Source organism: Gallinula chloropus, assembly GCF_964237585.1.
Source record: "Gallinula chloropus genome assembly, chromosome: 2".
Taxonomy (NCBI): Eukaryota; Metazoa; Chordata; class Aves; order Gruiformes; family Rallidae; genus Gallinula; species Gallinula chloropus.
Genome location: NC_140086.1, coordinates 24,287,014 through 24,540,597, shown reverse-complemented (window position 1 = coordinate 24,540,597; position 253,584 = coordinate 24,287,014). Strand labels below are relative to the sequence as shown.

The window sequence follows — 253,584 nt, the reverse complement described above, 5'->3', positions numbered from 1 at the left end:
GTTGTTTTTGCACCGTACCATGATATAACCAGCCAGGAGTCCATTCCAGCAACCAACCAACACTCAGTTTTTGTAGGATCTTCATTGCATCCAGCAGGCTCTTACATGCTTGAGGGATGCAAGACCCTTCCCATCTCCCACACAGACTCTGCTTAAACTGCTCTGATTCAGTCAAATGTGGAAGTGTCAGGAAAGCTGAGCATGGATCAGCCTTACTGTTCCACTCCCTATTTTGCTACCAACTCACTATATGAACTTGCTCAAGGAAAAATTGGCTCAGAAAAAGATAAGATTCTGCTGCAGACATAAAGAGGTTTATAAGAAAAATAGCAACAGTACAATTGAAAGGAAGAAAGCCACTTGGTATGAACTAAGAGAGTGCTTGTAATACCTGCAAACAAGCAGATAGAAGAACCAACATGACTGCTGCCCTTGTTTTTCTAGACTGATGCGTAATGAGGAAGGAAGAAAAGTGAACTGAGCCCTGGAAATGACCCCCTGTTCCTTGTCCAGCTCTTGCATCTCCAGTTCCTAGCCCCACCTCTCCTGGAAGGGCAGCTGTGGGTGGGTGAACAGCAGTTGGGATCAGGCCAGGATTTCTGGTAAGCAGCTCAGCATGGACATGTGCTAGAGAGGGAAGACGGGGTTTGCACTTAAGATGCCTGAGACTGTTGGCCACCTGAGAGAGATGGCTCTGTACTCCAGCACACAACATGAGAGCATCTACATAGCTTCTATGTAAGAGAGATGAGAAAAGGCCTTTGGGAGAGGTGTATTGGTAATGTTAGATTGATTTAGTAACCTCAGAGAAAGATTGCCCAGAAGGGACAGTGAAGGGACTCACTGAACCTAAATCATGCTGCTACAAGAACCGTGTTCCTGCCTACAGCATGAAATTCTTCATTTACTCTTGAAATAACAGTTCACCCTTTCTGCAGTCATCTTTGCCTCATTGTCTCTATTGTTCCCGTAGAAAATTTAATCTGTGGTTGACTAGTAGATACACTCTAGATAAATCTAGAGAGGTTCATACCAAGAGGTGAAAAGAGAACTGGAATTCAGCATCATATCTGTGTTATCCAATCAGTAGGAAATCAGATATACCATAAGTCATAAACTGTATGAAGAGTGGTGGAGATACATACAAACAAGTAAGTGCAATAAAAGAATCTTCAACTGAAAACGCCTCACTGAAAGTAAGCTACCTGACATGGTTTTCTTTATTCAGTGTTTCAGTGACAACTTTGCTGGAGAAAAGACACTGGTATCCAGGCAACACTGGTAATAGCAGAGCTACCTAGGTTTAGAAAAGACTGAGGACAAAAAGCAGGAAAGAAGCAGTGTCAACCCAAGATAGTGCAGGAATTAATTACTGCTCTGTCTCCCTGCTGTCATAGCTCTCCCAAACCCCACCTCAGCCCACCCACCTAGGCAATCACCATGACAGCACAGACTTGTTGCCTAATGAACTGATGCCTCAGTGATATATTCTTTGTTGTATCTCCTTGTCTGCCCTCTCTGCATTCAGTGAAGATCTAGTAAATGCAATTTAAGGTTCAATTCCAATGCTGCCATCCATTTTGGGGTGAAATGAGTTATGCCCAAAATTCCAGTGCCTCTGGAGTTGACATAGGGCAGCTTGGGGGGATCACAATCTGGTAGTGGGCACAGGGAGGCATGAGAGAACGAAACTTGTCACTCAGCCTGTCATGCCCTTTAACAATATGTTGAAACGTGGCAAGCTCTTGCTCCAGAGATAGCTGGTAATGCACAAGAGATAGTGAGCTTAACAGAATGTATGTATAATTAATATTCTTTATGCTGTGTAATATGTAGCGGAATCTAAAAATAGGAGAGGTTTTAAGAACATATATTAGGCCATCTGAGACTGGCAGAAAAACTGAAGTAGGAGGGGATGTGAGGAGAGTGAGACCCAGGGGAGACTCATGACACAAAATACAGCTGTCCCTGTGGATATGCCACCAACACTTCATATGCATTCAAGTGAAGAAGAAAACCAAATGGGGTAAATCTAAGGAAAGAAGCAGAGAACACTTACACAGCACTGATGAGATGATACATACATGACTATCAGCAGCATGGAAAACTCTGACTGTTACCTTCAGGGATGAATTCTAAGCAAGTTACAGCAGCACAGCCACCTTTATATACATTGCCTAACACAATACTTTACTATTATTATTATTATTATTATAATTTGTGGGGTTTAAGCTGCCTAATTTTGACTTTTAAATAATCTTTTATGGTCTTCAATTTGCAGAGTAGGTATGAGCCAGGTTAAATCAAAGAGACCAAGGGCTGATTGTATTGAAGCAGACAGTGGCTCACCAAAAATGTTGGGCCAGAGGAGGAGGTGTATGAAGGGAGCATGTGAGCCCTAGGGACTTAATTTGCCTGTTTTGACTTCTCCTGGCTTTCTGGCTCTCCTCAGCCACCACAGAAAAGGCAAGCACTACCACACACCCCAGGAGTTTGGTGAGAAATGTACAGCCATCACAAGTGTTCTGCTCCTCTTCCTTAACTCCTCTGGACTCTGGCCCACAGTCTCAGGTGTGTGTAGCTGCTTAAGACATTAGGTCTGCCAGAAAAGGCAGTTAAAGACGACATGCTAGATAGCTAAAGCATTGCTCCCACCATCTCTCTGCCTGGTGGCTTCCAAGATGACCCTGCTGTGAGCAGGAGGTTGGGTTAAGGACCTCCTGATATCCCTTCCAACCTGAGTTATCGTAGGACCATCTGAACCCTTGGCAGAAAAGGGCAGCCAGAGGCCACAGCTAAGCCCACCTGATAGACATAGGAGATAAAGTCTTTACTGTGTCTCCGATTAAGCTCCTAAATGCAGCCCAGCCAAAACAGTTGCACTCTGCTTCTTCTTCCACCACTCCTCACACCAGAAATGAGGTGTCTCCTGTATCCTCACCTCTCCTCTTCAATACCCTCATGCTTTCCTCCTTGACAGCTTCTTCACCATATGAAGCTGTGATAGGTTTCGGTTGGCTATTGGGAAGAGGTTCTTTACTGAGAGGGTGTTTGGGCACTGGAACAGGCTCCCCGGGGAAGTGGTCACAGCATCGAGCTTGGCTGAGTTCAAGAAGTGCCTGGATGATGAACTCGGTCCCATGCTCTGACTTGGCTGGCCCTGTGTGGAGCTGGGACTTGGTCTCCATGATCCTTATGGATGATCCTTCCAACTCAGAATATTCTGTGATTTTGTGATTCTATAATAATTTCACCCCTTCACTTCTGCATGAGTCTAACTTTCTACCATCCCTTTCCCGTTTCAGGGTCCTCTTGTCTGCCCTCTGTCACAGAAGCTGTGTGCCCCCTCCTCATACACCATTATGCTGATGTGGGAAATAAATCACTGAACATTATGTTCAGCCCTATGGATGTATAGACCGAGGAACTTGGGAAGTTGCTGTGCAGAGAAGTATTGACGTGTCTTTGCAACTGTTCATTTGTTTGCCTGCTTTGTTTTAGAAAAAGAGCTATAGAGATTGAGATTTGTGTCAGAGTGAGGAATAGTCTCTATTGTTTTAATTGGTCAGAAATGGAATACAGCAATACAGAAATGCAGACAAAAATTGTGTCAAAGTGCAAATTGGCAACAGCTTGGCAGCAAAACAAGCACATTATTTATCATTGTTCTGAAGGCTCATTGGCATTGAACCACTGGTTTTAGCAACACAACCCATGCACAACTCTAAGCATGAATTGTCAGCCCCTAACTCCTTGAAACAAACCTTGTGGTTCTGTGAGAAGCTGCATCCCTGCTCATCTGAAAAGACCTGTATACTTTTGGGTGAATCAGAACTTCTTTAGTTTTTTAACTAATTATTAAGGGAAAACTTTCAAAACTCGGTGCACATCCTACTCCCACTGTGAGCAGTAGCAGATAGCCTGCTAGATCAAAAGAAGGGCAGACAATCTAGGAGGTGATTTGTTAAAGACTGAGCATTACAGAACCAACACTCCCTAATGAAATTCCTGAGTTCATTTTGTACCTTAATTGCTTATGCCTGTATTGCTCACCCACAAATTGAGACTTAAATAGGTCCTGTAAAATATTTGCATTATATGACAGAAACTTTCTAAAGGCTCATGAAACTCTTCAATCTGGAAATGCTGAGTTAGTATTTCAAATGAAAAATATTATGACTTGGCACTACAACAAAATAATCATAAATAAAAACTATTGGGTAGAAAATGGGGAAAAATTGTTTTGTTCATTGAAACAAACTTGTCTTCTCATGCATCAGAATAAAACAGGATAGTTTGTATTCATTACTGAATGAATATATGTTCAGCATGTATTGGGTTACTATATAAAGCACCAGTTGAAAAAATGGTAGAAAATATCCATTTTCTGCATGATATACAATTAAGTGCCTCAAGGGAGGGCTGTAACGGTGCTACATGCAGCTTAGTCAGATGCTGATTCTCCTAGGAGATTGATAGTGTGAGATTATCTCCATATGTAGGGTTACTCCAGCATAAATAGAAATAGAGTAGTGTGATATATGGGTTCTGCCACTAGCAGACACTGAATGGTGAGAACAACTCTGCCTCACAGACATGAAAGCTGTAGTTAGGATTGTTTCTTTAAGAAGGGGAGAAGTTAAAGGAGAAAATATGAACTGATGCATAGAGTGCATTTTCTGTTTTTTGTCCAATCCAGCCTTAAAAAACTCAAATTAAAGTATCCATCCCTTGTTTTTCCTAACCAAAACTATTTCACAAGTACATATCATTATTAAGTTGTTTTTCTGGTGCAGAAGCTATTTATGAATCTCATATTTTTACTTCTATTTTTATTGTCAAGTCTTACAAGAAATAATTCCTTTCATAACTGTTCATAACTTCAATTATTAGTATATCCTTTTCCTCTTTTCAATTCTTAGATAAGCATTACATGCTATTTAAAATAGATCAGTACTCTCCTCGTAAATGCATAGAGAGCTTTCACTGCTTGTAAGGGTATTTAAAACCACACATTTTGCAGAATACTTTTGTACCCATTTCACTGGAGGTCTGGATGAAATACCAAAGGAGGAATACTGGCCATGATTCAAATACTGTTGTCTAATCACAGATTCACAGAATCGTAGGGGTTGGCAGAGACCTCAAGAAAGCAAGTCCAGCCCCCCTGCCAAAGCAGGTTCCCTAGGACAGATTGCATAGGTAGGAATCCAGATGGGTCTTGAATATCTCCAGAGAAGGAGACTCCACAACCCCCCTGGGCAGCCTGTCCCAGTGCTCTGTCACCCTCACTGGGAAAAAGTTCTGCATATTGGTGTGGAACTTCCTATGTCCCAACTTGAGGCCGTTGCCCCTTGTCCTGTCCCCACAGACCAACGAAAAGATGCTGCCATTTCCCCCTGTGTCCCACAATTCAGATATTTACAAACATTGATCAGATCCCCTCTCAGTCTTCTTTTCTCAAGGCTGAACAGCCCCAGTTCATTCAGTCTTTCCTTGTAAGGGAGATGCTCCAGTCCTTTAATCATATTCGTAGCCCTCCTCTGGACTCTCTCCAGGAGATCCCGGTCTTTTTTATATCAGAGAGCCCAGAACTGGTCACAATACTCCAGGTGGGGCCTGACCAGGGCAGAGTAGAGGGGGAGGCTCACCTCCTTTGATTGACCTGCTGGCCATGCTCCTCTCCCACTTTATGCAACAAGTAAAACATTCCACTTTGAGATTAAGCATTTACACTATTTTATACAACTGAAGGGTCTGCCTCCATCTAATGAAGCTGTTTAAGCTCATCTAGTTGATTTTGCACTAAATCTGATGAGCAGTGCTCAAGCTGTGAGGGTCTGACGTCAAAGTATGTTTTGTACAGACAGACCCTCAGTCTACCTCCCAAACTGAAGAGATTCAGTACCACCCCAGTACACAAGCACTTGGAGATCCTTTAACCAATCTCCAAACTCAGGCTGTTGTAGTCTGCCACATAGTCAGGAAGATCTGGAAAAATGATGAGGCAGGTAGTATGTTTGATCACTGCAACTCAAATAAGGAGGAGGGTAAGGGTGCAGAAAATGGAGAGCAGGTCTTCATGGGCAAGTACTCATATTTCTGTATGGGATGCAGAGGCTGTAGATTAAGATGAGGACAAAAAAAAATGCTGACTGAAGAGGTTGCCAGTCATGATAGGAATGTGGGTTAGCTGAAGAATAGTGTGAAAGACTATTTTAAAAGTGTCCAAGCTTTTTATCAAGCACATTCAGAAGGAAAGGAGCTGGTTTGGAGAAAGGAGCTGTGCTGACAGCCTTGGAGCAGACTAAAATATCTCTCTCACGTGCAAAGGACTTTTGGGAAGGACAGAAGGATAGGAAGAACAGGCTGCCCCTAATGCCCATGCTTAAAGCACGAAGATAAGCAGGTCCTTGTCCACTTGTGCAGGCACTGGAAGATAAATCACTGCTGGTTTTGAGGGTCTGTAGTACCAGTGTCTATATGCAGTGGCCTCTGCATATAGACAATTCATGACTGAGAATCCCCTGCCCTGACCCTATTAGCTTGAAACCTCCTTCATCTTACCCTGCCTACATCTCAGATGTACTGTCTTGCTCAAGGGCAAGGCAGGAGCTCAAGGAAAACCAGTCTGCTGACCTACCATGGGTCATTTCAGACTAGACATGGGGGAGGATTCAAGCATGGAGAGGATGCATGTATTTAGACCTAGGTCTCATTCAGGGCCAGTGCTCAGTGTCAGGGAGGGTTAACGTGAACTTACAGAATACTTGCATGCACAGCCAGGGTTAAACAGAGATCTAGCTCTGCCCAAGAGATCTGGGAACAAATTCATCACAGCAAATTGACTACTCAAACCTCTTCTTAGTTCACAAGATAGATATTAACAGTGCACTGAACTAAAAGGAAGGTATTTCAGAATTAGTCAGTCGGTGCATGACCTCTTGATAGCTCTCCTGCACACTGAACATGTAACATGTCTAATATGATTAAATAGTAATTTCTTGGGCCACAGAGATGTTACATTACAGTGAGTGGGAGAAATCCATTTCTACGACAATATCTGAGAATGGTTTCCCTAAAGCACCATCAGGAATATCAATTTTCAAAGCCTAAAGCAATTTCGTGCCCCACAGCTATTTAGGAAGAGCATATGAAAATGCAAAGGGATCTCAACAATGTCAGTCTAAGCAACTTAAGTGTAAAACAACTCTCTACAGCATGATGAAAACTGCAAAAGAAATTATCATTGATACCACTGGCCTCTTCTGGTCCTCCCCAACCCCCCACCAAGTTATTTATGCCTGCAAAACAAAGACAATGAGCTAAAAAACAGCAGCCTAAAATTAGCTGAGCTGCATGTAAAACATGATTTTTAATTTTTAAATATAAAAAGCTTTTTTAATGATCCCATCAAACATGTATTACTTCTCCATTTTTAAATAAAAAATTTACCAGTTTCCCCTCTTGAAGAAAACAACTGCTGCCTTCTCAAACTATTTAAAACCCTGAACAGATGTAGAGCTTGCATCATTGCAACCACACACAGAAATACTTCCACTGTGTAAGAAGAAAAATATAGTCTTTGTAGCTTAATTCTAAGAAAAAAATCTACTGGTGTCATGCCAATTCATGGTCTGTGGTGCAGGATTCTTTCTAAAACAACCATCAGAAGCACACAGCTCAATAGGATGAGGCACAAACTTTTCACTAGTTAATTGATACCGGGTTAAGTGCATAATTCAGTTGGATGCATTTAAATGTGGTAGCAGAGCATAATAGATGTTGGCTCCATCTATTTTAAGACCCAGGATGCTTCTCATCTCAGAGGTCTGGAGATATCTGATTGGTACAGCCCAAATCCATTCTGGGCAGGGACTCCAGTCTGCCTTATTCTTCTCCAAAACCCTGGTTTCCAAGCAAAGGAAACTTTCCATGCAGACAGACCCAGAGTGATGGGGATCTTCAGCGAGTCCCCTAGATGATTTGGCATAGCACAGAGCACATTTCCTCTTAGAACACCACAGGTACTCAGTTCCCATGTCAGCGTGCGTCAGCGCTTTCAATGTGGGATGTGTTGACATCAAAATTGGAAAAAACTGTTCAAGAGAATGGTGGAGTTAGGGCTCAGATACACATTTGGAATTTGTTATCAACTGCTTCATTTCTTCATTTAAAAAATAAGCTTACAAAAGACACACATTCAACAATACCTCAAAACAACTGCCAACTAGACTGTGCAAAGTCCACCCTCCACCACCAAAAAGAGATCACAACCTAATGAGAAAAATATTTCTTGATATTTTAAATTGGAAGACCTGCTGCCTAAATTATTTTCTTCCCGATTATTAGCAGATGATATGCATGTGTCTTGGTCAGTTTGTCATTGCCCTAAATTATGAACTCTTCTAAAATTCAATGGCTGCTCTCTTTCTCTGGCTTTAATTCAGAGAACAGGAAAGTATCTAGTGGTAGGAAGTGTTACTGGGAAGTTATTGTTGTAATTGGCTGTCTACATGATTTTTACTTTCTCGTCCTTAAGGGAATGTTTGCTAGACTAAATAAAATTTCAGATATCTCTTGTTTGGGCTATGAAATGGATACTGTCAGCTGATATGTGGGAATTTAATAGAAGATATTAAAATGCTTTCTGCGGTCTTCCAGGGTAAATATTTTGGGTCAGTAAAAAAAAAAAGGCAAAGAGAAAAAAAGGTGGATCAGTATTTCAATAAGATATAACAGTTAGGAAAATGGTTTCTTGGTATTTGTTACAACCAAGGGGAAATAGAGAATGGAGGAAACAGATGCAACATTTCTTTGTATATTGAAAAGGTAAAGAAGGAATCTGCCCAAATAAAAATCAACCCGAAATGTGACCTCTTCTTTGTAGCAGTTTAATAACCAATGGAATTTTCCCCTTCCCACTGTTTTACACTTGTTTCTAGTTTTCTGCATTTGCATTTTATTCAGTTTCAGCAACCAATAAGATTGGTCAATGTCCCTTTATGTTTGAGGTGCCAAGAAATGTCTGCAGTTCTTAAAGATACAACCACTACAATCTCAGGTACTAATCTCATTCTTTCTTTGAGAAATTTTCTTACAATGGTGAACTACCATGGCTTTAAATCTCACTCTCCAAAATTTTGCAATAGTTTAATATTAACAGTTACAGTAAATTGCCTGTGGTTTCCTTCCCCCACTCTTTTACACCCACATATGGCTGGCTGCCTTCTTCCACTATAGCCGGGCAATCCACCAGGAAGATGATTCGCCTTTTCTACCTTCCCATACAGAATCACTCACTGCAATGCACTTCCAAGCATGAAACTGGTACCTAGAGACAGGCCATGAAGCAGTAACACTTGTGAATAGCAAGTGAATGAGTTCCAGTGTATGCAGAGCTGTTGTGACATCTCAGTCCTGGTTGCTTCAGCTGTGGATATGAAGCAACTTGATTAAGGAATACAGCTGCACCCTGTATCCCTGTTTTCACAGCCCCTGAATAATATTGCCCTGTCCACTCTGCTTTGCATTAGCACAATATGATAACATATTTTAAAATGTATGCTTCTTTTTCAAAACCATATCTGACAAAATAACAAATAAAGTACAAAAAACCCTACATGAAGTAAAGAATGAGATCATATCAAATGAGTTGTAGGGATAGGACTTATGCTAGTGTCCAATTAATCTGCACATGAAGGAACAAATTAACAACTCTGATAATGTCCCTAAATAAAATAAACATTTCAGGAAATTTCTAGGTCCTTCTTGTCCCACACTGCAGAGAGTCAAGCAAGTCTGCCCATGTCAACATTAATCACGGTGACAGGCAGGGTACAAGCAGCAGAAACTGCTTAGTATGATGGTAACATGGAAAGCACATTGTAGGTACTCAGAATCAGACCACTGCAGCCATCAGGATGTCAGCCCCCCGATTAGGAGGCTTGCAGAGCTGGCAACACTGGTACAGCACTGTGTAACCAGCTGGCAGGAACTAGCAGAGCACAGAATGACACAGGAGACAAAACTATGGAAAAAGGAAGATACTAGAAGTCTCTGAGTTAAGTAGAGGGTTTGTGTTAAACTGTCAAGCTCATGTAATTGTATGAATAGTTTCTTTTCAAGCCACAACATTAACGTTTTCCCCTTGTGTTCCTGCTGCAGTTCCTGAGGTATTATTCCTCTAGTCTCAGCCAAGCATTTGATTAAAGTATGTACACAAGCAAGAAATGGCAAACCATCTTACCTATGACAGATACACAGCTCAGTGGAGCGACAAGGGCAATGGGGGCAAATCCGTAGGCTGTGAAATTTCCCACTTCGCCAAGGCCCAGGAGGGTAATCCCGCACCACCACAGCTTGCTCCTGTAGTAGGGCTTCGGGTCTGCTTGGCAAGCCAGCCGGAGATGAGCGCATTTCTAGAAAATTAATTGTTAGGATCAGGCATGAAAAGAAATACTTTCATTGTGTTCTTATGTCTGGCAAAAGTGGAGTAATTAAGGGGGCTGTCAACTTCAAATTCCAGGTGCGTCAAGGTTTTCCTTTTAAACATGACTTTCGGCTTGTTGTTGCAGACACACGGCTTTGTGTTAATTCAGTGCTGCTTCAGATGTGCTCTTCCTCAGCTGTGGGGGAAATGACTGAAAAATTCGACCTCTGAATAAAACTGAAAAATATAAAGTGAGCACTAGCTAGTGCTTCCTAGCTGTCACTGCTCACCCCTGCTCTTCTCTCAAAGCAAAGCTTGACAGCTGTGCTGTCACTCAGAAGGCAAGAGATGGGGCAGAATCAGAAATGTGGCAACAAACTGGAACAAAAGAACCGGACACCATGGTGTTTCTGCCCCATGATACATACCCTAGCCAGAAATACAATTTCAAAATGGATAAGGCAGCACTTAACCACGTCTGCTGTAGGGGGGGGACTCTAAATTTAGAATTTAGCTACAATCTCCTGTTTGACCTGATAAGATTTCAGGTAAAACATTATTTTCAGAAGGAAAACCAACTATACCTGTGTCAACAGGTATAATATATACTCAAGCAATATTTCAGTAACAATTCTTCTTACATGGAGAATCTATCATTGACGTGTTGTAATCATTTTCCTTGTGGCTGTACAGAAAGAACCTTTATATTAACAAGACAATTTAACTTTGATCACATTGGCCTTCTGAAAGAGAGTCTAGGCAGTGCCCATAAGGAAGGTGTCATGATTGGGAAGGATGCAATGTTTAGCACATTATTTCTGCAGGGTCAAAACCACTGGAAACTGTATGACACAAGTATTGTAGTATAAATGGTGGCAAGACAGTTTTTTCTCCATCACTCAATATTTGATTTTGGAAGTGCCCCTGCAGAGCCCCAGGGAATTTTCCTCATACTTCCATTCTACTATGTAGGCTATGCTGCAGAGTGTGGGCCAAACAGTAACACCTGTGATACACCACAGTAATTTCTCTTGTTGAGACTATACAGCCCATTATTGCAGCTTCATGCTGTGCAACATGTTCAGGGGATAAAATCCTAGCCCCCTGGGGAGAAAGGGAGCATAAGGAAATCAAACTTCTCTGAGCCACAGAGCAGCAATTCCCAGTAACATTCAAGATTTTGCATGTTTCATTTTGGTAAACAAATAAACAAAACCACCAACAACAAAGCCCCAAAGGGAAATGTATATTAAACAATATTATGAAATCAAGAATCCAAATTTTAATCCGAAAACCAAATCAGACAAGTTCTTAACTGAATCCCAAGCTCTGGTTTCTTCCCAGATTCTTGTAGGAATAACTCTTGGAGGCACAGTGTGATTGAAAAGATGTGTGACAAACATAGGAGGTTGAGCTCAGCAGCTCCCCTACAGCTTCTTCCTCCAGATGTCTGCTGCCTTTGCATAGTAATGTGTGTGGATGGTTTTTAGGTGGAGGCTGTTTATAATTCAGCTGAAATACATTGCAAATGGTGGGATGTTCTTTAGCTGACAACTAGTTAGAGGGAAGAGATGCAGGATGACTGCATAGTGGGAGAGAGAACAATAAAAATTTGTCCTGTCCATGTAATAGGAGTGTGAAAATGAATGTTGAGATCGAGGGAATGTCATTATTCTTACTTTATTGTTACTAAATGGACAAAAACATATCTTAGAGGATAAAAAAAAAATCAGTTGAAACTGCCTGTCAAATGGCAATGCAGAGTGATTGGATTTTCCTAAAAGCATTAAAACAAGCTGGAAGGCTGTTCAAATCCAGTAAAAACTGTTAATGATTACAAGTCAATAGAAATCTATTCGTATGCCTCAGTATATCTCCAGGCAAAGCACCCGCTTTGGCACTCAGTGCCCTCAACAGACAAATTTGCGAATCCTGAAAAAACTCATTCTTATAGGCTAACCTGAATATTGACTTAAAAAAAGATTTTTTTCCTTTGAAATAGAGCCTAGTACTGTGATCTTCAGCAGGCCAGAACTTATATTGGAGAGGCATCAGTCACCCTGCATAGCTACACAGATTTCCTTCAATGGGATTCTTTGGCTAGAGATACTTAAAATAGAAGGGAACCATTAAGAACTTTAAAACATTAATAAAAGTGGTTATTATAAATAGCAGATTTCATATTCCACATCTTTCTGTCACATTCTTTACAGAAAAAATCGAGAAGTGGATTTATATGATACATACAACTTACAAGCTAGCAAAAATACTTTTTCTGGAAAATTTACGCAAGCATGTCTGTTGTGCTTTAAGAATTTTTGTTAGAAGACCTAAAAAATACCATGAATTCCACAAGATAAAGAGTATAACAAATAATCCGTTTTTTAAATTACTATATTTTATAATTATGAATACAGGAAGGATTTTCTAAATCTCATCCAAATACCCTTTGCCATAGTTATGAGGTCAGCACCTTCCCTTGCTTTTATGTTTTAAAATAATATTTACTCATATTATTTCATCTTAATTGCAAAAGGAAAACCAAATTGGTCAAAGTTGTTTTGAGACCTAAAAAACTTTATGCCTCTATGCATTTAATTACATTCCATTAAGAAGCCCCTAAGACCTTGTGGTGAATTCCATTTTAGATTTGGACACAGAGACAAGCTCATATGATGCTCAGTGGGACCACAAGCAGGTCACAGTTTGTATTACCTTATAACACATTACAAGAAAGAGGAGGAATTATGAATTTTTATTCTGTTTCTGTATGGGAATCACAGCACAGGACAGGTTGGGAGCTATCACGCTGCCAGTGTAACAGCAGGACACCACTAAACCACAGTTAAAGAGAGAGGATGCTTATTAAATGCAACAAAAATTGTCTTTTGAACTTAATTAAAACAAATTGTAACAAGTTAGTTACAACTCCAAATAAAGAAAAATAATTTCATACCTGTATACTCAAAGAGGCACTAATCAGAATATTTGAAGCAGCAGCAAGAAAAACTCCCAAGAGTTGAGTCTGCAACATCACAAAAGAAATACAAAAATACTTATTAGTTTAAGAAGAACAATTTAACAGTAGTTCTCTGATAACACATTGTAACACAATCAAAAAGAATTTACTGAACTTTTCAATTGTTGAGTTCATGCTGCATTGAGAAAACAGATTGAAAAAAATTAAATCTCTGCCCAGTTGACTAGGCCTTAGGTAGTAAACATCTGGGAGCAGAAAGGGCATCCCTCTCCAGGAGGTGGTTTTGCTGTCCTTCAGTAAAAAACCTTCTTAAGTCTCACAAAAGAAAAAAAAGCTAAACAGGTCTCAGCTGAACACTACACACATGTATTCTTCTTAACCAAAAAAAAAAAGAGACCTGTTTTATTACATAATCCAGAAGAAAAATCAACAACAATCAAACCGTTCATATTGGAACACAATTACCTTATGTGTTAGAATATCCACTATTTGACAGGACAGCCAGGAACACAGGTCTCCTGACAATTTTTTTAATGTATTATGTTATTTCATCGACTTCTATTCTAATCAACCTGCCTAATTTTCAGTAAGATCTGAAAACTTTCTGTGAAGCTCAGAAATTAAAAACATTCAAGCAGGATTCATTATTTTGGAAAGCAGCCACTTAAAGATGCTATTTCAGCAAGCTCAAGTAACAGGTACACAGTAGAGCTCCATGTCTACTTCCAAAATGTTGTAACACTTAGTATGTTGTCATAAGGGTATTGAAGACCCACTCAAGGTCACTGATACAATGCTGTGAGGAGCCCCATTAGCTTGTAGAGAAGACAAGTATACTATCAGTGAGCTTTTATAAACAAGGTCATGATAACACAACCCAGCATACGTATTGCTTGTAAACTGTAAAGCAGCAGCCAACTCAGTGCTCACAGACTTGGCTTTCATTACTATTCTTAAGAACTTGCTGAACTTAAAGGTCTTTTCCAACCTAAATGATTCTATGAGTCTATGATTCTAAGGCCCCATGGCACCTATGAACAGTCACTGCTTACCAGCCACAGTGGCTGTTGCTCCTCAACATTTATAAAGAGTAATATGTGATCCAGCAAGTCCTTGGAAATTTGAATAGAGGGGGATTATGGTTGTGGCCAGATTAATTCCCAGACTAGGTAAGAGCATCCCCAAAAGTGTGAAGAAACAACAGCCTTATTATGAATGGATAATGCTGTTATTTAAGATTCACAGCTGAATCCACCTGTCTCTAGCCCATGCATTTATGTAGTGGTTTAGACTCAGAAGGCGAAGCAGACAACTGGATTGTTCTAGATTAAATGCTTGGCTGACTGCCAGGTGTCACCAACACATGACGGACAGGTACAAGGGGGTGCAGAGAGGGGAATGCGGGAGGTGACAGGGGCTGCCTTCGCTCATGCACCCTTTGTGCTAAGTATTACAGCACCAGTGCCACAGCCTGTGTACAAGAAGTGTTGAACGTGAAGCCCTACTCAAGAGTTTTGCCCACTCCTGGTTCCCGAAATCCTTCCCATCTTTCATCCTTGTCCCCACACCTCAGTGACATCCAGAAGACGCTTCAGCAGCGTGTCCTGGACTGCCACACATAGTGTATTTTCCACACCCTGGGAACACTACTCACTGGTAGCAGCAGGGAGTCCCTGTTACAGGGACATGAGCAGCCTCTCAGCCTCCATGCATGCCAGAGAAATGCTGTCAAATGGCCCCAACCCAGCAGGAGTAGAGAGGGCAGGATTTCCTTCCTGAGGCTTTAATTCTGGTGGTACTACATCTTGCTCAGAGTTTGACCAATTCACAGTGGATTATTGCACTCCCCGCATCATTCTGCACACGCAGCAGCTTCAATAAACCAGCAGTTAAATCAAAATTGTTTTCTTGCTCTTAAAGACTTGTTCTTTTTAAATGACAACATGCTCCCTTGTGAGGGGGTGGAGAAGTGGCCTTGTCAGTCTCGTCATGAAGGGTTTAAGAAAAGAAAGACAGCAGGGAATAGAAAACAGAAACTGCCACCTCATTTACCCCATCATTTTATTGCTTTCTCATAAGTAATTGTAATATATCTACACTACTCCCAGCAGAGAACCCTGTCTCTCTCCAGCTCTTTTCATTTTAGCAGCCGATCCTACCCTTATGGCTGCATCCCTGGATAACCCCTTGCGGCTCCTCGCTCCCAGCTTTCAGCTAGGTGTCACAGACACTGTGCAGGACTCAGGACACAACTATCACCCCAGCGAAGAAACATGGTTGGTCTCGAGCCAGCCCAAAGGAGGGTCTTCATCCAGCTCTGGAGGTAAAACTTGCCTGCAGCTGGTGGGCAGAGAATAAGGCTGGGCGTTCCATCTGTCATCTAAAAGAACCCATGCAAAATCAGATCCACATATGGGTACTGGCAATGACCTGAGTACCTGCCTCCAGAGACTGCAAAACAAACAGCCCTTTGGTGCATGGACAGGGACTCCAGCAGAAAGTTTTCCAGTGGCCTGCATCACTGATGTCCTCTCTGGAAAACCAACTGCTTTCACACCACAGTGGTTGCTCTGTCAGCTACCTGTGAACTTGGCTCAGATATCCCTGTGGGACACTGAGGTTTTCTAACATGAAGATCATCCTGTGTCTGAAACAGGACCCATCTGCCAAAAGTCAATCTTACAGGTTCCAGAAATTGCTAGGAAAACAGGTCAAACCTTTGGGTCTTCTCTGTCATCTCGTTTTCTGGAAAAGACTGAGACGTGCAGCCATGTACTTTCCTGTGAAATGCCATGATCAGTATTTCCCTAAGCCACAGCTGGGCTGAGACACGAGCCTGCTGCTGGGCCTGGCTCCACAGGACCCATGGCGGGGCAGGGCAGAGCTGTGGGAGGTGGAGAACAGCCCTGCTGCAGCATTGCTGGGGCAGGGGCTGACGGCCCCAGGAGACTGAAATGGGATCAGGGGTTGTGGGCAGGAGCCCAAACATGGGCAGGGCTGGGCAGGGCTGTGGGTGCCTTCAGGGCACACGATCAAAACTGTTGATGTGACAGTGCCTTGTGCCCAACTCAGGCAACCTCTTGTGTCTGCACATGAGGAAAAACAGTGCGTGTGTATGATCAAGGCGAATTCACAATGGCAGGCTGGGCTCAAACCTTACCCTCACTGCTCGGGTCATTTTATCACAATGACCACATGTTTCACCTGAGCATTGCTGTTGGCATATATATTGCACTGCCTGCTCCAGACTGACATGTGTTAATGAGCTCTGTTCAATACGGTGATAGCACCATACGTCCAAACCCAGGGCTGGACAGACCCCTAAAGATTAAAAGCAGAGTATGATGCCCTGAGGAGGTCAAATATCACATAGATCTGTTCAGGGAGATGAGATGAAAGTACAGTAACGCCATGCAGCTACAGCACGGCAAAAGAGTTGTATAGGTTCATGCCTAGACATGTCAAAAGTAAAGAAAGCAAAAATGCAGTAACGAGGAAATTTGGATTTCAAACTTTACAAATCAGAGTGCATCGTAAATCAGCAGGCAATTTCTAATGCACAAGAGCTATAACATACAGCAGTGCTAAAAACAGAGGAGAAAATAATAGGATACTGTATCTCTGGCTAGTAATGAATGAAAGATTACCTGCAACAGAACATGGATCACCCTATCGATCTAAAATGGTTGCTGTATCATCCTGAAGGCCACTATAAGCCTTCTGTTCCCATCCTGTCATTTGAAAGACTTCATTTATTTGTGCTGTGTCCACCATTCAATGTCCTTTAGAAGCTAAAGGACTGGTGGAACAGCCAGTTTTATAAGTAATAAACAGAATATTCTCTGAACACAGAGTTTCCAGTTGTGATATCCAGTTGTGATATCATCCACAGTACTGCAGGGCTTCCCACACACAAGTCTTGAGACAGATCCTCCGTAAGGGAATTCAGTTGCAGAGACAGCTTCAGAGCCATGGTGCTACTTCAGTCAACATAGGACTTATACAGGAAAAAGCCTGTTGGCATAAAATGCAAGTCCCTTCATTATCAAAACATCTGTCTAAGCATACAGGCCACTTTTTCAGACCCCAGATTTCAAAATTCTGATGCATTTTTCCAGTGCTTCCAAAAGCATGAGGTTTGTCACAGAAACATCCTGCTCTTAAGTTTTCCAGAAAATAAAAAAATACAGAAATTTGAATTCCTTCACCTTAATATGTTTTGGAACAAGCCATAAAAATCACTTGCTGGCTTTGCATTTCTTTCCAGATAGTGCCTGAGCACATAGACCATGGACCAAGGCTGTAGATCTGCCAACATTTTCCTTGGTGGCCAAGCTGGCCCGAAGAACACCTTCTTCTGGCCTCTGGTTCCTTCACTGCCTCATTTGCATTAGAACAACTAATTGTGAGACTGGCAAGACCATGTTCCAGGATTGAAATAACCCTTCCAAAATACACCCATCAGCATCGTGCTCTTTATAAGGCACCTGCCAGTGTTTAACACTGAAGAGGAATTAAAATTCACAAGCCACAGCAAGGGTTTTTAAATGGTGACCCTGCAGGGTTTTGCCCATGGTGATAGTGGCCAAGGGGATGTGACTGTACAGAGGGTTTCTGGGGAAAATGAGTTTGAGCACAGGCAAATTTCTCTTGAGCAAAGCATCCTCAGCAATCACCTGGCATCACCCTTCCCAGCTGCATGCGGCTCTAATACAAGCCCAGGAATGGGGAAGGGGGGTTTGAAGGACCAGTCAGGAGGTATCCATTTGCCAAATGAAGCTCTTCAAAATAAATGAGTGGCAGTATGGCATATTGTTGTGTAGGGTTCTGCTTCGAGCACTCATGTGAGGCCTGATGCTTATTTACCCTAGCGCCTTTTCCCATCATTTTGGTAGTGTTTTAAAAGGGCATTTTACATGCAAGGTCTCTTTTTATTGTCAAAGGAAAGTAAGGACAAATGAAAACCAGGCTGAAATCTAAATCTTTGGCATTAATTCTAGCAAATTTATCTCTTGCAGACTAAGAGACTCAGTTATACAGTGAGATGCAATTTACCCACATTACCACGTGTGTTTTTTCCTAATACACATAAAAACACAGTTGCCAGGCCTGTGAAATGAAAATTTAGAAAGATTAACTTAATTTGCATTGACTAAAAGCTATATGGCCACTATTTATGGAAACTTTCTATGCCTATAAATTAAACTGATCAAGTGTATGTTGTCAGCTCCCACATCAAGGCTAGTTAAACTGTTCCTCCTATTTTTCTTTATTTCTGCATTTATTTGTGATCTAAAGGTGTTCAAATAAATCTAATGACATGTACTGCTTAAGAAACTACACATCATTTCCAGTAATTAGGATTTTGTCAGATCTCAATGGAGCTTGTAAAGAAAAATAAAAGGGGGTTGGGTGGGGTGGTGGTGACACAAACTCCCTTCCAATTCTGAGTTAACTCAGAATCCTTAACAAAAACCATATTTTTTGAGGAGCTACTATATGGAATTAGGAGAGGCTTATCGTTTAGCTATTATTATTCACAGAGCTCTGGCTGCATTCCGTGCTTTACAGATGTGGAAAGAAAACAAGGTCCTTGTTTCAGTGGTTTTCATAGTGCAAATCTTACACTCATATCTGGGTTCAGGCCTGTATGAAGTACTGAAGGGCACCTGAAAATTACATTGGAACATGTACTGAAAATACTTTTGATTTGTTCCTTGTGACATGAAAGAAAAAGGATGTTGTTCAATATAGAAGGAGAGAATTGAACCATTTGACACCATTTTTGTTAGGAGCAGGAGAAGAGAGAAAAACCTGGTAATTAAACCAGGATAGATTCGAATAGGGACAAGACAGTTTATAGGTTTTACACAGGTTGCCAGGCTGCACTGCAGACTCCAGTAGATAAAACTCCTATCTCATGAATATTGCAGTACCCTTGCATTTACTAGGTTTTACCTTTCATTACCTCACAAATTTAAAATATATCTTTTTCCAGAAGAGAGACAAACTTCAAAGGCTGGAAGGAAAGCCTGGTCAATTACCAAAAGGTATGGGCACTTTAGAGGATAAAGCAACTACAGAGGTGTGACCCTTCTGTTCATCTCCATGCTTTTATCATTTTAATGAGATCCTATTTATATTCATCAGCCTGATTAATTAATGTCTATAATGGATAAAAACTGGGACAAAGAATATGAATTCTGAAATAAAGTAACTTTTGATGTGGTCACTACATACAAACATACCCACCCACTGTGAAGTTAACAAGCATTATGAGTAGTGGGTTTTTTATTTTTGAAAAGTTACAACCAAACCTCTCAACTCCTAAATTTCAATTTCTTATTCTCAGGAAACAAATATCAAAATTAGGAATAAATAGGAGAGTGGGGAAAAGGCAAAATGGATTTTTCCTCAGGTGAATATCCTGGGATACATTGCTGCATAATCAAAGACATTTCATGCTTTTAATATTGCTTGTTAGTTTGCAAATAAAAACCTCTCCAATGACTGCATAACAGAGGCTCTAAAAATTTCAAGACTTTCTCAAGGACCATCACATAACATCTCCATGGCAACTGTAGAAATGACATATCCAGAAAAGCAAGAATGGGATTATAAACTTTTGCCTGTTTCCAGGTCTCTCAGGGAAAGAAAAGGAGGCAAGACAGCTGCCTGACCGTCTCCCACAAAACAGCAAGGATGCTCAGAGATACTCCCCTACTGCTGCCCAGGAGCAGGCTCTCTGGATATTCATCACTGTCCCTGTCTAATTCCTGGTGAACAAGGTAAAGTTCAAGCCAGACCACTCAAAGTGTAGGTATATAAATTCCCAGAAGCTACAGCCTAGCCCACATCAAGAGGTTGTGGTGCTCCTCTCCCTGCTTCATGTGGCTCCCTGCACCCCTAAATCGAGAGCTGAGGAGGGGACACAAGGTGATGAGTACCAGTTCGTGCCGTGCGAGATGGAGCTAGCTTTGCCTAGAGAGCAAGCTCAGAAGGCATTTAACTGAACAGCTGAATAAATAGAGCTGTTAAGTGTTACATCAGATTGTGGGACAAGGCACGGAGAGTACTCCTGGAGAGGTAGCTTGCTCTGCATGTACACACAAACATGCCTCCAAACCAAGCATAGCTAGCTCATTCCCTCTTGTTACCCTGGAAGAAGTCTTGCTGGAGTACAAATGAGCTATTTCTGATTCCACTTAATCAGATACACAAAACCCTGACAGAAATGTAGCCAGCTTAATACGTTATTTACCAAACTCTAAGGAGAACTTTCATATAAAAATGTCCCTTTACCAGCTGAGAGGAGCTCATGAGAGGAATGACATGCCTCTGCCAACACATGCTTCTGACAGCACACACCTCTCCAGCCTCGCTTTCCAACAAAGGCAGGCTTGTCTCCCATCCTGTCTCAATTAATCCACTGTTAGCTATAACTAACCCTTCCTTTGATGTGCACAGAAAACGCTTCTCCACATCACAACCCAAGTGAACGTGCTCAGTTTTTCAACCCTGGTGTCACACATGTGGGCCAGGGGTAAATGTAGGCTGGAAATGACCTTTCCAAACCAGTGGCATTTCAGAACAGCTTCTTACAGGAGTAACAACAGGGCAGGAAAAAAAGAAAAGCTCTGACTGCATTTAGAATGACATTTGATCCATCAAATGACTTGATTTTATCATCTGGGAATGGGCAGCCCAAAGGCCCTTCCAGTCCACTGTCCCTGCAGAGGAGAGATGCTGCACGTTAGCTCTTTGCTTTCCTTCTTGCACCTCACACGCTTGGCTCTCCTAGCTTAATTTCCACAGAGAGAGTTAATCATTTACAGAGAGCTCCCAATGCAGGGAAAAAAAAATAAATAAATTGCTGGACTCCAGAAGGCAGAACCTTCTGGTTAGCAACATTATTCATTTAAATATAAACAACTGCTAGATTATCAGTGATGATTTAAAAACAAGAGGTCTTGCACTCTCTAAAATATTTGCATGTATGAGTATGGGTGCATACACATACAAACACAACTGGATGCTTTTAATTTACAGATACTTCTGGTCAAAACAGTAAGATGCAAATCTGGGGATAACAAATAAACTCTTTAAAGAGATGATCTCATATGCATATTTCTTGCAGGGGCCTGAGATATATGCAATGGGCTCATGTTTTCCCAGCTGTGTCTGTGATACATTACCATTGTGCATTTTGACCTTCTACTACAAACCATAGCCTGGTTTAAAGTATTCATTAACATTTTGTAGTTCATGGTGGGTGCTGACATAAAGAGTCGGTGTGTAGTTCACAAGAATCCAAAACATCTACTACACAGTTGCCTTCTGTAGAAAACAGAAATCAGTTTAGCTGGATGATCCCTTCTAGGTACCTCTGTCACCTCTCTATGTTCACTCAAAGAAATAATAAAGTGGCAAGATTTTTTCCCAGTTTTGATTATTATTGATATTTCAGCAACTGTACCTTATGTGGATTCTCCCAAAATAATCTTGCTCTCTTATTTTCAGGTATTTTGGTGTTAGTGTAGGTTATAACGGTTAGAAAGCTTCTTCTTCACAGGGCTTACTATAGATATGGGCCCACGAAAATAAATTCTGCTTACTCCCTTTCAGGAATTAAAAGTTAAGGAGAACTGAGTAGCCTTTTCATGAGTCAGATACTATGATCTCTATGCTTTTGTAAAGCATGCATTGCTTTTTAGTTTGTCCTGGCAGCCTCTGATCTATAGTTGTTGTGGTATAACTCCAGGCAGTATCTCAGCCCCATGTAGCTGCTTGCTCACTCTGCCCCAGCAAGATGGGAAAGAGAGTCAGAAGGGTAAAAGCACAAAAACTCGTGGGTTGAGATAAAGACAGTGTAATAGGTAAAGCAAAAGCTGCATGCACAAGCCAAGCAAAATCAGGAATTCATTCCCCACTTCCCATCGCCAGGCAGGTGTTCAGCCATGTCCAGAAAAGCAGGGCAGTTGCTTGGAAAGACAGACACCTTAACTCCAAAAAGTCCCCCATTCCTCCTTCTTCCCCCAGCTTTTATTTCTGAGCATGACATCACATGGTATGGAATATCCCTTTGGTCACTTGGGGTCAGCTGTCCTGACTCTGTCCCCTTCCAAATCCTTGTGCACCCACAGCCAATTGGCTGTTGGGGCAGTGTGAGAATCTCCATGTTATCAATGGTTTTTAATCATAAATCCAAACCATAATATTTACTATGAAGAAAATTAACACTAACCAAGACCAGTACAATAGTCAAGAGATGCAGCTAGAACCTTGATCAGGTGAAAGCTGCTATTATTTGTTATACTGAAGCTTCTGCAGACACGACAAGCTTTTGTCTCCGTCATCTTGACATGATGACTGAGTCATTGCTACATAATAACACAGACACTGAATGATAATGTTCATGGTGCTTTAGTCACTGCAGGGAGCAAAAGATTGTCACTGAAAGAGAGAAACAATGGAAAGAGATTAATGCTGTTAGGAATCAGTAAATACAAGAACTTTGTGACAATTCCAAAGCGGAAAGAAAATGCCCTAAACCTCCATGAAAATGGAAAAGAAACATCAAGGAATAGTAGACAGAGTCATAAAGCAAAGTAAATGGACTCATGATCCCAAGCTGGAGGCCCCAAAAATTAAACTAGGTTTTAATTGAGAGTTAACTAACAGGGTTCAAGTCTGTTATGTATACAAACATCATATTTTGGTTATTTTTCACAGGAACCACTTTCCAGTGGATATATCCTTAGTTGTTGAAGAAAAAGGCTTCAAGTGCCATCCATATCAGCTGGCAAAATAACTTTGTATTGAGCAGGATAATAGTTAAGTCATTGGACATATTAGCTAAGACTCTGGTGGAGATTTTAGCTCCCATTAAGCTGATTTGGTTCTAGGGAATTAAATGTCAGCAAGAGGCTTGTCTCCAAGAGGATATGCACTTCTATGTTACTACTTCACCTCAGCCAGCATGAAGAAGCCATGTCCAAGGAGCCACCATTTGCTTTGCTGTGAGTCATTGCTTCCACACATGGAGGGGTTTCCTCCAAACCTTGCCCTTATGGTCCATACCTTGCATTCACCATAGGTGAATGGACATCACATAGCTGCTTCTGCAGAACACAGCAGGATACAAAGGGGAATATAGTCAGAGTCACGGCATATGCCTCATCCAAGAGTTAAACTGCAATGATCCCACGATTTCTCTCTTTTGCAATCCCATAGTCTTTCTTCATTTCCCCATTATGGGCAAAACAGTTCATATCACTAAACACAACCAAAGCTTCTAGCCTAAATGACGTAAATCAACCATGGACATTATGGAGGAGCGTGGAGTTATACACATCTGTTTAGTTTGATATTGATTATTTGCTTTTGAGCACACTCTGCAAATATCATCACCACATTTCTTAAGATCTCTGCTCCAGGCCTGGTGTTGATTCGCACACCAACTGGCTTGTTGTTGAAGCTGCTGGCAGTACGTTTCAAAGTCCAGATTAGTCACAGAGTGGAAAGCGTATCTCCCAAATGTTCACATTAACAAATGCCATTCTTCTAGGACAATCCGTGGTGACATTATAAACATGAGCATAACAGTTTATACATGTCACCAAAACTCCAAATGGAATAATTACAGCCTCCAGTTACTAGGTTAGCCAAAGGTCCTCACCTCCCTTATGACTGAAGTACAGAATCTGCTGTTTGCTCCTCTTTCTAAAGCCTTGGGTTTTGAGTTTGGTCAAATTTCTACTTGAGTCATTTGGATATTTTTTTTATTCCTTCAAACAGGAGTTAATTAGATCCAGCAGACTGTTGGTGACATGCAAGGGTAAGAATCATGCTACTTTTTTTTTTTTTCTCCAGTGCCCAAAGCAGACTCCAAGAGCATGGGAAGACCGTGTACTTTGGCTTTCTGTGTCCCTAGCTCAAAACATGGACCTGAGTTTGTTTTCTGTATCTACTTCCTAGCACTATGCCACAGGCATCTGACCCCTTCCAATCTTGGTAGGAGACACCCAATCTGGATGATATAGGCTGGTGATAATGCAGCATTAGGAAACTAGGCTGTTCTGGCACCTGGAGTAGTGCCTGGTGGAAACCAAGGAAGTGCATCACTCCTCAGGCTGGCTTGGAAAGCTGCACACTACCTCCAGTCTTTGGGCTACTTTCCCACCCAGGACATCTGTTCCAGACCTGCTGTTCCATCCTCTGCCTCCTCTGTATTAGAGGTATAACCAGCTCCATGGCTTGTTCCCACTCTGCTTGCAGTGAACGAAGGAAAAAAAATCTGCATTTCCCTAAGGAATTTGTGAGTCACAATGCTACAAACATGCTTATGGTACTGTGCAAGGGGACAGGCAAGAGGTAAGGCTCTCCTGAACTTTCATCCTTTCCCTTTGAGTAATGAGTAAGTTCCCATGCAGCACCTGATCATTCCTTAACCTGGAGACTGCAGCTTGTATAAGCTGTGTGCTTATTTCACACCAGACATGTTGCAATCTTCACACCTGCAGAGACAGTTGATGTTTGGCAAGGCAGAATGGATATACGAGTTTGTGAAAGGGATAATGGGTGATCCTTTCTAACCAGTGCTCTATTTTGCTTTCTCACATCAGCTTCTCACTCACACCAAAGCTAATGAGAACACAACCCCCAGCAGATCAGACCTACAGCTCTAGCAGAGCCTGAAAGCTGGGGTGCAAAGCTGGCCCAGCTGACAGTCCTGCATTTATGACCCAAAGCCACACATCCTTTTCTAGTAGAGCCTAATTAGATGGGGACTAAGCCATGGAAATACTTCTGCATTCCTGACAGCAAAACACCACCAGAAGAGCACCACTGGTGCTGGCAGCAACTGTTTGCAATGCTTCTTCATTATGAGCTTTGACTTTTGGATGCTCGATGACTGATTAAAAAAAAAAAGTATTTGAAAGGCTGAACAAAATCCTCTTCCTAACTTTTGATTTATAAGGGCTGAAAATAATATACATTTCCCACCTAAGAAAATAAGATGCATTTTCTCCCATAAGATAAAGGAAAATGAAGTTGTGTGCACTCTGGAATCTGATGGGTAAAGAGCAACATGATGAAATAGAATCCATGTTTTGATACCCTTGTTTGCTTTCAGTGAATAGTTTTAGAGCTAGGAGCTTGGGGGAAGAGGATAAACTTTTCACCTTAGTCTTCACGGATGAGTACAACAACAGAGAGCTGGGTGAGGCATTAAAAAAACCAAACAACAAAACTGCAATTCCACATGAAGTGGAAAAAATAAGGAGGGTTTGCCTTCACCCATAATAGTCTGATAATATCTGGTGGTTGCTATTTTTGGTTCCCACCCCCACTTCCATGGACACCTTGGCTTGCTCTAGAGCTTTCCCTGATTGAAAACCATGGTTGGAAATTTCATTGTTCAAGTGTTTAAGATGTCTGGATGAACATTTCTCGGATTTGGTATGACAATCTCTGGTAGCAGTGCCAGCTAGACAATCCCTGACTGTTTATGGGGTGAAATGGAGAAATAAGCTTCCTCCCCACCATGGCAGCTCCCTGTCCCCAATGGCAGCAGAAGTACAGGTAGGGACTGTACTACCCCTGGAAGAAACTGGGCCCCAACCATGCCCTCATCTTGCTGCTGCTCAATGGCACAAGGCATCAAGCTCTTCGCAAGGTGAGGTGAGTTTCAAGCACTGAAGAATCTCCTTGAACAGAATGAGCTAAAAACCATTCATTGTGGCACTTCACAGGAAATTTGTATTTCATGTATATGGTAGAATGCAGTGTAGAAAGACCTCACAACGATGTGTTTAATCCGTGGGATTTCTCATCGCACCTGATCACAGCCACCACCGCCTGCTGATTAGACCACACAAAGGATTGGGCTTCCTGGCTGCACACAACTTGCCACCTGCATGTACGGCCTGTGACAGGCTGTGATATATTGTCATGGGACAAGAGGCCACAGATCCATCTGAAGGAGCTGTCAACATTTTAAACCTCAGATACAGAGCTGAAATGATTTATTACCACAACTCACGAAATAAAACAACCTCTCGAGGTGAGTGTCTGGGCAGCCAGTAATAACTCTGAGTTTATTAAGAGACGGGCAAAGGAGGAAAAAGAAGCAGAAGTGAAATCAGTTTCCATGTCCAGCTTGGCTTTGCACTTGAACATCTGCATACAGCGACTATGCACAACAGCCGTGTGAAACACTGAGTTACGGCAGAGGTATTACATCTGGGCTTTCGCTGACTATTCTCACCCAGCTGTTTTCTCCTTCTCTGATACAAAGTCAAACCAAGATGAATATTGTAGATAATAATCTCAACTAATCTTGAAAAACATCTTTGCCCACAAACACCAACATTGGAAGTAAGTAACCTCTGAGAAGTGCCGAGGGGCACTTGCTTTGGCAGGGGGTTGGACTCGATCTCTTGAGGTCCCTTCCAACCCCTACAACTCTATGATTCTGTGACTAAACAAGGATTATACTGAGACACATACACACATTCTCCATTAAGCAGACAATATTCACCTGCTTGGGCTTCTTACAGTCACTACTCCAGCAGACCCAGAAATATTACAGTAACAGTAGAATGTCAGGAAATGCTTAAGGTAACTAAGTACATATTTAATCAGATTTTACTGTGCCAATTAACACGCCCATGCCCCATGACACACAATGCAGCACTGAGACAGGGAAGGCCGTGGGAGTACAGGATCCTGTATGACTGACTTCAGAAGCGCATCAAGCAGCATCAACCAAGCTACCTCCATGCTAAGGAGAAATCCTACCTCCACCCTTTTTCCCCCCACAACCACACATTCCCTCTTCTACCCTAACACTGACAGCTAGTACCACTTAGCCTGGCTATGGAACTGGCAGGAGGATAACCTCAATCTAAAAAAACTAATCAAACAAAAAATAAATGTAATGCCAGCACAAGGTAGAATTATATATAGCCATGTAGACACAGGCGCTTAAACAACGTCTGTAAACATACAGCTCACTGTGAGAAGTTAAAGGCGTACTTCAGTGCCACAGATTTCTGTAATGCACGTGTCAGAAGTGCTGATCCCAGTTGGATGACTCTGATAACCATGTGGCACCAGGCATCTGTGACCAGCAGCCATGCCGAGCCCCTCCTATCTACGGGCTCTTGAAGGGGAACCTCACTGTCACGTCCTGATGATTCACGGGGTTGAAAAAAACTCCCCCCAAAAGCAATTCACTGCAGCTTTCCTGGGATGTTTCCAGGAAGATGAGAGCTGGTTAAGTTATGGTCTACTTGTAGAGGCAGAAAATAAAGAGCTCTTCTTCCTCTTGAAATCAAATGGCCTCAAGAAAAGGTGAAGTGAAGGAGCCCCTGTTTGAGGACCCAAAATAGAGCTGGGAATGGAAGGACGGAATTATTTCTGATATTTCAAAAAATTAAAATGTGAAAATGGGGTGCACAGGAGAATTTAACCCTTGGGAAGATGAAGGTTGGCAGCAACACGTGACCCATAGTGACCTTTACCAAAGCCTCAACACAAGTAAACGGAAGGACAGAAAATCAGTCTCTCCTGCAGGTACTCAAGCAACACTAAAAAATGATTCAAGTCTTCCCAGAAAACTACCAGGCTTAGAACACAGCAATCCTCATACAGCCACCCCAGGAGAACAGGAGCTGGGGCATTTTACAAGCAAACCAGTAACACCACTGTGACATGCAGCTGGGTGACCCTATGCCGGGGGAGTTCCCTGTTGCTGCCTTCCTCCGGCAGCTCTGCAAGCACTCCCAGCCCTGGGCCCTAGCCTCCAAACCCACAGTAACCACCTCAGCACAGGAATGCAGAGTTTTCCTTCCCTCTGAGAACACTGAGCTGAGAAAGGCCTCCTGCCATCTGGCTATCCACCCAGAAGCAAATGCAGACTCGAGAGAGGAAAGTTTTTGGGACCTTCTCTGTGCTATGACCTGCTACTGGGCTGCTGGCAGAGGGAGAAGAGCAGTCAGTGGCAAGCCATTTTATGCACAATTGATACCAATACTTTACATCGTAAAAAAGCAGTTTGCCTCTTATGCAGCAAAAAACAAGAATGTTGAGTACCCTCCCATGCCTCCTAGTTTGTGAGGCAAAAAAGCAGGGTAAAGGTAAAGGGTTTAATCAACCTCCAATTCAGTTTTATTGTTAGCAGATGCTTCAACTTGCTATTTCTCAGGGGCAGCTTCAGTCTCTCTTTTGCAGTTCCCAAATACATTGTCAGCACTGACAGCGACAGAAACACCGATGACAAAAGCCAGCAATGCTCTGGTGCAGAACAGCTCAGCTGTCTGCTCTGTTCCTACTCAGAAAGGACTGCTTGGAGAGGGAAGCCAGGGTGGTGCGGGCTGAGCAGGGTGAGAGGAAGCAGGTGTCAGCAGCAAACAGGCACTTTCGGGAGAGGCTGAAACGATTACCCTGCTCTCTCCAAACCCACTTGCTCCTGGGCCCCGGCGTGGTGCTGCACGGCAGGCACTTACCTTGTGTGTGCTGTACCAGGGGCCAGAGAGTGGCCCGTTCCCGGTGCCTGGCCCCCCAAAGGATGCATTCCGGGATGCCCACTCGGAAATGGGAAGGATGCCCATGTCCCTGCCCTAAGGCCCCAGCCACCAGCCATGCCACACAGTCACACCAGTGGGGACTGCTGGCTGTGAGGAGAGTCAAGCAGGACCAGGATGTGACACTTGCTTCCTGGTGTGGGAAAGGCTGCTCACATGGATCACTCCACACACAGGTACGTACAGCCAAGGGCTGCGACTGCCAGTGGGCACCAGAAGACCCACAGCTGTGGACTGTTTGTAGCACAGGAGAGGTTAGGGACCCTGACAGAAGTTTTTTCTGCTCCTTCCCAGGGCATTCAGGTGCCTTTTTTTTTCCTCTCTCCCTGACTTGCCACATGCCCCACCCTCCTCTGAAAAAGCAGCCTGGGATTTTAACTCTTTCAAATCAGTGTCTAAATCTAATGGTCATTTATTAGTTCCTCACTGCTAGGTTGCAAGAGTTGGAAGTTGCTCACATATGCATATAGTCACTTGCATAAATTCTTACTTCTGACTTGTATTCTTAGCTTGTAAGTATTTCCTGAATAGTTTATTTGGGGGGATTTTGGGCAATTGGTTCTTTTCCAGGCTGTGGCTTTATCCTTTCACTGTGTTAGCTTTGATTTGATCACTTCAGACCTCCTGGGGAAAACAACTAAAAAAGGCCCTTAAAGGAAGAATGGGAGCTAGCAGGGTCAGAGCTTGGCAGAATTTCATGGGAGACAGAAACAGGCTTGAAAGAAGTAGAAAAAGGAAGAATTAAACCACTGCATCTTCAGGCTCTGGACAAGATAACTGCTTACAATCCAGCAATCTCATACTGTACTTTGGAAGTAACTGGGTTGTATTATTTTATCCTGTGGAACAGCTGGTCTTGAAAATCCCCAAAGTCTTGACAGTTAGTATTGAAGATAAAGATAAGAGGGTAGTTATTCTGTCACCTGCTACAGCAGAGTTTTCTCCTACACTTCAGTAGTAGTAGGATTGATTGCTTAGTTCCACTGGTACTGGTGGTCCTACCGTTAGAAGAGAGAAGACAACAAGCCAGCACGCAGGAGAGCATGAAGACTGAGCTTCCACCAGCCAAGGAGATATCATACCTAATAGAAATGATCAGCAGCAAAGCTGACTATAGAAAAATGAGGATACAGCCCCACAGTACAATTAGCTTGTTTGAAAATGAAAGGACCATGCAATTACAGGAAAGAAACTGAAATTAAATTACTCTCCTACTTGACTACATAACCAATGCCTGCATTAGCCACAAGGATGTTGTTGAATCTGTCCAGAATGTGACATAGGAAAGGCAGAAATGGCAAAGTAGTACTTCAGTTAGATGATGATATAACACTCCAAAATACAAAACCTTGCCTTATAACAAGAAATGTTTTGTTCATGTGTGTGGTCAAACTTGAAATACCAGTTTCTGTGACTGCAGCTCCAGCTAGTCCTCTGTAAATACAGGAGCTGGCTGCAGCCATGTAGACATAGGTACACTGGAAAAAACCAGCTCTGATATTTCCCGGCTATGTAAATTGCTGTAGACTATTTTTACAGTGTTGCATAATTATTCTCTGGAGTCTAGGCTCACATTTAAAAAAAAAAGTTTCTAGGCAATTTGGGTTATGGTTGCAAAAACCCCCTTTAAAGTGGAACTGGAGTGTAAACTGCTGCAGTGGTATTTGTCCAGTCTAGAGAGAGTTGAAACAATAGCTCGGATGGAAGTGTGAATGGACCCATTCTTCTAACTGGAGCTCTAAACTGAAAGTCTGCTGACAATTTAAGTGTCAGCATCAGCTACTTCAAGGCAGACCATTTTAGCAGAAACACCAGACTAATGTTCTTATTTGTCATCCTCAATTTGCACTTGCTTGATAGCAGATCCTGGGACCAAGAGGAAAAGCAGCAATTGGTTGTCAAAGGTGGGTGGGCTGAGGAAAGTTCTCCTGTTCCTTTGCCTCCTTCACCCACAGTCACCTCTGCCTCGGCTCAAAATGGGGACTAAGGTTGATGCTTGCTTCCCCAGGCTGAGGAGGTTGTCCTTGGTAGCCAAAAGCCACAGTGGTCCTCACCAGTGACCTCTGCAGTATGGGTCTCTGTTGCAAAAAATGTGCAAACTGGTAAGAGATTGAAAAAGGAATGTAAAGGGAGTGGGAGGAGAGGAGCAGCCTGAAATATCTCTTGAGGACAGTTGCTGTTGTTTTGCTTCATTCTTGTTGATTCACTGCCTAAAATACAAATCTGATTGTGGTTTTCTCTTGCATAAGAAAGCTATTGGAACAGGTTTTCTGTGACATTGTCTACGTGAGCCTTTGTTCAGTTGCATTTGAAGTTGATCTAACAGTGACAGATCACTGTTCCATGCTGGGTTCAGACATGCCCACTCTGAGCATGCCAGGGCCCCTTATGGCATCCTTTATTTATTAAATATCTTTGGTTGTCTTTCATGCATAAGAGGCCAAAGTTCTTCAGGTGAATTTAACCTTTCTTTACATTGTAATCCAGTCCTATTAAGAATGTAAACAGCATGTTGGAAAGCATTTCTTCAGTTACCACTCTCCATTAGCAAAACTAACTCAGTATGTGCAGATGTGCCTATACTTGTGCATTGCTGTTTTCATGCTGAAAGGGATGCTGAGGTGACTGGTGTAAGGGTATTAAAGCCCTTGGGACTGACACTTAAAATATTCAGAGGAAAAATCCCGTGAAGTGGAAGCAGAAGATGGGATCTGTGGGATGTTTTGACTGAGAGCATTATTTCCAGTTTTCAGTAGTGCTCAGCTGTGCTACAAGCGTCTGCCTGAAGTTGAATTCTGTTCGAGGGTCCTCCAAAGCAAGTGTGTCCCCTGCCAGGTTGGCCAGCAGAATAGACCAGAGTCACTTCAAAACCACGGAGATATAAGGTATTTTCAGTGGGAACCACAATACATTAATAAAACGGCATAGCAGAGACCTGGCACCAGAGTCAGGGTCACTTCACTGTGGACATATTCAGAATGATTCCCCCCACAGGTGTATTTTTAGGTGTTGTCCTTGTTATGCTGTTGGCAATGTGGGATCGCTCATAAAATACCTCAGGGGAAGAATCTTCAGAAAGGTGACCTGACCTGCTGTTACTGTCTCTGTCTGTTTTTCCACAAGGACAAAGGCAACAGAAGTACAGGTTTGTGTCTGGCTGTGATGGCTGACCCATGTCAGAATCAGGACAGGACTGATTCTCCCTGTGAGTAGCATCTTGCTCCTCCCCCAAGTAGCACCCAGCAGGAAGTAGCACCTGTGAAGATGGATTTAATGCTGCTTGAGTTGGTTTGCTAAAAAATCTCAAGGTTGATTGAACTGAGCAATTTGCAAGGTGGCAATTTTTGTTCTTCCTACTCTCTCACCAGTCATTTTGGGGTAGAGCAGAAAGGGCAACACAGACTGAGAAATGATATCCATCTTCCCTAGTGATGTCCATCAGTCTTAACAGCTTGGGTTACTTCTGTAACACTCTCTGTGTGGAGACATAAGAGGATATTATGGGTTTTAATTGCCCTACTTTGATGCTATATCTCTATCTGATATTATTTGGCCAAGCATGGGTCTCTGTTAACAGACAATTATTTTCTTCTGTTGGCTCACAAGACTTTGGAGGCTGCAGTTGGGTGCTTTGTCAGCCTAAGGTTCAGATGATCTGGGATAGTGCTTGATCGATGTGTCTCCCTGAACTCTGGCTTGTCTGATATTGGCACCACACAAAACAATAGTCATTATGCAGTTTCCTATCTCTATTTAGTTGGTTTAGCTTCCTGAAGTCATCCATGGATAACTTTACCTGGCATTAAGGTGACTTCACTTCTGATACTCAGTGCCTGTGGGTGTCTGAAGAGGAAACAAGAGGACCTTTCGTGTTTGCTGCCCGTGTCCCATCACTTCTCTGAGCTTACATTTCATCACTCTAGATGAACCACATTCTTAGCTGAGAAGAGTCCGCATCCATCATTACTGGTCTCTGGTGACAGTTAACCAAGACTCCCAGGAAATGAAGGAGATTATGGTTTCCTCTGCCAAATGGGAAAACAGCACTTCCTCCAAGGTACGTAGGTGTGTCCACCACCATCTGCTCTTCTCTGTGAGGACAGAGCCCAGGTGACAGGGCGTTCCCTGCTGGGATGGGTGGTCCCAGCTGGGTGATACAGACGAAAGTTGAAGACCTTGCTTTTACCTGCTGCTCAGAGGACATGGCTAGTAGTGCCAGATCAGTGAGGAAAGTGCTACGCTTGTGCAGGATGGTAAGAGGTGTCTGAGTTAAATGTCTGCAAGCTGACTTCTGCAGCCTTAGTTCCTGTGTGTAATGCTGTACCTGGAGGCCTGAACCTGTGAGCTGGGGAGTCTGCCTGGGGTGGTTGCAGTCAGGGTATACTGCGGTGTGTTAGCACAGGAAAACTTGTGGAAGATGTGTACAGACAGTCTGTTGATTTTTACAAGCAGCTTTCATCTCCCTTCCCTCAGCAGCTTTACAAGTCCATGCTGCAAGCATGTACTACTCCATATGCTATCAATTACAGTCCTGACTGGAAGTTGCTTTCCATCTTGAAGTCTACAAATGTACAAAAAACAGGAGTCCTGGAATCAAGATGTACATTATAGACCTTGGAGAAGGCTTTTGTCCTTCCTTTCTGGATGGCGGATCAGTGAGAGATTTGTAGACTTTGGACATTTTCATTTTTGCCTTTTAGACCCTACCAATTTGGGCTTAATCCTGATCCTTTTCAAATCAATGGCAAAGTTCCCACTGACTTCAAAAGAGACAGCCTGAGCTCTCAAATACTTTAAAGAACAATTTTAAACAAACAAACCTAAGATGGGTAAGAATTGTGTTTTCTCTCTGTATTAGGCATGCAACTTATTTTCTCCAAATGTAAACGTTACCTGGAGAGCTAAGCAGTGATGTGGTTTTTATTATTTCTTTAGGAGGCTACAGTACCCAAAGTATATTCCATACATACTTCTTCATTTAGGAACCAAACATAGCTATGTAAAGTGAGCAGCTTGTTTACAGTAGGCCCTTATGGCTTGCTATCAAATTAGTGGCAAATCAGGACTGTAGTAAACAGAGGTCAAAGATCAAACCCACAATTTCACATAAAATTCCAGACCATGTACACAAAATTTAAAATGCAAAATCTTCAAATCACAAGACCATCAACTGCTTTTAAAACTAATCAAATGCAGGATAAGGACTGGAGGAAATGAAATTTAAACATGATTTTAATCCAAATTTTAATGGAACAGCTACATCATGGGTATCTTTTAAACTATGACAGCTGACTCCATGCTACCTATTCTCATGTGCCATGAAACAAGGTTTTGGTGCATCTCATTTGCTATTCATACATGCCATCTTGCTGCTTCTTCTCCAATAAGAAATACAGAAGTGTTAAAACCTAAGATTTTTCAGAGGCTCTGTCCATGCTAAAGTAGCTTTGCATCACTCCTTTTCAGTGCAACGATTCTCTGTGTCCAGAGCAGGCAACAGCAAGATGCCGTTTGCTCCACTTTGTGCTGGAACAACTGTGTTTTAACTCAGTCTCTTGTCTGACAGCCCCTTCCTTACCTGGAGGCCAATGCCCATGTAAGTGTCTCACAAGAGATCCAGGACCATGCCAGCCCCGTACGTGTTTGTTAGACTAATTCCCAGTCTGAAGCAGTCCGTGAGGAATCCTGTTTCTGGCCCCAGCTAAGGGAAAATAAGAATGTGGGCTCCTTAAAAACGAAGCTTATTTGTTCAATGAACATTTGGTTACTGAATGCCACCAGATGTCAGCATACACTATATGATTAAAAGCAAGTATCTAAGACCTCTGAGAAGTGAGCAGTGATAAAACTGCCTTCTGTCACATGGAAATGATGTACCCGCTCAGCTTTGCTGTGGGAAAAATTATGGCAGGGATTAGCTGGAAGAAATTGCCTGTGAGGTTTTTGCTTGGATATCTGCTCAATTCCTCCATCCTTGGGGGTGCCCATCTGCCTTCCCTTCATCCCTTCCCCCCGTCTGCAGGCCTGTGAGAGACCTGGATCAGCTCTGTCCCCAGTCTATACCTCCCTGGGGTTTCCCAGCACAGGTCCAAAGACCTGCGTCTTCCTTGGAGCCAAGGCAAGAGAAGGAATTGCTGGGGATCCAGAGGCCTGTTTTTCACACACATAGTTGGGGAAGGAAGACACACCTTGACCCCACATGCTGCAGCTGTATCTCTCTGGATGTGTGGGCACAGAGAGTGGCTAGTGACAGGTTAGGGGGGAAAAAGAGTAGCAGGAAAAGTGCTGTGTGATTTTTTTTTCCCCTGATGTTCTCTTTTCCTCTTTGGCAATGCCAGAAATCCAAAGCTGTTCTTTGGATCATCCAGTTGAATACCTGCTCAGAACAAGGTTTACACTATAATCTGTGTATATGATTGCTCAGTTTTCTCCTACTAAAATCAGTGACACAGCTCTTCAGAGTAAGGGCAAACCTTTGGGAGCCTGTAGCCAGGCTTCTTCCCTGTCTATTCTTACCTGGCTTGTGGCAGGACCTGTAGTATCACCAAACATGCCCAGGCCACATCCTGATGGCTTGATGATTTAAATTTTGCTATCACTAGGCACATATTATATGTTTTCTTTTTCCTCCAGTCACATACAACTTTTAAAAGAGGTAGAGCAAGAAGGCTTTGTAGTGTATCCCTGGCCTGAAGGGCACTTTCAAAACTGTTTTTCTTAACAAATATGTACAAAGCTGAAGCCATTATTCTGCCTCTGTAAATTCTGACCTAAATTTGCCACTGTCCACACACATCCCAAAAAGCCAGAGAACATTGATCTATCAGAAAGTATGAGTCCAAATAAGATAGCCAGAGCCCAAGGGACCGCCCAGCAAGGTGATGTTCCTCTGGAGCTGGGACTCAAAATGCCATGCAGCCGAGTTTTTCAGCACATGTCCTCTTTTCCTGTCTTGGAGATATAATTTCATTTTTAGGATTTATCTGTGTTTGGCTGAGTTTCTGGGTGTACAGCAGCTTTGGTTGAAGGTCCAGTACAATAACTCCAAGTGCACTGGCACCCTTCCAGACCTCACAGCCGTGGCTACTGTGCTGCAGCAGATAAATTCTGCTGGAGACACGTGCTTTTGTCACCACGCAGCAACATAGCGGATCTGATGCTTCAGGGGTCACACATTCGTAGGGAAGACACAAAAGCACAGTGCTTCTGGACACTATCAACGCTGTTGCCTACGTGCTATTCAGCTTCTTTGCTCCTCCTCAGCCAGTATGGTGCATCCCAGAAGCATCAGATGTCCGTACCAGAGGTGTGTGCATGCAGACCATCTGTGCAGCAAGCTCACTGCACGTGTGTTTGCAGTAACATCATGGAAACTCAAGCAATCCAAGGGCAAAAAATCCATCAGGTCATCAAATCCACAGAATGAGCTGGAGCAACCTGAGGATAGCTCTGTTTGCATTGATTGAGTCTCACCTAAAGAAGTGCTCGTCCTGGTTGTGTCAAAGCAATATGTCTGGGGACAAACAGTCATGAGATAGTCAAGCGACTGCCTGAGTGCCTGCTTAACCTGGCTTTAGCTATGGTTTGAGGACAACACCCAACCCCCTCCCATCTTTGAAGGGGATAAGGCAGGCACTTTGCTTCAGGTCAGCAGAATATCCTGTAGAATATCCTTCAACAGGATTTGGGTGCCTGGGTGCCTTTGAAGATCTGACCTGTGCTTCAGAAAACTTATTCGACTGAATAGCCCAATGACTTCAGAGGAAGGAAACTGCATATTAGAAATTCTGTATTCCAAAACCACACCGAAACCAGCCCTGGAGCCAGATACTTTATGTTCTACAGCCTTGACAACACTTACATATGGTGGCAGTGAACTGAAACACAGTATGATAAGGTCTGATCTGGATTGGATCTGTTTGGAAAAAAAAGTGATTTAAAAATAAAAATTATGGTATTTTGGTAAATCCATAAAATCCCTGCAATATTAAACATAAAAACTAAAATAACCTGAGGCAACATCGAGGATAATTGAGCTGAGAAAGAACTGGTTTGTTCCCTCCAAGAAATAAATTATTAACATGAATATCACATATGTTTGTGTATGAGACTGTGCTGGGAGCAGGGGAAGAGCTCAAATATGTTTAATAACTAGTCAATTGATATCACAAAGCTTGTATATACACAATATTGCTTGTTAAAACATTTTGGGAATTGGAAACAAGTTTTTTTCACATTACAAAGGACAAAATCATTTTATGCCTTTGCATTTTAAACTAAGATTCAATAGGTTTATTTCCTTAGAAGTTCTGTTTTCATAAATGTACTGTTTTACCTTCTAAGAACAGATAAGATATCCTGATTATAAACTAGCTTTTATAAATGCCAAAGATGAAAGTCCAAAGCTTTTTGCTCTAACTACAGCAATACTCACTGCAGTGTTTCAGAAATGCTGCTTTCATCCTTGTAAAACCATCCAAATAAACAAAACCTGTACAGATCTGCAGAGGTGGAGATAAACTCTTTGGATTGTTTGAACAGCACAACAGTAAATAATAATAAATCGAGAACATGGTGATAGATTTCCTTTACAGAGAACATCTTCACTGAGGTGTATTGACACAGATGTTTCCTAAAAGAGCAAGTAGAGATCCCCGAAGCTTTTGCTGCAGAAGCACAGATGTTTGCTTTGGTGAGGAATACAATGGTGGTATATGTAAAACCCAGGGGTTTGCAGGTTTATCTGTTAGGGGAAGGGGTCTTAGGTTTTCTTCAGGTAAATGGTGGGTTTGAAGTATTTCACTGCAGAAACAGCTAACTGCATTAGTGGAGAAAATACATATTTTGCCTGTGATTTAGGGTTTTCCTAGACCTAGATAGCTTTGTTAGACTATGTATTCAAGTTTTTAAAAACACTTCATATAGAAAATACCTCCATCAGGGATGCTCTGTGAGTTCTGACTTCCTTTGGGGAAAGTATTTCTTTTCTTGCCAGAAATTTGGTTCCTTATTTAGTTTGTTGAGCATTCCCTCCCATATTTATTGGGGTTTTTTTACCATATTATAATAATTTTAAGATGAATAGATTTGGTTTTTTTACCTCAAACTGCGTGACAGTGTCCCTTTTTCAACTTAGACATGAGGAACTGATCTTTCTTCTGAAAATACCTTTTTTTATTATTAGAAAGCCATTTGCAATACAGAGTTTACAGACTGTTTATGATAGTTTTGAACATGATGGAAAGAAAAAAAGAGCAGTATAAATTGAAATCCAGCTCTACCAGACAAGGAAACATATTATATAAGGAAAAGATTTACAGGATTTCAATCAAGAATGGCTTATGTGTGTAACACATGGAGAGGTTTCAGTTTGGTTGTTGCTGATCCTCCAATTCCTCATCCAGTCTTTGCACATGTGGAATAAATGGATTCCACCCAAATCTCAGGCGTGCAAGGTTTTCCTTTGCCCTGCAATATACTCCCCTAAGGAGAATAGGTTTTGTGGGTTTCTCCTAAAGGTCGGTGATCAAATCCCAGATGCATGTGTGGGTGGGGAGAGCCCATTTCCAGCCTATGGCGGAACAGGTCTTTTCAACTATTAGCAGAGTTTCTTGCAGAAGCATACTCATCTCTTTATAAATCAAATGTGGCCATTCTCATTATTTAAATAAGCACAGTTTAGAGCATGCACAGATATCTTCACTTATTGCCATGGTTATATAGATCAGGTTTGCTAGCTCAGGACGTGTGTAACTGAAATGTATGACAGAAACTGTGGAGACTGGTTTTATAAATAGCTGAGATACAGATAGAAACTGTAAACCAGAGGGGATTTTAGGTCTTTGACATTTTGAGGAGGTTTTAATTTTCCCTTTTTCCTCAAGGGTGATTTTGATTCTCTGTGAGAAATGGTATTTTGGAGTTTGAATGCTACAACAGGCTATAACAGGTTTCTCATAACTTTTTACATCGGATGCGAGCTGTGTTTGCTGTTTCTGTAAAGTCTTGTCTCATCCTCCTCTCTTTTCTGGTTTTGTGTTACCCTTCAGGATGAATCTTTTGTATGTGTACATCCTCCCTTTTCCCCCTCTCTCCTGGGATATGGGAACGGCAAGTAGGGACTATGCCATTAAGCCTGTGGTGGACTTCTGAAATTGCATTTATTTAACCTGTACAGCTCCTGACTTTGCTACTTTTGAAAACCCAAATGTAAATAAAGACTACTAAGAAAAAAAAAAAAGAAGAAAAAATATTATAATTGCTTGCTAAAAGGATTGCAGGGTTAGCTTGGGACAGGAGAAATCCCAGTGGACGGGCAGGCACCACAGCAAATTCACAGCCCTTCCCAGTCCAGATACACATGCCCATCCCTGGTGGCGGAAGGAAAGAGGGATTTGGGACACGCTGTGTTTGAACCTTCAGCTGGAGCTGCTGCCCAGCAGCTTCTGCTTCAGCCTGCTGGGGTGGCTGCCTTACCCACTGCAGAGCTCTGTGGTGCAGGAGATGGGGACCAGGGTGGCAGGCTGCTGGCTTGGACTCTTGCTTTAAATAGGTCTTGCAGCGCTGCACAGACATTCAGGTCGAAGTGGGCTAAAATAACCTTTAGCTATTTTTTGCCTTCCCTATCGCTGAACGTGAATTCCCTACGATTTGCAGCCATAGCACTGATGAGGCTGCTTGGAAAGATGGATAAATCATTGCTTGCTTTTTTTTCCTTTTTTTTTTAATTAAACCTAATAAAAAGCACAACTCTGTCTCCAGTTTCCAAATGAACATTTGTAAATTGTCCAGGAAAGAATGTCTTGCCACAGAAAAGATTTAAAAAAAGAATGAAGGGAAATTAATTTTTCATTTGAAAAATTTCAATGGAAAATACATTTACCAGGCATTTTAGCTTTTGTAGGTCACCCACCAGCCTGAGGTATGGCTTGCAAGTGTTCCCTGTGTGGATACGTCAGTGAATTTAAACAGTATGCTGCAGGTACCAGGCTTTTGTAATGAATTAGTTCAGTATCCACAACTCAATTTTATGTTGTCTGAAGATGTGAATACAGATTCCTCCAGTCCCCGTATTTTCCACAAAGAAGGGTGTATTTGGTGTCTGTTACTGTTGAAGATTTGCATTCCAGTAGCACCTACAATTCCCCAGCACAGATCGCGACTCCACGGTACAGACATGAAAGTGACAATTCTTTCCCTTAATAATGATTTTCACGTGGACACCAACAGCAACTTCTCTTTGCTCTGCATGGTTTGCTTCAGTGCTCTGAGGTACTGAAAGCAGCTACTTCGAAATGGTGTTAGATCTCTGCGTGCGGTCACATTGTGAGCAGTTTGTTTGTTTAGGGCTCCCCATGTGTTGTGTCCTGCCTGGTGGTACGTGCTTGTTTTCCAGCACATGCCGGTGCTGCTGAACTGTCAAGAGAAATTCCTTCCTTTGCCAGTGCTGCAGTATCTTTGAAGTGGTTCTCTGTGAGCTGCTTTTCAGTAATGTTGTGTGCAATGCTAACCACAAGGGGAAAAAAATACACAGGAACTGAAGGGGAGGTGTTTTTAAATTAATTTAAATTTAAATTAAATGAAATTAAACAGAAAGGTCCTCTAGGGATAGCTCAAGTCTTGTATCCATACAAGGACTAAACTCTTACCCACAGTTTATGCTTCCTATTTATCCAGTGGAGAATAATGATAGACAAAGACTTTTGAGTGACTAGAGCTTTCGTAGGATTTCCTGTTGGGTAGTTACACAGCGATGCTATATGGGGACCAGGCTTTGTAGGAAATATGTACATCTCAGGGCACACCCTCCAGATGCTGAAGGGTCTGAAATCACTGTCTGCTTTCCAATAGACCTTTAGTGCTGCAATGTAGAGTTAAATAACAGAGATGTGTATGAAGCAAGCCCAAGCATTGTGTTAAACCAAAAGAGAGCCATCTGTCCAAAGCAGGCTTCCTTCCATCTCAGATGTCAAGGATTGGCCCCAGTTTGCCACCTTTCAGTGTCTGAAATTTCTCAGTTCCAAAATTAATCCAGATTTCTTCTGCTCATCTCTCAACTCTGCAAACTTTGTTCCTGAGCAAAAGTTAATCCTGAAGGATGTGGCTGGTCCTGAGGTTTCACAGATGACTTACAGCAATCTAGCAGGGATTGCTACTGGAAAAGATTTTCCTTTGGTCCATATCCCTCTTGCCCTGGCCCTGGCTGCACACTCCTCCTCTCATTTCAGTTCTTGCTGTCCTGCAGCCCTGTGGAAAATCAGAGACATGAGCTGATCTGGCTGAAGGGTTTTATTATAATTCCACCCCACCCCTTGTTTATAGATTATTAAAAACCTTTTAAAAAAAAAAAACAAAACACAAAACCTTTTTCTGCTTATAGTTACCCTTATCTCAATGTAAAAATCTCCTACTTCACCCTATAAAATATGCACACACTACAGTGTGCAAAAATAACATGTTACTTAAGGCTTGCTCAAGAATCTGGTGTGAGAAGTACCACAACCACCGCTCTCCGCCAAAGCTGTGTGTAAAGCAAATGCAGTGTGTATGCAGGGTGACTGGGGAGATAACGAGCAGAGTATTGAACGCTTCAGGATGACCTCAGAATAATTAACCTAGTTTGAGATATAACTAACAATCCTTTGGTATTTAACCTTTCCTTATATAATTAAACTATAGGTCCCAATTTAAATTTTAAATTAACAGTTCTTGTATGTGCTATTTTTTAATTTCTTCCTAGCTGCCTAACAGCAGGGAGCCAATGAACTCTTGCTTCTTGGAGCAACTGAATTTTAAATAGCGGAGCCTCAAAGCCTGCACAATGTTTTACCATATTTATCCTTGCCTAAAAGCACTGACTGCCCATTTGGTCACAGAACTGAGCATACAGAGTCTGATAATCAACACTTTCCTATGCTGATCTTGGTTGCAGCCTGCCAGAGTTACTGGGAAAAGAGGGGAGATTTTACTTGTTTTGAGACTGTAAAAAAAAACCCCAAAGCAACCCACCACCAAACAAAGCCACGCTCCAGTTCTCTGAAGGCCATAAAAAAAATGAAAAATTAAAAAAAACCCCAACTTGTTGGCACCAACATCCAGTAACCAGTAACAAAATTACAGAGTGTGCCTGCACCATGCCATTGGGATGATGCTGAGGGCTGGGGCTCAGCCCTGCAGCATGTGTCTGAATCACCCACAGCCCACGATGCTCAGACGGGAGCAGGATCAGCCTGGTCCACTGATGCTCAGCCTCCCAACAGCTGTCTCACAGGCCTTGTTTATGACGGGAAATTACACTGTGGTAGTTACCAGGAGCCCCGAGCAACATGTTCTAACATGATGTAATTTCCCAGTGTAAACCATCTCACTGGTGTCTCCAGTTGCAAGGCCAACAAACAAGATGAACACGGCACAGTTGCTCATACTGCAAAAGTGTCCGAAGGCGCCAGTGCAAGAAAGGTTCAAGCTCTTTTCCCAGGTGCCTCAAATCCAGTTTAACGCCAGTGTTACAAGCGCAGGTGAAGCTGCACACCTATTCCACATGTACGGCAATGCATCAACCTGTTTGCTCTCACAGCTGTAAACAGACTCCAGAAAGGCATTGCACTTGCTCAGATTCGGGGTGCAGCCTGCCTTTCTGGGTGCAGCTCTGGTTGCTGTTCTCCCCGCTGCTAGTGCCAAAGGGGATGTGAGCATCCCCATCCCTGCAAGCAGCCATGTCCAAATCATCCTGGGTGACTTAAACCAGCTAAAATAGCTGGCCTGTGCCAATGCAGGGGTTAGCCTACAGAGCACATCCACCTGCAGCCCCACAAACAAGCTACAGGGATGAAGACCATAGACACTTGCCAGCAGCATCTTTTCCATCAGTGCAGCTGTATCCTGGATAAGATGTCTGTGTGTGTTAAGTGGGAAGTTGCAGTAGGTACCTGCAGGGGTGAGGAGAGCAAGGGAGAGCGGGGATTTCAGCAGCAACGTTCACCTGTGCAGTGTAGGCACTTGCAGAGCCTCACAGCTGATAAAATACTTTATGATTTATAAGGTACACACCAGCAAATGCTGGCGTCCCTGCTGGCTCTCTAACAGACTAGTGGTACTTAAAGATTTCTCACAGACAAAGACAGATACTTCAAAATCATGAAGTCTCAGCTTTGCATACAATTTGACATTTACACTTGACAGAAAGTCCTCTCAGGACAGTGTGGTGAGGGATGGAGAAGCAGAGACAGGAAAGTGCAGCAAGAAAGGAACACTGAAAATTACTTTGTTGTACTCAGCATCTTGCCACGTGGATGCACTTTGCAAGAGGAAAAAAAGATTATGTTAATAATAATAATAATAACAATAATAATACTTTGCAGTTGGTATGGTGCAAGGGCTAGAGCAAACACTGACCTCACCCTGTCAGCTGGGAGACCAAGGGATTATCTGATCTGTTTGGTCTCACTCGTGACATTTTTCCTTACATAAAACTCCACTGACTGCAACTGATTTACACCTGAGTAAATAAAAGCAGAAGCTGTGTAATTACTTGCTCCTCAAAAGACAGGGGAGTCTGTCTAGAGTTCCAGAGCCTGGTTTAGGATGTTTTTCTCTTTCCTAACTAATTGATAGGAAGCCAACATTTTCTGTCAGAACAATGTCACAGTAACGTAGCAATAAACATTTGTAGAACTGAGCCTTTTCATAAACTCCTTCCAATCTAGGTGGATCACTGAACGCATCCTCAGCACATAAGAGATTAATTTACCCTTCTTTTTCTTTTAGAGTTGGCAAGCAAAGGCACAACAGCCTGCAGTGCCGTATCTCCAGGGACAGCATAGCCCTCAAATACAACCGTGATCTCAGCTGGAGAATTTAGGAAACCTAAATCCCATAGCATTTGATAGGCTCCACTTAACTTCTGCACTTGGATGGCTCACATTTTTGCAGCTAGGCGGGGCAATATATTTGTGTTTATTGTGGAAACCCAGAAAACCCTCACGTAGAAAAGGATGCTATAAGAAGAAAGGCTGGTGTTTGCTTTGCAGTGCTGTCTTACCCATGGCTGCAAGTAAAACGTAGTCTCTTTATACGTCATATGAATCCACAGTGTCTCTTTGCCAGGCTACAAGCATCACTACAGCCTTGCTCAGTGCCCTCAGCTCCACCCCTGCAATGTTTGCTGGCAGTGGGGAAAGCCCAAGGGTAGGTGTGAGTGTCCCCGTTACCTGCCACGCTGGAGCACAGGGCCTTGGGAGGCTGGCAGCAAACACAGGAGCCTCAGGTGATGTTTCCCTCTCCAAACGCCCTTTGATATTTCTGAAGTGACAGCAAGGATCTCTTCCTTCCTCTGGTATCAGCAGGAGAGAAGGTAAATACACACAATGTGAAAATCACCCATCCGCAAAATCCTAAGTGCTTGAGTTACTTCTAAACACCTCTGCCCAGGAATGAGTTTCCTCTGCAAATAGCGTCTCTCATCAGACAGCCAATACTCTTTTAACACCATCACTTCTCAGCATACAGCCACAATCCATTTATACCAGCCAGTCATGTTGTTATGAGCCTGGTTCTCTCTGGGTGACAGGTGATAGCCTTTACAGTACTGACAATTTAATAAAAGGTGAAATATTGTCTCTATTTCGCCATTACAGCATAATGACAGGGATAAAAAGTGCCATTCGTTGCAAAGTAGTTCCATTTAATACTGAGATTGTTTGGGCTTTTGATGGAAGCTTTTATTTTAATCAATTGCCATCCTTGGAAGAGCGGGCATTACTTCCTGAGTGGCTCTAAGTGGCATATTAATATCAAGATCTTTAGCTTGTTTGCAAAATCACCACCAATTTCTTATGAAGGAGATAGTAGCAACCCATGTGTTCTCCTGCATAAAGCCACCGATCTCATCAGAGTTTGTCTGTGTGCCTGCAGAGACATTATTAAAACTGCATGATGCTGGAGGCTGCAGTGCCCAGGAACAGCCCGCATGCTGAAGACAGCAAGAGCTGGCTCTGAGTTAAAACAGTGAATTTGTTTTTATTTTCTTTTATTGCTTACTCATTTATTAAGCGGGAGAACATTTGTCACTTGCTCAGTTTTTCCAGCAACTGCACTGTCTCTCCCTTTCTCTCTTCCTGCATATCCTTCAGCTGGTCTGTGTAGGACACACATGCTCTCTCCTACACCCACTTAACTCCCAAGGTCTCTGAAATGCCTACGCCCTTTGTATCCAGGTTTTTTTAAAAACCACAGAAGATGCAGAGCTCCACCACACTAAGTGGGGATGGCAGAGGTCACCCACTCCCCGGGGAGTGGAGCAAGGTGCATCCTGCTCTCTGTGGAAAGACTCCTGTGTCTGGAGAACTAACCGCCCATGTAGACCAGAGGGGCCCCATTGGTGACAGCTGCTCTGAAAGCCAAGTTCACCTTGCTGTCTGTGCATAAGGGTATGTAAGGTGCTGCCACAGCAAACCGGTCTGAGGCAGTTGAGATCATTAGCATCATTAACACCAACCTTCATCTCTTCATCCTGGCAAAGCTGCAGAGAAGCCAGCAGCTTGCAAACACTGGATCCTGCCTCATCCTTCTGCAGGCAGAGGACAGGCAGCCCCTGTCCCTGCCTGAGTGGATGCCTGGGCAGGCCGTGTCCCTGCCTGGGTGGGTGCCTGCCCTGCTGCAGCTCTTTCCAGGCACCCTTGTACCATACCTCCCACACCAGTGTCCTCTTAGCCCCTTGCTCTCCTTTGACCCCATGCTGGGGCAGAGAAACCTATCACAGACCTGTCATGTGACAAAGATTCCTTGGGGTGGCCATCATACCTGACCACCAAGAAGCAACATCTCCCACCAGCAACACACAGCGTGTATCCTCAGAGCCGCAGAAAGGGACATTTTCTCTCTGACCGATCCCCATTGCTTTCTGGGCAACTCTTGGTCTTACCCCTTGCTATTGGTCCTAATAGGACCTTATTTATACTTACTTTTGGGTCTACATTGTTTCATTTCCTGCTAGTTTCTCACCAACAGCCTGCTTTGATTTGACTCCATGTGGCCAGGCAGGATATTATCAGCCAGTGAAATAGAGAGGCTCTTGATATTGGTACTGATGGACTGGTATTCATAAAGAAAACAAAGGACATGTATTTTTTTCCTTCTTCTTTCTTCCTGGGGTTTCCAAACACACCTTAACTTATAGCAGTAATGCAGTAAGGAAGAGTCCTGGCAGTGGGGGAAGAACAAGCCCAGGCTATTGCCCCTTCCCCATCTTTTAGGAAATTGGAATGTGAGAACTTCTGTGATGTTTCGTGTAGGTGAAAAGTTAAAGCTGAAGACTTAGAGGAGTGCCCACTATTACCTGACACTCGCATTGCCCTCAGGATTCACGAAAATTGGACTGCAATTTTGAGTCCTTTCTGCTTCAAAAAATTGACTTATTTTTAGAAAGAGACATTCCTGCATTTATTTTGTCTTTGTGTGATAGATTTTTCCCTTCCTGAGTCTAGGACTTTGTACTTGCCTTTATTGAATTTCATCTAATTGCTTTCAGACCATTTCTTAAATTTATCAAGATCATTTTAAATTCTTCTCCTGGCCCCCAAGGAGCCTGCCAGCATGGTGTCATGTGTGAATTTCACAAGCACGTTTGCTCTTCCATCATTCACAAAATCACAGAAAGTACCAAGCCCAGGAAAGATTTCTATGAAACCTCGTGCCTTCAGCTATTCCTGTTTGTCAGCAAATTCTTGAGAACTACTTCTGAGTACCTTTTTAATTACATTTTCCAAGTATTTGTGCATCCTCCCGGTAGCAGTTGCAACTGGACCAGACTGCTGAGTTTCTGCATGAGAACATCACAACAGAAAAATATTAAAAATCTTACTAATGTCAAGACAGATCACATTTACCTCCCCCCTTTCCATGATGACCATTTCTTTTCAAAGAAGGACCATAGATTACTTTGCCATGTTATTGTTCTTGACAATTTCATGTTCCTGTTTCTTATCATAGATTTTTTTTTTTCCATCTAGGTGCTCCTAAATAAATGCATTCATTTGAATAACATTAAATCATCACAAATGTAAGGTACACATTTCCAGACTCTTTCTCCACCCCTCGCCCTCTTGAAAAGCAGGTATTTTTATCTCTCTCTCTCAACTCTGTGATACTGACACAATTTGAAGACAATTGCCTCTGGTTACAGATTGCTTTTGATAATTCTTTGTCTCACCAAGTTTTATTAAGCTCTCCTGCATGAAATGTCTAACCACCACAATAAACCTCACATATCCCACCTGCTTTGTTCCAACACACTGTCCTCTTGGTACTATTAATTACGTTGTGCTTCTGTTTAAAACTTCTTCTTTTGCAGGCTTTTTGGTAGGATTTCTCCACCTTCTGTGTCAGCTGCATTCACTGAAACCTTTTAGCTTGGTTGGATTTTTTTGCAACTCTTGCTGTTTGCAACAGCTTTGGAGTCTTTAAGACTTCCTCATAGTTACCTCATAGACTTGTAGTTTCTATTCAGCTTAAAAACATGCTTTTGTTTCTCCTTTTTGTATTCCCAGGTGAAGAGGAGCTCTTGGGTGCACTCCTTCTGAGAGTAAGGAGGTCCAGTAACCCCAACAAAAAGATTCAGCTGAACCTGGAGTGGTAGATGCTCTGAAGAGCGGTCTGGCACAGCACACGAGTGAACCTACATGTGTGTGTGAACGGGGAGGGCAAAGGCCTTGGGACAAGAACAACTTGTTTGTGGGCCCAGTGATGGCTTTTAAAAGTTGCACTTTAGGGTTCCTCTGGTGACCAGGCAGATGTTCAGAAGGCTCCAAGCATCTTCACCAGCATTGTTCTTCCCAGTCCCTTCATTAGGAAAATAGAAAACTTTCACTGGTTCAGGGAACTGATCTGGTAGGAACAAAAGCATTTAGCAGAGCCTTTCCCTTTTTGTTTTCACGGATCTGGTTCAGAACAGAATTACACAAAACACTGAGCCAGTGCCACAGAGGCAGCAGTAGTGTAGCCGGAGGCAGGGAACAGCAGGAACCTCTTAAATCCCCTCCCTGTTGGGGACAGGCTTTCCGCAGGCCAGCTCGACAGGGGAGACCAACTTGCAGATCTGAAGTAAGTGCCAGTGAAATGCCATGAGGAGCAGAGCTGGTCAGGAATTTTTGCTTTAATTATTTTTCCCCACAAAAAAAAAAAGTTTACGTTGCAACTTTTGGCAGGAACAGGGCAATGGCCAGAAACTTTCTCTTTTCTAAATGTTTTTGTAAATAATTGAAATAGGATAGTTCAAGGGGTTTTGGTTCAAAGCCAGCTTTTTTTCAATTGTAAGTTAATTTATAATTTTAAAAATATGATATCGACATCAGAGCTATTTCTAGATTATTACCCAGGCTGTGCAGATGAAGAGGACTCTGTGGATTAATGGCTGCCCCCTGAAAAAAAAGAAGTGCAGTGCCTTTAGGATGGAATTTCCATCTTCTTCCTTCTTTCTCAAATATTTATCCCTTTTTGAGGAGGAAATGTAGGACGAGCAGAAGGGATTGCTGCAGGACACAAAATGAACCAGACTGAGCTGGATCAGACTTCAGGAGCTAAACCTGACTTCTCTGGGCTGCACCCTGATGAGGTGGGAAACCTTTTGCTATTTGGTGATTTTGAGATGAACGATAATAAGAGCTTTAACTTCAGGCAAGGCTGCCTAAACTTGACACAACAAAGGAGCAGACCCAAGCAGAACTGATCAGCCGAGGGGGCTGAACAGTCAATCAGCAATTTAGCCTTGTAAACAGTGGATTCTAAGGACATAAAGTAGCTAGTCTGGTTAACAACACTCTAGATAGGGATGGTGAAGCTTCGCGTAAGTCCTAAATAGCATCAGATAGCTCAGTTAACTCCTGAGATATGTGCCAGAGAAGTAACGGCAGGGTCTGGCCCTGCTGGAATGTGATGACTTTTAAGAAGTATAAAAGTCAAATGAGTTGTTGGTAGTGAAGCTATCTTCCCAAGATGTAATCATGGAAAATTCCTTTCAAGAGCTGGTGTTTAGACCTCAGAAAATGCACAGCAAATTGCATTGTGATTTATTTGTCAGTGTCTTTATAGGTTGGGCGTTACTTTACCCCACAGCTGGAGTCAATTTTTAATATTTAAAAGTGGAAAGAAAGCAAAACCTAAACACATACAGATCTGTCTGTTTTAGATTGTACTTTCCCCAAACATTACTGTTTAGAATTGAACCCTGAATAGATTTCTGCAGAGGCCAGCTGGCAACACAGAATTAAAATAACTGGGACTGGGTAGACTATATAGAAAGACCTCCTAAACAGCGGTTAGCTGATCTGGTATTCATAGTCACTCCAGAAATAAATCTCATCTTTCCTTTTTTCTGATAAAGGACATGAGGTCCCATGGTCTTTTTTTTTTTCCTGTCCTTTGGGTTGTTTTTTTTTTTCCCCACCATACTTCCTCTTTCTTCTTTCTCTTTCTCTCTTTCTCTCACTCTTCCATCACAAAGTGCTGTACCGAGTAGGTGTGGTACAGTGCATTCTTTAAATACAGTAGTTGCTGGTTACCATGAGAGCCTGCTGGAGAAACAGATAAATAGAGTGAGGTGGCAACGATGATTTACATCACTTTTTGAATCACACACGTTCGGAGCAATTAATGGAGAAATAGACGACAAAGAAATTTTCCGGTGCCCATCAGCTTTTACTCAGTTAGCCAGGAAAGGCTAACGAAATAACAGCTGGAGTCAGAAACAGATCCTATTTCAAAGCCTGTACTGTACCTACACTAGAAAATTCAGTCTCCTGTGGTTCATGCTCAAAGTTGTGCCTGGTTTGCAGCAACATTAAATGAACTGACAGGCCAGTGCTTAAAGCACGGCTCTGAGGACCAGGATTTGGGAATTTTATTGCCTGTTCTGCCAACAACGTGCCAGGTGATTTCAAAGCTTAGGCACAAAAGCAAGTTATCATCATATGGCAGATAATCATGCAATGGGTAAGCCATGGTAACTGTCTGTACATGTGTTTATAACCCCTAAGTCTGCCACTAAAGGCCAGGTAACAACTTAACTTGATCCACAGAGAAAGACATTCAAGTTGGATCTGTCGTAGGATGAGAGCAGAAACACAGACACAGCTCAGTTGATGCAGAGTGAGTTGTTAAGCCCCTGGTACCAGCTCCTGTGTCTAAGGGCTGGGAAAAATCACTTTGCTTCTTCATATCTCAACTACAAACTGCGAAAACATTGCCTGACTCACAAATGTAACATTACCGTAGACTTTAGTAAGGTCTCAGAGATTCCTAGGCAGAAAGCAGTAATGGAAATGTTTCAGCTGCTTTATTATTACTGTGGATCCACCACCCAAAGAAAAAAAAAAAACACTGAGCCTATTCCCAACCATCCTCTTTTTTTTTAGGAAGAGGTACCCATGGAAGAATCATGCCAGCAGCTTCTAGCTTCTCAGAGCCTCTCTGTGTTATAGTAGAGTACACATGGAAACACGACCATCTTTGCATGGCATAGCAGACTTCATGCACAATTTCAGTCTCCGAGTTGCTGGTGAGTGGCCCTGGCACCCCTGCAGGGAGTCATGGATATGTTTACCAACAAAAGGGATCAGTAATACGCAACATATGGAGATAGGAAAAACAACTATAATTGAGAAAGGCACAATCCCATTTGGTAACATCGTTGTACCTCTTAATAGTACTTTATTTATTCTCTCTTCCCTACTGAGTCATGGTGGATGCCAAAAGCCAGGACCACCAAGCAAAGCTGGCTCCTTCCCAAAAATATGCCTTGCCTGAGTGGATTTGCTCTGTGAAGGATTGCAGGGAGATGTTCTCCTTCAAAGATTTTTATATGATTGGAAGGGATGTTGTGAGATAGGCAAAGAATGCTTCCAGCTGAGAAAGGCTTTAGCTTCCTGCCTGTCTAGTCCAGAGCAAGAATCTTTTTGGCTGTCTTTGTGGAGCTGCTGTCTGCAGACCACAAGGCTCTTGGTTCAAACCTCAGCTGTGAAAATGTGCTTGAAGGAGCATTTCTTCAGCAGATGGGGGACATCTCTGTTCGAGGAAGGCAGCTAATTCAGTGTCTGGCCAGCAGCTGGCAGTCCTGGCAAATGATTTTTTAAATTTTTTTTTAAAATATCAACTCTTGTGGCTTGTCGTCCCCATCATGAATTTTCACATTGCCTCTTTGAAGACTAACAGAATTACAAAAGGTTTATATTACTAAACCTTTCAGGATCAGAAGGGATCTTTACAGCAGCTCCTTGCTCTTAAGGGCATCTGGTCTGAACTGGTCAGGCTCCATCAGGATGGGATTAGTTTATCTTTCAGAAATCTGTGGGAGGTGAGAAAGGTAATACAGACTGCTGTAGTGGCTAATAGGAAACACCAGTGAGGAGGGCTCATTGCTTCATATCTTGGACATTGCACATATTCTTTGAAAAGAAGCATCTTGCTGGCTCTTGAGGCTACCTGTAGTCATAGGAAACATGGCAAGCAATTTTCCAGACAAAAACTCTACTTCATGGGAAACTCTTTTGTTTCCACTCCTGCAATGTTTTTGTTTGAAAAAAATCTCTTGTTCATTCAAGCTTTCACCAAATTAAATAAGCACAACCCTGTCCAGAATCCAAGGAGGATACACTAAACCAGGGCCCCTCTCTCTGGGTCTGCGATGCTGGGGCAGCCCAGCTGGCCGGGTCTGCTGTAGCCTCTTTCTTGGCGGTCAGGACGTCTGCTCGTAGGGAAGGTGGCCCCGGCATCAGGGCCTCTGGCAGCCAATCCGGGTCTGCAGGGCTGGGGAAGTGATGGCAGGCAGCACACCCTGAGTCTGGAGACCCAGTGAGTCCAAACAGTGAGAAGCTTGCAAGCCCTGGCTCTGACTGGGTTTTGGCTCTCTTGGTCAGGGCAGGGATGCTGGGATCCCACAGAGCCTCGAGTGAAGCTGCCTGTTTCCCAGCTGCAGAGCCAAGTCCTGGGAGGACTGAGACAAGTCGCAGTGTTTCTGTCTGCAGGGAAAGAGAAGAGGGTGGGACTGCTGCAGCCCCTGAATCTAAGTAGGAAAGACAGAAAAAGTTTTCAGACCAATTTGACCCAAGCCAGTATTTTACAATTTTTTCTCAGGTCAGACACTCCAGTTTTGGACCACCTCTAGTGACACAACAAAACTCACACGTTAAAATGACTCACAGTACTAAAATGAAGAATCTAGTCCAAACTAAAGAGGCCACCTAAAGGAGACCATCCACTTCCCTGGCATCGTGCAGTCTTATTATGAGCTGCATTTGAGTCTTACACAGATGAATTATGTACTCAGCTATCTGAATGGAAAGGAATGGTTTGGATCAGCTCTACCTTCTTGCAAGAATGACTCAGATCTTAGCAAAATATTGCAGAGTTTTAACATCTATACAAAAATTCTGAAAGTCAAGGAAATGAAAGAAAAAAAGACTTGTGGTGTGTGATGAGGTAAAAGAGAAGTATATGACATACAAGGAAAATACATAAAAATATCAAGTCGGATGGAGAAATATAAAGGGTCCTGTCTCTCACAGGCAACAACCTATTTGATCCACAGGCCAACTTTTTTCACATGTTCAAGCTTTTTTCTCTCTGGGGCAAGAAAGACAAGATGCAGAGTCTAGGGATGGAAAGATACTTGAAAATCGCGCAATTGGATCTCATATCACACAGAAAATCTCAGGGGTTGATCTCTGCATTGTGTCTCAAAGTTATTGTTGAGCAAGTCCATATACAGACTTGACCAACAGAAACACATCCCTGAGTAAATTGCTCCAGTGTTAAATGCTCCTTAGCAGTAAAAATGTGCCTGCACGTACCTACCTGGTGAAATCTATGTTAAAAGTGGTGTGCCAAAGGAAAAGGTTTAAGGTATCAAATATTCAGATATAACAACATCGTCACCTAGCTGGGGCCTGAGGAGGTTTAGCCTGGGTTTCTCTAGAGAAACCAGATGTGTGTTTGCATATCACCAAGACTGAATGCAGTATATAAATGTGAACCAGGACACCGTAGTTCTGTCCCTGTTTCCTCTGCTCAGCATCACTTGAACATGATGGTCTTGCTGCAGTCACACCAGTAACTTAGCCTTAGCTGTAGAATTGTCCCAGTCACAAGGCTCTACACTCAACAAGACAGTGCCAGAAAATCCTTTCCTAATTCCTGTGGTTACATCTCATTTCCCAGGATCTTGTGCTCACAAGAAGGAGAGGGAATTTCCCTTCATCCCACCTGGAACAAAACACTTTCTCACAACTGTAAGGAGGTAGCGCTACAAAGGTCTGTGTCAGGTAAGCTCTGGCCTACCTAAGAAACATAGTCTCATAAATTTACAGAACTTCTCTGAAAAATATCAGGGAAATAAACTATGAAACAGTTTCATTCTTCTGACCAAAGAAGCATGGGGTGTGCAGGGGCAACCTGAATGAAGGATTAGAGTCACTTTACCCAGTTTTAAATACCTGACATGTGGCACAGATCATCCTTCCCAAAAAGCAAAAGACATCTCTGTACAAGAGGAGGAATCCCCCTAAATATGTCCTCATTAGCACAAATGATTCAGCAGAGTCCAGGGAGGGAGCAATTCCAACAGCAGCAGTGAAAGCAGCCTTCCTATTCCTGGCAAAATGTGACGTACTCTCAGGAGCAGCTCCTCCAAGCTGTACAGCAAGGTGCTATTGCTGGGTATCAGGGAAAGAGCACTAACCTGCAGAAACAAATTTTCTGTGTCAGGTTTTATAGCACAAGTAAGGAACATGCCCAAAGGGTCTTAGCAACACTCTTATATTCCCTTACAACAGTTTCTTCTTAAATATGCCCAAACAAGCTGTTGTCCATCTCTCCCAGCTGTCAGGAAAGGAAGCTATAGCACTGTAGCACTTAAATTCCTGGGTGAAATCTTGGCTGCACTTAGTCATTAAGGTATTTGCCATTTACTTCAACAGGGTGAGAACTGCACAGCTCTTACTTGCATGAAACCACAGAGAGGGACTATCTGTAAAGTTGGCTGCAAGAGGCTTTCTCAGAGCTGTTCCATGGGATTTTGAGATTGCTGCCCCAGGAGAGAGATCCTTCACAGTTTCTTGTTTGGTAATTTTATGCTGCTTTTAAATTCTGCTGTCAGATACACAGGAGCAAATGCCAAATGGTGAGGTGTGAGCATGTACCCCAGGGCAGAAATTGCTTCTTTTGATTTAAAAAAAGAAAAAAAAAAAAAAAGACATAGGTTGTGTGTGAACTCCTGGACTTGTGAGTGCTTCTGAGCATCTTGGTCCAGGTGGAATTCAAAGCTGTGTCCCCCCTTCCATACTTGGGTAAGAGCTACCTACACAATGGTTTCTGTGTCCTCCTACAGCCCAGAAATACACTCAGAAATGGGGTCTACACAGAACCTAGTGTGTCCAGTCAGGTACCTGGTGAGAATAACCAGTGAGTATACCTGAGTTGTACCATACTGCATATAGAGATGGCTGGGGATGCTTCATTGCAGTTCTTTATTTTGTTATTCTTTACATAATGCCAGTCTGAATCTATGGGTCACTGTCATAGTTTAACCACAGCTGGTAGCCAAGCATCACACAGCCACTTGATCGCTTCCCCCCACCATATTCTAGGAGCACCTCTCGTAAATGTGATCTTCCCAGCCTTCAGAAGCGAGAGCTCTACTGTTCTGCACAGTGCTACATTTGTTGAGTTTATTTTCTGGACTGAATTGCCAGTTATTGACAACGATAATAGCACCCAGCTTATATATAGCATGCTCCAACAATGCATCTCAAAATGTTTCACAAAGCGACACAAATCCCTTTTATTTCCATATTCCCCTGGAATTTCCATATTCCTAATTTAGCTCATCGCTTTATACAATCCAAAATGATTCAGGAGGAAAAGGCAAAGAGGGAGGCCTTTGACTGCTGTTGTTCTCCAAGAGAAAATCCTGCTGCGATGCACAGATGGAAAACCTGCTAGAAAGTGTGGCTGCAAACAGGTCAGTGTAGAGGGAGCCAGCAGCTGTGTGGACCTAGCCCCACACTCACAGACAGCTGCACTGAAATCATCCTCATCTTTGAGTAGGTGTAGTAAAATGGGTAGTCTAAATTTCACCTATCTCCTTATGGCAGTGGGAGAGCCTCGGGGAGTGATTCATAGGACCTAAATAAGGAGGCAGTAAGCAGGCAGCTGCCTGGAGCTAGTCAATAGGAACATCAGGCACAGAAACACAAATGGAATTTAGCCCCAGTGGTGTAATATAAAAGATCTGCCAGTGACCGACTTGCTGCTTGGGTGGTTCTTCTGATGGCAGTTTGTGGTTTCGGTTATTACTTTCAACAAAGGAATGAGGATAATAAAGATTTTGGAGTCTAAATTAATCTTGTGAGGCTCATAAAAGTTATGTTCTGTACCAGCTTTGTGTTAGGCACAACCCGGTGGCTTTTGTTTGCCTGAATGTCCTCGACTTCTGAAACATGTACAGTGCATGGAGATACAAGCAACACAAGGATAAAATTTACATTTATTCTGTGTTAAAACACCCAGTGTTGAATAGCAAAGGCTGGTCAGGAGGAAGTTTCTTGCAAATGAAGCACCTTAGATTGTGCAGGATTGAAAATTTACTTTGAATTTGGAGTCAGACACTGTATTTAAAATAATAATAATAATAATAGTAATAAAGCTATGCTCACATGACTAGCAAATAGGCCAGAACAAGATGAGAGTTTCTAGATAAATTATGCTCTTCTGCCAGCTATTGTGAAACTCTGGAAACCTACGCATGCTTGTAAATAGATCACACTTACATGGAAGGAGATCTCTAAATGCATTGTGACTCATAGGTCTTAAATACACGAGGATGGATCGGACGCTGCACAGTGCCGGAGTTCCTTTCAGTATTATACATTAACAGACTCATGGCATGCAGTATTGCAAGGAGGTGTCGGTAAGAGCCCTGGGGAGGGAGAGTGGGTGCTTGCCTGGTGCGTTTTGAGGAATAAAGATCCAATAGTCATTTAACTTTCCTTCTCATTAACTACTAATCAACCTAATAATTATCAACAGGGCGTTTTTAAAGCTCTGGAAGGTCTCATTTCACTCAGTAAGGATGAAAAATGTATGGCCATACTCAGAAGAGTATATGCAGGCTTATGAATCTCCTCACCAATATAATATAGGACAGCTTTTCTTCTTTTGATTCCTTATAGTTATGAATACTCAAAAATGAATTGCTTACAGGCTTAAAGTTAAGTGCATGCTAAGTGCTTTGCTGGACTGCTGCTTTGCTTAAGTGCTCCGCTACATTCTCAGTAAACTGAGGGCTCCCCGTGATTTTGGCATTTAATCACACAGTCTCTATCTACACAGCTCTGAAGGATGATGGACTCAGCAGCCCGTGTGTCTCCGAGTCACTTGGCTGCCGCAGTGACCACTGGCCGGCTGCTTCCGCAAGACTGCCTGTTGGCGGGTCAACACGCGTCTGTGTTTGGACACGTATTCCCACGTCCCCTGGAACATCTGTGTGGGCTGTACCTCTGATCGTGCCAAAGAGGGCAGGAGTAAGGGTGGCTGGCCCAGTCCTTCTTGATGGGGGTCCTGAGACTGCCGTTACAGGGTGGTGGAGATGTAGTCCAAGACACGCAGATCTTGATTTGAAGCTTGTTTGAGAAGGGAGTCAGGAAACCATCCATGGCCTTCTGAGCATTTAGAGTCTCAAATGAGCTCCACTTGTCAAAAACAAAGACTTAAAGGCAGCACTGACATGTTTTATACATTTTTCACATTATTCCACAGTAATAAGGACTATAAACATCCTTTTTTCAGCATTGACAGATGACATTTTTTGGAACATGAATCTTTGGCAAATTTGGTAAGGAAGTTGCCTGGAGCACTGAGTTTGGCTGATGAGTGTACTTGCAGGCTTGTGAGCCAGAACAGGGCAGCGTCAGCAAACACCACAGGAAAAAACAAAGAGCTCAGCTTTGCGCACATCTACCCTGGGAGCCTGTTTTCAGCCCCATCCATCGATCAGCACATGCTTGAATGCTTCCTTTAACTGGGGCTCTGAAACAACACAAACCATTTGCTCTAAGGGAGGAAAGGAACTCCTGAGACTTCTGCTGCCTGAATTTTGAGCATCAAATGCTAACATCATTAATTGCTTCCAACCAAGCTAGCAAAGCCAGACTGATGCATAGACATCTGTGCCTGAGCAGCTCACACTGAACAGATTTAGGGACATTGGGGCAAGTCTACTTGGAAGGCCAGGAATGTTCACTAGGTGAGTCAGTCGCTGCCAATTATTCACTGTGCCCTAATTCAGAACATGGTCCTTATGTTACAGATTTCGTGATCACAGCCCCCGTTCAGAAAGACTTAGAAGTGCAAGCTACTGCTCGCAGGCTCTGGCTCTGCAATGGGGTTTTCGGCATGTGAAGGACACCTATTTTCATTGGAAGAGACTTGCCAGCAGGAATCATCAGGTTTTGGCCTTTTTAATTTTGTTTGTGAAAGGAAAATTTTAAATCTATTCTTTGTCTTGGAAAGCATCTGAGTATGAGTTTGTGATTCATCTCACCACTTGAGGAGACAAATTAATGAACCTCAGCCATCTATTAGCCCAATTGCCTCTTTTCTCCTATTGAACAAAAAAAAATATATAGAAAGAAATTAAAAAAAAATGTTGTCTGCCCGTTGAGCTGGTGCCTGCATTTCTTGAGTAACGAGGTGCATACATTATGAGCTGGGAGGGATGCAGTGCTTTGAATGCATTTCGATGCCTTCCACTCGCTTTGCCATTGAGATGTTTGCTGACAACCTAAAAGGGCGGAGGCACCTCTTCAGTTCTCTCTGGGGGCATTTAAGGTTTATTTTGTGTTTGTGTTGTATTCCAGGCTTGCAGCTGTAATTTTTCTACTGTCCTTTTGATATTATTACTGGCCGTGAGTTCATTTCCTTACCCAAACTGGTTGAGGCCTGTTCGCAGCCATCCTCTTCCCTCATCACATCTCATGTCTGAAGAGGGATCCCACAGCCAGTGCCTCTGTGCCTCCTGGGTGGAAAAGGGGAAATGGGCCCCAGCAGCCCCACTTTCCCCTTGTCACAGGAAGGCATCCTCTCTGGCTGGGTGCCATGGAGATGGGTGCCAGAGGTATAGCCGAGCAGCAGGGAGGACCACCACCAGCTGCCACAGGGACACCCAGTAGAGTCACTAAGTTGTGGGCTGAGCAACTCAACCTTTCACACAGCCAGATGTACCTCTTGTGGCCAGCTGCTGGCAGAGGGGGCTGCTGCCCTATGCCCAAGGGCATCCCTCAGCAGCAGCTCCACAAAGTCAGGCAAGCATGTAAGAAGTCTCCAACCTTTTATGTGCAAGGAAAGCTCCAAGAGGTTTTGTAATCCCAGCCTGTCCCCTCAGACCTTTCCCACTTATTTTTGAGCTGCTGGGTCTTACGTGAGCCCCTGGCACACCACACGTGCACAAGCAGGAGCTGGGTTTGGCTCTAACCAGGGCCAGAGCTGAAGTGGCCACACCCTGGCCTGCATCCAGCTGGCCTGGAGCTGCTCCCTGAGTGTCCATAAACACAGATGCTAGCTTAAAAACAGCATGCAAACACAGTCAAACTGCTCTTTTACCTGGGCTGGTAGAAATGCCCGTGACAACACAGTCCATTAACTCAGGTTCCCCTATTGTGTTCCATTTGGTTTCTTGCTGCAGCATCTGGATTACCCAAAGCTGTCAAACACTCAGGAGATATACTGAAAAAATACAAATCACAAAATTAGTTTAAGTAGGAGATTTTTAACAGATCGATCAATCCATTCGCTGTTTGGGGGGTTTGGGGTTTTTTTTGTCTTCTGAGGCATTAGGATGTATGTGCATCACGTTCTGAGTTTTTCCTCCACTGTCCTTCCTTTTAAAATAAATCCTAAGATTCTCACTCAATTACTTTTCTCTGCAGATCCAACTGAAAAGCAGAAATATGATGAAACGTGTGTTAAAATCAGTGCTGCCAGTGCTGTATCATATGTTGAGTTTTTCCATGGCAGAGAGAAACTCTGCCACTAACCCAGAATATGGAGCAACACATGGTTTACACACGGAATCACAGTCTGGTCACCAACTGCTACTTATTCTAGGGATTTATTGTATTAGTAGATCATTTCCCTCGGTTGTCATATGGATGAGGAAAACAAGCTTTCACTTCATGGGTGCACAATTTATTTGAGCAGTTAAGCTATTAAAATGCATTGACATCAGGTAAGATCCTGGTGTGACCCCTGCAAACCTCTCCCACAGCCCTCATGCCACTGAAAAAAAGCTCTTCAGCACTGGAGTCCTGCACAGAGCTGAGTTCCCAAAAGAGATACCACATTATATCCTGTATTGTCATTGTGAGGGTATCACATCCTCTGCAGACGATGGCATTCAGTGCTGAATATTCCCTGTCAGCACCAGTCCTTTTGAACTTTCTATGAGGAGGGAATATTTTGAATTCCCCAGACTTTGCCAAGAAAAAGATAAATGACCATGGTGTAAAATGGTCATATTTTAATGGCATCTATTTTATGGATATGAGGCATATGTGTATAGCTCAGGACTTAGAATAATCGAGTTAGTTAGTTCCATTTGTGTTTATAGCTCATTCCTGCTCAATTTCCTCTCCTGCCTTTCCCACAGTAACTCAGCATGGTGGGCTCGGGCTGTGGATTCTACAGCAAAATGCTTAAATCACAGTTAAAATTTGTTTCACTAAAAATGTGCTCACAGTTCATACAAACCTATTTATTGATCCTATTTTCAAAAAGTTTCACCTATGACCTAACTGAACTAGACTACAACCCTCTAAACTTCTGATGGTACAGATTTTGACAGATATTGCTTACTGTCTGTTTTTAATTCATATGCATGTTTCTGATCTATGACAACTGGCTGGTTTATTTTTAATATCATTGCTGCACATGAGCAATAAAGGGTGACACTTCTTCAGAAACCCACAAACTAGCAATAAGCTTCTTCAGTTACAAAGGAAAAGCGCAGAGCCCTGCCATCAGGGAGAAACCATCAAATCTGGGGGAGAAGTTGCAAAGAGAAAAGGCTCTTCACAGGATTCTCAACCCACATCCTTTGGGGGGTCTTTTGGCCACCCAAAGGTATGTTGCAGTTGCCAGCCAAGGGCTACACAGCAGATTCCAGCTCTACTGGTACTATCAGGGTTGCTCCAGCCCTCTGAAATTAACCTAAAGCTGACTAATGTAGCCAGATGCATTGTGGAAGCATGGAGAAGGTCACCAAATAGACACATGTGGGGCTACCATAGCCCTAAGACTCATGGGGTCCTGGGGCAGGAGAGGGCATTTCATAAAGGATACTCACTGTGACTTTCACAAAAGGCAGCCACAGATGAGGAAGTACCATCCCAGGGCTAAATGGGCACCAGGACTGGCTTAAAATGCAATTTTTCTTCCTCTTCTTGAACTGAAATTAACATAATTAAAGCCTCTTCCCCAGTGGCACCACCACTCCAGCCTGCTGAAATGGAGTGGGATGAGCAGCAGGAGCATGATGGTGGGGGCAGCTGCTCTTGGATGGGCCATGGAGGGAGAAGCTGAGCCCTCAGCAGGCCCTGGAAACTGCTGGTGGCTGTGGGGTCACGGCTGGGACCACACCACCGAGATGGTACACACTGAGCAGTTGGTCTCTGTACAGAGTGAGGGGATGTTGCACTTCAAATGTGTAGATCTGATCAAGGTTTATTCAGCAAGTTCACAGCTATACACAGGTAAAGAGCAGTTCTTTTCCAAAAACAGTGCTTCATCTTTCATCACAACTTGGGTTGGTAAAAGCAATCTGTATAAATAATACAGTGTTACACAATGCTCTGATGATAGCATTAGAAAATATCAATAAAGTAAACACTAAGCTTCCTAGGAACCAACATATCATAGTGACAGCCTTTATCAAATCAAGCTGGCTTTATTAAGGCTCTATCAGGCTGGGTGCTGAGCCTGGCACTGTTTGATATCTTCACCAATGACCTGGAAGCATAAAATCATTGCTAATAAGATATTTGGTAGCAGAAAGTAAATAATCGTGTGGGCTGGACAATTAGGCAAGACTGAGACTCTGCTCAACCTATCTCAATACCCTTTAATACAGGTAAATTCTACATTACATATGGTTGAACAAGGAATGGAGGCTGAATCCTTGCAGAGGAGGGATTCTAGCCTGGGGTGAGAAATTCGGATGAGGTCCCAGTAAATGAACACCCAAAGAAATCCCCTGTGCAGTATCGTAGAGGAATCAACAGTGAGCAAAACTAGCTGAAGTCTGCCACTGAGTACGGGCACAGGAACCACATCGCTGTGCATCACCAGCATTCTCTTTCAAGTTTTTTAGAAGGCTTCTGGGAAACTGAAGAAGATGCAAAGAGGCATCAAAATATTGGAGGGCTGAAGAAAATGCCTAATATTGGGAGACTTAAAAAGATAAACCTGCTAAAGTGATTTTTTTTTTTTAAAAAAAAAGAAGATTCTGTGATTCTGATTCTGTGATTCTGTGACAAAGAATTAATTTGCAAGTACCTTAATGGGAGAAAATAGGCAATTTGAAGGGACACTTTGTTATCATGGGGAAGAGCATAATGAGAACCATGGATAGGAGATGAAGCCAAATGGATTCACATTGGAAATAAAAAACATATCCTCAGCAGTGAGAACAATTAATCACTGGGGAAAAAAATTGGAAAGGACAGATTTTCCATAATTTTCTCATAACGTCCCATTTTCAAGTTTGAATGCCTGGCTGCAAGCTAGATTTTAGGGTTTGGTGTTGTGTTGTGTTTTTTTTTTTTTTTTTTTTAAAAAAAAGAGTTGTTTGACTTAGATGCAATGGGAAGCATTTGAAAAGCTGGAGATACACAGGAGTTCGGGCTCAGCTGGCAGTCCCTTCCAGGCTTAAAAATCCCTTGCATCTATGAACTGTGCTGCTAAAAAATTTGCCTCACTACCTAACAAGTGTAATAGGCAGAGAAATATTGTTGGAATGGATAACCCTTAAGCTTTGATTGGTCTGTGGTACATATCACTTAATGAAACCTAAAATGAGGTGACAGACACCATCAAAAACATCACTGATATAAATTGTTCAGATGTTTGTTGTGAGCCTCTGTTGATATATTTGTTTGTACGCTTGCTGGAGGATTTCTTGGCCTGCAGAGGTGATTATGTGCCTTATTGTGTGGATGGGAAGAAAGGAGTCTTTTCATGTAGATGATGCAGACCATATTGATCGTAGTAGTCAGTTTATTAGAGAAGCAAGTTCCAAATGCATACCATTTAGTTGCTTGGGGATTATAGTCAGTTGCAATTTTTCTGCTAATTTAAGTTACTGTAGAAATAAAAATATTTCCATGTTGATTTTATTTCAAGAGCAATGAGATTGCATGTCTAGTGTGCAGCTTTATTTGACAGAGAAACTTGCATCTGTATTATATCACTGACAGCTAGAGCATTTGCCTGCAGAATACTACGGAAAGGTCATGATTACCAAGAGAAACATAAATGTGTATGCACTTACTAGCCTATTTGACTTGGAAGCTTACAGCAAAATGCAGTTGAACAGAATATTGCAATAGGTAGGAATATTTCCCTGAGAAGGGTGCAATCGATTTGCAGTTTTTGTAAGAAAACCATGAATGTGCAGGCAATCTGCTGTTCTTGCCTGCAATTGGTCTTTGTTGGTCTTTGTTACATTATTTTAAGCAACAGAGCTGCCTGTTACAAAATTTGTGACGGTCCTGCTGATTCTAAAAAAGCAGGTTTCATGTCAACAGTTTGAATAATTGTGAATTGTGTTCAAGACGTTGCTTCCCACTCTGATCGGTTTAAATTCTTCAGGAAAAGAACGGGTTCCTTGTTTGTAGGTATCTCATGCATGTCTCTTCCCTCGGCAGATAATAACAAATATTTCCTCAGAAAATGTAGCAGCAATTGCACAGAAAGACTCAAGCTCCAGAAAGGGTAAAAGTTCACCTCCCTTGGTAAAGCTCAGCATGCCTCTGAAATCATCCAGGCTCTCAGCTCTAACTGCTTTGCTCTCCCCCACATCACAAAAATAGCCCACGAGTTCAAAATGATCACATACTCGTCTTACATAAAATGCACAGGTTCCCAGAGAAGCTTGTGTCCTATTTGCTGAGGCGTTTACAGAATGATTTCAATGCCTGCACATGATGGAAAAAATTCAGGGCTGGTGCTACTGGTTTAGAACTAATCCATGGGCTGGCGATTATGGAAAAACGTCATGTTAGAAGGAGTAATGGGAATAGCACTTCTACTGATGGACCATCGAAAATAAGACTGACAAAACGAATCCTTGTTTCGAAAGGCAGCTAGAATCCTGGGTGGTATGTCTCTATTGCCTGCCAAGTCTGGACCTAATGCTGTATTGGAGGCCCACATCACCTGCCACATAGGTAGGTTGGACAGATGCTCATTCTCAGGCAGGTGCTTAATGTGATCAGTGGAGAGCACTTGGATGTCTTCTGCCTTTGAATGTGTGGATGGCACAGACACATGAATGTTTGAACCAAGTCCAGTACTATACATTTCCCCCCTTGGTCCCTACAGTGGCATCCCAAAGCTGACGTCTGGCAGACAGGATTGACACAATGTGCATTGGACATGTTGCTGGGGAATCCCTGTCAGTCACTGGGGCTGCAGCAGAGACTGATGGTCTGTGAGAAACTTTTCCTCTCAGCTCTGCAAGGACAGCTAGAGGAAAATTCAAATCCATTCTGTTCTGCCCAGCTTCACCAGCTCACCGACAACTCCCCAGGAAGCTGGAGGTGGCCCATACTGCCTCTTGAAGGTCGAAATTACATGTTTTCCTTACATTGGTACAAGGGGGGAAGAGGACAATTGATGGTCAGAGATAAGATCCTGGTCTTTGTACTTTTCATACTTCACAGTTTTTGGGTCTCTGTTTCCACATATGTACCAAACCAGCAGAGCACCTCCCTGTGTACCTGCTGCAGTGGGTGCTGGGCAGTCCCAGGTCTAGTCCTCACTCCAGTCTCTACCTTACAGGACTCACAGCGCTAATACCACCTCCCTGGGCCTGCCACCATGAACAAGTGGCACGTCTGTGCAGCTTGCCCTGCTCCTTTACCAGCCTGCCTGAGCTTCTGGTATTGGACTTCCTGCAAGTCTACCTGCTCCTACTCTGCCTTAGGGAGTTGACTGGGTACATCCCCTACTAAGCTCGAGGTGCATTCTGCTCAGCTGAGGGCAGGTGGCCACATGAGCACAGGATTTGCTGTTCAATTAGACTCCCTAATGCCTTCCTTTAGGCACGACCTGGTCACTCCAGCAAAGGCAGTCCTGCAAACCACTTGTGTCTACTGCACTGCTGCTGGTCATTAGGCTGCACAAGGGTGGAGGAATCCCTTCCCTGGAGCAATTTTCTTCTCTGCCTCGTCTGGTTGGACTGCTAAGCTTAGCTCTGTACAATGCTCTGAAGAACACTCCTCCATCAGAGGATCCCCTGTCTTCTTTCAGACTTGGTTTGATTCACACATACCTGTTTAAAAGCAAGTCTAAATCAGAAAATGGCTCAACTTTCTGCCTTGGACAAATAGGACTGCCACAAGAGGTGACAGTCTTACTGTGCTCACTGTACAGCAGGCAGCTGGGCCAAGAGCCTGGTTCTGGCACAGGGCTCCTGGTCCCAGCTCCCCCACTGAACTGGCCAGGAGCCTGCAGGTGTCACAGCACCGAGGGGCAGCACTGTCTGGTGGCACACTGTGTGGCTGTGGCTTGCTGCCCAAGGCAGCCAAGAGGCAAGAGCCAAGGCAGCACAGGAGAATGGACTACATCTCACCCACCTTCACTTGAATACACTACTCTGGGCTGCAGCCTAAACAAAATGTCTTAAAAGCCAGATTTTAAGGTTAGGACATCCTGGTTCAAAGCCAGCAGCCTCCGATTTGCCTGTGCCTGCCTCCACTGCTGGCTGGTAGGCACACATGGCTAATGGTCTGCAAAGACACTTCATAACAGGCTTGGGCATCCCCTCTGGTTTTAGGAGCCTAATGCTACGTTCCAGGGAGAGTTTGCCTTTCTTGCACCTTTCCCCAGGGACCTAAGATGTCTCTGGAATAAGACAGTTACTGAGCTGGGGGGTTTGGGAACCATATTCTGTACTCTGGCTCCTACAGATTCACACAGGCAGGACTCCATGTATCCAAATCCTTTGGAGAAGCCATTCCCAGAACAAAGACTCCTTGCTGGCTTTTCTGGAGACAGGTCATTTTCCAGCTCCAACCCAAGCCTAATACCTTTGAGGAGTGACTGATTAGTCGCAGACTGGGGCTAAGAACAACTCCCATCTGTTGAAAAGATCAACTTTTTTTCTATTTTTCCAAGAGAAACAAGTTCCCAAGAACCTAATAGCCAATGGGATTTGCATTAAATGCAACACATTTAATTTAATTTAATTAGGAGAGACAGCATCCTGCTATCAATGCCCTGCTGTCGTTCAGGGATTTGGCCCAGTAAATCCTAGCAGGGGGCTATTTAATCAGCAGAGCCCAAGCTCAGAGTTTGCAAACAGACCTTAAAATAAAAAATGTAGAGGTAGGTTAGACTGAGCAGGCAGCTTGGCATTCCTTAACACGGAGGCAATTTGTTTTCATAACTTTGGTCACTACAGCCTCTCACCTCTCAGCACATAAGCACCAATCAACCTGCAGGGAATCATTAACTTAAAACGATTACCAGCAGATTTCTTTCAGGTCTCAGGAGTGCTGAGAACTGCAAAGCTTATCATTTGGCATTCACTGCATCCTTAACCTTTCCAAAGGCAGCTAGAGAGAACAGAAACCCACAGAGAGCTTTTCCAAAATCTTTTAATAGCTGCTTTCTCTGCGTGTGTTTATAGCGACCATAGCTGTTGCAAAAAGCTTTCTAAAGCACTCCAGGCCTCCCTGGAGCAAAGACTGGCTGGTGCTGGGCATTGTAATAGCAGCACATTGTTTCACAGGTGCAAAGTCACTCTAAACTTTTCCTTTCCCCTCTCTCTGGAGACCAGAGCTGGCCATAACTTTCTGCACCAAGCTGTCCAAGTCTGGTGTCATTACTGCAGATGTGGTTTCGGCACAGCGCGCGGGGCTGGGAATTGCCCTGGCAGCTCACTAACGCTGTGCCTCTGCACTAGGGACCCTCTTGTTAGAACTGCCACGTCGGCTGAAGAGTAACATTTAAATGACATTTGCAGGTGTCATTCAAACCATGGGTGGCTTTTCCTATTTAGAGATGCAATTAGGCTACGTGCCTTGGAGCAGTCGATGCTTTCTGCCCCTATGAGCGTGGTCCTGCAGAACGTTTTTCACTTGTGAACACAAAAGTCCAGATTCTCCACAGCAGCTGAAACTACTCAGTAAAACTGAGGAGCAGGGACTAGTTAGTGGCCTCTAATCTTCTGTTGTGCTCTGGCTTCAAACAGAGTTGGAAAAGCTTAGCACCATTTAATGCTTTTAGCTCCTAAAAGATTCACTGGAAGACAGAGCGCTCTGACTGTATTAGAGTAAGCAACCCTTACTCTAATACGTTTATACCTGCTACAGGCTTAGGTGGAGAACAAAGGTGAAAATCTGCTCCCTAAAAGCAATGGAAATGTGATTTTTCTGCACTGTTATTCTCATTTAATCCAAGAACCAGGATCTATGTGCAACATCTATGCTATGTATTCCACAGAGCAAAAGTTCCCAATCTCCTCATCCCTCAGTCTGCTTCTACAGCTGTCTTGGTTATGTGGTCTTCACATAAGGCTGACAAAATCACTAGTAACCTTCAGTCAGAAAAGCAGTACCTTCAGACTGTAGCCCGTAGCATTTGAAGCATCCTTTCAGAAAGAATTGGCCCTGCAATGAGACTTCTGTTAAGACCAAGAGATCCAGATGTCCTTTGTAACAGTTGGTATTCCCAGTGCTAGAGTGACACCTGTGAAGAAAGCAATGAGAGGTCCATGGTCTTTCTGCTCCCCCTCTCAAGTGACAAAAAACAACCTACCTATGCGTTCAATTATTCAAGGCAAGGTAAGGAAATGCTCTTTTTATTCATCTCCATGTATGTGCATCCCAGCAGCTTCCTTGCCAACATTGCCAAAAAGTGCTCCACAAGGTGACAAGTCCACTGCCTGTCCTACTCCCATAGCTACAGAGGAAGAAGCATAAAACCTCAGTGCTGAGCTGACTGCCTTGCCACTAAGCAATGTCAGAGGGTGAGAGTGCCAATGGCTGTCTGCTTCTCTCTGAACTGTTTTTAAAATTATAACCTGGCCCTAACAATATAGACATAAGGAAAACATAATGTTTGCTTGTGGGTTAAGTGGAACACACCATGCTGGAGTTTATATAGGCACTTCTGGTTTCACAGAACCACAGAATGGCCAGGGGTGAAAGGACCAGAGGGGGAGGATAACCTCTCTCAACCTGCTGGCCACACTGCTCTTAATGCACTGTAGGATGCCATTGGCCTTGGCCGTGAGGGCACATTGCTGGCTCATGGGTAACTTGTTGTCCACCAGGACCCCCAGGTCCCTCTCCACAGAGCTGCTTCCCAGCAGGTCAGCTCCTAACTTATACTGGTGCCTGGGGTTATTCCTCCTGAGATGCAGGATCCTACACTTGCCCTTGTTCAACTTCATGAGGTTCCTCTCCACCCCGCTCTCCAGCCTGCCCAGATCTCACTGAAAGCAGAACAGACTTAGGGTGTGTCGGCCACTCCTCCCAGTTTTGTATCGTCAGCAAACTTACTGACTGTACACTCTCCCCTCAGCCAGGTCACCGATGAACATGTTGAACAAGACTGGAGCCAGTACTGACCCCTGGTGCAGACCACTGGCTACAGGCCTCCAACTAGAACCTGCACTGCTTGTCACAACCCTCGGGGCTCTGCCATTCAGCCACTTCCCTCAGTTTGATTCAGAAGCACCCAGTCACTTGCTGTCTTTGTGGAAATGATGCAGAACTGACTTCTACATGACAGCCTGTCTTGCCAACTTCACTGGTAGACATCAAGTTTTCAGGGAGAGTCCAACAGAAGACTGTTAATACCTCCCTTGGAAACCAAGACAGAACAGATCAAACAGTAATCAAGTTTTGACTTTTTTCTAAGTTTTTGTGTCCATACATTTCTTCACATTGTTCTGCTATTTTTTTTTCTGTATTTTATTTCTAAAACATGAGCTTTATCAGGGAACCTGATGCTGCTTTATACCTGTTATGATTTATATTCAGAGAAACAGAGTCCCTGACCCAAACTTTCCAGGAGCTGTCACTGAGGAACATTCAGGCCCATGTGCCAGGGAAGACACTCAACAATGTGAGTCAATGGAAAGGGTCTCCAGAGCCCCTTGCAGGCTGAAAAGGTAATGGGACTTACTATGGGATGATTAGGAGGACCGCAGATGGGAAAAGGGATGGATCAAGATTGGTTTGCAGGAATAAGCATGAGAAAAGAGAGGAATAAGGAAATAAAAGAACCTGGTTTCATGTAAAGACATGGCTGGTCACTATGTTTGCTGGGCTATGCCCTGCACCTGACCAGCCCAGTCTGACCTCTCTTCTCATTAACCTCCGTCTCTATTTTCCTGAGAGAGGGGACTCTTCTGTATGCATGAGTGTGTATGGAGGTCTAAGTGCCAGCAATTGGATTTGGACCACAAGTTATAAGGGCCCATGTGCCTGGGGTGCCAGCAGCCTGAGCGAGTGAGGGTTCATACAGCAGTGTGTCATTGCCATCAAACATCAAACCAGACCAGCCAGTGGGTAGAAGTGGCCTGGGAGCCCAGCATCAAAGTGGCCATAAGCCTGGACTAGGAGTGTGCATGTCCTGTGAGTGAGAACACTGGAGGGACTGGCTACCAGAGGCACCAGGAGATTCAAGCCAACCCCTGGAGAGACCATGGGGTCCCGAGGTCAACTGAGAGGCACATTTGTGTGTATATGCAAGCGTGTGTGTGTGTGTGTGTGTGTGAATGTCTCTGTGCGTGAGGTAACTGGAGACAAGAGGATACAAGGGCTAGTTGCTGGGTAGGCTCAGTGTCTGACCTTACTGGGGATCCAGAGTGCCACAGGGGGGACTGGGGGCACATGTGTTTGTCTGTGAATAATGGAGATTGGCCTTTGCTCCAAACCCTGGCCTACACTCTGTCTTGCCCCTTGCTGTGCAAAAATCATCATCTGTGTAAGTAACTTGAAAAGCACCAGAGATTGTTCCTAGGCTCAGTCACAGTAACTGTAAGGTTGTAAGAACAACCCTTGTCGTGCCTTGGGTCTGTGCCAACAAGCACTCCTAAACAGTCTGAAGGCTTGATTTGGGATGTAACTCACATTAGGTTTGCATGCAGTCATCCTTTTTTGGAAGCTAAGCGAACTTAAGGCTCCTCCTGTGCCAGTTAGCGTTGGTGCCAGAGATTCAGCCTGCACACATTTAATTTACTGACCAAGCTGTGGGCACAGAATCCTTCCTTGGGTTCTGCACACAGTCACTTGGTCACTGAGCGTGGTCCCCCTTGCACCAGGGTTATCAGCCTGCCTGCACTATGGTCGCTGGTCCTGCTTCCTACCCATCTCTCTGCTGATCGTACCACCGATCCGCATGCTCAGCACTGGCCCACACCTTTGCTGGCATTGCCCTTTCTGAATCCCACCCTCCACTTATTCCCTTGGTCTAGAAGTTCAAGCTTCTGTCTTTACTACCTATCAGCTTTTCTGACTCAAAATTCATAAACATCCATATGCCATGCTCACCTGGATTAATAAATATGGTGGGATTGATAAATTCAGTAAGTAGAGAAGAGCATAGGGAAATTTCATTGCTGGTGCGAAAGGGAGCATGTTCTCCCTCACCACTGATGGTGCACTTGCTTAGCACCAGCATGAAAGCCATCCCAGAGAGTCAATAAAGACTAAATCTTGCCAAACAAACATGTTCAGTCCTTTCTTATTGATTTACAAACCCAGCAGATGAAGGGAATGAAGAAGCAGCCTACAGCCAGTCCTGAGGAAAGCCTCAGCTACAAAACATGACTTGAAAAATGAATGCAAGTTGGCTGGGAAATGAGCACTGTCACAGAGATTGAACACAGGCTGTGAGTCCATAAACAAAGAGGAACAAAAGATAAACATGAACATAAAGAGCAAATGGGAGAATATCTGGGACATGGATTCGATGTGGGGAGGGGAGGAAAGGAGGGCTAGAAATCTGCTCTAGGTCTGGTTTTATTTAATGTCTATTAATGATCTGGAAGGAAGCAGTAAACACCACATTCATTCAATTTATATTTGATGTAACGACTCCTATGAATTAGAGAGGTGTTGTGTAAACCAGCGGGGACAGATACAAAACATAAAGAAACCTAGACAGGCTGGAAATACCAAAACAACAGCCAAGTGGATGGGCACAAGGCAAGAGTCTGCAGGAGGAAGCACAACCTCAAATGCAGACATGAAGTGGAGAAATGTGCTAAAAGAAGGGAGTCAGGAGGTCCTGGTAACGGCAGAGACCAACAAACTGGCTGTGAGCTTGTGGAGCAGACTCATCCCAAAGGAAGCGAGAGGGTAAGTATCTGGACCTATTGATTTACGAGGAATTAAGTCAATGAGATGACTTTGGCTGCATGACAGCGGAGCAGAGCAAGCAGAGCGTGCTCAGGCGTTAACGTTGAGACGATCTGCTGGAGGTGAGGAACCACCCTGGGGACCTCTATCTATTTGGACAGTGTAAACACCACAACGAAGGAGGAGGACTGATTTATGGAGTGGGGAGGAACAGGGGTCAGAAACAAACTAAGGCTGACTCATTGACAGGGTGATCTGTATTGCCCTGCAAAACAGCTACCTGCAGAGGAGTCTGACATTTCTTCCTCTGAATCCCTCAAAACTAGATTGCATAAAAACATGTGAGAGAACAGGCTCTAGGAAGCAGGGGTTTGTATTTGAAAGGATGGACAGAATGGATACAGAGGGCAACGGCAGCCATGGTGACTGCAGTCCAGATAAAAGGGTTTGTGTGATAATCCATCTCATCTGCTATAAAATCCTGAGAAGAGGTAAGCCTCTCTCTCTCCCCTAAACTGCCCTCACACAACAGTTGTCTGTGAAGAGATAAAAAAACACAACCAAAACCAGCAGGAGACAGCTAATGAAAATGCAAGGAGAAGAGAGAAGCCAAGGAACTGAAGTGAGCGACCTGTCAGATCTAGGATCCAGGGCATTGGCACTTCACAGCTCAGGGACTGCCCTGGGGTGCAAGAGACACCTGAGCTGTCTGCCCCTTTTTCCAGGTTGAAGTTCATCCCCCAGCTCCTTGACAAGTCCCCTGACCACAAGCCTAGCAGAGGGAGCAGCACTTACCAACCACACACCCCACCCCACCCCTCTCCCCCGCCCCATTCATGTTATTACTCCCCACAAGGGTTTAACAGGATGAGGCATGAAGGTGATGTTCTCATCGAGAGGGAGGTCTGAGGTCTGGCTTACAGTCCCAAGAGAAGATGCTTCAGCGGGCAGGAGTGACTGCTCCAGCAGTGGAGTCACTAAGCAAGAGGGAGGTATCCACTCAATCTCTTCTCTGGAAGAAGGGAGGAGGCACAGGGAATCTGAGAAGAAAAGAGTGGGGTGTCAGAGTGATTGTGAGCTTCAAAGCTGGCTGCTCAGCACAACAGGGGTTTGAATGGCTCTGGAGGCAAGACTAGAAGCTGATGATTAAGAGGAATTTGGCTGACATGCAGATAGGCAATCTCAGAGTGAAGAGGAAAGGGCAAGGCAATTTTGAGGTCTAGTTTGGTTATGGGGTAGGTTAATTTAGCACCAGTATCTTATAGGATCATTGTTCTAAGGAATTAAACCCCTTTTGTGCACGATGAGAATGTCCAGAATGTACTGGAAAAAAATTACCCTTCATTTAGTTAACTCTCTTCCCCAGACAAGCAGCTCTAATGCATTATAAAATGAGGTCTCATGCTCTGGTCTGAACGGAAGGAGCAAAGAAATCTATTGAAAATCATGTTTTCAAGCATAAGACACTGGGAACCGGCTTCCCAGCTGTCTGGAGATGATAAGGACAGAAGTGAAAGTGAAGAGCATTTTAATATATCACTGATGAGGGAAGCATTAGGCTTGGTAACAGGCTGTATTTCTTTACTTAGGCAGTAGTCAGTAGTTTTGAAAAACTATACAGGAATGGAAATAATTTTAAAAAACCATAATTACACCTTACTGCAGAGAGCTGGGAAGGCACCTGAGCTCCAGATTGACATAAGCACGTGGGAACTCTCTCGCCATACATTAAGACATTCAGTCTTTCCCCTTTGATTCCCCTTATTATACAGATGGCCCATGAGTGAAACCACTGTCTCCAGTTTAGTGCAAAGGGCAGTCACACAATATCTTCAATATGCAGGAGGTAAATGGCAGGCTCACAGGTTCCACATACAGTTCCTAGATGCACACACACAATAGCTGAGGCTGGCGGGCACCCCTGGAGATCATTTTGTCAATCTCCTCCTCAAAACAGGGGCACATTGCCCATGATTGTGTCCAGCAGAGTTTTTAGTATCTCCAGGGACAGAGACTCCAATGACCTCTCTGGGCAGGCTGTGCCAGTTCCTGACCACTCTTGCATTGAAGAAGTTTGGGTTTTTTCTTGTTTTAGTGCAATTTCCTGTGTTTCTCTTTGTGCCCATTGCCTCTAGCCCTACCAGTGGTTCTCATGGAGGAGAGTCTGGCCCCATCGTGTTTACAAGCCCCTCCTGCAGGTATTTATATACATTGATGTACAAGGTGTATAAACAACCTGTCCTACAGGTTGAACCACCCCATCTCTCACAGCCTGCTCTTGTGTGTCAGATGTTTGGGTCCCTTAGACAGCTGCCCTTTATGATATCTGGACCAGCTCCATTATATCCATATCTCTCTTGTACTGGGGAGCCCAACACTGGGCCCAGCATTCCAGACATGTCCCACCAGTGCCGAGCAGAGGGAAGGGTTCACCTCCCTCAACCTGGAAGCCTTCTCTGATTCAAGGGCATGTTTCTGGCTCATGGCCAGCCTACTCTCCCCAAGGACCACCAGGTCCTCTTCTGCCAAGCCACTCTCCAGTCAGTCAATCCCCAGCCTGTGCTGTTGCAGGCTATTGGTCTGGGGTAATTTCAAAGTCTTTTTGGAAATGAAGGGATAATCTCAGTTCTGCACTCTCTACATGTGCAGTATGAGGTAGGTGCACAGATGAACCTTTCTCCTCCCTCAAGGACTGGGCAAGCACTTCACCAGCCAGTGCTTTCAGCTAGCTACTGGGAAACACTTTTTCATGCTGAGGAAAGTAAAGCAATGGAAAATTATGCAAGGACATTGTGAAAATTCTGTTGCTGGAGCTTAGACAAGTATCTGGCAGGAATATATTAGGCCTAGTTGATCCTGCTTTCGGGCAGGGGAGTGGATTAAATGAACTTTCAAAGCCTTTTCTAAGGTTTTCTGTTAATTCACTACACAAAAATAGTGACATGGATTTTTGAAAAAATCTTATCCTGTTATTCTAGACATGGCACCTATCATCTGACACAGTGCTGAAACACAGCTACTTATTCCCAAAGAAGGCATTTTATGGTCTCCTCTGCAGGATCCTGATGTTCTACAAACACTGACAATTTCTCTCCCAGGGGCTCCTTAAAATGAGCAAGAAGAATTACCTTCTACATTTACTCATGGTCATTGAATCAAAATTGCCAAAAGAAAACAAACACTTCGGTTTCTCATTTGAGATGCTTAAGAAAAGGGTTTTTTTCAGCATCTAAAACATATCTTCAAAGTACAGTTCCCATAATAGTGAGTATTCACCATATCCCATATCAGATTCCAGACATCAGTATTTCCAGAAAATTCAGTTACCATCTGTGAAAAGTTTTGAGGTAAGTGATTAGCCCAGTGTTACATAGGAATGATGTTCAGGAGAATAACAAGAAAATCCATAATAGCAACAAAATTCAACACCAGGACAACACTCAGTTTCCCAAACCACAGTACAATCCTTTCCTATCTTGAAATCCTCTGCCATCACCCTCCAAATTCCACAGTTTCTGCAATGAGGTAACCATGATTCATCCCACAGCAGGTCCATCCTCTGCAGGGAGGGGAAAAAGAAACAACAAGAAAAAAAACCCAAAAAGCAAAAACACCACCAGTTTGTGGTCACATAGTTAGAAGCTGAAAGATAATGCATACCATGGACCTGAATTATGGCAATTTTAGTTCTGGCATTCCTCAGCCTGCCTTGGCAATTATTGTGCTCTTTTCTTATGGGTTTATTTTTTTTTACTATTTCAAGTAATTTCCTAGGCTTTTACAAAAGCAAACTGGAAAGACAAATTCCTCACATGGAACCAGCTGATCCACAGCTGGGTAAACAGCAGAACTGGAACTTTTGTATCCTCAGCACGGTTCAGTGAGTGAATGGAGAGACGCTGGCAGAGCTCCTAATACTGATACGCTGTTATCATCACATGGCTTTCACATGTGCGTATCTTTGGACACGACTCATGCATTCCATGGGAAAATGGTGGTACATCTTCTTTTCTTGAAAAAGATACTCTGTAAAGAAATGTATGTCTCCTTCTGTCACTCCATCTTCTTTGCCTTGGGTTTGGTGAGGTTTACAGGTACACCAGCATACTGACTGTCTTCCAGATATAAAAAATATAAAGCTCTATTGTTAGAAGAGGGTCAGTTGGCTACATTTGTCTCCATATATTTTGGGGACGAATGTCCCACTGTGGATCTCTAACTGGACAGGAAAGCTAAGTGTCTTCTTCCTGAAACTGCGCCAAGTCCCTGGGCTGATTTCTGAATCTAAGATAAGAGTGAACACACAGATCACCCTTCTGAGCTTCCACCGGTTTTACAGACTTCCCATTACACTGACTAGTGCAGAATTACCTTCAGATAAGTAACACCAGCAAGTAACAGTAGTGTTATACAAGTACTTTTTTCATTTAAATCTGGCTGTTTTCCCATGTTAAAAGTTCCCAAATGATCTAATACATATGTCTATACATAAAGGCTCAATTTACTTCTTTTTCTACTTGGCAACACAAATATCTTACTTCAATCAAAGCCAACATAAAGGCATTCATAAAACCATTAGATCTGAAGGACCCCTGGTTGTTTAATAACTTTAGACCTGTATACATATGGGTCTATACAAATCTTCCAGCTCTAAATATTGAGAATAACTGAAGAAGTCTAATGCATTTCCCTGCAGAATAAAAAAAGCCAAGGCTGGAAGTATTGCATTTGGGATGTAGAAACAAGAATCACAGAATCAATCATCCAAAATAAATGATATTATTATTAACATCACTCAGAAGCTGTGTGAAAGAAGACAAGCTGAAAGGATGTGTTTAAACATGCCAAATGTGTTTGGGATATCTCAGATGCATTTCACTGTCCTCAGATATGAACTGATTGTTTTTCTGTTTAGGGCTAGCTAACCTACAAAGCCAGTCAGTACACAGGGAAGCCAGAAGAAAGGAAGGACACTCTTTCTTGCCTGATCATTAGCAGTTACAACTCCGGTGACTTATGTCACAAATCCATGTAACATCATATTTTTACAGGTTCTTTCTTTCTAATGGCTGAGCAAACTCCCTAAATGAGGTAACCCTTAAGGAAGGCTTTGAGACAAGTTCAGGGCTGATGTAGTTCATGAAACAGCAACAATAAGCAAAGGGACCAAAATCTGATGTCACTGGTCAAGTTCTGTGATACAGCAGGAACACCAGTCCTTGAATGGTAGCGAATAAAGCCTATCGAGCTGGTATTTGATCACATCCCTTCTTCTTACATCCTCAACTGATACTCTTGCTACATACCTGTGCACACATTTGCCATCTATCACACACATACTGCTGCTTCACTGCTTGATCTCTAATTTATATCCATTATTTGACTGCTCACCAAAAGAATATCATCTGCCTAAGAGTCAAGAGGGCCAACACCTACTCGATACACTGAAATGCTCTGTTCACCACTATCAATTGTCTGCAAAATCTGCACCAACAAATACTTGAGACATTTTAATTTAATCTGATGGAACAGATGATGCTGGCAGGCACCTCTGGTCACTATCCAAAGCAGGGTGATGTTGCCCATGATCATGTTCAATCAGGTTTTGAATATCTTCAGGGATGGAAACTCCACAACTTCTCCAGGCAGCCTATGGCAGTGATCAGTCACCCTTGCATGGAAGATTTTTTCTTATGTTTTAGTGGAATTTCCTGTGTTTCAGTGTCTGCCCATTGCCTCTAGTCCTGTCACTGGGCACCACTGAGAGGAGTCTTGCTCCATCTTCTTTGCACCCCTTTAGCCAACTGGGTATTTAATACACATTACTGAGATACCCTAAGCCTTCTCCAGGCTGAACAGTCACAGCTCTTGTCTCCTCTCCTCATATGTCAGATACTCCAGTCCCTTAATCTCCATGGCCCTTCACTGAACTCACTTTAGTTATATCCACATGTCTTGTAGTGTGGAGCCCAGACCTAGCAGACTGCAGCCCTGTGGAAAGGAGAGGATTCTTATTCTGCACCTGTGAGTACTGGAAAATCAGCAGCTTCCACTCTGGAAAATAGTTTGCCTCTTCCACGTGTTTATTCTTTAATTCCTTTGCAGGTAGGGAGTTGGAAGTCTTTGTGAAAAACACCTGATGAGATATATTCCCTTGGAAACCAGAAGGGCAAAGCAACGTACCTGCACTGAAGGTAGGCGTACCAGCTGCTCGTACCTATTCTGGAGTTAGCAGTGTGGCCATAGTGACATGGCCCTCAGTGGGGAATAGCAGCTCGAGTACAGTTCTGGGAATGAGTATAAAATTGTTACCTCATGCTGAAGTCCAGCCTGGCCTGTCTCATACTATCGCTGTCCATAAGAGCCAGAAGACAGCTAGTGTGAGAATGCGTCTCTGCACAGTACTTGCATGATAATTTGACTATTTAAGCAAACCTCTCGTGTCTTATTCCTCTTGGGATGACCTATACTTTTGGGCCAGCCTCCAGGAAAGCCCTGTGTCCTACACAGAGAAACCTCACCAGAGTTATCCCTCCATCTTTGCCAGGTTGTGCCTCTGATACAAATCCAGTATCCAGGTTAACACAGGAATTTAGTAAGGGGAGCTGGATCTGGAGATAAGACACAAAGTTTTCCTGGCTGAGTTGTTTGGCTACACTGCAATACCTATCTAGAGAGTGTTTTCTGTTACTAAAGGCATCGTTGAGGAATGCTTAATTCTTAGCAGAACTGCAGTTCTTGTTCTACACAATCCAGATGATATAAATAAATAACTCATGAAATGTTCAGAGAAGACAAATCACCAGTCCATCAAAATACCTGATAAATTAGTTCAACAGACTGGACTAGGGACATGTTCAATGAATCATCATCACCAAGAGTAAATAAATTCAGATTAGGCAAAACTTGATTGAATCATGCTGAAGTTTGGCACTTAACAAAATAGATCAGTCTGAAGTCTCACATTAGGAACACATAATCTCTTAAGATTTATGAGTGTTATTGCTCACCACATATGTTTCTAGGTTACTGTTTGCTGTGTTGAAAACTGGATGCTCTGTGTGTACAAAGGTTTGCCTGTTATTACAAATTTTAATCTTAAAGAAATTATTCTCTTTGCTCCTCTATTTGGGGTACAGAACAAACTTTTGCAGCAGTAAACTTCTTGATTGCTTCCTTTTCCCCAGTAACATTCCCAGTTTTCCCCAGGTTGTTTTTGGCTCCATCTGACCCTTCAATGCTGTTTGCACTGCAGCACGTTGTCGATACAGCCAAAGTGCAAATGGACTGAAAGCTGAACTCAGTCTCTCTGGTTCAGCCACTGGAAAGAATCCTCAACTTTTTAAATTCAATGACACTGTCCTCACCTCTGGTCGTTGTATTAAGGTAGTGGTAGCTGCAGATTAGGAACAACACATGTCCATGAAAATCTTTTAAGCAACAAATCAAGACAAGAAATAGCCTTCCCACTCTTTACCAGTAATTACATTTGTTTAATGTTTGTGTTATGGCAATACTCAGAGGTCACAATCAGGGTGGAAACCCAGATGTGCTGACTGCTATGGAGATAGGAAGGTACATTCCTTTATAAACCAAATTTTAAAATTATAACCACTTGAAAAATCTGATGTCACGTTTTCCTGTGGTGCAATAGCTTAAAAAACCACAAATATCTTTTTATTTAAGGATTCCTTTGTGCTGTAACTATTGGCTGGGGATAGAGTTGGTATTATTAACCCTATTATACTAAGAGGTGTAATATACAACTGTCAAGGACTCTGTTTTCAGCCTTGCATGACAATCCTAGTTTACAGAATGCTTAAAACAACAAACCAGGATTTACCAGCCAGCATCATGGGTCACAGGCTGACATTGTCCAAAGTTGATATTTACAACCCGAGTGTTATCACACAAGCAACAAAGACTTGCATCTTTATCCAAGCAACTGGGTGCATTTTTGTCTGGAAATACGGATCCTCCCCCATGCCCTCCATCCCACATTTTACTGAAGGAAGTGATACAATCTGTGGAGGGCCTGAACAGCTGTGTCCCAAACAATTACAATTAGAGTTACGGGTGAATTTTAAGTATGTTGAGCACAAGTTAAAGTGTGCTCCACATAAATAGCCTCCACAGTTACAGAAATAAACAAACAATCTCTTAAAGGATTACTTTTGTATGGAAGTCCTGTCCTTAAGCCTAAGAAGTGTTGGTGTTTACTATATAAGCAGCGCATATGCCCATAGACGCAGGTGTAAACACACACACGCTATGACCTGGCTCTGAAAAAAGCCTGTTCGTGGTTTCTTGTGAAATAGGAAAGTTATACTTACTTAAGCAAACATGCCACTGGTGAACCTGATGCTCCAGCCCATCTGTAGGGCAGACAGGACTGCTTTACAAGGCAGCTTCTTCTGCTGGCTGTAGGACATGGCTTAGGCAGAGGTTCCCTCTCTATTGACAGGGTATCTCTGATGGCTTTAGTTAACCCTTTAAATGAGCCCCACCAATACTGAGAACAAAGAGCAGAGTTGCTCTGCTGCTGTCCCCACTGCTACATCTGGGACAAGGCTGGCTGAAGTGCATCTTAGCACATGTTTTGTGCTATGAACTGCAGAGAAACTGTCTGCAAAGCATGTATCTGTGTCAAGCTCTCTCCAGAAAATACGGCAAAAGGTGGACACCCAAAAGAAAACATGGCTAGTGTGTGCACCTGGCAGGGGGCACCGTGAAATTGGAGCGGGAGGGTAAAGGACAGTGGAGCCAGTCAGAAGGGGAGAAGAAGCTTTGTACCAGTGGCACAAGCACTGCTGCATCTCAGACAGCTCTTATTTCCAGGCACAGCAGCAATACATCTGCTCTGCTTGTGGCAGATTGTGTGAGTCACAAATAGGATTTCGCAGCCATCGGCAGACTTGTGAGCCGTAAAGCCCGCTCCCTTCAATTGCAAAGTGATCACCTCACAGGGATGCTGGAAGGCTCGATCAAGTGATATTTATAGTGCACTTTGAGATCCTGAGACGAAAGCCACTATAACAGGCTACAGATTTTTCAAAATGTTCATGGACCACCTGCTCAGACCAGAAGCATTCACTTTTAACATTGCTTGAGCCAGCTACCAATCTGATATCTCCACGGGAATTTCCTAAAACAGATGTGGCTGTCACATTTAATCTCTCTTTTACTAGGAACTCTGAGAAAAAGGAACTCCTGGAAAAGGAAATAAACCAAATTGCATTAAAACTGATGGTGAGAAGAAGCCCCGTAATTCTGTTCCCACAGCTCATGGATTCTCCATCTGTACCTTTCAGAAAGCTGCCATAGTGACTAACTCTGCGAGCCTCACAAATTAGACTTGACCTAGATTCAGCAAAGTCTTTGTTCAGCAGCTGGTTACTGTAATATCCCAACTGCAGCAAAGTTCAAAATTGTTCCACAAAGTAGCGGTTTGAAAAGGGAAAATAATAATAAAACAGAATTCACGTTTCCTTTGCTCACAACACACTTGAATCAGTCAGTGAACCAAATGGTGAAGTTTGAACTACTGCTATATTCTCATAATTCCATAGGATAACCTCTTGAAAAAAATTACTTCATTATTTCCTCTTACTTTTTATTATAGAAATGGCAAACTCCAGGAGAGCAAAGAAAAGCATAATTCTAAAAACCAGAGGTGGTTATAATTAAGTGTATCGTTAAGTGCTTTGTTGAATTGAGGTTTAAAATTTTCATGTTTAAAATCATGTTAGCTAAGGATAAAACAGTTCAGAGGTTTTTCATATAAACTGATCCGAACCATATGAAACTCTTCAGAGCACAGATCAGGACTGGCATCCCTTCAGAATAAGGTTTCCCATGATGTTTTGGACTTTCTGCATTGTATATAGAAAGTGAGCACAGATGTCCCAATGTGTTTTAGAAACTTTTAAAACGTTTGTTCCATTATAGCAGTGGGAAACATTAATTAGAATCTCATTTAGTAATTTTTGTTTAATGGTCTCGTTCTTGTTTTAAATATAATCCAAAAATATCAAAGTGAATCCAATCCAAAGGAAACAGTTTCTTGAGCCTCCCTCCACTAGTGACAGATCTCTTAACAACCAGAATGTTTTACAGAATCACAGACTCACACAACATTAGGAGTTGGAAAGGACCTCGAAAGATCATCTAGTCCAAGCCCCCTGCCAGAGCAGGATCACCTAGGCTAAATCACACAGGAATGCATTCAGGCAGGTTTTGAATGTCTCCAGAGAAGGAGATTCCGCAACTCTCTGGGCAGCCTGTCCCAGTGCTCCCTCACCCTCACAGTGAAAAAGTTCCTCCTTGCATTCACATGGAACTTCCTATGCTCCAGCTTGCACCCACTGCCCCTTGTCCTGTCACTGAGAAGAGCCTGGCTCCATCCTCCTGCCTCTTGCCCTATACACATTTATAAACATTAATGAGGCCACCCCTCAGTCTCCTCCAAGTTAAAGAGGCCCAGCAGCTCTCTCAGCCTTTCCTCATAAGGAAGGTGTTCCACTCCCTTCATCATCTTGGTGTCCCTGCGCTGGACTAATTTGAGGAGTTCCCTGTCCTTCTTGAACTGAGGGCCCCAGAACTGGACACAATATTCCAGGTGTCTCCATGTTTGGAGGCGTATAAGAATGTGCATACTCTCGATCAGACCCTCTGATGGACAAGTCTGACCTTTAGCATAAATTACAGCCCAAACTGCCTTTGAGATACATTTCAGGATGGGCACTACCAATGCAGTGGTACAGAGAATGACTCAGGGATGGACTGTTGTTGCAAAGAGTTCACTTGTAATTTTGAAGGTGTCGGGGGTGCTCTCCTGTCCAGAAAAATAGGACGTAAGCACTATGCAGGCTATGAAAAAGTTTTTAAATTCCTTTTGCTGTGCAGGCAATTATTAAATTATAAATGGTTAAAGTTTATTGTTTTCCACTAAGCCATTTTTAAAAACCAACCTAACAGCAATCACAGTAAGGCTCTGTGTGGCACACAAACCTTCTCTTTGTGTGCTAGTTTTTTACCAAAACCTAAAGAATTTCCTGGAGGCAACACCATTACAGAAACACCTTTTGTTGGCTGCATGCAATGGTCATGTATGTCCCAGGTAGTGCCATTCCAGGCTGTCAGCTACAACATCTTAAGAAGAGACATATTTATCTTAAATTCCCAGCTGGCAAACTCTGCACATGGTGGTTAACGAGGCAATGGTGAACAGTTCACACAAATGCGGACTGAGTGTTCACAGCACCCATTTTGGGAATGCTGAGGTTTGGCCCCAGCCGGCAGCCAAGCACCACACAGCTGCTCTCTCACTCCTGCTGCCCCAGTGGGACAGGGAGGAGAACCAGGAAAAGGTAAAACTCAAGCACTGGGATGAGGACAGCCTACCAGGGCAGCAAAGGGAGAGCAAATAACAACAGTACTTATATCCAAAGCGGGTGACACATGATGCCCACTATTTGAACCAAATTCCCAGACGATCCCTGAGCAGCGACCCCTCCTTCCTGGCCAGCCTCCTTTACAGAATCACAGAATCACAGAATGGTAGGGGTTGGAAGGGACCTCGAGAGAGCATCGGGTCCAACCCCCCTGCCAAAGCAGGTTCCCTAGGACATATCACTCAGATAGGCGTCCAGACGGGTCTTGAATATCTCCAGAGTAGGACACTCCACCACCTCCCTGGGCAGCCTGTCCCAGGGCTCTGTCACCCTCACTGTGAAAAAGTTCTTCCACATGTTGGTGCGGAACTTCCTGTGCTCCAACTTGCAGCAATTGCCCCTTGTCCTATCATACTTGTCCCTTTATAAACTGAGTGTGACATCATATGGTACAGCATACCCTTTTAGTTAGTTTGGGTCAGCTGTCCTGGCTGTGTCCCTTCCCAGCTTCTTGTGAAAGTTAACTCTCTCCCAATATCCCTAGTGACAGGGCTGGGCAGGAAAGGCGAGGGTGGGCAGCCTGGCTGGACCCTCCTGCAGAGCACTCTCCGGTAGCACCTGAGGCAGGCCAGGCTGAGCAGAGAGTGTGCTGGTGAGGTCTGTGCTAACAGGGAGGGGGTGAAGGGCGATGGGGCAGGTCTTGTGGCAGGGTATGTCTCTGCAGTGTGACTATATGGATGAGAAGAACTGGGCATCTGTCAGACTCCCAACTTTTGGACTCATCCAAAGAGTTGGGAAGGGGAGTCACTGGACTAAGAAATTGTGTTTGAAAGCAGAAGCAATCTCTTCTGGATGTCACCAGCACAGTTTCAATGTTGCTACTATGTTTACTTGAAACACAGAATTATCTCAGAGTCTCCTAACTCCAAACTGCCCCCAGAGTGTCAGGAAGTGCCAAGAAAGAAGGTGATAACACTGATGCATGTGGCAGGCAATGGTGGCAACACTGGAGCTGTCCCATCAGCGCAATGGTGAGCAATGCTGACCTGAAGCTTACCAATCTGCGTGAAGTATTGCATGGCCCTTTGCTGCTCCAGAGAGTTAGGACAGTCTGTGAGCTCAGGTCAGGTCGCTCAAGAGGTTTCTCCTGCCCTTCTACATGCTGGTTTCATAATCAAAACCAGGTTTTCCTCCGTGACTGAAACAGATGTAAGTCAGGAAGGAGTTTCTCATAGTCACACTTTTTGAGCAAAATGTGTCCGAGTCGGGACTGCTTTTCCTGCTTGTGTTCAGCTTGTTTCCTTTATTTAAGATGGAAATTCCTGTATCACAGATATATGCGTATATGGGACCAAGAAATTATCTCAATTATTCTTTTTTTTTTAGAATTAAAAGCCTAGTTTAGGTTTGTGTGAGCTTTTTCCCATTTGTTTAGAGCAAGTAACACTTTCCCCATCTTCTTTAAAAAGTGCACATATGAAAAATGGGAGACTAAACACACTGCAGCATCTAAGCATGAGGCGTGTTTGCGGTGAGACGAGATCAGCAGAGAATATATCAAATCTGGGGATCTGCCCTGAGGAGCTACGAAGTAGCTGGATTTCCCATGGCTTTGTTTTCTAGATACACAGAAGTGTCAGGAGTGTGAAGAAAGAAATGTGCAGATAGGTTCCAAATGCAAGTGAAATTGCCTTCAAATGCTCCAGGTCAGCTGCCCGGCCACACAAAAGTAGGCTTTTTCAAAAGTATTTAAGACTGATAGCTATAACCCAGGTCCAAACTACATCCTCTTTCTCCCCACCTCCATTCAGGCAAATAGCAAATTGGTCATGTCCACTGTTGACTGCACCAGTGCCACAGTGAAAATGACACAGAACTGTGTGTGGTTGTCACATCCAAAACTGCCGTTCTGAAACCCCCTCTTTCCCTTTGCTTCTTGCTACTGGCAATGCTTGGTCCTGGAGCTCACCTTTAGGGTTGTTTTCATCAGAGTTCTCAGACTCCATGTAAACAAAATCAAGGTAGTGAAGCTCATCAAGAGGGTCACTTCAAAAGCACAGCCCCAAGTAACACGCTTAGGTAAACACACTCACCACAGGCTCCTCTAATACACTGTCAGCAGGGTCTGTAGGTGTGGTTCATTTAACCCACCTCAGACGTCAGTTTTTGGTAGATGACAGAAGGTTGAAATTCTACAATTTCTCCAAAAGAAAATCACAATTATCTAATTATCCTTTTTTTTTTTTTTGCCTTGCACACCATGATTCTGGTATATGGTGATTTAATTAAGGAAAAAAATGCTCCCCACAGGGCTTGCAAAAGCGAATATTATCACATGTCCCTCACAGCCAGGAATCAGGTGGAGTAGGCACAACACTGACTAAGCAGGTCAACCCACAACAAAAGGCCTAATACTGCAGTGTAAAACCTCATTGCTCACACAATCAGTGCACCGCGAAGGGTCAGCATTCATCACTCTGTTGAGGTGCTGTCAGCCAAAACGAAATGTTCAGTTCATGTTCAGCGTATGGCTCAGTTTCTTTAGCTGCCAGATGGCCTTTCTGTGGCCCACCGGAGTTCCACTCCGTCACGGTGGAGGTCTGTTTTCAGACACTGCTATCACTTGTAAACTTCTGGCTTAGGAAGTGTTTGACTCGCCTCCCTCTCCAGTTTTATACTGCAAATGCCACAAGAGCTTTTGAAAAGCCTTTGACTCCGAGGAAAAGCAGATTCATGATCAAGTTTTTTCAGCCTGTGGTTATGGAAGGGTTGACGTAGGACTTTCTACAACAGCTGAAAGAACGTGCAGTGGGGCTCACTTCAGCTTTCTTTAAACTTCCAGTTAGAAAAAGCTGGCAACCAAAATTCATGAGAACAGCTACCTTGCTGCGGTGGGGGGGTACGAAAAACACATGTTTAGAAGGGTCCCTCCTCTGCAACGGTTTCTGTCAATCAGGGTTTTTCTCAAATTCAGGCTGTACTCAGGTTAATTTGGATAAATATTTATTAATTTGTTTAAATCCACCTTCAACTTACTCATTTTTTTAGACTTGGTAATGTTCTGCAACAGTCCTTTGCTGGCATTGTATAGAAGGATTACACGCAAACCTGTTTTGATTTCTTTTAAGCATATGCACCAGCTGGCCACAGTCCATAGCTGTGGCAGTAGGAATGCCATCACAAAAAGATCTCTGCTTTGCTCTCAGCTGCCTGTGAGACTTTGCAAAAAAAACCCAGATTGTATCTATTGATCTTAAACTAACACGTTAAGACTCCAGGTTTTTCCAGTCCATATGGAGCAAAAGGAAATGGTCAACCAGAATGTACATTAGCGTCTGGCTCTGGGGCCAGAAGAGGACTTTCCCGTAAGTGGAAGTGAAGTTCCACCTTCAGCCTAATAGATGATTATGTCCTCAAGTCCAAAGTGACTCTATCCACTGCTCTGGAAGTGCTGATAACTAACTTAGGGCCCATGTCTTCCTTTAGGCCCTATTCAATATTTCATTAGCACTATAGAAGCAGTAGTAGTCGTAGCGGTTTCACTTCTGACAGTGCATCTAAGCTATCAGTGTGTCACACCTACAGCACAGAGTGCCACCACGTCCTCAACAGCATTAAACTCACTGTGAGGTCATGCGGCTGCCATAGTGGTGGGACAGCCAACAGGGCCAGGACAGGAGATGCTCTCCAAGCACGTGGCAGCTCCCTACACCCAGTCGGTCGCTAGCACGGCAATAACTCCACATGCCATCACCACTCGGGTCCCCACAAGCCCAAAGCAGGGAGTATGGTCACACAAACTGTGGTCAGTCTGTCTCCAGACCCAGCCCAGCCCTGGTGCTACATACCCCGTGTCTCTGTACAATGCTGACACCTTTGCATATTCTTCAAACAACATGGTGGCTCATGTACCAATAAAACAAACCCAGTCTCTCCCACACAGTCTCAGAGTCAAAAGCTATAACCAACAGAGCCACAGTTAGTTGAGCTTTTGTAATATTGCCCTAGGGGGGTATGAGCCATCCATTTATCTCCTCACTCCAACAAGCAACTCTTTCAAACTTCCTTCCCACCCCTGCCCCATTGGGCATTCCTCTTTCATTTCCTGGCTCAAGAAGCATACGCAGGGCAGTGGAGACAAACTCTTGGTTTGTATTTACTTGATTTATTATTAGCGCATCCCCAAATTTGCTCTTAGGTGACAGACCGCAAGTTCATTTTGTGGAAAAAAATGACATCCCTGATTCCTTTTGACACATGAAAGTGGATCTCTTGCCTTGGATTCCACCAGTGGTAATGTGTCCACAGCAATTCATGCTGTGCTTACCATTGGGAAAGGCAAAAGCACGAGGTCAGAAGAAAACCGTGTGTGTCTGCGGAGCAGAGTGCACACCTTGCAAAACCATGCATATGAGTTTTGGATTACTAGCTTGGGGGCTGGAAGCATTTTAGACTTATTAGCAAAATGCTCCGGCTGAGACAATTAGCTCTAATTACAGGAGCAGTTATATTAAACTAGGGGGAGTCATATACTTACAGCGTTATATCGCTTTGTTGTTAATCTCCTGCATATATCTGTGTAAGCGTCACTGTGCCTTTCAATGAGAAAATACAGAATAGAAAAGTGACCAGGGATTTTTCCAGGGTAAAGATAAGAACAGAGATGGATTAATTTCCCCAAATGAATGTGTGGTTGTCCATAATCCTTTTTCTTAGCCAAGTGGCTTAGAAGGTCAGAACAACGTATAAAAGCTTGGAAATCCTCTAAGCTTTATGTCTATTTAGTTTCTTCTAAAACAGCATTAGGAAAAAAAACCCCTAATTTTAGAATAAGAAAGTAAAGCAATGGATTTTATTTTTTACAAATTTTCTGAAGATGTTTCAATATATTAAAGGCTCCACTAGATACCTGGGATAGCACAGAGCTGGTGAAAGCACACACTGCTTGAATGCACTACCAGCAGCTCACTACTTGCAACGTCACTAAGGAAGGAGTTATTTTTGCTCTCCTAACAGTGAGTGGGAAATCACTGCAGAGAAGTTTTGTGATTTATCCAAGCCCTGGGGAACAGGGAGGGGGGGTGGGGGCGTTGGGCATCCAACTCAGAAGTCCCAGTGTGGTGGATCCCAGTCCTGTGTCCTGACATCCCTTGCCCCAGGCATTAAAAGCCAACGTAATTACAGCTCCCCAGTGAGCCGAGCTCTGGGAGGAGGAGGATGTCACAAACTAACCCAACAGCTGCGCTGCCACTGGGAAGCAGGAGAGCTGCCTCCCTGGAGATGACAAGCTGTTGTTACAGGGTAACGTGCAGGTCGCCACAGCATCTGTGAAGCCTCCTCCCTGCTATGTGCATCTCTGCCTCCTGTGCTCCCCTTTGCAGCAGAGGAAATGCTGGGGAGACTGAATGGGGTAGCAGTAGCACTCTCCCTGGCCAGGAGAGCAGCCCAGTGTGCATATTTCTGTGTGGGTTCAACATCCTATGAGATGCAGTGAAGCACGTTGGGGCCCTGACCCCCAGCCCAGGGCATTTGTGGCAAAGGGAGGGACGTGCTCGAGGCCCCTGGAGGGAAAAGGGAGGCAGGAGTCAGCTGTGCACTCACCAGTGGGAGAGCAACGCAAGAGCAAGCACCAGCCTGTAAGGTGAGCTGGGGCAGTGCCTGCAAGAAGCATCATCCCCAGGGGGCTGAGGGATGCTATGGGTCCACGCACACCACCTGAGCAGGGTCCCCAGAGGTGCTGGGGCTCCAGGCACACACACCACCAGCATTAATGGGACACGGTGGGGTGATGATCACACCCCAGGTAGGAAAGCTGCACAGGCTCTTGGAGACCTGTGCACTGGCAGGCACCAGGACTTAACTTGCCCCGTTTCATGTCTGCCCCCAGTTATCTGGGCTCTTTTAGGGTTGCTCATTTATACTGAGGGGGTCATCTTATAAATAGGGCTCATGTGCTTCTGGAGCTGGGATGTGTAAACTCTGTCTTCCTGCCCCATCCCAAGGGTTTGAGGATGATGCACAGGGCTCAGTCAGGGCTGGGGGAAGCAAGTGGGGAGGCATCGCCTTTCTGCATCCCCCAACCCCACAAAGCACCAACAGCAATCCACTTCCAGGAGCTGGACCCCGGATGTGTGGGGTCATGAGTGAGAGGTGGTCTCGGGGCCGGAGGCAGGAGGAGGTGATGCAGGTTAGGCAGGTACAAAGCCCTCATGTCAGAGCGTCTGCGCTCTGCACACCCAGGACGGGCCGGCAGCGCAGCTCCCGCACGCAGGGACCGCCACTGCTGCCCACGGCGGCCCGGGCCCCCGTCTCTGCGGGGACCTCATGCCGGCTCAGCGAGAGGAGGGAGATCTCTTCGCAGCCGCCTCCAGTGCGGGCAGAGGCACTGCCATCGGAGACCACGTAACGAGACGGGATTCCACACACCGGCACTCAAACCCCGCCGACAGCGGCCGTGCCGGCCGGTCAGGCCCCTCGGCTCGGCGCCCTTCAGCAGTATCCCCGCCAGCAGCGCTGGGCAGGGCTGTGCGCGGAGGTCGGGGGGGGTTCCCGGCCGGCGACTGAGGGGGCGGCGGGCAGCCTCCATACGTGGCCCCCGCTGCCCTCGCACTGCGTTGTTCTGCCCCCGTCTTTCGTGTCTTCAGTCCCGCGGGGACGCTGCCCAGGCGCCACAGCGTGGGGGGGGGGCCGCGGCAGGACCTGCCTGTGCCGCGGCCGGGAGAGGGCAGGCAGCGGCACCCCCTCCCCGGGCCCTTCCCGGGGAGCCCGCTGGCAGGGTGAGGGGGCAGAGAGGCGGGGGGCTAGCGGCCGCGGCTGGGCGTGCCCCCGCGGGAGACGGTCCTCCGTGGGTGCCCGGAGCCACCGCGGGCGTGGGCGGGCGTCCCCCCCTCGGGAAGTTGTGCCGGTCGGAGCCGGCGTGAGGCAGGATCGCGGAGGGGGTGGGGGGGAGAGGGAGACCCGAGTTTAGCGGCGCCGCCGCCGTCCCCGCGCACGGGCGCTGCGCGGGGGCAGTAGCGCGAGCGAGCGAGCGGAGGCACCGCCGGCACACCGGCTCCGCCGGGCCGCCCCTCCTCTGCCGGGCAGCGCGGCCCCCAGCCCTTCAGCCGGACGCCCGCCGGCCCGCCGCCCGGCTCCGCGCCGGCGTCCCACGGCGGCGGCCCCGGTCGCCCGGCGGGGTCGGGTCGGGAGGGGGGGCGGGAAGGTGGGACCGGCGGCAGCGGGCGGCAGCAGCGGGGGTCGTCGCCATGACGAGTGCGCGTGCCGCCGCCTCCCGCCGCTGAGCGGGGCGGCGCGCGGCCGCTGTCCCTTCAGCACCGCGCGGCCGGCGGGGCCGCCCTCCCACCACCGGCGCCCCCCGCGCCGGCACCCCCCACCGGCGGCGGGGAGGCCCCGGCAGCGGCAGCGAGGCGAGCCCTGGCGGCGATGGCGGGCCGGGACCGGGGGCAGCAGGGCGCGCCGGTGGGGGGCCGCGGCCGCTGAGAGAACAGGTAGGGCGGGCGCGGCGGAGCGGGGCGGGGCGGCTCCCCCGCGGCGGGGGCCCGAGCGGGGCGGGGGGCGGCGGCGGCGCCCCCGGGGCAGAGCGGGACCCCGGGCGGGGGCGGTGGCGCGGGCTGCGGCCCCTCGGTGGAGGCGCGGCTGGGCGAGCGGCCGCGGGGCGGGGGTGAGGGGGAGAAGAGCCCCGGGCGGCGTCAGCCCAACGGGGGTCCTCGTGTGGCGGGGCCGGGGCGCGGCGTGAGGGGAGAGGGAGGGAGAGGTCCGCGCGGACCCGGTCGCGCAAAGGCCGTGAGTAATGGGGGTTCTCGTAGGAGCGACAGCCGCAGCCCCGGTGAGGGGTACGGGGAGGGACAGGAGCCTGCACCGGGAACAAAGGAGCCGCCCTCAGTGTCTTCAGGGCAAGGTGGGAGGAAGAGAAGGAGGGGAAAGGGTGGAAAGGAGGAAAAGGGAGATAAAAGGAAGAAAAAAGAAGGGGAAAAAAGGGGGGGAAGGAAGGAAGGAAGGAAGGAAGGAAGGAAGGAAGGAAGGAAGGAAGGAAGGAAGGAAGGAAGGAAGGAAGGAAGGAAGGAAGGAAGGAAGGAAGGAAGGAAGGAAGGAAGGAAGGAAGGAAGGAAGGAAGGAAGGAAGGAAGGAAGGAAGGAAGGAAGGAAGGAAGGAGGGAAGGAAGGAAGGAAGGAAGGAGAAAAGAAAAAAAGGAAAAAAGAAAGCATCAGTAGGTGAACATGCTGTAGATTTGTTCATTCTGCTGATTTTCTGTGCAATTGCCTCCTAGGTTTTCATTCCTTACACACCTTTGGAAGGAGATCACTATGACAGGGCAGAGTCTGAAGGCTTTATCTGAAGCAAATTTTGAAGACAATGAGATCAGCATCAACGTTGGAGGCTTTAAGAAAAAGATGAGATCCAACACATTATTAAGGTTCCCCGAGACCAGACTGGGCAAACTGCTGAGCTGCCACTCAAAGGAGTCGATACTGGAGCTCTGTGACGACTACGATGACACCAAGAATGAATTCTATTTTGACAGGAACCCCGAGCTCTTTCCTTACGTGCTACATTTTTATAACACCGGCAAGCTCCATGTGATGGGTGAACTCTGTGTGTTTTCTTTCAGCCAGGAGATCGAATACTGGGGAATCAATGAATTCTTTATAGACTCCTGCTGCAGTTACAGCTACCATGGGAGGAAAATGGAGCCAGACCAAGAGAAATGGGAGGAACAAAGTGACCAGGAAAGCACCACATCTTCTTTTGATGAGATTTTGGCATTCTACAACGATGCTTCTAAATTTGACAAACAGCCCTTCGGAAACATCCGGAGGCAGCTCTGGCTCGCTTTGGATAACCCTGGTTACTCAGTCTTAAGCCGAATCTTCAGTGTCCTTTCAATAGTGGTGGTGCTGGGCTCCATCGTGACCATGTGCCTGAACAGCCTCCCAGACTTTCAGATTGTTGACAGCAACGGGAACCCCGAGGAAGACCCTCGCTTTGAAATCGTGGAACATTTTGGTATTGCATGGTTCACTTTTGAACTGGTGGCGAGATTTGCAGTAGCTCCTGACTTTCTAAAATTTTTCAAGCATGCCCTGAATTTGATTGACCTAATGTCTATCCTTCCATTTTATATTACCTTAATTGTCAACTTGGTGGTGGAAAGCAGTCCGACTCTAGCAAATTTAGGCAGGGTTGCACAAGTCCTGAGACTCATGAGGATCTTTCGCATCTTAAAGCTTGCTAGACACTCCACAGGTCTCAGGTCTCTGGGAGCCACCCTGAAGTATAGCTACAGAGAGGTGGGGCTCCTTTTACTTTACCTCTCTGTCGGCATCTCCATTTTCTCAGTAGTGGCTTACACCATTGAGAAAGAAGAGAATGAGGGGTTAGCCACCATCCCTGCTTGCTGGTGGTGGGCTACCGTTAGCATGACCACAGTTGGCTACGGAGATGTTGTGCCAGGGAGCACCGCTGGCAAGTTGACGGCATCTGCATGCATCCTAGCTGGTATCCTAGTAGTAGTGCTTCCCATTACACTGATTTTCAATAAATTCTCCCACTTTTATAGGCGTCAGAAGCAGTTAGAGAGTGCCATGAGAAGCTGTGATTTTGGTGATGGCATGAAAGAAGTTCCATCGGTCAACTTAAGGGACTACTATGCCTATAAAGTTAAATCCCTTATGGCCAGTCTTACCAATATGAGCAGAAGTACCCCCAGTGAGCTGAGCCTGAACGATTCACTGCATTAGTGTACGAGTTTGACAGCAGTTTGCATGAGAGCTATCAAGAGCTATGTTTATAAGTGTTTTCCTATTTGTTGTCTTTTTTTTTTTTCCTGGAGGATAGTGTTGCTGACACTGCACTGACTTTGCACTTGAGGAACTAAAGACATTTCAATTACCAGTTGACAGTTTGCACATTTTCATCCTGTTGCATAGGTACTAAACGCTGACTTTTCCATACAGATGTTACCACTTCCATGACATTAGTGCTAGTGGTATAGTGATGAGCTGTTACTTTGTGCATTTCCTCATCTGAGCAGAGAAATGAGCCGACTCAAGTGAAATAAAAATTCTCAGCTGCGACACGAGTAATGAAAAAATCCCCTGTCACCTGTCCTGGCATCTGTACTTCCCATGCCTTTCACAGCAGTTTAAAACAATCACCTGTGAATCACTGACAGGGAGCACTCTTCCCCATCTTTCTGACCGGTAATTCTGATTGCCACATGTCTGCAAACACCTCTGAGCTTCCCATTTCAATGAGAGTTTGCTTGCTTTTCAGAATGTGTGTTAAAAACCGGGTGTTCTTGTTCTGAAGTGTCAGGTGTGGCAGCATTTTTCAGAAGCTCCTAAGCACAGAGATACCACTGTTCCCAACGTAAGGTTGACGCTGAGCCCTCTGGTGTAGCCCACCCTCATTTTCAGGTAGCTGTGTACTCCAAGACTACATTTCCACTCGTGACTCTGCGTGTGGAGGCTGTGAAGACATCTCGGGTTTCCATTCCCAGAAGTGCTCTGCAGGCAGCTGGGTTCCAGTGAGGCTGCAGATACGCCGTGTTTCCGTCCATCGGAACGGCTCTGCGATGAGACACACAAAAGCGTGGGGGGTTCCAGCGCTTCGAGGCTCCAATGAAAAACTTGGGATTTGTTTAATGAAGCTAAATATTCCCACATGAACAGTACAGGAGGCATTTTAGGAACTGACATTCATATACTGCAAAAAGACTAATTATAAAGATGCCATATGTGAGGCTGAGATGCAAAGTCTAATTTTACCAGGAAAGCTTGAAAGCAGGTGTTGATGGCAGACAATTCCATTAATCGTTCTGCCATTAAGCTTTTTGCCAAGGAAACTATAAGGAAAAAAAATAGCCCTGTAAGTCACATTTCCCCTCAGAAGGGAACTCACAATTTACAGCTAAGGAAGAGCATACGAGCCTAAGAAAGGAACAGGTAAAGAAAAAGTGCTTAAAACTGCACACACTGTGGGCAGGTCCTCCTACCTGCACCTCTGATGTCGAGATAAATCCTTTCAAGGGCTGGCCTGTACTTTTTTTTTTAGATTATCCCAGTTTTCAAGAGTAATGATGAATCTGCATAAATTTGTTTTCTGAGTGCTCAGCCTCTTCCCTTATGTAATTGTAGAGAGATGAAACACTTGTAGCCAACAGGCAGGAGCCACTGCGTTGCTTCCTTTATACTCCTAGGGATCGGTGCTGTAAAATGGACTGCTGGCACTCAGTGAGCAGAACAGCATTTCTCTTCAGACCCTGCTGGGTTTCCATCCCATTTATTATATAAAATGTTCCAATTCATTAGTTTTTTTTTTCTTTTTGCTTGTGAAAACTAAAGAGGTTCAGGAAGTTCAAATTGTCGTGTTTGAAAGCCTGTGTTTGTATACCACAACAAGGAGTGACACCTGAACTAAAGTGACCCAACTGGCAGAGTAAAGCTATTATGGTACAAATAGGTAATTACCTTTTTTTTTTGTAGCTATTAGGGGTTGGACCTTTTGATGTTGTTGCTCTATCGGCTCCACCTAAAACCAGAAAGCTGATCACCCAGGCAGGATCAGGTTTGTGTACACCCAGTGAGCTATCACAAAAAAAATGTGAAATAACTCCCCCTACACACCCCATTTCCTTTGAACACTGTCCTCTCACACCAATTAGTAGTGAATTGGGGCTGTGAAGGGTCCTTTCTAACCTTACCAAATCCAACTCTCTGAGATTTCAAAACAGCCTGCACAAGTTACAAAGGCTTGTGGCAAGATGCTGCTTGCTGTCCCTGAAAACTGAAGAGCCACATACATGGCCGTGAAGGTAGACATAGATAACCCAAATTAGGTGTCCAAACTTAAAACATGTTGCTAAGGTTTCCACTTCTGGAGGGCTGGTTCACAGGCATAAATTCAGTAGTCTTGTCCCCGCTTCACCTTGCATGTGTGTAACCTACCACAGACCTGCAAACACCCAGCCAAAGTGTGGCACAGCACTAAGCCTCCCGTTGGATTGACGTACTGTGAAAGAAGTGAGGGGAGGAAGAGAGGGGCCTGTGCAGCACATCACAGACCCCGGTCAGCTCGCACACTGCGAGGGTGGCAAACTCTCCCGCTGATGCCAAGGACACTTCAGTTCTCTCCAGGTGTGTTGGCTGGGGGCCTTCAGAAACTCCAGCTCCGAGCCCTGGTTTTATCTCCGTTTCACAAGCAGTAGATTCACAGGGTTGAAAACCAATGACTTATTTGAGGAGACCTGTAAACTTGCCAAAGAGTCACAAATTCCCTCAGCTGTTGCTGGTTTAGCATTGCAGAGGTTGGATCCAAACTTCGCAACACATCATTTCAATAACCTATAGCTTACCTTGTGTTCTAGATTTATTATTATTCATAGGGCTGATGTTCTGTCATTTCTGCAAATATTGAATGGAATGTGTCCAAATTGCGTTTTACTAAAAGAAAATGAAATACCCCAAGGAATTATGACTTTTATTGTACTGGTTGAAAGGAATTTTCATTATTGCTTTTTTATATAAGTGCTTTGGATCAAAGACACTAAATAAATAAAGTACTGAAATTTAATATGTTCATATCATCATGACAATGACTTTACACAGTACACAGGAATTCCCTTCATAAACTTAACTAACTCCATGCTAAAAGTAGTCAGACTTTTGCTCCCCCCTCCTCTGGAAGTGCATTCCAGAGCTGCGCTGCTCTCCAAGGCTTGTGCAACTTTTCACTTAATTTTATTAATGGCTGCTTTATACGAGGTTGTTTTTTTTTTCCTCATGCCACCACTGCTCTTTAGCTTAAGTATTTCATTTTCCTCTTACTGATTGCATGCATGGCGTGTTTATAGATGGCAACCGTACGCCTGTCCATCCTTATTTTCATGGGATTATACCTGGCCAGCTTCCTTTCAGTTTTCTTTTTTGCAAGTCGTGATTCCCTGACCATCCTAGAGGATGCAGGTTTTTCTCTGCCTTAGTTCTGCTGAGATTTACCCTGTTGAGGCCAGCATTGTGCAGCACTGGATCCCTTTGTGCACCAGTTTTAATACTCGCTTGTGACTAACAGAATTTTTCACTGAGGGTAACAACCATTCTGATTCAAGTGATGTTATTGTCTTAGCCCCCCCCCAAAATAGCTAGGTAAGGAGGAAGGAGGCACACAGTCCCTGCCATTTTATGAAGAAACCTCTATTCCAAGGCTCCGTCCAGAAAGTGCTGAGCATCATCTTCTCTCATTAAAGAAAAGTTATGGAACAATGTTTACTTTGAAGGCAAAATTTGATCTCTCCAAAGCCTCAATGAGGGGAAAAGGTGGGTTTACTTTTGAGTAGTCAGTACTTCTGCTAGACTTCTTAAATCTCTGTTGGGTAAGAGCAGAGCATCCTCACATCTATAGAACAGCGGGTCAGAAATGAAGGATGAGAGGACTGATTGGCCACTTCCTCTGGTGTTTGAAACTTGAAAACTGTTGTGGTCAGAGATCTGCTTGCTGTGGATGTGCAGTCTGATGAAGAACATTGCCCTTGGCACGCACTGCCCCTGCCCTGTGACAGTCACCTTCCTGGCGCTGGTGAAAAACGTCGCTGCTGTTCCTTCAGCTTGGAGTTTTGAATTGCTTAAGTGAGGATTATGGTCATATTTCAAATGAGGCAACTTACTTTATTGCCAGGAATAAACTGTTACAGAATCCTGATTTCTAGTACAACTCGAGGCTATTACGAGAGTTGGAGATGTCCTTGAGAAGCAATATGTTATGTTATTTTCCTGAGATGTAGAAATCTATATATAGATTGTGATTAAGCTTTTTATGTATGTTCAGAGTTTGTATTATTGCCTAGTTTATTATTCACTTACCTCCAGCAGTTGCTAATTCTCTCTTTCCCTGCAGACCATTTTATCCAGTTTGAAAGCAGACCACTTTGTCCTCACGTATTATATATAGCATGAGCTACTTCACATCACAAACTTAAAAACAAGGAACTTGGCATTTAATTTTCCAACTTGAACACCTCTGCTATTTGTACCTTTTTTGTACAGGACTTTATGGGACCACAGGGAACTGCTGTACCTGGTGCTCTTTGTGCTGCGTCTCCTGTCCCAGTGGTGTACAACGCACTCCAGAACTCAGCTTTGTCACACAAAATGGAAATTAAATGCATAAAAAAGTACATTTGACCAGGGATTAAGACTTGATTTAAGTATCAGGATATTCTGAGAATACAGTATAATCAAAGAGAAGCCTGGGTCTCGTTGATAAGAAGGTTTCTGTTAAGCATACACATCAGGCTGGATTTCTGTTTTTAGAAATGCTCCTAATTGGTGGTGGGAACCTGGATTTTTGAGTTAAGCAAACAGCACAAGCTTCTTGTTCTCTACCTGGCAGATTAGGGGCTAAGCAACATACCAACAGCACTTGTAGGCGCTAAATCAACTTGACACGACCTTTCATCTCTTCCCAAACACCCCCCATCCTTAGAGGCCCCAGCTGTGCACATATAAGCGGCAGAAAGCCCCTGGAGTAACTGCTCTTGCTGTGCTAGTTATCCATTTCCTCTCACGATACTCCTGACTTTAATCTACCTTTGATGGTACTTTCAAACAACGTTCAGCCCACAGTCACCACTCATATCCCTTGGTGAGGTGTCGTGCCAGAACTATTCTTTTCTCATCGTGTTATTCTTCTTACCTTCCCCCCTCCCCCCTGCAGCCTACCCCCAGTTTATGCACCTGGCTTCCTATTAAGTTACACCAGAAATTAATTTGACCCCCTGTAACTTATTTTCAAGTTCCTCACTATTTAGGCAGGGCTAGAAGAACATTCCCATCCAGTTTCTGAAGCACCTTTTAGTGAGTCTGCCTTTGTTCTTAAAAAAGAAAAAAGAAAAAGAAGACGATGCTTCTCACCTGAGAGTAATTTCCTGGGCTCACAATGCACCAACAGGCAATACCTTACTCAGAGCACCAGCTCTCTACTCAGCTGATTCAGAGACAGCTGGGATGCCTGCGCCTTCAGAGTGATTGCTGAGTTTGCTAAGAAACATTGTCCTCATTAAAGATTGTGGATCTCTTCACCTCTCATATATAAAATTATGGGTTGTCAGCTGGAAGAGGCAACCTCCAAACAGCCTAGAAAGTGTTTCCCGAGATAGCATGATGCTGCTGGCAAAGGTCTGGCTCTGGTATTTATTTCTCCATCTAGTACAGAGGGTGGAGAATCGTCCCACAGGAGTTGAGACTCAAACTGACCTCCCACTGGACACAGCAGAAATTTGTTTGCCTGACATCACCTCACCCTTCATGCAGAACCCTAAATCACACAAGTCCTCACTTGGAGGAATGCCTGCACCTGGCTGTAGGAGGCAGTGGCACAAATCCAACACTTCAGCTTCACAGAAGTGTAGGAGAAACAGCAGCACCCCCCACTCTTTTTTTTTTCAGGGTACCACTGGGGTTTGGCTTCTCACTGAACCCTGCTCAGTAATAAACAGGACTAAGTTTTTGGGGGGGATTGGACAAAGCCTGCCATAAATCTGCCCATTTCTTCTGTATACCTAAAGTGCCCTAAGAGAGCTGCCCACTTCAGATGCAAGGTCCAACATCTGCTTGTGGTCACCCCAGGCGCAGTCACTCTGTGTGGTGCACAAGTCTGTGTGGTTCCGAGCAGATTATTGCACTGCTGACCTTCAGAGAAAACCTTTCATCCCGTTTGGAAGATCAGTGATACTCCAGCATCACAGTTTGCTCACCAGCAGCCACTGCTCTGCCTGTCCTAAGTCCTATTGCTTCACCCTGTCTGCTGTATCCTGAGGTGGCTATACCTGCAGCCCCCACGACATAGGATGGATGGGTGATGTGGTGGGGCTGTGACAGCAAAACGAGTGGTAGGAGTTCCTCACTTAGCAATGTCAATCCCACCAATTCTGAGTGGAAATTATCCTTTTAAATTACTTGGCTATTTTTAAAATTCACGTTATATCCCATCCTAGGAAACATTTGGAACTTCAGCACCCTAGCATAGCCATTTAATTACCAAGTAAATTCTAATTTATTTGTATGGTACTGGTGCCTAGGCACTCCAGATCATGGGCCAGCACCTCGGGTTTTCCAAGCCTGGCAAAAGATGTCACATGAAAATGTGTTTTACTTTGGGGAAAAAAATCCATTCTTTCTGTTTCTTTCTTTCTTCCTTCCAAGCCAAGACACAGATTCCAATAGTTGCTCTTCATATGGTCCTTTTCTAACATTTTGATCCCCACCCTGAAAACCCGAAGGAAGAAGCCCTGGATGCATTTTTCTCAGGTGAAATGGCTCTTGGCATTCCCTGTGGGAATACACTTTAAAGGCGACAGCTGGAACCTGGCTTGAGGCTGGTGCCGCTTGCCAGCGCCTGCGGGAAGAGCGGGTCACCCCATACAACCCCCAGTATGCATCACGGTCAGCAGAGAAGCGAGGCGGGTCCCTATGACAGGAACATCTCTAACTGCCAAAGCCAGGATGCTGCTCCATCTCTGACCCTTTCATAGTCAGCCTGGCAGGTGAGACAGCTGGCAGATGTGACAGCTGGCTTTCGCCTGGGACTTCCCAGCTGCAGCACTGCAAATGCTTTGCAAATATAGGGTAATTTTCTTTTCTACTGGCAAAAACGCACCAAGCCCTGCTTACATTCCTGTTGGCGAGGGCAGCCCCGCTCCTGGCTCTCGTGTTCCCCAAGCACGATAAACTGGAACAGCACTGGAGCTCTTCCCCGTGCTGCCAGGGCCCTGGAGAGCACAGAGATCACCTGGAGATCACCTCTTCCTGTGAGGTGTTACACAGCACTGGCCCATCCGCCAGCACACAACCCCCTAAATGTGTTTCCTCACCCTTGGCAGGAGCCTCAAAGCGCTGAAACCATTTAACATGCCAGGAGATGGGAATCACGCTGGGAACAGGAGGCAGCAGGTGTTTCTAGGTGCTTTTAATTTTCTTCAGAATTCCTTTGGATTCAGAGGGCAGGCAGTCTAGATGTACCATGAGTACAACAGAAAAAGGCTACATGCTTGACAGACAGTGGATGTTTTCTGAAACAGAGAGAGCTGGGATATCTGACAGCTTTCCTTCCTGGGGGAGCGCAATTAGGAGCACAAAGTGTATCTCTCCATCCTGCTAGAGAAGGTGAGAAAAAAGCCATGGGGAATGAAAGATTACTGCAGTTGGGTTCTGGGCTTTTTACACAAAACCTTAATCCTGTATGGTCCAGAGGAGGAAAAACGTGACTAGAAAGCAGAGCCACAGCTGGAAGAGCGTTCAGATTCTCTGCTTACGAAGTGCACAGGGCAGCCATGTCTTGCATGGCTTAATTTAGAGATTGGGGCCAGCTTCCTGAAGTTTGGACTCCCACATCTTTAAGTACATCTGGGGGTGTTAGACACAGCCACAGGGAGCTCTGAGCACGAGTGGTCAGGGGGCAGGCGCTAAGCCAGGATTTGGGAAGTGAGGCCATGTAGCTTCGGTCACTTGCAGCGCTGAGGGGAGGCAGCAGCTGCTGGGGTCTGCAGAACGGTGCACATCCAGCCTCTCATATCCACTGACCAGGACAGGAGCTGGAAGACGGCTCAGAAACGCAGCAGTGATCCTTCTTAGATGTGCCTGAATCATCATTCCTCGTTCTAGAGCAAAGAGCTGGGCTAAACACTTCAGCATCTGTCTGCATGATAAAATATTAGCGAAACGCTTTGTTAGGAAGACTTCCTCCTGCTTCAGCTGCAAGATAGGACCTAATTCTCATGCTTTTTGTGGAGGCAGTAACTGCAGATAAGTGCTATGAGATGTATTAAAATTGTGTCAGTTGATGCGCTGAATAAATCAACGTTAACCACATTTGAAAGGCTTCAAACTTATACCCACTCTTGGAATAAATTTCTATTAATTATTGGGATGTGGGGCTAATGTGTTGCTGGTCCTATGATCCTAGAGCTCAATTCCCTATTTATCCCAGGAATTACATATTTGAGTACTGTTTAAACAGCTGAGTGTCAACACAAGAATTATAGTTACGCTAACAAGGAGAAATAGGTTTATCAATTCTAATGCACCACTATTGCCATCAAAGAATCACAGAATCACAAGGTTGGAAAAGGCCTTTAAGATCACTGAATCTAACCATACCTGTCTGCTACTAAACCATATCCCTACATGCCTCATATACCCATCTTTTAAATACATCCAGGGTCAGCTCAATTGCCTCCCTGGGCAACATGTTCCAATGCCCAATAACCCTTTCTGTGAAGAATTTTTTCCTGATGTCTAATCTGAACCTGCCCTGGCACAATTTGAGTCCATCCCCCTCGTCCTATCACCTGTCACTTGGGTGAACAGACCAACACCCACCTCTCTACAACCTCCCTTCAGGTAGTTGTAGGTGGTGATAAGGTCTCCCCTCAGCCTCCTCTTCTCCAGGCTAGACAGCCCCAGCTCCCTCAGCTGCTCCTCATATGATTTGCCCTCCAGCCCCTTCACCAGCCTGGTTGCCCTTCTCTGGACATGCTCAAGGACCTTGTTGTCTTCCTTGTAGTGAGGGGCCCAGAACTGGACACAGTACTCGAGGTGTGCCCTCACCAGTGCCGAGTACAGGGGTACAATCATCTCCCTGGTCCTGCTGGCCACGCTATTTCTGATACAGGCCAAGATGCCATTGGCCTTCTTGGCCACCTGGGCACACTGCTGGCTCATGTTCAGTCTGCAGTCAACCAACAACCCCCAGGTCCTTCTCTGCCAGGCAGCTTTCTAGCCACTCTTCCCCAAGCCTGTAGCGCTGCACAGGGTAGTTACATCCCAAGTGCAGGACTTTGCCCTTGGCCTTGTTGAACCTCAATTTCAACCATGTTACATTGTCAAATATAAACTGTCTGAAAACCAAATATTATTCCCTAAAAGCCGAGCAATGTGTGGCAGATGTGCTTCTGCAGCAGCACAGGTTGCTGAAAAAATACAACAGGTATATAGTCCATCGACGTTTTCTAGCACATATGCATGGTGGGTTACCAAATTACTCTTGGTTGGTTTAGAGCTTATAACGGGGTAAGAGAGGCTCTGGGAATGAGTCAGAGCAATGCTGCAGCTGTATTTATAGAAATACTGAACTGGTACTTGCTGCATTAGAGACTTCTGTTCACTTTCCAGGGGTAAACCTGAAAATTTGGGGGGGGTGGTGGTGGTGTTGGATTGAGCAATTATATGTGTATATAAATCAGTGCAGTGTGGAACATGCATAGAGTCAGCCAGTTATTTTCTATATGAACTAACAGGAAAATCAAACCAAAACTTTCCCTGGGTTTTTAAGAGACCCAGAAATTAATTGTACTTATAAGTACAGAGTTTGATTAGTATAAAAAAAATGCAGAAACAAAACTTTGAAAAATTCTAGTCTTCTCCCATAGTTTCAGCAAGGAAAACTGGTGTATGGCAAACAAATACAACTTATCTACAGCCTGGAGTGAGGCCTGCATTTTTAAAAGAATTTCATGCTTCTGGATATGGTTGCTAAGAAAAATGGTAACTCTACTTAATCCTTCTTCAAATAATCTCTGACCTCCATAATCTCTGGACTATGACACCTGTTTTCACGTGCGATGAGAGATCAAAAGGACACCTCTTGCTGTTAAGCCTGTATACCCCACTGTACTGCAATAAAAATGAAATATCAATTGATGCGTCACACTAAGGGCTTAGTGTCAGATAAATCAAATCAAAAGCTTTTGGTCTCCCTCTTTGATGTATTGGCTGTGAGTTTTTCCTTAACAGTAACCATGCGGGCTTTGGGAGCCCAGGAGTGTGAAGCAGCAGCAAGATCTGACAAGGGGGAAAAGCAGTGCTCTAAACATCTGAGGGCCACAGCCACCTTCCCCTGCATCCATCCTTCCAGTGGCACCAGGGGAAGGAACAGAGGGGGACTGGGTGGGGAAGGTGGGGGGTGGAGGTGGGGGGATGTGTTTGTGCGTGTGTTTGCCCCCACTGGTGTGCAGCCAGAAAACAATCGTACCCTTCAGCTCCAAACCCTGCCCTCAAGGGCAGGAGTGGGACAGGGGACTGGGGGCTGCATGTCTCTCTGGGAGTTGGCTAAGGAGAGGTACTGTAATGTAAAATACCTGTCCTTGGAAGAAATACCCACAGGGAGAAGGGCCCAGGTCTCTAGCAAACAACATAGGGTTTAAGGAATTTGGCAGGGGACACACCCCCAGGTGCAGAGGCGTGTGGCTGTGCACATTTAGGAATTCGATGTCTGAAGTTGTTTTTTTCTAAAGAAAAAAGCCCCAAAGGTGGCTGGGGTCTGCAGCACACAGCATGGACGTTTCCCCCACTGTGACAGACAGAAACCCAGCCCTTGGGCCCACGGTTGAGTTTCTTCCAGTGCTCTCCTGCTGGCTGGCTCCAGGCAGCTCCCCTTGTCCAGCACGGCTCATCCCCTCTGAATTTGCAGTGGCCTTTGGGAAGGCCTGTTTGCACTCAACGCGTTCCAGCACCAGGCGAGAACACCGGCTGTTTGCCCTCAGCACATGAAAATTTCCTGCTCCCAAGATGCATCCAAGGCAAAGCCAGTGCTGGAGGAAGAGCTTGGGTGGCCAAGGGAGAGCGCTACTGGACAAAGAAATATCCCAGTGTAGGGCACGGAGCCATCACTAGCTGATGCTATTACACAGACTTCCACTGCCCTGAGATTACTTCCTAAGAGCCACAAAATGTTTTTTGCCTACAATCATAGAATCACAGACTGATTTGGGCTGGAGGGGACCCTAAAGATCATCAAATTCCAACTCCCTGCCATGGGCAGTGACACCCTCCACTAGACCAGGTTGCCCAAAGCCCCATCCAACCTGGCCTTCCCCCAGACAGGGGGCAGCCACAGCTTCTATGGGCAACCTGTGCCAGGGCCTCACCATCCTCATACTACCCTATTACTTACTACCTTCATAATGAAGAATTTCTTCCTAATATCCAATCTAAATCTACTCCCTTCCAATTTAAAGCCATTGCCCCTCATACTATCACTCCCTGCCCTTCTAAAATGTCCCTCCCCCAATGTCCCAAGAACACTTGGCTCAGGCCATGCGCTTAATGCCCACATTCCTCCTTGTGAGCAGGGGGAGGAGCAGTGGCAAAACATGGGGAATTTCCAAGTATTCTTTAAAAGCCCCAACAAATTAAGACAAAACAAGAGGATGAGAGCACAGCATGCAAGTGGCAGTCCCTTTCTGTCATGAATACGCTAAACAGAGCGGACAAATACATTTGTGGAAAGGTATTTTAAAACAAACTGAACAGGGCAAGTCCCCCTTAACGACTTCACACTGAGACATCAATGTCATGGTGCCTTTCCCCAAAAAGATTAAGCTGTTACTTCACGTGGCACAGCACAGTGTGGAACACCACGCACTACCCAGGCCTTGTCTTCTCCAAGGCTTTCACAGGCAACAGCAGGTGTAACACTGCTGCACCACAGCCTGCTATAGTAATACCCCAAAGCCAATTTCCCATCCAGCCGTGTGACCTTACAGGACACCCACTAACACCTTTGGAAACACAGGAAGAAATGCCACAGTAAGTTGGAGCCCTCTGTATTTACAAATGCAGAGAAATAAAGCCTCCTTTGTGTCACAAAGTCTTTTTAATTAGTTTTATAACCATGTACACACATGGATTCTCTCATCATTTATGTCTGGAAATTAAACGCAGCAGTTGGAGCCACTGTGCACCCTCGCCTGCACATACCTGGGCAAATAGAGGCAAGCTATTACATAAACAGTATATAACTGTAATGTCCAATAACTGTCAGATTGATGCTGATTAGCAGTAGAATTTTGTCACTTCAAACACACCGTGGTTCACTAAGGAGTTCTGTTCATGAGTCCCTTTGACTAAAGTGTCATGGTGGGCAAATTCCAAGAGAATCGTTCTTAAAGATCAGAAAAGAAATGGGCTGTGGAATCAAATTTGAGACATCAAATGTGGTTGCTTTTCATAGTTATGCCTATCCATTCCCTACTGGTGTTCTCATGACACTAGAAAACCAAAGGGGCACCCAAAGCTGCAAACACCCCCTGGTATGCCCAAGTAAAGGACATCTGTGAAGACCTCCCACACACTGCGGTGGTGCCCAGCTCTCTCAGAATCAGGCCTTTAGCAACCTTGGATTGCAGAGAGGGACTTCCACAAAGTACTGAGAATGTCCATCCTTAGACTGGCCTGATGCTCTTCCATTGAGATCTTCAGACTTCCAGAGTTTGCAGGAATGACTCAAGCTGGAGAAATCCCTTCCAGAGCTGACAGAGGTGTGGGTTCCTGCACTCACAGCTGGGCTCACAGAAAGGAAAGAAAAGCATGAGATGACTATGGAAATGAATATTAATGGCTACTATTAACATAATTTAGCTTCAGTTAGAATGAACAACAGGACAACAATCATACATGAAAAATTAGCTTTTATTACAAATGTTTAGTAATGATTTTTCAATTTTTTTTACTTACTAAACCTAAACATACAAAGTCAGAAGCAAACGATAAATTGCTTGGTTAAAAACGTAACTGAAGGTTAACTTGTCAGTAGTTCTATCAGCTTTCCTGCAAGGCTTGCTTTTAAGACATCTTATTTATTGAACTATTGGCTTTCCCTTACAGAGATGCTCATCCTCCAGTAAAGATGTGTAGTCATCAACATGGATGATTTGATGCATTTATATAAACAGAAGGAAAAAAAAGGAAAAAGTTGTATCCATCTCTCAATATAAAACCTATTCCTGGGTGTGTGACGTGCACATAGTTTGACACACTGGCTTCTGAAGCCAGACAGCTCTTACACCAACTGCAGTGTGCACCATAATCAGAAGGGCAACAGTACTGATTCCATCTTACGTACTGAAAGAATTCTCTGGTCACAACTGCCATCTATCTACCCAGGACCTCAGTATCTCAAACCAGATGAAAAATAGCTTCTAAGTAGGTTGTTTATACTTTCATTTTATTCTGTGCCTTTCAGGTTTTTCTCCTGCATGTACAGTCCACACCTGTGTGTACGCATGTGTGCCAAATGTATTTGAGTTGTTTCTATACAGACAGCTGGGGAGTAAAGAAAGGATGTCCTTTGTCTTCTGATACCTTTCAGATGTCAGACAGCAACAGCTCTGGTCCCAAAGTCCCTCTGGACAGGTAATTTATATTTCGTGCACTGCACTACTAAAGTTTTCAGAATACACAAAGTCTGAAAACTGTGATCGTCTCATCACAGTGTCTGTTACACTGTAAAGCCACATTATTCAAAATCAAAGTCTTTTTTTTGGAGGGAAATGCTTAAGAGAGTGAGGGAAAAGAGAACTGCTAATGACGCAAGCGAGAGTGTCTGGCCAATGACACTTTGCTCAGAAGGCACACCAAGAAAAGGCAAACTTGGTTCCTCTCCTGATGCTTTCATGTTTTTAGTATTTTGTTCTTCATACATATATATGCATATATATGTGTGTGTTCCTACACAGATATACATGTATGCACACAGGCCTTGAGGTTTTGAGAACAGAAAGTTCAAGAATTAAAAATTCAGTTTAAATAAATAAGAACCATACTCACAGGGGAAGGCTGGTGCTGTTGTTTGTTGCTGCACTATAATCTAATGACACAGTGATATGATTATACCATTTTTTACTTTATATCATTTCATTGTATACGCAATTCTAAATGTGAGGCACAGGACTACCAGGTGCATCTATCTTGCCTAAAGTAATTTATATGGATCTTCTGTGTTCTTGTTTTTTCATAAGGGGTGGTCATTACTTAAAGAAATAGAAAGAGAGCTGAGGGTAAGGATGTTCTAACAGTCACAATGAAAATTTATTTGACTCCAGGGTTTACATGTTAGAGCGTGGCGAGCACGCAACCCCCCCCCACGGAATGACAGTGACAACAAGGACTGTACACAGCTCAAACCCGAGTACTGGTCCCAGCAGGGCTGCAGCATGCTGATCTTGTAAAACCTTTTTGTTTTCCTTTTGCATAAGCTTAATGACAGAATGCATCATTTTCCCAGATCTGCACTGTTCCATCTGAATGGTCCACACGTGATGAGGGTGAATGCTAAGAGGTGTGAGATGATTACTAACTTCCAGGAAACGTTTAACAGAAGATGCCCGTACAGTAGTCACTGACAAAAAGTCTAACAGCTGAAGGCCGGATGTAAAGATCTTCTCAGCTGTGCTGTTTAAAGAAGTATGACTATCACAAAGTTATTTACACAAAAGGCAACAATAAAGATATCAACAGAGAACACAGCAGATTGTTCAGAAAGTGGATCACATTTTTCTAAGTCTGAAATATTTCTTGCGATGTTGTCAACTCTACCTACTAGAATAACCCACAACATAAACCAAACAGAAGAGCTTGCAAAAAGTTCTCTCCAGAGCTTGGTCCTGCCTTTCTGATTCCTCAAAATCTACCACGGAAGACTACAGGAATTCTGAATGTTTAGCGACCGCAGGACAAAAACCCTCGGAGGACTGCAAAATGTTGCTTCTTTTCAGTATTTACTAAATATATTCAATTGATTTTCTTTGGCTTTTAAATGACTATCCCTTCCTATATATAACGTGAAACCAAACCAAACCCCAAACCACTAGTAACTCCCCTCTCCCTTCAAAACAGTGATAAAAAATTAAATGACCAAAACCAACATAGCCAGAAAGTGTAGCTGTCACTTCATTATAAAGCTACAGTGCAAAATAGAGGTTTATACTGGTCAGAATTGCAATAGCAATTGGAAATTTACACTGAAGTAGTGACTGCAAGTATTGCTTCTCCTGAATAACAGAAAAATCAAAACTGATTAGGCACTTGTATTCTTGTTGAACGAGAGATCATTCAGTGTGCGTAAAAACGACAGGCATACCCCCTAACAGAATGCTCGGCGGCCCAACAGCTGTACTGCTCAACTACAGCCACAGTCCCTCATTCAGGAGAGCAGAAAAACACGTCTCTTACTTATCTGACACTTAAATCTTGCTGATACAAATGGACTGGATACGTGTTCAAGTGCTGCCCTGAATTGGAATGCTTGCTGAAACTGGAGTTTTAAAGATAATACAGCGGTGAGCTTCTTTCCATTATACTACAACACCAATTTTATCTAATCTGGCTCTGCTCTCCACAATATTATCATAATACTTCCTAATAAAAAACGAAAATAGGCATAAAATAAATAGGATAACCCAAGATTATGCAATAAATATGCTAAGTGGGAGGAAAACATATTGCAACATAAGGCTCTCTAGTGTTGCACAAACAAGAAATCGTTCCAGGTGCTCCAAACACAGCTCTGAACGTACAACACCAAGTTACCACTTTACACCTGAAAAAGACTGGGCGGTAACAGATTAATCTTCCATTACATTAAACATCTGAAAATATAAACAAGTTTCACTGCCTTTGCAGAACACCGTGTGTTTGTTCTTTCACCGCTCCAATTGTCATTGCTCATGAAGGAGAATTCCAAAGGTTGGGTTTTTGAAAACTCTCAGAATTGAATTCCTTCAGACTCACCAAGTTACCAGTGTCCACACTCACTCACAGGATTATCTCCAAAAGGAAAACAAACTCAGAAATTTTGTTGCCTCCGCTTCTTCGCATCCATGGCGTCGAGGATAGGTTGCCTCTTTGCAGTGTACCTCTGACGAAGCTCCTCGATTTCTCGCTCCATCATAGGGTCCAAAGCCTTTAATCGCATCTGTAATTCTTCTAAGCTCAGATTCTTTAACTGTAAAACACCAAAACAAACAAAAAAAAGGAAACACAAAAAAGATTTAAAATTATTTACAACAAAAATTACAACCATCACCTTTTATAATCCTTTACTTTACAGTTGCAGTGCTTCTACATAGTGTGAGTGTACACATACACATATAAAACTGTTTATATAACCAAAAGCCTTAGGATGCTCCATGGTAAATAATTTATCAGCATCTGAAAACACAAACACACACATACACGGTACATTTAATTAAAAAAAAATGCTTTGCAAGGTTTGCAAATGGATTGCAAATAAATATAGGGCTGGAGGTTAACTCATCAGGCTGAAAAGAGCATGCCACAGTCTACACAACTATATTCATGTATATAAACTGTACTGCTTCATCAAATACTTCATATGGAACTTCCAACTCTTATAGAAGCCTGAAAAATAGAGACCTGCTGTAAGAGCCTGACAGGTATTCAGAGGTGCTTTCTGATAAGGCTGACACAGCACCTGCCTTCCTCCACAGACTGCTGCCAGAACTAGTCAAAGCAAATTGCCAGCAGAGTGTTTAAATAACAGAAAATAATTTCCTGATTTCATTGGAGGGAATTATCTCTGGCCAAGCTCTTTTCTAAAAATATTTTCTCACAACATTAAACAGTTCATTACATTTCACTCATTAACAGTGATGGGTCATATAACAGATAAATCACTTTGCTGTTTTGCTGCAAATAAAGGTTGGTGCCAGGTCAGGTATCACGGTACGTGGGAAACTGCTGCCCCACCTGCTCCTGCAAGGAAGGATCCACATTGGAATTGTGTTCCTTTGGTTGGCCTACTTGATTTTTTTCCTGATGAAGTGTGGTGCATCCCTGCATCTCTCTCATCAGATTTGCCTATGTGCCAATTGCGCTTCACCGAGTGTGGGAAAACATCAACAAATTTCAAATAGCACAAATAATTTCATCCTAGGAAAGGGATAAACTGTATTTTGTTTGCAAATATTCTGGCATTGCAAACAAGCACACCACCTAACTCTGGGGAAAAAAAAAACCCAGAACATTTTCTGAATCAACCTACTAATGAGTCAATACTTCGTTTGTTAATCTAGGGCAGTCTTCCATCAACACAGCCTGATCTGTTTTCACTGAGGAATGAAATACTACTTTTGATCTCTATTTTTATCAACATCTGAGGCACAGCAATTAGTAACACATATTACTCCATACAGTCCAAACTCCAGTGTTAGGACTTCTACTAATAGTCTCCATGTACATGGCAAACAAATAAAGGCACAATAAAGAGGGAGCACGGATCAGAAATTCATAGGAGAGCACATGGGAAAAGATGCACACAGTCATTTTAACCATAAGATTCCTAATGAAATCGAGAACTAAAGCCCAGGTGTCAAAATATCTTCGGGGACCAAAGATCCTTAGACCTGCAGGAGTTTCAGAGACCTCACAACACTGGGCTTTGCTCTAGTGGATCAAAAGTTAGGGCAGCAGAATTCAAAGTTAAGGACATTTCTATTGACGATTGGTTCCCTGTTCATATGGAGAGGTTTTCAGCTTGACAGGAGCAGGCTCTTGTCCAAGAGGCCCAAACCACTAATTTAAAGTTAAATTGACCCTGGGATTCTGCCCTAGAGTTTTCTAGCATGTTGGCAGCACTGGATCAAGCTTACGATGCCTGTTAGCTCATCTGAGGTGATGTGCCCAGAGCTCATCACTAATGGCTGTCTCCCAAGGCAAATGCCACCTTTATTTCTTAAGAGAGGGAAAGAGCTGCCCCACAAATAATTAAATACCATCTAGTTTACTACATATCACCATTTGATAAATGCCACAAAGGATAGGGGAAAGGAATCGTAATTCCTCAGTCGACAAGACTTGAAGAAAAACACCTTTCCATTTCTAGAGAAAGAAAAGCTTTTAAAAAAAAATCTGTTCTCATTTTTTTTAGCCCATAAGTAAATGTAACAGGCACACTGCAGACACTTTTCAGTGAAGATTTTCTTTAGAGGAATGAACGTGTCAGAGACACTTGCTGTATAAAGAGAAGAGATGACAGCGCTGATTCCCCTCTGTAATTGGTTCCAACGCAGCACAGAACAATAAAACCACATTTCCTACCACGTGAGAGAGGAGGAACCTATTTGGGGCTCCACAGACCAGCAAACAGACCAGGGAAGGCACCGTGAATAATCTCGTGTGTGTGTGTTTTGTGAAAACTGCCACTGCTGAGGTCTCGTACCCACTCTGGCCCAGCCTGGGCAGCCATCTATCCCCTCCTGGTCACTGCTGTACACAGCAGGCTTCAGCTGCACAGAGGAGCATCCAACTGATGCAATCAATTATTCTGCACTGAAAAACATTTTTTTTATAAATTGCCACAGAAGAATGTAATGGGTGAGTTTTTATTTAAATTTCAATCAAGAAACAGAGCCAGCATTAGAATTAAATATTCCTTAAAGATCATAGACAGCTGGGTGGAAATTAAAATATAAAGATAATAAGTTTTTAAAGCCAGAGAATAAGAATCATTCTGAATGATCTCAGCCATGTCACCCAGGGGACATGGGGAGCCACAGCTGATGCTTGGGACATTCAAAGGAAGTAAACGGCAAAACAGAGGCACTGAGAAACTGAGAACAGAGTTAGGAAGGTCTCAGCTATCTGACATCAGATGCTGGATTAGGCAAGAAGAGGTGTAGAGCTGTAGGTGCTATCGGAAACCACTGAAGCACAGGTAAAGCTGCAGGTGGCTCTAGGATGAGTGTACGTGTGTGTCTATGGACGTCTGTGTGTCCTTGGTACATTTAAAACATCTCCTCATGACTTCTGTCTGTTGCCTCATGAAGCCTGATGCCTGCAAAAGCCTAAATGCTGAATGCAACAGCAAATATATCAAATAAGATGCACAGAAAGAACTCAAACAAGGTATTTAATTGTTCCTGTGTAATTTATTCCCCAGCATGATAAATATTTTGATTCAAACTCTTAAAGCGATAGGGCTCAGCACTCTCACTTCTACTTGCAAACAGTTTGCAACTTAAACAGCCATAAATAATTTCCCACATAGTTTATTGTTGTAACTACTAGGACTACCCCAAGGTTAATGGGAAAAGAAAGGAGCGCTCTCAGCTGTGCAAGCTACAGGAATTCCAGAAGGCTTTAAATCACGTTTTGATAGCTTTTTAAAGGCTGTAAAGTGTAGTAGTTCACTAATCAGGATAGTATTTGCCCAACAACAATAGACAGCTCGATTTTTGCCATGTCCTATTGGAGATCAAACACCCACAATCACACAACAAACAGGAATTAGTGTCAGGATGGGCTATGTCCGAGATAGCAGTTTCCAAAGACTTGGAGTTTCTGGTAGAAGCATTTGCCTTCACTGAGAGTCTGTATCACCAGGTAATCACACAGGTTTGGGAAAGCAGCAACAGCCCCAATTCCAACTTACACCACTATGAATCAATCAAATACATACAGCAACAGTCAGAAAAACGTGTGTATCTGGTTTAGACACACAAATAGTCTCTGAGAATGTATACATGTACTCAGTTTTTTAGCAGAAAAAATAGGTGTGTACAGATAAAAACCCTTTTCTCCTGAAAGGCTGTTAACCTCATCAGTTAAGTGTGCAAGGGAAACAAGGGAAAAAACAAAACCAAAGTGCCTCCAGTCCCAGATAATGTTGAGTAATTTCTTCTACTAGCTGACTAGCAGCCTAGGTGAGAGGGACCTGGGGGTCCTGGTGGGCAGTAGGATGACCATGAGCCAGCAATGTGCCCTCATGGCTAAGAGGGCCAATGGCACCCTGGGGTGTATTAGAAGGGGTGTGGTTAGTAGGTCAAGAGAGGGCCTTCTCCCCCTCTGCTCTGCCTTGGTGAAACAGCACTGGAATATTGTGTCCAGTTCCGGGCCCCTCAGTTCAAGAAGGACATAGAACTCCTGGAAAGAGTCCAGCGCAGGGACACCAAGATGATGAAGGGAGTGGAACACCTTCCTTATGAGGAGAGGCTGAGGGAGCTTGGAGAAGAGGAGACCGAAGGGTGACCTTATTAATGTCTATAAACATGTAAAGGGTCAGAGTCAGGAGGATGGAGCCAGGCTCTTCTCATTGACAGCCAGCGACAGGACAAGGGGCAATGGGTTGCAAGTTGACTTTGCCTACAAAGAGACCAGCTAACAGGCATCTCTGCGGGGAGAGATCCCAGTGTGCAAGCTGAGTGCCAGCAGCTCCTACCTTTGCCGCCTTCTCTCCCTGATGGAGGAGGAAATCAGGCAGCTGTGCGAAAAGGAGCTCCGTCCACCCAAGCTTCCAGTGGCAGAAGGTTCTTTCAGCAGCACCGACCTGAGCTGGGACAGCTGGCACAGAAACAAAGCCCAGCTAATCTTTTAATGGAACCTCAATCTCAGTTACAACCTTTGAAAAAAGGCCACCCAGCCACACACACTTAGGAGATCGGTAAGTGTGGTCACCCAGTGTACCTTATCTTGAACTTCTGGCGAATGAAATACCATTTACCTCCTCCTGGATCACTGTCCAATTTATTCACAACAGGGTTACAGGCTTTACCAAGAAAGGCTACAGAAGGGATTAAGAATTGGTACAAGCTCTTGTCAATGCGACCATCCTGATTAAGCTCCAATACAAAGAAAATCTCAATGTTGGGGCAGCTCCAGGTTTGGAGGGATCAGGGTGTGATCAAAGCACAGGTCAGAGCTACAGGCGCTGCAGGAATGGGTGTGCTCCTCCTGCGTGAAGGTGGCAGCAACAGCTGCTAAGCACTGTTGTTTGAGTTTTCGAGTAGCTGAAGAAAAAATTCATCCAGAGATGCCACAGGAGGCTGGTGGATAAAAGTGCAGCTTAGCATTTCTCTGGAGGAGTATCTCCTATGCAGAAAACATTCTTACTCTCATCAATACTGGTTTCAGGTTGATTTTGTTTTATGTCTTCAAACAGTGAGACACAAAGAATTCTTGTCTCACAAACTGATGTGGACATTTCCCAGAACCAAACTTCGGAAGGGGAAGTACAACGATTTTTACTTTTTTTGGTCTTTCAGTCTAACTTCTTGCATCCCAGATGGACCAGCTTCATTTAGGTTGGTATTTTCAGCAAACCAAAGTATATATGCTCACAGCCCATGTCAAATCTTACTGACAAAAATTTACAGCAAAATGTGTGCTTAGAAAAATATGTGTGTGTTCCTGTCTACGGACCTGAGTTCTGCAGCAACAGCCTGAGAAAGGAGGTGATAATACACAGCACAAAATGGGACTCTAAGAAGTCATCAAGTCAAAGGGTGCAATGAAAATCCTGACTACTGGCTTCCACCCGTGTCCAGCACAGAAGTCAGGAGGACATGCATCTGAGATACTTGGTGGTGCCTGAAGTCCATGGATTTAGGCAAAGGGGTCTGGAAAAGAGTCTGGAACTCATTAGCTGCACTTGGCCAGCACGTACCCACAGACATCCAAACTTTTCAGGGGGCGAAAGCCAAAGTTTTGGTGGATGTAGCACACTATAATCTTAATCCACCCTTGACAGCTAACAGAGGTAAATAAAAGCTCTAGGCCTGTGATGTTTTCAATATGATAAAATTAGATTTCATTAGTAATTCCATAATGCATGAGTTACCATTGCAAACCTCCAGTCTATCAAACTAAATTAGGGAATACCTCCATTAAGCTGGTGCAACAAAAACAAGCAAATGTATTTTCAGGGTTTAAATTGTTAAGAAAATAGATATTCAATCAAAAAATAATCTGTATCAAGTTTGTTGTGTTTACTTGAAAAAACAAATTCTTCCTAGCAACTGCTTAAATGAATCTTACGGATGCAACAGGCCTTATTAGAGGCCTTTGATTAAAAAAATATGGATTGTTAATACTATATTCTGAGTCATCTATTTTCCCATCTGCTAGTAATTCCTACAATATGAACTATCAACAGAATGGCTAACAACAATAATTTTCTATGGCAATTGCAAAAGCGGGTTGCCTATAGCGCTTTCTAAGATTTAACCAGTACATGCCTTGGATTGTTTTACGTTGTTAGTGGCCTCAGGTAAGAGAAACTCCTCGTCTCCAGCTGTTTCCTTCCCTCTGCTGAGCAGAGCTTTCTTTTCTCTAACGGAACAAGCTCCGCTGATGATTTCAAACTCCTTTTTCACCAATACAAAAAGTTAGGCTTAAGTCAGGATCCAAAAGGTACAAGGAGGGTCCTTCTGACCAATTTTTCCAGTCTACAAATTCAATCCCCAACTCTGTGAACCTCACTTACACCACAGTTTTCTCAGGCCTGCATGCAAGTTACTATCTCCTGCTCGGCTGCTCCAGGGCAGCAGGGAGGGGAGAACAGCCGGCCACAGACAGAGCACATTGTGCTGAGCTGGTATAGGCAGGGTCAGGGGATAAGCTGTGTCGGAGCTCTGACTCGCTGCCATCCCCACCCCTGCTGTCACTACAGCCCGCACATCAGCCACAAGAAAGCAGACTCGGATGGGTCTGCTAGATTCCTAAAAACTAAGAGGGTTTTAGGAGGAAGGAGATGTCTTTTTATTTCCCTTTTCATTTTTAAGTCACAAGAAGGCAGCTACAATCTAAACAGTTCTGCAATTAAAGAGGCAATTAAAAATACAGAAAAATATCTAGTAGCCAAAAATTTTCATGAGCAATCCTGGTTACCAGAAGTGAAATCTAAGGAAAAACACAGATCACTGTGAAACGCAGTGTAAAATAATAATGCTCACAACTCTTGCCTGTTGCAATTTTATCCAGTTCCTGACAAAACCAGTCCTGGACCGTGTATTAATGCTTTACCACATTCTAAGCTGTCCAAATATTGTTTACATTGTTTTTACCTACTATAGCAGCTGATATTTATGTAGTTGAGAGGTATACAATTGTCACTAAAATAAATAACAGAAGAATCCGAACATGGGGAAACAAGCTGCAAGCAATGTATCTCAAACACCTGGCAGATAGTAAGCACCTCAGAGATCAAAATCTTTAGTATCTGATAATCAATTTAATAAATAAATGTCATTTTAAATAAATGTCATTTTAAACATGTACAGAAGGAAAAAAATCCTACCACTCCCTCTTTCCTGTGTCATTTACAGACAGGGTATTGTTATATTACAAGCTTACAATTAAGTTTACTGAAGCATGACACTTTAGTTTGCTATCACCTTCTCTTCAGGATTGCATGGCTCATCACAGACACGTCTAAAAATTACTTTTAGAGTATAAGAAGAAAAATTCACAGTTTGACATGCCTTAGAGAAGATCTTGGTGTTTTTTATATACTGTGATTTTCTATACCAGGCATCTCAAGCTTAATGGTAGCGTTAGCCCTGAAGAATACTATAAATGTTTACTGGAGCTCCCAGCAGAGTAAACAATCTAAAACTCTGGGAAAACACTCCATCTGGATACTCATGATGCTATTTAAACTTGATTGCAAATATACCCACACAGTTCTGATAGCAAAGTAGATACACCACACCTGATCTAAAAATACAGAGGATTTCCCCACAGCCCTTTCTCTGCTTTTGGAGAAAAAACAAAACAAACATGGGAAGAAAAAAATTCCAATATTACCCAGCAAAGATACAAAGCTGTGAGATCAAAAGGAATTTTTTAGCTAAAGTTCTTACTCTAGTAAGTAAACAGTATCAAAAAGTGAGTATTTTATCTCTCTTAATCTGTGGTTCTCCAGGGCAAGTGCTTTTCCTTGTCGTTCATACAGAGCTCAGCTATGAGCAGGTCCATCGTGGTGGAGTGTATCACATTTCAGCAAACTGCAGTCACTGTTCAGCTGTATAAACCCAAATGTTAGCTTCACAGTCAAAAGCTTTCCCAAGTTAAGGCACTGCCTCCCGGACATCGGATCCTTCCGTGAGAGGATCGCTTTTAAAATGTTCAGAAAGTAACAGTTTACATATTTGTAAAATTCTAGCAATCTGCATGCAAATACAAGCTGCATTAAGAACAAAGATACAAACTACTTCTGATAAGAGCCATTTTCAAAAAGAAAACTATTCAGTTAAGACCCCCCAAACATCCTGAAGATAAAATGAAAGATGTTCCCAGTTCTGCCAAAATATTTTGTAAACACAAATCTATACAGAAATGTAAAGTTAAAGACGTAAGTAACATGAAACAGAAGTCCTGAGGTTAAAAAGAAAGCTGTATTAAAGTCTATAAATTCACGAAGTACATAATTATGTCACCTAAGGGTATTTTACTTCAATGTTTCCATGTAAAATTATTTTGAAAATACAAAGAAAAATGGAAACTCATTGAATAATGAGTTATGACACAAGATACATCCATGCAGAGAGATAGCCTTCAAGTTAAAACCAGATCCAGAGAAGTGTTTTACCTGAAGAGCAATGGAAGAGTCTGTAAGAATTTTAAAGCTTAAACTTTAAACCCCAGCATCCTAGTGAGGGACAATACAAGCAAATTGCAGGTTTCTTAGACGTACAAAATGTTGATCTCAAAACTAAAACGCAGACGGATACAGCAAAACTAAATTTACCTAACAGGAAAAATCTGTTGGAGATCAGCTGCACCCCCAACCCAAAATGCAGGCCTGAGTTTGCTGGGCTGACTTATTTGCTGGGCTGACTTGACCAAGGTATATTCTTTATAATGAAGAAAATTCAGTTCGGTTTAAAACAGCCAAATTCAGAAAGGATCTAGGAAAATAACACATGATCTTTAATAAACTGAGAAATGACAGACATACAGTTCGCTGGGGTTTATTTCACGCAAAAAACATTCTGGTGGTCTAGTCAACATGGGTTTACAAAAGGTATATCCTGTCAAACTAACCTGATCACCTTCTATGACAAGGTGACCCGCTTAATGGACAAGGGGAAGGCTGTGGACGTGGTCTACCTGGACTTCTGTAAAGCCTTTGACACGGTTTCTCACAGCATTCTGACCAAGAAACTGGCTGCCACTGGCCTTGACAGGTGGACCCTCAGCTGGGTTAAAACCTGGCTGGATGGACTGGCCCAAAGGGTGGTGGTGAATGGAACCAAATCCAGCTGGAGGCCGGTCACGAGTGGCGTCCCCCAGGGCTCAGTCCTGGGTCCAGTCTTGTTCAACATCTTTATCAATGACCTGGATGAAGGGATTGAATGCTCCCTCAGTAAGTTTGCAGATGACACTAAACTAGGAGGAAGGGTTGATCTGCCTGAGGGTAGGGAGGCTCTTCAGAGGGATCTGAACAGACTGGACCGATGGGCTGAGACCAATGGGATGAAGTTTAACATGGCCAAGTGTAGAGTGCTGCACATGGGACATAACAACCCCATGCAGTGCTACAGGCCTGGGGGAGACTGGCCGGAGACCTGTCAGGCAGAGAAGGACCTGGGGGTGTTGGATGATTGACTGCAGGCTGAATATGAGCCAGCAGTGTGCCCGGGCAGCCAAGAAGGCCAAGGGCATCTTGGCTTGTATCAAAAACAGTGTGGCCAGTAGGTCTAGGGAGGTAATTGTGCCCCTGCACTCGGCATTGGTGAGGCCACACCTTGAGTACTGTGTGCAGTTCTGGGCTCCCCACCATAAAAAGGACATTGAGGTCCTTGAGCAAGTGCAGAGAAGGGCAACCAGGCTGGTGAAGGGGCTGGAGGGCAAATCATATGAGGAACGGCTGAGGGATCTGGGGCTGTTTAGCCTGGAGAAGAGAAGGCTGAGGGGAGACCTTATCACCACCTACAACTACCTGAAGAGGGGTTGTAGAGAGGTGGGCGATGGTCTCTTCAGCCAGGTGACAGGAGATAGGACAAGGGGAAATGGCATGAAGCTGTGCCAGGGCAGGTTTAGAGTGGATATTAGAAAAAAAAATTTTACTGAAAGAGTTGTCAGGGCCTGGAACAGGCTGCCCAGGAGGGTGGTTGAGTCACCTTCCTTGGATGTGTTCAAAAAAAGGGTTGATGAGGTACTTAGGGATATGGTTTAGCATAGGATGGGAATGGTTGGGCTTGATGACCTTCAAAGGTCTCTTCCAACCTTGTGATTCTGTGATTCTCTGATGCAAGAGAGGATGGGTTTCAGCCACTTTCTGTACAAAATGGACAGGGAAAATCATGGTAGTCCAGAAACGTAAGGCAACTTACAGGTAACAAATTCCAGGTTTCTTAATCCCAGGGGCAAGGAAGAAATTACAGCAGACAGCTAAAAGACAGTAAAACTGAGACATGGATTGAGAGGCCTGCAAAACATTGGGAAGAGCAGAACCTGAATGCAGCAGCTGAACAAAAACAGGGCTATGGAGAGACATTTAAATGTGCAGATAAGAAGAGATCCAGGCCTCAGGAATGGCATGCAGGATAGTCCCTTGGGAGAGGGATGAGGGAGAGGACAACCCCCAAGCCTAGCTGAGCTAAGCACTAATGCACAGCACTGGACTTGCACATAGAGACCTGCAGTGATCTGGTGGGGTGGAGAAACAATTCCCCAGCCTGAGGCTATGCAAATCTTTGCCACAACAGCACCAAGTTTCATTTGCCATATGACTTTACTGATTTAGCAGAGGCACTGCTGGCTTTTAAAGAGTGCATCTCAGTCCATATTGTCTCAAATTTTCTTTACTCCTTCCTCAATCATTTTCTGGAAATCTTTTTTCTCCCCACAGAATTGCTTGACTGCGTATTTAGTTTCACCTGGTTCAGTTTTCCTAAGCACTGAAAGAACTCAGCTTGCCAAAAGATTTGGGTTCCCAACAGTCCCTGGGTGACAGAAGGGTACTGTTCCACTCCTGCACTGCATCCAGCAGCTCACCAGCCACAGGGGTTGGAGACTGCATTTCCTTCTGACAGCTCTGATCTCACAAAAACCGACTGAAGTAATTTAGGAAACTTTCTTATGTTCAAGAACTAGGCAGATTCTTTGAAAGTATCTTCACACCTTATAGCTTATTAACTCTTCCACTATTGAAGTCTTATCTACAGATCATACCAGCCAGACAGGCACTGCAGAGTTTCAGCAGGTAGATGCAGTTTTTCTTTTCACAAAACACACCAGCTCCACTTTTGCAAAACACAACTTAAATGAGCATTGACTTGAAATAGTCTTTAATCTTATGATGGTCTAAATCTAGTAGATAGCTACTGTCTTGCTTTTAATCCAGATTAAATTAGATCTAAAATAAGTGAACAGCAGCTTTTAAATAATAGAGTATCTGTCCCTTTACAGAGATGGAGTAGGCTCCTCTCTCACTACAAGTTAATGCAGTAAGAAATATCCCGGAAGTAGGAAAATACAGAACAAAATAATAATTGATAATCGCTCATGTCAACACACATTAATTAAGAAGCCCGTGTACCAGCATACAACTAAAAGCAAGACTAAATTAAAAACTGGAACAGTCTCATCTTATGAAGCAGAAACCCAGGCTCTCTCAGCACACAACAGTACACTTGACCATAATCTAACTCTATCCTCTAAAACACACTCAACCCAGTGAAAAGTGTGATGATGCCTCTGTTGTAGTTGAGAAACCCCATTTATCCACTGAACAAGATTCAATGATTCAGCGGCATATTCACTTACTGAGTCCAGCTCTGCCAAAATCATTTGCCAAAGAAATATTCTATTATCAAATATTTTGCCTGTGACTCAAACATTACTGCAATCAAGCAAAAAATTAGCATCACTCTTTCTTACCTTCACAGTATCATCTCTTAGGAAGGCCTACAGCATTTGATCTGTTTGCTTTGTCACAGAGTACACAACAACACTAGCATGCTGAAGTAGGTTTTTCAGATTATAATCTGCAGTTAGAGTTGCTATTTATTACTTAATACCACAGGTACTGTGCAAGATTTGTACCCACGCTGTTTGTTAACCCCAGTCCCAAATTACAGCGCTCGCTATTCAGCTGCTGAATCTCTGGAGTAAATTATGACAATTACATAGCACACAACTAGGGAATGGTACAGCTCTGCAAACCCTTATGACACGACCCAAGTCTCAGTAGAATCTTTCTGGCCTCCCTGCTGGTTTTCCAATTCATCCCTTGAGTGATTATCTAGGTTTCAAAACTATGTTTCAGTTTCTAGACTTAAAATCCACAAAGAAAACAATTATAAAATATTATTCATTGCATAGTATATCAACAATGAAAATGCTACACATACTGCACTTGAACATCTGTAACATTCAAATGTCTGTAACTTCAAATCTAAATTGTTCTCCAGAAAAACACTGTTGGGAATTTAATCTAGGTTTTAAAATTGATTTAGTATTCATGATTTGGAAACTGAAGTAGAACCAAGGGCCTCATCTATATTATATCCAACTCTAACTACCAGGGCAGGAAATAACGAGAGCGCCGATCAAGTTCCAATTTACTCCAAACCATCCATCCAGCACATTCCTAGACCATATAAAAAGGATAAGGAAAATGTGAGACAGACTAATGCATTCCTCAAATGCAAGGTGTCAGCACTCAAGCAAAATCTGTGCTCAATGCAGTCAGTGCCGCACAGCTCACAGGCTCATCCTGGAATAGAATTATGTGTTTCACAACTGCACTTTCTGAAGTAATTAAAAGCCAAAGAAAATTTAATTTCTATGTACAGTGCCTTGTAAAAGAAGTTCAACTGTTAAGACCATCTTCAGAGCAGTGTTTTTCCAAAGTAAAGACAAAAAGATAAACAGAGAGGTTATTAAATGCTCTTGCAATTTATTTAAAATGCATCACTGGGGTTTTTGCCTACAGAACATCTATTCCTCAGCTTGATGGTAACCTGCATTCCAAGACATTACACTGAGGAGAGATGAAATACAAATAGGACTGGTCATATATTAAGTGTCATTGCTGAGAGTTTGTAAGTATAGAGAGAGCACAAGACAAGTCTCTCATCACCACCAGATCTGATGCATATGCATGAGCACAAAAAATGCAAAAAGATTATGGATCTGTCCTGGACTTTCTGTATTAAATATGAATTGAGCAACACACATGGATGACTTCTTGAAACAGTTATTGCACATCTTGCTGTGGACATTAGAATTTACTGTTGAAGAAAAACTACTCTCAGAAAGGCATATAAATACATAGCATACATTCTTGAATTGATGCTAATGAAATTCACATTATGTGGCAGAAGGATGGGGGGGGAATCATGAGTACCTTTCTAATGGTTACATCCTGTCACAAGCAGAAAACTATCAAATAGTTTAAAAACCAGTATTGACATACAGCAACAAATCCTAAGAACCTCAGAAATGTAATAATTTAAAGAGTCCCCAGCAGTGATCTCCTCTCCCCATACCACCCAAACGAGTGAGATGTATTTTCATTTGGAAACTCAAATGATCTTCTGGATATATTCTGTTGGTGACAGAGAAGCGGCTTTTGGCTTTAAGCCACCATCTTCTGAAAAGCTGTTAAGGTTTTGCATACAACCTGCCTCACTGATCTACCACTCACATTGAAGAGTGAACCAACTAGCCAATTATTTCTCCCAGAAGAAACAAGCAGCCACCTCAGGCTTGGATTGGGGGGTGGGCAGGCTTACTGTCTTAGAGACTTGTGCTGCTGCTGACAGAGCTGGAGACCTTGCATTTTATAGCATCGTCAAAGACTAGATGTCCCAGCATCCTGGGACATCACAATAGTTACACTAGAGATTGAAGAAGGCTACAAACACAAAGAAGGCAGGATTTTCGTTGGGCTTTTGTAAGAGCACTGAAATGTATGTTTTCCGTATAACATTCCTACTTACTCAAAGACACACAAACATATGTGCACACAGTTGAAATTACAAATACTGTTTATGTTACAAAAATTCATAATGCTGTAAAATCAGACACATTAGAGAAAACAAAAAATAATTTATTTTAGCAAATTATTCTGTTACAGTGAATGTCAAATTCAGCAAAGGCTCTATCACAAGGCACAAGGAATACAAGTAATGGCTTCAAAATATTTTAAAATCCCAGTTCTATGGAAACATATTTTAAAGTAACAACATAGTCATATTGTATACAAAAAAAGCCCCCAACAACTCCAACTGTGGACCTGGTCCAGCAGTTCACCTTTGAAAAGAAGTAATTTTGATTGCTCCCATTCTGCATTAGTGCTTCTGACTTCAAATACCTCATTCACAGAGGTACTGGCTTCTTGCAGTACCCATCTATTTCAACCTCAAACCACATTCCTCTTCCCTCCACCAGTATCTCTTGTTTTAAACAAGGACAGAGAAATACCTCAGTCAGTTGCTTTTGCAATTAGTATCTCTAAATGTCTTCCATTCTGGGAGTTTGTACTTATGCTGCCTGATGATCTGTATTGCACAGGGAACCCCAGTAATTACAAACCACATGCCTAATAACCTGGTTGATGATGATATGACTAGAAGGCCAGTCACGTTTACCAGATCCTACCCTTTAGAATAACAACAGCAAAGAAGTAGTTTCAGTAGCTTAACAATTTCTCCTACATCCACCAGTGTATTCTATTTATACTCTGCCAAGAAGCATCACAGTGCGTAACACCTTGCCTAGAAGCACCAACACCGCAAAACTACAAGGCAATTTAGCTTAATAATATTAATTAGCTTAACCATGCTGAAAATATTTCCCCTCTTGCTCAGCAATTTAATATCATGCAAAATTTGGAAAGCAGTATTGCTTGAAAATTGACAAATTTGCTATTTATCGTTGCCATAACAACCATAGAAAATTGTGTAAGAAAATACCAAGCAATAAAGGAAGAAACACCATAGAAACAGATAAGAATAGAACAAGTTGTGTCAGAACTAGCCCTAAGGAAAATTTTAGGCACAAGTAAGTTCATGGTTAGAATTATAAAAAGGTGGAGAAATGAAAAAGGGAAGTCAAGGTGAGGAAATCAAAAAGGTAGTTATACGGCATACCGCCAGTGCTCTCCAACAGAAATTACATGCAGATTAGGTAAAATCTCTAAGAAAACTAAAACACATTAGAAAAAAATCAGCAGATTGTGAAAAAGCTTGGTTTGGGTGTTTTTAATTTCTGATTTACAACAATACTGCTGCAATGTTGCATGGTACAAATAGTTAAAAGCCCTCAAGACCAGAATACAGTAATAGCTAAATTGCTGCCAGTTTTTTCATGGTTCTCTAAAATTCCCTCCAGCAGAAGGAACTAACAATTGACTTAGGAAGTTAGGAAGGAATTCAAACGTAAGGATCTATTTTCCTGTAGGTCAACCCACTACTGCACTGTATAATAAATGTAAACATGAAATGATATCATTTCATCTCTGCTCCTCACCTTTCCAACGACCTTTTACAGAAAACATCCTGGAGCCTGAATTTTGTTTGACATGGAAGTCATACAGGCTGGATAATGTGACATTCCTACCTACGAGCAAAACACCTTTAATGCATTTATTTCTCCTAAAATAAAAATAAATGTTATACAGATCTCTCTCTATCAAAGCTAGAATCAAAACATAGAGCAGTCAAAATCAAAGTTTTGTGTACAGTAGAAGAAATAATACATTTACAGCTCTTTGTTTAAAGAGCTAACAAAGCCAAAAATCAACCCCCTCTCTAGTAAAATTCCTTTTTGGATGTTATCCACTGACTTGTATTGAGAGCATAACCAAGAAAAAACACTTCACATCTCTCTGGATTCAAAGAAGGACAGAGAAGCAGATGGGATTAAAATGGAGCTGAAAGATGGTAAATTTAGATTTGATTCAGCAGACATATGGAAAGCATTAAGTAAAGAAAGGAATTCTTGTACTAAAAAGTTAGTTCAGGTGAGATGCAACTAAACCGAAGCGAAGAATCTTAACAGAAAGAACAGCCTTGATTTGTCGCTAATAAAACAGCAGTAGAACTTGGGAGCAGTCTAGAAAAAAAGGATAGAGATTAAGGAAGCAGCTTCATTCTACAATTAATCTGATCTAAAGACAGGAGGTAGCCAAAAGGGTCAGTCCTGCTGTGTGAAACCCTCAGGCTCCCGATTGTTTCCTTGCACGAGATCTACCAAGTGTGCAAGTGCAGGGTGAGCTGGGAGAGAGGGGAAGGGAGGAGGGCAAGGGGTATCAGATGGTTTTTTTGAGCCAGTTGAATTGCCTCGGTTCTCTGGCTACCTGGCTGCTATGATTGAGAGTAACAAATGAGCAGGTGCCTCCTTCTGCCCTGCCTCCCTTTTTCCATAACATCCACCTCCTGAATAAATTTGGGTAAGATGCCACCCTCCAAGCTACAGGGGCCGAGGTCAACCCACCAGCAGGACAAAAACAACAGGCTGACTACTGACCTCTGACCACAACCCATACTTCAATATAGGTTTTGAACTGGATCCCTCTTCTCAGAGGCAAACTACTAGTAGTAGTTGAAAAATACAGCAAATTAATTTCTTCTGAAACCTCTACCTTTGCTGAACTTGGACAATATGACTCAAAAGTTATCGGGACAAACTGCACAATCACATAAGCTTCATTTCCACAGGAAACAGACCAAAAGTAATATACAGCTAGATTGCACAAAATCTTCTTTGTGCAGGGTAATTAAAAATTGGGAACACCAACACGATTGCAAGTTAACAGAAAACACACAGTGAAACTGAGCATCCCATTTTCCGGAAGTGTAGGTTGGGGGGAGAATCATAAAAATCTATGAAAGATGGTTGTGCTTTTATGACAAAGTGAAAAAAATTGATTTTATACACTACAACTACTGAAGAATTAATCATATAAAATATTTCCCCCAAAGCTCTGGCAGCAGGATTAGTAGTTTCCTCAAATTCCGTCTGCGAGCAGAACTGTAAACAAGTCATTTAACTACAACAGTGGGGGATTCTGCAGGACTACACCAAGACGGAGGCTATTCTCTTTCTGGCATTCATAGCACTTTAGAAGAAACACACATTGTATCCTCAGCATATTTTAGGATTCATGTTGTATTTGACAGTGAAATAACAAGACTAACACCAAAAACGACAGGGGATCTCAAAACCCAGTAAGCTGTGTGTGCAAATTAAATACCAGCAAGCAAAGCTTTGGTACCAATTATCAAGACAGGCTGGGAGAGTTGGGTTTGTTCAGCTTGGAGAAGAGAATGCTCTGGGGAGATCTAATTGCAGCCTCCCAGTACCTGAAGGGGCTAGAGGAAAGTGGGGGAGGGACTGCTCACCAGGGAGTGTAGTGATAGTACAAGGGGCAATGGCTTCAAGCTGAAAGAGGGCAGGTTTAGATAAGATATTAGGAACGGATTCTTTACTATGAGGATGGTGAGGCACTGGAAAAGGTCGCCTAGAGAGGTTGTTGAAGCCCCATCCTTGGAAGTGCTTGTAAGGCCAGGTTAGATGGGGCTTTGGGCAACCTGGTCTAGTGAGGGTAGCCCTGCCCACAGCAGGGAAACTAGATGATCTTTGAGGTCCCTTCCAACCCAAACTCTTCTGCAATTCTGTGAATTATTTCTTGTGGGTTTGGGAATAGTGGACTTAGAAACTCGAATTGTTACCTTTTTTCCTTACTTAACAAAGGGGGGCTACCCAATACATGCTTTTAAAAACTTTTTCTAATACCATCTTACAAAACAAAATATTGCAATAATTTCTTAAATTTTTCTATCTCTTCCTAATACAAGCTAAAATTATAATGAGAAATATTAAATGGGAGAAAAAAAAGCAATAGAACAAGAATCTAATACTATAGGTTCTTTTATTTTCCATATAACTTTGATCATCTCCCATTACAAAAATAACGTGAATTATGACCCAACGGTGGATGTAGGTGAGGATCTACTCAAATGCTGTAGTTATACAACAATAGATTTTAGAACACGATCTAACTCATCAAATGTATTTTTCAAAATCTTTCACACCCTTTAAAAGGAAAAAATACTGGGTTTGGAGAAAAAGTTGAAGGCGTCAGTGACTGTCAACCCTTTATGTTGCTTCAGTGTTACTGCTGATGTCCTAACCTGCATTCAATTAAGTGCTCAGTCAGCCCCTGGTTGAATTTGGAAGCATTCAAAAGCTTCTTTCTCAGCAAAGCCTCCAGCAACTTGGCATGACATCTTCTCACCATTGTGCAAAAGCATCACTTTATCAAAAACATGACAGATTTAAAAGCAGTATATGAATAGCAGAGTCCACAATTGTTGTGATAGCTCTGATGAAAATGCAAAGACAATCTTAACACTTCAACAAAAATGTTCTGATTAAAACATTTCAATAAGGAAATTGTTATTTCACTTCTACCACAGATCTTGATTATCATTGAAAACAATATAACTAGTTATGATAAAGCACAATAATTACAGTCTCATTAGGAACCATTTCACCAGAAGAAATGAAGGTTTATTAGGGAATTCTCTGTCCTGTGAATTATAAGGCATCTGTGGACATACTGCAAATATAAAAAACAGGGAAAAAAAAAAAAGCATTGCAAGTATTGCAAAAGAAGCTGCCAAAGAGCCTGACAAAAACTGTCCAAATACTGAGATTCCACAACACTGCAAGAAAAATCCATCTTATTCCTGAAGAAATGACATCTTTTATTGATAAGGACACCACCTCATTCAGTTCTACTTCATGCTATGAAACATATAACACCAAGGTCAAAAAGTGATACTAAAATGACAGACTAAAGATTATTCCCAGCTAAACTGGCAAACCAAAGGCTGTAGGGAAAGGGGGGTTTGTACTCACTGCCATCCGGGACAGCACACGGACCTGAACCACAGGATGAGGTGTTGTGATACCTATCCTTTAAGGCTTTTCACCAAGCAAAGTTTGAAGTGCAGTGAAATTGTGTTTAGATTCCCTGTATCACATGATCATGATATACCTGCTAATTTAAAGGATTCAACTAATTTCAGGTGTTTGCTTTGAAAATGTCAACATTGGAAAGTTTGTGATGTCAATGCAAAGCTCTAACTGAATATGGTTCAGTCTAACCTTTAAATGTGTACACTGTAAAAACAAATTATCACTTCTTAACATAAGCTTCCCACAGACAAAAACTAGAAGCCCTTCTATACTCAAAACAGGAAGTCACCCAGTATATCCACTCCAGGAGGATGAAACAGAAAGGAAATTTTGGCAAGCAACAGAGCCAGGAAACTCTCCATTAATGATTGCTACAATTGCCCATTTAGAGATGAATTTCCTAAAGCACCAGTGTCAGCAGGAGCCTGACATTTACAAAAAATAATATTTACCAACCTCATGAGATGTCTCCCTTAGATCTCCCCAAATTGATACAAAGTCCTGCTGTATTTACAGCAAACATCTATCTCTTGCTGCTTCACAAGCAGACACAGCTATTCACACAGGTAAGAAAAAGCAGCATTTTTACTCTAAACTTTTCCCCCCATAACTCCACATATGATTTTTTTAATGCACAAATGTATCCAAGATTCAACCACCACCACCACAGCAAGCAGAAAAACTCTCCTAAAGAGTACATCAAGGATGCACGACATCACTCACACATCGAAATACATATTCTGTGTTCATCGAACACAACAATTCTAGATAAAACTCACAGAAGGATAGTTGCAATCATGGATTCCTTGGCACTAAGCACCGTGTATTTAGATGAGTACACGCATGAAGTTTGCTGGAACAATCAGCTAAAAAATAAAATTATTAATAATAATGAAAAACACCCATCTAGATAAGCCAGCCAGCTTTCATTTAAGTATCTGATGCTTACCGGATTGATAACCACCTGCATAAAAAGTCTTTGGCAGCTTTAAAATACTTTTTTAAAATAAAAAAAAAGAATAAAATATTCTTCAAGCTATTTCCTATCATATCAAGCACAAACATGCTTTCATTTAACTTCAGGAATGGAATGCATCTTAGTTTAATCTTTCACCTTCATCAGTTGAAGAAACTTGTTGATAATAAGCAGCAAACTCAATCTTACTTAAAATGCAATTTATGCTATGTGTTTATATATTCTCTGGGACACTGCATTCCAAATTGATAACTACTTGGTTTTTGTGGGGCTTTTTGATTGGTTTTGTTTTCTTTTGGGTTTTGTGTTTTTAATGTAGTCAGCCCTGCAAAAGCAGCTGGCAGGATCACCAGGCTCCTGAGTCAGTAGCTTCATATGTCAGGCACTCATTTCAGTTTTTAGCTGAAAAGCTCTCGTATGCATTTCGTAAATCACGGTCTGGTGATCGACAGGGGCATTCCCACAGCTCCGACAATAACACCCAGCTTTACCAAGGGGGCTGCCTATTCCCAAAGAGTGACTCCTGCAAGAGCTGTGCAGTTACAGACCTGCACATCCAGTCTGTATGCATACAGACCCTCCCTCTGCCTGCGCCTTGTTAGATCCCTGCACAGAAGCCTCTGTATGTTTAATAATCCAGGCAATGCTGCAGGGTGGCTGAAAAGCTGTACAGAGGAAAAGGATCTGGGGGAGCTGGTTGATACCCACCTGAACATGAGCCAGCAGTGTGCCCAGGTGGCCAAGAAAGCCAACGGCATCCTGGCTTGTATCAGGAATAGCGTGGCCAGCAGGACCAGGGAGGTGATCATCCCCCTGTGCTCAGCTCTGGTGAGGCCGCACCTAGAATACTGCAGTTTTGGGACTCTCACTAAAAGAAAGACACTGAGGCCCTGGAGCATGTCCAGAGAAGGGCAACAAAGCTGGTGAAGGGTCTGGAATACAAGTCTTACGAGGAGCAGCTGAGAGAACTGGGACTGTTTTGGAGAAGAGGGGGCTCCGGGGAGACCTTATTGCTCTCTACAACTACCTGAAAGGAGGTTGTGGTGACCTGGGGGCTGGCAAGTTGCACCAGGCAAGGTTCAGGTTGGAAATAAGGAGGAATTTCTTCTCTGAAAGAGATGTTGGGAATTGGAACAGGTTGCCCAGGGAGGAGGTGGAGTCACTGTTCCTTTGAGTGTTTATGGAAAGTTTGGATGAGTTACTTAGGGACATGGTTTAGTAAGTAATATAGGTGGGGGGACACTAGATGATCTTGAAGGTCTTTTCCAACCGTAATGATTCTGTGATTGTATCACCTTTACGACTGACACGTACTGGGCAGGTGCCAGCTTCACTGCCCAGTGCTTTATGTCTTCTGGGCTACAGAGGAATGTTGGCAGCTGCAGTAGGTGATCATCACCTCTGACAACTGCAGACTGCGCCAGCATCACGCAGCCCTGGTACATTCCATCACCTTTGCTTGCTTTTTGAGATGGGCTTTACAGCTCAGACCAGTTGCTTTATTTTCCAAGTAAAGAGTAGGATTATCATGTAATAAGAAAACAGTGCAATTGTTTGGCAGCAGGTTTCAAGAAACTAATACTTTTGTGGATCCAAGGTTTTCAGGATAAACTGCAAAAATAATGAACTCATTTTACAGTAGAAAATAAGATTAAGGAAAAAAAACCCCACAGACAAAAGGAAATGGGATTAGTTATGTAGCCATAAACAGGGGAAAGGCAAATCCATGAAAAGAAATAAGGCTATCTTTAGAAAAATAAGCAGTGATCCAACATGAAAGTAATTTCAAATACTACTACATTCCTGTAACTACAACTAAACCAGCCCAGCAACACCATAGTACTCCTCCTTCCTCATCTAGGAATTACATAAGTCTAACAGCTAAAATAGATAATGACATATAAACCGAAGACTGAGAATTAGCCCCTCCTGCTAACCCACTTATCACAATTTCCGGGCTTGTTGAAATTCTAGTCCTACCTCCACAGAAATTAAAATGGCAAAAAGAATTGTCTGGCTGTTCTGTGTATGCATTCTGAAGTGTCTCCCTCAGGAAGCACGGGCTAAGCATGAGGGCTCAGCAACTTGCTCCTGGTGACTCCATTTCTACATGGCTGGCTGCTCTTGATAGTCCTCCTGAGGCACCTCTCCAATTCCTGGCTGCTTTTAAACACCATGAAGATGTTGATACAAACTGTGAAGAATGGGGTTTTCCCTAAAGAAATATCTAACTCTAAACAATCTTGTTCTTATCATTCTAACTGTATAGGAATATTTGAAATACCAAAGCCCATGAAAACACAGCACAGACATTCCTTGTTTCACCCGAATTCAGTGAGGCCAATTCGCCATGTTCCAACTGGACTGATTTTAGAGCATGAACTTTATTTTCTACTAAAAAAAAAAGCAACCCAAAAAACCAAACTCCACAAAACCCCATGAGCCAATTGCATATCACTTTGTACCCCTGTAGCTTTGAACTATTTTAGTTTTTCAAGACAAATCTAAGGGATTTCACTCGCATATACAAAATCAATCAGCACACTTTCCTGTATTTGTCTTTGACTTAACTCTTCACAAAACACACATGGTACAAAAGAAGGATGCTAAGCCTGGGAGATGGAAAACCAGAAAAGTCTTCCTGGCTAAACTAACTTCCAGAGGCTCTGCTCTGGACTGGTCAGATCCATAGTTTACATCCCACTTCAGCCCCACACTGTGGGAACCGCAGTGCTCTCAGGAGCAGTTTATGTGGGTCAGAGGTGCAGAAGCAGTATCATCATTGATAAGGTGAATTCTGCCTCCATCAAGGTTTGGATACTGGGTAGCAGAGTGGTGGAAGTTTGCCACAGTATTTAGAGCAAGAAATTCAACCCAGTAGTACAATCCCTTTCAGGTATTATCTCTGATGCTTTGAACCAGCTGCTGGGTCCCACTGCTGTCAGTGGAAGTTCACCCTAATAACGTTTTGCAGAATGCCTCACAGGCTCTCTCACTAGCATTTTTTTCTTCTTTCCTTTTCTTTTTTAAATCTATGCCATAAAATTGTACATCATATATATTTTATTTCCATTCAAATTCAACACTAGGCATGGGAACATATTTCTACGCTACAGGTACTTTTGTAAAAATCTGTGAGTAGTTTAATTTCAAAGCCATGGACAGCAACCTAAAGCAATTTTTGACCATGCAAAATGTTTTATAAATAGTTCCATGTGTGCTGTTCATCTGGAGTCTCACTAGAGACGAATAATGACCTTGTATTTCGTTCTCATTTACTCTGAATTAGCCAAACCTTGTGTTTTTAATTACATACTTAATACACCTGGCATGGTCTAATTACAGAAAACAAAACATCATTTAAACAAAAGGTGACCTTGAACTTAGTCTATCAAAATACCGGTTAACTTAAAGTTTTCAGTTTTTAACGAACTGCCAAGACATGCAATAGCAATTTTCCAAATGTGATCATATGCCTTTAGAGCCACAGACTTACTGCATTAGGAAACATCTGTACACACTCTTTATGGCTCTCCTCATTACCAATGCAAATCCCTCTTAGATTTCAATAGCGCTATAAACAGTTCTAGAGGTAAACACCAAGGTTCACACTACTGATATTTTTAATGTGTTAAACTACACTAAACGTAGATTTGACAAGCAGCAGCCTGTTGAACCTGAAGCAACTTTTTCAGAAACTAGTGATTTTGCATGAATATCTCAACTATGAACAAAGGGAACATGAAGCTGAAGCAATAATACAGGCTGCAAAAGAGGTGACAGAGGGCTCTGACACATTAGTTATCCTACTGCTGGAATGAGGTTACTTACCTGATTGAAATTGAGCATATGCCTAAATACCTTCTTCAGTTGTGTTTAAGAGTTTCAGTGACAAATTCTTTTTACAAGAATACTTTGATATGTTAGTGAATAGTCTTCACATGCTTAATACAGTTTTTTTTACTGTTAATTGTGACTAAGTAATGCTAAGAAATTAGGCACAGCATATTTAATCAAGCACCTGGGATTTAAAGTCAACAGAATGTAATGCCTACACAAAATTCAATAAAGCCTAACATTTCTGTAATACAACCAGATCACATATTATTTTACATTGTGCATTTTCTTTTTGACATTGCAAATTCATGTTAGTACAGGAATAATTTAAGTACACAGTCTCCTCATAAAACTTGTCATATCCTTGTACTTGTGACTTTGGTGAACATTACAGCCCTAGAGCTTTCTACCTTGATGTGCCAGAACAGTGAATGTACAGTGCATTCGAGCTAAATGATGTCACAAACGGTATTAAGGAAAGACAGGAATTAAAGTTAGTGCATGCTCAGCAAAGATCTACCAAACCACTGGTTAATTCATAAACAGCTGGCTTTCAAAGATGTACTGTCAGAATATTTCTCTCTGCTCTGTATCGCTGACCACTGCCTACTTCTAGAACAGAATTCTCCAGCGCCCCAGGGGTGGGGAAGCCAACTATCAGAAATGTTGACAATGTGTCGTGGTTTAACCCATCAAGCAGCTAAAACAACCACACAGCTGCTCACTCCCTGCCTCCTCCCCAGTGGGGATGAGGAAGAGAATCGAAGGAAACAAAAGACAAGAAGAAAAAAAAAGTAAAACTCATGGGTTGAGATAAAGACAGTTCAATAGGAAAATAATTAATAGTAATCAAACAAGTGATGCATAGTACAACTGCTCAACACCTGACGCTGATGCTCACCCAGTTCCTCAGCCGTGCTACCTCCCAACTAAAAACCCATTATACACAGAGCACGATGTGATGTGATATGGTATGGAATATCAGTTGTCCTGATGATGATGGAGATACATGGGAGTGAGCAGAGTTTATATGTCACATGAAACCTGACGGCACGACTCCTGCACCGTATTCCAGTTCTGCTCTGAACAAACTGTGGGCTCACTCTGTGTTTTTCTGCCACCATTCTCCTGATGATAACAGCATTTATTCATTTTTTCCATTACAAGGCTACAATTGAGAGAGTCAGATGCTCAGATGTGAATCTTTCTCCCTGCCGTCTCTCAACCAAAAGGTCTCTACCAGTGCAATTACACTGCCTTAGATATACCAGAAAATCCTGCTCTTAAAACATAGGCTACAACAAACACACAAATACTTCACCCACTATTAGACCCATGAAAACAATTTGTCATATGTTTGAAAGGTGTTTTGTTCCCCTCAGATCTGGCATGACTATACTAGCTTGAAATAAAAATACTCCTGTCTGTCAGATAGTGATATAAATATAACCTGGAGCAAAAGAGATGTGTTACATTAGCACAGAGAATAACATCAGCACCAGCAGTTAAAAAGGTAACCTGGGGAAACAGCCTTGGGTCTCAAAACACTCAAATACAGCTGAGTTCTCATGAATGAACCACCCCTGAAATGAATGGACACAAAGAGTTAAAATGCAGTTCATCTGCAAACCAAAACTAATAGCTTTTTCCTGAAAAGTAGTATTTTCCTAAATAGAAAAGAAAAAAAAAATCACCATTCCACAGAGGCAAATTAAGATAATCTTTCTGTTCAATTAAACTGATTCAAATAAACTGACATTAGCTAGTCTCTGAACTGTTCAAAGCACACAGTCAGTAATTTCTACAGGCAGAATTACAGCACAATAAACTTGGCAAAAATACTGCACAAAGGCAATTCTATAGTGAAAGTAAGAGCACAATCCTAAAGATCAGTACACTGTCTTCTTTTGTTAAATTTTGTTTTCGAATCAAGAGACAATCCTAAAAGTTTCAGACACTGTTTCCTGAAGTTGGCATTCATATTTCTAGCAATGAATTTAATTAACCTATCTTAATATATGTATAAGATACTTTCTTCTTTTGAGCCCTTAATACCAGCCATAAGACATCACAATATAGTCCAAGCAGAAAATCATTCACTCTAAAAAAGCATTCCTACAAACCACTGGATTACATGAATGAAATACTGGGACTGGAGATAATGGTTCCATCTATGCTTTCTACACCCCACAACTATTTTAATAACTCTGGCAGCATCCTTGAGGATAAATTCCTTGCTGTCTGCCAGTGGCCAGCTTCTTCCTTCTGTGAAACCATTAATTTTATTTACATGGTATCTTAAAACAGTTCTTGAAACAACAGGAGGGTTTTGTTTAGTTTGTTTTTTAACTTGACAGTGTTTTGTCTTTGTCTCCAAAAGGAAAGACTCTGAGCTCAAAAACCTTTTCTCTGAGTCTTTCTAGAGTCTACACAATGGATAGGGAGAGAAAGTAGCTCCTTAGGGAAGACAGCACATGGACCAGCTTATCTCCCCCAGCTGTTGCCAAGGGGGTTACCAGGCAGTTACCGTATTTTTGTGCCTGTGCTGCAGTTCCAGAACCAAGGATGGCTTGTCACAACTTAAAATTAGTGGCCTGATGACAGATGTCCTATTCCTGGAGAATCAGCTATTCCCACCTGCGGATGCTCATGATGCAAGTACAGAATTGGCATGTGGGGAAACTGATCATATTCTTGGCAGCTACTGACAACTTGGCAATGCTCCAGGGACCTTCAAAGTAGAATTTAACTCCAAATCTTTATAATAATGTCTAGGGTGGGTATTTCTACACTCATGTATGTATCAGTTTAGACAGATACGTAAGGGAAAAGTTAATAACCTCTATAACTTAAGTAATTTGTTCTTCCTTGGAGGAGTAAGACTTGTTGAAGATTGTTCAAAGAACTCTAACTAGGCATAACATCATAAAATTTTCAACTGAACATAAAAAAAAAATTGTTTAGCTGTCAGATCTATAAAACTGTGACAGAGGCCCCCAAGGAAACCAACAGAAATACCTTCAATTCCGATGTGTTACACTAGTCTAGAAAAGGCATTCAGTAGCGCACTGGTTGAACAATCTTCACAGGGATGCAGAAAAGATAACAAATAATTTTAGTATCTTATTTTTTCAAATTAATAGTAGTTTGGGCAAGAACTACCTTACTAAATAAAAACAATACAGTAGTACACAAGAAAAGAAAACACTGGAATCATTATTTACTTGTTCATTTACTCTAAGATGACCTGTACATGTACTCATATTTGAATTACCATGGAATCTTACAATTGTTTTGCTTGGGAAAGACCTTTCAGATCATCAAGTCCAACCATTAACCTAGCACTGCCAAGTCCAACCACTAAACCAGGTCCCTAACCACGACATCTACACGGCTTTTCAATACCTCCAGAGATGGTGACTCAACCACAGGCTGCCTGTTCTAATGATTGACAACCCTTTTAGTAAAGAAATTTTTCCTAATATCCAACCTAAACTTCTCCTGGTGCAATTTGAGGCCACTTCCTCTTGTTCTATTTCTTGTTACTTGGCAGAAGAGACCAACCCCCACCTGGCTACAACCTCCCTTCTGTAGAGATCAATAAGGTCTCCCCTCGGCCCCCTTTTCTGCAGTCTGAACCACCCCAGTCCTGCCTTTCATAAGACTGGTGCTCTACACCCTTCTCTGGACATCTAATCATAAAAGGGAAGGGAAACTCAAGTTTATCCGAAAATGAAAATTTTGAAAGGCCACCAAAAAATCACAACAATCTACAAATCTGCTTTTGATTTGAAGAAGAAAAATAACCTGTACAATTCTTTCCCAACAACTTAAATAGACAGTATTTCCAGACTGTTTAGGCACACCCCAATGGGCTAACGTCCGAAACTGATGATTGTCAAGTCATAGTGTATTCAAGTACAACATGTTTTTGGAGGAATTCTCCTGGTGCACAAACTAATAGCAGAAGCAAGTTTTCTTAAAATACAAGGTGCCTTCAAGGTAACCGTCTACACAGTTTAGTGGCAGATGCAAACTACCATTGGGACCTGGCAGAATTTTCCACATAAATGAGGTAGACTCCCGACTAAAGAAGCAAGATTATAAACACGAGTTGTAAACTTCAACTTAAAGCCAAAAGTTAATGCCATACTGAAGTAGCAGTAGAAACCTGATAATTGCAAAGAAGAGGGATAAGATGGTTAAAGAGGATCAGTATGAATCCTCAGAAGGGAAACATGGAGGTAGGCAAATACCATACAAAGATAGGAAGGCTTAAGTAGTTGATAAATACAAATTACTGACTAGAAAATCTAACTAAATCAGACTTAAATTTACACGTCTTCAGAGTTCATACCTGAAATGATGATAAATCACAGCTGACAAAATCTATTTGCAATAAATAGCTGACATAAAGGGTGCTTCCTGTGTAACTTGCTATGTCACATCTGAGATTAATTTAATACAAACTATTTGATCTAGTCTTTGTTCATTAAATGTTGTCACACAGCGTCATGCTCAACATTTATAGTAAAGGGAAAGGTGGGAGGAAGAGACAGAATAAGGTGAATCTGTTTGTCTAAAAGCAAAGGGTTGGCCTCCTCACTGCTCTCGAGTTGAGGGCTCACAAGATGGGGACTCTCCCACTGTAAGTAAAGATAAGGTTCATAACCATCTGAGGAACCTGAAACATACATGAGTCCATGGAACCTGATAAGATGGATCCCATAGTCTTGAAGGAATTAGTTTATGTTGTTGCCAAGCCACTCTCAATATCTCAAAAAGTCATGTCAGTCAGATGTAGTCCCTAGTGACTGGAAGAGAGGAAACATCACGGCCATTTTTAAGAAGGGTAGGAAGGAGGACCCTGGGAACTACTGCCCTGTCAGCGTCACCTCTGTGCCTGGGAAGATCATGGAACAGATCCTCCTAGAAGCTATGCTAAGACACATGGGGGACACAACGATTTGAGACAGCCAGCATGGCTTTACTAGGGGCAAGTCCTGTCTGACCAATCTAGTGGCTTTCTACAATGGAGCGACTGCATCAGTGGACAAGGGAAGAGCTATGGATGTCATCTACCTGTATCTCTGTAAGGTCTTTGACATGGTCTCCCACAACATCCTTCTTTCTAAGTTGGAGAGATACGGATTTGATGGGTGGACTGTTCAGTGTATAAGGAACTGGCCGAACGGTCACATCCAGAGAGTGGTAATCAATGGCTCCAAGTCCAGATGGAAGATGGTGACAAGTGAAGTGCTGGGACCAGTGCTGTTTAATATCTTTATTAATGATATTGAGAGTGGGAAGAGAAGATTCTGGGGGGACCTTATAGTACCTGAAAGGTGCCTATAATAAGAAAGCTGGGGAAGAACTGTACCTAAGGGTGTGTAGCAGTAGGACAAGGGGTAATGGTTTTAAACTCAAAAAAGGGAGATTTTGGTTGGATATTAGGAAAAAGCTCTTCAATGTGAGGGTGGGGGATCACTGGAACAGGTTGCCCAGAGAAGTAGTGGAGGCCCCATCCCTGGACGTATTCAAAACCAGGCATGATGGGGCTCTGAGCGACCTGATCTAGTGAAGATGTCCCTGGCTTACCTCACGGGGGTTGGACTAGATGACCTCTAAAGGTCCCTTCCAACCTTACACATTCTATGATTCTAATTAACATGAAAAAGCATGTAAAACAAGCATTGCAGATGCTATCATTAGTCTTACACATGAAAGCACAAAACAGTTTTTGACTCAGTTTTTACTTGTGTAGTTATGAAACGACTGAGATTTAACACTTACTACAACAAAGTAGCAGCTCAAAAAAAGCCCTTCTACACAATTTCAAGAGCCATATTCTTTCTATCTTTCTCTTTTTTTCTTTTTTGGTACAGTATGGAAATCTAAAGAAATTCAGTTTTGATTGAAATACCAATAACTGCTGAAATAAAAGAATGTGAATGCCTTCTATATTCATATTAGCATATAAAAATATAACTCAATATATTACACCAACGATTTACCTCCACAACTCTGCTTCTCTAATAGAGCTACAATTAGATTGTATTGCCATGGAGAGTAATGACAGTCCCAGCCTTCCTCTAATTTTGATTGCTGCTAAAGTTTTCCCCTTCATCTTCATCCTGTAATGCCTTACTACTGAAAAAACCCTCAATTATTCTAAATGCCCAGATAGGAAATCAAAACCATAAACCTGGCAGAGGAAGAGAACAAGCGTTGCAGTTTCCAATGTTACCAGAAGACTTGGAGCCTCATGGTGGTTTCATTATTTTCATTTTCTTGCAATACTGTGTAAAGTTAACAACCCCAAAACTTAAATGAGTGATTGTTATATAAAGAATCACATATTTAGATGTAGGATTCTTCAAGTAGAAAATTAAATAAGCACAGTCCGAACTGCCATTATCTCATCCTAAAGCAATTTACTCTTTCCCCTCATAAACATACATAACTACAACCGTGCCTATTTATTAAATCATCCTCCAATTGTATTCCTCTCTATATGTTCCCCATTAGAACTGCCATATTCAACCAGTTTTGCTCCTTTTTTCCCAATTCTTTTCCACTTGCATTATTTTTCCTATTCAGCAAAGAGTTTTCTGGACATTTTCCAACTATTTTAGCATTTTATGAGGATTTTTTTTCAAGGACCATGCAACAAAAAAGCAAAACAATTTTTAAACTGATGTCTCATTCTCCTTTAATTCTGTTTATTTCATTAAACTAGAAGATGTCTAAATTTACTACTTGAAAATCTGTGGTTTATTCACAAAGGGCATTTTTCTTTCTATAAATAAGAATATACACATCACCTGAAATAAGTTACTGAATAGTAACTAGAACGTCTCTGAAATGTGCTTCTTTACCTTTGCAGTACTCCTCAAATATTGCAATATTCCTAGGCATATATAGCCACAGCCATGCTGTGAAGGTTGCATAAGTGATGTACCAACTGGCAAATGTGCATCCTTGATTCCTCGCATCCAGAATCTCAAGTAACTTTTAATGGGACTTCAGGTAGAGATAAGAATATACACATGAATATAACTTCTTGAAGAAGTTCCACTGCAAGCTGAAGCTACAGTTTGACTGATGAAGAAATAAAGCCTTGAGAAAAACAAGGACTGAAGAGCCACTCTCCAGATCTACACCATGCCCAGAAGTCCTCTGTGATGACGCTGTGCTTACCAAAAACATGCATGGAATTTACTGGGACAAATCTGAAAGTCTCAGGGATGGACGCATATCTCAGATCTCAAAGCACACTTGTGCACATGTGGATGCACATGAATCACACACCTAATTCTCCTGTAGTAGATCCTGACCCAGCATGCTATTCTACTACACTATTTGTATGTGGGGAAATGATTACACATACATGCATTTTTGCCATCATTTGAAAAGTTGAATAATATTCCTAAACCTTCATCTCCAAACTAAAAAAAACCCATTGAAATAATGAAAACCATCTGATGTCTCATTCATGGATGCACATGACTTCAGGAAGAACCAAGGCAGGTTGATTTCCCGTCTTGAATCAAACTGCAGGAACCACACAAAGTGCAATCTTGTGCAGGTTTTTTTTCCACCATAAAAAAAAGCCAGAATGATTCAAGATACATTTTCCCAAGTACGCAGTAATCACTAGAAAAGACTGCTTTCACTAAAAGAGTCAGAAAAGTGAAGAAATGAACACAGAGCCATCATATGAACACGTTCATAGAGATGGTCCACAAGGGGATGTAAAGACAATATTAAAGTTTCGAAATACTTGGTTCATTAGATCAGCCAGCAAACTTCTATGGAGCTCCTGAGAAATTTCACTTTAGAATGTCATGAAAACATTTCCATAACAGACATGCACTCTTAAATAAAGAATGCCTGAAGAACAACAGCTGGTTTTATTTTAAAAAAACGTTACAGATCAAAGGGAGGGAGACCTCCTTATCAAAACATAGAGCATGAGTACAAAGCTGGCTACCACCTACAGAAACTGGCCCACTTGGCTGTATATGTACATACAGTGAACTTCCCAGCAGTTTTTTTGATAATCATAGAATGGTCTGGAATGGTTGGAAGGGACCCCAAGAATCACAGAGTTCCAACCCCCCTGTCACAGGCAGGGCCATCAACCTCCAGGCCTGGATCTAGACAAGGTTGCCCAGGGCCCCCAACCAACCTGGCCCTGAACACCTCCAGGGATGGGGAAGCCAACACCTCTTTGGGCAGCCCATTCAAACACCTTACAACTCTGTCCTTTAGCTTCAACCCATTCCCCCTTGTCCTGACATTGTCTACCCTTTTACAAAGTTGATTCCCCTCCTGTTTGTATGCTCCCATCAGGTACTAGAAGGCTGCAATGAGGTCCCCCCCATAGCCTTCTCTTCTCTAGGCTGAACAAGCCCAGCTCCCTCAGCCTCCCTTCGTAGGGGCTGTGCTCCAGCCCTCTAACCATCTTCAATGCCCTCCTCTGAACCATCTCCAGCAGTTCCACATCTTTTTTGTATTGATAAGGATGTTCTCAGAGGATCAGTGTAGGATCAGGAGACTTTCAACGGTCTGGCCTAAGACTGAAGAGGACAGGCAATGTGAGTGCTCTGACAGTAAGCCTGAAATCCCGCTTGTATCAGTACAGGCTGGGGGATGACCTGCAGGAGAAGAGCTCTGTGGAGAAGGACCTGGGGGTCCTGGTTGATGACAGGTTGACCATGAGCCAGCAGTGTGCCCTGGTGGCTAAGAGAGCCAATGGGATCCTGGGGTGCATCAGGAGGAATGTGGCCAGCAGGTCAAAGGAGGTGATCCTCCCCCTCTACTCTGCCCTGGTCAGGCCCCACCTGGAGTATTGTGTCCAGTTCTGGGCTCCCTGGTACAAAAAAGACAGAGATCTCCTGGAGACAGTCCAGAGAAGGGCTACAAAGATGATTAAGGGCCTGGAGCATCTCCCCTATGAGGAAAGGCTGAGTGAGCTGGGACTGTTCAGCCTGGAGAAAAGACCACCAAGGGGGACCTAATTAATGTTTATAAATATCTTAAGTATGGGATGCAGGGGGAATTGGCCAGCCCCTTTTCAGTGGTCTGTGGAGACAGGACAAGGGGCAATGGCTGCAAGTTGGAGCACAGGAAGTTCCGCACCAACATGCGGAAGAACTTTTTCACAGTGAGGGTGACAGAGCCCTGGGACAGGCTGCCCAGGGGGGTGGTGGTGTCTCCTTCTCTGGAGATATTCAAGACCCGTCTGGACACCTATCTGAGCAATATGTGCTAGGGAGGCTGCTTTGGCAGGGGGGTTGGACCTGATGATCTCTCAAGGTCCCTTCCAACCCCTATGATTCTATGATCCCAAAACTAACTGTCATCATGGAGAAATGGAAGATACTCTAGAATAAAAACTGCCTTTGTGAAGTTAGTCAAAATACGTTAAGCTTTACCTATCAAAACTTTCATTAGTAATGATAAGTTCCAAGAAAAAGACTAGTAAAATGACTGTGACTAATGGATTAAGGAGGTATTCAAATGGAGCCCTATGGATAAACCAGTCCAAGACCAAAACCTTTTATTCACCTTATTAAAAATATTTTGTCTTTATTATCAGGAAAAACAGGCCCACTGAAGCATCTCAAAATTCTCCAGTTTCCATTACCCAATATTATCAGGGATCTCAAGAAACAGGTAGGCAATATCGAGTCTAATACTAGATATATCCATTCCAAATATCACCATCTCTTCTGCAGAGCCTCAGGGTCTTTGTTTGTTCATACAAATTGTTGTCCTGGTATGTTCTTGGTGTTCTTGACATACAGAAGCTTAGATTGTTCCTAATATTCTATTGCCATGGTGAAACACAAGGTAGGATGTGCCAGCTGGGATCAATTTCTTCAACAGACACTGCCCTTTGGGATGTACCTAAACAAAGGCTGTGCCTGTCTGACAAACTTCACTATCTGGATGACTTTAATGTTCACTGTCATACCTACTCACCAATCATAAAACTGTTGCAAAATACCAAGATGGCTCTGAGCCAGCTCTGACTTGACCATGATTCTGAGGACAGCTAGAGACTCCAACAAAAAAGCCAAGACATGTTCAGGCCACCCCGAAGCCCTTGTACTGCAAACAAGGCCTTTTTCTGAGAAGTCCCAGAGAAAGCTGCCGATTTTAATGAGTAGGAATTTGGAAGCAGTACTTCTGTACATGTGATATGGGGAAATCTGAGGACAGTTCTGTAAAACATGAAAAAGCAGCTAGACTGATTCGCTGTCTCTGGCAAGTGTGAGCAGTTATGTAGAAACTCACTGAAGTGATCTTAACTGCAGGACAGATGGTATTTGTGCTTTAGATCACTGCGGTGGAACCAGACCTGGCACTCTTTCCAATGAAGCGAGCATCTGCAATGGTTCTTCTTAAGTTACTGAGCTATGGCCGCACAACAGAAGTGTTGTATCAGTAAAAGACAGAGAAGAACTGATATAGACTAAGAAAACTTATCCTTCTGTCAAAGATGATGAACTTCTAGCTAGAGAAGAAAACTCATTCCCGTCTCTCACCAAACTTACAGAAAATGTCTTCACCATGTCCAATCTAAATCTAAATTTGCTGCCCCTTGTCCTGTCACCACAGGCTCTGGTAAAAAGTCTCTCAGTCTTTCTTAGAAGCCTCTGTATATATTGAAAGGCCACAGTAAGATTTCCCCGGAGACTTCTCTTAGCCTTGCTTCACAGGAGAAATATTTCAGCCTCCTGGTCATTTTTGTGGCTCTCCTCTGGACCCACTCGAACTTTATATTTCTTGTACTGAGGACCCCAGAGCTGGACACAGTACTCCAGGAGAGGCCTCATCAGAGCCAAGCAGAGGGACAGAATCCCCTCCCTCAACCTGCTGGTCTCTTTTGATGTAGCCCAGGACACAATTGGCTTTTTGGGCTGCATGTGCACACTCACAGAACCATAGAATGGTTTGAGTTGGAAGGGACCTTTAAGGATCATCTAGTCAATTTTTAAAAGTATTTGAGGGCTAGTTCCACTTCACATAGAAGCAGAAATGATTGATATTTGAATTTCAAGTCTAACCTCATCAGTTCCTGTTCTCATCTCACAGTATGCCACACTACACCTACTGGGCAATTCTGTTATACATGCACTATTACATGAAGGCTGGGTTCACTGCCATAAGGACTGGTGCCACTTGAGTCTTGCTCAGAGAAATACCTCTGTGGGACCAGCTCATATTGATCCTATCCCACAAGCAAGGAGAAAGAGTAGGTCAATCTCCCTTGTTTCTTTTCCCATCCGTGTGCTCTCCCATCCAGGCTCCCTGTAGTCTACTCCTCCTTTTGACTTCCTCTCTCTACCAGCCAGCATACTTTAGCAATTGAAGACACTCTTTTCTGGATACCGATGGTTAAAAATTCAGCATTCAAACCTCACCAGTGTTATGTAATGGGAGGCTGTTGTGTTTACATGGAATAAATGCTGCTTTTCTTTTTCCTTTTCCTTTTTAAATGGCTATGAAATTACACTCTATGATTCTGTGTATAAAACGCCTTGAAAGAATAGTCAGTCAAATACTTGAAAGGCATTAGGGAAGAATATGCTTACAACTTCAATCTTAATTTTGCACTTCTCTTATTACACTTAAACACTGTAACACCGTCTTTAATTGCAAGACTGTGGGTTAAAACTTGTGAAGGAATAGGTCCATAATGAGTTAATCAAATTGGGTCGATCATAAATACATCACTCCCTGACTTTTAATACTTTTTTTGTATTTAATAAGATTAGTTGAGAATCCTTCACAGTTATCACATCGCTTTTTCCCAGATCATCAATAAACTAAACACAATAGATGAACATTCTCTCCTTCATATTTGGTCTTATAATCTGCTTGTTAGCGATGAAGGAGGGCTTTTGATACATGGCTCAATATGACCAAGTTGGAAATATTGCTAATAGATTTAGGGGGGAAAAACAAAGAAAAAAAAGCAGCTAGCTAGTGTTTGTCTCATAGCTCCTACTCAGTAAGGCAGAGGCTTCAGTACTACTATAACTAAGCTTCTTTGCTGGGTTCCCAACTACTTCCATATCTGAGGTGTAGTTATGATGAGAATTTCTCTTGAAATTTGTGCTTGGCAAGAACATACTCTCCTTTCAGATAGGGATCCCATTATAGCCACTCTTCTCACTCTGGAATAAAAAAATTGCACTAAATTGAAAATTGGATTACACCTCTACTAAGCAAACATTTCTGTCCGCGTACTCTACTGTTGGCCATTTCCTAAGTGACAGTTTTCACAGCAAGCACAGTACGCTCCAGACCCAGGTGAAGCTCACTGCACTGGTTTTCAATTTAAAGCTGTAAAATAGTTTCCTTCAATTGACCATCTGCAAAAGGCTCTCTCCCCCATATGCTACAATGGCAACTGCCAGCAGCAGAGGCATTTCAGATAGTAATTCACTGATTAAAACTGTCAGGCTATTTTTCAATGAAGGCATCTCAGCTCTGGAATTAATTTCTCCCTAACCCATGGTCAAACAGCTTATGTTTGCTGACTTCCATAACGTGGGATATGGAACTGCAGAACAAAACAATCATGGTATTTGGTGACAGGGCAGTTTGAGGACCATAGGATCTGGCAACTATAGTTCTTCAGAGCTGCTCTATTTTGGGAAGCTGCAATATGATGGAGGAGATGAACAAAGGAAGAATCGAGTTGAAATCAAACTAGCTTAGTAAACTGCTCCATTAGGATTTAGATGATAATGTTTTCTAAAGTACCCATGCTAATTCTAGGGTAGCATAGGTATCTGTAAAAAAGGTGGGTGCAGGGAACACAGCTCAGTGTTGGAAGTGGTACACCCCCTCCACACATGACTGCCGAACCTCTGAAAGTTAGCAGCGCTATGTCCTCGTCAAGCTGCTGTTGCTGTAGCAACAGCTCTTTAAAACATGGAAAACAGGTCAGGTAGTTTCAGACTAACCACTGTTTCACACACTGCGAGTTTCTCCTGTGGTGTTGAATAAGCCCACTTCCAAGATCATCAGTGGGCTCTTGCCACAGAGTCATCAGCCAGCAGAGAGGAGAAAACAAAGCTCCTGCATTTCACAGACCATGGGGATGCTTAACTAACGCAGAGGTTGGCTTCCTTCCACCTACCACTCCTTCCTCCCAATTCCTTCAGAAATCCTCTTCACAGGCATTGGATCTTTTCCATCTCTTTTTCCCTGCAAATATCCTTTACCCTGAAAACTGGGACTTGCGTGTTTGGGCTTTTCTATTTGGTTTTTAAATAAGAGGGCACTGCAAAATTTGGGAGTTATATCCTGTTAGCTGCTGAGCACAGGTGAAGGCTATTTGGCCATAAAATCATTCCTTCCGAAGGCTCCACGTTACTGCACCATTCGAACGTGCTAGCGGTTGTTGGAGAACTTGGCATACGGAAAAACAGCCGCTGTAAACCAGGTCTCTTTGAAACCCATGGCAAGAAGTTAACCAGCTCAAGAGACAGCAAATGAGACAGCTGAGCACGCACACAGCAAGCTCCACTGTGATAAACACACTCCTACCAAGTCCTCCTCTGTCTCTCTGAAGTAGCACCGAAGGTGGGCTGCACACGGGTGCTCACACTGTGATAAACACACTCCTACCAAGTCCTCCTCTGTCTCTCTGAAGTAGCACCGAAGGTGGGCTGCACACGGGTGCTCACATCTCGGTGAATCATCAGTCACAGACAAAATCCCAAAGGACAAGCATCACTTTTGGGTTTTTTTTTAATTTAATGTCTTCGTTACGTTAACTGAATCTGTCTGAATTTAGGCTTACTTATATTGGTCTCCTTGACCCACAGTAGTATTCTAATAGTTAAGGAAACTCTTTGGAAAGAGAGAAATAGAAATGAAATTTCTAACTTTGCAAAAGCAAAAGAAGCAGCCCATTCCTCCTTATACAGAGACATCACAAGCACTATAGAAATACCACATTTCTGTCTCTGTGACCATTATCAGGATAATAGTTCTGATCTTGAAGTGACTATCGACCTCTGCAGATTGCACACTCTCTTGTGTGTGCACGGCATTTAGAACATGTGACAATAATTAATGTCAATCATAAAGTAACAATTTCAATGAGAAATAAATGATCATTCTGTAAAAGTGATGATCGAACTGACATTGCAGAAAAAACCCTTCCAAACATTTGCACAAGAAGCACGTGAAGAACCACCTTCAAAAATACACAAGCACCTCCTCCAGGTTCCAGTGGGACCCATGCCCAAGGACTTCCCAGTAAGAAAGTCTCCTCTTGCATTCACACACTTCTTAGAGCAACTCCCTATGGCAAAAAGCACAATCTTCAAAAGAGGGCACAACCCAGTAAAAGAAATAGTAAAAATGAGCTGTCCCAAAGTGACTAGGAGAACTTACTGGATCCAGAAAACTTCTTGGGGTGATGGGAAAGTTTGGTCTGTAAGTGTCTGGGAAGAACATTCTCTCTTCCATTCTTACTTGAACGAAGAATATTTAAATATAAAAAACTACTAAATAGAGTGGTCTGTAGTGACACCATGAGGGAAAAACATTCAAACATGTTTTTAGAAAGTTCTACCTAATTCACTTCTCAAAGCACTACAGCATGCTCATGTAGGATTATGTAGTCAAGGTTGCATGGCTAGTGAAGTTCCTGCTTCTCAGCTGATGACCTAACCTTGTCCATGACCTTAGTCTGCTACAAGGCAAAGTAAAATATTTTAAATTCTTCAAAACAGTGTAAGCTAACTTGGTTTAGTTCTCACTATGGCACACTAAAAATTGTCAGGGTTCTCAGCTGAGCTTCAAGCAGCTTTTTGAAACAGCTGTAACAATGCTATGCCTTTAAGAGCTTTCCCACAGAGCAGTTTTGTCTTGATAGGTCTTATTTAGGTGAAGAAATGAAATTTTCTTTACTTGTATCTGTACAACCTTTGCAATACCAACATAAATGTAAGCAATACCAAGATATGTAAGTAGATGCTCAGCAAGAGTTAATTCTTAAAGTATTTCTTTCACAGAAACTAGCCATACTTGTCTTAAATTAAGGAATACTGAGGGAAAGAGTCTGAACTCTAACTCTAAACCTAAATGCCATTTCCACAAATTAAAGTGGTTACTTTAATAATCTGAGCAGCTACACTTAACATTGCCATCAGTAGGGCCCTGACCACTGACCTTAGCAAGTGTGAGATTAACCCTTCTTTAGAGAGTTTGTCATTAGCTGCAGCTTTATATGTTGGGCTTGCATAGGTTGGGGTTTTTGTTTGTTTTAATTTGTTACTCATGTAACACTATAAATCAGGTATAAATCCTTGCCAAATACATTCCTGGGCTTGCTGGGTTCGGCCTGTGCTCCCATCCAGGTGATTTTACAAAACTTTTTTTAGGTCCTGGCACTGTTCAGGATACACACTTTTATCCAGACACAAATAACAATAATGAATGAAAATAAAGTCTCCAAACAGTTAGCTCAGAACTTTACACAGCATACAGCTCTATAAAAAACATCACTTTTTTGAAAAAAAAATTATTAGTGCACAGCAATGATACAACTCCCAATAAACCAAAGTAAATATGGACTATAAGGCATCATAGGCAGAGATCTAATGTAAAATAATTACATTAGGATCATTTTAATGTATACATTTAAAATGCTACTAAATACAAGTAAATGAGAATAGTAAGCACATTCTTATACAAATTTTTCTCTCAAGTTTCACAGGAGTTCCCTTTTATCTCTGAGTTAAGCAAGCTATAAGGAAAGGAAATAAAATTTATATGTGAACCAAAATATTCTGGGCAATCCCTGGTTTTGCTAAATGTGTGCTAAATCCAATCTAATTAGATATCTAAAACTATTAATTCCAAATAACAAAGAACTCCAAGTATTAGAAGCCCTATGTTTGAAGTCAATGCCTTAATGCAGACGTCTCTCTCTTCAAATTCTACAAGTTATTTGCAAACAAAAGCCGCACAGAATTTTTTCCATTCTTCATAAAGCTCCATAGTATTAAATGTCAGCCATTTAATTTCCAGTATTTTGTTTATGAAATATTGTTAACATCTATGCTTAATATATAGTCTACACATGGTACTTGTTGGCTGCTGATCAAAACATGAGGCACAGAAATCTAATATGAGCTTTTTGATTATTGAGTTAGCCACATGGACACTAAACTAATTCACTATTTTTTTCTGTTAAATTTCTAGAATCCTATCTGACAAGTTCTCATACTCCTGTTTGAACCCATTAAAAGAATTTAAAAATTGAAAAAGGTTAAAAAAGCTAAGCTGAAAAAACACACCCCATGCTCTTTACCAAACCACATAATGAGGAAATCCTCTTCAAAATGTTCAAAACTAAGGAGTTACAAAAATTAACTTAAAACAGTCTCGCAAAATTCCAGTCGCCCACTCTCCTGAGGCAAGATTTATTTTTGCTTCTTTTCATTATCATTAATCACCACAGCAAAGAGTAGGAGAAGAGATTTTGTTTCCTGGTAGTTAATTTTCATGATACTGTCATACAGATGATTTCAAAGAATTCTGCTGAAACGCTGCAGTAGAACACGCACCTCTCTGTGTCAGCACTCAGTTTGGGGATCAGACATTACACACAAAGGTGTGGTACCCTGTCTTGACATTAGCAGTGATTCATGCAGCATGGAAACTATTTGGATTAAGTATCTACCCGCTCTCCTCCTTTTGTAAGGGAAAACAGAATTGGGAGACCTGAAACTGTCCATCTGATTTGATGGGCAAAACAAGGATTGCCTAAAACTTGTCCAGCCACAACTGCTTTTTCCAAGTATTTCCAAGCTCTTTCTAGGCTACACACATTATTTAGCTATTACACAATGATCTCAAAGAGGTATATTAGTACAGACAACTGGTTACTAAGGTAACAAGATGTTACTTTAAACCAGCAGTGCTGCCTCAGCTCATCAGCTTCACTCATTTCTTTCCTTTGTTCTCCTTAAACTATGCACAAATTACAGACCTGCAGTATACCAGTATAGACACCAGAGCTACGCTTCAGTCTCGCTATTCAAGCTCATGAGGGGAAAAAATAAAAGGAGGGGAGGTTAGATGATACAAACACTTAAAAACTTTCTGGAGTGAAGTAGTTTCATTCTTAACTCTACGATAAAGCGTTTGGAAGTTGGCTGGAAAATGAGTTTTAAAGTATCTTCTCACCAGAAACTATTTTGTAATTAAAAAACACATTGCAAATTGAAACTATTTGACATGATAGAATAAGTCGGCGGGGATGCTTTAAACTTTCCGGAGAGAAAACATGGTTATGTTTTATTGACGGAATCTTGGCTGAAATATTCCAGAGGCAGACTCATGTTTGGAAGTAATAGCTGACTGCTAATTGCGAAAATTGTCAAGGTTACCCAAGGTTTAGCTCCTCCAAAATACTGACACTCCTAATAAACAAATTAAGTATGTCACTATTTTTGAGAGCTCGAGCTTCTAAGACCTATCTGTTCTCAACATCTTTTATGATTACAAACATCAGTCACAGCTTAAAAAACCTTAGGAACTAAGGCCATCAGAAACATTTACAGGAGGAGCTCACCTACAACAATCTTCTGCTCCAAGCTTGATCAACTCCACCAAAACCGTTCCCGACATGTCCCAGATCTTCAAGACGCACAGTAACAGCAGCGTCTGCAACCCTATGAGCCAATCTGCTGTCATATGTTATTATCCTATTAGATATCCTCCTTACTACCTAACTTCAAATAAATTGCTGCAATTCAAATCTGAGTTCCTGTCTTATCTTCAGAGCAGACATCAACGATAAGCAAAAAACTTTCATTCTGTTTTTTACATGTAAGAATGCAAAAAGCTTTTTGGCCTAGAAGGGTGTTTTCTGTGCTCTTTTAGGATACTGAATTCATGTTATCTTTGTCAGGTGGCACAATTCAGCTTCCAAAACTGCACAACTACATCACTGGTACTTTGGCATGAATGACTCAGTGGTCTGAGTAACAGCTTTAAAACAATCCTAAAATTTAAGATAAACAGAGACGGCTGATCCTGTTTACAGCCTAAACAATTCAGATTTATATAAGAGGAAATTACTGGCTTGGTTTTCAATTATTTACTTCTATACTAATAGGGGAAGGGACACATTAAAAGAGAAAGGATTCTACATGCAGTATCAGTTGGAGAAACACTCTGCTCAGGTAGTGTATTCCCCCACTCTCTGCAACAAAAATAACTTTCCTTTAGTGGTCAGAATACACAAACAGGATTTGGTTACATCAGTCAGCATCGGACTTCCAGAGGGTTTTTTTTTTTAAAAAAAAAAAAGTGTTCTCTCTGCCTACTGGGAAACAAATCCCCAACCGATGCTACATTTGTAGTTTACATGTCAGGCTGGCACAACCTCCCCGCTGCCTGCCTGAGCAACTGCACAGCAAGCCGAACAAGCCACGACCATGAGCTGCAAACCATCCACAGTGGGCTCTTAATGCCAACCTTCTCTCCCATTGAATTACCCCCACAACTTAATTTTTTTTTAATAACCCCTCAACACACAAGAAACGTCTGTACCAGCTGCTTATTATAAGACACATTAGAAAACCTCCACTCCTGAGGTCCACGGTGGCCTCACAAAATGAGCTATATAAAGCATATTATATTAATTATATTCATTTTACAGTCTCTCCTCTGTTAGCTGTGTCTGAACTGAAATAAACGACGATCTGCATGCAGACTGTCGACACCAATACTACTTCTGTTTATCTCGTATGCATACGGCCCATGCAAACCCAGAAACCGAAGTTTCACATTTGCTTAGTTTAGAAAATGTTCTTCCTGTCAGCATCTGGAAATGCTTCATGATATTCAAGCAACTAATTAAAAACAAAGCAAAGTGAATCTATATTAATACTTAATTTAAATTTTCCAAATTACTTAGAGGAAAATCTGAAACAATTGAAAATAGATGAAATACATCCATTCCTATTAATTAGAAAGAAGACCGGACCAAACAAACTCATCTGCTGCTTAAACAGAATCAGAGTAAACCCAGTCAGGGTTTTGGACAAAGAAATATTTCCAAAAGCCTAGCTTTATGACTGAAGTTTTAATTAAATTCTGCATGTTCTTCAGTCATTTTATGGTATTTACTTTTTTATTACATCAATTGTCACATAATATATTTATAAAAGTTAACTAAAGTGCTCACTATCTGCAATACGATTATTTCACAATGATTATATTTGTTCTGTTGGGAACCCAGGGAAATATTCTGCCTAGGGTAACAGATGGCTTTTAAATTTTTGTTGCTATTCCAGAATCTTTAACTCACCCAAAATGCATCTACTTAAACATGATACTGCAGTTACCGCAAAACATAATCTACATGTTCACTGTTTAATATTGAACAATCTGGATACCATTCTTGTTTGGAAATAATTCTACTAAAGACAGAAATCATTACCCTAGCATTGCTATAATAAATAGATTTGCCTTTTTACATTTTATCATCTCATAACAAATTTAAATGACTCATTTAAGATTAAATAATACATTCAATCAGAGAAAATGAAGTTTAGCAACTCATTCTGAGTAATGTTAATTCACAGGTTATCATCAGTTAGATATCACATCAGTGCAGTTCATGTGAATCCTTTGTTCACATTGTGTCCTACACTAACACACATTACTGAGGGGCAGAAAGATTTACAGAGCAATTTTACATCTTAATAACATGCAGTATGTCATGATACAGTAAAGATGTAAGCAGCACATTATTTAACAATATGTAGATACAAACATCAATCTAGCAAGCTATGATTTACCTGGTTTTCCCCACATGATAAAATTTTTAAGCACTTACTAAAAGGGCACCTTTTTTGGTGGAAACCATCTTCTATAATGCCCATAAAAATGTGATAAACGCTACACAAAACATCACAAAATCTTGAACAGAAATTTGAACAAGCTGCTCTAACAACCCCTTGCAGTTATACTGTTCATTTAATACACAGCTCACTCCAGCACGTACATCTCTCATGGAAAACATTCCCCATGGAAAGAACTAAGCTATCATAATAGCAACATGATCATACAAATACATAATACCTATAAAAAACAACTGTTCTTAAAAGGACTGGTCACTTAAGATGACTGAAACAAACACCTCATTTGCTCTAGGTCCACACTCTGATTCACACTGCTGCCTTGTGAGCCCATTAAACATTTAAGGCTCGTTAGGAAAAGCTGCTTACACCATGCATCATTAACATTTCTCTGAGCATCATACTTGTACACTATATAGCTTTACCACATCTTTATGTATTCAAATACATTATGCTGCTTTTCCTCTCAATGAGTAATTATCTTGTTGATTAGACTTACTGGCATCAAGGTTTACTATGAATAAAACATCACTCAACCCTAAATAAAACCGACCGAATTAGGATTAAAAATACTAGTTTAATTTTGCCATCTGATGCAAGTCCCTTAAAAATAATAAAAATGTGTAAAAAAATTGCATATGGTCTGACAGTATTCATTGAGAATGAAAATCCATAGTGATCCTTGATTCTGAATAACATAAAAGCTCATGTTTGTGTAAACGCTAGTTTGGTTTTTGTAAAATTTATATCCTATCAGAGCTTTGACACTTTTAGTTCAAAGGCTGAGGCAGAAAAAACTAAATACATTTACCAGTATTTCCCCAGAAGTACATTTCCCTGAGATTCAGTGGTATGACACACCCATGATTTTGCTTTACGGAATTTAGGATTAGACAACAAAAACAGACAATAACATGACTGAAAACAAAGATCAGAAAAAACAACCTTAACAAATTCCTAGTCACAGAAAAGGCAATGTTCAAAAATGTTTGGGCTTGGTGTTTTGGGGTATTTTTTAAAAGCATGAAGATATTTAGTATAAAAATCCCCCAAACTACCTCTTATGCATGAAAAACAGCAGTTCAGTCCTGAAACATACAAAACAGGGTTACTTTGGAATAACGCAATATTCAGGGCAAATATACAGTGCCAGAATTAAGTCTAGTTAAAAGCTATTTACAATATACCTGATTCAATACAATGTAAAATTCAAAAGCCTGCAGTAGCAATTTTTTCTCACCAATTCATGAAACATGACATCAGTAACAAACACAAACTGATCACGGAACTGAAGGCCTGTAGGACCAGTCAGAGATGGATCTCAAATTCCCATGCGACATTTAGTGAAAAAGAAGCAAGATCAGTTTTTGAAATTTCAAACCAGACGTACTTGAACAGTGAAAAACAAAGCCTAAGTGGGTACTTTCAGAAAATGAAACAAAGCTAAAATTACCTTTTTTTTTTTTTTAAAGCTCAGATTGATAACCAAAGCATCTTATTTTCTTGGAAAAGTCTTCTATTTTCATTGGCAAGGAGTTTTCAAAACATTTACGTCAGGGTAAAAAGCTATGCCCACACAGAAACTTTCAAACCAGACCTAGTGCTAAGTTCATTTTGCATTACATTATACTTCATTTATCCACCTTATAAGAAAGGTTTCCTGTATCATTGGTTTACATTACCCAAAACCATCAGTAAATGTGTAAGTCAATCCTCTATATCTGCATTACATGTAGTTTTACATTTTAACAAAATAACTATGCATTGTTTTACCGAACAGTAAAATATACTAGCAATAGGTTAAAATATCACTGTGAGCTACAGCAAATATACCATTTGGCCACAAGAATTAGTTCCAAATTCTGCAGGTCTCACCTTAGCACAGAAATAAGCTAACCGGTTAGTTGCAGGGATATAGAGCCATTTTTTTTTCCTTACTTTTCTTTTCTCCCTTCCTCCTCAGTGACATTTCTCCTTCTCTAGTTTATGCTGTAACAGACACGTACACCAACTTCTAAGTCTTTCCATTCAACACCCTTGAATATCTTCCTAGCATGGCACTGTCATTCTGCCCTGGCTCGCAAATAAAGGGCTTGTTGGCCGTTAGCCCTTGTGTGCTACGTACAGCTTGCAAGGGCATATGGGTACGGAAGAACAACGGTATCATTCAGCAAATTACTTCGGTGACCTCCAACTTACAGAGCGTCCCTCCTCTTCTACACAGAAAGTTGGAGTACTATCAGAGTATGCTAGCATTAAGTTAGGTTTTAATCATTTCTATTTTAGTTTTAGTGTATCAATCCCTTCTTTAAATAAAATCATGACTGTCAGCATTGACTGTTAGGATCCCTTTCTAGATCCCACTAAGGATAATTCCAAACAAAATAGAACAGAATTATTTAGTATAAAAAGTTTCCATTATTTATCCCTTTCATGAATCATTTAAAGACTTCATGTCAGCAACTGCAAACATTCATGTCGATCTCTCGGAGAGCAGACAATATATTATGCATGCTGCCCAGTGATTTATCCTTTCACAAAGTCTCTTGCAGGCCACTTACCAATACTGCCAGCCGCTGTCTAAAATCGAAATAGATGTGCTTCTAGAATATGTAAATAAATAATGATTCCCTATGGTTCAAACCAGCAGGCTCTTCAAACCAATATCCCACGTGATATCAGCTGGTATCAGATGCTTCAGAGAAATGTATTCTTGAGTGGACTACTCTGAAGCAGTACATCCATTATTGAAGAGTCTTCTAAACTCTTCTTAGGCTGACTTATCTATGAAATTATTTCGCTTTTCTCAGGCTTAAAATCACATGCACACCCCCACACCCAACTAACTACATATACTGCCCAAGTAAATAACCATTCACTTTTTTAAAATCCTATTTTGTCTTCAGTCAGACTAATTTTGTAGCAACAAGCCTTTTTAAGAAGCCAAGGACATCATGTAACTTCCATGAGGTACTGAACAGGTAGCCCAGACAAGTTGTGGATGCCCCACCACTGCGAGTCTTCACGGTCAGACTGGACAGGGCTTTGAGTCAAAGATGACTCTTGGCCATGGTGGGGTGGGGGCAGACTAGATGACTTTTAAAGGTCCCTTCCAACCCAGATCACTCTATGATTCGTAGAACAAGCCTGAAGTCTCCAACTAGCCAAGTCTGAGACCACTACAACACAAAAAGCACTCCGTTTCTCAAGATCAGGCCTCCTCAGCCTTAGTTCTAGAACAAATTCCTGTTTCAAGAAGGCAACTTCATATGTGCAAGCAATGTCAACAAGTTCCACAGGATTATCCACACGTGAATTATTCATGAATCAGCACTTACAGAATCGGGATCTTAGCATTTACAAGAAGAATCATTTCTGCTTGCATTTCTTAATGAGTAATGGAAAAAATAGGATGAATTTTAAATTGGTCTAAGGGGAATTTTATTGCCACTTAAATAAAACCAGTTATTTTCCAATGAATAGCGTGAATTATTTTGTTAGTCAATTATCAGGCTGATGACTATTGCATTTTATGGTAAGAAAAAAAATCCTAAAAAAACCCCACCCAAACCAAAATCCAACTTAATCAAAACTCCAGCAGCAACAGCTTGTACTGTGCTATTTAACTGGCTTCACTCCAGTAGCTTAAATTTCAGAGTCAACTTTATGTAGAAATGCAGTAAGTGAAAAATGGGAAAAAAATCCCACACCTACAGCTGTCACCTAAAATTAAACACAACATTTTTCTCCAAATCCCATGTGTACTTTCAAAAAGGTGCCATGTGATTGTATTTAGCTACTGCACTGCAGTTAAGAATATATTTAAACAGATAAACTAAATTATTTCATACAAATATGTTAAAAAAGTAACAAAGGTGAAAAACAGGTATAACAATCTAGAAGTTTCTAAGCAGTAATGATTTATTTCACTTTAAGAGCAGCCTATAACTTAAAGTTTACAACATAGGCAAAAAGAAATAAATTACACATATTTGGTCAGGGGAGGAGGGGCAGGAATCCTACTATGAACCAGAAAGACTTGTGTTACATAGAATAATTCTGTGTAGAGAAGTGTGTGCTGTTGGAATATTACCAACAAGCTGATCTTAACCATCTCAAAGGAGATCAATTAAGTGGCTCTAATCCAGTTTAAAACACTTATTTTATTCAGGTACTCATCAAACATGACAACAATATTCCATGCCTATAGCAACACTTTTTTTTATTTTTCTTTTTTCTTTTTTTAATAGAACTGGATCAAATTTTAAAGATGTAACACACAGATAAGCAAAAATATTTTTTAAAGTCATTACAAAGAAGTATATTCATAATGTCACAAACCACCCCTCACTAAAAAAAGAGTCCTGTGTTAAGCAAATGTACTTATTTTAGCAACAAGGATGAGGCATTAAGATTAGGTAACTGAATGGTATTCTTAAAAGTTTACTTATTTGTCTTGTATTAACACAGTTACAGAGCGGAATTAACTATTTTTGGCACATATAAAACAAGCAGCATGCACGAAAGTAAACAATAAAAATGTACTTACGAAAGCAAAGTCTCCATCTTGAGGGACTTTCCAGTTATCAGGGAAAACATTTTTGGATATGTGGTAAGGTTCATGCATGTTCTGGTTACAGTTTTCAGGAGTTTTATTCTTGGAATCTTGTTTATCAAAATAGTCCATGAAAGACGGTCTTTGAACTTGCGGTGAAGCAGCATTTCCTTAGTTTTAAGAAAAAACAGGGGGAAAAAAGAAAAAAAAATTTTAAAAAGTAAAGATTGACTGCACTGTAAAATAAATACCATTTATTAATTTTCTTGGATTTTACAGAAACTAATACGGTCATCTGTATTTAGTGCAAGCCTCCATTCATCCCCTGAGGATCTTTGGCATAAAAGCTCATAGCCGAAGAATGATAATTTTCTAGCAAGATACAAATGGAGAAATGTCCCAGACATTTCAGAGTTGCACACACAAATAATATTAGAAGTTACTTCATGCAGTATCTATTTGTTGTTATAGAGACTGAATAACACAAGGTGCTAAGCATCCCTTTGGGTGCTGAATGCCACTAAGTTAGTGGTCTGCTTCACAGGCATTGGTAGGAAAGCCACAGAGTTCCATCAGTTTCACCAAAGGTATGATTTAAAAATTTAGAAAAAGAACTTGCAACAACTAGCAACACACAGTGTGTCCAGGAACTGCTTAATTAAATTCATTAGCAACAAGGATTCTCAGCAAATGATGGGATCACACTAAAAGCACCCTATCTGCGTGGTGTGGAAACCCTGGGGGATTTTTATCATCAGCTATGCAGCTGCAAAAGCTTTACAAAACAGATCAAGATCAACACAAACTCCTGTTCTCTTATCTTTTCCATGAAACTACATGTAAACAAACGTATCAACGACCCTAAATGGCAGAGATTTGTTTTCATTTGTGGGATTTCAATGTGAGTTCATTTAGTCGTTCTACGTAAATGTCACCTCAGAAACCGTATTCCGTGTAGCACTGACTCATGAAATGTGTACTTGCAATGTACCATTCCAGAGAGAAATATGACAGACATTTCCACAAGTAGAATATGAAACGGGATGAGAAATATAAATGGCAGCTAATATAAAAACAACAAAGCCAACCAAGCAAAAAAACCAACCAACAACCCCCCCCAGCAATCCACAGGTAGAATTATACTTTTTAATTTTAAGCATAATAAAAAGTATGAAATATTATTTGAACTACTTCTTCTAGCAAGTGAAAAGGAAATTTTGAGCTTGTGTTTAACATCATCAGTAGGGCCTGATGGTATTCATTTTTATTAATTCATTACATTTGTCATTTCCCTTCTCTTTCACCTCATATTTCATCATCCCTTCCCATAGTAAACCATTCCCCTCTGTCTCAAGATTTTTTTAATTCATCCTAATTTTACTGCATGGTTAATTGCAGTAAAATGAACCATACAGTAAAACTTTTTTCCCCCGCATTAATGTTTATTTTTGTACTGATGTCTTTTTTTTCTGCTTTTTCTACATTATTCTGTTCTATGAAGGTATTTTCTGGATTTTTGAATGTGGTGTTCTACTGTTTTGCTTATGCTCTAAGCTTGACTGCACATGACGCCAATTGCACTCCAGCTCCACAATGATTCCTCCATTCAGTCTGCCATGCTTCCATATACATCTTCTCCTCTCCACATTTTTAAACGTGTTTTAATCTCAGTTGTTGCCATATTCCTTTCCAATCCCAGATCACAGTTATTGCTACTCACCATCTTTTAATTAATGACAACTAAAACCACACCAAAACATAAAGTGAACTAAACTCCAGGTTGAATTTAACAGACCACATAGCAGATAATTCTCCAGAATCTCCCACTGAACTCAAGATCACTTGAATGAGGTTTCTGCATCTCTTGAGTCTAGGACTGTGGAAGGGACGAGAAGTAAACAGTGGGGATGCCAAGTAACTATAGAAATAAACACCAAAAGGCAAAAAATGGAAGAATCTACACTTTCACAAAGCCTAACATTTAAAAAAAAATCATGAGAAGGTAGTGCTATGAAGGGGGGAAATCAAAAACAGAAATACAATGCATTTCCTTAATACAAACTTTTCATTACTTACTGATCACTGTCCAAAACCCCTGAAACTATCTGTACCAAAAAGATAGGGCACTATATTGTTGGCCTTTCACAACCAATATTACTCTTCTGCTGAGATGGCTGTACTTATGTTTCATCTTTGAGACATACTTATAAACAAGAAGATTACCAGTGTCTCTATTAGAAACTCTGAAGTACCAAAATGTTGGCCCGTTACAGGTAAAATAGTCTCCCTCCTCTCATGTAACAGAAAATACTGAAGATTTTCCAAGCGCTGTTCTTAAGTTTTAGAGCTATTTATAAATATCTTCCTTATGTATGTAATAGAAGTCTGCCTACATATGTAAAACCAACCAAGCCTTTAAAATTCCTTGCTATCATATGCATATTAAGGGAAGTGGGTCAGCAGGCCTGAAATTACACCAAAATCAGCACAGCACTTTCTTACACTTTGAGAGCTTGTTCTGTTTGTTTCAATAAATAAGAATTTAGAATTCATTTCTGATTCCAATTTAGTGTACAATTAGTTAACCCATTTAAAAGAACAAGAGTTGTTTTCTTCCATGAGAAATACAAAAACTCACACATGAACCCAGAAATATTACACCTGCAAAACAATGGGACCAGAAGTATTTCAAAGTTTGTTTTTTCCTCCATGTAAAAAAATTGAAAATATTTATTTAGAGATTTCTTTTTTAAGGTTTTATTTTTATAAACAATTAAATGAAAAAGAGGGACTCTTTTTCAGGTCTCCAGTTAACCTAACACAAACAAGTTTAGTTAATATTTCATGGAAAATAAGATAGGTTGACACCTACTAGTTTAAAGGCCCTGTAAAGGCTCCTACCTCTTTTGTATTGACTTTATAAAACACTCAGGCTCTTTATGAGTAAACTGATGTAGGTTGCACTACCCCCCTGCCGCCCCCTCCCCAAACATAAGGTTATTAGAGGATCATTTTGGTCTGAAAGTACTTTTTCTAACTTTCATAAACAACAGAGTAATGGTATCTTGTCAACTGTCTTTCAAGAGCCAAGAAATTTAAAAGTACAAGACAAAGATTCCTTTGAGGACCATTAATTCACTCAAATATCCAGTAAGTTACTTTTTACACAAATTATATGTTTGACAAAAAAAATCTGCAGCATGATCAGTATCACTCCACACTGGCACTGAAAACTTATTGTGCAACAGACCGTTCCATTCTAGGAAGATTTGGATTTTCTGGTTCCTCTCATTTTTATTTGCTCTTTAACAAGAAATGAGCATGTTTAAAAACATTTATCACAGTTTCAACATTTAAGAAAATCAGTCTCTCTTTTATCATTCCTATACTTGCCCACTCCAGGATTTAAAGCTGGCTTTGGGAAGAAAGTCACAATAAGAACAGCAGTCTGAGAAATTGCTGGGAAGCTGTGGAACACTGGAAGTGTACATTCTACCTGAGCGATACCCCTGTCAGGAAAAGAGCCAATGGGTATGTCCCCAAATAGTTACATAAGAGAATTTCTTCCAAAACATACACCAATAAAAAGAATAAGGTGAGGATGTGACACACCACCAACTCTTTTACACTACTTCAAAAATGTATCAGAGCTAACGTAAATAATTCTAAACACGTTTCAAAATAAGAAGGAAGGCACATCCCATTCCCTGTTTGCCTGCCCCAGTAGCTCGTGCTCCCTAAGGGCTTCTTTTATATGCATGGGGAGCTCAGCTGCTGTTGTTTGTGGCCTCACCCCTCAGCTGCTTGTTGAAGGAGCTGCCAGCTCCTGGTGGCTCTTGGTCCCCTCTGAGGTCCACCATGGATCATGCCTGCACCAGGGCTGCTCAGGCTATGGTCCCACTGAACTCAGCCCATCGTGAAGCTTCCTGGCTGAATTCCTAAAAGACATGTGCCATTGCTTGTTAGAAAAGACACATCAGTTTTGCTCATCAGTTGAAAAAACCCACTGTGGGACTTAGGCCTAAGAATTATGAAGAATCACTCCAGAGCTCCCCAAGCATGGGCCTCGGATCACACAGACTGACCTACAGTATGGCACAATCTCTTACACTGGATGGACTGAAATCACTAAAAAATAATAACAAAATAAACCCAAGTCATTAATTACCCTTTCAGAATTCAGGTTTTACAGCTGGGCACATGCCCCACTGTAATCAAGGATCCCATAATACAGAAACACAAGAAAGTTCAGCCAGTAAGTGCTGGAACCAATCCTGTCACTTGCCAGCTGAAAGATGAAAAAGCATCACTTGCCATCAGCCTACCTCCAGTTTTCTGCCTTTCCTTCACTGGTGCTACTGGTTTCAAGAGGAGAGAGGGGATGGAAACCTGCCGTTACAAAGGTTATATTCTTTGGTTTTATAAGAAGGAAGAACTTGTTTAAGAATTATACTGACTAAACTTCAAACATTTCATGTCTCATGGGGCAAAAAGTAAGAAGCAGGGGAGTCATAATGAAAAGGAGAAAGGAGAACAATCAGAAGTACTTTTGGTGCACCAGAAAGCACGAACACTAAACCCTGCTGAAAAGCCAAAAAGGGAATGCAGGGAAGCTGGTCTGTACATCACCAGTCTTCTGAACTGAGATATGAAAATGCATCTACATGGAAATAAGTACAATCCAGGTAGCTGAACAAGACTAGTACTACCTTCTATCAATTCCACTCTTTATTTTACTCCACGTTAAACATCCTAAAGTTGAGCTCTGTCCTCCCACCTATCTGTTTTCTGCATTTTCCTCTTCCCTCCTTCCAGGTACATCCTACATAGCCTCTGCTCAGAGCGTGCACAAGCACACTAAGCAAAAAGGCATAAATACTTATTGCTAGGCTGTATATTGTGTGTTGGGGTAGGATGACAGGCCTCTTTTTGTTCCAAATCCCAATTTTATCTGGGCACAATTCCCTATTTGTGAAAAAAATATGGTTTCAGTTATTTTCTGTCATGGCTCCCAGAGGCCTCTAAGCATGGGCACTTATAAATAAAAGCTTATTATTGTTTCTTATTTTGTCCTTGAGCAGGGAAACAAAAGGCAGAAGGAAACAAAACGTGAAACTAAACCCAAGAGCAATTATAAAAAAGAAGTCTGTCATAAATATTTGGTGTCTCTAGGAAGGAAATGAAATCCCTCTTCCCTAGTTCACGAAGTTTGTTTCTGCAAGCTTCTTTCTCGCAATGTTCTATTATTCAGAAGTATTGAAGAGCGCTTTTGAGCTACCTGTTCCGATTTATTAGAATCAAATCACAGAAACATGTAGAAAATGCCCACCTTGCCTATCCAGATACACTGCAAAAAGCAAACAGCCACCAAACTCTCATGACTTTTTGAAGCACAAAGAAGCACAAAATCTATGTCTGCCTCGCAGGGACAGCAAGGATTTCTACGTCCCTTTCTAGTGACATTTATTTACAACACTTGCTATTAGCCAACAGCATGTGAATCACAGAACCAGCTACAGTGGACATGATTTATATTTATTTTCAGCTGAGAGATGTGGAGTTCCCATTCCTGAATCATTTCTAGTTTTTAATCAATGGGAGCCTAATGCAAAACACAAGAAAGTTCAGTGAGTAAGAGCTGGAGCCAAACCTGTTCCCTACCAGCTGAACGATGAAACCAGTAACGTGCCATCAGCCTACTTCCAGTTTGCTGCCTTTCCTTCGCTGGAATTACAGGTCTTAAGACAGTCACCTACGGTGGGAGGGAAGGGAAGGAAACCTGCTGTCCCAAATATTACATATTCTTGTTTGACAAAAAAAGGAAGAAAGGTTTTAAGAATTATACTGACTAAGGTGCAGAAAGGTAATTCCCTTTTTACCTGTTACTGGAATCAATTAAAAATTGAAAATAACATTTTAAAAACAGCCTCCAGCAACAAAGCAGACAAACCAGGATACAGATAAGAGGTTGCAGTGCAAACCTAATGACAATTTTTTGATCTGTTCAGCACACTAACAGGTATTTCTTCTTAGCACCTATAAAAACTAGATGGCTAATGTTGGGCAATTTGGTGTGCTACTTATATAGAACTTGCTTATTAAACCTGAAGTGATTTGACAGGGTCCACAGAAACTGCACTACTTCCTCATACTGCTGCCCTACGAATTACTTTATTATCCTTTACTCCATGTTTGCTAGTATTATCTTTCCCAATTGTTTTTTTGGCATCACTCGTCCTTTAACGTGTTGAAACTGATGAGATGGAGGATTAGTACAAGTACAAGCACAAGCGATCTCAAGTAGCGTCACAGTTTAACGGGCAAATATTCTATTTCAGCATGAAAACAAATTGAAGTACATGCTGAGTGTTCTCATGAGATGAACCATCCTACTTAAACTAGTCACTAATCAACAGGTATGTTTGCTACCTTATTGCTGAGAACAATTAAAAAAGCACCCAACACACCAAAAAAAGAAACCATAAACCCTCCAGAGAAACAAACAAAAAAATTCAACAAAACTACTCCTTCCAATTCACTGTATGTTAAACCACAAAGAAAACACATTTCTGCTTTGCACTTCCAACTAATCTTGCACAAATTACTTCAGATGTGTATATATATATATATGTGCAAACACCAATGCAATTTGACGTTTGCCATAAAGTGTTCTACAAAGTTATTTATTTGGCACTGATTTTCACTGTTAAGACATTAGCTTTAAATATACCTCTCCCCCACATGCCAAACAATAGCCTAAAGTTAAACATTACATTGTGCCTCATGAAATCAGGCACCTACAGCTTGAGTTTGATTCATCTATTGATGCTGCCGATTCAAGCAAATAATTCTATTAAATTCAACGGGCCTCATCCTGCAGTTGGCTTCAGCCAAATAACGAGCACATTAGTATGTATGTTAGTAAACTATGCAGCAAATATGTATTTTTGCATATTTCAGTGTAACTTATCATTTTACACTTTAAAACTTCTAGCATTTTTTTCCTCTTTGTTATGTACTCCCTCATATGCTGCTGAAGTCAATTTGGAGTTTTTACTTAGGTTTCAACAATGTTCTGATCACTGTCTTAACTCAAGCATTACTGAATTACAGTCGAACAAGCATTCAAATAATACAGAAACAATTTTGCAGTAAGATATGTACAGATTGCTGAACCCACATAAAGTCATGCCCAGTTCTCAGGACCACTGACACTGAAGCAGCAGCTTCTCACATAAACACGTCATTTCATCTTAGCTCAAAGGAACTAGTCCACATGTACGTGGGAGAGAAGGCAAAAAGTAAGAGACAAAACAGCTAAAGGGAGAATTCACAGAAGCCTAATTTTAGAGTCCAGCAGAGAAAAGACAACACCAAAACCAGGCTTCTGCTTTGAATCTCCCACTACAGTCACCTTTTTCTCCACGCACTACAGAGAGCAATTAGAGACACAAAACACCCCCTCCTCCTGTTTTAACCACAGAACACGACATTAGAAAGTCATTGATGATGCAAAGTTCTCATGTAGTACAAGAAAACATACTGCATTATTAAAAGTAAATTAACAACGTACTTTTCATCGTCCCATCTTCCTCTTCATCATCATCGCTATTTATTACCATGGTCCCCAAGTCTGATTCTAACATGGTACTGTTGTGTTCAATCATTGTCTGAGCACCTTCACTCATCGTGCTTGTGGCCCTCATGGTTCCAGCGCTCTCTGAACTGGTCTTCACCATGGTGTGAGAGTCCAGCTCATCTTCATCCTAAGAAGAAACATTTGGCAGAATGCAGCAGGTCATTTAAAAGAAATCACAATGTTAAGAAGCAACCATTAGTTTTAAATCATGTGACCTAGTTGCCAAACTTCCAGGTCTAAACTTCAAAGACATTTCAAAATAAACTCTTCCATGTAAAGGAAGGATAAAACCTTCCTTCTTTCTCATATATCTACAGTAGGAAGAATATAACAGAAACGTGGCCCACAAACCGACTTCACATCACCATCCAGTTTTGAGTATTTCTGTGATTTTCATGACCCACTATACCTTCCTGGGTTCCAAAATCAGTACCACAAGTTATGGAAAGTGATTCAGTTGTTTTGCAGTGGACTATCCTTAAGGACTTGTACTGATTACCCTTAACTAAGTATCATGCTTAGCGTCTTACATTATACACAGCACCCAGATGATGGAGTCACCTTCAATTCAGCTATTAAACAATCCTCCAACATAGTTTTGGAAGTCCACCTCCAAAACAGAAAATCCACTTGGCCTACTACAAGTATTTAGATGTTTTTAAAAAACTCTGTCACAATAGCGAGCGAAATAATTTGTGGATATGATGTAAAAAAATACCGGTAAAGCACATATTAACTACTGACGTGGGTGGGGAGCCAACATCATGAAGAGATATAGCAGCATTTTGAATCGGTGACAATAATGGGACAGTAACGTGAAACAGAACACTAAGGTAAATCCAGCAAATTAATTATAAAATTCATATGGAATACCAATATAGGAAAGCATCAGTGGGAAATTCCACTGCTTTCCAAGTTATGATTTTGATTGTCTGCATATCACACGATGGAGTATACACATTTTCTATGAGTAAAATCTTTCACCCAGCGAAAAAAAAATTAAAACCTTCTCCTTGTTGATTATATGAGAAATAATACCCAGCACTGTGAAGACACTCTATGTCAAATTATTACATTTTAAATCCAAACGCTGCTTTCACTGATTTTTGTAACCTTATACATACAAATTCCCTCTATTGTGTCCAAACTCCACTCAAATTCATTTGTAAATGAACTCTGTCCCCATCTAGCAAAATACTGTAGCTACACAGCTTGAAAGACTATCATATATCACCCTTTTTTTTTTTTTTTAATTTGCCCATTATCAATAACACACTTGTGGTCACATGTAGCACTAAAACAAGATTTCAGCTACTAAGTTTCCCCTTTTTCCTAAATCTTTCTATTGTGCTATTTATTTTAAATTTTCTACTATGAAGAGACTTGTAAGGACAGGAGGTGAAGGGGGTACAGACATGCAATGGGACCAGAAAAGATAAATCCAAGCCCCCAAAACCCTACAAGGCCTGGCACACTCTCTATTTCTCATTGAATCTTTTCCTTCCTGTTACCTATTCCCTGACAAGCAAACAATTTGCCTCTAGTGTAGGAGCCAGCTACGCTGTCCGGGTGCCTGTTTCTCTGACACCTAGCTCCAGCAGATAGAGAATCATAGTTATTAGCAATACCAATACACCAGCTCCTGAAAGTGATTCTATTATGTCTCAACTAAGAGACACAAAAATAGATGTAGTTTTGATTCGGAGTCCAGCTAGCAACATAAGGTACTGAAACCAGGCCAAAGACCTGGTTTCATGTCAGAATCATTGCTTTCCAGATTATAATTTGTAAAAATATTAAAGTTCTTAACTTGTATTCTCTTGGGGTTTTTTAGTTGCTTTCTAAAATACTTTACTCAGTACCCTGCCCTTAAAAAAACCTACGATATTCCATAAGATACAGATATTTTACAGCTACAAGCCTAGAAAACTATGTCAGTGAAGAAATGAGAATATTTTGGTATTGCTCCTCCTGGTGGCAACTTTGATTTTCTTCATTTCTCTCCACATTGTTCTTACTAACCCGTGTTTTCTATCAGTTATATTTTTCCCTTTCTAACAAGGCTACTCAGAAAGTAAAGTTGCAAAGCACTGAATTTTAAAAATGCCAGAATATTTAAGTTATTTTTTCCAAGAGTCCTTTAGTACTGCAATACAATGCAAAACTGACTTGCAACGTACTGCTCTTTCTCCTATAAGGCACTACAAATCTGGGATCTCTAACACAGAGGCAGGCAAATCTCTGAGTTTAGGGCTCAGTTACAGCTGATTTATTTTATTAATATCCACGTGCAGTGCATATGGTCCTAACCTTACTAAAACTGAAATCAGAATGAGAGAAACATTTTCCTGAAGCTTAAAAAAGAGATGGCTAACAATATGAACAAGTATGAAAGGGAGATCTAAGTGACCATCCTCATATCTGCCCTGATTTATTAAAAATATTTTATTTCTTCACTAAATCAAGTATCTGGATTTGCTCCAAAGAACAGCATTTCATTTTCCAGCTTACGAAGTCTCTTGGTGAAGAGAACAGTTACCTTCAAGACAAAGGATGGCAAAGTCCCACCTCATTACTAGTAACAGAATAGTTGTCCCAAAAAGGGAAGTACACAACAATATTGATTGATAGCTATTTCCCTAGCTCAGGAATGGTGTACTGAGACAGAGCAGTACAAATCTTTTTCAGAGATTGTGCATCTCCCGAAATAATTAATTTTGTGGGTTAGGCCAGACTGCACCAGAACTATCCTTCTGGCATTTCTCAATACCGAGATTTAGCTGACAGAGCAGTAGAGAATACCGGATCTGAAATGTAACGTTGTAAAAATATCCATTGGAACCAAGTCATCTAATTGCACATTTACGTGAGAGATGAAAGCGATTCATCTGTACAAACTCGATTCATGCCTTACAGTTCGTAAATATTGAAGTAGAACTTCTGATCTGCTGTTAAAAAAAGGTAAACTCACTGATTAAATAAAAACAAACATAATCTCAATTTTAAGCAGGAAAAAACATATACGGTATTAAAGCTGAAGTGTCGTGTTCTCACACTGTTTATGAAAATGGATCCGAGAATCAAGCAATAAAAGCAGCTAACTCTGGAATTAAACTCTCTGCTGTTCTCTTGTGTACAGGAGAACTTGTATTTGACAGGTGTTTCTGATAACCAGCAGGCAGTAGCAGAAAGAGTGCACAATCAAGAGCACCAGTATCTCTCAAAACGCAACAGGAATTACAGTAAACTACAGAAATGGAACAACCTTAATTTAAACTTTAAATACAAGCAAAATATTGCCAATACCCTGTAACCCCACAGGACTAACTCACTGGATCTTCTTATTTACATAATAAGTTAGATTAACAAAAGCAACCCTTAAAGCATGATAATGCAACCATAGAGATTCGATTAGCAGGACAGAAAATTTAAAACGACTTCAGTAGAAACAACACGCAAGACTTCACGACGTGCTTGTCACCTAAAAGATGCGATCATCGCATGGGAAGCTTCCTCAGAAAAGACAACCTTGCACCTCAGCCTACACTGTAATAAAAGCAAATGTGCTGAAGTGATAAAGATTCATGGAATTTTTTTTCTGCCCCGCTTTTAACATTTACTGGGGAAAAGGGATGAAGACAAATACAGAAAAAACTAGATAAGAGAAGTGCAGTCTGCTTGCCTTTGGAAACTGTCGCTCTGGCTTGTGCATGTGAGAAGAACAGCAGAGGGCACCAGAGACAGCCAGCTAGCCGGCAGCACGCTGAAGGAAGATTTACATGCTGGCAAAATTTAGTATCCTGTAAAATACTTTCATTTACTTTTAACACCTCATCATCACCTTTGAAAAACGTGGCTGTAGTCACAGCTATCTTTTTGTAAAAGCACTGTAGTAGCTACATAAACACATCATCTAGTTTGGTCAGGAACAAGGATTTTGTTCAAGTCCCTACGTACAAAGCCCAGCTACAACGAGTGTTACGTGCTTCTCACTGAGCACACGTTTAAGCTTAGACCCATCAGCAAAAAGGTAGACTCAACTTTCAGCACACACTCACATCTCATCGAATTCAACAGATTGTGTCATGAAACAGAGTTCAGGCTTGTTTTCTACCTCCTTTGAACTGATACACCGACTTGCTGCTCACAATTACCTCCCTGTTTACTCTTCCTATAATCAGTTTCTGGCTCTAAATTGCTGTGGATTTTAACAATATGCTTTTAAAAAGCTGTTTATGTCCTTCAGTAGCTATATTTCCCTAGAGGAAGTCATCTTTACATCTTTCTAACTTCAGAAGACTTAAAGGACTGTAATCAAATTGGCTTTAAAAAAAAAAATGCTAGGAAACCGGAAATTTTTAACGCTGTTTGTCACACAAATATACACATATGTATATATACACACACACACACATATATCATATACAAACAAATGTGTGAAAGATGCATGAAATATAAAAACCTTCAGAAAGGTACTGCCTGGAACTGATTCACTAGTTCCTTTAAAATAACTATATAATTTTGTAAAAACATAAGGGAGTATGTATAGCAATTCTTTTTTAAGGTCTCAAAAGACAGATACCAATTTCTCTTAATATCTGATTAAGCAGATAAACTTTTGTATGAATGAATAACGCTACACACAGCAATGACTGATTATTGACAGTTGGCTGAATTGTTGATAGCTGTCAACCACTAAGTGCCTAAGAAAACCAAAAATAGAGTATGCAGTGGTAATTCCTTGTTTGAATACTCTAAAATAATTAAGCATTCCTCACATAATAAAGCCAATAAATGTAAAAAAAAACATACAGGAAGGGCTTGTTAGCTCATTCCTTTAAAGATCCACAGAAATAAATATTTAGACATGTTTCCTGTGAGCTGCCAGGCAACGAATTACTTTACATTCTCATAATACAGCTGCCCAGCCTCAGCATCCAATTCACATCACACTTCAAAAAATGCACGAGAGAAGAGATTGGTCATGTTTAGTAATGCCTAAACTAACATTTAAACTTTGATATTGGGATTAACCTTCTGTAGAATACACCACTTGCAATTTTTGCTTAATTAAAAAAATCTGTACAATTACGTCAGCACCTATCAAAACATGTCAGTTTGTCAGAAGGCATTCTCATCACATGGGCAGCTCTCATAACAGGCATAAAATCAATTCAAAGCCCACTATTTGTATTATTATCTCTCTGGAAGGATACAGACATGAAGACTGTATTCAACATGGCCATTATTTACAGCTGTATAATATTTTTTGCTGTTCAAAACTTTGTATCTACAACTGACAACTTCCCATACTATAAAATGTCCAGACATAGTGGAAAAATGAAAAATAAGAACGAGTTTTAGGGTTGTGGCTCTTCCTTGCTCAAAGAAAAATAACCTGGATCTATCCCGAAAATCAAGTACGTAACTGTGAAATCTTTGCATCTGACTGATTATCCAAAACCACCTGCACCTCTCCACTCTTCTTTCAGTTATCTAAGTCACTTATAAACTGAGTGCCTATTACAATGCATATAGAGCCTTAAAGGGGAATTAAAGCTATAAAAAATTTGTTCAAATGTAACTGTTAGGGTTAAATCTGGTTTCCTAACAAAAGGAACATCACAGTTTGAACATTTTACACCTTTCTTCTTGATGGGTCCCAAAACATATATCAGTGAGTAATGAGCACAACTGCTCACACTTTACATAGGAAGTTCCTGGGGTTTTAGATCAATAAAATTAAAGCCACCGACAGGGTAACTGAAACCATTTATTTTCCATTGTATCTGGACTCAATTCACTGCCCATGAGAGACCTTTAACATTGATAGACTCTATTTCACACCAACATTAATATTTGCTCTTGCTGTTCGGTGTTATTAAATATCCATTTCTCCAGGCCTGGGTCTGCCTTTGCACTTCTACACTGAGGCCTTCACAGCAGTATCACTGGGAAAAATCTACTTCTAAGTTATTTTCCAAAATGTACGAGCTAGGTGGCTATTACTTTCCAACTGAAGAGTGACTGCAATTCCATATGCAACCTGAAAACATTTATAGATATTAAAATATGAAGAAATATACGCATGGCTTATATTTCTTGTCACTACTACTACACAAGGTAACATAGGAACTGTCATCTCTTTCTAGAACTGTTGCCATCACTGCACGTTGGTTAATCAAAACCTGTATTATCATTTGAACTGTATGTTTGCATAGTCATGCAAACTACACAGAAGTAGCCCTGGCTTTCTTCAGGGTTCTGTGAAAACTGGTGCATAGGGAGGAGGAATGTGCAATGGTTATCTATACTTGCACGCTGGACTGCTGACTTCATTCACTACAGTACACCAAACTGGCACTCCTATTATCTGTTTTCCCTTTCCAGAAGGGAATGAATAAACACTCCGAAGTGTAAAAAGAATTGGTTTCTTGGTTTTCTGGCAGTTCCCCAAACAAGTTCCAAATTAAATGAAAAACAATCTTTGACATTTTGAAATTAAGCACAATTCCAAATTTAATTGTGGGTTTGGTTGTTTGGTGGGTGTTTGGCTGCTGAGTTTTCATTTTTTGGAGGGGTGGGAGGGCATTTAAAATTACTAACACAAGTAGCACAATGCTTTTTTGCTTTTTTTCTTTTTTTTTTTAATAATAACTTGTGGGTCCCTTGACCTGTACCTCTGTCTAGAACACTTTAAAAATCTGTGCTGTCCAGAATTTCACTTAATTCAGGCCTCAATCACACCTACATATTGCTTAGGAATCTTCTGGCATGCATTATATAATCACATTCATTCAGGAAACAAGGCAGAGAAAATTCCAATTAAATTAAAAATAGGAACAGTTTGCCCTCCTGTTTCCTAGTTTGGTTGGTTTTGTGCTTTTAATTGGTCAGTACCTTCAGTGACTGCAAGTGGACAAGCTGCTGGTGTCATCTTTCAAGTGAATCTGGAATTCCTTACAATGATGTACTGCATTGAAATTCAGATGCAGGACATGGAAAGTCTGTATTACAGCCAATTATTAAAACCAGTTTTGAACACAATTTGTTCTGCATTGTGACAGCACAAAAGTTATTCATAGGACACTACCAAACATGGAGTTTTGACAAACTGCATTTGTCAAGATGAAAATCCCTCCCCCTAACCTCACCATCAGTATTCTTCATTTCACTGTGTACCCTCACTTTTTCTGCTAAAGATAAGTATTCCAAATTTTTTTTCACTCAAGGCTTACCAAGCAATACAAACTTATTAAAGGCACATATTTACTGATAGCAAGTCATACTACCTATCAAATACCACATTAACAGTTTTAACAAAAGTAAAAATTTAATCATTAAAAACCTAATCACAGATTATTTTATAAAATCATAAAAACTATATGAAAACTTGGAGGAATAAAACATTTCAACAGCATAAAAAACATAAAGCAAAACTTTTTTAAAATATCAATAAAAACCCCTTTCTACCTAATCTTTTTACACTGGTAACATTTTTCAGAGGTTTAACTACTCAATATAAACCCTACGGTACAAATACCTGGACATCCTCTTATCCATTACACGATCTTTTTGCAGTAGTAAATATATGATACCTCATAGTCTTCCTCTGATAAAGCTGATGGAGCTAATGGGAAAAAAAAGCACAAAACCTCTCCAGAATAATCTCCAGAAGTATTGAAATTTATCTATCCATGATCAGGATTAAAAAAATGAAATTATCACACTGACAAGCACCACCTCCCACTTTGCCAGCAGCACCAGCTAATATTACCCCTTTTGTTTGCTCTTTGTTTGCATATCTTCTTCCTACCTTTGCATCCGGCCTTTCTCTACATCTGAAACTTCCCTCAAGCTCAGAGAGATCTATTCTTTTCCACTGAAATTTACAAGAATGACACAAATTATTCTTAAGAAATAATCCATTCTCTCTGCCATGAGGAAAGCTGACCTTTGCTGGAGAACTACAGCTAAACTCTGAGTCACCCTACCGCGGTACTGCAAACACATTCTCTGAATTACTGTTGCTTCAAATGTTCTGTAGTAAACAGAAGCCAGCCTGACTTACCTTAGCCTACAATGAAGAGCACTACGGACTATTTGCGCAGCCTAGCCTACCACCAGGCCTTTCTCACAACAAACAAAGCAGGCAAAAGATTGTAGGAATTAACCTTTCAGTGTTTCCCCAAAGAAAACCAGTTACAATAACCTGTTACCCTGAGTTATTAGGATGTGCAGTTCGGTTGTTATCGTGCCTTGGCAATATGCAGCAACACCCACTCAAACTTTTGAACTTGTCATCTTATGTTCTACAGCATTAAGGGACAGTTTGCATTCCTCTCTTTTGTGCTTTGTATCCTGCCTACCTTCAGTGTTGCATTAAGTCCATCCTTCATAAAGTTTACTTTGCATTAAAATAGACCCACAGAGGCAGCCAGCTCAAAAATGCAACCGCAAGGGCTTATGTAATTATGTCCAAATGCAATTTGTTATGCCTTCAAAATCCAGGATCCATCTCTCTCAACATACCCTACAAACATCACTTGGTGTTCTTTATTAGTTTTAGTTAATCAATTATAGCCTTTATGTCACCACCAACACAGAAAATTAAAAAGGAGTACAAGACATCAAATTACTACGGAGGGTAAAACTATTTACCAAATAACTTAAATAATTAACTCCAAGGATAATATACAGCATAATGTGTATGTTCAATGTGTATGGGGTTTTTTTGAGTAGTTCTGAAGTCTTTTACAAGTACAGCAGTACAAAGGGCTTGCCCTAACAAACATACCCTTCTTTTCAAAATGTCCATTTTGCTCAAGTTTTTATCCAGACTTTCTCATCCTTCTTGCTTATTTGTCATCTAGGTCTCACCTAGTTATCCCTCTGCTTGAGGTAATAGAATTACAAGGGTTCATTTTCCAACTTCTCTCCCTCTGTCTTTCATTATACTGGAGTCATGCTTTTATTTTTCTACTAACTTTTCTCTTCTGAATATACCAGCTGCGTTCACAAGCCCTCTTCCACGGCCTTCTCCCATTCTGTCACTTCATTTCTGTACTGAGAGGTCAGCTCTGCCCCAAATCTGCCTCTTCTGTTACTCATCTGTTAAGTTTTCAAACCCCTTTATTTTTTCCTCAGGTCCCTTGCTACTATGACAGCAGGACTGCTTCTAGCCCTCTGCAAGACTGTCACTATTGCCCTTCAAAACTCCTCTGCATCATGATACTGAAAAAAAGAATGAGTAAGGTATGGTAATATCAAGCTTCCCATGCAGACTAATCTTACACCTCTTGCCTTTATCTCTCTGTCACCTACTCTGCCTTGTATTTAAGAGTCATTTCTTCAGGTGGAGGTTGACTTCTTGTTCCGGGTTTGTTGATTTTCATGCACTTGTATATGATTACAGCACCTAAAATTCTGTTAGTATAAGGAAAAAAAAAAAAAAAGAGACTACAACTACATTTTTTAGAGCAACACAACCCTGCAGCTAACAAATGGTATCCCAGACCATGTTAGAAGGAGTGTTGCTAGCAGGTCAGGGGAAGTGATCATTTCCCTCTAGGCAGCACTAGTGAGGTCACACCTGGAGTTGTGGGACCACTTCTGGCCTCCCCAGTACAACAGAGATGTGGACATGCTACAGAGTCCAACAAAGGGCCATCCAGATCATTAAGAGCATCTGTCCTAAGAGGAAAGGCTCAGACAGTTGGGACCATTCAGACTGGAGAAGACAAGGCACACGGAGGACCTCATCAACGTGTACAAATATCTGAAGGGAAAGTGCAAAGAGAACAGAGCCCTTTTCAGCACTGCCCAGGGACAGGACCAACAGCAACGGGTCCACACTGAAACATAGGACAGTCCCTCTAAACACCAGCAAAACCTTTTTTACTGTGAATTACTGAGCTTTGGCATGGGCTGTCCAGGGAGGTTGTGGAGTCTCCCTCTTTGGAGATACTCAAAATCCATCTGGACACAGCCTGAGCAAGGGGGTTGGACCAGATGTCCCTTCCAACCTCACCCATTTTGTGATTCTGTTGTCTCAGCCCAGCTAAACAAAGATATTTCTATTATTTTCAGATTTGAGACACTCATTTTTACACTTAGTGACAAGTAGAGTCTCACTGTCTTTTTAACTCATAACCTGTTCCCTGATTGCACCACAAAAGTCCCTGACAAAAACTCACATCTTCTGCAATGGTAACACAAATAACAGACTCCTGCCCCAGTCTTAGATTCAAGATTTCCTTACACTAAATGCTGAATAATCTGGGGCAGGGTGGCACGGGGGGGGAAGGGGGCAGACACACAACTGCATTCTGATTCTCACACCCATGCAAGAAGCATGTTTCTTCAGTTGAGGTGGACCGATCAGAAAGCAATAGGGGAGAGGTAAAAGCATGCTAGAAAAGACATTAGCTTTTTATGTCAGATCAACTTAGTCAATATATCAAGTCACAAACATCAACTCTGGACATAGTGTCACACATCCCCACACAGGCAATATTTCTAATGTAAAAAAGAAAAAAAATATGTAAAAAAAAATTCCAACCTTCCCTGCCTGTTTTATTACTAAGCAAATACAATCCAGAGTACTATCAACACAAGCTATCAGTACTCTTAGACATATACTTAAAACAGAAATATATCCACCAAGCAAAGGACTATGGTCTGTTGGGACAGAAAACACTCCACAGAACCCGCTTGAAAAGTGTTTATGTATATATGTATATCTAGAGATCATCACCTAACACTGTGCAATGCTAAACAAGAATTCTACAATTTGGGAGAGGGCAGACTGCATTGCTGCACTGCTTATTTCTGTTTGCTCAAAGCTGTAAGATTTCCCCTAACATTCCAGTCTCCATCCATCTCTGTGTGTTATTCCTGACTGACCTTGGTTCTCATTGCATGTGTGGCAATACACTTCTTTGAAGCACATACTGCTGTATTGCACAAGACTGCCCTAAAATAAATCACGTAGGGAGAGTAATAATGGCAGGAACAGGGACTTATTCCTAACATTGCCAAACAACGCTAAACACAATCTATTTACCACACAACCTGCTTTTCTCCTCAAGCATATGCTTACAATGTCATCTGCAGAATGAAATGCTGTCACCGTTTTCACTTTTTGGGTGCAACTTGATTCAAACCATATTGTAATCAGCACTTCCTGTGAGTCACAGCTAACTGCTCTTCTGTGTATTAGACTTAAAACAAAAAAAAACAGCTAAGTGCCCTCAACTGAAAATTAAACCATCTAGACGCCCCATATGTGAAAGTGGAACCTAAACAGCTTTGTGTTTTGGATTTCTTTTTTTTTTTTTCAGTCTGAACAGCTGAATTGACAGAGTTTCTTTTCCCACCTCCTAGAAAACCCTTCCACTATGACATCTCACGGAATAGTGCTGAAAGTTGGCTCACACAGCATTACTCACAATAGCATTACTCATCATAAGAGCAGAATGCTCTGCCCTCATAGGCTAAAAATCAGGGAGAAATGGGTAAAGAAAAGTACGGACATTATAGGGGGGAAAAAAGGTACACACTGAATTTTCTTCTTCCTCTTCTAGTTCTCTCTGCTGTTCCTCATGCCGCTTTGCCTTTATCTCCATTGCTTCAGTGATCAGGTCCCTTAAAATTGAAACTGGCTTGGCATTCTTAATAAACGTATGCTGGAAAGAAAGAAAAAAATTCACTATATTATATAACATCATTACAATAGTTATGCTTTAAATGTAATTACAGGTATTATTTGACTGCACAGACTTCTGTGATAAATGGTATTTTATATTACACAATAATTAAAATCTACACAAACACAACACACTACCTTTTAGCTGCTTCATAACTAAACTTTAACTATTTTTAATAATAGCAGGTCTTGGGAAATGTAATCACATAACAACTGTTTTATAGTGAAGGGTATAATTTTTCCAAGGAAACACACAGTAAGTAGTAAATAAATAGAGTGGTGATTGTCTGACATAGAAAAACAAACTTTGTCAGATATTCAGTTACAGAATTTAATTAATCTTAACAAGCTGACAGCATAAATTAGTGGTTGCCAGCAGAGCTTGCAACCTATGGCTGCCTACTTCAACAAACCTGTAGTTTATGTGTCATAAAACATATCTTGATCTATGATGTTGAAGTGTAGAAAAATCAAAAATTCCTTACTTTTAGCAGGAAGCTTAAATTTGAATTTGAGGCCACTGAATTGTAACACTACTTCTTCCTTTAAGACAACATGTGCACGTACCATTTACATTATGAGTCATTTACTGACTCATAAAATTCTAACCTGCTGTTTGAAAAATTCTGATTTGGCATTATTTTGCACAATTCAGGCAAAATGTAACTCTAAGCACCTCAGAAACGTATTAATAGACATTAAAAAACTGTTCCACAAAGAATACAGCTGATGAAGCCTAGTGTCCTCCACGTGTTCTGTACCTTCTGTCTTGATATATTAATTACTGTCCTTTTTCTTCCATGGGCTTTCCCCACAAGCATTACTTTCATTCCCGCTCAAACACACCCAGCACACCTCCAGCTCTATGACACATGCTCCGGATTCCAGCCGAGGTAAAAGACATGTACTGATGCTGGACACTCTATTTGATGTTTTGGCCAGCAAGCACAAGGAAAGATGGACACTGAAGGTTCCCACCCCATTACTTGACGCATTAATACAAGTCTCTTTTATCCAGCTGCTGGTATTCAGCTAACCATACAAAATTCAAGGTATGGCCTCAAATTTAAGGTCTCATGTTGTAATTTCAAACATCATACAAAAAGCTCTAACTTGCAATTTTTACTCTCTTTGCAGTCTACATTTTGGTGCTTTCACAAGTGTAGAAACTAAAATATTCCTAACATGACTTATGAATTTGATGATCTATTACTGGAAAGTACTTTGCAAAGCTCCTATGTTCTTGTAGTGGAGGCTACAGGAATTTAGAGTTTAAGAGAGGCTATTGCTAGATAAAGACACAATAAATCTGGCTTATAGATGAATTTCCAGAAGATCAGATTCTGATGGAGACTGATAAACAAAGAAAATTAAGGATAATATTTACCAATAACAGTGAAAAGCATAAAAAAGACTAAATTACCCAAAAGTTTAATGAATTAGGAATCAAGAAAGTAAAAGGACTAAAGGACCTAACATAATTATTCATTTCTGTCTCATTTTCAAAGCAAGCTTATTTAGAGAAAGTTTTAGATACTGTTTCAATCATCATGGAACCTATTATACTTTTTCTAGAAATCTTTTTCTCCCCCCCCCCCTTTTACTACCTTTGCTTTTTTTTTTTTTTCTTAAGTTACTTGTAGGCTTATTGTGACAGTCCTGAAGGCAGTGGATAACACAAACTTGGGGCCAAAGGAGAAAACTTTCTTCACATTTTCTCTCTCCCCTGTGCAATAAAATGTGTGGCCTCTGTAAAATTATGTCCATTTCACAAAGACTAAATCTTTCTTTACATATAAGTCCCTTTTATTTGTTTTTTGGTAGGTTTTTGAAATTTCTCTGCTTTATTTCTATCAAAAAGATTCAACTGTTAAATTTCTGCAGCTACTGGAAGCTCAGGTCAGCCAGTGGGCGAAAGCCTGGTGCACGCTGCCCTGGTCCCACAGGAACCAACTGTTCCACAGTTCCAACTGTGGCTCGAATTATACCCACTTGGTATAATTCAGCCCAAGAACAAACTCGTTATGCTCTCCATCTGCATCAGACTCTTCTTTGACATGACCACAAGCAAAGACTGAATATACACCATGGGTGGCCCACACTGAGGGGTAACATGGGCTCAATTCCTTTACTTAACACTTGCCTAAATCCTGAGATCTATTGAGGGCCTCTAACCACAAAACAAGGATCCAATTTTAATTGCAATAAAAAGAGCAATTAATTTTTAGAAGCAACAAAGGAGAAATAAAATGGGGGTTGAGATACAGGAGCTGACAGAGAAACGACCACAGAGTGGGAAAGAAATATGCAATGATAATAGTTAAAATAAGATTTGCCCTTAGAAATTTTCACAACAGTTCTGGTTTGAGACTAGAGGAAAAAAGCCATAAAGTTTGCATTTCCTCAGTAACTTAAATACTGACCTGTAGCAGCTGTGTTGCCGTAGCTCTTTGTTCAGGATTTTTCACTAAGCATTTCTTCACAAAATCTGTGAATTCATCAGACCAGAGCTCTGGCTTCCGGAAGGTTGGAGGGGGATTTGTAGGAATCATAAAAATAGCCTAGATAAAAATCAAACAACAGCAGCAAGTTTAAACAAAACACATCATCACAGCACCAAAGCCAAGTAAATAAATTGCTTTATCCACCTTTCTTATCAGGCTAAGAATCTGGGAGACAAATTTTAAGTAAGCTAGGATTTCCACTCAGACTGAGATTCAGGAAGCAAATCCAGCTGCTACTAATGCAGCTACTTCCCATTAGATTTTCTCTCTCTAAACTGTACCCCACTGAGCACTTCACTCATCGTTTTCCCTATTGCTGTTTATCAGTCTCAAGAGATGATCCTGTTCTTTCAGAGATTATTAGTAGAAATGACCACACTGTTTGTTTAAACAGACACAAATAACATTGCTGTGAAAATCCTTCAGATGTAGCTTTAAAACTTGCTTTTCCTAAATAAGGTTTAGAAATATATGCTAAAAGAGTGAAGGCAGCACTAAAATAACCTACAATAAATAAAATAATGAAGTACCTTCTCTACCACTGGCAGCAAGAGTTTACTTGAAATTGAAAAAGCAGCATTTTAACTATATAACAGCAATTTCACACTGTCAAGAACCATAGGCAGGAAGATTTTTCAACTAAGAAAAAAATATTTCTGCTACATAAAAAACCCCCACCCTTTATCCTACTTAAAATCACATATATTGTGCCATTTTCTTTACGATTTTTCCATGTTTTCCTCTTATTATAGATTTACACTTGCAGGGGAAAAAAAAAGCAGTGCAGTTCTGGGAAACTAGTGTAAAGCAATGGGAAATTTTCAAGTTCTGTATGTAATCTCTCAAATGCATTCAGTATCATTACTCAAGACTTAGACATGACAGCAACACACTTTTCAGAGCTCAGTCTACTGACAGAAATAATAAGCTATTATTTTCTTCTAAAACCACATTTTTCAAAGTGAAAGGGAGTAAAAGTTTTTTGTTTGTTTTTATGTAACTATAGGCAGAAGCATGCACTCAGAAAAGGCGGAAAAACTGAAACGAGACATTATGCATGCACACTGTTACCAGGGTAGAGGCACCAGCCTCCCAAACACAGGGAGAGGGAACTTCCTGAGATTTTTATCCATAACTTCTAAAGTCTGACTGGCCTTGAAATTTGGGGTTGCTTGTTCAAACCCTCATTCTGAAATTCTTCTCATATACCAAAGAAAAGCAGGACACATGCAAAATGATGCAAAAACTGTTTACTGTAATTTTAATAAAAAATTAGTTCAGTATTGAATAGTTTGTTTTAATTCAAATACCTAGACACTTAGAAAACTCATTTCACTGTTTGCCCAATATAAGAATTAAATGAAGAGCCATGGGCATTTTGTTTAACAAAGATATATTCTACAATAGCTTTATATTTTCAGCAGGCAGCCATGCCAAACTAGCATATGAACTCAGATAGGAAACGTGGCACTCTATTACACTCTGATTTGCCTTACCAACTTCCCTTGTAATACAAGATTAATTGTCAGTACAAGTGAAGTGCTTCAAGCAGTGGCTATCAAATTCAGCTGCTTCTGTCCTTGAAAGTAATGATCTCTTCTGAACTTTGAACTGATGACTTTTAATCTTATCTTTAGCTACTCGTAACAGCTAGCTCTGCAGTAGCTATTGAAAACACACTGCTGTAACAGAGGGCTAGTAACTTCTGTTTATGTGCTGTCAAAATGTATACCTCATTTGATAATATATATTGACCTGTCTCTCCCCAGGTAAGCAAAGCTTAGCTTCAGAGTCCTGCTCCGCTCCCATGTTTAGGGAAAGCTATTTGCCTCTGCCAATTATTTTCATCAAGCACACACCAGTTAAAAACCACAGCAAAGAAGTGACTCCTTTATAATTCACAAAGGACAATGAGAAGAAAGAGGGAAATCATGAATCGTTCTTTTATGGCAGGCCATAAAAGTCACAAAAGAAGATATTCAAGAGCTAGACTTAGGTTCCTAAATCCACATTCATGCTTTGGATGTTTGTTGAAAGTACCTACTTCAGAAACACGTATATTTCTTTACTCTGTAAAAACCTACGATAGGGGTCTTTAAAACCTGACATGTGATGTGAGCTGTATTTGCTGAAAAAAACCTTGCTGTGTTATTGTAATAGAAAATACAGAAACTCCTTATTCCAAATGTTTAAACCAGCTTGTTAGTTATGCCATGCACTTGCTAGCGTGTACTTCTATCGCCAGCTCTCAGCACCCCCTTTTGTTACCTAGCCTGAAAATGCTGGGTTTCCATTCCATCTTCCCCCTCTACTTCCTCATTTTGGCTTGCATATTTCTCTGCATAAAAGTTAAGCTTGCACTCTCTTTCAAAATAGGGTATGATTTAGCTTCCAACTACTTCTGTTTCCTTCCAAGAAGCTTGCAAAGCAATCATTGGAGGATTATAAAGCTAGTCCCAAAACTCCAGGAATAAAAACAAAACGCTTATCTGACAGGAACTTACTCCTCATTTTTGCTTCTATTTCTTGTCAAATGCATCTCTTCTAGCCTAAAAGAACTCTGTCCTATTTTAAAACACAACTGAGCTGTTTCAGTCATTCTGTTCCATGGATGCCAAGGGAAGAAAGAAACCTGAGACTTGTTTTGTTCATGACTCTTTAATCTTACCCCGTAATTCTCCAGACCCTGAGTTCTCCAAAAACTATTAGTTTTTTTTCCTCCACTCCACTTGTAATTTTCTCTAGAAGTTTCCCACAGCTATCGGTATTAGTTCAGCTCTCACAGTAGGGCTGATGGCAATGCTCATACAGCCAGTGTTAGACAACTGTTGCTTAAAAGAAAACCCAAATATAAGCTACTGTCCACCAAATTACATGGGCTGAACTGGCAGTAACAACTGCAGGAAACATTAGGAGTAAATAGTTCAGAGGGGACAGGCACTGACATACTACAAAAGAGCTGGGGCTAATTCATTTCTCTCTTCCACCTTCCATATCACCTTCCACATTTCCTTACGTATCTGAGGCAGACTGGGAACTCTTACTCAAATAACACACCAAATACACAGCCAAGGCATTAGATGGTATGACTCAGTTTTCTGTGGGACCACAGCAGCTTCATCAGTCTTCACGTGTCTGTAAGAGTCCATTCCAAATTGGTCCTGAACTGGCCCTTCCACCTCTGAACCTTGAGCCCAACTACTTTGAGTCACCTCTCATACATTGCTCTAAGGCAAGCCTACACCCTGCAGTGAAACCAGAATCCAAGTCAGATTACAGTTTGTATGTGACAAAAGAAGGGGGGGCGGGGAAGATCATCCAGGGTAGCTTACAGTGGCCACTTCCAAATTGAGCACTAGACAATCCAAAACAGTTTCTACCCTAAGTGTGCCTGGAAACACTTACCTGCCCAATAACCAGCAGATAGAGTTAAACTGAACGCTGGTGTGAGGACCAGGTCTTAAATGAGAGCAGAACTGCACGAGTCAGCACATGATTTTATTTTTATTATTCTTAAAGGGCCTAGCATTATAAATGAAGTCCAGGCTGAAAACATTTTTTTCATGAAGGTTCTTTTATAGACAATTTTATTGGTGTGAAAATGTAATAATGGTGATGATGAAGAAAATGCCAAAAGTAAAATGAGACCCCCCATATACCCCATTTGGAATTTCCAAATCAGAAAATCCTTGCAGCTCATTCCTTCTGGCAGTCAGGGTAATACATCTGTATTTCACACAGTCCATGAACACATTAAATGATCAACAGTAATTTGGTAGAGGTACTATGTCTTTTGAGTTTCAGCTCCTTGACTATGGCTTAGCTGAAATAAATTACCTATAATAAATAGCAGGAAATCTAATGTATAACTTTTACTGTTATTATTTGCCTAGTACCGTGAATACTACTGAAGGAGGCAGCAGAGATTTTTATATTGTGCTAATTTTCTGATTTTTATGCTGTAATTCTCTATTGCTAGAATCTACAGAAACTTTTTACAAAGAAAGTAAGGGTACAAGACATCCACAGGCAATTTGTGACTGCATAGTTTTGTGGCACCACGATTACACTACTTAGTTTACCAAACTACTGCAAAAAACAAAGTCCAAAATACATTTAAACTAACACACTTTAGAGAATGAAATACTACGTAAGGCTGTGGGGTATTAAATATGGTATATTGTAACATTTCTATGATTCTGTGATTCTATTAACGTCAGAAACAAAGAATCATCTCAAAGACAAACTATTCTCTTTTTTCTGATACCTATGGCAGAACTTACTTCCCCTCTTGAAGAGCTTTCAAAAAGCTATTGAATCACCACTACTTAATTCAATTACACAATTCAACAGCTGTCTAGAAATGAAACACCAGCATTGACAAGAAGGGTGAGATAGTAGCAGGTTCTATGGTGGGTTTGCTTTGCTGAGCCTTTTTTGTTTGGTTGGACAGTATTTTTTAAATTCAGAACTACAATACTGTTACAACAAAGGGGTTTTTATAAAACTTTGTAACAGGGAAAAACAAAGTTACTGAACTCGTGGGTTTAAACAGGAGGAAGTCGGTTTATGATCTGCTTCAGTGTAGATAATAAATTTAATTACTAGAAGCACCCTAAAATCACCAGCTTCCTCTTCCTGTCTGCACACACAGACATTCATTAAGATCTTCCAGTGCACTCACACCATTTCTGCAGAATTTCAGTTTTGGTTCCATCAGACATTAATCAGATACCCGAGCCAAGGAGCTTCTCATTATCCCCCAAGTATGATGAAACTCCTAACTGGAAAGCTTAATTATATTTCTGCATGAAATATTACTTCTGTTGAAGCAGCCAATACCAATTTTTACTCTTTCTCTTTTGGAAAGAAAAAAGTCACTTCACAGTCATGAATCAATATTCACTCATTCTATTAAACACACTCCTCACTCTCCAAAACAATGAAGATATAAATGCTGCTCGTTACTAATCTCAGTGACAAAACCAATATGAACTAGAGAGATCAAGATGGAATCACTCAAATTACAACTGTGCATCCCGTGGGCCCACAAGTTTTTTCATTTTCACTGCCCCATACCTCATATACTTCCAACAGAGATGTGGCTTGAAGAAATACAATAAAACTATCAATTTCACACAGGAAAAGCTTAACAACATACCCTGAATTAAAGACTACAGAAACACAAAAGTTGTCAAATTATTTTCAATCTCTTTGATTTTCCACTATCACTTTTTTGAAACAGAGCATCAAAAAAAGCATTTACTGAAGACAGGTCCAGCAAATAAATACTTCAGAGTGACCCAGCTATCCAACTGCTTCTCCCATACGTTATCTAAAACAGTTTAAGGAGCAAAGTTTAAGAAACTAATACCAAATATTCATTACAATTACTTATTTTTCAGTTGACTTTAATAATAAATTATCAAACAAAAAATGTTTAGAAATGTCATCTGGAAAAAACAAACAGGCAAACCAACCAACCAACCCACCCCACCAAAACCAAACCAGCCAACTACATTATCCTGGAAGCTACATCATCAAAACAGAAAGGAAACAACCTTCCATTCTCACAAAGTTTGAAAAACAGGTAGTACCAAGTATGAGAATCCACTTACTCCTAGCAATAAAATTACATTTCCGAATTTAAGCACGAACTTAAGGACTCCTACCACGTTCAACTGAGAAGGCACTTTCGTCACTGACAATTAGCAATGACCATTCATCCAACCAAGTAACAGTGAGAGCGCTGAGCACACTGTGCTGTTACACTAACCTGTTTCTCAAGCTCCCAGCAAAGCCCAGCTAGAATTAACAACACAGGCCTAAACGCAGGAAGCTATAAATGGAGGCCAGAGAACTTCTGGACAAACGTTAACTGATACAGAACTGTTAATCCTAATGAAGGGAAATATATGTGACATTTAGCACGCAATTCTATTGCGCTCACTTCAATAGTTCTTTAATAGCAGCCACTGATTAATGCAAATCATAGAATCTGTAAGGTTAGAAGGGATTTTTAGAGGTCATCTCGTCCACCCTCCCTGCAGTAAGCAAGGACATCTTCACTAGATCAGGTCTTTCAGAGTCCCAACACACCTGATCTTGAATATCTCCAGTGATGGGGCCTCCACTACCTCTCTGGACAACCTGTTCCAGTGATCTACCACCCTCATAGTGAAGATTTTTTTCCTAATATCCAACCTAAATCCCCCCTTTTCTAGCTTAAAACCATTACCCCTTGTCCTATTGCTACATGCCCTTGGGAACAGCTCCTCCCTATAGCTTTCTTACAGGCACCTTTCATGTACAGGAAGGCCGCTATAAGGTCCCCCCAGAGCCTTTTCTCCTCCAGGCTGAACATGCCCAACTCTCTCAGCCTGCCTTCACAGGAGAGGTCACACATGCACACATACACTAAAAATGAGATTCAGATTATTTTATGATATAACAATAGGGACCACACATATTAACTCTAGGAGCATTTTAAATAAAATAAAATGCCAGGAATAATAATAATAGAAAAAACAACTCAAGAAAAAAAAACCCACAAATGTTACCAGTAGTTTTAAGAGCCATTCACTATCACAAGCTTCCCTCTGGAATGATGACCTTTGCTGTTCAAAGCAAAGTATGATGCACTTAAGATGTAAAGTAATAAAGTCATAAACGCAGAGAAAAGATACATAATGGAAAGAATAATCACATGCTTAACAGCAAAGATGGGTTACTGAAAGATAAGCCTTTTATATTGACCTGTATATTTATTATTGCTAGTAAATTCATAACATTTTGACAGCGTTACAATAGGTCAAGAATGTAAAGATACCAATCTCAAACATTTTGCAATAGTAAGTGCAATTGTAAGTCTACTGAAAAAAATCAACCCTTGCCTCGTTAGCCCCGTCACGCAACAGAACCGTGCCTCGAGATTCACCTCTGAACCTACTCCTTCCGCTAAAGGTGGGAATGGGACTCGATGATCCTCACTGGTCCCTTCCAACTGCAGATATTCTGTGATACTTCCTTAAGAAAACTACTTTAAATTTCAAAAAAATACAGCATATAATTTGTTCTGTGATGACAGTTTGAAGACTCGGTGTACCTAAGGCCACAAGATCGTTCACTTGCGGGGGAGTGTTACTGGCTTTAAGTAAGTTCACTTATACAACTAATTTTTAAATCCCATCACATAGCATAACTTTAAAGTTCTAGCATATCCCAAGACAAATCTGCACTGGTATATTTCAAAGGCAGAATGTATTGCACTGGCTGTTATCCAACTAGCAAGTTCCCTCTGCTAACTCATCTAAAAGGATCATGTCATCTGCATATGTCTGTTCATTATCAAACCCTTTTTTCGAATGAGTAATAAAAATATTTATTACCACCAATCTTTTCCCAGAAATACCACCTCAGCATGCTGACCTACTGCCAGTTGAATTTACCAATTTATCCAGGGTTTGGGGTGAGTTTTTTTGCTTTGTTTCAGTTTTGAAAGTTTTGTCATCTCTCATAAGTCATCACTTGTACTATCCAAAGAGATCTGGAAGCAGCTCAACAAATGACTTGATGGAGTGAGCAAAGAAATTATTTTGTTTATCTGCAATGGCCTTCCTTTGGTTGCTTATTTCTTCTTCCTTACCCTTCAACTCCAGCAGACATATCAGTATTTCTTCAGGCTTTTTTCCAACATATTTAAATAATTCCCTGTGATTTGGGGAATTTTTCATGACTTCTGCCCTTAGGTTTTTTTGGCTATTACTTAGTCTCAACTTTCTATCTTCTGTTTTAAAATAGAATAGTTTAAAATTTTTCTATCCAATTCAGCAGAGGTATTTCAATTTCCTGAAGAAAACTCTTGAACACAAAATACTGTCGAATTCTGCCATTCAACTCAACATTGTCTTCCCATTTCTTTTTTTTTTTTTTGAGAGGTGTAGTTTTCAAGTTCCCGTTTCATCTGCAAGGTTACAAACTCACTGACGTCACTGAAGTTACGAGAGAAGACAGTCAGCCATTTGATCCTCAAAATCCTCCCCTCCTTCAACTTAAATAGCAAACTGCTATAGGAGAGCAACAAATGCCTTTCCAAAATCTGTCGAAATGAAAAATAAAGCATGGAAATATTTGAAAATTTCATTAAGTTTTTTTTTTTTTTTTTATGTTCTTTGGTTTTGTTGTTTTGGGGTTTTTTTTGTTCTTTCTTTGGAATTTTTCAAGGTGTGAAAGGAGGAAGGGGATGTTTTACTTAAATGAAATTACATATTTTTTAAAGCAAAGGCATTCATTGAAAAAAAAACAATTTAAGGCTACTCAATATTTTGTGCTTAAATTAACTGAGACAGCTAAAGGTTGTTGCTATTATTATTAATCTACATACAGGAATTACCACCTAATTTGCAAATAATCTCGTTTAGGTACAAAACAGTATAATTACTTCATGTTTTCTTAAAAGTTTAGATTGAAAGTTCACAACCACAATAGCTAAAAGTCTCTGTATTTTTACAGTGTTTGGGGGGAAAAATACAAATCCATTATGTCTAAAAAAATCCAAACACAAAAACAAGACAATGAAAGTCATCAAGCCTTATAAAAATAACACCTAAAAGGAACTGCAGTATTTGGACATCATCTCGGACAACATTTCCACCAAAAATACCTACATGAGCCACAAATTAATTCATGACTATTGTTCTGAAAAGTATTCTCAATCTCAGCATTGGTAACCAAAAAAAGGGCAAGCATGTATGCATGCTGGGTTTTTTAAAGATTTTGGGTGAGGGGCTTATTTGTTTGGGGTTTTTTAAGTAGAAAAAAAATAAATATATTGAGCTGTCTTTAGACTGATTTTACTATCTGATGTTGTGGCTTAACTTTGTAAGTCAATCTTTTTTTTCTGTCAATACATTTAGACACAGTTCTGTGGGTGAAGTTACCATTAGATAGTGATGGATAAATCCTCCTTTTATGAGGAAATCACCGTACCAGAGAGGTGGGGCCACCTCAGCCTACTAACCGATTTTAGGTTCTACCATAATCACCAGGGAACTTCACCAACATTTAAGAGCAGATCTTTTTCAAATGCCTAAAGATTACCACAGTCATACAGATGTCTAGGAATCAAATGTGGAATCACAGAATCATTTTCTTGGAAAAGACCTTTAAGATCATCAAGTCCAACCATTGACCTAGTACTGCCATGAAGTACTGAACCATGTCCCTAAGCACCACATCTACATGGCTTTTCAATACCTCCAGGAATGGTGACTCAACCGCTTCCATGGGCAGCGTGTTCCAGTGATTGACAACCCTTTTGGTGAAGAAATTTGTCCTAATATCCAATCTAAACCTCCCCCCATAAAACCTGAAGCCATTTCCTCTCGTCTAATCACTTATCACTTGAGAGAAGAGACCAACTCCCACTTAGCTACAACCTTTCTGGGAGCTGCAGCAAGCGACAAGGTCCCCCCGCAGCCTCCTTTTCTGCAGGCTAAACACAGTCCTGCCTTTCATAAGACTGGTGCTCTACACCCTTCATGCCTTGCCTTTCTTTGGACACACTCCAGCACCTCAGTGTCCTTCGTGTAGTGAGGGCCCCAAAACTGAACACAGTACTCCAGGTACAGCTGGAGTGTGTGCCGACTACAGGGGGACAATTGCTTCCCTGGTCCTGCTGGCCACACTGATACAAGCCAGGGTGTTGTTGGCCTTCCTGGCCACCTCGGCACACTGCTGGCTCACATTCAGCTGGCTGTTGACCAACACTCTCAGGTGCTTTTTCACCACACAGCTTTCCAGCTGTTCTTCCTCCAGCCTGTGGCATTGCACAAGGTTCTTGCGACCCAAGTGCAGGACCCGCATCGCGCCTTGTTGAATCTCATACAATTGGGCTTAGCTCATCAATCCAACCTGTCCAGATCCCTCTATAAAGCCTTACTACCCTCAAGCAGTTCAACAATCCTGCCCAACTTGGTGTTATCTGCAAGCTTACTGAGCGTGAAGTCAATGCCCTCAACCAGATAATTGATAAAGATATTAGAGAGAGCTGAGCCCTGGGGAACACCATTTGTGAGAGGCTGCCAACTGGCACTGGGCTTGGCCATCCGGAGACTTTATTACCCAGCGAACCATATGCCCATCCAGGCCATGAGGCGTAAGTTTCTCTAGGAGAATGCTGTGGGAAACAATGTCAAAGGCTTTACTAAAGTCCAGGTAAAGTCCCATATTAAAAAAAGACTGGAGGTTCTCCTTAGCCCTCCTGTTGTATGTAGACACATTATTTATTGCCTTTTACAGCAGTAGCCAGATTAAGCTGTAGCTGGGCTTTGGCCCTTCTAATTTCTCCCTGTATAGTCTAACAACATCTTTGCAGTTCTCCGGAGTTGCCTGCCCCTTCTTCCAAAGGCCATAAACTCTCCCTTCTTTCCTGAGTTCCAGCCAAAGCTCCCTGTTCAGCCAGGCCAGTCTTCTTCCCCACTGGCACATGGGGACGTCTTACTCATGCATTTTTAAGATTTCCTTCTTGAACAATGTTCAGCCTTCCTGGACTCCTTTGGCCTCCAGGTCTGCTTCCCAAGGAGCACGCATTGGGCAACAAATATACTTCAGTTGGGCTACTGATCCTGTCACCTGTTTGAGAGACACCTTAATTCATACCTGAACTTCCATGCTTTCTAACCCATCAGTAGCCATTGTGTTTTGGCTGTCACATAGCTCTCCATCTCCCGCCTTCACTGAGACTGCAGACAGAAGGACTTTGCCAGCACACCATCCATCAAACACTGGCATGCCGCCCCTAGGCTTACCACTAGGGAGACTGCTTTTATTCCCTTCCCCCTTCATATCTAGTTTAAGAACAAGGTTTTTTTCCACGAATGTTGGTATCTCACACATAAGCACCCTGCTATTACCTAAATCCCCACTTCCACAGAATACAAAAGATCTAAATAAGTGAAGAGTCCTGAACCTGAACAATGAGGAAAGCAACAAGGATGAAGGCGAAGGGTCTGGAGGGGACCATTTAGGAGGAGAAGCTGAAGTCCTTCAATTTGTACAGCCTGGGGAAGAAGAGGCTGAGGGGAAACCTCATCGCAGTCTGTGGTTCCCTGAAGAGGGGGAGCAAAGGGGCAAGCATCGATCTCCTCTCTTTGGTGACCAGTGATAGAACCCCAGGGAACGGCATGAAGCTGCAACAGGGGAGGTTTAGGTTGGGTATTAGGAAGAGATTCTTCACTGAGAGAGTGATCAGGCGCTGGCACAGGCACCCCAAGGAACTGATCACAGCATCGAGCTTGTCTGAGTTCAGGAAGTGCCTGGATGATGCACTCAGTCCCTTGCTCTGACCTGGCTGGCCCTGTGTGGAGCCAGGACTTGGACCTGATGATCCTTATGAGACCCTTCCAACTCAGGATATTCTGTGATTCTATGGACTTTCTCTTTCTTTGGCATAGAACGTGAACAACTAGTTTCTTATCAGTTACAGAAAAAGAAAATGGTTCTGAAGGGACGACACATTGCATGGCTGAATCCAGGGAATACTCTTGATTTAGTCTTCTCTCACCATAGTTTCTTTTACTCCTGATTCAGTGTTATCTTGAAAATTCATAGACATAATGCCTACAAAATTTCAACTCTATTACCCAGACCAAGAAACTTACTTTCACTACAAGAAAACTCCAACAATATAGCTCACTTCAATAATAAATCTTTTCTTCCCACAGAATTTTCTGCAGTTTCTGAGGAAATGATGCAGTGATTACATCCAGAAATATTCATGTTTACTGAGACATGAAGTGGAAAAAACTGCATTTGCTATTATATTTACTAATAAGACAGTCAAGGAGTTAGTAACTTATATTTGTGAGAAAAAGCTCTGGTAAACTCACTGGACATTAAATGTGAAACCTCTGCCATAACCACACACAGTAGTAACAACAGAAGGCATTCAAGAAAAATGTAGTAGTTCTTTTTTATTCAGGATACATTAGACCTTCAGCAGCTATGCTGTGGTCAGTTGTACACACTGCACTTTCAGACACATGTGAACCAACTGAAGACAGTTCAAAAAAGAGCAACTATAATGCTTATATATTTAAAAAACAAAGACTGCAAGGAAAGACTGAATGAACTAGTTACTTAAACTGAAGAGGAGGTGACTATAGTGAGAAACATGGCAACAGGCTCCAATATGGTAAACTTCAAAGGGGAAGAAAAAAAATAATCTTTTTTCAAGTCTATAAAGAGCAGAAAAAGAAGAGTTGGTGAGTTTAAAATTTAGAAAAAATATTCAGGTTACAGAGTAAGAAAGTTTCCAATAAACTACCTGTGGAGTTCCAGAATTTGTCATTGTATTCTACCAAAACTTATAGACAAATAGTTTCAGAATTGTATGAACAAAATTTGGGCATGTGTTTCGAAGATCTTTTCCACCACCTCTCCCCATTTGCCCTGTGGTTTCATAAATCACAGTCTGAGAAGACAGTATTTTTGTCATGTCTAACCTGAAAATTCAGTGGAAGTGTGCATTACACAAAGATGAAATGAAATTAAATTCCATGAGCATCCTCCATAGGTTGCTCTGTCTCCCTGCAACAGCTCCTCTGCCTCTGATTTTATGGGAGATTATGTCAAAACTAACATTTCAGAGTCAATACGTCAAGGTGTTACAGGTAGCACAAAAGAAAGTGGGAATTTAGTTGTATCTCAACTAGAATAGAGTCTTGAAAAATAATCTGTACACTGTGAATTAAAAATCCTACCTACAGTGGCTGACAGCTCACTGGGATGTCCAAAGTTGACTTTGGTTAGGAATATCAGAAAAAAAAAAAAAAAAAACCCAAAACCAAAAAAAAAGTTTGGTCACCCAGGTAAGAAACGGAAAGTTCATGTGTACCACAAGCAATATTCAGCACAAAGGAACGGTGCTCACCACAATGCTTGTTACCTCCTACTTCACCATTTCCAATGGCAACAGGTGAACAGGTGACAGCAAAAGCCCACCAGCACAAAGAAAAAGAACCCGTTCATTTGCATTGCCCAAACTTAAGAACTAAAATTAAGCTGTCAGAGTACAATATTGCAGATACTAAATGCCTACATCCCACTGAAATAATGGAAATGTCTAATTAATTACAGAAGATTTTCTAGTCTATGAAATAGTAACTGAGTTCTTACATTTTAAAGGTCTGTCAACCTTCTGGCAAAGAACAAACACCAACTTCTGTTTCTGCTCCACTGACACCCAAGGTACTGGGAGAACACACAGCTCGACAGCACCGCTTTTCCAGCTACCAGGTACATACAGAGAACAGTGTTACTGTCCTTGCCTAGTTAGTATTTCCATTAGTCTCTCTAACAGTTTCCTAAAAATATCATTTGCAGTGTAGTCCCTTAATTTCACTGCTAGATTAGTATAGAAGTTATCCACATCCTTTCCTGTAAGGAACTTTTTTCCCCCACTCCATAGGCCATGATGCAGACACAAGCAGTGGGAGGCTTCGCAAACTAAAAATCTGGACATTTGAATGACCAAATGAAAGAGAAATATAACCAAGGTATAGTATTACTTACATAATGACATCAGTCTTACATTTAAAAACATTAAAACAATTTTTAAACTAAAGTAAATAATACAACTACAGAGTTAAAATTTAAATACAGAACTGATAATGCAGTTCTTCATGGCACTTTGTTATCTTGGTCGGCACAACCATTGCTCTTCCAAATGGGAAGCAAAAAATACAAACTACATAATGGCATTTGAAAGTAATCCTACCAAATGACAGAGGTAGGACAACATAGCAACTCCTGGACAGGCAAGGTAAATGAAAAAGAAATCACCTTTCTGAAATGTGTTGTGTCTGACAAAGCTGGAATCTGTAATGATTGGTCATGATTTAATAACTGGCACAGCATACTGACTAAGGAAGCTTCTTCCAGAAGGGAAAATGTTCCAAAGAGAAAACATATAGGCAAAATTCAAATGCCAATTATTATTTAGTAAAAGACGACAGTGAAAAAGTAAAACGGAATGTGAGCCAAAGTTGGCTTCCCGTATTTTCAGTTTTATTTATCAAAGTGAAAAATCTCTCCAACTTTCTCTTTTCCTGTGTAAGACCAAAACTATGAGATGTTCTGTTTGTACTACAATTACACTAATTCAATGCAGGTCACTTGCTTTTTACTGAGTCCAGATGACATTTAGTAAGCTAAACATGGGCCAATTAGCCTTTAAAAAAAAAAAAAAAAGAGAAAAAAGAAAAAGATGAGAGGGCTGATTGCCGCTGGGTAGGTCATACAGTGGCTACAGAACATAATTGCTTGAATTACATTTTGACTAACATCAAACACAGAACTGAAGCTAAAAACTAGAGTTGTTTTTTTTCTGCACGCCTTCTAGATTTCTCACATTGAAATGTACTAATTTATAAGCTATCTCTTTCCCACCCTGAGGTGATTGATACAAACAGGCTCACCAGAAGTTTTTGTTGTTTCCTTTCTCCACTCAATTTTTAAAAAAACACACATTTTTTATTTTCTGAGAAGTGCTCACAATGTAGTCTCCACTCTATTTTTAATATCCCCAGTGGCTAACTAACCTTTTCAAGCCTGCCCATTTGAACAGTAGAAAAAAAAAGAAAAACACAGCACTGGAGATTTAGAGAACACTAAAAATAATAATGGTCTAAGCCTCTTGTATTTCTGCAATAACATTTGCATTCTGAAATCAGCCTGAACTGCCATGTAATTAGCCATACAATAACCTTTATTGATAATGCAGAGAAACTAATTCCTGTGTGGTAGGAAGATCCTCAAGTTTATCTCCAAGAAGCAAATATATTTCTAATCATGCCTAGATTTGGCACTTTTTTTCCAAAAATGTTTTCCACCTCTTCAGCAGTAGAATCAACTGCTAAAACAAAATGTAGTAAATATTGTAAAATAGTATCCCACTTTCTTATTATTTGTATCAGAATCACAGACTCTTAGAATTGCCTTGGTTGGAAGGGACAGTTTAGATCAAGTCCAACCATCACCCTAACCTGCCATCCACTACTAAACCATGACCCCTCAGCATCACATCTAACCCTCTTTTAAATACCTCCAGGGACAGAGACTGCACCACTTCTCTGGGCAGCCCATTCCAATGCCTAACCACCTTCTCTGGGAATAGCGTTTTTGTACCCATCTATACTCCCTCCCAACATGATCTGCTCAGCTTTTAACAAAAACTTCACCCACAAGGGAAAACAGGTGTGTAACATGTGCAAATTAGATACCATCACATTAATGGTATCTAACACTAATTAGATGTCCTCCAGAATTGGTCATCTTCAAAATTTCACACACCCTACTGGAAATACACAGGAGTCAGGTGACAAACTGCTTAGCACCACGCACACGGTGTCACTTTACAGGATCAAGGACACAGAAAAAACATTTCTCCAGATAACTAAGAAAAAAGCTCGCAGCATAAGGTTGTTAGGCCAGCTCACAGCACAACATTGTTAGGCCAGAAAGATATACTGTCCCTGAGATAGAAGATCTACAATAGCGTGAACTGGCCTTGCATCTGAATTTCTTTACTTAAACCAAGTTTTAAACAAATCTGAAGGGAGAATATAAAAGCAAATAGCAAGCATCTATCAAGATTCCCAAATTATTTAACCTGGAATATTTTACTGCAATGCTGACAAAATTGTATAGGTTTTGGTTCAGATCTGTGGTCTGTGTTGTACTGCCCCATCTAAACATTTACTCATTAATCCTATTTTCTAAACTTTTGTTAAGGTCTGGTTTAACCTACTGCATTTTGTTCCGTTCAAAGACAGGTATCATAGCTTCCCTACAATAACAGATGCTGCAGAGGAAATAAAAACAATTGAAAGCAAAGCACTGTTACTGTGGGTACACACAGAAAGAACATTCCTTCACAAATGGTTTGGGGAACAAAAATTTGCAGCCTATATTACTGGAAAAATTACAGTTTAACAATGTGGCTGTTGCAATCACTCAAGTATGCAAACAACATAGCAATGGTTGAAGCAGTGACTAGAGATGCTGATATCGTAGAAATGGGCCATATCATAACCTTAATTCCTAGCAGCTTGTCCCCAATTTAAACAAAAAGACCTCAAGGCAGATGGAGGGAAAGGAATTTTAAATGTAAAGGTTCTTCAAGACATGGAAGCCATATACAGTTACATATAAATGCCCTTTCCTTTCTCCCTCAACAGTTATATTAGCATTCATACTCCTGGCTCTTCTAGCAAAATGATAACTATTCACTGAGTAAACTACATAGCTCATATGAAAAGCATCTCAAAGAGAATGAGCAGCCCTCAAATGGCAGACTACTTTACAGTACACATATGGAACTACCACATGAAGGCTTGGCAGAGCTGAGAAAGGCACAATTTGAAAATGCTGAAGATCTCACCTCCCTCTCTTGCTCTAATTTTATGTATTCATTCCACTCCAGCAGCTTCAAGGAAATTCTTCTACCCAACATGATGGTCCCCAGCTAGAGATAACAGTACCTAAACAGCTCCCTATAGCAGTGATAATAGAGGCAAGAGATACTCATAAGCAAATAGAAAATTCGAGCATGTCTGACATCTATAATGTTAGCTGAGGGACGCGTGCAATTTTGGAAAAAGTATCAGCTGGTTAGCTTGCCAATATACAAAAATAATAACCTAATCCCCATAAGAGTCTGCATAAAGAATCACAAAACTAAACTCTGTTCCTCTGCAGATCCAAAGTTAACAGAAGAAAGGCTATTAAAAGGTGCAGATGGAAGCAAATGACTACAGACTCAAAAGAACTTCTGAGGTATATCACAGAACGGTTGATATTGCACGTAATCTCTGGAGGTCATCTTGTCCAACTTCCCTATTCAGGCAGGGCCACCTAGAGGCAGTAGACCGGGACCATGTTCAGGCAGCTTTTGAATACCCCAAGTATGCTCCAACGCACTTCCTAGCTGCATGGGGGTCCTAGCACTGAAGTACAGCATAATTGAAGCCAAGTACCACCTCATGGAATCCAATAAATCGAGAAATAACAGAAGTGATAAAAATCCTAAAGAAAGTTTGACATGGAATAGGGAAAACTTACTTCTTGTGAATTTCCAAGGCAAAAAGATCTCCTTTGGAAGTCCTCTGTAAATCTTGAAACACTTGTCTCAGATACAAATTTTTCTGAAAACTCTCATTAGCTACTCCTGAGAATAATACGCTAGTTTTATTCATAGTGTGAAAAGGTAAAAATTGAGCAAAATGAACAAACAGCTTTGTAAGAACTTGAACTTCCATTGACTTCTTGCATCCTTCCTTTGCCAGTGTTCCTCAGCAGACTGACCCTCATCTGGAAGGAAGCAATTTGTCTTCAGAAATTGCCCGTCTTCATCATATGTACATATAATGACCTCAGGCCACAGAGGAACTCTTCTGTCAAAAGTTTCGGAAAATAAATGGATAATGGTGTCATTTTATTGGAACAGGATGAAGACTTAAGCTATGCCCGGCAACCCAAGTCTCAGAGATATTGTCAAAGATGGTAGACTTAGATTAGATATTAGGAAAAAAAAAAAATATTCATTATAAGAGTGGTGAGGCACTGGAACAGGTTGTCCAGGAAGCTGGTGGATGTCCCCTCCTTGGAGGTGTTCAAGGCCAGGTTGGATGGGGCCTTGAGCAGCCTGGTCTAGTGAGAGGTGTCCCTGCCCATGGCAGGGGGGTTGGAACTTGATGATCTTTGAGGTCCCTTCCAACCCAAACCAATTCTATGATTATTTATGAACTAGCACAGTGTGGATGTGGATTTCCAGACTTACAGTCAGTTCATCCAGACAAAAGCAATACACTAAGATAAAACAGGGCCACCGTAAGACTTTGCATTAAGAATGCGATGACTATACCAACCAACTCTCTCTATTAGTCCTTATTTTTTTCCTTGGACAGTCTTTCCTCTATCACTGTACTTAGAGCTGATGTCTTCTCCCTGCAATCCTACACATTTAGCCTAACACCAGGCTACAAAGTGCACCCAATTGTTTCAAATCAGAAATGACAGCAAATGAATTGGAAGACAGCAAGAGTTGGAAAAATGCTGAAGACTACTGGCTCAAAGTTCAGGTAGAAAAAGGCTGGTCATCCTGCCTGAAGACATGGCACTCAGCCTGAAAGCACCGAGTGCAAGTGATAAAGCAAGCACTCCTCTAGAACAGACAGCAAGACCAGAAAATGCAGAGGGCAATATCTTGAAGATTATTCTACCCACAGTTTCTCTTGGCTCCTTAACAAGGAGCTACACGGGATGATGTTCTGAACCAATGACTCAAAACCAGCACATCACACCCCAAAGGGTCTTTCCTGTGGCATAGTCCCAGGCACTGCTTAACCAAGGCCCCCAACAGTGAACTATCTTCTTTGTGCGTAAATGAATATGCCCACTGAAGAAGGCAGTAAGTCTTCATGTACAAAAACATCGCTAGGAATGCCATAAAGACAAGTAAAGAAGCTACCCAACCAGGATAAAGAGCTTTCACTTGAAAAATATGAAGACAATTTAATTTATTTTATGCAGGCCTTTATTATAAGCAGTAACAAACCCCACAGACAATTCCAAGTCAGTTGATGTAAAAAGGGAAGAGAGACCCGAGAATCTTTCACCGTCTCTTTGCTCACAGGAATCTAAAAAGGGGGGGATGTGTGTGTAGCTGTTACAGATCTCTGGGCTGTAATGCTGTACTAGGTTAGACTGGCACAAGCAATGATTTAGAAGGCAAACATGAAAAAAAGGCAAAGAATTCAGTTGCTGGAGTCAAAATTCAAGCACAGACTAGACTAAAATCTTGATCTTAAAAACAGCAGCAGAAGCTTTAGACAGGATGAATTCAGGATAAATTCATTCAGAGATTCAATACATGTAACTGTATTTTTCATACAATTTCCAATGTCTGGAATTCAAACGTAAAATGTTTTCAGGTGAATCTGCCTAGCAGTACAGATAAACACAGAATGATCTACCAGGAGCTCTGATGAATTCTGCTTCAAAAGACATATTTGACATTCAGTTAATGTTGGGAATACATAACAAGACATATGTCAACAATAAACTTTTTCAACACACAAGTTCAGCATTCCCCAGGCATCCACTCTTCACAATAAAACTGACAGATCCTCGGTTTACTATCAGGTGGAGATTTAAGTTCACCATAGCTCGTAGGCATAAACATTTTGTAAATAGCTACAGAGACACTCAATAACAGTTACTCTTGTGTGGCCAGCAAGAAGATATCAAGCAAGTTATTGAACAATCAATGCCCTTTGAGTGTTAGGAAGCATGGAGATAAAAAAAAATAAAACAAATCTACACTTTTTTGCCTGCCTAAAAATATCCAGCTGCCACAGGGCTGTTATTTGCAAATACATATTATAAAAGAACTCATGTGTGTGCACATGTGTATAAGGAGTTCTTTGAGACAAGAGATATATCCCTCTATATAAAAAACCAACTCCATATATAGACACAAACTAGCTCCATATATATACGCACACAGATTTTAAGAGATATATACAGATTTTATATATACACCTATGTATCTCTCAAACTACTAATTCCATATGTATATATATAAATCAGTAGAAAGAAATAAAAATAAAAACTCGTTGTTTTGTTCACCTTTACTCAATGGAGGCAGGTTTCCACGTTTGGAAGTAGTTTGCAACCACGGGAAAGAAATAATAAAGAACACAATGCTCCATTTTGTCTGAAAATCCTGAGGCTCCTGATCACCTATTTATCTTTTTTTAATCCATTGCTCTGCCTCTGAACAAGACTTGCATGTATCTCCCTATCAAGGCTGGCTGTATCAGAGATAAGCATAATAATCCATTGCTCTGCCTCTGAACAAGACTTGCATGTATCTCCCTATCAAGGCTGGCTGTATCGGAGATAAGCATAATTGTCAAGAACAAGGTACAGCAATTAGGAAAAGGTGAGTTCTTACAACGTACCAGTTACATCCCATTAGCACAGCCTGACCTCATAGTCACTGTTCTGCTGCCCCTGTCCACCCCTCCGCAAGCCTGCACTCAGAGACAACAAAATACAGCTCCAACAAATACTACTGAAACACCTGAAAGCAGAATTTCCCTCGGCGAAGAGATCACCATGGTTGGCTTCTCATCTTCACTGAAGTTCCTAACACACTGCAGCTAAATATGTCATTAAAAATACCAATTACACCCAGGTGCATTACGACCCTTCCTCTAATATGCAAACTTCACATACATGAAGACCAAAAATGTAATTCAAATAAATCCTCACACAGTTTTCGTAAGTGTCAGGAAAGAGAAGTTGTGTGAAACAGAGTTGCAGTCTCCCAAGGAGACTTTGCCAAGCTTCACCCTTCTGGCTTTAATTTACCTTTCCTCTCCTGCCTGTTGAAGGCCTCTCCTTTGCCTAGCAAAAGCACTAAGGCTAAGAGAGGACGTGGGAGAAAAGAAAATTCACGTGGAAATCAGGGAAAGGGACTGGAGAATAAATCTTAGGAGGAGCAGCTGAGGGAACTGGGGTTGTTTAGCCTGGAAGAGGCTGCCTATAACTACCTGAAAGGAGGTTGTAGAGAGATGGGTTTTGGTCTCTTTGCCCAAGTGACAGGTGATAGGACAAGGGGGAATGGACTCAGGTTGTGCCAGGGCAGATTCATATTAGACATCAGGAAAAAGTTCTTCACCGAAAGGGTTGTTGGGCACTGGAACAGGCTGCCCAGGGAGGCAGTTGAGTCACCTTCCCTGCAGGTATTTAAAAGATGGGTAGACAAGGTGCATAGGGATACGGTTTAGTGGCAGACAGGTACGGTTGGAGTCTATGATCTCAAAGGTCTCTTCCAACCTTCTATGAAACAAGCCACAGTTCTGAGCAGATCTTCCTTGACATCAGTAACATCGACTAAGCATGGAAGTCTGTCCTTAATTTATGGTGGGGGAGCAGCTAACCACTGCTGTGGCTCAAAACTGGGCCATCTAACCCCCTCTGCTCCCAGAAAGCATCCCACACCTGCCAAGGGGGACACAACTTTTTTTTTGTAGAACCACTGTTCTAGGTATTAAAAATACTGCTTAAAATAAAAAAAGCTAAGCATACATATTTTAATTGCCCATAACAATTCACCTTCATTTTAGCAGTGAAGATTTAATTAAATTATAACTGCACTTAATGATAACCTGAAGAAGTTAAAACAGAATGTCTCATAAATTTGCCAGAGATTCCATGAAGAACATCCGAAAACAACATGCCTTACCTTCACATGCCACCCAGCACTAGATTTCTCAGGCATTTGGACTTAATAACACCTCATGCATATAAACGATCCTCTCAAGGAAGGAAAAGCCATCTTTGGTCGGCTACCATTGGAATGGTTACTTGAACCCAGTAATCACACAATTCTCTCAAATTCTTATCATATTACCAATTTTTTTTACTGGAAACAGATGTTACCAGCACAACTTTGTCAGATTTATTGAACAACTTTTCTTTCAATTTCATAACAAATTAGGCAATGCTTAGTTGATACATCTGAAAAAACTTAGAGAATCGCAAGCCCCAAGGCATAAGACTGGGTGTCATAATTTAAACCACCAGCAGCTGAAAGGCAAAAGCATTTGAAACCTAATGTCTTACTCTACAACAAATTTCTCTTTAAGATGACAATTTTTATTTCTTAGCAAATTCTAAACATGTCTAAACATCAACCAAAAGCCACAATTTCAATGAAAAAAGACAATGAAAAAATTTAATTCTCACAAACTTAATACTAAAATTCCCCAAATGCTTACAATTAAGTAGTGAAACACAAATAATTTAATATTTATTCATTTATTAAAGTCCATCTTGGGCACAGCCATCGTAAAATGATAGAATTTCTGATTTGGAACAAGCAAAAAAATAGATGTGAAAGGAGCAATGCAGGAGCCACCTTAGCCTGTGAGCCTACTATAGCATTTCAGCCTAGTTAAAAAGTCTCCAACTTAAATAGAAAGGAAGATTTTTTTAGTGGTTGTTTTTAGCTTCACATTTGGTATCTTGACTTCTAGTAATCCAGCTTACTGGCTTTAAAGTCACTCCACAAAACTATTTATATAAACATAACGGTCAAAGGAATACAAAAGGCATGGAGACTCTTGTGAATCACTGAAATTCTGGAGTGTGAAATAGCTTATTTTAGTAACATCCGCTGAGAGAGCCTTTTGATCACACTAATGTTATAAAAGGCAAAAATAGACTGCCAGGGCTGATGGTCTCCATCTAGTCATCACGTGTCTTCCGATAACCATCATGAGTTAACTGTCCTACTAATGTAATTATGACATTCACTGCAGACTTTTTTCTTCTGTTAACAGTAAAGGCTAATTTTAAGTTCCTTTGAGGTCTGAAAGAAAGCTGAGCCAACCATGTTTTTATTTTCTGAATATAGGTAAGTAATTGAGTTTACATCCTAACTAGACTATTAAGCGATAATGGGGAAAAGAACATACTGAGTGCATAAAACTGTACCTGGGCGACACAAATAGTCCTTAATAGCTTATGAAATGAACATACACACTAACTTCATAAGAAAAAGGTAAAGTACTAAGGGGACAAGAACAAACTCTACAAAAACCCAGCAATGAACTCAAGTTGCCCCAGAAAGCCAAAGTGTGCTATACCTGTAAGGACTGCCAAAAATATGAAGTCAGAAATATAGGGTCCTACTGGGTTTTCTGGGGGATTTTTGTGTGGGTTTTAAAGCTGAAGTTATCACCATAGTTCAAACAGTATTATTCAGAAACATAATTTTACCCTTAATTTACAAAGGAAGAGGTGATAAAAAAGGAAACAAAAATGAATGGGCAACCTTTTAAATTTCTTTCCTGCGCATCTGTACGCAACCTAATGTTAGTGTTAATAACTCAAGGGCACTAAACTCTGATTTCCCTCTCTTTTCTTTTTCTCAAATATGAGAAAATCTACTTGCATGATACCATTTCCTGAAAGCAAAGCATGCCTAAATACAGGCCAAACGGTCTTTTTAAAATCACCTATCAACCACAGATATAAAAAACAATAATCACAGGGATCGCTTCATCTCCTAACAAAATACTTTTCAGAGGCAGATGAACCAGAAACGGACACAGTTTTGATGTAAAAGGCGGGGGATGCTTGTAACCGCATCATGGTTTAAACACCTGTACACAGCATATGCCAACACTAACATGGGTGGGATTAAATTTAGATTAAAAGAATATAGTTAATCTCCTTCTAGTTTACTTGATAGGACAAGGAACATGAGAGTTTTTCAATCAAAATGACTGATGAACCTCAAAAAGAGAAGTGCCAGAACTTCTTCCCAAAGCTGTTCAGTTTTTCCACCCAACTCTCTGAATAGCATAAATACAAAAATGGAATTTTTCCATTCACTTGGAAGTCAGTACTACTGAGAGTTCAAGTACATCAAAAAGACTCAATACACAAGATTGGTTGTTATCTCAAGGAATTTTTAAAAATAATATTCTGTATCTCTAAAGCAATTTAAGTAAGACTGAAAGTTAGACTGACTTCTTGGGATCAGTTTCTCAACAAATCCTTCATTTCCAGACTTTTACGTTCGTAGATCCTAAGGCAAAATGTCTTCCTCCAGAAGGTCTTTTATTTTTCCCTCCCCCAACTAGTATCACATATCAATGAAACAATTTACATCTTTGTTCAAAAGCCAGTTGCATCAGCACAGCTGATGTGATACAATTATGCTGATGTAATAGCTTCTTACCACAGAAAAGGGAGATTATTCGTCCCATCACACACTTCCAACACCACCAGTGCTTCTCTGACAGCATTAAACAAACTGAACTCATTATTTTTGTAGAATATTACACCCATCTCAAAAAAAAAAAAAAAGAGAAAAAAAGGCAAAAAAACCCCAACCCAAAACCCACAAAACAAACCACAAAACAAATATAAAAATCCCACCACAAAACTTTCTATCAAATCAGAAATTTGGATCAGCTCAGTGGCAACACCAGACAAGTTTGTCAGGTAAAACAAGAACAGATTATAAAACACCAGGAGCAAAAATCCTGACACACCTTTGGGGTGTTCCCTTCTATGGTGGCATGATGAATTCATTAATTTTACAATTTTGTTTGGAGGAAAAGGTAGTAAAGGTATTTAAAGTTTATGATTATTTTCCCAACGATTTTTCTGAGCGCGTTTTTGTTTGGTGTTTTTAAAGCTTCAGGAATTATTTTAAATTTCTTTTTATACAGCTCAAACTCAAGGGAATTTTTGTCTTAAATTACAGCCATTTTGTGAAAGCTTTCAGAAGAACCCTGGACAACAAAGGTTGCAGTTGAGGGTGCGACTGTGCCATTCTGGTATAGCTAGAATGGATGGAGTCAAGTCATGGCAACATTCAACTTCTACATTCACTACGTAAGTTTGTTATAGGGGTCACGCCAGTTGTCCCATACTCCTGTTCCACCACACAATACCAACTGCTGAGACACATGCTAGATGAACCACATCTATCTTAAACATGGTTGTTAATATTACAGTCACTCTCATGCTGTGTAGCATAAGGGCATGATAACCCAGGTGATTTTTAACAAGGGTCCTTTCAAACAACACTAAAGCAGCTTTAGGAATCATAATGCCAGGCCAGAAACGCTGCAACAGAACACACTGTCTCCTCCAGTAAGCTAATTTAAAAGAAAGAAATTTAATAGATTAAACTTTGTTTAACTAACTTTATGTTGAACAAAATCTTAATCAACCCTCAACTGGCATGAGATCAACTAGCCAGCAGCAAAAGTAGCGCAGTGTATGCTTCAGCCGCTTTGAGAAATGCACTTCTGTGCCTGCACTAAAAGAATCATAGAATGCTTTTGGTTGGAAGGGACCTCAAAGCTCATCTAGATCCAACCGACCTGCCATTGGCAGGGACACCTTCCACTAGACCAGGCTGCCCAAAGCCCCGTCCAACCTGGCTTTGGACACTGCCAGGGAGGGGGCAGGCACAGCCTCTCTGGGCAGCCTGTGCCAGGGCCTCACCACTCTCACTGGGAAGAATTTCTTCCTCATATCTAATCTAAATTTAACCTCTTAAGAGTTTAAAGCCATTAGCTCTTGTCCTATGATACCAGGCCCTTGCAAACAGTCCCTTCCCCATCTTTTCTGCAGCCTCTTCAGGTACTGGAAGGCTGCTATAAGGTCTCCCTGAAGCCTTCTCTTCTCTGGCCTGAACAAGCCCAACTCTCTCAGCCTGTCTTCACAGGAGAGTTGCTCCAGCCCTCTGATCCTCTTCCAGGCACTAGGAATAAATCCAGTATGAAAGATCTGAACTACAGCCTAAAACAGCAAGTCATTTTTACACAGAGAGAGGTAAAGATGTAAATGAGGTCTGAGGCCAGGTATGTTACTTTGGATGCAGACCCACATGAGTGCCACACACTGCTTCCAAGCTGCGACAAAGTCACATTCTGCCCCCTGACAGCACTGCTACTTGAGCACCCACTGACTGTTCAACACCCAGACAGACCGACAGACATGGTCTTTGGCTTTTAGCCTATCCTACTGTTCATACAGGGCTGCAGCAGTAAGAAAGACCTTTTGGTAGCACCATCAGCTTACTGTACTGTTTCCAGCCCAGCAAGAACCTTCTGGCTACTCAATACTCCATGTTTTCACACCAAGAAAATGGCATCACGCTGAGTTGCTCCAGAGTCATCACCTGAACATACAACTCACATGAATGCAAGAAGTATTAACTTTTAAGAAACTTTGTACTGATTTCTCTACACAATTCAATGAATCTGGCCAGTTAACAACACTGCATTCATTAAAACTCCTCTTTTAGTTTGTTTTAAAAATTGGAACTTAAACATGCTCATTTTCACCCCCAAAAATCAAATGCTTACAACTTATGAACATAAAAAAAACCCAGTTCGCACAAATTTAATGTATTATTCAAAGAAACAAACAAAAAGTACAAACAAATGAAGTAATGTTCCTCCCTCATCTGACAAAAAAAATTTAAGCATTTAAAGTGCATGCACAGTTGCTCTGGAGAAACTCCTGAAGAGAAGTAACAGGACGACTGTGTGGGCAAAGCTTACTTGGGCCTGTATGTACCTGCCCAGTGTAGACATGCCCTCTGTCCCAAGGTCAGAGTTCATGATTATTACATTTCCTAAGGAACGTCCCAGTTAACACGGATTACTATTTCAACACATGCATGTGAATTTGCCCATAAATCTTGTGCTTGCTAATGCTACCTGTTTTACCACAGAAGCCATCACAGATTCCCATCAGAGGTTTTTCCCCACTCAAATAATCTTTTCAAAGCACCAGCACTGCTTTTTATCATCAACAGTACACAGGATGGAGTTCAGGAATATGCTTTGCAGAGGAGACTTCAGTTGCTAAAGCAGAGTTTTCCAGGTAGGCAATGATAAGAAATATTTACAAGAATTCTGTCCCCATTGGCTTTTCTGAAACACAAACTGAGAATGCATTACGATTGGAGGTGTTTGGAATGTCATATGTACAATATTCATAGTCAGTGTGGAATTTTAGATGTGGTAAAGTGGCAGAGAAGAAAGTAGAAATTTATGAGGTAACATTTGCATTGGCTTTGTGTTTCTTTTCTATGGGAATGCCAATAATGAGTAATTACATCTGGAATAAAAGGTTGGCTTCATACAGCTCTAAAAATGCAATCTGAAAATTATGAGCTTCTACTTTACTTTTCCATAGGCAGACAGTAGTGCTTTCAAACAGCTTTCTCTGCCATGGGATATCAAAAGTTCTTCCTACATCATTTCTCACTGCAATTTTAAAATAATGTAACAACACAAGTTGGCATTAATACAGAAAATATTTATTTAAAAAAAAAAATCACAAATTGCATATTCAAATCATTGGAGATAGTTCACAAACTACTGATCGCATGTTAGAGCTTTGTTTAAGTATTTAGTCAGTAAAATAAAAGGCTGAAATGAAAAAGCCAGGCTGGTTTCATTCTGTAACACCAGGGTGGTCTACGGGCAATTTTTGATACCACTGGTGTTGCCGGGGAAACAAAATGAAAACAGGTGCCATCAAATACAAATTAAAGATTTAGTTCTATTTTAAACCACCTTAAAACAAAGTTTCCATAAACTTTTTAACTGATACTACTACAAATTTGACAATACTTTATAACAAGAAAAGGATTATAAGTTGTCTTTAGACCATCAAGTTTTAACTGAAACAAATTTAGACTGATTGGAAACCGTTCCTTTTAAATAAATTTCTTCCATTAAATATGCAGCATCCCCTTTAAAAATGACCCAGTGTACATTTTAAGGCAATATAATACCAAGACCCAAACAGGGTACATGCAGTCTTAATAAGCTTCCTACACTCCAAATTTTACCTTCCTTTCAGTCTATGCAAATTTTTAGGTTTTTTTTATTATTATTTTTAAACAAATTAAACAACCAGGATAGACTTAAACCATGTAGAAGTCTCACAGTGAGTAGCAATAGAAGCTTAATATTCGTCCTAATCCAACTGCGGTTTTCTCTCATGTGATTAAAAATCAAATAAATATCCCTTTAACTAAAACTCAAGTAAACAGACTCTTTCCTTTTAAAAAGTGTAATAATGTGTTAAAAATCTGGCACTATAGTAGACAAGACTCTTTAAAGCACTTCTTCCAAGTCAACTATCTATAGTGAAAACGATGTCAAGGTTTAAGAAAAAATGAACATACACTTCAATAAAGAAGTATTGATTCAAGCTTCCAAGAAACTCTTAAAATGATTTCCTGAGTTCTTTTTTTTTTTTTTTTGGCTTAGCAAGACACTAGTCACGTACAAAAATCCAAGCAGACCTACTTCAATTAAAGGCAATACACAAATTCCCTCCTCTCAATGAAGCTAGCTGCCAGACCTCAGAATAAAAATTAACCTTGTATATTTCGCATTAATTCTGGAACTTGAAAGACGACAGCAATATATCTATCTATCTATCTAAGTTTTAATGTGTCTTGATGACTTACTGCCAATAACCAATTTCAAACAATGTATTTAATTTTATTTTTTGAGATCTTCAGATTGCAAAATAGTTTTGCTCTGCACTTAGATCTATGTTTAGAGTTTTACTAAAGTCACAAATGAGCAGATCTATAGTGAATTAAAATTTCTGAATGAGCTGGGGGTTGGTTTGCTTGTTTGTTGAATATGTTCCTGGCTTTACCCATACTAACAGTTCTATCAAATAATCTTTAGCAATGCTTACAGATGCAGGTCTTGACACTATGTTCACTCAAATCACAAAGAATCCTCCCATCAATTTCATGGCTTCATTCAGCCTTTCCTTACTGTTCCAATCTTCAAAAGATAATATTCCCAGGTCAAACATTTCCCTGTTAACATGTCTTGCAACTAAACAAGTAGTATTATGGTGTGGTCCTTTTTTCAGATTAGCACTTCTGAGAATCTGGATCATACACAAAAGATACACAGCATTACGTGAAACTAACCAACATCAATTTTCCCTTATAGTTATTTTAAAGTTTTGAGTTAACTCACTTGTGTGTAATTATGAAATTACTGTACTGATCCTCCACTTACTTTGAAAGTGATTAATCAAAGTCAGAGAAAACCAACCATCAACTGAAGTATGTTTCAAATTTCCTATTCGGGGGTAAGTCTAAAAAGATGAACTAATTTAATTTTAATTAAATCCTCATTTAGAAGCACAAAATAAATGTTTTCCATTTAATTCAAATTAAACTCCAGTTCCAGTCCATATTTCAAATATTCTCCACTTCTGCTACTTTATTACACATGACACATTAACATTTCCTTTTTGTGCACATATGTAACCAAGAAACCAGATATCATTAAGAAATTTAAAGAATTTATACTTCTAACAGCAATAAACATATTTATTCTACCCTCAAAAATTCTAGTTCTGTGAAGAAGTGATGATATATTCTCCACACCACCATGAAACATTTATGCTAGATTCCATAACCACAAATACTTTTAACTGCACTTTATTGATATTGCCACAGTTTTAGCATGTGAACTTTCAAGCCATCTGATTGCTGAAGGGAAAAACACATTAGATGTAAGAAAAAAAGAGTAGATAAGAATAGCAGTATTTACAGAAGACAACAACTACACACATCTGACTGTAGACTTCCGAAAGTTTTAATGTGGATGGGAATAGCACCTTGTCATCCTCCAATTTAATCTACACAGTTCAAGTAATGTAATGTTTTCATAGCATGTGCATCAGTGCTAATGTCATACCATTCTGTACCCATTAGACAAATATGAATGAAGATGAACCTTTATAAAGCATTGATTTCTGCTCACTAGTGAGCTCTTCTTCCAGATTTCACATAGCTTACCCTGTCTTACCACAGTACCATCTTGCAGGTGATTCTTCTGAAGCTGAACTCAATTCAACCCCACCTGCTGGGTCCTCATGGAGAAGGGTGGCTGCAGGGGTGGCTTCTCCAAGAAGCAGCCAGAAGCTCTCTGCAGGCCTGACAGTGTAAACACCAGCCACCTCAAGGCCAGAGTTGCTGCTGACCAAGGCCAAGCCCATCAGTGATGGTCACAGCACATCTGGGAATCACATTTAAGAAGGAAAAAAGTGCGAGCAGCTGCTTTTTGCCACCAGAGAAGGGAGTGAGAAGACGTAAGAAACTGTGCAGACACCAAGGCCAGGGAAGAGGGCAAGGGAGGAGGCACCCCAGAGATGCTGGATGTCCCTCCGCAGACCATGGGAAAGACTGAGACCCCACCTGCAGCCCCTGGAGAGGCCCCAAACAGGAGCAGGTGGAGACATACAGGAGATGCTGTGAGCCGTGTTGGAGCAAGCCTCTGCCAGCACTTGCTGTCCGTGGAGTGAGACAGAGACACAGAGATGAGCAAGAGAGATCCATACTGGAACAGGTTTGCTGGGGGGAACTTGTGACCCCATGGAGGACCAGGTTGGAGCAGTCAGGGTCCAAGAGACATTCTATGATTTATGACTCCACCCCATAGCAGTGACACACACTGAGGCAGCTGGTGAAGAGCTGAAGCCCCGTGGGAAAGGACTCAGGCTGGAGTAGTTCATCAGTGCGACGCCAACACTGGAGCAGGGAAAGGGTGTGAGGAATGCCTCCCTTCCCCCACCCCCTCCACCCTGGCTAAGAAAGGAAACAACTCAAACTCATGAGGAACTGACCGAAAACCCCATTTCCCTGCTCCTCCCCATGCCACAATGGGGCAGTAAGAAGGGAGCAAAATCATGACTAAAGTGAAGTTCGCTAAGCAGCAGGGGTGAACGTGTTTTAAGATCTGGCCACACTTCTCATTACCCCACTCTAGTGTCACTGGGTGTGCAGTGCAGTGGAATAAGTTAGAGAGTTTTCTTTCCTTTATTCCATGTTGAATCTGTTTTACCCAAGACGGTAATTGCGGAATGATCTCTCCCTGTCCTTATCACAACTCCTAAGCCTCTCCGTGTATCAGGCCAGTTCTGCATCCCTTTGCAAATCAGTAGGGAAAGGTAACAGGATTACTGTATGTATCCAGTCTTTTACATAGTTTCTAATCTCAAGAGTCCCATAAACCAGACAGATCTGATCATCTTTTCTGTGGGAAGAAAGAAATACAGACTCTTGATAAAGTAATGTGGCAAAACCTCTTCAAAAAGTTCCTTGGGGCATTAGGGAGAAAATGTTTTAAGTTTTACCAGAGGACAAATGATATTTTTCCTATCTTGCTTTCACAACAGTATTCCAAAAACTCTCCTTTCCACAAGAAACAGACTGACATTAACAAGACTATTCCTTTGCACAGCAAGCCATCAAGTCTTGAGAACTAGATGCTGCCATGCTAGCACATCACTGTCCAGGAGTTTCGATACATGCAACTGAACCTGATAAAGTCACGCAATTAATTGTCAGTGGCAATTTAAGAAAATAAGTAAAATATCACAGGCTTTGGTGTTACACATTTTGCAACCAGACACCTCTAAACTAGTCTTTGATGTCTGAAGTCAATTCTTTTACTCTGTTTATCGTTTTTTTTTGGGATAAGCTGTTCTTGGTGTATAGGAACCTTCATTAAAATTCTGTGCTAGGCATGCTGAAATATGGGAGGAAGTTATACTTCTATATTACAAGAAACTAGACTATACCCCAAGGGCACCTGCCTGGGTTGCCCTCCTCACTCATCACAGTATTATTCCCTGCATTCTCCTCTACAGTGAGTCCACAGAAGGGCTGGTCACAAGTAAATAAGCAACTTAAATCCTTTTGAAATTCGCTTCCTCCATAAATCTCAAGGGCATTAAATACTAAGAAAGACGTTACATTCAAAAGACACATTCTGTATCTATGCCTGGCACTTCCACAAACAAGAGCCCCATGAGGAAAGCACCTCAACCCCTCCCTACCTCACTAGATATATATACATAAACTGTACATATATATATATATAAAAGCAATAATTGAGCACATTTTAACCAAAACCGTAAATCACAAGATTAAGGCTTTTTATATATATATATAAATTTTTATATAAAAAATAATCTACAGAGAAGGATTGTTGAAGTTCCATGAGGAATTTGCCAATGAGCCACAAACAATTATTTTCTGCAGAACCATAGTTGGCACTTCATTTACTTTCAATCCATTGCTAAAAAGTAACTCAACCACGGTGAAAACTTATGTCAAACTGACACAATTACCAAGTACCTAAAATCTGTCTCTCTTCACCTAGTGAAAATGACATAGCTGTAATAGCTACCAGCTGCCTTAAGATAATTTATTAATTATCCAGATATTTATTAATTATTCCAGATAATTTATAAATGTATTTTCTCAAGTTGCATGTAACAACCCACACTTTTATATACCTATTAAAGAACACTGACAAAATAAGCAATCAAGTCCAACTCTCATTACAGTGACAGCAAACACTAACTGGCATCTTCACTCACAGAAAAAGCAACTCTCATGATCACTAGATCGAATATCTAGATACTTAGGTTCTAGCAAACTCTGTGCATCTATCTCATTTAGATATGTACATCAGGTATTTGCTCACAAAAAAATGAATACAAATAGACATGCAAGTTCAAATGTACACAGTCATTTATTTTAATTTGTCCAACATTTCTCATCTCTCAACTCCAGAAGCCTTGTTGAAAGGAGTCAGGTCATGAACAGGGTGTCAGGAACCATCCTGCAGCTCAGCAATAACTTAACATACAAGAAGCAGTTCAGGTAAAGAGGTCTGTTGGCAGGCTACAAACACTGATCAATCTTCAAGGTTTAAAAAAACAAATTATTAAACCCCCCTATGTTTATTTTGACAAGTGAAATAAATCTTGAATGAAAATGCATTTGGCTCTACTTTTTTAATCAAATTTACCTCTGAAAGAAATGTCTTACTTTTTTTAATCCAAACAAACAAAAAAAGTCACCATACAGTTATTCACATTTTGATCGGAGCAGGTTCTTACTTACTGATTAGACATAGGAGTGTATTTAAATGAAAACTTAAGGATTTATTTTTAATGGACCTCTAAATACAATAAGTCTCACCTCCTTACGAGTTTAACCCTGAAAAGAAAGTTGTTGAACAAGAAGCGAACTACCAAAAATATAATTTCCACATGATCACTGGTATTAGCATAGGTACAACTGGTTTGAACCATATAATACTATCTCAAAGGAAAAATGCTCCACATCCTATTACCACATGGAGTTGTATTTCTTGTGGTGACTTAGGCAGGAAGCAACTCCTTTGACACTGATTTCTTTTTTTCCCAATCTATACAGAGAACGTACTTTATTTTCTGTTAGCCAAATACTGTCTGGTATTAATCATGCTCATTTTTCCTCATGAACAAAGTTATAAGAAATTGAAATTCTGACTAAAATAGTACCACAAAGGGAAATATATTATGTAGGAACACTTGCTTTCATCTGCATGCAAAGTGAAGGCCACTGGAAGTTTATCCCATGAAGTTCAGCTATATCACAACAATTACACTAAAAGATGGAAGAACAGATGAGACAGAAGGAGGGAGGTTTTCTGGTGGAATACCTACCCACGAAAGGTCTAGAACCCTGTCTCATTTTATTGATTTGCCCAACTAGAAAAAGTCCTAAAGGGCAGGTAGGACAGGCTACAAAAAAGAAAAAAAAAAAATCAGTTTGTCCCTTGCAACAGAGAGTTGTAAGGTCCATCTCCAGAGAAGCTCCACAGTCTGCAATTACTACTCTGTCAGACTCGCTCTGCATTAAAAATGCAGATGGAATCCAGAGCAGCCCAACCAGGACAGCAGTACTGGTCTAGCTCCCAAGCCAGGTCCAGCTCCCAAGCATGAGACAGTATCTAGATACACAATAACCTCTGATGTATGTACATACACAGGAGTTTCCTTAAATAATTACTAAGTTCTAATTATAATAAATTCATGAGCAAGCAGCTAGTAATACCAGTGAAAGGTCTTTCTTGTTACTTGGTTAGTTTTCAGATGGACCTATTTTCTGATCCAGGTCATCACATGGCCCCCTAAATGTTCATTACAACAGAAGCAGGTGATGAAAACGCATGGAAAGAGCAAGGAATACCACCTCTTGGCAGCCATCGCCTACATTTAGGTGGGTACAAAGCAAATACGAAAACTCTATTCAAAGCCTAGAGAGGTCCAAAGGTCTCCCAACAGCTCTTTGGGAAACCTGCAGTAAGACAGCTTCTCCAATTCCAGTCTACTGCCTCAACCATGTAACATCAGATTTTTTAAGACAGACAAGACACAATGGACGATGCAGAGGAAGGGGAAGTCAGGGGTTTTTGTTCTTTTATCTATATGCATTCCTACCATTCAAAAAACTGTGTTAGGGCCTCAAATGTTTTTTTTCAAGAGTTAAAATTTAACTATAATAAAATAATCTTAATACTTCAAGATGCTTAAAGGCACACAGATTATTTAATTGTAAGGGAACTACCATAACCTAGAATGCACAACAGAAACACTTAAGAATTATGACCTCTTTGAGGAATCATGCTCAGTGAGTTCTATCACAGCTCAGTTACTCCACAATTTAAGAGGTAGTAAAATCATAAATAGTAACGTACAATCAAAAAATCCATATTTTAAATCTTTCAGTATTAGCTGACTATCTAGAAACAGCAGGCAAGATCTCAAATTACAAATTAACAAAAAGTGTCTTACAGGAAGTTCTTAAAAGGAAAAGGGCTTTCAGAAGTTAAACGTCTTCCTAAAGATAAATGAAGGCACTAAAATAAGAAAACCATATAATATACTTTAATGAGGCTACCTAAATCAAAAGCAGCAATGCTGAGATAAGATAGGTGAACTCTCAAAGAAAAGAATAGAAACTGATCAGACAATTCCATCTCTTGGAGAGAAGAAATGCAAGAGTGACTGTCCTCTGGTATTGTCAGAAACATTTTTTCTTTTTACCTCTACTCAATTTCTGAGGAAAAAGAGTAAGTAATTTTCTCAGTGACTGAAAAACTGGTCTCAGTGAGAGAGTGATGCTCAACATGACAGCTTCCTCGGTTCTTGCAGCTTTACACAGCAATAATTCTCACTTCAATCTCCAGTTTTAATGCAGTATGTTCAGAATAAAAAACTAGGAAATGGTGTAAGATACATCAGGAATAAAAAGTTATTACAAACAGATTAGCCCAGGGTGGAAACGACACAGGCTAAGCAGGAGGCATGGATAATCTGGGTAAGTGCCATGGAAAAATAAATATCATGATTGGACTTAAGGCAAATGGAAGCAGTTCAAATTGGCTTCCTCCAATTCACTGCAAAACATGTGATGCCCACATGTCCATTTCCAGCAAACCTCACCATAAAGAAACAAAGCCCAATATTGTGAAGTGTTGAAAAACGCATCTACCACCAGCTTCTGCCATACCACAGCAACGTGAATTATTGCAGCTGCCTGATAAGCATGAAAGAAAAAAAGAGTTTAGGGGAAGGGTGGCTTTTTTTTTTTGGGGGGTGGGGGGGGGGTGGGGGTGGGAAGAGAGCTACCAGCATTTATCTGAAGTACATCATCCTGTCAGTAAGTGTCAACCTTGCAAAGAAGAGCAAACAATATGCAAGTTGCAGTTTTATAGTTAGCCTGCAATGCTTAAAGCATAGCTGTGGCCAAAGGCAGTAACTCCACTCAACCCACTTCTGTCCATTATACATACTCCTAAAACTTCACCAGCTCAGTTTTAGCAGGTTTCTCTCAAGTTAACTTCCCAGAACATCAGTTCCTGTATCCAACTCCACGTGAGGCCACTACAACGCTACTGTTTGCTTAACAGAAAGATCAGGAGCTCCCAGCGGTGGACAGGCTTCCCTTCACTTCACAGTCTTAACTTGATCATAAAAAATCACAGCCTTGCAGCAGTAAGTCATCATCTCAGTGCTTGAATATAAGGAAAATTTGTGGAAACAAGTGTTCCTAGAGAAAGGACCTGAAAACACAGCCATTTTAAAGGTTCAAGACTAGCTTTATGGCCAAATGCTGTTACTCCACTTGTTCACAAAACAAAGTATCAGCAGTAGGAGCTCTATTATCAAGTAAAAACTCTGCTGCTTAGAGGGTCTTCTACCAGAAACAAATTTTATATGACAACACAATGCCACATCTTATAGATTTTTTTTACAAAAAAATAGAAACAAAGAGAAATAATAAAGACAGATATTGCAGTTAGAGGAGAGACTATACACAGCAGTTAATGGTTTGAATTAAATTCAGGCAGTGACAGGACATAAATGCTTTATTAGAACAGGACAGCACACACGCTGCTGTCAGTGGGGGACACAGGAGCACAGCTATTAAAACATACCCCTGCAGCTTCAGAGTAGGGCTCTAGAACCACGCTGAAGCCCCCTGGAACTAGCTCCACTATAAACCTGTAACTGCTCATCCCCACAGGGCAATCAAAGGCAGATGCAAACACTGATAGCCACATGAACCCTGGTTACTTTGTGGCCTACTGCAATCAACATGCTTTCAGCCTTACTGGATGGGTTCAGTTATGCAGGTTTGAGTGACTTTTGCCTTGGCAGCAAATTCCTTGCTATTTCTCGTGGCTGCATCATGATGTTTTAGGGCAACCTTGAGGACATCTGTATTTTTTCCCCTCCTTTAAAACTATTTGACAACACTCCTTCTGTGATGAAAACTCAGAGAAAATACAGAAGTTTCACTTTTCATCACGAGCAAAAGCACAAAAGGACTCTGACATCAAATATGTGAGGCATTAGACCTACTGGGCTGGCAAACGGTCTTGACCTTTGAGCCTCAAATCAAGTATAACTGCAGGCTCTGTCAAACTCCGATTTGCAGCAGAGGGATATAGAATTGATGACACTTACGCAGTCAAGTATACTAAACCAGGAAATAACCTGCCGTTTTTCCCCCCACACATGAAACTCCATTTTGCACCCCTCCACTTCTCATTCCTTCCCAGCTGAAACTAGTACAGTTCTTTGGAGTAGCTGGAGTGTGGTTAAGCAGAGGAAGCTATGCTTGTTTGCATGGAATCTGCTATTTCCTCTCTGCCAAAACACTTGTTTAAAGAAGTCATGTAATATTTCTATTAAGCTGTAAATGCAGTTGACAAGGAAATGGCCTACTGGCAGTGCACTACCTTTGTGGCAGTGCCAACCAGCCTACAGCAAAACAGAGCACATGGTAATTTCAACATGCATTCCCAAGTAACAAAATTGTGCCTTACATAAATACCACAGAACTCCAGTAACATCTAGAAAAGGCAATGAAAATTTGCCCAAGCTTTCATGCTTGCCTGTATCAATTCTATGTCATAACTAAAACAAAGTAGCAAAGCATCTACATATGTCCAAAAGTTCTGTGAAGCTGTATCATATGACACTGGGAAAACTATTGCAACTTAAATCTGTGTACTTCTCGTTAACCACTGTAACAACTCACTAATAAAAATTAAGAAAAACTGTAGGTATCAAATATACAAAAGAGTACTAACTGCATACAAGCCCTTAAAAACCATAACGTAATTTATTAACAAGAACACATGTTCTATGTAATCCAGAATTGTTGTGCTAAATTACTTTGGCCTTTGATAGCACTCATTTGATTACAAGAATTAAACATATTCACAGGCTTTCAAACTCAGTGACCTTTGATTTATAAGCAGCTATTGTAATACGTATAAAAATCCTTTCAGATAATGTAGTCCTCACCTTTCAACAGCCAGTGAAACTACATATGTAACGATGTTAAAAGGGACTCAGATGTAATTAAGACACTTTAATTAAAAGTACAATCAAAAAACCCAGCGTGATCAAAAATATTTAATTTGTAATCAATAGTTCTTCCAAATATTTTTAATGTTACTCCATCTTTAATTAAATTCCCATCAAAAACAAAGCTCCAGAGATATTTACTCTGTTCTCAGCTTTCATCTGAGTATTCTCAGTTCGAACACTAACTTAAAAATAGTTAATTGCACAGGAAAAAAAAATATGGTGCAGGAAAATTACTCAGCTTCATTTCCAAAATTATGTAATTTTTCTAAATGCAAGACACTCACTTGCTTTAACCAAGCTGCACATTGCCATAAAACTTCAGGAAACAGCTCTGCTCCAAAAAACACACTCACACCCCACCCCCCCAAAAAAAAAAGAAGGAAAAAAGAAAAGAACCCAGCAGCTCTAAATGCACCTCAACTTATATATGCATCACCTTACAATAATATATGAACCTTCACTTTCAACAGTGGTGGCTTCCTTATATTAAGGGTCCTGACATACAAGGCACCAGCAGAGGAAAACGGAATTACATAATTTAGTATGGCTGCACAAAGATGAAGAAAAATCCACCTTTAGCAATATAAAGCGCCTCATTAACACCAAACGGGCTCCAGATATACACAATTCAAGAGAAGATTATTTCTTGATGCTCAGAGCAGACAGTGTAGCTACTCCATAGCTCATTTCAAAAAAGTATGACTAACAGCGGCAACTCTTACTTCTAGAGAAACATCGCTCCCCACGAACTTCTCCAAGTAATTCCTTTATGACTGCAACTTCTCAAAGCGACTAACTCTATTTACATTTTGTTCTGCAAAAAGTAAACTAATTCAGTATCAGACTTTAAGAGTCAGTAATAAATAAAAACTGTCAAGGACTGCTAATATTAGCAGTGCAAATCTAGGACAATACGGAACCCTTCTCTAGGCCATCTTTACTTTCAAAACTGCCTTTGAAAGGAGATGGCCTCTTGGTTACGGAACTCTCCATGTGCAGGCACAGTACAGAATAAGCTCTAAATGTTGCCTTCAAGTCAATTCAGCACTTAATCTTTAGTTCTCTCTCAAGTGGACACAAAGGCACTTTGAAACCTTACAGAGACATGTTAAAACACAGGTAAACTGCAATAAATAGTAAGCAAGGCAGCCAATAAAAATTCTTAGCCTTAACATCTTTGCTCATGAACATACAATTTTATGATTTTTTTTTTAAATTTGTTTTTAGATTTTTAGGTGGATTTTTTATTTTAATACACCAAGGAAAACACCACCACATGCACTTACCCTCATGGGATGAATGTCAGCATACGGAGGCTTTCCTTCAGCCATTTCTATTGAAGTGATACCAAGGGACCAGATGTCTGCCACGCAGTTGTATCCAATCTCTTGTATTACTTCAGGAGCCATCCAAAACGGGGTTCCTATAACAGTATTACGTTTTGCCATTGTATCCTGTAATTATATTATTTATGCAATTAAAACTAAGAATTTTTTTTTTAGATTATTTTGATATTAATATTATATTTCAAAGTTAAATTAGCCACCCAAAGGTCAAGTGGCAGTGACTTCCAGTTTAGGCCAGATTCACCCATCAGTCTACAGAGGCCAAACAGGTACTGATGACCATAAACTTAAACCACAAAAATTAGAGTGGGATCATCATCAGGCAGGTGAAGTACACTGGGTTATAAATATAAACAACTGAAAATTAAATAACCTTGCAATACATTAAATACTCACCCTGATAAAGAATGTTAACTCTACCAGTACCACCAGTCACTACTCAGACAAAATCGATGGTAGAAGAAAAAGACAGATGTAAAAAAACCATGACTGACTAGGAGCACTACAGCATTTTTAAATGATCTCTCCACAGGTACTTACTGTTAACTGGCCAGCCACACCAAAATCTGCTAATTTTGCATGTCCCTCAGTGTTAAGAAGGATGTTTCCAGCTTTTATATCTCTATGTATTTTTCTCATGAAGTGCAAGTATTCAAGTCCTTTAAGAGTGGATTTCAGAATAGTTGCAATTTCATCTTCTGTTAGCTGCAAGAAAGCATAAAACCATTTTCAGATACATATTTTAATTATTCAGAAGATTATAATTTCATAATGATTATTACAAGTAATACAGAAAATGTACCTGAGGTATTTTAATACAGAAATATGCCAAATAGCATTTACAACTCAGTTACTAGATTCTTACATATCTACAGTCCAATTACAGCTGCAGAACTACAGAAGGGGTTGACTGATGCAGATCAGGTGACAGAATATGCAATAGTCTCCTGCCTGTCCAACAGAAGTTACTAAAGAAGGATAGATGTTGATATCCTTCATAAAGACAGCTGCACAGTTTCAAAAATATGCAACTAGTATTTATCACTAAGATCATAAATACTGTCAAGTTATGCGTGAACTTTGTCAAAACAAAGGTAATGGTGGTTACGAATACCATGCACGTACCAGAATACTTCCCTGGAAAAAGAGATAGTCCTTCTTCTACTGTGGAAGGCTAGAGCTGTTCCTCAAATACTTTACAGCTTGCCTAACAAATGAGCACAGTCCTACATTTGGAGAGTGATTAAAGGAATGCCACATTTTCTGTATTTCTCCAATTCCTACATACAAAATGCCTGCTAAGTCTACACATAGTAGTAACAAGCTTTTGTCCACCAACACTAGTACTACATTGTTTTTAGTTTGCAGATTGCCAGCAATGAACTGAGAGCTTCTTCACAAGAACAAAACCACGTGAAACAAAAGCAAGTGATAAAGATGTTAAGAAAATAGCCAAATAGTTATTAAACACAAAGCTTGTGAGAAATGTAATTTTCAGGGATTGCTTGCTACTTATTTTCTGTAATGAGATAAAATAGTGTGGAGAAATACAAATGCCCCAACAGTTTCCAACTAGTTTACAGAATATTACTGAAGTCCATCAAGTAAATGATTCCTTTTAAGGCCACTGCCTTCGTTTTACATGGTATGTAAGTAAATGCTAATTTTTGAAAATAAGTATTTCTCACTCTGCCTGTGCTCCATACTGACACAAAGCTGTAGAACTACACCCATGCAAACATGTCCAAAGACCTTCCCAAAACCCTACTCAGCCCTGAAAAAGGACAACCAAGGTTTCTTATGCTAGAATGTGCCAATAACTTATCAGTTCTTCCTTTAATATGCAGACAGTTACAGAAAGGTTCAAAAATGAATGCCAACCAGATGCTACAGGCTTCCCCCCACCCCCATTCTTTTATTGTCATCAACTGATGCAAAGAATGACTACTCACTGAACTCTGGTGTTTTAAAATTACCTGCATCGCTCGGCAATTGCTAGATGTTATCCTCATAGGATAATAAAATCAGATTAAGCACATGGTTCTTAAATTTCACCCTTAAACACAGGTTTTGGTTTTTTAAATATCTACCAACAATATTAATTAGTTTGCTGTATATGCAAATGTTTCCTGTTCGTTCTTAAGTATAGATAGCCCATGTGGATTGTGCTAAATCATGTTACTATCGTGCTCTGAAGTTGAACAACTGAACTAACAGAAACCTCAACAGAGCTGGCCCTGAACATATTCTGTAGGATAACCCACATCTTAATAAGCAGAACTACCACTATGTGAACATAATGCAACATGGCAGCCCACAACTTTCAAAGCAGTTGCAGCCTCTTAATGTCTTCTGGTCTCTAAAAAAACATTCCTTTAAATAACATTTACCAGTGTGTAATACTATCTTCTATGGCCCCACTGAATTTTTAGCAGGTTTCTTTTTGTTCTTTAATAACTTGACTTTCAGTAGGACTTTCAGTTACTTCTGAGAATTAAAACAGAAGAATTGAGGCTCTTTAGAACTTCAGACTTCTTGAAGTCTAGAATACATCTTGCAGTTATACCCAGCTCTCTTCCATACCATGTTTGCTGTTTATTTTTCAGCCAGGATGAACAGAAAGATACTCTCAAATTTGTCAAGTAACAGAGTATCAATTGAGAATCAAAACTGAATTGAAGAGTAGGAAAAAAAATGCAAGAGGGTATTTACTGAACTCTGGAAAAACATCACAGAGGAAACACTAAGAAGTCTCTTTTGCTTGGCGCTTTTTGGGTTTTTTCAAACAGACCTGGCAAAGTTCATTTTTAAAGCTAAAAAAATAACTATTAAACACCTACTATAAATAAAGAGGTGGTGTAGACCAAAAACTCTTGTAGTCCAAAAACTCTTCTCTTATTTACTCCTCTAACGTGTTACAGAATTCATATACTATCACAAATTATATAATACACTGTATCAACTGACAAGAAGCTGACAGACATCTCATTACCAAAGAAAATAGAATACAGAAAAAAGGAGAGAATGAGCTTTTCATTTATAGGCTTCATAAAGTACGTGGACTATTGAGTCAGTTATCAGCTAGCACAGTTGCTTATCTTCATTACTTCAGATCTGCGTAATAGGAACATACAAGCTCCTGAACAAGTGTTATCAGAGTAGCAGCAGGAGTGAATCTTTTGCAGGTATCAGACACCCTGAGAACACTTCTTAGATTTTGGTCAACGTGTCATTTAGAATAAAAGCAAAACACACCTGTAAATTTGTCCCACATGATGACATTTCTCAAGGAAATACAAAGAAACTACTCATGCACCTGAAATTATATTCAATTACAGCATTCTAATGCTTTAATATAAGAAATAATGGATTTCACATATTCTCAGAAATTCAAGAAACTGCAAAAACTGAAGAGGAATACTCTGATTTGGCTGCAACAGAATTGCATTTTTCCACTGTTTTTCTACTTTTCCAATCCCATACAGAAAATAAATTAAGCAGTAACAATTTCTTCCAGTTTTGAAAGTGTTGGTACACATCCACGCTTCCCTCCAAAACACATACCACCAAAAGCCCACAAGAAACAAAAAACCCACTCATAATCACTCTAAGCCAACAGAATGACTCAACAGAAAAGAGAAAAAAAATATTAGTCAGCAAGATTAGCTGCTCTTTAGCTGCTCATAACAAGTTTAAATTATTTAACAAACAGAGCCACTTCGCTATTCCAGCTTCTATCCAGTCTCATAAAACCTGGGCGTGGAGCCCAAGGGCACAGTTACACATACATTTATTTAAAGAGTGGTGCCAAGCTCCAGTCCCTCCTTTCACTGCAACCTACAGCAGTAATTCCCACTGCATGTCACCCCTTCCACTGAACAACTGTAACTGACCCCAGTTAAAAATAAACCTGCCTGCCAAATTACTTCTCCAACAAATCAGTTCCCTGATTGAATTCATGGCACAGTCAACAAGGACACAGCAGAGTTAGAGCTGCTTGAATCGGCACTGCTTTCCAAATAAGTACATGTGTTACTCTGTCCAAAGAGTCCCAGTGACTTTTACAAACCTTTCCCTATGCAAGCAGATGATGACATCGATGGTGGCATTAGCTCCATGCTCCACAGCAAGCAGTTACCGCCTCTGCTGCATGTCATGCATTCCTTGCATGAATTCCTTGAAAGACCTCAGAGATCTTTCAGTGTTTCTGCTCAGTAGCACACTGCTCAAAGCCTGCATTTGTGCCAACTCTATGACACTTAAAGGGCTGTAACCAGGAGAAACCCTGCTATACACAGCTCCAACACAGCACCAAGGGAGTGAAACGATCTTCCTGATCCAGAGTCAAGCAAGAAGGGCCTTTTAAATTGCCTGTAAGATAAACTGAATTATAGTCAGAAGGATAAGAGACAACCCTCATTACATGAGCTCAAAGTTTAGGGCAGTTTAAGCTGTAGCTATTATGAAATACTGTATCATTCAACTCTGGCTGCACATAGAGGAGGCCAGCCACACTGAAATTTGGGAGTCTAGGTCAACAGTGAGTTAAACATGAGCCAGCAGTGTGCCCAGGCAGCCAGGAGGGCCAACAATATCCTGGTGTGCATCAAGCACAGCATTGCCAGCCGGTCCAGGGAGGGGATTGTCCCACTCTACACTGTGCCGGTGCAGCCTCACCTCAAGTACTGAGCACGGGTTTGGGTACCGCACTGTAAGAGGGACACAAAACTACTGACAGTGTGCAGAGGAGGGCAACAAGGATGGTGAAGGGTCTGGAGGAGGAATCTTCTGAGGATAGGCTGAAGTCCCTCAGTTTGTACAACCTGGAGAAGAGGAGGCTGAGGGGAGACCTCATTGCAGTCTGTGGCTTCCTGATGGGGGGGAATCAAAGGGGCAGGCACTGATCTCCTCTCCTTAGTGACCAGTGATAGAACTCAAGGGAACAGTACGAAGCTGTGACAAGGGAGGTTTAGGTTGGATATTAGGAAGAGGTTCTTCACTGAGAGTCACATGATGTTCAGTCACAGCACTCAGTCACATGGTGACTCACCTGGCCCTGTGTGAAGCCAGGAGTTGGACTTGATGATCCTTGTAGGTCCCTTCCAACTCAGGCTATTCTATGACTCTATGAATCATTCATGACATGCTGAACATTACACTTTGTCAGAGCTTTCCCAAATCCATCCACTTCAGAAACAGTAAAGTGTCCTGAATTCCCAACTTCAATCCTGAACACGCATCAAAGAATGATGATGATAATGCATACAACTTGGTACCAGCTTTCACCTAGGAACAGGTATTAAGTGAAATTGTGCTTAGCAGCCTCTGCAGAGAGTGGCTCTCTTCAGTGTGTTGTATTGTTGTAAGGAGATGAAGTTCAGTTCCTGAAAAATTAGTGGTTAAACCACATGGAGATTTTTTAATCAACTCTAGGTGAATAAATGCTTAGCTGCATGGCAAAATCCATCTCAAGAGCAGATGGTAACAGAACACCTGTACTGAAAAGTTAAAGAAGCTAAAGGCTGAGAATCCACCAAACCAGAATACAGCAAGCTCTAGAGCTCTGCAACCTGATACTCCACCTGGGGACGGAAAGCACTAGCACAGTTACGTGTTTTAAGCAATGTCAAAATACACACAGCGGTCAGCAGGGTCCACAAAAGTGAATTCCATCTAAAAGAACTAAGCAGCGAGCACGAGGCATGTTTATCAGAAGTAAGAGTAACAGGGAAAAAGAATGGAGAACAGGCTTACTCTGTCGTAAGTGTGCTGAGACACATCTATCCCAACTCCTACATGCACCCACTTGTGCTTCATGTCTATGCGTGCATATAACAATCATCTATATAACGTGACACAGTCACTAAAGCAATTCCTGCTGCATTATTGCTAAATACAGCCAAGTGTATGTATGCATCATAAGAGACAACATGTTTAGCTTTAATATCTTTAAGTATTTAGTGATACACTATGAATTTCCAGCCTTACTCAACAAGCCAAGAAAGCACACTTAGTTTCCCTAAACAAAATTAACTTTTCAAAAATTAGTGTACTGATGTACTGGACACTGTCCATGCAACCACAAAAAAAAATTTCAAAAAATTATTCACTTATTTTTGTGCAATTTAAACTTCTTGCAGAATATATACCACCTATATGTATCACTGAAAAACAAAATTCTCAAGGAAAAACCCTTCTAAAGCACAAATGTTATTTAAGTGTGGCAGTATGGATGGCTCAGCTTGCATACACACACCATTTCTACTCTTACTGGGCACAAACGTTGTACAAAAGTTCTAATTAGTTTGTTTCTGTAAACCAAAATTGTCTATTGCATTTGGGTTTGCACAACACTAACGCTATCACCCCAAAGTAAAGGGATTCCACAATAGCCCTAAGGAACACCCAGTAAGTTAAATGATGGTTTGAACAGAAGGTAAGTATGCGTTCCTAAGGCAGCTTTAGTTTTTGAAAAATTAGTGATTGAGGTCCCTGCTGACTGGAAACTAGCCAATGTTACTCCAATTTACAAAGGCATGAGGGAAGACCCAGGAACCTACAGATGTGTTAGTCTAACCTCAGTGCCTGGAAAAATTAAGGCGAAGATTATACAGCACACTACTGAGAGGCATTTAAAGAACAATGGAATCAGCAAGCAGTCAAAAAAGGGCAAGTCCCGTTTCATTAATTTGATACCCTTCCATGACAACCTGCCTTTGAGATGAAAGGGAAGCAGAAAATGCTGGTTGCTGGAATTTTAGTAAGGCTTTTAATACTGTCCAAAAGGATGCTGTGAGGGACAAGTTGTCTAACTGTGGGATAAGCAGGTTCAGAGTGCACTGGGTGAAGAACTTGCTGAAGGGCAGATCACAACGAATGGGGCTACATCTGGCTGGTAAGTTGTCATCTGCACTGTTCCTCAGGGCTTAATTGTAGGGACAGCTAGCATTCGGTACTTTTATCAATGATCAGGATGCAGAGGTTGAACGCAGCATTAGCAAGTTTGTTAATAATACCAAATTCAGAGGCACTATTGACTCTTGTGAGAGACAGGAGGGAGGCCTTACAGATCTATTGAGATCGATCTGAGCATTCAGCCATAATTAATGGCATGAAATTTAAAAAGTCCAAACAGCACATCCTGCACTTGGGATGGAGTAGAAACTCAGAGAGGAGTGGCTGGAAAGCAGCCCTGGAGAAAGGGATCCAGAAGTGCTGGTCGTCAGAAGGCTCAAAGGAAGTCAGCAGGTAGCTAAGAAGGCAAACCGCATCCTGAGGTGCATCAAACACAGCATTACCAGCCAGTCAAGAGAGGTGATTATCCCACTCTATTCAGCATTGGTACGGGCTCACCGTGAGCACTGCACGCAGCTCTGCGCCCCACACTTTCAGATGGATGTTAAGGGACCTGAATGTGTCCAGATGAGGACAACAAAGCTGGTGAAAAGGCTGAAGGCATGTCCTATGAGGAGCAGATAAGGATTTCTGGCTTGTCTAGTTTGGAGAGAAGGAAGCTGAGAGGCGAGTTCATTGCTCCCTTACAGCTTCCTGAGGAGGGTACATGGAGAGGGAGCTGCTGAGCTCTTCACCCTGGTATCCAGGGACAGGATGTGTGGCAATGGTTCAGACCTGCACCAGGGCAGGTTCAGACTGGACAGGAGGAAGCATTTCTTTACCAAGTGGGTGGTCAAACACCAGAACTGGCTTCCTAGAGAGATGGTCAATGCCCCAGGCCTGTCAGTGTTTAAGAGGCAGTTGCGCAATGTCCATCACAACATGCTTTAACTTTTGGTCAGCCCTGAAGTGGTCAGGCAGTTGGACTAGATGATTGTCATAGGTCACTTCCAACTGAAATGGTTTATTCTATTTTTACTCCCTGTGATGAAGATAGCTATTAATCCCATTTCGATTTTACACTACATTCCATCATTCTAAACTTGTATTAAAAGGCTTGAAGAACAGATTACCTAAATGCATCACTAGTTTAGGTCTTCATATATACAAACTATTAAAAAACTCCACTCTTCTGGGGGAAATTATTTTTATATATCTTTTATATAAAATAAACAACAAAACACAACGTATGGCTGTTCTTTACATCACACAGAGACTACTTGGCACATAAACTAACAGAAGCCTGATGCAGTTTGGTGGAATAGATGAGGCAGATTTTAAGCCTGCCCATTGCTGGAAGCAACAAGGGACCGAAGTATACAAACCTGATCCAAAACTTCCTCCAATCATTTGTTTACTCACAAAATCTTGCAGAAGTACAAATAAACTCTTAACGTCAGCATCAAAATACTTCCTAATGACGTCTCCTCCTCTCTTTATCCTAAAACACAGGCTCTTCCCACGTGGATGGTTATCCGTCTCTGTGCAAGTAGTGTAGCATCTGTGCCCTCCTGACTTTCAACTTCCAGAACAGCCAAGTAGAGAATGGTGTCGCTTCACCATAGCGCACAGCTTGCCATTGAAGTAAGAGCCAGTATTCTCTATTTCTAACAGATGCTGACATACAAGTACTACCATTGATAGCTACCACACAGTACTATTAAAAGAAACAGAAGGGTAATGGGTTAAAATGCTAGGAGGGCAGATTTAGACTAGATATTAGAAAGAAGCTCTTCCCTGTGAGGGTGGTGAGGCCCTGGCACAGGCTGCCCAGAAAAGCTGTGGCTGCCCTCTCCCTGGCAACGTCCAAGGCCAGGTTGGATGGGGCTTTGGGACACCTGGTCTAGTGAAGGGTGTCCCTGCCCATGGCAGAGGGTGGGAATTAGATTAGCTTTTAGGTGCTTTTCAACCCAAACCACTCCAGCATTCTAAAACTATCAATTTTTTTTTTTTAATACTATGACTGTAACACATTCCATGTTGGTATCCTGCTCTGGATGTATGGTCTTTATTCCACTCTATTCCTCATTAGGCCATAGAGGTATTAAATCAACTATTTAAACATGACATTTATTTCATTCTGAGGTTTTAAACATACAGTATCAGTCTTCCATCAGCTAAACAAAACAAAACAAAAAAAAAAAAACAACCAAGAAAAAAAACCCCACACCTATCCTTAAAATAGAAAGTTGGACCAAACCAGGTCACAGCAAATTCAGATGTTGCATCTATTCAGAAACCAATTATTCCATATATTTACATCTAGCCGTCTATGGACACCATACACAGGAGACTTAAGGGTACATATATGCAGTCTATCACACACTACCTAATCCGTGCAGCTGTTGGGACAACTCATCTATGGGTTCTCTACTCACAGTCAATCATTCTTCTTCCCAAGGGCCCCTCTGAAGGGGTCCGGGTCAGCTCAATTGCTTTAACTGACTAAGTCCATTCCCAGCTGCTCTTTTTACACTAAGAAATACATGCACATTAAGACTGATGCTTTCAGGAAGTATCAGATCACTGCATCTAAACAGTCTGATTAGGTCAAGTACACAGGGTATGTCCACTCATAACAAATAAAGGCCCCATCATCCTTCTAACCAAAAGCTATGAAGCTCAAACATCAGCGATCTTATAATCACATACCCTTCCTAGTCTTTATTTATGTGAAGCCAAGGCTGGACTAACACAAAGGCTGAGATATAAGACAGACAGGAAAATGAGCAGGGGAGAAGAGATAACAGTTACTATGACACCCCTCCCACTTGTAATATTTGAAGTATAACTTATGAATTAAGGCAGAAAGCTTCAGAGAGAACAAGAGTTGTTACGGTTGCAGCTCTAGACTGAAGTCAACATTAGATCCCGGTTCCCACTGTCTGCTACACACTTCAAGGAGACTACACTTCCTAGAGATGCTTTCCTTGCACTTCCTTTCAGAGCAATCACCTTTCAGACTTCTTTTTTTAAGCAAATCTGCATGCTGTGTGAAGACAGTGCTCTTCGAACAAAAATCACAGCCTATGCCTTGAGTGAGGCACCAAATCATGACATCTAAATTACTTACAACAAGGTCTCATCTAAGACTTCCAGTAATTATCTGAAACTAATGGCAGTAATTATAGGAAGAGGAAGGGGTTAAGGAGAGACCTCAGTATCACTATAATGGACAGAATAAGAACTGACCATCATAGCAGAATTACCAGTTTTACTCAGGTGTAACTCAGGCATGGGATGACAGGAAGCAAGTGAAGCAGCAAGTGTCATTCTTCTCCCTGAGCCCAAATCATATAGAAAATATGCCACAACAAACACAATACTGACCATTCACTGCACAGGCGATTACCAGTGTTGGTATTTTTTCAGATTTATGTTCTTTACTATGTAATCCCAGTAGCATTAGCTTTGTATTTTTTCTTTAAATTTACCACAGATCCACCTTCTCCTTAATTAGCATTTTTATACTGAATAATTCAATGTAATGCTAACAAATCAGTCTTCTATGTGTAGTTTGCAATTTAATACACCCTAGCAGCAATGTAAAATAATCTAAACCATATCTAGTGGCTTGTATGGAAAACTATTTCGAGCTATCTCAGGCATCTCCCATAGTTACATCCTCAACATTAGCTAGTGCTAATAAGTACACATAGGGAGATCAAGACTGATTAGAATGTGGAAGTCAGACTCCTTACTCCTGATTCTTTACTAGCAAGCTCCAGCTTGCTGTACAACATCTATGAAGTACTAAACTGGCTAACCAGACGTAGAGCGCAACCTTGGAAGTTATGCAGAACAGTATAAAGCCTCTTCAGCACTGTATTAAGTACATGGGAAACCGGTTTTAACTATGATTCTGTAGCATGACATGCATTTGTCATGTCTACACACAGCTGGGATCAGCAACAATTTAGGTGGCTCAGTTCTTCAAAGTCTTTTCCTGACACAACACTAAGTCAGGTCAGAAACAATGGAAGCGTTAACCACAGGTTACTTACCAAAAAAAAGACCATGTGCCTTTCAAATAAGACACTTGGGTTGTCACTGTTTAAAAACAATTTTACAATTTATATGTAGTGTAATTGCAACTGGATCACTTGCTCACAAACTATGTACCGTCCACATTGGCCCTAACAGCATCACAAAGGCAGACTGTGAATAATCTGCACTAAGTCACAATGGTCAGTGTGGTGGTCCTCTTGAACCTGCCAGACAAAGGGAAAGCCTTGAGCACTCAAGCAGGAGCATCTGCAGATTACCACCTTCTATCAGGCCAGCTAACAGCAGCAAAGTATCAGTGTTTTTATGAACATAGGATCCTCAGAGAAATGCTGACTACTGGGGAGAAACAGGATCTACTTTACAAAGGGGGTCAAGAGTACCTTTACCAACAAGCTTGCTAAACCTAGTGAGAAAAGCTTTAAACCAGGTTCACCAGCGAATGGAAACCAAAGCCTTTGGATAAGTGGAGGAACAGAGACTGGAAGGACGTACCACACAGGGTTCCAGAAAAAAGTAGGGCAGATGAGTAGAATGAAACCCTGCACACAGAAGAGTACAGCCTGTTATGCCAACAGGAAGAAATGACAGCTCATGCACGGTTGCAGACCCATAATGGTACTGGAATTAGAGACACAACAGGATAGCTCACACAACTAACATACCGTGAGAGATAGATGCAGGTTCCTGACAAGCACCAAGAAGGAAGGATGGGCAGGGTTGAGCTCTACACAAACATTCAGCTCCACTATGGAACACTTAAAACTGTTCAAAGTTTATACATCAAAATCAAAAGGGTAAGCCAAAAGGTAGATGCTTTCATGACATGTGCTACAAACCACACAATCAAAAAGGTGAAGTAGATGATATCCTCAGCACTGGAAGAAGCTTATCATAGGTCACTGTTAAAGAGGTGCAGGGGGAGAAGTTGTGACAGCTGGGCAGGGGATGGGGGTGACAGGGACAGACCAGGTCCACCACCTCATACCTGTTGAGAGGGCAACATGGTACAAAGGAAAAAAAACATAATCCAGGAGTGAGCAGCAATAGTTTTTACTGCAGGTGCTGTACAGACCCACTACAGGAGGTATTCCACTAGACCAGCTACTCATGAGTAGACTAAGAAGAAACGATGGAGGAGGCAGCCTTGGCAGAGACTGTGAGACGCTGAAAGCTAAGTTATAGAGGGAAGCAACAACAGCAAGTAGCAGAACCAGATTTCCAGATAGCAAACCTCAGCTCGTTAAAAGGAACTAGTAGGTGGGATCCCAGGGCATATTGCCCTTAAGGACACTGGAACCTTGAAGAGCTGGTTGAGCATCAAGGGCAACCTCCTCAAAGTATGAAGGCAGTCCCTCCTGACAAGCGAAATAATGACCAAGCACAGCAGGAGAACATCTTGATTGAATTAAGAATTCCTGACTGAAGTGCAAAACCAAAAGCATGTAAGAGTAGAAGCAGACACAGATTACTGAAGATAAATAAAGAAGCATTGCTGGCCACTAAGGAGCAGAATTAGGAAGGTCAAGGCTAGGGTGGGTTTGAAACTGGGCAGCAATACAGAGACTAGCAAGAGCAACCTGTGATGGTCTATATGCAAGGGGAGGCAAAAAAACCACCACAGAAAACCCAACACAAAAAAAAAATACAAAAAAAAAAAAAAGAGAACCCATCACAAGAAACTGGCCTACTACTAAACGGGGTGGTCAATCTATTAACAAGTGATACAGAATCTCCTAAGCATCTCCTCTGCATCAGAGCCTTTAGTAGCATTTTTGTGGCTCTCAGTTGTCTCTGCTGGTAGAGAGTGGAATGAGTTAGGAAGTTGGACAAATACAAGTCCCTCGGAATAGAGGAGATGCAGCCAAAGGTGCCAATAAGCTGGCTAGTGCAAGCTCAAGGCTACTAGTTACCAGCTTTAAAAAGTTACAGAAATCAGGGGATGCCCCTTAAGGACACCATCTTCAACAAGGAGAAGAATAATGATTTGTAGAACTACAGGCTGGCCAGCTTATCCTCGGTCCCTAGGATATGATGAAGCAAATCTTCAGGGAAGCTAATGCCTAGATACACAAAGGGTAAAAACAGTGATTGGAAACCGCCATCACAAGTTTACTAGAAGGAAATCATGCCTAATTAATCTGGCCACTCTCCTATAAGGATGAAGAAAGAGCTGAGGATGCAGTTTAGTGTGATAATACAAAGGTTGCTGGATAAAAAGATACTATTGGAGACTGTCAATTTGGGGAATCATGGAGAAGACGTGGAAGTCACTGGAATACTCCAACATCTTCACCAATAACCTGGACAGTAAGCTGGAACACACCCCCATCATGTTTGTGGATGACATGAAACAGGGGACAAACTATCAATACACTAAAAGGCAGGGCTGCCACTCAGATGGACCTTAACAAGGTGGAAGAATCAGGTGGGTAAAATACCTGAAGTTCAAAATCAGTGAAGTCCCATACCTAAGAGAGAAGAACTCCACACCATGAAAAGTATGACCTAGAGAACAATGGGGCAGGTAACATTGCTATAGAAAAGGTTCTGGGGTGACTCCAGTAGACAAACTGAACATGAATCAACAATACCCTGACATGCAGGGAAGGCTCACCATATATTGGTCTTCATTAGGAAAGCAGTCAGCAAATCAGGTCAAGTAAATATTCCCCTTTATTTAGCACTTGTAAAGCCAAATCTGGAATACTGTGTCCAGTTTCAGGCTACTATAGAAGAAATACTAACTGGAGAGATTCCAGCAGTGGGGGCTAGGACACACAAGGTACCAAGCTGCCAGAGCAAGGTTTGTCTTGTCTGAAGAGTGGATATTTCAATGCAATTTTCAACAATCTGAAAGGGGCATAAAAAACAAATCCTTATAGAAGCAGACACTTCTTGGAGTGGTAGGAAAAAAAACCCAAAAAACAGGAGAATGAGTAACAGTCACAAGTTGTCAGTTAGATACAAGAGGAAAGAAAGCCACAGGGCTGCAGAGAGAGAGAGAGAGAGAGACTGTTAAATCTCCTCCTTTTCAGATTCTAAAAACTCAGCTGAACAAGGTCCTGATCAGTCTAATTGAACTTTACCTTCCTTGGAACAGGAGATGACCTGCATAAATCCCTTCCAAATTAAAATTACCACTTATTTCAAAACAACGGCACACTGTTTACCTCCTTCCTCACCACCTCTAAAATAAACATCCAATTTCAACAGCATAACCTTTCTTTTACTTGCACTTTTCCTACATTTCCTCCACTTCCTCACCAATATACAGCAATAAATCCATACCAGCTTTAAACACAGATGCTTTTATCGTAAAGTAAAATATATATGGGAGAAAGGTAAGTTGTTCTGACCTTAATGAAACTTGGCTTAATTCCTTAGATTGAAAAAAAACTTTATTGCCCAGATTAGAATTTTATATGCAGAGAGATTGACTCAAACTGGAAAGACATTAACAATTCAGCTGATATTTCTGGCTCTCCAAGGCAAATAATGACAGTGTTCCTTGATGGGAAAAGCATTATGGGAAAGGCAATTAGGTTAAACTGCCACCCTTTAGAATAACAGGAATAATACTTTGTGAGTGTTTTGTCACACAAGGTGTATATGGGGTACCAACAGAGGACTCACCAGATCAAACAATGATTTAAAAAGCTATCTCTGATTGTAACACACAAGTATGTTTCTTTATAGTCTGTCTTTACACTGTCATTTTATTGTTTCCTCCAAACTGCCAATACCCAAAGTTGTATATCAGCAGGAGGAACAAGCTGGTTTTTAGATTACATAATTCTAACAATCCTTTCTTTGAAAAATCTTTAGCACTTCAAATCGAAATATGAGCAACTGACTTCAAACCACAGGTGCAACTTCTGCCAGTCACCTGAAACTTCCCCAAATTTGCTTTCTCAGACTTGGGGGAGAGAAATGAGATCTGTTGAATATGCAGCTAGACGAAAATTCTATTCCCACCTCAACAGACTATAGCTTGTAGCAGTGGCCCAACTGCAGATATGAACATCATGAAACACAGCAAATACAGCCATTAGAACTGAAGGAGTACTTTGCAAGCTTTCTTCCAAGAAGCACGTTTTCAAAATAGAAAGTCAGTGAACTGACACAAAGCATTTTGGTAGGACACAGGTAGCATGGTTCTAAGACCGCTCTCAAAATCACCTCCAACATTTTATGCACATACCTTGGGTAGTCTAGGTGGAAAACTACAGAAGTCAACTAAGAAGCTAATTCTCCTTAGAATCAAACTGCAGATGTTCATAGCATAACCTGAGTGGTTAATAACAGTGTTTATTTTACTGGAAAGACAAAGGTCAGATAAAGTTTGGGGAAAGATAATTCTGTCTTCAGAGCCACTCTATTTGCAAATCAACACCAGACCTCAGATTATATACCATTTCAATAGCTCATATAGCAATTCCTCACTAAGTGAGCATAATCCACTAACACTGAGTCCTGTAGGAAAAGGGGGAAGAGAGGACAATTAGTGTTTTACACTGCACACATACCAGAGGATGTTTCATGGCCAATGTTTATTCTGAAACTTCTCAACTTCTGAATGCCTTTTTGGCAGCCTTATTTACATGTAATGTATACATACTTATTCTGGAAACCAATGAGTAACAGTGTAGCTCTAACTTGCTATCAAATAAGATGCATGTTATATGTTGGTTATTTCTGGCACACAAACAAGTACTTTTTTTTCCTGAGATGAAAAGTATAACTCATAGAAGAAAATCCATTTCCAAACTGACAGATACAGTTGTACCACAAGGTTGCAAGGAAGATCTACTATTTTGAGGGCGAGACACCACAACCCATTTTTACAGGAACCCACAAAGGTACTCTAAAGAACTGAGAATAAATAATTCCTAAAAGTTGAGAAAACATCACTCAGCAATTAACAGTCAGTCATTCACTACCATAACAAGGATTTTTTTTTTTTCAGACAAGCACTGCTGTGCCACACTGCAGAAGCTACTATAAGCTACCTTGGTTTGTAAGGAAAGACACAGAAACCAGGACCTTCAAGATCAACTTCTTTCCTCTTCTTCCTCAGCCTGGCTGAATAGAGAAGTACTTGAAAAGTCTGACTAACCCACTGATTCAATTCACCTCCCAGAGGACTTACCAATGGAACATGGTCAGCAGTATATCCAGCGTGGGCTTGTCCACTGCCCTAACTTCTAGCCACTGAGATCAGTTAAACCAGTTAACCAGTGCAGAAGGAATTTCCGCCTTTGTGTATGGACTGGATGGCTACTAATTAATCTATATGGGCTCAACTGAGGAAGTCAAACTGTGACAGATGCTACTTAAACAGAAAACACATGAGTTAAGGCCAATTCACAGCTTCAAATCACATGCACTTTAGTGCAGCAAAGGTCTGCAAATTAAAACTATTTTAACTTTGAAATTACTGAGAAACATGGTTATATAAAATGTGAAATAACATTCTTATGAGCGAAGTGCCTTTAGTCCAGAGAGGAAACAAAGGTCTGCTCTAGGCCCCCATGGTAGCACACAGAGTGAGCAAAAATCCAGAGCATTCAGGCATAGCACCTAGAGATACAGATACACACCTAGTTATACAGATACACTATTGTTTCAGGTTTGCTTGGCAAGGTTTTGGGGGGTTTGGGGGGGGTGGTGGGCAGTGGGGGTGGCAGGGAGGGTGTAGGTGCGAGGGTAGCTTCTGCAAGAAGCTGCTAGAAGCTTCCCCTAGGTCCGACATATCCAATACCAGCTGGCTCCAAGATGGACCCACTGCTAGCTAAGTCCAAGTGAAGCAGAAAGAGTGGCAGTGCCTCAGGGATAACGTATTTCAGGAGCAAAAAAACCCAAATGAGTGGTAGGGTTTTTTTTTCAGTCAGAGAAATGAGGAAGATGTGAGAAACTTTACAGACATCAGTATCACGGTGAAGGAGGGGGAGGAGGTGCTTCAGTCGCCAGAGGAGACATTCCCCTGCAGCCCATGGAGAAGACCATGGTGAAGCAAACTGTCCCCCTGCAGCCCATGGAAGGTAACGGGGAGTAGAGATTCCACCTGCAACTCAGAGGACCCCAAGCTGGAGCGGATGGAGACACACAAAGGAGGCTGTAACCTGATGGGAAGCCCACACTGGAGCTTCTGGCAGGACCTGCAGCCCATGGAGAGAAGGGCCCACACACCGGAGCAGATTTACTGGCAGGACTTGTAGCCCCATGGGGGACCACACTGGAACAGTCTGGTCCTCAAGGTCTGCAGCCCATGGGAGGGGCAGTTTGTGAAGAACTGCAGCCTGTGGGACTCATGTTGAAGAAGTTCAGAGAGGACTGTCTCCCATGGGAGGGACCCCTCACTAGAGCAGAGGAAGGACTATGAGGAGCCCTCCCACTGGAGACGAAGGAGCAGCAGAGACAACATGTTATAAACTGACTGAAACCCCCATTCCCCTGTGTTGTTGGGGTGGGAGGAAGAGAAATCAGGAGCCAAGTTCCCCAGAAGAAGGATGTGTGGAGGTGTTTTAAGGGAGGGTTTATTTCTCATTATCCTACTCTGTTTTGATTGGGTAATAAATTAGATGCATTTTATTCCTTGTTGATTCTGTTTTGCCCGTGATGGCAATTGCTGAATGATATCTCCCTCTCTTTATTTCAGCCCTCAAGCCTTTTGTTATATTCTCTCTCCCCTGTCCAGCTGAGGAGGGGAGTGAGAACAATTTTGGTGGGCATTTGCCCTCCAGACAGGGTTAAACCACCACAACTATCCACTTGAATTGGTGGATCTTAAACACATAAAAAATAATTCGCTAAGAAACTTAACAGAAGATAATCAATAAGAACATGAGGCAATGCATATGTAGCTGATAAGTTGGCATGTAAAGAAAGTCACAGTTTAGACAGAAGATGCAGGATTTCTGGACCCCACAGCACACCACCTGTACAGCAGTACACTGCTACACCTGTCACTTGCAACCTTCTTACTTGGGACAATGCTGTGTGGCTAAATGGCCACTGCACAGCCACCACATGGGGTGCTACAGCCAACTGAACTTGATCCCTCAGAGAAACGGCATTGAAGTGACTCAGTTAATCACAATCAGTGGATGAGCAAGTGCACCCTAAATTATTAGCAGGGTGGCAGTGTTGCATTGCTGGTGTGTTAGTATTCCCTGATAGGTTAACAGCAGCCAGCAGGAGTTAAAGTATCACTCCATGTTCTAGTTACTCTATTGCAAGCTGCCACTGAAAAGGGTCTGTCTCATATCTTCTTTTCATTCCCACACTGCTCATTAATGTTTGCCTTGCATCAGATCAAGCCACTGTGCTGCCACAGTAAGTCCTTAGTTAGCTCAGAAGGGGGTGGGAAGGATAGACCAAAGTGGAAAGAGTTCATCCACCGGATCATCAAGCTTATCCAAGATCACCCTGGAACCACACAATCACTGTATCTGAGGTATGAAAAGGGCAAGAACACATTAGCCGAGACAGAGGATAACAGTAGAAATGACCTTTTTTTGACAGCAACCCACAGTTTGCTATATGTGCCTCCCAAATCAGTCTGAGAAGAGCAGACAAAACCAGACACACAGCTCTTGCCTTGGACTAATGACCACCACACCTCAGAGGAGCTAACAGGCATCATAAGCTTGACCCAGTGCTGCCAATATGCCTGGCATGCTAGAAAACTCCAGGGCAGAATTCCAGGGTCAGTTTAACTTCAGAGTAGTGGTTTGGGCCTCTTGGACTAGAGCCTGCTCCTATCAAGCTGAAAACTTCTTGATATGAACAGGGAACCAAGAGTCAACAGAAATTTCCTTAACTTTGAATTCTGCTGCCCTAATGTTTGACACACTAGAGCAAAGCCCAGTGCTGTTCACTTTCTAGACAAACAACAAAACTTTTGAAAGAGTAGAGGAATCACAGATACAGAAAAGGATTGGCAAATTCTTAGTTTTGGAGACAAGTAACAAGGGCAAATGCACAGAAACATTTTCCCAAGTGTGAGGAGACATTTTCCTATGACTTATTCTGATATGATGATCCTAATGATCACTACATTAAAGTAAGGATTCTTACTTCCGTGCTCTCTTCCTCAGTTTCTTTTCCTTACATGAAGAGAAGCAGGAAATAGACTTTTCATTGGTCCAACCAGTCTCTGTTTGACACCTTAGGGAATTTACAGAAGACAGCCTTGCGTGTCTGGGCCTATTCAACAAACATTCAAACAAAATGAGAATCAATTCCCTCCTCACTTCCAAGTGAAGATTTTTCTCCCTCACACTGCCTGCCCCCACACCCCCACCCCACATGAGGCACAGAGCAAAACCACTTCTTGTTCCCATTTAAAAAAAAAAAAAAAATATTAAGGTCACCAACAGAATGCCCAAGTGCTTTAAGCAGCCCCATTCCAGTAACACAATCACAAGTTCTCAATCACATGGTAGTCTTGGTGATCAGGTCACTGTTCCACAAAGAGGGAGAGAATTCAAACAAGTCTAAAGCCTCTGCCTAAATCTTCCAAAGCTTACAAAGACATAGGCAGGGCAAGTGAGAAATGGGTGAGTTTGCTTTGCTTTTGTTATATGCACCAGAACACCTCCTATCCAAAGCCAGAATAAAAGTTCCATCTAGCCTGGTAGTCTGTCTTTATCAGTGGCCTACATTAGGTACCTGGGGAAGAATATAGCATATGTCAAGCAAACATAGATAGCTGTCAAATCACAGAAGCACATGAATTTCCTGCTCCAACCATTAAATATTTGTGTTCAGCCAGTCATTTTTTCCTGGCTTTACTCAACTGCTTTTTGAAAACAAACTCTTTGCATCTATAAGGTCATTTATAACTATACAGTGGACCTCATCATCATGTGTAGAAAAAAAATTTGCTTTGGATATAGCAAGACAAGTGATCCCTTGTTTTGTAATAAACTGCATATAACCTCAGTATACTCACTCGTGAATGCTACTCGTGGTTTTCAAGACCTTTCACCGGGTACCCTCCAGGTACCTCTTTCTCGATACAGAAGTATCCTAATCCATTTGCGTCCTTCTGGAGAAGTATTCTTTACTTCTGATCATCCATGACATCTTTAGCTTCTGTAGTTCTGTTACACCCTTAGTAGTACTGTAATCTTTGGCAATCCCTTTACTTGTTCAATTATTTCAAAACATTATATACAGGTTCATGAGCACTTCAGCTTAAAGACTTTGCCTCACCTAACAAGCCAAGTGTATCTCTTCAGATTTACTCACGCTTATTTTCTCAGTCAGAGAGTACCATAAAGCCTTTCCCTATTTTTACTGCTAGGAATACAATTTCTCTCATCAGTACTTACTAGCCTCTTTCTTTTCCCAAAGCAAACAGTGTAGCCCCAGGTAGGGCTCCCCAAATGACTGCTTGCTCACACCATCTGTAACATCTTTAAACCAATTACCTATCTGTGACAGAACTCCCCATTGATGCTTTTACAGGCACATTTCTTGACAAGACTCTGATGTCACAGTCTGTCCATACGTTTTCAGCACCAAGCTCATCCAGAACAGCTTTGTGTGCCCAGAAACTCTACTGGTCACATGCTGCATGACTTGCCTTTGCAAGAGACACGTTAACTTTATCCTCATTAAAAGTATCCACGTATGTACTGGTTATCCTATTTCTTCAAATTTAAGTTGTTTAATCATATCAGCTTAAACATCAAACAGCAGATTTGTTCTGAGACTCAAACATCTCTTTCCACCAACCCCCTAATACCTCTACTATGTCAATATCCTAAAATATGAGAAATTAGGTTATCTGATTATACACATATACACATGCTTTTTTAAAATAAATTCTAATATCTTTCTATTGATGCATAAACAAGTCAGCTCCTTATTTTTCTAAATTCTGTTTTAAATGAAACAAACACACACACACATTCTGGACTCGTTTACACCACTTCCATAAGGCCTTTGACATGGTTACCCACATCCTCCTCTCAAAATCAGAGACACAGATTGCACAGATAGACTGTTTGCTGGATGAGGAATCCCTTTGATGATCACCCCCAGAGGGTAGTGGGCAACAGCTCAATGTCCAGGTAGAGATCAGCGATGAACAGGGTCCCTCAGGAGGCCATACTGGGACCAATACGACTTAATGCCTTCATCGGTGACCCAGAGTGGGATCGAGTGCACCCTCGGCGAATCCGCAAACACCACAAAGCTGCAGTTGGTGTGTGAGGGACAGGATGTCATCCAGAGGGACCTGGACAAGCTGGGTAAGGGGCTCCAGGTGAACCTCATGAGGTTCAACAAGGTCAAGTCTAAGGTCCTGCACGTGGATCAGGACAACATCTCACTATCACATGCTGGAAGGATGAAGGGAAGACTGGTGAATACAAAGCTGGACATGAGTTGGCAGAGTGCACTCACAGCCCTGGGCTACATCAAGAGAAGTGTGACCAGCAGGTCAAGGGAATGGATTCTCCCCTTCTACTCTGCTCTGGTAAAGCCCCACCTGGAGTATTGCATCCAGATCTACGGTCCCCAGTACATGGACCTGCTCCAACAGGTACAGAGGAGGACTATGAAGACGATCAGAGGGCTGGAAAACCTCTCCTGTGGGAACAGGCTGAGAGAGTTGGGCTTGTTCATCCTGGAGAAGTCTCCTGTGAAACATTACAGCAGCCTTCCAGCACCTGAAGGGGGCTTATAAGATACAAGGGGACAGACTTTATAACAGGACCTGATAGGACAGGACAGGGGCAATGGTTTTAAACTAAAAAGAGAGTAGATTCAAACTAGATACAAGGAAGAAACTTTTTACATTAAGGGTGGCAAAAGCCACTGCCTGAAACAGTTTATCCAAAGGTGTTAGATGACCCATCCCTGAAAACATCAAAGGTCAGTTTGGACAGGACTCTGAGCACCCTTATCTAGCTGAAGATGTCCCAGCTTGTTTCAGAGGTGTTGAACTAGATGACCATTAAAGGTCCCTTCCAACCTCAACTATTCTGTGATGTCTTACTGGAGCTACTGGCTCTTCTCTTAACCCTTGGATAATATACAACTGTGAGGACACCAGTTCTACTGCAGGAACTCCACTAATTTCCCATTGTTTTGGCTTTTCTCCAGTCATTAGTTCAAAATTACAGCAGCCCTAATGGACACCACCTTTCCTCTAGTCTGGACATCATTCCCAATAAAACTAATTTTATTTTCCCTTCTGTTTTACTTTCTAAGCCTAAACATTGTTTTTCTCTCTCCATCTCTTCACCTTTCTGCTCCCAGGTCTCACAAGGACCTTTCACAGCACGTTTACAAAATGTAAAGAGCTAGGAACTGGAAGGTCATCTCAGTACTTGGTAAAACAAACACCTTATGTTAGAGCCTACTACTGGTCAATGGACTCAAAGGAATTGAGGAATATTTGACATTTACAACAAAACCTTTTTCATAGGAACTGTTACAGAACAATGCCTGTTTCCTACAGGTTTGCATCCTCCTCTATATCACTGCTGTTATAAGCCTGTTAACACTCTTCCACACAACCCTTCATTTTGGTTCCCTCTCACATTCCTTAATTAGCATCCCTTCCCCTTCTCCTTCCTTGAGCAATGCCAATTACTCCGCATGGTCCCTAATTACTGAGTGGGAGCAAGACAATTCTATGCCTCTTTCCAAACCATGTGCATACTAAGTGGCCTGCTGACAGACTCTGAGATGGAATGGGGAGGGCAGGGGAAAGAAGCTGCACAATTCTGCCTTGTAAAAACCAGCAATTTTCAAGAAATTTACAGGATCTTCATATTTCAAAATGCATTCACTTCTGCTAATGATCACTCCACAGAGGAATGGACAGAAAGTCACAACAACTGCACAAACTTGTTGACCTGAGGAACCAGGTCACAGATACATCTCCTGGCACAAACCAACACCTTGTCTTGTAAGTCTGACTTTTATTCTGGCTTCTAGTCTTAATTCACAGTTTCATTTCAATAGGCATTATACATTTATAGAAAGACACTCACCGTTTTATTACGAAGTCTAATTATGTCTGAAACAGAGCCAGCTCCACAATATTCCATAACAATCCATAGATCTGTGTTCTTAAAGTAGCTGCCATAGTACTTGACAACATAAGGACTACATGGGGAAAAAATATAAATAGATAAATTCTTAGCAGGGGAAAAAACATCACAAGTAGTGTTAAAAATTACAGTTTGACACACTTTAACACAGCTAAGGAGCAAGTGTAAGAAAATCCACTTTAAAACTGCAATTGGCTTCACCAATGCCTTATAAAAGTAAGATCTTAACTGCTTAATAAAATTATAAAGGCACTACTTATATACATATACATGTCTCCCAAGCTTTCAGTGATCTTCAAATACAGACATAGTTTTCTCAAATCACACAGACTCACAGAACATTGGGAGTTGGAAGGGACCTCGAAAGATCATTTAGTCCAACCCCCCTGCCAGAGCAGGATCACCTAGACAAAAATCACACAGGAATACAGCCAGGTGGGTTTCAAGTGCCTCCAAAGAAGACGACTCCACAACCTCTCTGGGCAGCCTGTCCCAGAGCTCTGTCACCCTCACAGTGAAAAATATTCACATGGACCTTCCTGTGCTCCAGCTTGCACCCATTTGCCCCTTGTCCTGTCACTGACCATCACTGAGAAGAGTCTGGCTCCATCCTCCTGACTCTCACCCTTTACATATTTATAAACATTATTAATGTCACCCCTCAGTCTCTTCCACGCTAGAGGCCCAGCTTTCTCAGCCTTTCCTCATAGGGAAGGTGTTCCACTCCCTTTATCATCTTGGTGTTAGTCTTCTGTTACAAAGCTTTGTTTTTCCCTCCTCTAAAGCGTCTCTGGTTTTAACTCTCCTCACAAAGTCACTGGATGCTTCCCTTCTTGAGAAGGCAACGTTGCTTTCTTCCTTCCTGAGCAAAAAATCATGCAAATTCACCCATGTTTTACTGGTTTTGCAAGTGTGAACTCATTTCACGCAGATCTAGACTTCTGTATTAAACAAAATCTAGTATTGGTTTCAACAAGGCTTTGCAAATGCATTTTCATTTTGAAGTGTCTCATGGGAAGAAGTAGTTCTGTCATAAAAAACATATTGCCTTGCTACTCATCAGTTTGGCACTTGACATAATGCTTCCTCAGAGGCACTTGTAAAAGAAAGGCAGAAACAGATGTGGTAAACAGAACAAGGACTTTCCTTCAGAAGAGTGATTAGACAGTGTATTTATGGAAATAAAAGCTTGGAAGTTTATTGGCAGGAAGTTATGCAAAGGAGGTTACAGTAAGGTTGCCATCCATCTCCCACAAAGTCAGGAAGTAAGATCCTGAGATCTCAGACAGTGGTTTCTGCTCAGAACACCTGCATTTTGGGATGGAATCAAACACTATTTTGTTTCGGATCAAGGAACTGTATTTTAGAATCAGCAGATTTGGCAGCAATATCTTTTGTCAGAAAACTGGTGCAAGAAGAAAAAAAAAAGAGGACCTGTGTTTGTCTCCAAGATAGGTCGAAACTACTGGCAAACTACTTCATTAAAGAGCAACTGTTAGCACTATAGGAACCTGCCTTTACAGAAAGCAAGCAGGTCAATTCCCTCCTAACTAGTCTAAGTGTCTACCAAACAAGGACAACATACTGATCTTGTCCCTTATAAATTCCTCCAGTGTGGAAGTCTACTATTACTTCTGAAGAAAACCCACTAACTTTCACGACCACCTCTTGCCAGGGTTATACTATGCTACTATTCCCAGAAAAAAACCTGCATTATTACAAATCAGGACACAAGAATCTTTTCAAAGCATCAAGTGCTGCACAAACTCTGACCACTGTTCACATCTGCTCAAAGCCTTGTGCCAGTTAACTACATGGGCCATACCACACGTTTGTCTTAGTATCTGCATTCTCCCCCTTAGCAGACCCTCAACACATACAGTGGAGCTACCTCCAGAAACAGGCACGGAGAATGGTGAAGCGTTAAGATTTTATCATCTTTTATTTAAGATTCTGCAACAGCTCAATGCAGAATCTTAATACCTGTGGAATCATCACTTGTGAAAAAGTACTAAAGAATACATCGTGCCTCCCATCAGCACCCCACAGCACCATATTTGCACCAAGAAATATGACAAACCTACAAACACATGGTGCAGAGACCAACCCTTCTTTTCAACCAGAGAATGGCTACATCTTGTCCAGTGAAGGAAAAGAGTTTGTGTTCTAAAATTTCAAACTCTTGGTTTTTAAATATATATATACACACAAACACAATAGTACATTGCCACTTCTTTTCTTTGTGTATTTCACAAAGACCTGCTTTAAGTACCTATTTCAATCCTGGTCTTGCACCAGGAGACATACACACACTACAGCCTGCAGCACTGCTTCCAGTCAACTCGGATGGCTAAAGCCTGTGCAGTGACCAAGGACTGAAATTCAACCACTGACCCCACAGAAGTCTGAGAATCCATGAGATGCTATTTTCCAACTTTGAAGTTACAGCCAAAACCTTGAAAGATTATCCCCACAAAATATACAAATAAGGAATGGATCACAGAAGACAGGAAATGCAAAGTAATTTCTCCATCCCTGCAGATACTTGATGTTAAGGTTTCCATTCCGGCAATACTAGCAATCACAACATATATCAGTTTTAAACAAGTCTAAGATAACAGTCCTTCAAAACTGTTAGAAGAACGCTCACTTCGATCTTCTGAAACAGGTAACTCAGAATTCACAAGGCCTAAGACACTTAGAGGAAATATTAACCCTTGGGCTTGCCAGTGCAAGTAAAGCGAAGCAAGCACAAAGAACTCTAAGCAGAGGCCAGTACTTATTCCTTCAACAGTTTCTCTCATGTACACTGCTTGTACTGCCTGCAAGCCAAACTAAATATAGGAGGAGGTCTGAAAAGTGGTTCCTTTAAAGTAACTTGTCCAACAAAGACTGCTTTAATTTTCCATATTAAAAAGTTTGCAACTGCGTATACTTCAGCTATAATCACAAGTACAAATACACTTTCACATACAATCCTAGAAAGGGGACAGGACTGTCATACCCACCTGTCACATTGTTGCATTATAGAGATTTCTTTAATTATTTCTTGAAGATCTGACTCCACAGGGACCTGTTTAATTGCTACAACTTGTCCAGACTCTTTGTGTATTGCTTTAAAAACGCTACCATAAGACCTAAAAATAAAAGAGGGAAAAGTTGTTTCTAAACAGTTTCTTATTTCCATTGTAGAGAAACATTAAAAAGCCACAGAACCCATGTGCTCATGCAGAAGTTTGAGGGGTTTCTCAGGTTGCAAAAGAATTCAATTCTATCTGGACCTCAGGAAAAGCATGCCTCTGAAAAAGGAACTGTTGTCAAGATGTAGCATATCCATCATCAGTACAAGCACAAGCACCATTGCAGCCTTAACAAACAAGGGACATCACAAATTTCTAAATATATCTGGGGAAGCATGAAAGTCTACTGATGCATGCATTTGCTTTATTATTAAAACTAGTCTAGAGAAGCATTCCTTAGGATATTTACAGGCAGTTTCTCTAACTTAATATTCCTGCATGCTTTATATACCATTTCCCTCTGATCCCATCCCCTCGTAAATAGCTGCACTTACCCCTCACCAAGTTTCTCCAGAACATCGAAGACTTCTTCGGGCTGTTTAGTTAAGCTGTCTTCACTTAGCTTTTTCAGTTTGCTAAAAAACAGACAAGAGTTAATTGTTCAGGAGAGAAAAGACACAGAACTCAAGCAGACAGAAAAAAAAATATCAAGAAAAACATATTCCAATGAAAATAAAATGCCTAATTGCAGTTCAGTAATCAAATTTTTATCAACCATAATTTAAGACAGAGAAAGTTATGACAATTTTTTTCGTGATCATTTTCCCACTAATGTTTGCTCAATTCACTGCAGCACGGAACCAATTCATTGTCCACACCACTTCCTTTGCTAAAATAGAATCAGCCAAAGAATGCACTGAAGCTCACCCTTCATCAAAAAGCGGCCAGCATGCAAACACACACTCTTACTGCCTAGAATACACCATGCTGTTATCTAAGGACATATAAACCAATCCTTCACACACGAAGAACCCATTTTCAAAGCTGTACCACTTGTAAACCAAATGAATTACATTAAGTTTAAAGCAGTCAAGACGACTCTGGGAGCGTATGGTACTACTTCACCTTCATAGGTGGTACTAGAACACAGAACTTCCAAGAGCTGGTACCCTACGAGTTGTTGGAGTAGTCTCTTTTGCATCTTTGTGAATGTACCTAGGGATGGATGCAACAAAATCTTTAATTATATATCACAGCCATATTTTGCCCTCCAGTTCTCTCTCACAGTCTCTAATCACATGGATCACCCTACAATTTCTCCCAGCACCTTCAAACCGCTCTCACCACTATCCTTTGTCCTTTATAAGCAGTCCTAGCTTTTTCCTAGTCTCCAGTATTCCCAGCCAGCCAGATCCCCCTCCCCAGACTGCTAGCAGATCTCAAGAGCACAGCTTGGCTGCAATCTTGTGATGAAGCAGGCACTGAAGATAGCACAGGCAATTACAACCACACACACTGCAGTGAGCCCAGGTCACTGCAACATGTAAATCCTTCACCTTAAAAGTTCTAGGGAACATTGCTGCACAAGACTGAAATAAGTTAACACTATATAATGGCCAAGGGAATTACTGAAGCAGAAGATGGATTAAAGAATACTTGGTGATGTAGTGTTACATACAGACAATTTATTCCATCTGCAGGAGGAGGAAAAAGAAAAAACACCAACTAGCTTTGAAGCACAGCAGACCATTGAGAATTTATGGAAAATATGTTATCATGTGACACTTTCCTGGAAACTAATAAAAAAAAAAAAAGAGGAAGGGACCAGGGCACTGACAGAAAAGATTGTCAAATCTAACATTGGAAGAATACTGTCCAAAAGAAACCCCTTAATATAATTCTGTAATATACAGAAATAATAAAGTGGAATGACTGATGAAGGAATTCCTGAGTCTGAAGAGCCATGTTACTGCCAAGCATCTAAGTAAAGACAAAAAGTTAAAGCAATTGCATAAGCCCACAGGTCATATGGATCAGAGTTAAACAGCGAAAGCGGGGTGTACACATTCATATATCAAAGAACTCTTTAATAGGTGTAGCAATTATGTGGATACAAAAAGCATGCACGAGGAGTAAGGAAAGGTCCATGAACTGCTGTAAAGACAAAGTTTGCTGCAGCAAACAGAGGAAGCTGGAAAGCATGTGTCTTTGAAGGAGAATAAAAATCTCCACAGCAAAGGAAAGGAGTAACTCATGAACATGAAGAAAGGAGCAGAAAACTCAAATGAGAGCAGCTAAGTAACATCTGCTAAAGTGGCCTACAAGTCAAACACAGAAATGCATAACAACTCTGCTTTCTTTCTTCCCTTCTCTGTGCTAGACAGAGACTAGAAAGCAGAAAAGACTGAACTTAAATCTTGCAAAGAACCACTTAATAAATTAACACAAAAAAAAGATGGGAAAAAAAGTGGTTGCAGGTATATAGTAAAGAAACGATAAATTTTGCTTCCTGTGTTTCAAGTTATTTTTTCCTCTGATCAGGTTCTCTGCATCCTTAAAGGAGGCAGCATTCACAGAGTAAGAGTTACTGCACTCATTCTCTGCTTGCCACCAACAAAAAGCATGCACAGTATGCCTATGATACCAGCAGAACTAAAAAACAAACCAAAAAAACCCAAACCCAGTAACAAGCATGAGCATTAGCCACGTCTCTCACTTGACTGAAGACCTGCACAGCAAAAGGTATACTCTACAGAACGGTGGAGGGCCTGCATTTTTTTTTAATTACAAGTAAAAACATATAGTGACATCAACCAAAGCTACTTAAGAGAACACTTCTACCTGCTCACCAAGCCAGCAATGCCTACTGAAGTATTAAGGAAAAAAAAAAAAAAAAAAGATAATATTTTGTGTTTTTGGCAAATTTGCTTCTTCACAGATTTGGGTTGGAAGGAACCTCAAAGCTCATCTAGATCCAAGCCCCCTGCCATGGGCAGGGACACCCTCTACTAGACCAGGCTGCCCAAAGCCCCATCCAACCTGGTCTTGGGCACTGCCAGGGAGGGGCAGCCACATCCTCTCTGGGCAGCCTGTGCCAGGGCCTCACCATCCACACAGGGAAGAATTTCTTCCTAATATCTCATCGAAATCTACCCTCCTTCCGCTTAAAGCCATTACCCCTCGTCCTATCCCTACAGGTCACTACTTTGTAAATAGCCCGTCTTCAGCCTTCCTAGAGCCCCTTCAGGTACTGGAAAGCCACTATAAGATCTGACCAGAGCCTTCTCTTCTCTGGCCTGAACAAGCCCAACTCTCTCAGCCTGTCTCCGTAGGAGAGGTGCTCCAGCCCCCTGATCATCTTCGTGTCCCTCTTTTCGACTTGTTCTGACAGATCCCGTTCTTTCTTTACATTAGGGACCCCAGATCTGGATGCAGTACTCCAGGTGGGATCTCACCAGAGCAGAGGGGGAGAATCCCCTCCCTCAGCCTGCTGGTCACACTGCTTCTGATGCAGCCCTGGATATGGTTCTTGACACAGAACTTTAGAATATGCTTATTGCCAAGAAGGTTTCAGAGCCATTAACACCAAGACATTGAGAGTGCTTGAGAAGAGTTTGGGAAGCAATCACAGCCATGAACTGATCAAGGGAGCACTCTAACAGGCAAAAAGAGAAGACAAAAGAAATCATTCTGCAGTTTTAAAGCTATTTTCACATTACCCAATGCTGACAACAAACATGTTATAAGACCAAATAATACTTAACATTAAAGCACCTAAATACTAAACCTATTCAGAGGAAAAAAAAATATATACATTAACTCAGGAATTTCATCACCAAATCACTCAAAAATACTACTTCATGCTCCCTCACAAACACATTACAGGAGTACAGACACTAGGTCCAGTGTTCACGTGGAAGTATTATCACCACAGTTCTTTGAGTTGTTAGGAACTTTCTATGGTTCAGACTATTTAATGATTTATATTTAGACTTTTAATAGAATTTCCAGCTCTTAAACTATAAAACAATGTGTGATATACCCTGAAACCCCTCCAGTGGGATGGGGGAGAAAATTGGGAGGAAGGGGGAACACAAAACTCAAGGGTTAAGGTAAATAACATTTGATGGGACAGAAAGGGAAAATAATAATAATATACAAAGCAAGCGATGCCCAATGCAACTGCTCACCACCCTCCAAACAATGACTAGCCAGTTCTTGAGCAGCCCTCAACTGCCCTCGTTAATATACTGAGCACGACATCATAAGGTACCGAATATCCCTTTGGTCTGCTGGGGCCAGCTGTCCCCACTGCACCCCCTCACAACTTCTTGCACACTTCTTCAGCCTCCTCACTGGCAGAGCAGGACAAGCTGACTAGTCCTTGACTACGTAAGCACTACTTTGCAAGAACTAAAACACCAGTGTGTTATCATTATTGTTTTCCTACTAAATCCAAAACACGGCACTATCAGGTGCTGGGAAACAATATTAACTCTGTCCCAGCTGAAGCCAGGACACGGTTGCAATCAGGAACACATTCATGAAAACTTAGTGACAAGCAAGGAAGATGACTGTTTTAACTGGATGTAAAGCATCAAATACAATAAAGAACTAAAATATTTTATTATCTTGGTTAAAACCAAGCTACTACAACTTGGAACATACAAATGCATCTAAGACTTCAGAATTACCTTCTTAATCCGGAGTTGTTTCTGTACAAGTGTCCTACTAGCCCTAATTTCTAAATATGCAAGGTAAGGCAGACAGCCAAACATCTCAGAAGGATTACTGCTTTTTTAGAAACATTAAAAGTTGTTCTACATGGGAAGCAAATACCATGAGCACTCAGCGAAATACCTGTCTCTTAAGGCATGGATAGAAATATGGAGGGGAATAACTGAAGAGACAAAGGAAAATGTCTCATTACTCTCCCTCATGGGTTCTCTACTTGCATGACCCAAGCATTTAAAACAGAATATATAAATCACTAAATTAAGGAACCATTTTACTCTGGGCACAAGGCATAAGTGCCATATTTTATTTTTAAATATACAGATATATAAACTGTGAGAAAACCCAAAGGAGATGTGTGAAAGACAAGTATAAAACCTGGGTAGAAAGCCATTCTGTTGGGTTTTTTCCTCTGGAAAATTATCAGGTAAAGACTCTGAGCTATTCTGGTAGTCTCCAGAACAAAAACTGTTCCTGAAAGCAGTAAGATTAACTAAACTACAAGCTTGGGCCAAAAAGAGTTGTCAAAAGGATTTTCTTGTTCCAAGCAGGTTTGACTTTCTGCTTAACACCTCTGCTTAACATGACTCTTAAACAAGAAAAATACATCCTAGCAAAGAATTTTACTTTTATAAATCCCAGCTGATAGGAGAAAATATTCATACTTCGCATGACCAGACTCTTATGCATCATTGAGGTACATCAGCAAAAGTAGCTGAATGCAGAAAACCTAGAAACAGTAAGAGGCACCCAAAACTACCAATCCCAGCATCAAGAATTGGGACCTGAAAGAAGCAGCAATAATCCCTCCCAACACAAGAAAACAAATTATGAGACTAGTGTCATCACATACAGTTTTTACAAAATAAGCTGGTGATGTGCTACACATGTAGGCATAAAATATCCCGAAAGCTAGCAAAGAAAAATAAAGCAGAACTAAAGAATAGAACTCCACCAATTACTGTCATGAGTTATGGAAAACTGGACAGCTGCTCCATGCAGCATGAATACGTGTGGTTTATTTTGCAGAACTAGCACATTGAAATATTTTTAAAGGATGGCTGGGATCAATTATGCTGATGAGAAAAAAGAAGCTACTAAGAAATCACTGCAGTCATCAGAAATAAGAGGTGGCATATTAAAGGCTTAAGATGTTTACACTGCTTTACACCATCCACACAAGTAGGTTTAAAATTGTTTATATTATTACATTGTGCATTTACATTTCGTTTTCTATCAACAAAACCCAAGCAAACCTAGACTTTTGTCCATCATTTTCAGGATGAACTTGAGAATCACCATCCACACGACCTTACATGCTCACAGACACAAATATTAAAAACAGCACATTTGTCACAGACAGCTCATATTTTAAACAAGATTTCCCCTTCCCTCAAAACTTGAAAAGTTCTATTTCAGCAAAAATAAATTGTCTGAGTTTAAAGAAAGGAAAATTAAGAAAAACCTTAATTACCACACTCCATGCTTCTTAAGCAGCCTTTTATTTGGCAGCAGTGTGCAGCAGATAGGCAAGATTACATGCTACCTTTCTTCTCCCTTGTACATAACTTATTTCCTCATACATTTATATGCCTACATATACAGAAAAATGCAACAGTAATAACAAGGGAAAATTATGAGACTCAGAAGTAAATTTTGTGGTTATGTCCAGAGTGAATGTCCCTTTCAGCAAGGGAAAGCAGTATAGAGCACATCTGAAACACAGAAAATCAGATGCAGGAAAACACTGTGTCAGCTACTGCACACGCTGTTCTGTATAAAATCAAAACACCTACCCTAGATTATTTTCAAAATTAGACAAAATTACTCCAAAGAGGACTACTCCTTAGAAGTCTTTTGTTACTGTTGCAGTATACTGGTCAAACAGGAAAAGCTTGACATCCCCACTGAAGTCAGTGGCCTATTCTGTCATTTGGGTATCATCACTGCTCCTTTCTGAAAGGCCATTTTTAAGATTTATGCAACACATCCATGCTGTGTGTTCCTTTACGGGGAAAAGAGGAATAAGGGTGCCCTATACCTGTGAGAGAACATTAGGGTGTCTACCATGCAGCTGTGAAGTGTTCATATGAAATTCTTGATACCTCTAGATGAATGCCTTGCACTACAGATACCGTGGCACTGGATGCCTGTCAGTAACTGCTCCTCTGGACAGCAGGCACCAAAGTGCAGAAGCCCAGTACTCGCATCTCTCTCGCCACACACACACACGCCCATCCCAAGCCACTAATGCATCCAAGGCAGGCATCAAAAAAAATCGAGCCCACCAAAAATATAACCTGTACTCCTTTCTAGACTTGCAGAAACAGGAGCTGGCCCAGCAGAATAGTTGGGAATAAGAAACATTCAGAAAGCCATTAAAAAAATAAAAAGGGGGATATACATATGTAGAGGCTGCAAATACATGTATTGTATGAAAAGCTGGATTCAGGTCTTCCCTCTCACTAAAGAAACAAACCCATTAAGTTCTCATCACATGCAAATATTCAGAAATAAGCTTCACAAAACACAGACAGTATATCTCTCATCAGCTGTCTAATTCTTCCTAATTGAATCTAAGGATTTAAACACAATTTAGCCAGACAAACACCTCCAGCTAGGCAACAGTTAGAGCAAATACCAGATCTTATATAAAAAAAAAAAACCAAACACATAAAAAAACCCCAAAACACTCCTGTAAGTTATGCTAACTTCAAGGTAGGCTTTGTGGAGTTTTTTTTTTTCAATACTTTGCTGTCATCAAATCCCAGCCTTTGCACTGGTGCTGCTAATCCTGATTACTCCCCAGACATTCCCATTTCTCCTAAACCCTTGCTGGTGCCTCTTCTACTTCCTTTATTTGTGACATTCAAGTACTGTCAGTCTGAAACTACAGCGTAGACCTGTCCCCTCCTCCACCCGTTGCCTACTAAAAACACTCTGCTTAACAGTTCCTAATCAATTTTGGGTCAAAGTTTTCAATAGGAGATACTGTTACTTGATGGATTACTGGAAGAAAAAACAGTGGAAGTTGAAGGCCACAATCTTCCCAAATCCTGTCATCCCACAAGAAAGTGTTTTAAAGAGTTTCAAAGCTTTTAAATGTATATGTTTTAAAGTAGAATGCAAAAATTTATTTTCTTCCACAAATTTCTAACGTGCAGTTCCTAGATTTTCCATTAAATTGCAGGAAGGAAGAGTAAACTACTCGGAGGTCTAAACTAGTAAGTATCTATGTAAACTGTGTAAACTACCCTCTGTTTGCCACATAACCACACTCTGCATAGCTATACAACTACATCCAAAAAAGGGCTGCTCTAATTTAAATACTGAGAATTAAAGCCAAAGGGTTTCGTGCACTAAGAGCGTGGCGTTTAGAGCAGAAGCTCGTGGGTTCACACCATGGTACGTGCACAAAAGGAAAAGCCAAGTGCTAGACACTCAAAGGAACCCACGCCACGTAGTAACTCCTGACCAGACAGCCGGCATACTTCAGAAAACACACATACTGTGGGAATACTCTTGATTTTTGCCCCTGCCCACTCCCTGATTTGCAATGGCAAGCATGCGGCGCCCACCCCCAGCAGCACCCCCCGCAGCAGGGCACAAGGGCTCTTTCTAAGGCGGAAGGATGACAACAACTGCTCAGGCCGGCCTCTTCCACCGACCCGGGCTATGAAGCGCACAGGCACCCGGGCCACGAAAGGCTCTTCTCGGCGAGGAAGTTTCCCTCGTTTCGCACTACAAGGTTCCTCTTGCCACCCAAGCAGCCCCTCGGGGCTTGCCTCCACCTGGACGCTTACTCGGGACGGCTGTTTCAGGGACACCCCTGCCCGCCGTTCCCAGCGTAAGCCGCCCGCCAGCTCCCGTCGCTGTGCCGCCGCCGCCGCCCCCCTCACAGCCACCAGGACCGGAGCCTCCAGAGGCCGGCGGGAGATAAGTGGGCGGGCCCTCCCGTTCCCCCCCAGATCCCCGCCAGCCCAAGGCCTCACCCCGACCGTGCCGCCGCGCTCGCTTCCGGGAGGGGAAGGGGCCACCCGGGAGGGTCGTTACCTCTTGGGCGCTGCCTGCTCCATGCCGCTGCTGGTCCCCCGGCCCCGCCGTCCGGAGCGGGGCTCCCGGCCGAGCCCCTGGGCAGCACTGGGCCGGCGACCGCCGAACTCCTCGCAACTTTCGCGCGAGCTCGCTGGCCCTTTAAACGGGGCTCGCGCCCTCCCCCGGCCGCCGCCGCTCCCGGCCTCTCTCAGGCAACCGCCACTACCGCTACCCACCCGGCTGCCGGCGGGGGCCCGCCCCCTCCCGCGCTCACTGGCTACAGCCCGCGCCATGGCAAATGCCGATTGGACGGCGCGAACGTCTCTCAGAGAGGCAGGAGGGTCGAGGCCCCGCCCCTCCCGGGACGAGCGGGCGGCGTCGCGCCGGCGGGAGGGGAAGGACATGGAAGCGGCGGTGCCGGCGGGGGCTGAGGTGCAGCGCTCCCGGCATGCTCCGCGCGGCCGTGCCCCACGGGGCACGCCGGGAGCTGTAGTCCTCCCGAGGAACCTGCCCTACCCGTTCTTGCGGAGGGAGTGCCCGCAGGGGACGGGCCGGGCGAGGCAAACCGGCCCCGAAGAAACAGAGACGCGGGGCCCTGAGGCGCCGCCGGGGCGAAGACAGCCTGGCCTCCCCTACGCACCTTAGCCCCCGCTTTCTGGAGCTGGGCCTTCGGGCAAGGGCAGGCCTGGGGCAGAGCCGCGGCCTGAGGCGGAGGCTGAGGGCGGCTCTTCCCCCCGCTGCCGCCGCCGGGCACTGCGTCGCCTCGGGGCGATGCTGCCGGGCGGCCTGCGCCTTTCATCCGCCCGTCTGCACAGGGGACAGCCGCGCTCGTTGCTGAGTTGCATCCAGCCGCTCCTCGAAACGTTACATTTCTTCGCGGGCAGCTGGCTGCAGAGCACAGCAGAGAGGAAGTCTATAGTTAGTCATGGCTGGGCTGCGGAGCTGCTCTCCGGAGCTGGCTCCAGTGGCACAGTACAGCTTTGAGCCGCAAAAAATGCTGGCACTTGACTTTTTGATGCCAAAGCATACAGGCCACCCTGAAAAGTCATAGGAAGCTGTCACATAATTATTCAAACAGCAGATTTTAGGCCACTGAGCACCATGTGACAGTTACCTGCAATTTCACCACCTTACAACTTCCTGCTGTTTGTGTAGCAATTTAAGATACTGACAAAGCATCTCAGTTGATCCAGCCAAGTCAATATAAGAAAAGCTTAAATGTTTAAGCCAATTTCTGTATCCTTTCCTGAAAGTTGCTTTATTTGCCTAATGGAAGTTCAAGGTAGTAAAATATTTGGGCAAGAACCATAAAAATACTGAGATGCCCAAGTTCGACTTCAAGCTGATTTTAGAAGTACAAGTATAATAGCGCTCCCCCTTGAAAAAATCCTCACTCCATACGTAATTTCATCTCTTTGATGTACATTAGCAAGGGAATTTTGAATGGCTGAAATCCTAATGTGCAAGTCTTCCACTTTGCCTGAGTCAATCCAATCCAGTTGACTCACTGTAGTCGGGCTAAATGCACAATGGTAATGCTGAATGAACCCATAAAAGGAATCACACACTACCATATGACCTTTTGGGTTTCTTTGTTTTTCTGAGTCATTGGAAAACTGCAATAGAAGATCTTCCTTTGCACAAAAAAATTAATGCAGAACTCTTCAAGTATCTTCCCACAAGTGCCAGATGTGTCCATACCATAGAGAACTGTTTGTAGGAGATGCCAAAAAAAAAAGGAGCCAGCAGAAACCTCAGATGCAACATGGTATGAGCATGTTAGAAAATGTGGAGGAGGAACCCCACAAAACTTCCCATCCCCTAGTTCTAGGACAAGTGAAGTCAGGCAGGTAGAAGATGCCATGTGGTTAGTGCCTAACTTTGGTTTATGGGGTATTTGGCTATACCCACTGAGCAATTACTTACGTTTCACCAGTTTCACCTGATGAAGGGAAGCCTGACATCCCTACTTGGCAGTGATTCTCCTGGAATACAGACACTGTCTCCACATCCTTTACCACAAATCCTTAAGGCGATATTTTGTCCAGATTACTTCAGAGGAGTCATGTTTTTTCCAGCTCCCCCTCTCAAGCCAAAGATGTGACGAACTGTACATCCAAGCAAGGTCTTAGAAAAAATGCAGGTATTATATTATAGTTGTAATAGCAAGACAAGGAAAGGAGCCAGGAACTGCTTCCTCTCCCCATTTACACATGTTTCTTTCTCTGGAAAATGTTAGGCTAAGCAGCCTAATCTGCCACTCTTCCCTCCCCCTTTAACAACAGCTGACAAGAACAAGGCTACAGAAAATTTGTCCAAGAATAGCAGATTTAGATACTAGCTCTCTTAATTCAATACCACAATTCCCACTCCCAGAAAATATCCTGACCCCCTGATACTTGAGGAAGGGAGAGGAGCGTTCTCCGTCTC

At 41.6% G+C, this 253,584-nt stretch overlaps 3 protein-coding genes across 3 annotated transcripts in view; 1 reads left to right on the top strand and 2 right to left on the bottom strand.

Moving 5' to 3' along the window:
• NIPAL2 (NIPA like domain containing 2) overlaps nt 1-29,029 on the bottom strand; it is a gene marked incomplete at both ends in the record, with an annotated part of 44,733 nt that extends 15,704 nt beyond the window's left edge. Inside the window, 3 exons of the mRNA XM_084280262.1 lie at nt 10,250-10,421; nt 13,389-13,457; nt 28,925-29,029. Of these exons, the coding sequence (XP_084136388.1) occupies nt 10,250-10,421; nt 13,389-13,457; nt 28,925-29,029 (346 nt within the window). The remainder of the gene's footprint in view (nt 1-10,249; nt 10,422-13,388; nt 13,458-28,924) is intronic.
• Nucleotides 29,030-90,334: 61,305 nt separating this feature from the next.
• On the top strand, nt 90,335-91,768 carry KCNS2 (potassium voltage-gated channel modifier subfamily S member 2; the record flags this gene model as incomplete). Its single annotated transcript, XM_084280106.1, has 1 exon — nt 90,335-91,768. One exon carries the CDS (start codon nt 90,335-90,337, stop codon nt 91,766-91,768), a length of 1,434 nt encoding a protein of 477 aa, XP_084136232.1.
• Nucleotides 91,769-107,610: 15,842 nt separating this feature from the next.
• Nucleotides 107,611-251,195, bottom strand: STK3 (serine/threonine kinase 3; the record flags this gene model as incomplete). Its single annotated transcript, XM_084260921.1, has 11 exons — nt 107,611-107,804; nt 155,811-155,986; nt 163,390-163,582; nt 175,017-175,142; nt 177,586-177,723; nt 216,330-216,497; nt 216,930-217,094; nt 239,306-239,420; nt 242,374-242,502; nt 242,940-243,020; nt 251,173-251,195. The coding sequence occupies 11 exons, from the start codon at nt 251,193-251,195 to the stop codon at nt 107,646-107,648; spliced, it is 1,473 nt and encodes a 490-aa protein (XP_084117047.1). The 3' UTR covers nt 107,611-107,645.
• Between the last annotated feature and the right edge of the window lie 2,389 nt (nt 251,196-253,584).